We start from the raw sequence: 288,358 nt of genomic DNA, 5'->3' as shown, positions 1-288,358 counted from the left end.
GTGTTCCCCTAGGTTTCAATGCATAGAAGACAACAAAGAAGACAACAAAGATAAATTCCATTGTAGGAACTTCACAGTTTATTTAACCAGTCTACTTACTTAAAAAAAAAATTTATTGAAGTGTGGTTGATACAAAAAGTTGTATGTATTTGATGTATACGACCTGAAGAGTTTGGAGATAAATATACACTATTACCACAATCTATGCCATAAACATATCCATCATTTCCAAAGGTTTCTTTCCATCCTCTTTATAAGAATACTTAACATAAAATCTACCTCCTTAACAAAAATTTTTAAGTATACTATACAGTATTGTTGGAGAAGGCAATGGCACCCCACTCCAGTACTCTTGCCTGGAAAATCCCATGGACGAAGGAGCCTGGTAGGCTGCAGTCCATGGGGTCGTGAAGAGTCGAACACACAACTGAGCGACTTCACTTTCACTTTTCACTTTCATGCATTGGAGAAGGAAATGACAACCCACTCCAGTTTCTTGCCTGGAGAATCCCAGGGACGGGGGAGCCTAGTGGGCTGCCATCTATGGGGTTACACAGAGTCGGACACAACTGAAGTGACTTAGCAGCAGCAGAGGCATACAGTATTGTTAACGACAAGCACTATGGTGTAGAGTAGATCTCTAGGATTTATTCATCTTGCACAACTGAAAGTTTACACCCTTTGACTAAGAGCTCCCATTACCCACTCCCCATAGTCCCTGGCAACCACCCTTCTCCTCTCTGCGTCTAGGAGTTGTATCCAGTGTACTGCTGATCCAAGTACATTTATAAAATTTAGAAAAGCTAATAACTAATACAGTACTTCTATCTAATTTTGTTATATTGTTTATGACATGAACAGTTTACATTTTTCACATTTCAATACTGTTAATTGTTTCAATACTATCCTTTATGGCTTTTTTTCTCTCCAGTGTAGAATCCAGCCCCAAATCTTGTTTCCTTTAGTTTCATTGCCTCTTTTAATATAACAAGAGATGCCTAAATTTTCATTGTCATTTGTGGCATTAATTAATTTGAGGAATAAAGACCAGCTAATTTTAGAATATTTCTCACTTTGGATTTGTCTAAAAGTACCACACCTGAAGATAGATAGCATCAAATGATTTCTAAATCTCAAGCTACCATTGCATTTGAGACTAAGTGCAATTTGGAAATGTTTGAGTTTGCTAATATATATTTAAGATTTATGTCTTAAATTTTAATTTAAGATTAATAAATTTTATTTATTAAATAATTTATTAATATAATTAATAGGATATTAGTTGAATTTAATTTGCTTATATACATTTAAGATTTATGTCTCTATGTTCATGAGAAAGACTGGCCTATAATTTTCCTTTCTTCTAATGTATTGGTCAAATGTCAGTAATAAGATTATATTGGCCATGTTAAACAAACTTTTTTGGTAAATAATGTGACAGAGTTTAAGATTAATGTTATTTAAAATTATTTGCAAGTAAGTCCAATACGGACCTAAGTTTTGGAGAGGTAAAGAATTTAATAAAAACATAATATCTATTTAATCAAAATAGACTATGCAAATTATCTATTTCCTTTCTTGTGTTTTGATATTTTTGTTTTTCAAGAATTTGTCCATTTCTCTTTTTGTTTCTATTTTTTGGCATAAAGTTGTTCAAAAAATGCCTGTATGGTAAATTTAGATTCTGCAGGCTCTCTAATGATGTCTTTTATTATTCCTAATGCTAGCATTTTTGTTATTAATAATTATTTTCTCTCAGTATTAAGTTTTCTCAATTGTATTAGTCTTTTCAAAGCTCCAGTTTTTGGTCTTATTAATTTTCTCTTCAGCATTCTTGTTTTCTGTTTTATCACCTTCTGCCCTTTATCATTTTCTTTTCATTTCGTTTGGGTTTAATTTTTTTAAGTTTTAATAAACTTGTATTATTTGTTTTCAGTTTTTTCATCCTAAACACATACATTTAAGGTTTTAAATTTACCTTTACACATTGATTTCATTTTATTCTACAAGATTTGATATGTTGCATTTGCTTTTCAAGTTAAATTTTTTTTAATTTTCCATTTTTATTATATCTTCCATCCATAGATAATTTAGAACTGTATCACTTCATTTCCAAACATTGTAGAATACACATACATAGATAAGTACCGCTGTTATTTGAGAGTATATTTATATATTTCCATCCCTTTGAATTTCTGAGGCTTGTGATTTGATCCAATGAGTGATTGTGCGTGTGTGTGTGCCTGCTCAGTCACTCAGTGCTGTCTGAGTGACTTTGCGACCCCATGGACTTTAACCCACCAGGCTTTTATCTACCAACATATGACAAATGTTTCACATACACTTGAAAAATGTATATGAAAAATTTTGTAATCTTTTACCTATTCCAATTTAGTCAAATTTATTAATAGCATTCTTCAAATCTTTTGCATCTTTACTGAATTTTGGTTGCTTGTCCTATAAGTTACTGTTGAGCAGTGGATTAAAATCTTCCATATTATTGCCTATCCCTTGAATTCTGGCTATCTTAGAAGTCTACTAGCTTTTGGCTCCCTAGGACTAAGAGACTCCAGAAAGCTCTAGCCTCCCACTTTTTGTTAAGACTCTAGCCCATATCATATGTCAGACAAGTCTTTAAAAGGAAAAGTGACCGAGAATTTCTTTTACCACAGTGGATTTTCCTTTGCTCAGTCTTCTTGATTGCTAAAGTATTTCTTGTCTTGCTTATTCTCTTTTTAATTTTAGCTTTTAGAATTTTTTTAAAAGAGTTTGGTCTGATGGGAAATACTCTGCCAGAGAGAAAAATCAAAAGTCACACCTGTTTATTTCCTAACTGGTAAAGTAAACTTCATGTTTTGTAGAAATTTGGAAAGTCAGAAAAGTAAAGAGAAAAATTTAAAAATCATCCAACATTTTCACCTGGTTAATTCCTAGTCATCTTTCTGCTTGCAATCTCGATTAACTCCTTCAGAGTCTAATCAGCCCTTATTCATATTAAATTAGATACTATTCATAGCACTTAGTTAACACTTTCCACAATGTGTTATCATAGATTTATTTTTATATTTATTTTATTAGCATTCAATTATTAGTGACAGTGTGGTAAGGACCATATTTCTGCTCCTCTTTGTAAATAGTATCTATCATAGCCTAGAAGATAGCAGATATTTGATATAAATAAAATATGCTTTTCTACCAGCCTTATTTCTTTGTGTGTGTATATTTTAAATTAATATTCTGTCATGCATGTCATTTTGTCTGCATTTTTATATTTTTAAAATTCATTTGACACTATCATGAACATTTATCTATATGAAAATTTTCTTCTAATGCTGGCTCAGTCACCAATTTTGACCTGGGAATGTAAATTAACATTTTTAGGGTTCAGTTATCTCATCTTAAATAAGGAAATGATAATTGCTCTAACTACTCCTTCTGATAGTTGTCAAAAGTAAATGAAACCACTGATCTGTAAGGAGATGGTGGCATAAAAGATACTGGATATGAAGTAAACAATGATGTCAAACTGCTGTTACCACTGTTATTTGATATATGGTCTACAAAAAGTGTAACTGGACTATCTGATTTGAGAGATGCTCACCTCAGATCTCTAAAGAAGGTGTAACTGTTTCTACTGATATCATAGATAGAGAAACTCTTCACCGGTAGAACATTCACATCATGGCAGAGGGATGAGCATCAAAGGCCAATAACGTAAGAAAAGAGCATAGAGCTATTCTTGTTACAGAAAAGTAGGCAATTAACTTTTTGTAGTGCACTTTAGAGGGAGGCAAGCACATCTGCAGAAATGTGATAAATAGTTGTTTCTAAGTAAGTGCATGAGCAAAAATAAATCAGTGCATTTTTTAATAAAGGTTGGGAAGGAAAAAGAGCTCTCCCATCTTAAAGATTTGAAAGAACACTGTGAAAGAAACAGCAATATCCAGGTGAGACCAGATCATTTTGTCTAGCTATGCTAGATCATCATCTTCTGCTGCTGCTGCTAAGTCGCTTCAGTCGTGTCCGACTCTGTGCGACCCCATAGACGGCAGCCCACCAGGCTCCCCCGTCCCTGGGATTCTCCAGGCAAGAACACTGGAGTGGGTTGCCATTTCCTTCTCCAATGCATGAAAGTGAAAAGTGAAAGTGAAGTCGCTCAGTCGTGTCCGACTCTTACCGACCCCATGGACTGCAGCCCACCAGGCTCCTCCGTCCATGGGATTTTACAGGCAAGAGTGCTGGAGTGGGGTGCCATTGCCTTCTCCGAGATTATCATCAGGTGATACGAGAATGTTACCTGGGTATACATTTACAGTTTACTTAGCTTTTTCACTAAATTAATTTGTTGTTTGATTCTGGTTATACTAAGCATGGGCTTCCCTGGTGCCCTGGTGGTAAAGAGTCTGTCTGCAATGCAGGAGACCCAGGTTTGATCCCTGGGTTGGGAAGATCCCCTGGAGGAGGGCATAGCAACCCACTCCAGTATTCTTGCCTGGAGAATCCTCATGGACAGAGGAGCCTGGTGGGCTACAGTTCATGGGGTTGCACAGAGTTGGACACGACCGAAATGACTAAGCAGCAGCAGCAGCATTAGCAGCATACTATGCATGTGGTAATGTTATTGAACATTGCTTCAGTAATTTCCAGAAATATTTCTGTCTCTTGATAAATCCCTGAAAGTAAATTAAACCTTCAAGTATTCCTATATATGATACCTGGATGGATAGACTTAGCTTAACCAATAGAGATAAGGTTTTGGTAGCTAGAGTTTACAAAACCAGGTAAACAGTATAGAATGCTCTTCCATAAAGATGATTCTTCCTGGGTGAGCATAACATTATTTCTTTTAAAGGATAAAGTGGAAAGCACTGTATATTATAATGGCAAGGTATTGATATTGATGTGGTCCAAAGTAACTAGATTCTTTGTCTTAATAATAGAAATTCCATTTTCTCCTGTTCAGGGAAAAATTCTAGCATTTTCCCATGAATGAAACTTTGTTATTCTGTTTCTTTGGGTTAGAAAATGTTGCATAACTCAGGGAACTGGGATCATTTCATCAGAGAATTTGACAATGAATATATTTCCCCAAAGCTTGTTCTTTTAAGTTCTCTCTGGCAAAGTGGCCATTTAATCAACAGAGTGAGAAAATAGAGATTTGGTCTAGGGCTTAATTAACTAAGACTGAATGTAGGAGCTGGAAGAAACTGAAACATTCATTAGTCTGTGGTTTCTCCAATTTAAAAAATAATTGTTAGTGATTAATGAAGCAATCTCTTACCTTTTCCATTCCATTTCTGGAAACAGAAACACAGAAAATCCTCTGCTCTGAGATTGCTGTTCTAAGGTGATTCCATTTGTTAAAGATGCCAAGGGAACACAATTACTTATGTTCATTAATTACTAGATAAATCAAATCAACTTGATAACCATGAGAAATTAAGAAAGTTATGAGGAACCAAGAATGCCAAAGTGGTAAAATATGGAGGGACATTTGAAATTGTGAGTTATTCAGAATAACTCACAGTTTATTGCTACTTGTTGCTATAATAAATCTTTACTAATGGAACTCTATTAATTTGGAGTTTGGGATGATTTGAAACCTTGGCTGAGACTTGTCCTTTCATTCATTAGGAAGATAAAGTTTGCAAAGCAAGTTAGTAGTCATGCAATGAGGATAATATTTTGAAAGCCCAGGTCCTCTGCTGCCCTTATTTTAAAATAAATAATAAATGTCATTGTTACAGTTTTTAAATTTTCCCCTCAAGAAGAGGAAGATACAAGGGCAGGCCTTTCACACATGAAGCAGAAGTAATAAAACCCTACGACCATGGGAAAAAAAGAGAAGAGATGAAGAATTCAAGGGAGTAATGGCAAGAGGTGAATCATGAGCAGTGGTGTGTTGGTAAATGTTTTCCATTGCATTTGCCAATTTCTGTTCTGTAAATACTTTATGGAAAATTTCAAGCTACCAATCTGATTTCATTGAATGGGGAGCTGGGAAGATACATTACACATAAATAACCTCAAGGGCATAGATATTACTGAAGTCTATTTTATTAGAAAAATGCTAATAAAATTAGTAAAGATGTATTAGAATTATTAGAACAGGATGAGTTGGGTATTTATTACCTTTGTTCTTGATATAATTAATTTAAACTTAAGTCTGTATGATTTTATTTAAAATGATGTCCATGTTTAACAGCTGCCTAGCAACATCCCTGAAAATACAACAGTCAACTTTCATGAGCTGGTATAACCTGCCTCCAGTATACCACTGGATCTAGGGCTACACTCTCTCTCCCAAAACTGAGATCCTGGGAGATAACAAAACATATCCAAATACATTTTGGGAAATCCAAAAATGTTCAATCTTGAACTTTGATTCCTAGGATTCTGAAGAGATTATACAGATCTTTCAGGGAAGTCCCAGTTCAGAATGATGTCATGAATAATATGGTGGGGGACATAAAAGCAGTGATGTTCTTGGAGGAACTGAATGCACCAGGAATAATTTTCTCAATGCCTGAAAGCCTGTTTGTGGTGTCCAGAAGCTTCTGTGTGACTATATAGTGTGATGAGAAAAGGTTGAGAAAACTCGAAGAACAAAAGAGGCCTTGACTAGATGCTATGACAGGAACACATATTTCATAACGGTTGTTAGGGTAAAGCATCAAAAGAACAGATGGAAAGTGGTTCCAGCAGGTTCAGCACCTGCTGAAGATGCTTAGCAATGGGCTAAGACAAAGTGTATCCTGGTGGCAGCCAGCAGGATATGGAAGGGCAGTTTCTGGATCATTGACCCCACCCCACCACCTCTATGAATATTTGGATGAATCTTGAAATGGTGAAGGCAGAATAGAAGCCCTATAACACAGCATAAACAGTTTTGATAAGGAGTTTAAATTTTGAGCTACTGAGTACTTCCCTTAAACAATACTACTAACAGAAAGGTTGAGCATATTGAATTTAGTCATTGAATTAGGGGCAGGAAGGCAAGAAGAACTCATAGAAGATAAAGTTACATTTTTGAGGTACATCTGCGTTCTGGCAGGTAAACTTCAATTCCACTATAGTCAGCACCCATTGTTAAGGAGAATGTTTCTTTACAAGTCATTTCTCAAAGATTTGTCTATAAATTATGTATTTAAAGTAATAAATTTTAAATACAAAATAGAAAATTTGGTTTCATTCCCAAATAAATTTCTGGCCAAGATTTTCCTTTACATTTCAGTCTTATGTTTGTAAAAGCTTAAAAAAATCTCATGCTTATGCTTTCTGTCACCTCCAAAGCAATGTGTCTAAAATCCAAACTTCTTAGTCTCCATTTTTTCCCCACCAACTGATTTCACAACTAATTCTTCCTTATCTAATAGTGGTGCCATGCTTGTTCTGATTCTCTTGACTTAGAACTTTGATACAACTGTTTATTTCTTCCTTTCATGAGATCTATATATTCTTTCAGTCAACATGCCCTTTCAATTCTGCCTTCCCGGTGACTCATCTCTTTATTCCTTTCGGTTCCTCATGTCTTAATGGTGATCCAGGTCCCTTTCATCTAGTGTTTAAATAACTCTGGTAGCATCTTAGCTGCTCTCTACCTTCAGTCTCTGCTCTTCCTTCATCCTTCTAAAAATAATGCTGTTGTGATCTTCCCGCTGACCCTTTTCATCACCCTGCTCTTAATCCTCCGCTGCTCTCTGTCATGTCTTACGTTAGTCTAAGAGCTCAGTGTGGCAGTCACTGCCTTCCATCAGCCAGTTTGTTGTTTTAAACAGAGCACTGCAATTCTTTCCTATCACAAACTGTTTTTATGGCTAACAATTTGCCTTTTTGTTCTACTCATCTACCTCCTATGTTTTCCTGGTTTCAAACGGTAAAGACATCGCCTGCAATGCAAGAGGTGCTTGTTCAATCCCTGGGTCAGGAAGGACCCATGGAGAAGAGACTGGCAACCCACTCCAGTGTTCTTGCCTGGAGAATTCCATGGACAGAGGAACATGGCAGGCTACAGTCCATGAGGCTGCAAAGAGTCGGATAGGACTGAGCACCTCCTATGACCAATTTCTCTAGCTTTCTCTGTCTTTCTAAAATTCTCTTACTTCTACTAATGAAAAGCCTACATTCTCTCACAGTCACTTCCTCCTGTAAACTATCCTCCCTTCTCCAGCTCTCAGGAAGTAGTCCCACTTGGAATATCTGTAACATTTCAGTATGTGTCATACAAAATGACACTTGATTAGAGATTTTTTAAAAACTGTCCATTATTTGTCTCATCTATCAAGCTAGACTGAAAAGTACTTAAGAACAAAGCTTAGGTCTTCTCCTTCTTATATATTCTCCGTAATACTTAGAATAATCTTGGGCATATGTATTGATATTCTGAAAAATTACTGGAAAAGCAAATGATAACTAATTTATTAGTGAACCAATAAATATCCAGTAAGCAAATTGTCAGAGAAAACAATGGCAACCCACTCCAATACTCTTGCCTAGAAAATCTCATAAATGGAGGAGCCTAGTAGGCTGTAGTCCATGGGGTCGCTAAGAATCAGACACGACTGAGCGACTTCACTTTCACTTTTCACTTTCATGCATTGGAGAAGGAAATGGCAATCCACTCCAGTGTTCTTGCCTGGAGAATCCCAGGAACGGGGGAGCCTGGTAGGCTGCCAGACTTGGTTATTGTGATAAGCATTTAAGTAATAAAATTTTATTTCTTTAGGATATTTTATTAATTGAACCTGTCCTTTCTTGTACAAGTCTAAATTGAGAGAGTTAACTGAGCAATTTCACTTATATATGCAAATGGAAAATTTTTTAAAGAAAAATCTAAAAACATGCTATAAATTACTAAGTGGTTTATAATTGTGGTTCCATTTTGGTCAATATGCTTGATTTTATCCTAGGAAAATAAAAATACTGATCACTATCAACCTATCAACTATCTCTTAAGTTATTTTAAGATATAGGATTAGATATCGACCAGTTTGTTCATTCACTTATTCAGCAAAGGTAAACCAGACACCTGTTTTGTGTCAAACGTGGGTCTATGACTTACCTATGTGGCAACATAGATATGATCCCTTCTTTCACAAAGCTTAGAATTTTTCAAGAAGATAAACAGTAAACATTCTTGAAAAAACAAATCAAAATACTTTAGAAGCAGTGGAGGAGTATGGGGGAAGAGTAAAATTCTGGAGTTATGCTACTTGAGTTTGATACCGGACAGGTTCAAGGCTTTCTAACTGTGATGCTGGCAAATGCCTTAACCTTATCAAGCCTTACTTTCTTCATTTGTAAACTTGGAATTAATTTGGTCATCATGAAAGTCAAATTTGAAAAATGTAAGTTGCTAGAGCTTAGAGGGCTCTCTAAAATACTGACAATTAAGTTGAATAGATACATTTGGAATTTTAATAATCACTAATAGGGTAAAGAAGAAGTGCAGGGCAGGGCGACAGTGGGGGGGCAGAGAGAGTCAGGATGTTTTCCTTACCAAGTGAGAAAAGGAGAGACTTAAATGATGGGATTGGAGGTGGAATTAATCTACAGAAGACAGAATTTACAAAAAGAACAAGAGTTATGATCTGGAAGAAGAACAGAGGGAGTCAGGAAAGCAGGAGAGGAAGAAAAACACTAAGTTCTATTCCCTGACCTTCTTTGAAAGTTAGTAAGTAGCAGCTATGACCAGGGAAAGGTCAGGAGAGAGCCTGGTTTTATTAAGGACAGGGGATAACGAAGCTGTTAAGGCCATAAGAGGGCTTGTTTAAAATGGGAAATATTTAACCTAAAACATATGAAGGACTCATCTTTGAGTACCATGTATCAATGAGTGATGGAAAAGGAAGTTACTTAGGATTCACGCAAACAACTAGACTAAGTGTTGTTTAAAAAATATATGGAATGGCTTTTATGTTGATATATCTTATGATTTAAGGGTACATTGTTTTTCTATTTTTGTAGCATTATAGGCATTCCAAATAACTCCTCATTTGATGATCCATTATGTAAAAAAAATTCTTGTCCTTGGCCCTTTTAAGCTGGTATCATGCTTCATAATAATGCATTAGGTTTTAAAGTAAAATTTCTTTAGTTTCTTTATATATTTTTTAAAACTTCTTTTTGTTTTATAAAGCTCTTTTGGGAACAACAGGACTAGTTACTGAATTAGACCATTATTATTCAGTATTTCCTATCTGGAGTGTGGGTGTAGCAATAGCTATGTAGGGCCAGCCATATCCCCTTAGCTCTGCACACCAAAGCCTTCTTAATGAATTTTCTGCTACTTTCTTTTGGAGGGCTTTTTCTAACCCTGGGAAAACTCAGCCTATGCAAAAGGAAAGGCAGAAATGCCCCCAGAAAATTTATGCTGCTGGAGTAGCCTTCCACCTTGGACAGTTGGAGGAGTTGATGGAAAGATATTCTAACTTTCTCTACTCTCGTTTCGGATAATCCCAAGATGTGTTCCACATTGTTTTCTAGAGATCCAGGGTGGAATTAAGTCACATTTGTTCACAGTGCTAACAAGGTGTCCAGATGATATTGACCTAATTCCTTACTCTGTTTCATTCTCAATTGCCCTACCAATGTTTCTTGGGATCACCTCCCAAGTAAATTATGTGCACTTACTTCCTTGTCACTGGATCTGCTTCTGAGAGAACACAATCTAAATTGGTGGGGAAATAAAAACTATAAAAAGATGCTTTTGATCTCAATATAGTAAAAATAGAGTTTTATCATAAATATGCAAAAACAATGTTATAAATATGAAAGTTCTAAACCAAAGGACTTTCAGGTCTTCTCCATATTTCATGCTCTTTTCTTTCTCTCAAATAACAGCAGTAATAGCAAAAACTGAAGTTTGTAGAATTTTTTAAATTAGACAATAATGAAGTTAGTTGTCTAACTCAATGAAACTAAGCCATGCCCATGGGGCAACCCAAGATGTGCAGGTCATGGTGGAGAGATCTGACAGAATGTGATCCACTGGAGAAGGGAATGGCAAACCACTTCAGTATTCTTGCCTTGAGAACCCCATGAACAGTATGAAAAGGCAAAATGATAGGATACTGAAAGAGGAACTCCCCAGGTCAGTAGGGGCCCAATATGCTACTGGAGATCAGTGGAGAAATAACTCCAGAAAGAATGAAGGGATGGAGCCAAAGCAAAAAGAATACCCAGCTGTGGATGTGACTGGTGATAGAAGCAAGGTCCGATGCTGTAAAGAGCAATATTGCATAGGAACCTGGAATGTCAGGTCCATGAATTAAGGCAAGTTGGAAGTGGTCAAACAAGAGATGGCAAGAGTGAATGTAGACATTCTAGGAATCAGCAAACTCAAATGGACTGGAATGGGTGAATTTAACTCAGATGGCCATTATATCTACTACTGCGGGCAGGAATCCCTCAGAAGAAATGGAGTAGCCATCATGGTCAACAAAAGAGTCTGAAATGCAGTACTTGGATGCAATCTCAAAAACGACAAAATGATCTCTGTTCATTTCCAAGGCAAACCATTCAATATCACAGTAATCCAAGTCTGTGCCCCAACCAGTAACGCTGAAGAAGCTGAAGTTGAACAGTTCTATGAAGACCTACAAGACCTTTTAGAACTAACACCCAAAAAGGATGTCCTTTTCATTATAGGGGACTGGAATGTAAAAGTAGGGAGTCAAGAAACACCTGGAGTAACAGGCAAATTTGGCCTTGGAATACGGAATGAAGCAGGGCAAGTACTAGTAGAGTTTTGCCAAGAAAATGCACTGGTCATAGCAAACACCCTCTTCCAACAACACAAGAGAAGACTCTACACATGGACATCACCAGATGGCCAACACTGAAATCAGATTGCTTATATTCTTTGCAGCCAAAGATGGAGAAGCTCTATACAGTCAGCAAAAACAAGACCAGGAGCTGACTGTGGCTCAGACCATGAACTCCTTTTTGCCAAATTCAGACTTAAATTGAAGAAAGTAGGGAAAACCACTAGACCATTCAGGTATGACCTAAATCAAATCCCTTATGATTATACAGTGGAAGTGAGAAATAGATTTAAGGGCCTAGATCTGATAGATAGAGTGCCTGATGAACTATGGAATGAGGTTCATGACATTGTAGAGGAGACAGGGATTAAGACCATCCCCATGGAAAAGAAATGCAAAAAAGCAAAATGGCTGTCTGGGGAGGCCTTACAAATAGCTGTGAAAAGAAGAGAAGCAAAAAGCAAAGGAGAAAAGGAAATATATAAGTATCTGAATGCAGAGTTCCAAAGAATAGCAAGAAGAGATAGGAAAGCCTTCTTCAGCGATCAATGCAAAGAAATAGAGGAAAACAACAGAATGGGAAAGACTAGAGATCTCTTCAAGAAAATTAGAGATACCAAGGGGACATTTAATGCAAAGATGGGCTCGATAAAGGACAGAAATGGTATGGATCTAACAGAAGCAGAAGATATTAAGAAGAGATGGAAAGAATACACAGAAGAACTGTACAAAAAAGATCTTCATGACCCAGATAATCACGATGGTGTGAACACTCACCTAGAGCCAGACATCCTGGAATGTGAAGTCAAGTGGGCCTTAGAAAGCATCACTACGAACAAAGCTAGTGGAGGTGATGGAATTCCAGTTGAGCTATTCCAAATCCTGAAAGATGATGCTGTGAAAGCACTGCACTCACTATGCCAGCAGATTTGGAAAACTCAGCAGTGGCCACAGGACTGGAAAAGGTCAGTTTTCATTCCAATCCCAAAGAAAGGCAATGCCAAAGAATGCTCAAACTACTGCACAATTGCACTCATCTCACATGCTAGTAAAGTAATGCTCAAAATTCTCCAAGCCAGGCTTCAGCAATACATGAACTGTGAACTTCCTGATGTTCAGGCTGGTTTTAGAAAAGGCAGAGGAACCAGAGATCAAATTGCCAACATCCGCTGGATCATGGAAAAAGCAAGAGACTTCCAGAAAAACATCTATTTCTGCTTTATTGACTATGCCAAAGCCTTTGACTGTGTGGATCACAATAAACTGTGGAAAATTCTGAAAGAGATGGGAATACCAGACCACCTGACCTGCTTCTTGAGAAATCTGTGTGCAGGTCAGGAAGCAACAGTTAGAACTGGACATGGAACAACAGACTGGTTCCAAATAGGAAAAGGAATACGTTAAGGCTGTATATTGTCACCCTGCTTATTTAACTTCTATGCAGAGTACATCATGAGAAATGCTGGACTGGAAGAAACACGAGCTGGAATCAAGATTGCCGGGAGAAATATCAATAACTTTAGATATGCAGATGACACCACCCTTATGGCAGAAAGTGAAGAGGAACTAAAAAGCCTCTTGATGAAAGTGAAAGAGGAGAGTGAAAAAGTTGGCTTAAAGCTCAACATTCAGAAAACAAAGATCATGGCGTCTGGTCCCATCACTTCATGGGAAATAGATGGGGAAACAGTGGAAACAGTGTCAGACTTTATTTTGGGGGGCTCCAAAATCACTGCAGATGGTGACTGCAGCCATGAAATTAAAAGACGCTTACTCCTTGGAAGGAAAGTTATGACCAACCTAGATAGCATATTCAAAAGCAGAAACATTACTTTGCCAACAAAGGTCTGTCTAGTCAAGGCTATGGTTTTTCCAGTGGTCATGTATGGATGTGAGAGTTGGACTGTGAAGAAGGCTGAGCACCGAAGAATTGATGCTTTTGAACTGTGGTGTTGGAGAAGACTCTCGAGAGTCCCTTGGACTGCAAGGAGATCCAACCAGTCCATTCTGAAGGAGATCAACCCTGGGATTTCTTTGGAGGGAATGATGCTAAAGCTGAAACTCCAGTACTTTGGCCACCTCATGCGAAGAGCTGACTCATTGTAAAAGACTCTGATGCTGGGAGGGATTAGGGGCAGGAGGAGAAGGGGACGACAGAGGATGAGATGGCTGGATGGCATCACTGACTCGATGGACGTGAGTCTGAGTGACCTCCAGGAGTTGGTGATGGACAGGGAGGCCTGGCGTGCTGAGATTCACGGGGTTGCGAAGAGTCAGACACGACTGAGTGACTGAACTGAACTAAGGACATTTTTTAAACATTGGGCATGTAAAATTCCCTTAATTCTCATAACATCCTTGTAGTGTTCTATCAAGTAGATGTATTGTAATGATTGGTATACCATCATTCTAATTTTAAAGAAGTAAAGTTACAAAGTGAACTACATCAGAAAAAGAGAAGCAAATATCATATATTGATGCATATATACAGCATCTAGAAAAATGGTATGCTGCTACTGCTAAGTCACTTCAGTCATGTCCGACTCTGTGTGACCTCATAGACGGCAGCCCATCAGGCTCCACCGTCCCTGGGATTCTCCAGGCAAGAACACTGGAGTGGGTTGCCATTTCCTTCTCCAATGCATGAAAGTGAAAAGTGAAAGTGAAGTCGCTCAGTTGTGTCCAACTTTCAGCGACCCCATGGACTGCAGCCTACCAAGCTCATCCATCCATGGGATTTTCCAGGCAAGAGTATTGGAGTGGGGTGCCTTTGCCTTCTCTGAGAAGAAATGGTATAGATGATCTTATTTTCAAAACAGAAATAGACAAAGCATATAGACATAGAGAACAAATGTATGGACACAAATTGGGGCAGGGGGTAAGATAAACTGGGAGACTGGGATTGACGTATATACACTATTAATACTATATATAAAATAGATAACAAATGAAAATTTACTGTATAGTACAGGGAACTCTGCTTAATTCTCTGTGGTGACCTATGTTCTGTGGTGATATAGTGAAAGTTGCTCAGTCATGTCCAGCTCTTTGCGGACCCATGAACTATACAGTCCATGGAATTCTCCAGGCCAGAACACTGGAATAGGTAGCCTTTCTCTTCTCCGGGGGATCTTCCCAACCCAGAGATCAAACCCAGGTCTCCTGCATTGCAGGCAGATTCTTTACCAGCTGAGCCACAAGGAAGCCCATGGTGACCTAAATGGGAAGGAAATACAACAAACAGGGGATATATGTATGCACATAACTGATTAACTGTGCTGTACAAGAAACTAACACAATATTATAAAACAAAACTATACTCCAATAAAAATTAATTAAAAAAGGAAGTAAAGTGAGAAGTTGAATTTCTTGCCTGGAATCATAATACTAAAATGTCAGAATAACTCAAGCAGTGAGATTCCAAAATGCATGCTCATAAACACCATGCTATGAAACCTCTGTGCAACCAACCATGCCTGTAACCATCCCCTCAATAATCTCTTGTCAACCATGACTTCAACATTATTGTCCTATTCATACCTGTTTATAACCTTCAGAAATACCAACCATCTGTCCCCTTGGATTCGCTTCTTAGATGAGAGCAAAGCCAAAGCCAAAGCACTTCAAACCAGATATTTTAGAAATCAAACAAATGATTTTCCCATCCAAATCTAATTCTCTTTTACATACCAAATTTTAGTTAGTATTGCTAACATTTAACCAGTGCAAACACAAAAATACTGAGGATATTACCTTCTATTTCTATTATATGAGCTTTAATCATGAATTAATGTTGATTTGTTTTCAGATGTTTTTCTACATCTAATGCAATGATCATGTGGTTCTCTCCTTTATTCTATTAAAATGGTGAATCACCTTGACTGATTTTTTTAATGCAATGTAGTTGATGTACAGTATTATATTAGTTTCAGGTGTTCTATCTAGTGATTTGACATTTGCATACATTAAGAAATGACCACCACAATAAATCCAGAAACCATCTGTTCCCAAGAAAAATTATTACAATATTATTGACCATATTCCTTGTGCTGTATATTACCTCCCTTGGCTTATTTATTTATAACTGGAGGTTTGTACCTCTTAGTTTCTTTAATCTGTTTCACCCCACCTCTCTCCTCTCTCCTCCCATGGCAGTTACCTATTTGTTCTTTTTATCCATGAGTTTCTTTCCATTTTGCTTTGTTTGTGTGTTTTTTCAAGATTCAACGTGTAAGTGATATCACTTATTTCTCTTTCCCTGTCTGATTTATTTCATTCAGCATAATACCTTCTAGGTCTATTCATGGTATTGCAAATGACAAAATTTCTATGTTTTGGCTACTGCAAATAATACTGCTAAGAACATGGAGTGCATATATTTTCAAATAATGTTTTTGTCTTCTTTGTGTGTGTGTGTTTGTGTGCTCAGTCACTTAGTCATGTTTGACACTTTGTGACCCCATGGACTGCAGCTTATTAGGCTCCTCTGTCCATAGGATTCTCCAGGCAAGAATACTGGAGTGGGTAGCCATTCCCTTCTCCAGGGGACCTTCCCAACCCAGGGATGGAATCCATATCTCTTGTGTCTCCTGCATTGACAGGTAGATTCTTTACCACTAGTACCACCTATTTTCTTGATTTGCACTTATTTAGCTACATGTGCAGAGCTGATCTTTTTTCACCTTGTAGCCAACAACTTTCAACCAGGGGCTAATTATCTTTAGCCAATGTTAACAGAAGCATTTAATATATGGATCTGGCTTTTTTGGCATTTTGCCCTATGTAACAGTACACTCCACAATGGGCAATTTCCACCCCTGCTCACACCCAGGCTTGGGGTGGATGGGCAACCTGAAGTTATGCTCTCTGATAGAAAAACCACCAACTTATGGATCTCAGCTTCCCAATCCTTAAAATTAGCTGGAAGGTTTAAGTGACTTCTAAGAAATATTTTAGAGTTGTTGTCTATCCGTAAATGGCCCTGGTACTGCACTCAGCAAACACATTTTAATCACTTAACTTGTACCAAGTTATATTCAAGACTCCGTGATAAAAAAATAAAAGGACTTGTCTCTACTTATTGGTAGCCATGATAGATTGTATTACTAATGAGCAAATAAAATAAAAATAATAAAAATGGACCCACTTTCCCATTCCACCACTCTGTATAAGGAGGATACCTCCCTGATCCGTTCACATTCATGGTCCATTCAGGAGGAGGTCACTGAGGGGATGTGATCACTAGTTAATCTATGAGCAGAATCCAGGCAATCAGAGGCCCCTCAGCCTCCTTTTTCATCCCTGAAATGTGCTTTCTGGGCATTGTTCCCACAGTGGGACCCATTTTCAAAGATGCAGTCTTGTGGGAGCAATCTGGTGTTGAGAGACCACCTGGATGATATATGTGACTGAACCCAGTGAAGGCCTTTATGTAAGCTCTTAAGATGCTGATGGGCAGGTATGGAGACTGACTCATCTTGCAGCCACCTATAGCAAGCCTCCTATGTAAGTTCCCTCGCTTATTAACCCTGACACCCACTGATCCGGAGTGGTCTGCCTCTTTCCTCAGTCTCTTCTTGTTCTCCAGGTACAGGGGCCACTTTGTATACCCACATCAGTGGAATGTGAACTGATCTAAAGTACACAGGCTTCAAATATCATCCATTATATCCAAAGAGAACCACTGCCCTCTAGCTGGACCCCAGAATAAGAGAGCATGGAGCATTTCTGACTCAGTCAGATGACCCCGTTGAGTCCAGCCAAGCCACAGTCAACTAGAAATAAATATTTACTGTTGTAAATCATGAGGTTTTGTGTTTGTTTCCGGCTGCAGCAGAAACTGGCAAATACAGTAGTTTATAATCTAGTAGGGAGAAATATCACCTTCCCATAAACAATTTTAACCTAATATGAAAAGATTTTTAAATATTTATAGCCTTTAAAGATCTTAATCTGGACTGGTTTACTACATTAGTTGATTTAATTCCTCTGATTATACTATTATGCTTTTCTTCTGCTTGATACCTAAAGAACTTGAAACTCAAAAAAGAAGCATTACTTGCCTCAAATTCCCCACTTAGAGTGGGAGGAGCTTTGTTTCAAATCTGGGACCTCTGAGTTTTGAATTCAAACTCTGGGTTCCTATTAAATATTATCTTTCTGCCTCTGGCATAAGTATTTTAGTTCTTATGTATTCAATTAGGTTTATACATGCAGGCTCTTAGAGAAACTAACAATGGCTGATTTGGGTCAAAAGAAATTTATTTTAAAGAGACTTGAATAGCTCAATTAAACAGTGAACAGACTGAACTATCAAGCCCAGAGCAGCCTGAGTCAGTTCTCTGAATCACCTTCAGAACCCTGTTTTTGCTGCCATCCTCCAGATGCAGTAGATTGGGCCTGGTGAACTCTGCTGGCCTGACATCTCTGGACTCCCCACTCTGCTTCCTCAGCTCTGGGAGACTGCCAGTCTTCACTCGAGTTTTCCTCTCTGTCTTGAGGCCAGAATATCCTGGCTATAAACTGGGCCCACCTCATTTACTTTTCTTCTCTCAGTTATCATGCTCCTACCTTGCCTGGAATCCAAAATCTGAAGGTCTATATTGTTTTATTTGCTACTGCTGCTGCTAAGTCGCTTCAGTCGTGTCCGACTCTGTGTGACGCCATAGACGGCAGCCCACCAAGCTCCCCCATCCCTGGGATTCTCCAGGCAAGAACACTGGAGTGGGTTGCCATTTCCTTCTCCAATGCATCAAAGTGAAAAGTGAAAGTGAAGTCGCTCAGTCGTGTCTGAGTCTTAGCGACCCCATGGACTGCAGCCTACCAGGCTCCTCCGTCCATGGGATTTTTCAGGCAAGAGTACTGGAGTGGGGTGCCATTGCCTTCTCCGATTATTTTATTTAGTTTGTCTGTGTTTTAGTTGTTTCACATAGTCCCTGTTATTCCTTCTGGGCCCCAAGCTGAATGTAATTGTGATTGTGCAAATAATCTGTGTTATTATCTTTAACAACAACAATGAAAAGTGTGTGTTTTAAAAGTATATTGTTGCTGTTTCTCCAAATCTGTAATTAAATTGATGTGCTTCTTGATGGTGTTTTAGATTTGTGAAAACCCATTGTATGCAGCAGTGAAAAAATATATTTGATGACTATGCCCAAAGGCAATGTGTGTAAGAATTTTGTAACATTTTTATTATCTAAGCATAGACCCTCACCATCACCCTAAACAGTGGCAGGATGGGGAAATTTCACACAGTTGGCTTTACTTGACAAATGCTTCTAGGGATGCTTGGTGTATGCAAATAAATCTCTGTATATATTACAAAAAATAGAAAGGATAGCTGTATGACTTCTGTCTTTCTCTCAACCTTTTTTGTTTTTCTCTCTGTCTTTACTTTTTCTCAAAGTAAAATAGAGTTTTTGAAAATGTACATAAATTTATAGCCTTAATTTCTTTATTTTAAAAAATTTTATTGAAATATAGTTGATTTGCAATGTTCTATTACTTTTGGGTATATAGTGAAATGATTCAGGTATATATTCATTCTTCTTTAGATTGTTTTCCATTATAGGGTAAGATGACTAGTACAGTTCCCAGTTATCTATTTTATATATAGTAGTGTATATATTTTAATCCCCAACTCCTAATTTATTCCTTCCCTTCCTTCCCCATAAGTTTTTTTTCTATGTCTATGAGTCTGTTTTATAAATAAGTTCATTTATATTATTTTCTTAGATTCCACATTTAAGTGATATCATATGTTTGTCTTTCTCTGACTTACTTGACTTATTATGATAATCTCTAATCCATTCATCTTGCTGCAATGACTTCATTTCACTCTTTCTTATTAGCTTCAATTCTTAAGTTTAGTTAAGATATTACTTATAGATTGTATCTCTAGCCTCATTATATATCTACCAAGAGCAGACAACCTTGATTACTCCATTCACCACACGATACTAGATGCTTGGGGCTGGTGCACTGGGACGACCCAGAAGGATGGTATGGGGAGGGAGGAGGGAGGAGGGTTCAGGATGGGGAACACATGTATACCTGTGGCGGATGCATTTCGATATTTGGCAAAACCAATACAATATTGTAAAGTTTAAAAAAAATAAAATTATTTTGATCATTGTCTGATGAATCAGAGATTATCACTGAATATTTTAGCTCAGTATGAAGGTTAAGAATTTCCCTTAGTAAGACAATCATAATATAGTGTTGGAATAGACTTTATTCAATTTAGTAATGTTAAATTTTTAAGAATTTTTGACTAAGAGCTGCAATCTAGAAAGAAAGTTATGTAGGGAGTAAACAATGAGGAGACCTGTCATGGGCTTATGTAATTTCTACTATTTTGGGTTCTCAGTGACAGCATCTTAGTGTCCTAGAATACTTTTACAACAGAGTAAACAGTATAGAAAGAATGAAAGAAAGTCGTTCAGTCATGCCTGACTCTTTGCAACTCCATGGATTATACAGTGGCATTGAATTCTCCAGGCCAGAATACTTGAGTGGGTAGCCTTTCCCTTCTCCAGGGGATCTTCCCAACCCAAGGATCAAACCAAGGTCTTTTGCATTGCAGGTGGATTCTTTCCCAGCTGAGCCACCAGGGAAGCCCAAGAATACTGGAGTGGGTAGCCTATCTCTTCTCCAGCAGGTCTTCCCAACCCAGGAACAGAATCGGAGTCTCCTGCATTGCAGGCAGATTCTTTATGAACTGAGCTATCAGGGAAGCCCATAGAAAGACTGGATTACTTCAAATTTTACAGACAATTGGGGGACCATTTAGAGTTTCATCACACAGATGTTTGCCCCCCTGGTTATCTACACCATTTTTCCAGAGAAGGGATGCTTTGAGGGGCTTGTGAAGTTATGCTTAACAAAGAACTGATGTCTTGAGATGATCCTAAAGGATACACTTTGAGTATTTCACACTCTTGGAAGAAGGGAAGTTGGACTCTTTGATCTACAAGTAACAGAAACAATGGCTACTCAGAGGAAACTGCATATGATGGGACAAGAACATCGATTCTCATGGAATCAATGGCAGCCATCAATCCAGTGCACATTTCCACTTCTAATGGCAACCCACTCCAGTATTCTTGCCTGGAAAATCCCACAGACAGAGTAACCTGACAAGCTACAGTTTATGGGGTCGCAAAGAGTCCGGCACAACTTAGCAAGTAAGTCCAGCTATCATATGTGTTCTCATACGTCTGCTGACTGGTTTCCCCTGTGTTCAGTCTATGAAGAGGAAGGCAGCATTCCATAACTGAACTCATATGATACAAGTCACCCAAAGGCAAGGACAGATTGGCAGTCCCAAGTCTTAATTCCCAGAGAAGAGAATGTGAGTAGCCATCTTGGTCAGGAGCTCACTTGCGGTCCCATGGGGGATTGCATTACTGTGAAGAGCTCATCCTTTCAGATTATTATCTGTAGAGGGAGTAGTTCCTGAAGGAAAGATTATTGTGAAGAAAATGTCTCTGTGCCTATGAATTTAAATGTATTAATGGAAAGGGAAGAGGAGGGTTATATTATCAATTTGAAAAGTTAATGTCATCAGGATACTGTGCAGTAAAAATAAATAATCTGTTAAATTTGATGTGGCGCCAAGAATCTGACAGTTCTATAATGTCCTCAGACTGGACTGTATTATCCAGTCAGCTAAGGTCCTCTCATTTCTTACCCCTTCAGTGACTGAAATTAGAGGGCTTCTCTGTTGATGAAATGTTGTGGTTTGGCAGCAGCTAATCTGTTTATCATTATTGTTGTTTTTGTTTAGTTGCTAAGTCATGTCCGACTCTTTTGCAACCCCATGGGTTGTGGCCTGCCAAGCGCCTCTGTCCATGGGATTTCCCAAGAATACTGGAGTGGGTTGCCATTTCCTTCTCCAGGGAATCTGTATGTGATACACTGGAGTTTCTCAATCTTGAGTTGAAATTGTCTGGCATTAAGCTTGTCTGGTTTTATGCTAAGATATCATGCCTCTAGTGACATTGATAATCTTAGCATACTCCATACCAATCCTTTTTTTCTTGAACTTCTGCACCTGTGAGCTGTTATTAGAGCTGCAACTGAAGGCCAACCAATTCCTTGATAAAACAGTACAGGTTTGACAAGTGGGTAAAGGAACAGTTACCTCATGATGTAGTATCAGTGGAGTTTCCTATACCCCTTCCCTCTCAGACCAGCTTCTTTTTCTTTTGATTGTCTAAATGAGATAGGCTTTCTGGAATTCAAATGAAAGCTTTCATCTTTATCCAACAAATACTACAGCAGGTAATACTTCACCAACTTTTAATGAGTTTTATACTTTCATGTTGGAGAAGAGAATGGCTACCCACTCCAGTATTCTTGCCTGGAGAATTCCATGGACAGAGGAGCCTGGAAGGCTACAATCCATGGGGTGGCATAGAGTCGGACATGACTGAGCAACTAACGTACAAATATACTTTCATATAAATAAAGTATCTGAGAACAGACTTCTTTAATTGTAAGGAAGAGTTACCACTAAGAAAATCTTAATAGAAGTCACCAACACTGAATGTCCACAAATAGCTACCACCTCCTCTACCCACCTGTCTGCATCTGTGTGCCCATACTCAGCCCTCACTGCTCTTGATGGTCTTAACAGTTTATTCTCCCATGGAAGGTCAGATTTCACCTGCTCTTCCTTAATCAGGAAGGTTCCTTTGATATATCTACCTTCTTTTTTTGCTAATTATTAAATTCTCTCTCTGTTGGATGGCTCCTATCAACACATATACATACTCTCATTCTCCCAGTTTAAAACCAAAACAAAATAAAGCAATCACTCTCGTTTTAACCTCCAGCTTCCCTCCCATTACTCTGCTTATGTTTTTGTCAAAACTTGATGTCACCTATTTTTATACATGTTTTTCTCTTTTCATCATTTAATCTCTTTTTCTTCAACAGATACAATGATTAAAAATAACAAATAAAATACTGTCAGTACACAAACTTTTAAATCAAATTGAAAATTTCACACAGGAAAACATTTTTATATAAACATTAGCATTTTGTTTTCTATAAACCACTATGTTTCCACTTCATTATAAAACTTGATATGATTTTGAAAAAAAAAAAGAAGAAAAACACCAGAGAGATGGTCCTCAAAAGCAAAAATTTAAATTGCTTTAATTCCCCTGACCACTCTATATAACATATTTGTAGTACCATCCAAATCTTGATTGAAAGTTCTTACTAATGTATTAGGGCTTCCCCAGTACTCAGCAGTAAAGAATCCACCTGCAGTGCAGGAGACATGGGTTCTATCCCTGGATTGGGAGGATTCCCTGGAGAAGGAAATGGCAACCCACTCCAGTATTCTTGCCTGGGAAATCTCATGGACAGAGGAGACTGGAAGGCTACAAAAAGTCAGTTGCAGAGTGGGATGTGACTGAAGCGACTGAGCATTCCCACATACACTAATGTATTTCATTAAAAAGAAGAATAAAACAAAATTGAAAACCAGTATTTTTGTTTTGCCTTACTGAGTCTAAATATCCAAAAGAGATTTATGAAGTCAAATTTTATAAATTTCTTTATTCCACATGGAATGGATAAGGATTTTGTCCCTTATTCAATTTTTTTTTTAGTTTAAAGTCTGCACTGTAGTAATTTCATTATTTTATTTAAATCTTTTATTAGCTAAAATATAAGGTAATTGCATTTAAATGAAAGTGGGGAATTTTCTTTGAAATTATAAGAAAAGTTTCAGGATGGAAGGCGGATCTGTGCCTTTCCAAATGTTAGACCTGGGACCCAGTCATTCAAGTGTTCCAAAGATGTTATTTGGTTGCTCAGTTGCGTCCGACGCTTTGCGAACCTATGGACTGCAGCACGCTAGGCTTCCCTGTCCTTCACCATTTCCCAGAGTTTGCTCAAACTTATGTCCACTGAATCGGTGATGCCATCCACCCATCTCATCCTCTGTCATCCCTTTATCCTCCTGCCTTCATTCTTTCACAGCTTCAGGATCTTTTCCAATGAGTTGGCTCTTTACATCCAATGATGTAGCTTGGAAATAATACAACCGACCTAGATGGTTGTTGTGAGGATTAAGATAATGCCAAAGAACTTTCTAACACAAAACTAAAGTATGTTTCAACTAACTGTAATAAAATAGCCAAAACGCAGTTCAAAGCCAAGTAATTATTTTATCTACTTTACTTTCTAGCATAACTCAAACAATTGAGAAATACACAACTAAACCCAACCTCATGGGCTTCCCTTGTGGCAGAGATGGTAAAGAATACACCTGCAATGCAGGAGATCCCTGGGCTTAATCCCTGGGTTGGGAAGACTCCCTGGATCTTCTCCAGTATTGTTGCCTGGAGAATCCCCATGGACAGAGGAGACTGGCAGGCTACAGTCCACAGGGTCGCAAAGAGTCAGATACCACTGAGTGATTAAGCACATGCACACACACTAACCCAACCTCACCATAAAGGATTTACAAAAATATTTTTGAAAGCTCACAGAGGTCTATTTACATTAAACAGTTTTAAAGATAGAGACTTATTGGATAGAAGTACAATATCTAAACACAAACAACAAGATTAATCAAGATGTTCATGAATTTTAGTTCAGTAATAAAGAACTGGATTCTGGGTCACTATCACAGGTGAGAAATTGCATCTTAAAAGCTTAAAAAGAGAAAGAAGGTAATAAATTGATGTTGCCTTTAGGGGATACTGCTCTAATGGACTTGAAGAGGTTAGTTATTTACGTGACCTGAAAAACCGTTAAATCAAAGATTTGATGAAATTTTAAAAAATATGAATCCAACCTTAGTTCTTATTGGAGGAAACAAATGATAAAAATGCTTACTTGGTCAAGAATGAACTAAATATATGGTTTATTTTACTCTTGGCTTCCCAGGTGGTGCTAGTGGTAAAGAATCTGCTTGTAATACAGGAGTTGCAAGACACTTAGGTTCAATCCCTAATCGCTCCAGTATTCTTGCCTGGAAAATCCCATGAGCAGAGACACCCGGTGGGCTATAGTCCATGGGATCACAAAGAGTCATACATAACTCCTTGGTATATATATGGAATTTTAGTCTCATGTTTACTCCATCGTCAGTGTAAACAGTGATGTCTGGGTTCTTAACAGGGTTAACTTTAATTTTAAATCCTATTTTTCAGGTTCGGTAATATTAAACCTTCACAGTTGTCCCAGTTTTGAGCCACTTGGAATCACAGAAAATCTTTTGTTTTCTGAGATATTTTTACTATTTTCCTATAATAAGATGAGCAGTTTCCAGTGCATCACCACCTTATACAAAACCAGCAAACCCCTTGGCACAACTCTTGAATATTTAAATTATCAATTGCTTACAGTGGGTATTAACTATGATTTTAGGAAGAGGAAGTTTCTGTTTCATAATTAGTTCATTGTACCTGCCTGTGGCTGCTCTGCCCCCTCAAAAAAGAAAAAGTGTTATTCCATTCTAATTTCCTAATATCACCCATATGTCATACCTGTAAAGAAGGATACCAATGGTTCTCAACAGAGGTACTATTGGCATCATGATGTGACAGTTCTTCATTAAGCCAGAATGTCTTGTATGCATTGAGAGTTATTTCCTGTCTCTGACCTGTACTCATGAAGTGCCTGGGGCTGTCTCCAGTCATTATGACAATCAGAAACCTCCACCACACATTTCCAAGTGTCCTCTAGTGAGCAAACTACCCCCAGCCGGAAACTGAAATCTCATAGGAAGAAAAACTGATTTTTTTTAAATGTGTCTGTTTATTATTTACTTATGAATAAGGATTTCTAGGTTATTCACAAATTTCAACCAAAATTTTCTATAGTTTAGTATTTCTGTTGAAAGTAATTCAGGTTAGCATTTTGTTTTTATTCTACTATGAGCTTAATATAAACCCTAAACTCAAGTTGAATACCTTTTAAATTCTCAGTTTGGGCAACTGAAGTGGTTACCAAAGGTAAGCTGATCAGGCATACCTAAAAACCCAACTTTGTGACTCAGTTACATAATACCTTTCAAATTCTGTGTTTCTGACAGGCTTTTGGAATACATAACATTTGAATTAGAAACATCCCATTGAATGAAATATGCTAAATGCTGTAAAAAGCAAAACACCTTCTTTTGGGATGACAAGAACTGCTACCAAAAAACGTTCCATCAATATAAGTGAGCAAGCAAATTCTTTAACTTTCTTTCTCTTTCCCTCCCTTTCTTCCCTCTTCCCTTCTTTCCCTTCTTTCTTTCTTCTTTTGTGCATCCTTCCTTTCAAAATCCACTTTTCCTAAAGTATGTTTCACATAACTGGAATTGAAGAACTAAGGTGGGCAAAGAAAGAGGCAGAAAATACAATCAGAAAATAAAGAGGGATAAAATTGTGGCAAACAACTTCTAGACTACAGCTGTATCAAGGTGGTAGAAGCTGCTTGAAGACATTTAAACTGGAGAGGAGCTCTGGTTTGTACAGTGGGATGTTAAGACGAGGGAAGAATTTGCCCCCTGAAACTAAGGAAACGTAGTGTGGAAACGTCTAATTCCACATCTTGCTGCCCGCTGCATCCTCACCTCTGTTCTACTGCTTCACTCTTTTTTATGTGTTTATTTTAATAAATTTATTTATTTTAATTGGAGGTTAATTACTTTACAATATTGTATTGGTTTTTCCATACATCAACATGAATCTGCCATGGGTATACACGTGTTCCCCATCCTGAACCCCCCTTCCACATCCCTCCCCGTACCATCCCTCTGGATCATCCCAGTGCACCAGCCCCAAGCTTCCTGTATCCTGCATCGAACGTGGACTGGCGATTCGTTTCTTATATGATATTATACTTGTTTCAATGCCATTCTCCCAAATCATCCTACCCTCTCCCTCTCCCACAGAGTCCAAAAGACTGTTCTATACATCTGTGTCTCTTTTGGGGTCTCGCATACAGGGTTATCATTACCATCTTTCTAAATTCTATATATATGCGTTAGTATACTGTATTGGTGTTTTTCTTTCTGGCTTACTTCACTCTGTATAATTGGCTCCAGTTTCATCCACCTCATTAGACCTGATTCAAATGTATTCTTTTTAATGGCTGAGTAATACTCCATTGTGTATATGTACCACAGCTTTCTTATCCATTCCTCTGCTGATGGACATCTAGGTTGCTTCCATGTCCTGGCTATTATAAACTATATAAACTACTTCACTCTTTTGAAGCACTTCCTGGTACTCAGAGAGAGCAGCAAGTTTGAGTTTTCTGGGATAATTTAAAAGATCATTTTTAAGATGGTGTGTGTCTATGGAGAGTGCTTATATAACTCATTTTTCAACTTTGGAACAAATTTCAATCATTTTTAAATATTTTCTTTTTTAGTCATCACCAGAAACTTGGAAGACATTCTTTGATGTAGGAAAACTGAGATTATTAGAAGTTTTACTCTTCTGAGTACTGTCACCTGTTTTGGAAATGAGCTTCATATGTTACTGCTGTTTGAGTCACTCTGAAACCTGGCATTACAATATCATGAAAAGGCTTATGATGATAAATATGTTTGAACATCCAATAGAAGGTATAAATGTGAAATGACTTAGTCTTATCAACTATCTGAAAGATATTCCTCCAAACAAGGGGCTTTTCTAATAAACTCGATTCCTTATCCATGGACCAGGAAGTAAATTAACCAATTTTATTTTTCAAATAATTTTGGCTAATGGCACTTTTCTGGTGGTCCAGGGCTTAGGACTTCACCTTCCAATACAGGGGTGAAGGCTCCTTCCCTGATCAGGGAGCTGGGATCCCACATGCCTCTTGGCTAAAGAACCAAGGTGCGAAACAGAAACAATATTGTGACAAAAATTCAATAAAGACTTTAAAAATGGTCCATGTTTTAAAAAAAGCTTTAAAAAATGATTTTGGCTAAGGTGTTGTCATTTGGCCACACTCCGAGGAAGAAAGGAAAATTATTGCAATAAGAAATGCTGGAGTATAAAGGTCATTGTTGCTTTTGTTTTTGTAGTTGGTCTTGGGTTGAAGCATGAAGTCCTTCACAGGGATGTAATTTTGAAGCGACTGAGATGGAGAATTAGCAGAGGAGCAGAAGATGCTTTCAAGAAGATGGCTCCCTGACAACTGACCAGGGAAGCACTTATAGTTCTTGCAGTGACCTATAGACCAGGTGACCATGTAATGATAATTTATGGATCAATGGTCCCACTCACTGTTCCATTTGAAAAGGATAAATGAAAACTTCAGGTAAGTTGGCTGGAAGATGTTTGTCACTTTAAGTTTATTTAACTTTTTAAAAAGTCTACACACAAATTTCAAATAATCTATCTGAACAAGATTTATTCTTTTTAAGGGCATTTGAATTCCTCAAAGTTTACATTCAAATCAAAGGTGAGCTTCACTTAAGATTGGTCTGTGACACCATTTTACCTTATCTATCATCGCTATCATACCTCCCCTCCCAACTTTCCCTATGGTTTCCCTTCTCCTGGACTTCGAGTCATTTCTCTCTAACATCACGTAGGCACTCAGACCTTGAGTGATAAACCCTGAGTATGTATATAGTGCCCTTATTTTGCAACCTAAAAGATCTGAACTAAGAAATCTTTCTTAATTTCCTCCTCTATCAAAATATCTTGCTTTCTTTATGGATTTGGACGCAAGCTACCTAATCTTAACCAAACCTGCTAAATTGTTCACTGGAGGTCAATGGGTCAGCATGCCTTTATTCCAGGTAACATTCCTATGTTTTCATGGAGTTCACTTGGAACCATAACACATTAACTCAAATATGGATGAGATTTCCCTCTCTCAGTATCATGGCCCAAATTTATAACACTGGTCTCAACAAGGACTAATGGCAGTAATATACGTGGTTCTATTATTCATCTATGTCACTGGGAAACAGTATGGAACACATGCATTTTCTGTTGTGTGGTTGTGAAGTTATGGGGAGGGGCTCAGCAATTGCATTTGTATCCAAGAAAGACAGACCATTCATTTTCCTTTCATAACATGAACCAGAATCAAGTCTTCACAAGCCAATTTTGAATTTGAGGCAGATTATGTTTCCTATATCCTGCCACTATTTTTCTCCCCAGCATGTGCTCCATGAAGATAAGTCCTATGAATAATTATCTGACTGCATAAAACCATTAGGCCAGATTCCAATGAGGCACCACAGCTGTGCTAGGGACCAGATAATAGAAGCACTCAGAGCTTCTCATATCATCTGTCTCTGCCATGAATAGTGTAGTGGAGAGAAGATAGGACCCAAAGTGGAGTGTTCTCAGCTTCCCAAGGGGCTTTGAGACACCAGGTACATGGGAGCCAGCAGATGAGGAGAGCCAAGGGACTGTTCTAGGCTATATATATCCTAAAATCTAGAGCCTGGGACAGTTCTGTCTTTCAGTCTGTCCTTATGCAGATAGGATGCAACCAAGATATTACAGTTAACTTTTGCCTCCAAGATAAAGCCCAAGTATAGGATGAGCTCAATGATTTGGAAGCATATACTCTGAAGTTCTGTCTCTGGTAGTGATTGTGGTAGGTAAAACCACACCAAATCTTTGGAACATGCGTAATTATTTCCTAAAAAAAGCTTAAAGTTGGCTAAGGTGATATTGACTGTATTGCCTCCTCTGATCAAATTGTGATGTTTTGTTTATTCAATTAAAGGCTTTCTTTCTCTTTAGGCTTGTTGCCACAACCAAATGGAAATCTCTCAGTCTGCCAAAAAGATGAATCTGGCCTGTTTGCTTATATCCTTGAGGTTAACTTTTTGCTTTCTCTGTCTAATTTTTTAAAAGCTGTCTTAAAGACATGACTCCAGGCTACAGTAGAACCATAGGTAAGTATCAGCAAATCCCACTGAGAAGAGTAAGTGAATAGACTCCAGGGTTTGTACACAAAATGTAAGATTTAATCCAATAGCATTTCTGTCTGAGAGTCAGAATTAGACTATTTTTGAAAGATCTAGGTGTTTTCTTCATAATTAGGTCAAAAATGCTGAACCTATTCACTGGGAGCCAATTTTTAAAATAAACTAAACACTTCCTATCCAACTCAAAATACAGGTAGAGTCTGGCAAAGTCTATATAACATCAATACATACACAATAAAAGTGAGCTATTGATTTTTTCTCAGATGATTGTTTTATGAGATATGAACATGTGGGGTGCCTGAACAATGTCCTATCTTAGATTTATGCTGATACCTGCAAAAAGGAAAACACGAGAAAACTCACAGTAAGATGAGAAAGGTCACAGTAAGTTTAGAGGGAAGAGTGAACAAGAGTTAAAGAAGACTTATGCAGGAAGATTTGGTGGTTTCTGGCACTAAATGAAGAGGAATAACAGAGACTGGTATGCCACCACTGGGCACAAATGCGCACATTGCAAGGCCTGGCTATTTCCAGAGTTTCTGCTCTGGTTTATCCTTTGTCCACACTAGTCTTGGCAAAAGTTAAAGAAAGACCTAATTTGTAAAAATATTTACCGTTATATATAATGTTAACAATTTCTTAATTTGGAAAAATTTGACGAAACCATCTATAGCAAAAAACAATGGCTCAAGGAATTTCCGAAGCAAGCCATTTTGATGTCAATAAAACATTATTGAGGCAAATGTGAAACTCTCATCCCCTTTGTCTTACTTGTATTAAGACAAATTGCTGTTTGCCTGTCATCCAGGGCTTATCTATATGGACCAATTGAACTGCTTGAGAAGAAAATGTTTTTGTGAATGAGAGGGAAGGGGAGATTTCCAAAGCTTTTCTCTATTGTATAGCAAATGTTAGCATTTCTTTGGGGAGGAGAATAGCTTCAGTTGCATTTTTTACATTCATCAAAAATTACAATATAATTATCCGAGGATATTCCAATTATTCCTCAGATATTCCAATATCTGAGGATATTCATATTCTAAATGAAGTTCCTTCATTTAAACATAGGAACTGCTTGGGAATTAGAAAGCTGGACTCTAAGTTCTGATGTGCGTCTATGTGACTGTAGTAAAGGCTGCTAAGTTTTGGTCTCAACTTTCATATCTGGAAAATATAAAGGCTGACTTAGAGGTATTCTAAGATTGATTCCAGTGCTGCAGTCTGGAAATCTATGCTTTTCCCTAAAAGCTCGGAGGAAGAAAACAGGCTCAGAAAAGCAGTGTCTCTAGTACCTGTCTTGTTGATTATGAATAAGAAAAAGGTAGTCTAATAGTATGGTTTAGTAATAAAGAAACATTTGTGAACAACTGTATTTTTTAAGGGCTTCCCGGGTGGGCTTCCCTGGTAGCTGAGTTGGTAAAGAAACTGCCTGCAATGCACCAGACTCTGGTTCATTTCCTGGGTCAGGAAGATCCACTGGAGAAGGGATAGGCTACCTATTCTAGTATTCTGGGGGTTCCCTGGTGGCTCAGCTGGTAAAGAATCCGCCTGCAATGTGGGAGACCTGGGTTCGATCCCTGGGTTGGAAAGATCCCCTGGAGAAGGGAAAGGCTACCCACTCCAGTATTCTGGCCTGGGGAATTCCACAGACTGTGCAGTCCATGGGATGACAAAGAATTGGACATGATTGAGTGACTTTCACTTTCACTTTCCCAGGTGGTGCTACTGGTAAAGAACCCGCTCGCCAATGCAGGAGACATAAGAAATGGGGGTTCGATCCCCGGGTCGGGAAGATATCCTGAAGGAGGATATGACAATCCACTCCAGTATTCTTGCCTGGAGAAGCCCATGGACAGAGGGGCCTGGCTGGCTACAGTCCATAGGGTCACAAAGAGTTGGACATGACTCAAGTGACAGAACACATGCATGTATATTTTCTAAGCTCACCCCAGTTAGGAATTGCAGTGCAAGTAAAAGCAGACTTGGTAACCATGTGTCTCAGTGTGTACATAGTTAGGGACCTCCCTCAGTGGCCAAAGAAGTGTTAACATATCACCATATGAATTCCAGGAGTTCTGAAGTGGAGAGATTAAAGCTCGTTTCATCAAAACAATACAAGAATTCTGGAGCAGGTGAACAAGATGCAATACAACTGGCAGAGCTCTAGGATTTAGCATCTCAGTAGGCAATGAGATAATGGAACTAAAATACGTCTTTAAAGGCAAGTAAGTCTGTGAAGGGCAGAACACATTGGCCTGGCCTCTTTGCCATAAACAAGCTGTGTGATGTAAGGCAAGTCTCTTCACCCCTCTGTGTCTCCGTTTGTTTGTCTATAGAAGATGGGATTAGAGTGCATGCATTCCTAACCACTTTCAGTTCTAGATTCTTATGACTCTGTAAGAAGAGATTTAAATGCAGTCAACTACAAATTAATAATGTAAACACTACAGATACATATTTCAAATCCTTAAGGGAATAATTTCTACAAGGACATTCATTTACATATAAATTACTTATAAGCTAATTTAAACTCATAGACTCATACAAGTTTAGATATGAAATAGACTTTAACAACCAGTACTGTTACAAAACTGTGCATTATAGTTACACATAGTATGCCCCTTTCCTTGTGAGTTCTTTGAGGCATGAATCATCCTGTGTTTGTTTATATCACTGAAACTTAGACCAGAACAGATATAGAGTAGATACTAGACTAGTTAAATAAATTTTTCAGATAAAGAAACATAAACTCTGAAAAGGCATGCTAAGTTGTCCCAAATCCCACAGGTAGTTAGGATGAGATGTTGCTTTTCTAAGACTCAACCCAAGGAAGGTGTTTTTTACAAAGGCCAAACTGAGATGATTTTGCCCAAAAGCATCATCAGCAATAACATCTATTTCATGTAAAGAGGACTTCTACCCTTACGGCAGAAAGTGAAGAAGAACTAAAAAGCCTTGGATGAAAGTGAAAGAGAAGAGTGAAAAAGTTGGCTTAAAGCTCAACATTCAGAAAACTAAGATCATGGCATCCAGTCCCATCACTTCATTGGAAATAGATGGGGAAACAGTGGCTAACTTTATTTTTGGGGGCTCCAAAATCACTGCAGATGGTGATTGCAGCCATAAAATTAAAAGACACTTATTCCTTGGAAGGAAAGTTATGACCAACCTAGATAGCATATTAAAAAGCAGAGACATTATTTTGTCAACAAAGGTCCGTCTAGTTAAGGCTATGGTTTTTCCAGTAGTCATGTATGGATGTGAGAGTTGGACTATAAAGAAAGCTGAGTGCCAAAGAATTGATGCTTTTGAACTGCAGTGTTGGAGAAGACTCTTGAGAGTCCCTTGAACTGCAAGGAGATCCAACCAGTCCATCCTAAAGGAGATCGGTTCTGGGTGTTCACTGAAAGGACTGATGTTGAAGCTGAAACTCCAATACTTTGGCCATCTGATGCGAAGAGCTGACTCATTTGAAAAGACCCTGATGCTGGGAAAGATTGAGGGCAGGAGGAGAAGGGGATGACGGAGGATGAGATGGTTGGATGGCATCACCTACTCAATGGACATGGGTTTGGGTGGACTCTGGGAGTTAGTGATGGACAGGGAGGCCTGGCGTGCTGTGGTTCATGGGGTCGCAAAGAGTTGGACACAACTGAGTGACTGAACTGAACTGAACTGAAGGGCTTTAAGGCAGGCCAAATAAAATTTAACAGAGGGTAAGTCCTATAATAAATATTCAATAAATAATCATTGACTGATTTAAGCCTGAATCAAGTTACCCATCTTCTTAAAAGAATTAAAATTTTATTTCTGTGCTTAGCTATCCCCAGAATATCCACCTTTATTTCTTCTCTGCCTTTTGTTTATTTCTGCTAATCCTGATGGAGTAGTGTCACAAGCTACTCCATCAGGAGATGGAGTCTACTCCACACCCTTGAATCTAGCCTAGCCTGTTGCTGCTCTGACCGATAGAGCTTGGTAAGAGGGCACTAACTACAGCAGTTCTGGTCCTGATATTTAGGAGGAGATCAGCTTTCAGCTTGGCTTCTTGGAGGTTGTAGCTGATATTTATAAAGTGCAGCTTCATTGCTAAAGAAGTCCTAGGACTACGTGGAGACCAGGAGGAGCCCAGCTGGATTCAGTGTCTCAGCCACCCCTACCCAGGCATGAGGCATTCCTGAGAAAGCCATGTTGAATTATCCACCACAACTCAGCTAGCTAGAAAGCTAAATATCACAAAGCAACCATAGTCTATGACACATGGAGCAGAGGACACAGCTGAATCCTAGTTGACATCATGGCAGACAAAATTAAAGATGGTTGTTTCCAGTCACTTAGTTTGGAGATAGCTTATTTGCAGCCATAAATAAGTGAAAAAATTCCTTATTTTAAAAGTATATAATTCTCCATTCTCCATAAATGAAAAGTTTTCTTATCTCCTACTCTTATCCCAGAATAACACAAGTTATAAAGACTTAATAGTGCTGACCATTTCAAGTTTTGCTATTTTCAGAATTTGTGCAGGATGTCAACATTAAGAAAAGCTATTATTTATATTATAGAAAGGACGTTTTTAAATGGTATTCATGATATATAAGCTATAATTTCAGTTCCTTTCCCCATAAATCTAGGCTTACCTTTTATAAAGAAGTCAACTGATGCAGCAAAAATTTGCCTTGCACAGGTGTATTTGTTTGGCAAAAAGTATTTTTAGAGGATGACTGTCATTTGATGGTTCAGCGGGTAAAGGATCTGCCTGCAATGTAGGAGACACAGGTTCAATCTCTGGGTTGGGAAGATTTCCTGGAGGAGAAAATGGCAACCCACTCCAGTATTCTTGCCTGGAGAATTCCATGGACAGAGGAGCCTGGCGGACTATAGTCCAGGGGGTCAAAAAGAGTCGAACATGACTGAGTGACTAAGCACGCACATCATTTCTAGTCTGAGCACTATCATTTTCTTTCTTCTGCTTTTACTAATCTCTGATTTACTGTTTCTATTTTCATTCCAAATGCTTCCTTCACTTACATATGGATTCTTTCAGAAAGCCTTTATTGCCTCCCTACTGCACTTCTGACATATTCCAGGCACTGGTGAAGAAGCCATGATGACTAAGAGATAGACATGTCCCTCCAGGGGCTTGCATCCTATTAGGGAAGACATGTTCATAAACAGGGCCCGTAGGCTAAAGTAACTACTAAAATGTACTAAAATGGAATAAGTACAAAGGAGAATGAGAACTTAGAGATGACTACAGTGCCTACAAAGGTAAGGAAATTCTTCCAGAGAAGGTGAATTTAGATCTTAGGAAATAAATTTTGCAGACAAAGAAATGATAGAGGATGTTTTGGGCAGAGAGAATGACATTTGCAAAAGCTTGAAAAAATAAAGCAAAAAAGGCAAAGCTCCCATTGTTGATGTAGCCAAGGATTGATGAGGGAGGGCAGGGGTTGTGCTTAGTCACTCAGTCATGTCCGACTCTTTGCAACCCCATGTACTATAGCCCACCAGGCTTCTCTGTCTGTGGAATTCTCCAGGCAAGAATACTGGCATGGGCTGTCATGCCCTCCTCCAGGGGGTCTTCCCAATCCAAGGATTGAATCCAGGTCTCTCACATTGCAGATGGATTCTTTACCATCCTAGCCACCAGGGAAGTCCTTGAATACTGGAGTGGGTAGCCTATTTCTTCTCCAGGGGATCTTGCTGACCCAGAAATCGAACCAGTGTTTTCTGCATTGCAGGTGGATTCTTTACCAGTTGAGTTACCAGGTAGCCAAGGATTTATGGGAGAAGGCAGGGGGAGCAAGAGATAAATAATGGATTATAGTAGAGATGGCCTGGAGGCACAGAGTGAAAAACTTCTATGCTATAAACTTACAGTCAGATGGCCTTTGCCCAGTGCTTCCTCTGGGGCTTACTGAGTAGGTAGCATACTTATAACCATCTACAGCTGATTAGACCAGATTGTGTACCTACTGAAAGTCAGTCCATCCTTTGGCTTGGTTGTGATCAAGCAGATTCTGTCTCAGACATCTGCCTTAAGAGATATGGCCTGTGACTCTGCCTGACCAGTACTATACACTGGATCAAATGATCAAGGAGACATGGGGTCAGCTTTGATCTCATGGCAAACTAAAGCCACAAGTAAGTTGATGCTTGCTACAGGGCAGCAGAAATACTACAGGCCTTACAAAGTCTGTGGATAAGAAAATGGAGCTGTGGTGCTGAAAGAGGCAGAAATGAAGGAGCATGCCGTCAGAGTGAAAGTGAGAAAGTCATTGATGGAGACCCACAAAAAGTATCATGGGGAGAAGATCACTTCTGAGAGGAGGGTATGGGACTGGACAGTTAGGTCAAGTATAATACAAACATCAGCTAAATGAGGACTTGATTTTATCCTTTGGATTTGGGAATGATTACAGACCTCAGAAAGAATGTAGTTTCTGGGCACATGTACCCAGAATACTTGACTCTACTACTAGGAGTTCTGAGTCTACATGGAGGGTCTGTGAAATAAGCTAGATGCAGTGTAATTGGGTGCTGATGATTCATTCAACCAGCTGGTGAGCTGTGGGTAATGCCTGCAAGGATGACGGGTTTCAAGACATGTTCAAAAAGGCCATGCCTCTCTAAGTATATTAAAGGTGGATGATCTCCCCTCTCCTCCACTCGGTATCTCCTAATTTGAGGAGGAATTGAGCTCTGCCTTCTCCTGAGATGTGTTGTCTCCTTTATAGTTCATAATCACAACAAATGTGGGTAAGGTTCCATCCACTTCATCCATGTGAAACTCAGCAAGCCCCCACTTTAGTCTGACTACTGTGCATATGTGGGCTTCCCAGGGGGTATTAGTGGTGAAAAACCTGGCTGCCAATGTAGCGTACTTATGATATGGGTTCGATTTCTGGGTCGGGAAGATCCCCTGGAGGAGGGCATGGCAACCCACTCAGTATTCTTGCCTGGAGAATCCCATGGACAGAGGAGCCTGGTGGGCTGCAGTCCATGGGGTCACAAAGAGTTGGACATGACCGAAGAGACTTAACACACGCACACACATGCACACACAGCATATATTAAAAGATTAGGTGCAGGACCTGAGGAAACTTTACCTTTCAAAGAAACTTGTGTAGCCTAGGGCTGCAGAGAGATGGAGTGAATGTGACCTGGGCTCTGCATTGTGATTTTTTATACTACTGGGTTCCTTAGAGTGCAGCTGTGTTCTCTGTAGGCTATGGCCTCATATTTAGTAGAACAAATGCCAAAAACATAATAAAACTTATTTTCTCATTGCTGGTGCAGCAGTTGATGCCTTGCCCATTCTTGGTTCTTTCTTCTGGTGATATCATTCTCCCAAAAGAGCAGGATGAGTGGATGTAACAGGGAGTGTAGAGGAGCATCTGTTATCTTGAGAGGATCCGTAAGCCATTGGAGAATGGCTGTTTGTTATAATATCACATTTCCCATTAGTTACCCTCAAAGGATCTAGAAGGTAAAATCTAGGAAAATAGCTCTTATGTTTAGAATAACAGTAGCAATCTACTTATTTCCCATCTCAGTTTTGAAGGATAAATGAGAGTGGGGGGGAAATCAAGCAAGGAATGATGATCAAAAGAATGGGGGAAAAAAACCCACCAACAAAAGAATGTCCTCTGAGAAAGCTTGGAGTTGAGTTTTATTTGTTTGTTTATTACCGGCTACAATATAAAGGAATTAAAAAAAATAGAACTGCCTTCTTTGGTTAATATATTAGCCAAATATAGCAAGTCTGACCATCCTTTGCTAACCACCAGAGTGCACCAGTGCTTACCTTGTGGCTCAGTTGGTGAAGAGTGCCCGAAATTTGGGAGACCCGGCTTCAATCCCTGGGTCAGGAAGATCCCCCGGAGAAGGAAATGGCGACCCACTCCAGTATTCTTGCCTGGAGAATCCCATGGACAGAGGAGCCTGGTGGGCTGCAGTCCATGGGGTCACAAAGAGTTGGACATAACTGAGTGACCAACACTAAACGGTGCCCTCTATGGAGTGCCACAGTGTTCTGCAAAGAATATGGCGGGGGGCAGGGATTGGACCTCGGAGGTTGTTGTTTGTTGTTGTTTAGTCACTAAGTCATGTCAGACTCTCGTGTGACCCTATGGACTGTAGCTCACCAGGCTCCTCTGTCCTTGGGATATCCCAGGCAAGAATACTGGAATGGGTTGCCTTTTCCTTCTCCAGGGGATCTTCCTGACCCAGAGGTTGAACCTGCATCTCCTGCATTAGCAGGTGGATTCTTTATCACTGAGCCACCAGGGAAGCCCCCACCTCTTAGGCTCTGTTTATCATAGCACCATGCTCGACTTCTTTGGATTTTTAAAATTACATCTACAGTCTGTTCTGCTGCTGCATATACTTTAAAATGCAAATCAACTTACATTCAACCAGTAATTAGGGGAATGATGTCAGCATAACATAGAAAACAAATTGGACCAAACATGATTTTTCCTAGTGTGTTCATCATTGGAAGTGATTAAATTTCAACTTTTTCACAGTGCAATAAAATACAAACTTTGATGATATTTGAAGAGATTTGAACAAGAAAAAAAGCTGAGAAGTCTCCAAATGTTTTCCTTTAGTAGAAACAGTGGCTGGTTCAATGGCATGAAGACCTGCTCTACTGTCCATTATGTTACGTTACCTGAGAAAGCTGTAAATTCGGATTAAGAACCTGTGCAGACACTTCCGTGTGTTAACACAAAAAAATCACAACAAAAGGACAAACTTCTGAATTATGTTTTATTTTGGATATAACTTTTTTTTTTTAAGTGGCTGTTGCTAAAGATCTATATCTCTAAATGGAAGTTTGAGTTCCAGGGTTTAAGACATCAAAGGGGAGACTGACTCAGATTGTGAGGGCAAAGGTCAGTGGAGATATAACTCTGCTAGTATCTTCAGAAATCTTATAGTTTTTGTTAGTGTTCTGGTTATAAAGTGCCCTAGGTTTTGTGGTATCTGTTCCTGACCCTATTTTTCCCATGAGTGCTGATATGTTTACTGTGTGATTTTTGCAAAGAAGTGAAAAATGGATACATATGGTGGTATGGCAGAAACACCTGTGCCTAGTATGTTTCTTGAACAACATTTATGTAAGACTTACAAAATGCCAGACACTTTCCTGACCATTTTCCATACATTATCTCATTTAAGTCTCCCAACTGATAATTCTATTACTAGCCTATCTTTGTGCTTCCCAGGTGGTGCTAGTGGTAAAGAACCTGCCTGCCAATGCAGGAGACCTAAGAGACGTGGGTTCAGTCCGTGGGTTGGGAAGATTCCCCTGGAAGAGGAAATGGCAACCCACTCCAGTGTTCTTGCCTGAAGGATTCCATGGACAGAGGAGCCTGACAGGCTATAGACTATAGACCATAGAGTTGCAAGAGTTGGACAGGACTGAAGGGACTTAGCACCCACACACATCCTGTCTTTACAAACGAGGAAACTGAGATTTAGAGAGAATAATGCAAAGCAAGAGAATGAATTTTTAAAGTAGATATGCATCTGGATGCAGAGAGGGGGAAGTCCTAGTCTTTAAGTTATAAAGAATAGGAGTCGAGGGCTATCTTAAAAGGTGAGTTTGCTGGGGAATAAGGTTCTGTTAGAATGAGGCTGTCTTGTAAAACGTAGCATATAACCTTACTTGATGAAAATTTGCTTTCAAGTTTTGCCACATGTTTGTATGCAAAGCCAATTTCCCTTTTAACTCAGTTTTTCAAGCTTTCATTCAAATTGCCAAAAGATATTCATATGGAATAAAGCTGTGTGATGACTGTAGCCATTATACAGGCTCACATCACTAATACTGGTTATTCTGGTCCACTAGACTTGACCAACTGCAATCTCTTATTCCTTCCTTCTCTCTTTCTTCCCTCCCTCCCTCCCCTCCTTCGTTTTTTACAAATTGATTGGATTAGCTACTGTGGTTAGCTTCTCACAAAATAATGCCAAGCATGGAATGTGGAGTCCCCATAAACCTCTTGTATACAAGCTTCTGAAAGGCTCAGTTGCTTAGTTTTCCATATACGAAATTGCTGCCAATAGAGAAATTCCTTCAGAAACTGATTTAATAAGAGTAAATGAAATTTTAATGGTAAACAGGCATTTGTGAGCTGCCTAAGGCACAGGCTTCAGGCACTAGCAGAATGTAGTAGGTGATATTATCATCAGCTGCCTTTCTGTGCATGTGAAGATTGATTAAAACTATTCTTGTTTTCATAATGTGTTCATAATGCAGCAACGTACTATAGCAGTTTGCTGTATCACCTGCTAATTGCCTTCCAGGCTCTGAAAGAAAAAAATATCATCATTGAATTAACATTTTATTTGAAATTTCACAATGAGGAGAGACTGTATAAAAGTGCAGTAAATAATGCCTATAAATTTATAAGGAAATAAAAATATGACTTTGCCTTTTATAATTCTCCCTTCCACTGCTTTATAACAGAAATGCTTCTCCTATTTTTTTCTTCAAATTTTGTTTCCTGTGCCAACTACTTAGGCTTAGTTGTAATTCCTCTTTTGAGAACGAATTTGGATTTTAAAATATTCCTGTAGATGTAGATCAATGTTTAGCAAAGTGTGGGCTGAGGACCGTGCCTATTAGAATTACCTGAAGTGCTTGTTCAAAAAATGTGATTTCTTGGATCCAAGACCTATTTTCAGAATTAGAATATTTGGATGTAGGATTCTGGACCTCTACATCTTTAACCTGGTCTTCATGGTTTTTATACATACTAAGATTTAGTGTGTGTAAAATTTAGGTTTAAACCACTGATTTAGAAAAATCAAAGGATTCACAGTAGGTGTAATTATTTCAACCAGGTAAAACAGCCATTGATTGATTGATTCAGTGATTGGTTGATTGATTACTATAGACCCCAAGTTTTTCTCTGACAGCCTGAACAGGCTTCGTGTTGTCATCCAAATTGAATCAGAGTTAAATAATCTGCTCCATTAGTTGAAAACTGAGGATCAAGTCAATAAATCAAAATCCAATCATGTAGCCAATCTCTGTAGTCTTATTTGACTGAAAAATGACATTGAAGACATCTCATACAAAGTTTGTCAAAATAGTCAAACTGATTTATGAGTGCAGAAACAACCTCAAAACAAGATGCTGGCTGTATTTAGATTTATTCTAAAATCTTCAGTTGCAAATATTGATACATGCAGGTCAATTAGGACCTATTTGTTGCTAAATCTGAAAGTCTCTTTCCAGTACTTAACTTGCTTGATTTCTCAGAAATTAGTTAACATTATTGAATGCTCCCTTCTTTTCGAAATAGCCTCTTCCCTTGGATTCTATGATTATGATTCAACACTTGGGAGTGAAGGGCATGCTTCTGACTAAATCTAGTGACTTAGCACAAAAGAAGTTTATTTCTCTCCCTGTTAAGTTCAATAGGAGCTTCCCTGGTGGCTCAGATGGTAAAGAACCTGCCTGCAGTGCAGGAGACCTGGGTTCAATCCCTGGGGATAGTGCTTTCCCTCAGAGAATGAGGAGGGTTTCTGACTTTTTCTGAATGTTGACATTGAACTACTTGTTGAAGAAGAGAGAGATCATTATGGGAGATGTGTATGCATCAACTTTGAAAGTGGCCTTCAACCCTTTGTTCCCATTCCATTAATTATGGGTTAATCATATGGTAAGACCGAACTTCCTGGGAGGCTGGGAAAAAAAGGCCAGAAAAAAGAGGGAGCAGATTGGTGCTCAGGTATCAATCTACGCCAAACAAGCTCTTTTTGTTTTCTTTCTAAGACTTTGCATGCTATTTTCTCAGATGCGTTTGTGACTTTGTTCTTTGCCCAATCCTTCAACACTGATTTTCCTCCTGACTAGAAGTCTGCTACTCTTTTTGTTCTTCAAACTTTCCCTGGTCAATATTATTCTGTCTCGTGGCTTTAATGTACATGTCTAGCCTAGGGAGCCCCCAAAGCAAAGTCAAATTGCTACTGAAACTCTATCCCCTCAGAATCTCAAATAAGCCTCAACCTCAAGTGTGCCAAATTGAATTTGTCAGCTCCATCCTGAATCTTCTCTCCTTCCAGCTTTCCTTGACATAGTAAATGGCACTTGTTCAGTTGCTAAGTCGTGTCTGACTGTGTGCAATCCCATATCCTCCACCATGTTGCCCAAATCAGAGATGTGGGAGTGCTCCCTTATTACCACAGCTCTTCCCCTTGTCACCCAGTCTCTAAGTGCTCATAATTCTAGTTGCCAAATATCTCTTACATCTAATCATATATCTCCATCCCCAATATCTGAATAAAGTCCATCATCATCTTTTTCTCCTTCTTGGTTTCTGTTCCCAGTCTGGCTCTCCCTCTGCTACCAAAGCCATTTATATAAAATTATCTCATGTTCATATCTTTTTTCTGCTTTAAATCTTTCAATGGATTCCCTATGTCCTCAGAATAAAGTCCAAGCCCTTTAACATGGTTTAATGTTCTTCACAATTTCCTATCTCTCTCTCCCTTGACCTCTAACTTCTCTCTCATTATTTCCTTTAAACATGCAATATTATTTTATTTTCTAAGGTATACCATTCTCTCTTTTTCCTCTGAACCTTTTCTTACACTGTACCCTTTATTCAGAACACTTTCCTTAACCTCTCTGAGAGTCTAAATCCAACTTATTTTTCACATCTCAGCTTACATGTCACTTCCTTTTGGAAATATAAAGAAATTCTTTAGATTAGAAGCTCTGCTTATGTTCCTATGATGCCTGGAATTTCATTGTATTTTCTAGGTTAGCACGTTTATTTCCCTCACTATTCTACCATCTCCATGAAACAAGTAGCTGTAGTTTTTGTACTCACTACTGTATCTCCAAGGTTCTTCGTGGGATCACAGGAATTTGTCGATGAATGAATAAATAAAGTAATTAAGTGAGAAATTCAACCAGCCACTATCACATTTCTGCACAGTTTATGACATAAATGGTTGCTGATGTATCATAATTAAGCTTTCTATGAAACAATTCTCCACAAGTTCAACTTCTGAGGCTTGATGCCCAACTCCAATCACTTTCTCTGATCAGAATTCAAAAAAGACATCAACCTCCTCAAGGAACTCTGGCCAAGCCAAGGAATGATTTCCGTAAGACCTCCCTGAGGAACACAATAAAGGAAATCAGACAGACATCTGTGCATTGTTTATACCTTCATTAGCCTTTCCTGAATTGTAAATTACTTAACAACAGCTGGGCAAGAGAGAAAGGCAAGATATTCTATTTGAAAAAGGAGGTATGAACATAACAACCAATTCAGTGCTTTCAAGTTTTATTATCCACAAAGTTATGGTATTTTTATTACTTAGAATTGGTAATTAAACTCCAGTCAGGAAACATCAGTATATTGCACACATGCATAAAGCAAGTGAAGAAAACTCTAAAAATGTCAATTGACTTTGGAAAGTTAAATGGAGAAAATGTGTACCCTCTGCAGATGCTGGTTTCTGCCACTGTGATCCTCGTCTGGGATGAAAGCTCTTCCCCAGCTGGGGAGAGCTCTCTGCCTCTTTGACTGCCTTGAGGGAAGAGAGTCAACCTTGCCCAAGGTCACAACACTTTTGCAAAGCAACTTGCTCCACTGACTAGGTGACTTGGAGAAGAGAGAGCCAGGCCTATTGACCCAACTTGAAACAACTCTTAAGGATTCCTGGGCTTCCCTGGTGGCTCAGACTGTAAAGAACCTGCCTGCAATGCAGGAGACCCAGCTTCCATCCCTGGGCTGGGAAGATTCCCTGGAGAAGGGAATGGCTATTCCAGTATTCTTGCCTGAAGAATCCCATGGACAGATGAGCCTGGTGGACTACAGTCCACAGTGTCCCAAAGAGTTGGACACAACTGAGAGACTAATACTTTCACTTTCACTAAGGATGCCCAGTTAAATTTGGAGCTTCCAGTGGGGCTGGCTGAGGTCTTGATGTGAATGCATTAAAGCCACAATGGTCCCTCTATCCAACACTAATTTATTTTTTCTCCCTACTCCTGATCTCAGGAATATTCCCTAATAAGCTTCCTACTTGTTAATCTTCATTTCAGATTCTGAACACATAAGCTTTCTATTCTTAGGCTTGAAATTTAGTCTCAGATATGAATTTGCTTATTTTATTATGCCATGACTTCTAGAAGGTATACTGCTGCTGCTGCTGCTGCTAAGTCGCTTCAGTCGTGTCCGACTCTGTGTGACGCCCATAGACGGCAGCCCACCAGGCTCCTCTGTCCCTGGGATTCTCCAGGGAAGAAGACTGGAGTGGGTTGCCACTTCCTTCTCTAATGCATGCAGGCATGCTAAGTTGCTTCAGTTGTGTCCGACTCTGTGTGACCCCATGGATAGCAACCCACCAGGCTTCTCTGTCCCCTGGATTCTCTAGGCAAGAAGACTGGAATGGGTTGCCATTTCCTTCTCCTAGAAGGTATACTGGGTAGATTAAATATGAATTGTTTAATGAGATTGGCAAGGAAGTAAGATTGGTTTGGGGATGGAGGTGAGAACAGGAGCACAAGGCAGAAGACAGACTGACTCCCATAATCTTAAGCTTCCTAACTGACCTGTGAGTTTTACTATTAAAGACACCTTCTCCTGTCTCTGACCAATATGTAGCTCTATGGTAATTCCTTTAACTTTGCTTTTACATTTTATCTATACTTTGTTCACTGACATGTCTGAGCATAATAATTCCCATTTAATATAAAACTGATTCCAGTTTTGAGAACTTTATGTGTTCCAGAGACTGGGCAAAATGATCCATGTACAATCTTAATAGAATTTCTGGATTTTGAAAAAAAAGCACATGTTTTTTCTGTTTATTATATTTTGTTGTGCTTAAATTCTTTAGAAATTGGCAGTCCATTTAAGGACTAATTAGACTAATCTTTCTTAGTTAGAGTTATTGATTAATAACAAAAACTTAGGCCTTACGCTCACCATGTAGCAGGATGTCTAGTGCATCATGAAGTCAGTGTTTAGGCTCAAGGTAGACAAGGTCTCATGGGAGAGAGCTGTCTCTGCCAGCCTACTGAATCTTTTTTGACATTCTAATCAGCATACCCTAGAGTCATTGCTGTTGCAACTACTTCTGGTTTATTGATGAAGAGGTCGTTCCCCATTCATAAAGGGAGGGGGAGCAGTCAAAAGACCAAGAACCACATCAAACTAGGAAAGGATTACATATTTAAACAAACATGGATGGCTTGGCATGGAGAATGTAGAAAGTGAAAGTGAAGTCGCTCGCTCAGTCGTGTCCGACTCTTTGCGACCCCATGGACTATAGCCTATCAGGCTCCTCTGTCCATGGGATTTTCCAGGAAAGAGTGCTGGAGTGGATTGCCATTTTATTCTCCAGGGGATCTTCCAGACCCAGGAATCGAACCCAGGTCTCCCGCATTGCGGGCAGACGCTTTACCGTCTGAGCCACCAGGGAAGCTGGAGAATGTAGTTCAGTTCAGTTCAGTCGCTCAGTCGTGTTCTACTCTTTGTGACTCCATGAATCGCAGCACGCCAGGCCTCCCTGTCCATCACCAACTCCCAGAGTTCACTCAGACTCATGTCCATCGAGTCAGTGATGCCATCCAGCCATCTCATCTTCTGTCATCCCCTTCTCCTCCTGCCCCAATCCCTCCCAGCATCAGAGTCTTTTCCAATGAGTCAACTCTTCACATGAGGTGGCCAAAGTACTGGAGTTTCACCTTTAGCATCATTCCTTCCAGAGGAATCTCAGGGCTGATCTCCTTCAGAATGGACTGGTTGGACCTCCTTGCAGTCCAAGGGACTCTCGAGAGTCTTCTCTAACACCACAGTTCAAAAGCATCAATTCTTCGGCACTCAGCCTTCTTCACAGTCCAACTCTCACATCCATACATGACCACAGGAAAAACCATAGCCTTGACTAGACAGACCTTTGTTGGCAAAGTAATGTCTCTGCTTTTGAATATGCTATCTAGGTTGGTTATAACTTTTCTTCTGCGGAGTAAGTGTCTTAATTTCATGGCTGCAGTCACCATCTGCAGTGATTTTGGAGCCCCCAAAAATAAAGTCTGACACTGTTTCCACTGTTTCCCCATCTATTTCCCATGAAGTGATGGGACCAGATGCCATGATCTTCATTTTCTGAATGTTGAGCTTTAAGCCAACTTTTTCACTCTCCTCTTTCACTTTCAAGAGGCTTTTGAGTTCCTCTTCACTTTCTTCCATAAGGGTGGTGTCATCTGCATATCTGAGGTTATTGATATTTCTCCCGGCAATCTTGATTCCAGCATGTGCTTCTTCCAGTCCAGGTTTTCTTATGATGTACTCTGCATATAAGTGTAGAGGGGATCGAAAGAGAATAGATTAAGTGTGAGTACGAGCTTCCCTGGTGACTCAGAGGTAAAGAATCTGCCTACAATGCGGAAGACCTGAGTTTGATCCCTGGGTTGGGGAGATCTCCTGGAGGAGTGCTTGGCAACCCACTCCAGTATTCTTGCCTGGAAAATCCCCATGGACAAAGGAACCTGGTGGGCTACAGTCCACAGGGTCGCAAAGAGTCAGACACACCTGAGTGACTAAGCACAGCACAGTATGAACAGATGTCTCTGGGAAGAACAAGGAACTGGCAAGAGGAACTTAAATCAGCAACTCACTTCATTTTTGGCATTTGTCAAGTCACCACTATCCAGATTTCTGGCACCATGCTGTAGTCTCTGCCCTAGGAGTCAACAGTGGGGAACCAATGGATACAAACGCAGCATCACTATCCTAAGGCACGTACTGACCAAGAAGTGAATAGAGGGGATCAATACAATCCTGGAAGCTATAACCTATATCCAGAAGCAGTTAAGCCAATTCTCTCTCTGAGCTTTTTAAAAGGTTATTTCAGGATATTTCTTAAGGAAAAATATACCCTTGCATTGATCTGTTGAGTTATATTTTCCAAATAATTTTCCTAAGAAAATCTTTGTGTTTAAGTAGGAAATTGCTGGGAGAAAATAATATTTTCTTCTCCTATTGACAGCAGGTTTACCAAATCATCTACTGTGAGTACAACTTTATCCACTCACAAAAGAGATTACAGTCAGAACTACTTTTCAATAAAAACAAGGTTTCTATTTTCTGCATTTATTTCTATAATGTGGTGAAAAACACCCCACACTTCTCTCCAGTGTGTTTGCACTTTTAGCAAGTCCGTGCAGATCTGAGAAGCATCTACCACATCTCAGAGGACGTAGAAGAACAGGTAGAGGAGGGGCAGGAGTTGTGTCGACATAAAGTCATTGATTTCAAGATGCTCGAAACTCAGAAGGGAGGCAAGGGTGTAGCTGTGGGATTTATGAGCCTTATTTTCTGTTATCCATTCTTCTAATTAAAAAAAAGTCTTTGGAAAGGGGAGGAGATGATGGCTCCTAACAGATTAGGATTTTTTCTTTTTTTTTTGAGACTGTGCCTTATAAATAATATTTCCACACATAGGAGTCAGTGTGTACAAAGAGCAAAGGCTTGAGATGTACACAGTTCTGGGTTTGGATTCTGGTTCTGTCACTTACCAGATGTTATTATAAAAGTTCAGGTGTGTCCGACTTTTTTTGACCCCATGGACACTAGCTTGCCAGGCTCCTCTGCCCATGGGATTCTTTAGGCAAGAATACTGGAATGGGTTGCCATGCCCTCCTCCAGGGGATCTTCCTGACCTAGGGATTGAACTGATATCTCCTGTGGTTACCGCATTGCAGGCGAATTCTTTACCACTGAAGCACCAGGGACGTCCCATAAAAGTTCATATCCAACACCAATTCATTTAGTACCTGTAGCTGTTTGTCAGATTCATCAGTTCTATGTGTACAAAGGAAGCAATGGCATAAGAATTATATGTTTATTTATAATCTGAATTATGTTTGTAAATATATATACATATTTCCATATATATATATATATAGAGAGAGAGTATAATCTGAATTGTTTTTGTAAATATATATACATATTTCCATATATATATATATAGAGAGAGAGAGAGAGAAGAAAGAAGAGAGTTTTAGCTTTTGTTTGGGTTTGAATTGTTTCAACTAAGAAAGACTAAGTGGTTTTAAGATTTAAGTGTCAATGATTTAAGTCACAGTGGCCCTTTCCTACATTATTCCTTTTAAAAATGCATTGTCGCCTAATCAGCAAACTATACTGAATCCTGTAATTATGTTTTTAAAAAAACACTTTTCTAGAAGTTTATTTTAAAAAATGTAACTGTAATGTGGGAATGGGTTAGTCTAGGGTGTAGAGAAAGGATGGCAGTCATTATGCCAGCAGCCTAGGGCAAAAGTCATGACTACAAAAAACCACTAAATCCACCTCTGCTCTTCATGGTGGTAGTTTAAGCACTAAGTCGTGTCTGACTCTTGTAACCCCATGGTTCAGTTCAGTTCAGTTCAGTCGCTCAGTTGTGTCTGACTCTTTGTGACCCCATGAATCGCAGCACGCCAGACCTCCCTGTCCATCACCAACTCCCGGAGTTCACTCAGACTCACATCCATCAAGTCAGTGATGCCATCCAGCCATCTCATCCTCTGTCGTCCCCTTCTCCTTCTGCCCCCAATCCCTCCCAGCATCAGAGTCTTTTCCAATGAGTCAACTCTTCACATGAGGTGGCCAAAGTACTGGAGTTTGAGTTTTAGCACCATTCCTTCCAAAGAAATCCCAGGGCTGATTTCCTTCAGAATGGACTGGTTGGATCTCCTTGCAGTCCATGGTAAACCAGGCCAAAAGAAGCAAAGGCGGTGTGATACAAAGTAAACCTATTAGAGAAGTAGTCTTTCTTGATAGTAAGGCTACAAGAAACTTATACAAAAGACAGGCAGTTAGATTTGCTACATAAAACAGACAAAACAGCCAAAATAAAAATGGTTTAAACAAATTAGCAGCTATTTCTCTCCTATGTAAAGCAAGATCAGACAGTGAATCCCAAGCTTCTTTGGAGAATCTTCATGGGGTCACCGAAGACTCAGGCTCCTGTCTTCTGATCTACGATCCTGAAGATGTGCAGTTTCCATTGTTTGGTCCAAGATGGCTACGGGGCACCATCCATCACATTTGAGTTTCAGGCTGTCAGCAAGGAGTAAGGCCCAAACTGTCCTTTTCTATTTATGAAAACTTTCCGAAAGTCTCACAGAACAATTCCTTATGTATTTCATTGGCTAGAATTTAGTCACCTCAAGCCTTTTCTGGATTGTAATGAATCCACAATGTGTCTTTTTCTGGATTGTAATGAATACTGCTAAAAATATTTGAGACAACTAACTGGTCATCTCTGCCACAGACAGAGAGTAACAAAATGCACAATGTTTTCAATGACCATTTTACAGAAAATACAAATAGAATTTTTATAGAAATGTGCTATCAGAGACAAGGGAACAAAGTCTTTTGATCACAAAATATGGGTACATATACACCCACTTAGCCCAAGTCTCTGGAAGTTCAGGAGACATGAATGCTGAAACTCCAGAGAAATAATTACATATTAAACCAGCTGCCTCTGGTTCAAGTGGTCAGTTCTCTAGGGACCAACCTACTATAAGAAAAATGAAGTTCTTATAGGAAAAACAGAAATCTCATTTTTACTAAGGAGATGCAATGAATACATAGCTTTCTATTGCTTTAGCCTTCTAACAGGCATAGATTCACAAAACTTTTGCCTGTAGTCTATACAATAATGTAACTGTAAGGAAAGTGCTTTGCTCAAAGCAAATGTTTATGTAGTCTGTGTGTATCTAGAATCCTTTATATCCCTTCAGATCGAAAGAAGAATTATTTGGGCCTCATTCCCTGCACTGTGATTGACCAGAGCCCTTTCCAAGATGGCCATGAGCCCAGGGGACTTGTATCCTCATGGTCACCTCTGGCTTGAGATACCTGCTTCCATCCCTTGGTGCTAATTTTGTAAATCGACTTGCTCTCTTGCTCATGTTGTTCCTCTCCCATTGTGTCAAACCTCTGAGGTTATTTTTCTTATTTTTCACATACACAAAAAATACAACTCTTTTCCACCAAATAAACCAACAAAAAAGTGCAAATTCCCACACAAGGTAATTTTGTGTGAGTAGGACTTTTCTGGGTTGTGTCAGGGTATACATCATATACACATGAACAAGTTCCAATTAGCCTGTAGATATCTCTGGGATAAGAGACCTTTACACTTTGCTGACAAAGGTCCATAAAGTCAAAGCTGTGGGTTTATTTCCAGTAGTCACGTGTGGATGTGAGAGTGGAACCATAAAGAAGGCTGAGCACTGAAGAATTGATGCTTTTGAACTGTGATGCTGGAGAAAACTCTTGAGAGTCTCTTGGACAGCAAGGAGATCAAACCAGTGAATCCTGATGGAAATCAATCCTGAATATTCATTGGAAGGACTGATGCTGAAGCTCCGATACTTTGACCACCTGATGTAAAGAGCTGACTCATTAGAAAAGACCCTGATGCTGGGAAAGATTGAAAGCGGGAGAAGGGGACGACAGAGGATGAGATGGTTGGATGGCATCGCTGTCTCAATGGACATGAATTTGAGCAAACTTTGGGAGATGGTGAAGGACAGGGAAGCCTGGCATGCTGTAGTCCATTGGGTTACAAAGTGTTGGACACAACTCAGTGACTGAACAACAAGCCATCACACTGCTGGGGAAAGTTTCTTGGTGGCCTCATTCTCATTTCTACTTCATCTAATCCCTTTTCAGCCACATACAACTTTGCTGGATTCTTGGCTCTTGAATACAGAGACATAAAGCTCTCTTTGGTCCTTATTCCCAAGTTTACTCTTGCATATTCAAGGTGAACTTGTATATTCGTTCCATGGAATGGCACAGCTGGACACAGTTGTGGTTACATGTAGTGGGTTTGTAGGCATCTTACCTGCGTTGGGTTTCCTTTGGCCCCTGGCCTGGTTTTAGGATCATAGCAGTGAAAATGAAAGGATGACTATAAGGGAAATCACAGCATCCATTAGTGAATACATTATAGTCATTTAATAAGTGTTAGGTATTACTATTATTAGGGTAGCAATCTTCAACTGATACTGCTTTTCTCACTGAGAAAAATGTGGAGTCTTTCTATTCTTTTAGTGCAAAATCATTTTAATTCAAACATAGGAGCCTCTAGAATCTGGATTTGGGGAAGGAAACTGTCAGGGGTCATATCCTGCTAGTTGTCAGGATAAGATGATGCTTGGAGTGATTTCATAGAAACACTGGCTGCGTTTCTCTGTTACCATATAACAGTGGTGGAAAACAGCAGCTAAGCATACAATAGTCAAGCACGTGAGCACTGGACAGCAGTCGAAAAACTAATTCATCACTAAGGAAATGTAATAACTAACATCTAAGGTATCAAATAGCTGACCAAACTGATTGATATGGTTCCCCTTGTAATGCTAGTAGTAAAGAACCTGCCTACCAATGCAGGAGACTTAAGACGTGCAGACTTGATCCCTGGGTCAGGAAGATCCCCCACAGGAGGAAATAGCAACCCACTCCAGTATTCTTGCTGGCAGAATGCCATGGACAGAGGAGCCTGGTGGGCTACGGTTCATCAGGTTGCAAGAGTTGGACACAACTGAAGCGACTTATCATGAAGCTGATTAATAATTTATTCTGAGCTTCATAACCCAAATAAACAATAAATGTTCAACCAACCAACATCTTGGAAATAACCCCTTTGAATCTTCACATCTGTCCTGTACTCTTTTGTATCTTACTCCTTTCATTCATTTTCTCCCTTAGCCTGTTCTGCTTTTCTCCCCCTCCCTCATTTTTTTTTAATTCTTTTCCTTTTAACATCCTTTGCTTTAATTGATTATGAGTTGAGAGCTCAGTTCAACACTTTGCCACCCCATGGACTGCAGCATGCCAGGCTTCCCTGTCCATCACCAACTCCCAGAGCTTACTCAAACTCATTTCCACTGAATCAGTGATGCCATCTAACCATCTCATCCTCAGTCGTCCCCTTTTCTTGCCTTCAGTCTTTCCCAGCATTAGGTCTTTTCCAATGAGTCAGTTCACATCAGGTGGCCAAAGTATTAGAGTTTCAGCTTTAGCATCAGTACTTTCAATGAATATTCAAGACTGGTTTCCTTCAGGATTGACTGGTTGGGTCTCCTTGCAATCCAAGGGACTCTCAAGAGTCTTCTCCAACACTACAGTTCAAAAGCATCAATTCTTTCCCACTCAGCTTTCTTTCTAGTCCAACACTCACATCCATACATGACTAGTGGAAAAAACATAGCTTTGACTACATGGACCTTTCTTGACAAAGTACTGTCTCTGCTTTTTAACACGCTGTCTGGGTTGGTCATAGCTTTTCTTCTTCCAAGGAGCAAGCGTCTTCTGATTTCATGGCTGCAGTCACCATCTGTGGTGATTTTGGAATCCCCAAATTAAAGTCAGCCACTGTTTCCACTGTTTCCCCATCTATTTGCCAAGTGATAGGACTGGATGCCATGACCTTAGTTTTCTGGATGTTGAGCTTTAAGCCAACTTTTTCACTCTTCTTTTTCACTTTCATCAAGAGGCTCTTTAGTTCTTCGTTTTGTGCCGTTAAAGTGGTATCATCTGCATATCTGAGATTATTGATATTTCTCCTGACAATCTTGATTCCAGCTTGTGCTTCTTTCAGCCCAGCATTTCTCATGATGTCTTATGCATATAACTTAAATAAGCAGGGTGACAATATACAGCCTTGACGTACTCCTTTTCCTATTTGGAACCAGTCTGTTTTTCCATGTCCAGTTCTAACTGTTACTTTCTGACCTGCATATAGGTTTCTCAAGAGGCAGGTCAAGTGGTCTGGTATTCCCATCTCTTTCAGAATTTTCCACAGTTTATTGTGATCCACACAGTCAAAGGCTTTGGCATAGTAAATAAAACAGAAATAGATGTTTTTCTGGAACTCTTGCTTATTTAATGATCCAGTGGATATTGGCGATTTGATCTTTGTTTCCTCTGCCTTTTCCAAAACCAGCTTGAACATGTGTAAGTTCACAGCTCATGTATTGCTGAAGCCTGGCTTGGAGAATTTTGATCATTACTTTACTAGCATGCGAGATGAGTGCAATTATGCAGTAGTTTGAGCATTCTTTGGCATTTCCTTTCTTTGGGATTGGAATGAAAACTGACCTTTTCCAATCCTGTGGCCACTGCTGAGTTTTCCAAATCTTCTGACATATTGAGTGCAGTGCCTTCATAGCATCATCTTTTAGGATTTGAAATAGCTCAACTGAATTCCATCACCTCCACTAGCTTGTTTGTAGTGATGCTTCCTAAGGCCCATTTGACTTCACATTTCAGGATGTCTGGCTCTAAAGGTGAGTGATCATACCATTGTGGTTATCTGGGTCATGAAGATCTTTTTTTTTTTTTTTTTTTTGTATAGTTCTTCTGTGTATTCTTGCCACCTCTTATTGATATCTTCTGCTTATGTTAGGTCCATGCCAATTTTGCCTGTTATCGAGCCCATCTTTGCATGAAATGGTCCCTTGGTATCTCTAATTTTCTTAAAGAGATCTCTAGTCTTTCCTATTCTATTATTTTCCTCTATTTCTTTGCATTGATCTCTGAGGAAGGCTTTCTTATCACTCCTTGCTGTTCTTTGGAACTCTGCATTCAGATGGGTATATTTTTACTTTTCTCCTTTGCTTTTAGCTTTTCTTCTTTCCTCAGCTATTTGTAAGTCCTCCTCAGACAAGCATTTTGCATTTCTTTTTCTTGGGGATGGTCTTGATCACTGCCTCCTGTACAATGTCATATACCTCCATCCATAGTTCTTCAGGCACTTTGTCTATCAGAACTAATCCCTTGAATCTATTTGTCACTTAGGTCATACCTGGTTTTCCCTATTTCTTCAATTTAAGTCTGAATTTGGCAATAAGGAGTGCATCATCTGAACCACAGCCAGCTCCCAGTCTTGTTTTTGCTGACTATATAGAGCTTCTCCATCTTTGGCTTCAAAGAATATAATCAACCTGATTTCAGTATTGACCATCTGGTGATGTCCATGTGTAGCATCTTCTCTTATGTTGTTGGTAGGGGGTGTTTTCTATGACCAGTGCAGTCTCTTGATTAGCCTTTGCCCTGCTTCATTCTGTACTCCAAGGCCAAATTTGCCTGTTACTCCAGGTATTTCTTGACTTCCTCCTTTTGCATCCCAGTCCCCTATAATGAAAATGGCATCTTTTTTTGGTGTTAGGTCTAGAAGATCTTGTAGGTCTTCATAGAACTGTTCAGCTTCTTCAGCATTACTGGTTGAGGCATAGACTTGGATTACTGTAATATTGAATGGTTTGCCTTAAAAATGAACAGAGATCATTCTGTTGTTTTCGAGATTGCATCCGTGTACTGCATTTTGGACTCTTTTGTTGACTATGATGGCTACTCCATTTCTTCTAAGGGATTCTTGCCCACAGTAGTAGATATACTGGTCATTTGAGTTAAATTTACCCATACCAGTCCATTTTAGCTCACTGATTCCTAAAATGTCTATGTTCACTCTTGCCATCTCCTGTTTGACCACTTCTAATTTACCTTGATTCATGGACCTAACATTCCAGGTTCCTATGCAATATTGTTCTTTACAGAGTTGAGAGCTACAATACTTTATTTTCCTTCAAATTAGTTACACATATTTAATAAATAACCATTTCCACTTTTTGAAGCAGACAATATTTTCATCTCTAAATAAAGAAAAACTTATTATTTTTTTTTTTTGGAGTCAATTGATTTTCCTTTTGAGAATTCTAATCCTTAGGAAAATGGTTTATTCATCCTGGTCCAAATGTTTCTCCTTCAGGCTGTATCTTGTTCCCTCCCTGTGGTTTCTTGACTCTAGTTTCTCAAATTATTTATTAGTCAACCACTTCTTGAAGACTTATTATCTGTCAGACACTGAGATGGATGCTGTGGATTCAATAAACTTTGGCTCCCTTTCTGAAGGAGCATGTAGCATATTTGGAGACAAGCTATAAAAATATACAATGCATAGTTTAAGTAAGAATTTCAAAACTTTCTATATACATATCCATGACATGTCCTGTTAAGAGGTTTGACAGTTAAATCACACCAGAACCAGTTTAGTGATACAATTATATTGTCCTTAGCTCAGCTGGTAAAGAATCTGCCTGCAAGGCAGGAGATCTGTGTTCGATCTCTAGGTTGGGAAGATCCCCTGGAGAAGGGAATGCTACCCAATCCAGTATTCTGACCTGGATAATTCCATGGGCTGTATAGTCCGTGCGGGCACAAAGAGATGGATACATCTGAGCAACTTTCACTTCACTAATTTTCTAGCTGCAGCCTAAATTCTAACAGAAGATATCAACCAGTGCTCTTTTAAAGGGAAGCAAGCAAGTATATTCGTCTTCTTTTAGAATGACATCTGAAAAGGTAACACGGTCATGAATTGTATAAGCTGCACTATTTTCTCTTTTTTGAGGATTATTATATCAGATTTACTGTATATTCTACATTTGCTATTTCTGGCACTTACTCAAAATACAGTATCACTTAAAAGAAAGGCACTTGTTTCTTGAAATATATGACTAATATTTCATTTAAAATGTCATTTTAGATGTAATAGTTAAGTATCTGGATTCAATCAGGTAAAGATAGCAGTATTCTCTTTCAAAGGAACTTCAGGAAGAAAAACGTAGGTACTTCTTTTTTAATGTAGAAAGGAAAAAATGCTTTCTTAGGTTACTCACTGGTTGTTGGAGATGGGGAATAAAGTACATGTCCTCAAAAATTCCTTAACCAGGAAGAAGAGAGCATCTTTCCTTTCTGACATGTTGGGGGCAGGTGAGCAAGGCTGATCTCTCTTTTCAAGACAATGTGCATTTTATGTGATCTTTGCACTTGAGAGGCTCACAGATATGTGACCTCACTGAGCTCACTGGTCATTCCAGTGAACGTCAGATAAGAATTGACAAAATTTCATATATTTTTCACTTATTCACTTGTATTTTAACTTTTATTTATTTAAATTAATTTTTATCAGAGTATAGTTGATTTACAATGCTGTGTTAGTTTCTGCTGTGCAGCAAAGGGAATCAGCTATACATATATCCACTCTTTTTATATTCTTTTCTATATAGGTCTAGAGTTCCCTAAGCTATATAGTAGGTTCTTGTTAGTTATCTTTTTTATAAGTAGTAGTGTGTTTATGTGAATCCCAATCTCCCAATTCATCCCTTCCCTCTTAAATTATCTTATAAGAAAAATATATTTCTATATGGAGAATAGGATCAGGAGTACAAGGTAGGAGGAATGAGTGTCCATATACCATCTGCTAGTTCTCAAAAATATTTTCCCCCCAACTTAGTTAACAAAGGCAGCTGCCCAGAGACTTTAAACTATCCTGGGCATGAGGAGAGAAGGGGTAGGAGCAGAGGGGTATGGCAAATGGAAATCTGGAAATTGTAGGCATTTCAGATGCTGAGAAGGTGGTGCAGAAAAGGAAAATGGAATGAAAAAGAGAATGCTGGCTTGACTGGGAAGAGGAAATCAGAATTTCAGGATCTCTGGTTTAGAGGGGAGCTAGATCAATGAAGGAAATGGCAACCCACTCCAGTGTTCTTGCCTAGAGAATCCCAGGGCTGCCGGAGTCTGGTGGGCTGCCGCCTATGGGGTCACACAGAGTCGGACACGACTGAAGCAACTTAGCAGCAGCAGCAGCAGATCAATGAAGGATCTTGAAACTAAGCAAGAATATTCTGTTTAGTGGGTCTGAGAAGTTTCTGATCTCTAGCATTTCTGCATTGTATTATTCATGTGTCTTTGTGAAAATGTCCCTATGGTCTCTACCTACGGTAAAAATGTTCCTACAGCTTCTACCTCTAATTTATCCAGGTCCCAATTCAGGAGGCAATTGATATTACCATTTTCTTATGTATATTTCTAGAGATATTTGATCCATCTATAATATGACTATATTTATTCTTTTGTTGTCAATATGGAGGAAGGATTTTTGAGTCTACTGTGTTGAAGATTTTGCTTATCAATTATGCCATCTAAAAGTCTATATGCTCCGTCCATAAAATAACAGGCAAGCTCAGGACCATTAGAATTGACTAGAAGGCCAGCTCGTTTTCCTGAAAGATAATACAAAAATTAGAGAAGTTTTTTTTTTCCTTTACTGAAAAAAAGAGCAATACATGCAGTTAGTTTTTCATGAAGGAGGGTCATTGTTAAGAATTTGTATTTGTCTACATTATGGAAAACATAAGATCTCTGTGCCCTGAGTACTTTTATGTGGGAGGTATCACTGAGTACAAAGGTAAAAGTGAAAAGGTAATGTGACCTAAGCAAAAAGGGGGTCTCCTTCAGAACTGTGCTGGATTATAGTTTAGGTAAGTTTTTCAATAATTACTGTGTTATATTCATTTTCAGAAATTTAGGAACATCATTTTGAAGTCATGTCCAGAAGAAGAAATGAATGCCTTGGACCTATTGAACTCTTGCTGTCTATGGCTATGGTATAACCTGTTCCCACCTTAAATTCCACTCTTTGAAGCCATAAAGGGTGCTTTATTCATCCTTGTATTTCTTACCTAGCCTAATGTTTAGAACCCGGTAGGGTTAGTCGCTCAGTTGTGTCTGATTCTTTGTGATCCCATGGACTTTATACCACCAGACTCCTCTGTCCATGGACTTTTCCAGGCAAAAATACTAGAATGGGTAGCCATTCCCTTCTCCACAGCATCTTCCCTACCCAGGGATCGAGCCCGTGTCTCCTGCATTGCAGGCAGATTCTTTACCTGTCTACTCTATAAACTTGTGTTGAATTAATAAATAGATGAGTACATTTATAAATAAATCATCCACCCATCGAACAATCTATGATTTAATTTCTGTACTTTTCAACAATGAATATTTCCATTTGAGCTTTGATGAAAATAGAAAAAGAAGGCATAATAGTCCAGTTTTAAGATCTCTTTATAACAACATTTCATGAACTATAAGGTGTAATTCTCATGTCAGTTTTGCTAAATTAAGATATTAATGAAGAAAATTTCATGAGCCTTGAAATTCTTTTCTTTTAGTTACCCTACCTTCACTTTCCAAAAGGGCAAATTAACACCTGTGTGTCTGGAACAAAAGACAAATTAAATAAGAGATTAATTAAGGATTGGATTGACATTAAAAAAAATTTAATACTATAGAAGTGGGGGAAATCAATCATTTCAAAGTGTTAAATTGAGGGTGTTGAATTTTATTGATTAATTTACTTAAAACTTGACTCGGTCTGAGCAATTAGAATATCAGGCAAAGAACACAGGCTTTTACATATAAAACAAGCCTTGAAAGTATTGTCCATTAAATACTATGATTGTTGCAAAAAGTAATAATCACATGCTTCGCCCAGCTTTGTTATCAGAAGCCTTTGTATTTGACATTTTGGAAGCAAGGAAAGTGAATGGCTTGAAAAGTTGAAAAGCCAATTCATCATGATGCCTGACATTTGGGAGCTGATATTATCGTCTGCGTTTTAAAATTCAGAATTTCTAAAGTGCTGTCATATAATAGAGGCCAGCAAACAAAGGGTCTTGCTGAAACGTCTGCTCTTATCTGGGAAAGCAACATAATCACGAAAAGTTGATGATTTTGAATTTGAATATTTATCCCTCCTCGCCTCACCCCCCAATTTTAGAAAATAATGAGCTGCTATCTTCTGCAACCATCAGAATTCCATGTACAAGAGACAGATTTTATATAGGGAAATCTAAACATCTACTATAGGACCTCTGTTATTATAGTTAAGAGATTTTTCTTGACAATGCATCATGTGATGTTTGTTGATCATCATTTGCTTTATTTCTACTCAAACTATGAAAGCATGTGAAAATGCCTTCACAGCTACTCTGGGAATTTTGCTTAGAATACCAATGGTGGTCTTGCTGCTGCCATTTATGCTGTGTTTATGCGTAAGGTTTCCTAGTCCAGAGATTACTACCTGGTAACAGCAGAGGTTATTTTCAGTAATGTCTGCATCAGAATACATCCAGTTGGATATATTCAGATCAGCTTCAAGAACCATAGTCTCAAAGTCACAGAAGGTGCCCCTCAGAGTCTTGGGGACCAGATAATCTTCTTGGCCCTGAGCCTAATCATCCATTTTCCTTTTCATCAAGGGACACAGCAGTAGGAAGAGGAGAGGGATGTGAACCGTGCTCACTCCTTTTCTTGTCTGGCATTGACAATCTTGGCACTTTCTGGTTTGCTATGTGTACTGTGCTAGGGTTTTTTGTAGTTACTCTCAGATCAACAGAGCAAAGTATTCCTTTTCTTCTTTCCTTACAAATACATCAGGAAAAAGCACCCAGTGATTTGTACAATTGACAATGGCAATCATTGCTCCAGGGCAGATTGAGAAAAACTCATATTCTCTCTAACATAACCCAGACGTGCCTGTTCATCTACCTTATGGCAGAAGCATGTATTTCATTGCTGCTCTGTGATCTAATTCAGAGGAGAGATAGTTGCTGCATTTTCAATTGGTATATAAAAATAGCTGGTTGCACTAGACACCGTCTGACGTCAATGGAATCATTAAAAACCAGTGACCGGTCTGCAGAACATCTCTGCAGAAGCCACAGAAGCTCAAGGTGCAGATACTTAAGCCATATCATTTTTTCTTTTGACAGACAGCCATCTTCTGCTGTTGTAAGGTAATTTCCATCAGTCATTTAGCTAATATGTGGTCAAAGCTCAAGTTCTTTCTACTACACCACGGTGCATAATCCTGTATAAAATGTCAGCCACATTTGAGAAAAGTTCATATCCTGTGGAGATGAGGAGAATGGATAGTGAGAACCTCAGGAAATTTCTTTGTAGATGCTTACATAAACTTGAGACCATAGCTTAACTCTTATTGTATTGGTGTCCAACCCAGGCTTTTGTGCTAAAACTTAAAGGTGACAGATGCAGGAGGCCATTGACGATAACCAATACTTCAGTGGCTCAGATGGTAAAGAATCCACCTGTCAGTGCAGGAGACCTGAGTTCGATCCCTGGGTTGGGAAGATGCCCTGGAGGAGGGCATGGCAACCCACTTCAGTATTCTTGCCTGGAGAACCCCCATGGACAGAGGAACCTGGCAGGCTACAGTCCATGGATTCTCACAAAGTCAGACATTACTGAGCAACTAAGCAGAGCACAGCACTGTGGACCACTTATAAATTTTTTCCACGAGACGGAGCTCATACCAGGAATCTGATATGAGTATCGGAATGCCAGATGGGGTCAGGCTTGGGAGTCTGCCAAATCTGCTCTCCTGGAAAAAGTTCTGCTGTCTTTCCTCCAATACAGAGTCCCTTTCCCATTTTCCAATTTCAAGCTAAATTCTACCCGCTCTGCAAATGACCTTGAAGTCTGAGCAACCACCCTGGTATCATATTTTCTTTCCCCTTCCTGATCAAACTACTCCAGCTCATGGCCACTGCCCTACCTCAGAATTCATCAAATTCTCTCTTTCGCTGTCATGAAAGAATACTCTCTCCACTCCTTCTTTCATCATTCCCAGGGCAATCCTTCTGAAATACCCTCTGATTATGATAGCCTCTTTCTCAACAACTGTCAGTGTCTCCCTATGTGAGAGCTCCCCATCTAGATTCCCTTTAACCTGTCAGACTCACCTACGTCCTAGCAGGAGGCCAATTAAACAAATCCTTGGTTCTCTTGAGTCTCTTGGGACTGGATTTTTACCCTATTCTTGCTTTTTGTTATTCATCTGTTCCTGTAACCACTTGCCTTGTGATATTCTTGACTTGGTTTAGCATACTTACTCCTCACACTTGATAGATTTGTGTTTGTTAATGTTGAGCAGCTGTGTTCTCTTTTGAACATAATTTGTTATAGTCCTGTGACTACTCAGGTAGCATTCTGTTCAACCAGGATTCAGACCTAAGTCTCCTGATAGAATATCCCTCATCTCCCTCTTGGGAACAGGTCATATCCTCCCTTACTGTTGCTGTTGTTTAGTCCCTAAGTCATGCCTAACCCTTTGCAGCCTCATGGATGGCAGCCCACCAGGCTCCTCAGTCCATGGGATTTTCCAGGCAAGAATACTGGGGTGGAATGCCATTTCCTTCTCCAGGGGATCTTCCTGACCCAGGGATTTAACCCACATCTCCTGCATTGGCAGGCAGATTCTTTACCACAGAACCACAAGGGAGACCCATCCTTTCGCATAAGCTGCAGGATAGACCCCATGGCTCAGTACCCAAAACTCCAATCCATGATTCCGGACTCTTCTACCAATTCCCATCATACACCTGCATGACAGTCACTGAGCTCACCACAATCTTTCATCCTACGATTCTTTCATTCTTTTGTCATGCTATGCCTTACATTTGTAAAACCCTTCCACCATTTTCCATTTGGCACATTCCCCATTTAATAGCCCTTGCCACCACCAATATAATTGATCCTATCTACATGTTCCCATAGAAGTGCATATTTATTACTCTTGTAATTATTTGAGTTCATCTAGTTTTTCCTCCCAAACTTGACTTTCTGTAATGAAACTAATAACTTTGTTCATGTCTGTATCCTCAGATACAGATACAACACAGTCTGTCAAATGAGTTTCTTAGCAAGTGTTTGTTGATTGAACAAATAATCTACACCATATGTTTGAACATATCTTGATTTTTAAGTTTGCATCATTTAATACTTAAATATCTTCCATCTATGTATCATTAACTTTGATTACTCATAAACATGATGTATAGCAGACATTTTATTTATTGATTAAAAATTTTTTTTATCAGAGTATACTTGATCTATGATATTGTGTTAGTTTTAGGTGTTCAGCAAAGTGAACCAGTTGTACATACACTTATAGCCACTGTTTTTTAGATTCTTTTCCCAGATAGGCAATTACAGAGTACTGAGCAGTTTCCTATGCTATAGAGTACATCCTTATCATGCATTTAAAAAGTACCCCATAGACTGCTAGGTCAGTATTGAGAATTTATACTTGATGAGCTGTATTATCTTCCTTGATATTAGCCCCTGATTTCTGTTTAATTTGTGTTGTGAAATTTTCATCTATGAATATGTTCTTCTATACTTAAAAACTTAGCCTTTACCAATTCTTAGGAGAATAAAGTTCTTGACAATGTTGCTTTCGCTTCTTCATTCCTACTTGCTAATTGCTCAAATCCTATTCCAGTAGAACTGAAACACAAGGAAACCACTTACATGATGGTGGATTAACATTGGTTAGGAAAGTTAACTGGAGGTCCCATGTGGGAGGAGAATACTTGTTGCAAAGGATATTCGTTAATGGTATTATCTCCTTTGCTCATGTCTGTATTCTGCTGTCATCATTCAATATAGCCTTAGTGATTGACAGGGAGCCTTGTTTCAATCCAGGTTCCATTCCTAAATACATCTAGAGAAGTTCACTTTGTTCTTCAGTTTATGTCTTCAGCCAGTTTATCAGCTGCCTTCTCAAGAGCTACCCACTCCATCACACAGTACCTAAAATTCATTATGCCCCAAATTTGAAACAATTTTCCAAATGTGTGCGTCTTAGAATCACTTCCATTTTCATAATCAGCACAACAATCTCTTGATTTTCTCAAGCTGGAAACATGAGAGTACTCTTAGACCCCCCTTTTTTCTGACCCTCATACTGAATCAAAGACCAAATCCTGTGTCTTTAAACCCACCTACTTTTCTCCACCTCCACTCCCTTTATTCTAGTCCAAATAATTATCATCTCTTTCCTGAATTCTTCCAAAATGTTTTTATTTAGTTCTTCCAATTACTTTCCATATAGCCTCCAGGGAAGTCTTTTAATAAGCAAATATGATTATTGCTTAAAATCCTATAATGTCATGAGACTGCCTTTAAAATACAGTCTGGAATGATGCTTCTTTCAGTTCAGAAGACCTTGTATAACCTCTTTAGTTCCATCTCAACCTTCCTTCTCAGTCTTTATGAGCTTCACTGGAATTCTTTCTGACACCCAAGCATTTCATGCTTCTCCCCAAGCTTTCCCTGAAACTTTATTCCTCTTTACCTAGCCAGCACCTACTTACCCTTGAGAACTCAATGAAAGCATCAGTTCTAGGAGCCTACCATGATGTCCAGATTAAGTCAGGTAATTCCTTTGTATGTATATTTGCTTAAGATCATTACTTTCACTCATATATCGTATCCCACTTGTGATTATGTAACTATTTATGTAATACTTAGTTTTAGTTGCCCTTGCTATATGTCACCTTTTCCTGGGAGGACAAGCAGGCTTATGTTTGGTACCTTTATAGGATATAGAAGAGTACTAGGAAAATAGGGGTGTTCTTTGATTGGTTAATTCAATAGATGAATGACTATGTCTATACTTTGAGGGTTCAGCTACTTACTGAGATTTTAGATTTTTAATTTATGCTTGGGTGTATGACTGATATCTCTAAACTGATAAAAACAGGGAAAATGTTGGACTACACATTACTTTTTGGCAAAATTGTCTTCTTTTTAACTGCCTTGGTAAGAAGCTCTTCACACTTGAAAACAGCTTGTACAGGAAGACAGCAGGCTCTACTGGGCGTTTCTCAAGACAAGAAGAGGCCTTGTGATTCTGAACTTGTGCTAGTTAATTGTGTAGCTTGGCACATCTCTGGCAAGTCAGACCTTCTCCTTTTGTTTGAGTGCTTCAATAAGCATGTGTTTATATCTTGTTGGACAGACACACATTGTGGATAATCATTGAGAGCCACCACTAAGCAGCTGCCAGTGGAAAATGCAGGACAATCAAATCAATTCAACAAGGATGGCTAAGAGCAATTGCATGAAGAGTTAGAATTCACATTGTCTGGCCCGTTTTTTAGGGCATGTAAAATGTGTTTTTAGCATATATACATTTACTATAAACTTATTATTAGTAAGTATTTCAGGACTCTTGGGAATAGAATAAACTTTGTGCTTTCTCTCTTATGACTTCTATTTTAGTGTAAAGAACATGAACTTTGGTGTCAGGCAGTCCTGGGTTAAAATTCTATTCACAAATTTTGCAATGCTTGGAACATTATCATCTTTTGAGAGGTCCTGCTTCTTCGACTTCACAGCTGTCAAGGTTGAAATAAACAACATGTAGAAAGGGCTGGCAGATAGTAGAAGCTGGGTAAATGTTAATTTTCTCTTCCCACACATCAGCCCTTTGTTTTTCCCTTTCTTATTCTTTACTTTAGTTCTTTCATCTTGGTCTTCCTGGTCTTTGAGGATCGGGGTGACTATCTTTAATTCCCAGAATATTGGATGGCTAAAATATTGCCTTGAAGATTCTCCAGAATTCTATATGTTAGGAAAATTTAAGCCATCCTTAAACACATTAGCAGCTAGTGAAAAATTTCTCCTCTGTCTTTACTGGTGAAGGGTCTGTTTCCATGGACTGAAGAGTGTAGGCTCTTTCATCTGTATGCTGTATGTCTGCAGTTAATCAATTTAAAATTTCCTATGGCATAGCCATTACACTTTTTTGGTAGATGCCCTGGAGGGAAGGGAGAAAACTTAGGAGTAATCCAGCATCATCAGTATATCCAGAATAACCTGAATGTCTGTCTACCAAGAAAATTTGGTTTATCTTTTTTCTTAGACAGGCCATCTCAAGCAAGAAAAAATGGTCAGCCCAACCCCTAACCCCAGAACTGATCTGCTGGCTATTAGACCACTGGAATTGCCCTTGAGGTTGGATGAGCTGTTACTAAAAACATTTTAAGTGATAGAAACAGAACCCACTCTTAGTCCCAACCCAGTGGCCCATTAAAAACAGAGGAACTGATTAAGCAGTGGTTTACTTCACCAGATTCTGCTCTCTATGATACCCTTCCCTGAATTATTCTGTTCTGATTTATTCTGGTTACCACTAAGCCTTGGTAATTGGAGTAGATGAGATAGGAAGCAATGTCTTAGACTAAAAGAAATCTAAACTTTTAAACAGAAAGGATGATTGATGACTATTTAGCGCCCTCTCCTTTCTCTCTCTACCTTCAACACCTCCCCACTCATCCTTACTCTCAGCTGATGAATTTGCTGTCAGATTCTGTGAGTGGCAATCATAGAAGGTCCACAAGTTCCCACACTACATCTATCCACTGACCAGCACCTGCATCCTTATGCTCTGTCTTCCCTCTTGCTATTATAGATGAAACATCTGTGCCTCTCATAAGAACAACCTCTTCTTCTTTTATTCAACATTAATAGTGACTGTGTTTTATTTATTTAAACTGCATGAGGTCTTAGTTGTGGCAGGTGGGATCTTTCCTTTTGACATGAGGGCTTCTTCTCTAGCGTGTGGGCTCTGTAGTTGTGGCACGCTGGCTTAGTTGTCCCGAGGCATGTGGGATCTTAGTTCCTGGACCAGGGATTGAACCCATGTCCTCTGCATTGGAAGGCAGATTCTTAACCACTGAACCACTAGGGAAGTCCCAGGAACAATCTCTTCAATTGTCCATCAGATTCTATTCTCCTCCACATTTTTAGGGCTATTGCCTCAGAAATACTCCTCTCTTATGCCATTAATTTAAATTACCTTCCCACCAGATTAATCCCATTATCTCCTTATAAGTTATTATTTCGCAATCTTAAATAAACTTTCTTTACCTCACTTTTCTCTCCAGTAATCACTCCATTTTTTTTTTTTTGCTCTCCTCTACAGCAAAAACCCTTGAAAGTATGGTCTTTACTCCCTCTAATTCTTTTTTTCCCATTCTTCCTTAAACCTACTCAAGTCATGCTTTTGGCTCTATTATTCCAATAAATATCATTGTTTTCAACAGTTAAGTTCCAGTTGCTAAATCCAAAGGTCAGTTTTCAGTACTCATCTATTTATTCTTTCAGAGTTATTCAGCAAATAAATCACATTTCTTTTCTTTCATTTTCTTCTCTTTTCTTTTTGAAGTGCTTTCTTTACTGGGTTTCTGGGACACCATTCTCTCCCGGTTGTCGTCATCCTCACTGACCACAAAGCAACAGCCAGGCTTTGTTGCTGACTCCTCTCCATCTGCCTCACTTTAATGGTGGAGTGTCCTGAGGCTCAGTACTGTGCCTCTTCTTTTCTCTAGTTACACTGATTTCTTTGGTGATCTCATTCAGTCTCATAGCTTTAAATCCTAACAACACTTTGATGAGTACTGCCTTGGAGCTTTCCCTAGAAATCCAGATGCAGATATGCCTCTTCTTCCATGACATCTTCACTGGGAGTTTATGGTTTTATTGGACTAGTATGTTCAAAGATGAATCCCTGAGCTTCCCCTCATACCTACTTTTTTTTTGTTTTCTTCCAATCAAATCATATCAAATCAACTTTTCCTTGGAGTCATCCTTGCTTCTTCTTTCCTTCTCATTCCATAAAGTCCTGATCATCAAGATATAATCAGAATCCCACACATCTCCTTCATCTTTGCTGCCCAAACTACCATCATCTCTTACCAGAATTGTGACAGAGAACTCTTTACTGTATTTTCACTTTCACTCTCATTCATTCCAGTCTCCTGTTCACAGTGTACCCACAGGAGTCCTATTAAATCTTAAGCCAGCATGTCAATAACTTCCTACCTCAATTGGAACCAAAGCCTAGTTTCATCAGAGACTATAAGACCTTTTATGAACTTGACCTTTCATTACCTCGTTGACTTAATTTCCTTTTAGTCTTCCCGTTGCCGCATTTCGTCTTAGCGCAGTGGCCTTCTTGCTGTTCTTTAGCTTACCGAAAGGATTTCTGCCCTAGGATTTTGTACTCCTTCCATTTGTAATACTTTACTTCCATTTGTATCGTAACTTTAGCTTTAAAAACAGAGGTGTAGAGCTTGTGTGATAACCAGAGTGTCCAGGCATGCTCAGAAGTGGGGAGAACCAAGGCAAGGACACAGTGAGCTGGTTTCCATTTAGCGCTATCAGCTGTTCAGTTCGCTGACTGCACTTTGAGCAGCCATGTTCCTGGAGGACCCAAAGAGAGAAGAATTTATCCACAGAATTCCCTTTAGCACTAGTTGAAATTTACCCCCTTGGGTAGCAATTCCACAGCACCTTTTCAAACGGCACATGTGTAGGTTTAGGTGCCCCAGGGTCTGCAGTAGTGAAAACAGGAAGCCCTGGGGCAGAAGGAAAGAAGTTAAATCAGTCCGAGTCCCCTCAGAACTGTAACAAGACACGAATGAGGTCAAGAGAATCTCAGGGATGCATAAGAGATGTCTGCAAAACCCTGCACTTTTCTTCAGACATTGCCATGCTAGCCTTACTCTTGAGCAAATGTGGTCTTTGCTCAGATACCACTTTCTCAGTGAGACTTTTCTCAATTTCCCATTTAAAATTATAGTCACCAAATATTCCAAATCCTCCTTCCCTGGTTAATTTAAGTCTCCTCACTAAGAAGGGCTTCCCTGGTGACTCACCAGTAAAAAATCCACTTGCGATGCAGGAGATGCAGGAGATGAGGGTTTGATCCCTGGGTTGGGAAGGTACCCTGGAGGAAGAAATGACAACCCATTCCAATATTCTTGTTGGGACAATCCCATGGATAGAGGAGCTTGGTAGGTTATAGTCCCTGAGGTCACAGAGTCAGATGAGACTGAGCAAGCACAAACAAAAATCTGTCCTAGAGCCTAAAGTTTGTGAGCTGAAATTGCAGGCTTTCCTGATACACATGAATAAAACATATTCAACATTCTAATCAAAGCATAGGTCATTGTTTATTTTGTCAAATAATCAAATATTCTAAGCATTAAAAAACAGGATGGAGGTGTTTCTTAGGTGGGTCTTAAAGCAAATTGCTGAATTGCTGAGAAGAATCATTAATGTCCAGTCATCAACAAGATGTTTGCTTGCATAGATTCTTTATTCTTCCAAGTTGCCTTTTAATAATTTCCTTTTTTGATCTGTTACATTAAATCTCTATGGTAATAAGTGAAGCAAGTCAGACACAGAAAGACAAATAACATATGATATTCCTTATATGTGGAATCTAAAAAAAGGGGCAGTGTAAATGAACTTATTTACAAAACAGGAGTCACAGATATAGAAAAAAAATGATGGTTATCAGAGGATAAGGGACAGGGGAAGAATAAATTGGGAAACTGGGACTGATATACGCACACTAGTATATATAAAATAGATAAGTATAAAAAAACCTACTGAATAGCATAGGGAACTTTACTCATACTCTGTAGTGGCCTATGTGGGAAAAGAATCTTAAAAAAAGAGTGGCATGCTCAGTCACTTCAGTCATGTTCGACTTTGCGACCCTATGGACTGTAGCCCACCAGGCTCCTCTGTCCCTGGGATTCTCCAGGTGGGAATACTGGAGTGGGTTGCCATGCCCTCCTCCAGGGCACCTTCCTGACCTGGGGATCAAATTTGTGTCTGTCTACATCTCCTTCAGTGCAGGTAGATTCTTTACCTACTGAGCCATCCGCGAAGCCCGAAAAAGAGTGGATATATGTATAAATTAAATAAAATCTTGCCCCTGGGGGGAAAAATGAACTGAATCCATATCCATCCATGTGGATCACTTTTTTTTAAAAAAATTGTTATTAAATGAAGCACACAAGCCATGGTATCTTTCAAAAAAATCTCTATGAAAATAATTGCAAGGATGAGAGATAAGCCTATTACTTGTTTTTCCCTCTCCCACATGTTAATAGGGATCCCTGTGAGTCAAACAATGATAACAGAAGAAGGCTTATGAACACTGTTTCTGAACAAAACAGAATGTGGAAACAAGAAGCTGCAGTGGAAAAAATAATTCCAGTTAGTTTCCATAAGCATACATAATAAGCATCGTAAGTTATGATGTATTCAACAATAAACATTCCTGATCTTCTTTCTCTAATCTAACTCTTCAAGAAGCGCTAACGTTCTCTGCCATTGTTATTGCAGGGGAGGGGCGCTAAATAGTCAGTAGCAATGGCACAACTATTTTATATCTTTCTTATCATTAATATTATTTTATTCAGAGGGCTTTACAGGGGTCTGACAAGTCCTTGATCCAGAAATGCCTGCATCTACATTCTGGTTCAGTCCTCTATTAGCTTGTGTGAACTTGGGCAAGTTATTAAAGTATTGGTTTCTTTAAATAAAGTAGAGATAATAAAACTTAAACTCCAAGGTAGGTATTTGACAACTACGACTAAATAAGATGGTATAAAGAAAGCACTAGTACACAAAAAATTTAATACAGGCTTAATTTTCCTAGTGTCAACATTTATCAAAAAACAACAATGTAGTCATAAAGATCAAAAGAAGCATGAGGTAAGAAGAAATAGTTTAAAGTGGCTATAATACCAATTAGATTTCTAAATTAAAAATAATAATTTTATGTAATGATTTCAATGTTATTCATATTAAAGGTAAAAATGTTATAAGAGCCTAAGCATCGCAGCATCGCAGGACACTATGTTGCAGTGTTACACACATCAGATAGGAATGGTTTTGGTCTCTAGTGTTACCACTGGAGAAGGCAATGGCACCCCACTCCAGTGCTCTTGCCTGGAGAATCCCATTGACGGAGGAGCCTGGTAGGCTGCAGTCCATGGGGTCGTGAAGAGTCGGACACGACTAAGCGACTTCACTTTTACTTTTCACTTTCACGCATTGGAGAAGGAAAAGGCAACCCACTCCAGTGTTCTTGCCTGGAGAATCCCAGGGACGGCAGAGTCTGGTGGGCTGCCGTCTATGGGGTTGCACAGAGTCAGACATGACTGACGCGACTTACCAGCAGTGTTACCATGTTCCCTGAGCATTTATATAGTTTAGAGAACCTCTTTCTTCTCTCTAACAGTTAGTTAGAGGTCTACAGTATCTCGTTAAGAAATAAAAGTCTGCTAAAAGTACGTGAACCGTGAACTTCATGATGTTCAAGCTGGTTTTAAAAAAGGCAGAGGAACCAGAGATCAAATTGCCAACATACGTTGGATTATGGAAAAAGCAAGAGAGTTCCAGAAAAACATCTATTTTTGCTTTATTGACTATGCCAAAGCCTTTGACTGTGTGGATCACAATAAACTGTGGAAAATTCTGAAAGAGATGGGAATACCAGACCACCTGACCTGCCTCTTGAGAAATCTGTATGCAGGTCAGGAAGCAACAGTTAGAACTGGACATAGAACAACAGACTGGTTCCAAATAGGACAAGAAGTACGTCAAGGCTGTATATTGTCACCCAGTTTATTTAACTTATATGCAGAGTACATCATGAGAAACACTGGACTGGAAGAAGCACAAGCTGGAATCAATGTTGCGGGAGAAATATCAATAACCTCAGATATGCAGGTGACACCACCCTTATGGAAGAAAGTGAAGAGGAACTTAAAAGCCTCTTGATGAAAGTGAAAGAGGAGAGTGAAAAAGTTGGCTTAAAACTCAACATTCAGAAAACGAAGATCATGGCATCTGGTCCCATCACTTCATGGGAAATAGATGGGGAAACAATGGAAACAGTGTCAGACTTTATTTTTTTGGGCTCCAAAATCACTGCAGATGGTGACTGCAGCCATGAAATTAAAAGACACTTACTCCTTGGAAGGAAAGTTATGACCAACCTAGATAGCATATTCAAAAGCAGAGACATTACTTTGCCAACAAAGGTCCGTCTAGTCAAGGCTGTGGTTTTTCCTGTGGTCATGTATGGATGTGAGAGTTGGACTGTGAAGAAGGCTGTGCCGAAGAATTGATGCTTTTGAAGTGTGGTGTTGGAGAAGACTCTTGAGAGTCCCTTGGACTGCAAGGAGGTCCAACCAGTCCATTCTGAAGGAGATCAGCCCTGGGATTTCTTTGGAAGGAATGATGCTGAAGCTGAAACTCCAGTACTTTGGCCACCTCATGTGAAGAGTTGACTCATTGGAAAAGACTCTGATGCTGGGAGGGATTGGGGGCAGGAGGAGAAGGGGATGACAGAGGATGAGATGGCTGGATGGCATCACCGACTCAATGGACATGAGTCTGAGTGAACTCTGGGCATTGGTGATGGACAGGGAGGCCTGGAGTGCTGAGATTCATGGGGTCGCAAAGAGTCGGACACGACTGAGCAACTGAACTGAACTGAACTGAAAAGTTGTTAGTCTAGAACATTTCATTAAGCAATAGATTCAGTTTGCAAGGTAGGAAATTGATGTCCAGATGAACACATTTTTCAGAATTGCCTGTCACTTCCCTCACAGTAAGAATTTCTGCATATTATCCAAACTAAATAGCGTAACTTACTCCCTCCCACAGATACATCTTAGGTATGTATCATTTATATGTTTTTATATTTTCTTTTCTCCTCTTTTTATATGAGCTATTGGTTGTATTTTTATATTCCCTGTGGTGCTTTAGAATATTGTGCATTTTGAATGCATTTTATTATATGAATGTCTTCAAGGATGTAGAGTTTAAGGTTTTCAGTTATGACATATTAATTGCTTCTGGAATATGAATAATACTTTAAAATACTATTTTATAGAAATTTGAAAAACATTAATTAACAAATGACTAAAAGGAAAATATACGTGCAAGTTTTCTCCAATACTTTTGAAAATTTTCTGGAAGTTTGAAATTATTTACTGTAAAAATGTTTTTAGAAAGACCCCATAACATTAAAGTTAAAAATCTACTTAGCATTAATTTTTACTTTCTTGTCTCTGGAATTCAGAACTGAAGTCAAAGCAATCCAGAACAACCTTTGAGTAAAGGAAAGCAGTGCCCCCTACAGGTCATGATTTCAGGGTGTTGTGAATGTCTGTAAAGGACATCTGTAATTGACTCCTCACATCTTCTAGTCATGAACTTCATGTTTCCTTGCAAGCCACCGCTCTCCCATTCTCCATCCATTCTTACATGTGTAGCACTTGACTGGGAAGGTGACTTCAGACCCAACTCAGACCAATGAGACTCAAAAAAAATTTTTTTTAAGTTGAAATTATTGGGAAAATGAAACACCCTTTGTTATCTTGCCTCAGTGTGAAAAAACTACTTAAATATAGTCAATGCAGAGGCAAGTTAAACAGAGATAGAGAAAAAAAATCAAGCTCTAATGATATTCTGTGAGAGCTTAGATCCAGTTATCCCTAAAGCTACTTATTTTTTTGGTTTCAATGAGCTTGAAAAGTACCCTTCTTTTTTTTTTTTTTTTTTTGGCTGAAATTAACTTGAGTTAGATTTCTATCACTTACAGTGGGAAAGTGAAAAGAAAAAATGGCTTGGGCTAAGAAAGTAAAAGCTGTCTGGCTATTCCTCAGGCTGGAATAACAGGCATAGATAAAGTCAGTTCTGCAAAATTAACAGGAAATACTTGTCCCAAGGACACACTGCAGCTCTAAAGTGTCATAATAACCCCCTTTATGAGTGACTATGGCTATTTGAAATTCTAATGGTAAGAATGGAACATCCCACTCTTGTGTGTAGAATTTGTCACTTTGACACAGGAAAGCAGCCTCAATTCACAATCTGGGAGCGTAAATTCAGATCCAGGGTTTCTGCACCTAGGTTTCCACAGCTATCTTAACTTTGAAGGGTCAAGGGAAACAAGACCTTCGGCTTGTTTTGCAGCCCAGATCCTTGACACAGACTTTCCTTTCTTCCAGCCTGTCAACATAGGCTTAAATTTGTGGTCAAATTTCACCTAAACTCTACCCTTACACAGAACTCTATAACAACTCTCTATTTTCCTTAGTTTGGTGAGATAATCTATGTTTCATTTCTTATTGTGATGGATAAATAAACCTGACTTCATCAGACCACCAGAGAAGGAAATGGCAACCCACTCCAGTATTCTTGCCTGGAGAATCCCAGGGACAGAGGAGCCTGGTGGGCTGCCATCTATGGGGTCGCACAGAATCTGACACGACTGAAGCAACTTAGCAGCAGCAGGCTACAAGTAGTTACTGGTGGCTTTAGGGCTTCCCTCGGGGCTCAGACCGTAAAGAATCCTCCTGCAACGCAGGAGATTCGATCCCTGGGTTGATCCCTGGGTCAGGAAGATCCCCTGGAGAAGGAAATGGCAACCCATTCCAGTATTCTTACCTGAAAATCCCATGGACAGAGGAACCTGGTGGGCTACAGTCCATGGGGTCACAAAGAGTCATATATGACTGAGCGACTAACACTTTCACTACTTTTCACTTTAGGTTAACTAGCTTGGTTTTCTTCTTTCCTAATAATAATTTCTCTACCCAAATTGTTTGTTTAAAATGAAAGAATTGTTCATTTACTCTTCCCCAAAATAAATCTCATGGAAAAGCCAAGGCTTAGCAGGTGTTCTGAAGTTGGGCTCCATAGCCTGGCTACTCACAGGGGGCTGCCTGTCATAGCAGCAGGAGCAGAATTAGGGAATTTGTCTGAAAGTTAGAACCTGGGGCCCTATCCTTGTCTTCCTTTTTCAGAATCTGCATTTTATTGAGATTCTGGTAATTGCGTGTACAATAAAGGTTGAGAAGTGCAGGTCAGGGGAGCCCTAGAAATTTCTCTAGGGATCCCAAGGAGATCTCATAGAAGGGAGACACAAAACCACTGGCCTTTCCCTTATGAAAGCCATCTGTAATACACTGTTTTGTGAGTTTCATTTTTCTTTTTTTTAAGTAGATAAATGAAAATGTTTAATTGGAGTTTCAATATCAAACTCTTAAAAATTAATACAGTGGATAGACAGAAAAGTAGAACAATGTAATAGATCTGAAAAGCAGTATGAACCAATTCAATGTAATTAAGGTTTATACAATTTTCACACAACAGCAAGATACAAATTCTATTCAAATGCCCATAGACTATAAATCTGGAGACACTGGAACATATCCAGGGACATAAAGCAAGGTGCAAAAATTTCATGGTCTAAAGATCTTGAAATCATCCAGTCTGTTCTTATTACCATGGAATTATGTTAGAAATCAATATCAAAAGCTATTTGAAAATAACACACATATTTTCAAGTGTAATGTGACAATTACCAAGAGAGATCTTTAACTTAGCTATTGAAAGCCTCAATAAAGTTAAAAGACAAAAAAAAAAAAAAAGAAGGTGATTGCAGAGAAGAAAGCATTTAGATGATAAATTAATATCAAAATGAGAAATTCATATAGAAGATAATTTAAAAATCACATATATTTAGAAATTAAATATATACTTTTAAATCATGGGCAGACATCTTGGAGTGTGAAGTCAAGTCAAGTGGGAAGCATCACTATGAACAAAGCTAGTAAAGGTGATGGAATTCCAGCTGAGCAATTTCAAATCTTAAAAGATGATGCTGTTGAAGTGCTGCACTCAATAAGCCAGCAAATTTGGAAAACTCAGCAATGGCCATAGGGCTGGGAAAGGTCGGTTTTCATCCCAATCCCAAGAAAGGGAAATGCCAAAGAATGTTCTAACTGTGATACAATTGCACTCATTTCACATGCTGGAAAGTTAATGCTCAAAATCCTTCAAGCCAAACTTCAACAATACAAGAACAGAGAACTTCCAGATGTACAAGCTGGGTTTAGAAAAGGCAAAGGAACCAGAGATCAAATTACCAACATTCCTTGGATCATAGAAAAAGCAAGCAAATTCCAGAAAAACATTTAATTCTGCTTCATTGACTATGCTAAAGCTTTTGACTGTGTGGATCACAACAAACTGGAAAATTCTTCGAGAGATGGGAATACCAGACCACTTTACCTCTCTCTATTGCAACAGTCAGAACCAGACATGGAACAATGAACTGGTTCAAAATTGGGAAAGGTGTACATCAAGGCTGTATATTGTCACCCTGCTTATTTAATTTATATGCAGAGTACATTATGTGAAATGCTGGGCTGGATGAATCACAAGCTGGAATCAAGATTGCCAGGAGAAATATCAACAACCTCAGATATGCAGATGATACCACCCTAATGGCAGAAAGTGAAGAGGAACTAAAGAGACACTTGATGAAGGTGAAAGAAAAGAGTGAAGGATTCATGTCGATATATGGCAAAACCAATACAATATTGTAAAGTTAAAAAATAAAATAAAATATATATATAAAAAGATGTTATTGAAAAAAAAAAGTGAGGATTATGGCATCTGGTCCCATCACTTCATGGCAAATAGATGGGGAAACAATGGAAACAGTGACAGCTTTTATTATCTTGGGCTCAAAAATCACTGCTGAAAGTGACTGTAGCCACAAAATTAAAAGATGCTTGCTCCTTGGAAGGAAAACTATGACAAACTTAGACTGTATTAAAAAGCGGAGGCATCACTTTGCCAACAAAGGTCCATATAGTCAAAGCTGTGGTTTTTCCAGTAGTCATGTACAGATGTGAGAGTTGGACCATAAAGAAGGCTGAGCGCCAAAGAATTGATGCTTTCTAACTGTGGTGCTGGACAAGACTCTTGAGAGTCCTTTGGGCACCCGGAATGCCAAACACTCTTATAAATCCTTCTACATATATTAAGTTAGTCCAAACCAGTCAATCAACCCTTAATATTCATTGGAAGGACTGATGCTGAAGCTCCAATACTTTGGCCACTGTATATGAAAAGCTGACTCACTGGAAAAGACTGATTCTGGGAAAGATTGAGGGCAGGAGGAGGAGAGGGCCACAAAGGATGAGATGATTGGATGGCATCATCAACTCAATGGACATAAATTTGAGAAACTCTGGGAGATAATGAAGGACAGGGAAGCCTGGCATGCTGCAGTTCATGGGATTGCAAAGAGTTGGACACAACTTAGTGACTGAGCAAGCAACAATCTAAGCAGCTATAACAAGGAAAATTAGAAAACATTTGTGACAGAATAAAAATGTAAAGAAGGACCTCCCTGGTGGTACGGTGGATAAGAATCTGCCTGCCAGTGCAGGAGACACAGGTTCAATCCCTGGTCTGGGAAGATTCCACAAATTACAGAGCAATCAAGTCATGTACCACAACTACTGCAGCCCATGGCCTAGGGCCTGAGAGCCACAACTTCTGAGTTGGCGTGCTGCGACTACCAAAACCCATGCACACAGAACCTGTTCTCTGTTAACAAGAGAAGCCACAAAACGAAAAGCCCATGCACAGAAACAAAGAAACAGCCCCTGCTCACAACTAGAGAAATCTCCAGAGCAACACTGAAGACCCAGTGCAGTCAAAAATCAAGTAAGTACTTTTTAAAAAATGGAAAGAGAATTTATCAGCATTTTTGTTGTAGCTGAACCTGCTTCAGTGCAACTAAATACAATGTGTAATCTTGAATAAGGTATGAAAACAAATAATGGACACTAGCATACAATTTTGGAATTTCAATTATCTGTAAGTGCATCTTTAAGGTAAAAAAGATTGACAACTGTTATTTTCACCCCCATGAAGATTTCATTGTGAATTAGTTCATTAGATTGTGAGGGAATAAGTTTTCTCTGGAGTGGACAGGAGAAGGAAGCACGCCAGTAAGGAGAAGCTAGGCATCTGTACACAAAGTCCCCTGCCCAGCTTGGCCATTTGCTCATCTAACAGAGATGACTACAAGCAGGAGCTGCTGGTCATTTAGGCCACATGCATGTAGGGTCCTAGAATGAGACTAAATAACAGAATCGGGAGTGGGTCTATCAGAGGACAATTTGTATAAGAACTAAGGAAAACCATAAGATGACTTATTGAGAGAAGGAAAAACCAGGAAGATAAATTTAACCAGGACAAATGCCTTGGTCCTCAGAGGGGAGTAGAGATTTTGAGAACAGTATGGTGGCTGTCAATGGAATTAATTTCTGTCATAAGTCCATGGGGTGGGGCGGGAGTAGGGAGACAGAGAAAGAGAGAGGGAGTTGAATAAGCTCTTTGCCTCTGATCTTGGGGAATTATTGGAACACAAGAATGTAACGTAAAGAGAGAAGCATTTCCTCATCTGTCTCTGCTTGGCAGCAGACCACTCACTGCTTTAGCACCTGAGGACTTTGCCTCTGTTCTGTTCAGTTCAGTTCAGTCACTTAGTCATGTCTGACTCTTTGCAACCCCATGAACTGCAGCATGCAGTTCCATGTCCAGATTCCCTGTCCATCACCAACTCCTGGAACTTGTTCAAACTCATGTCCATTGAGTCGGTGATGCCATCCAACCATCTCATCCTCTGTTGTCCCCTTCTCCTCCTGCTTTCAATCTTTCCCAGCATCAGGGTCTTTTCTAATGAGTCCGTTCTTCACATCAGGTGGCCAGACTATTGGCACTTCAGCTTCAACATCAGTCCTAACAAAAAATATTCAGAATTGATGTCTTTTAGGATTGAATGGTTTGATCTAAGGGACTTTCAAGAGTCTTCTCCAACATCTGATGCTCAGCCCAGGAAAAGCAGTGCGCACTGGGAGGATTGTTGGTTCTGATGGAGATATGGGGGCTTCCCTGGTAGCTCAGCTGGTAAAGAATCTGCCGGTAATGCGGGAGACCTGGGTTCGATCTCTGGGTTGGGAAGATGTCCTGGAGGAGTGCATGGCAACCCACTCCAGCGTTCTTTCCTGGAGAGTCCCATGGACAGAGGAGCCTGGTGGGCTACAGTCTATGGAGTCACAAAGAGTCAGACACAACTGAGTGACTAAGCACAGCACAGCACATGGAGAAAGGGCCATGATTGGAGACTGTAGAGGGCATGCGATCAGAGCATAGCAGCAGCCAGTAACCAGAGGCCCTGGATTTCTGCTTGGCACACAGAAAACACCTTCTGGGGATGCAGGAAAGTGTAAGGAAGGAGACAGCCTTCCCAAAGGGTGTGTGACCGGATCTCTTGTGTGGAAAGAAGAGCCTGTGGAATTTTAGTTAATGTATTCATGCAACCCCACTTATATCTGCAAGTGGATGAGGAATGGGAACACTTAACAAGAGGTTTGTTGAAGTTCAAAATGTAATCCCTCTCATACCCTTTCTCAGCTACTTTTAAACAGATGAATCATAACACAAGTTCCCCTGGGCACATATTCTGCACAAAGATTTGGAGTTGACTTTACAGCTAAGGTAAGAGGTCTTAGTGTTTGAAGAGAACACCATGCAGTGTATTTTCCTCTAAATTCTCCCAGTGTTTTCAGTAGTTCTCCAAGGAATACAAGAGGTGGAGCATACTGCCTGCTAGTTTTTTGATGCCTCATCACCATTCGACAGTGTCCCACATGTGCACAGCCTGATCGAGCACTTGTCTACCCTTCAATTGGGTCATAACCCATCATAGTTTCATTTCATTGTTTTCAAACATGTTTTAATAACTGCTATCCCCTGAGGATACAAAAATAGCGAACACGTGCCCCTTACTTTCAAAGCTGAAATCAAAGATTTATAACCTTTAGTTCAATGAGAAAAGAGTTATTGGTTCAAAATTAATATTTTCTGCCTTTTCCCCATGCCAAAATAGAAACGGGTCTGCAGGCACATTTTTATTTTTCCATAATGAAAGAGTACAGTTTAATAACAGCTTAGCAGTTGTGTTGAGGCAAAATATTTTTTTTTCTTCATTATTTCTCAGTGAAACCCCAAGAGGCCAAGCTTCCACATTCCTCTGAGGGAAAAAGTGTGAGCGGAGGATAATAGTTTTGCCAACGAATGCTTGGAACTGGTAGCACTGGCATTCTCCACCGCCCTCCTGGGCTTCTCACCAAGGGCACTAAATCCCAGTTTGTAGAATTTAATGTGGTTTTTACCATGTTTCACCTTTGCCTAAAGTGCCAGATGTTTCCAGGAATATTAATGTTTCTATCCACAGGACTGAAAGATGAACATGGTAGAAGAGGCCCAGTTACATTTAAGTTCACCCCCTGCCACTTAATTCCAGGGTGGCCATTATTACTGCGATGACAAATATTGAACCATATATTGACAGCCAATGTTGAAATGGCGCCATCATGCCACAATATTACTTTTCACTAAAAGAGAAATATTTGCTCCAATGCCGGTGATATGCATACTCCTTTCATCTTGGAAGTGCCAACATCTTTAACCTGTAGAAAGGACATACTTCTTTAATTTCTGGGGCCTGCTCTGATTCCCCAGTAGCTCGGAAGGTAAAGAATATGCCTGCACTGCAGGAGACCTGGGCTCAATCCCTGGGTTGGGAAGATCCCCTGGAGGAGGGCACGGCAATCCACTCGAGTATTCTTGCCTGGAGAATCCCAAGGACAGAGGACCCTGGCTGGCTACAGTTTATGGGGTTGCAAAGAGTTGGACATGACTGAGTGACTAACACTTTCACTTTACTTTATGAGGTCAGCCTCTGCTTCATCTGAAGTTCTGGAGGTGAGGGGAGCAAAAAGAAGGGATGGGACCTCAGTTTTTTACTGTTTTTGTGATACAGATATGATACCGCACCCAACATCCTATACACGGTGTCAAGATGGTGTTTTATAGTACTAATATACGATATTCATCAGTATGGTATTGCTATAGTGATATTGGCTTTTGTGGCAATACCAGAAGCTAAAAGCATCAGACTTTGAAGATGCCTAACTTTGATGCAATGGAAGCAATCATAGCATTGTCTTTTTTGGTGAAGGATATATTCTTTCATAGAGGAAATCCTAATATGGTGATTTATATTTTTTTAAAAAGAATGACATTTTCTGTTGCTCTGAGTCATGTCTTATTTAACAGATCCACTTTGGGGCTGTAATAAAGTGCTGATGAATATGAAATAAAAAAATTAAGACAACTGGTATCAGGACTTTATTAGGTTTTTCACTGGATACAAAGAAACTTTTTTTAACATTAAGAACACAATCTTATCAAAAAAATTTCATTTGCTAAACAGAACTGTAGGCATGTATTTTCTTTACATCACATTTATTAAAGTATCAATGACCAGATCCTAAAAAGAGAAGGCACAGGTCTGTCTCCCGCTGGTGAATTTCTCGTGTCTAATGAAGGAAATGTCACCAGCTCTGCAAATTCCCATCCTTTAGACATGAAGTAAATCAACAGAAATGTGTGAAAGCAGGGGCCATGAGATGGAAATGTTACATTAAGAGATTTGGATTTTCCTATCACTTATATAAATTTTAAGAGAGGAGGCAGCTACCCAAATGTCCTGAAACTCCATCCCCATTCAGACCCTGCCAAGGAGTCACTGTTGAATTCAGAAATATTTGAAAACTCTATTTTAGGAATTCCAACACATTTTACGCTTTGCAAATTTGTCTAGAAAATGACCTTAGGTCTCACGGTTCTTACTCTGGGATGGGTTGGGTTTCCAATTCCTTAGAAAAAGTGTTGGTTATGATAATCTGCTTTGACGAGTCTCTCTGGCAGGTGCGGCTTCATGGTCAGGAACTACATTCCCACCTGCTGTCTCTTCCACCCAATCTCCTGAATAGGCACAGACAGAGCTGTGTCCACACCTTGGACACTCCTCTCTTCCTCCAGCAGTCAAGAGAGTTCCTTTCTATGTCAAATTTTCTACAGTTCCATAGATGACCAGGTCTAATCTGATAAAAATCATTTGTGCTAAGTTGTTAATAAGAAGAGTAATGGATTCATTTGTTACCTCTCTGAAAGAAAAAGATAACAAATTTTTAAAGTGGTCCTGGTATGAATTAGAAGGTACTTTTCTCCAGGGGCATTTTTAATGTATGGGTATGTTTCAGGTTGTCCCAAATTATTGGGGAATGTTACATTAGGGATTAATTGTGGGGAGAGAGACTTGGATCTCACAATAGAAAAGTGAATGTGGCATTGATCTTATGAAAGTTCTTGCCTGATTATTCTTCCTGTACTTCAGTTGGCCCTTCATAACACATTTCTGGGACTTGGCATGGGCCAATATTTTCCTTCATGAGGGGTATTAAGACTACTGATTTTCATGAACTGTCTTAACACAGGAGTGTGGAAAGAGGTAGGATATTATCCCCTATAGGTAGCCCGACTGTAAAAGACAGGATGCATAGGGATTTAAGATTAGAAAAAAAATGCAGAAATGCCCAATTAAATGTGAATTTCAGATAAACAATGAATAATTTTTAGTATAAGTACATCTCATGAAATATTGGGAAATATTATTCTAAAAATATTCATGTGTATCTGAAATTTGAGTTTCACTGGGTGTCCAGTATTCTATCTAGCAACCTTAAATATGGGACAAACATAACTGAAGATGGAGTAAAAGAAAAGAAGGTCGATTAATATCCTGTACCAAGATCCCAGACCTAAAGATTACAGAGTTTTGCTTTGAACATGACCACCAGTGCAGATCCTTAAATTAGTATTTGAATGCACTTAGGCAGATAGCAAAAATTCAGGAGTGTTGCTTCCTGCTTTTTTGCAAAGGGAATCACATTGGTACTACCTAATGTTGATGGGTCTTTTGTGACTCTCACAGAGCCAAGGCAGTTCATTATACTTGAGAAGACTCATTTTTTTTTTTTTTAAGTAATGGTTTGGAGAAACATTTTTTTAAAGAAAACTTGGGTTCCCTAAAAATGGGTTCCATGAAAAATGGGTTCCATGTTTGGAAGAACAACTTTAGAAGTGCACTGGCTGTCTTGTGGATGGAAGTGAGTCTGAATTTAGTTTCTTTGCACAGTAATGAAGTTAATAAATTAATTGATGTTTGAAACTTAAAGAGCATTGGGTATCCCACAGGCTGCATCATTTGCTTGTGGGAACTCAAATAAGTACTAAAGCACATTCCTCATGTGGTTAAAAAAAAGGCTATTTTTAACAAAAACATAATCTCCTTTTAAATTTTAATCCCAAATTGCAACAGTAACAAAAATGTCAATGAATTAAGGCTGGTCATAATGTGCCCTTTTTCTTTAGGATAAGTTTGATTTTGTACAAGATATAGTACACTTACACACACACCACATACAAGCACATACTTCTGACTCATACAAATACACATTTAGAACTAATAACTATAAAAGAGTATCACAAATGAAATAAAAAGTGCACAATTTTCAATAGACTTAATCAACACGTTTTACAAATTCCACAGAACATTTTATCATTGTCATTGGGAAAACAAACAATTTAGAGCATTATTTAAAACCGTATGTAACACAGGAGCCACCAGTGAGTTATGGCAAATACAGCATTTACACCATTGTGTCACTGAAATCTAGTTGAAAAGACTAAAGTGCTATAACATAAAATACTTTTAAAAACCTTGTTTAGCATATCTTGAGGGACACTATGCATTATTTTCTATTAGCGATTCAGAAAGCAGCACTCCACCTGTGAAGCTCTGATCTAGACAGCAACCAAAGGTCAGAAGTTTGTGTCGCTGGATCATTAAAATTGCAGAACTGAAAAACTCACGAAAACATACATTTCCTGAGACTTCCAACTTTCCGGTCTGGAGTCCTAACAGGGGAGATCCTGAATGGGTAACATTGGCTAAAACATCTTAGAGCCTCAAAGAACTTAAAACAACATTAAGAGAAGATGTGTGTTTGCTTGTTTATGATTTATTTTTAAGTTCATCTTTGATTCTCCAGCTTGAAGTGTTACTGACAACATAGTTAAGACTATCACTGCTAGGCATTTCTTATTTATGATGGTCTTATTTTTCACTGGTTTTCTAGTGATTTTTCTCCTCTTAAATATTTAAATATTTGAATTATGTTTGTGCCTACTTATGTAGGAGATATTGATTTTAAGAGTTAAAACTGCCATAGAATCAGGTTGATTGATTAGAGTGGTTTCCTCTTGAATAATGTGTGAGATGTTCATGCTGTGTGTGTGTGTGTGTGTTTATGTGTGTACACACATAGGTGCATACATACCAAACACTTTATGCTCTAATACATTCACTGTTAGGTGGTGCTCCATGAAAAGTAAGTTTTCCTAGTATGGCTGAAAGTGAATATTGAGGTCATCATATAGAGTATCCTAAGGCTTTTAAAAGATGCCTCCTCATTCTCTGCATTCATATGACTGTGTAGTAATAAGGGAGACATAAAGGATGAAATGGCAGGAGTCATCACCATATTGTGCCTTCAAACCTTCAAAATTACAGACAAGAAAGCAACCAAAAAATGATACTCCTGGCATATTTTCCCTCATCAGCCACTCACCCCTTTGATTTCCTGCTATAATTGGGTAAAAGTTGGATTTTGTTTCTGTTTTTTTTTTTTTTCTTCCTTGCAGGACTAGTGATGGAAAAGTCTTAAGAACTAAGCAAAACAAAATGTGCACCAAGACATATCTCCTACCACTTGGGGGTTTATTTGTAGCCCTTGTGCTCAAATGCTCTGGAAACACAATGCGTAACTAAGACAAAGGAGCTTGGGCTGATGGTAAACTCTAATCACATCCCACTAGTCCTCACCCCACCTCTTTATTAAGGCCCACAGCCTGCTCCCCAAGTGTGTTCCAGAGCAGGGCCAATGGACAGAAGACAGCCAAAGGCATCTTCTCTCTATTCTCCTTGCAAAGGAATCCCTTCTAGTGAACTCTCCCTCTAGCTGGAGGACCCAGGGGTCACATCTACCTGTTCCCTCCTTTAGAAATTAAGGCAAGTCCATGTACTCCCAGTGCCTGCTACTTATACACTGTATATCCACATGGAAACCAAACATTGGCTTGGAAATATCTCTTGTCAAACAAGGTCTCTATGTGCCGATTATTAATTGCAATGAAATGCTTTCTCCAGTTGAAAAACTGCACAATTAATCTAATGCTTCAGCACGTTTGTTTTTTTTCCAGCACCCAAATGACAAATATGGCAAAGCTAATCTAAGCGAATATTATAAGAAAGCATCTAAGTTCAAGAAAATACAACATAGTTACCTCTATATTTTACTCATTTTTCATTAATATGTTGAAAGATCGGTTTTCTCATACATTTATAAGTTAAATCCTTGTGTCATTGTAAGTTTGCTTGGCTAAAGGTCCTCCTGAGGGATGAATAATGAATAGTCAGAGAAAACCTGCCCAAAAAACAACTTCACAGGACATTAATTTCAAGAAGCTACAGAATCATATTCCATTGCACATAAAGAGCAGGTGAAAGATATAGAAAGACAGTAAAACTGCAAGGAGAGAGGAAGCGGAAAGAAAACTATATTTGTAGATACTATTATCTATTCATACAAAAATATTTGAATATAATCAGTTACTCTACTTTCAAAGTTCTCATCAACTCTTTTTCAGACATTGTTAAGGGTTTTGGTCTTAAAACTACAGTATTTAATGTCATCAAAGTTTTCACTTGAAAAGAAGAATTGTCACTGTGTCTGTCCGTGACTGTGTGTGTTTGTGTGTATTTGTATCTGTCCGCTTGCAAGGAGTAGGTACAGATTGGTTTATTTTGTTTATTGATACAAATACACACAACTGGAATGGAGAATATATCTGTTGCTTGTATATATGCACGCTACTTGGTCAACAAAACACAGCTGTGTACTTTCCATAAATGTTCTCTTCCATCTAAACAATTTCTCTCCCTTCCCCTCAGTGGTTAATAAATACTATTTTCTGATAATGAGTATGTGTAATCTTCTAATAAACTCTTGATCATTTATAATTTTAATGTACATAAACTTGGAATCAAATCCCTTACCTAAGACTCAGAGAGTAAACCACATGTTGTATGTCTAAATTAATTAAAAACTGAGAACATGCATTTATTTCTCTATGGTCCCACTTTACATGGATTATGTTGTTTCCCCCCAGGAAACTATTGAGGTGTGATTATTTCTAAACATGAAGATAAAATAATTCAGAATTGTACAAATTTCAGCAAATTTTATATATTTTTATAAATGCCTCAAAATAGTCCTGTGAGGCATATAGGAAAGGGTTATTGTGCTCTTTTAAGGTTATTTGGAGCTGTCAAATATTGCAAAGACACCAAGGGGAAGCAATGCTTAAAGTTGTATTGCATTTTTCTTCCTCATACATGTGGACTATCACATGGCAGAAGGCAGAAACTTTCTGTGAAACTTTGGCCTCTGCCTCAAAATTAACCTTGGGGTGAGATGGACGGAACCCCAAAGTGATTTTCAAAATCTGCTCAGATCACATATACTTAAGAATCTCCTGAAGATGCTTCATGGATCCTTGAGAGGTCACAGTCATAGTTTCAAAGACATTGTTCTCATTCATTCTGTGACCCTTCCCCTCAACTTTAATTTAAAAAAAACTCAAATTGAAGCTTCTCAGAATATGTTCCTCAAAATTTGGGATGTAGAATGACATGTTGGGAAATCTTAATTTGGTAGGAAAGCTTGCACAATCTTTCTTTCTTTTCTTATTTTAATTTTTTTAGTCAAGTTAATTGTTAGAAAAACTTTTGTAAGTGTTCTTTTCAGAGTTTTCTGAGTCCATTTTTAAAATTTTTTCTTTTACAATTTTACTTTTATTTACTTTTTCATGGAAAGTCATTTTATTTTAAATATAGTGGTGTGTACATGTCGATCCCAAACTCCCAATCTATCTCTCTTGTCCCCACCCTTCCCCCTGTAACCATAAATTCGATCTCTAAGTCTGTGTGCCTTTTTCTGTTTTTTTAAGTTCATTTGTATCTTTTTTTTATCCCACATATAAGAGATATCAAATGCTATTTGTCCTTCTCTTTCTTATTTTACTCAGTATGATCATCTCCAAATCCAGCAGAGTTTTCTGATTTTAACACACATAATTTTTCATTTACTGGGCATTTTCAAGACAATATTTAAGAGATTTCTGAATTAAAGTGACATCCATCTCCTCACCACCTCCATTTTTCAATATGGAGTTGGCACTAATTGTTCTTCCACAAAAGTTTTTTATTCTGTATTTATAGCTGCCTTCAATAGAAATACTGTGAAACACTATTGTTTTTAGATGACACAAAATTTACTGATTATGGCCTCCAGTATTACTGATGCAGGGAAATCAATTTGATGCATATTATCTATGACCAAAAGTTAGCAAGACTGCAGGCTACAGAATATTATACCAAATCCTACAAAACAAGTAAATTTTAGTACAACAATGTAATACACATTATTCTGGGCATTCAATTACTTTTAAGTCCCATACAGCATCAGATTAAAAACAGCGAGTGAGAGAGGGAGCAGAAAGTTTCATTTGGAGGAAAGTGTAGGAGCCCTAAGTTGAAATCAGAAACACAATCAAGTAAACACCCATAAGTTACAAAGACTAATTCTGAAAAACAAAATTTACTAGTCTTTTTTTAATCCCTAACACTAGAAGTAGGTTTTGCTTATCAAATGGGAAATGAAATATTTATAGTAATGAAGAGTACGATAATAATCACTGAAGAAATGGTTTCCCCCTTTCCCACCCACTTTCAGCCCTTATCCCTTCAGAAACTCAGTGGAATAGGAAGATCAGAGTGTTTATAGACAATACATCTAATACAGTGAATCTTCTCCTTCTTATTCACTGATACTCCAAACAGTACCATCAAGTGTTGGCTTCCCCTTCTTCAAAGACATAGTTGAGCTTTATGACAGTGCTGATGAAATCACCAAGTTCTACAAAGTCGGCAGTGACAATATTGATGCCACTCTCTCCTGGCTTCTGTGTGCGGACCCACTGCATCATGGCAGGAAGAGCTCTGAGAAAGGAAAGAAAAAGAGATGTTACAGAAGGAAATATATTATTTTTCAAGCTTGCAATCCCCAGGACTTCCTTTAGTTTTCTAACTTACTAAAATAAATGCCCCAATTACAGATACATAATGGAGAAAAAAAAAAAAAAAAAAATGGACTATGGTAAATTCTTAACCTCTTAAGTGACTCTGCAGGAGAAATATAGTCATCCTTGGAGGGTGGCTCAGATGGTAAAGAGTCTGCCTGCAATGCAGGAGATGCGGATTCAATCCCTGGTTCGGGAAGATCCCCTGGAGGAGGAAATGGCTATCCACTCCAGTATTCTTGCTGGAGAATTCCATGGACAGAGGAGCCTGGTGGGCTATAGTCCATGGGATCGCAAACAGTTGGACAAGACCAAGAGACTAACACTTTGGAATCCATGAGGGATTTGTGCTAGGAATTACCACAGATAACAAAGTCTGTGAAAGTTCAAGTGTCTTACATAAAATGAAGTTGTAAAGTCAGTCCTTTTTATCCATGGTTTCTGCATTCATGAATTCAACCAACTGAGGATCGATTTTTGTGGATATAGAACTCAAGCAAATGAGGGCTGACTGTAGTCACTATATCAATTAATATTGGACTCCATCTTTGGAGATCTCAGATGCCATGAGAATTTATAGTGAAATTTCTCCACTAAGAAAACAACATTCTTGCACTCATTTTCTAGTTTGATATGGTGTGATTGTAAACCCTGGAGAACTATGGGTTAGTGAGGCCAGGGATGAGTATATGCACTTAGCAAACATTTATTACAAACCCACTATTTTCAGGAAATGTGCTAGATATTATAAATGGACATACTAGTGAAACTCCCTGCATTTAAAGAGTGCATAGTTTGGTGGTGGACAGATGGGCAAGGAAGACAATTTTAATATAGTACAATCAGGGCTCATCCTTTAAACTTATTTACTGATCACCTCTTCTATTCCAGAAACTGCTGAAGGCACTTGGAAAACTTGAGTAAGCATGGCAGATAAAAATATCCACCTGTGAGGAGCTTACAGTTTAATAAGGAAAGACAAATAATGAATAATAATCATAAATTAATTACACCGTTTGATAGGAAGGAAGAAGTGCTATTAAAATGCAGCTAAAAAGGGAAGATTTGAAGTGTGCAGATAGAGAGGAGTGGAGCAGATTGCAACTTAAAACAGGGTGCTCACACAGGTGCATTGACAAGGGGATATTTGTGCAAGGGTTTGAAGGAGACAAGGGAGTTAGTCACGTAGATAGCCAGGGAAAACATTTCAGCTGCTGCCATAGCCTTAAATGGGTAGCATGAATAAACTTGGTAAAAGAAAGAGGAGACCATTAAAAGATGAAGTTAGAGGAATAATAAGGAAAGGGGGCAGATGCTGTATGGCACTGTAGGTTATGACAAGGGTTCTGAGTGTTACTTTGAGTGAAATGGGGAGTCTTTGGAAGATCTTGACCAGAATAGTGTTGTGATCTGACTTAATTATAAAAGATGATTCATTACCACAAGAGCACAGTGGAGAGTCACCTAGCCTCATTTGCAAAATCAGAGAAAACTTTTCAGAAGAACATTCCCCGAATGTTGAGAGATTAGGAAGACTTAGCTGGGTGAAGGTGGGAATGGGGGATGGAGGATGATGTGGTGTATTTTCAGACAGAGAAAATAGCATTTCTACATTCATTAACAGGGGTACGGTGTGCTTAGGACTAGGGCATTTGGACAGACAGATCCAGCTATTAATAAGGATGCCATATCCTATGATAGCACATTGAAGAGAAACCACTATGACTTAAGCAGGCAGGAAGGGAGGTTGAGAAAGGGATAAATGAACTGAGGTCTTAGAGATGACAGTGCAATAACAATGAAAGAGTGAGGAAGTCCATGTGAACGTCAAATTCCTGGATGGGATGGAGAGAGAAGGAAAGATACAAAGGTGTGGGTGGAGAGATCGTGATGAAATTAAGAATCTCAAAGAAGCTATAAAATTTAAGGAAGCCTCAAAGTGCTGGAGAAATAAGAAGGGACCAGAAGACAGATGGTTTTCAGACTGTAAATCGACTTAAAGCTGTTAACCAGGGAAACTACATGCTTAGATTTGTGATTCAGAGAGTGTGGTTTGCCTTCAGTGTAAACAAATGAAGAGAAGAAAGCAAGACTAGGATCAGAGCTAACAACCAGAGAGCTGTGGAAGGAATCTAGACCAGAGAGAATGGGAACTTACGTTGCAGTGGCCACAATGAATATATTTGAAAGGAACTAAGGAGAGAAGGTGGCACTAGTGGTAAAGAACTCACCTGCCAATGCAGGAGACACAGGAGCTGAGGGTTGACCCCTGGGTGAGGAAGATCTCAGGGGGAAATGGAAACCCACACCAGTACTCTTGCCTGGAGCATCCCATGGACGGAGGAGCCTGGTGGTCCATAGTCCATGGGATTGCAAAGAGTTGAACATGACTGAAGTGACTGAACACACACACACACACACACAAGGAGATAAAAGGACAACATTTGACTGGTGTGGGATTGGATATGATGGAGATGAAGAAAGAGGCCATGAATGCTGCCTAGATTTCTAGCAGTATTCTTGCAGGTGAGCATATCATCTACTAATTTTGGAAGGATAGGACTGAGGGCTTCCCAGTGGATGTACGAAGTTCAGTCCGAGACCTGTTGATTCTGAGGTGACTTTGGGACACATGAATTCAGATTTCAATTGATTAAGTACAGGTCTAATATATTCAGGACATAGAGCTGGTCAAGGGCTATCACATAAAAATAAAAGAGCTATGAGAGTGGATAAAATTACCTGGGAAGATTGTATAGAGAAGGACGAGAAGAGAAAATCTGAATATCAGCTACATGGGCAGAAAAGTTGATTCAGTTAAAAAAGGGAGAATTAGGTATAAAAAGTAGGATGAAAATCAGGAGCATATTGTATCATGAAATCAGAAGAAAAGAAAGTCATGCTCCTTTTGGTTTGTGAGGTTGAAGTACAGAATGTAATACAGTGCCTTTATCCAGATCTCATAAAGCACATCTAGCCAAACTTGACCCATCCAGGCAAAACTGAAATAACTGCCTTGGACTACATTAATCCTGCAGGTAGTACCTTAAAAATTCTGATCCATGTTTTCCAGCATTTACCTTTGTTTGTTAGATACAGATAGAGAACCCAAAAAGTGCTTCTAAAAGAGGATAGCGTGGACCCATTGCCATCAGAAAATAGACTGGCAGGTGGAGGAATTTGGTCTTCATAGCAACAGTTTCTGAAGGGAATTCTATCTTGAATTAAAAAACTGTGGATCCCTAGAGCACAGACACAGGGGTATTCAAGTTCATCAGAGAGACAGATGCCATGGCAGTGTGTGTGCAGCCACTCGGGTTTGAATTCCATTACTTTCTCTTCTGGGCTTGCTCGGACAGATGGCATATCTCTGCTGTGAACACAGTATCACCTCGGTATTTCATAAAAAGCAGACACTCTTTGGAAAAAGTATCAAACCAGTTCATTTCCTGGGAAGATGGTTGCTTAGCAGATACACTCACCTTGAGAGGTGAGAGGTAGTGAAGAGTGAGACTGAGGCCGGTGCCAATTCTGTATTAGCTTTAACCGAGTAGTTGGTTTGCCAGATCCCTAGGGTACTAGGTTATGGAAGGTTCTTGAGCAACAAAATTCCCATCTGAGAACCATGACCATCATGAAAACAGCAACTCAGATGCCTGCTACTACTCTAAGATTGATATTCCTGGGCCTGAATTTAGAATAACTAATTGTTATCCCCATGGAGAGATGTTAGGAGTGCTCTTCTCTGTTTCGCTATAAAATAGATTACTTGGAGGATTGATGAAATATCATTTTGGAATAGCTTGTAGTCCTCAGGTGAAATGAGTTTTACATTTAAAATGCCACTTCTCTGAGTCATGGGAATATTTTTCTTTTTCTGTTCAGATATACTTTTCTCAAGTCAATATGATACCAAAAACAAAATAAGCAATAATACCAAATTGAATCTCAAATACTCAGATGAACTTAAGTAGAATTACGTTAAACAAAAAGACTCAGTGTTCTAGATTAAAACAAACAAATGCTGTTGAAGTTACAATAATTATTTAGAGTGGCATTTCTTAAACTTTTAAAATTCTTTTCCCACCATAGAACCTTTAAAAATATTTTCCTTCCTCACTTTCTTTCTCAATAAAGTTTTAATACCACAGATAGACTTTAAATATGTTTATATATTGTTTGTATATTCCTGTACTTTTTACATAAAAAGAGCACGTGTTTTATTTGCCCTCCTGAGAATCAATTCTTATATTAGATAAATAAATTGAAAAGCCTACTCTGGTGGTAATAAAATATTGTCTCAAAGCAATAATATTCACTGTATAAGACAATTGGTTAATAAAGACCTACTATATAGTACAGGGAACTCTGCTCAATACTTAATAATCTAAATGGGAAAAGGATTTGAAAAAGAATAGATGCATGTATCTGTAAGGGCTTCCCAGGTGGCACTAGTGGTAAAGAACCCATCTGCCGATGAGGAGACATATGAAAGACAGGGGTTTGACCCCGGGTCAGGAAGATCCCCTGGAGGAGGGCATGGCAGCCCACTGCAGTATTCTTGCCCGGAGAATCCCATGGACAGAGGAGCCCAGCAGGCCACAGTCCATAGGGGAGCAAAGAGCAGGACATGACTAAAGAGACTTAGCACGCAAATGTGTAACTGAATCACTTTGCTGCTGTAACCTGAAACTAACAAAACAGTGTTAATCAACTATACTCCAATATAAAATTTAAGAAAATAATTAAAGAAAAAACAAACTGGTTAAACTTTAATGTTTTAAAATCACCCATTCATTTATCTGGAATTCCCTGATAGCTCATTTGGTAAAGAATCTGCCTATAATGCAGGAGACCTGGGTTTGATTCCTGGGTCAGGAAGATCCACTGGAGAAGGGATAGGCTACCCACTCCAGTATTCTTGTGCTTCCCTTGTGGCTGACCTGGTTAAGAATCTGCCTGCAATGGGGGAGACCTGGGTTCGATCCCTGGGTTGGGAAGATCCCCTGGAGAAAGGAAAGGCTACCCACTCCAGTATTCTGGCCTGGAGAATTCTGTGGACTGTATAGTCCATGGGATTTCAAAGGATCGATCATGACTGAGCCCCTTTCACTTTCATTCATTCATTCAACAAAGATATATTGTACCTGCAGGAGACAGTGTTCTAGGTATAGCTCCTTAGAGCATTTTGGGGTTTGAACCTTTCTCACCTCTCTCTAAGAAAACATTGCTGTAGCCCTGCCCCCACACTCTTCTTCTGCGACTTTTCTACACTGCAGTCACAATAACCTTTCTTAGAACTGAGGGCATTATTCTCCTACATGAACAACTGCAGTCTCCTCTCATCGAGAAGATACACTCAGTTTTGAATCAGTCAGGGTGAGTCCCTGCAGCCTCCTTCACACACTCACCACACACACACCTCTTTTCAGCCTCTGGGCTAATTTATTCTCTGGTAATACTGAAATTCTGTATTCTCCCAAACACATCCTGTGGTTTCATGCCTCAGTTTTTTTTTCAAGACTTCTATCTATATGAAATACCATTCCTTCTTCAGTACCCTTCCTGGTCTAACTTCCACTTGCCCTTCAAGACTTGGCTGAGGCAGTATTTCCATCCTTTCAGTTCAAATCTGGGTGAAGAGCTCTCTTCTTGATGCTTTATACTCCTCAAGCACAGTCTCTAACTATACATTGCACATGGCGTTCAGATTTTCCACTTCCATGCCTATTTCTAGCAGTGCTTGCACCCTTTTCAAAAAACAAAAATCATATTGTAGTCATCAATAGATCCTCTGTACCTACCACAATCCCTGGAACCCAAAAGGAAAATAGCACATTTATTGAACTCAGATATTGAACTAGAAATCCTGGTCCCAGCTTCTCAAAGTCCAACAAGCAAAGTGGAGGTGAACCAATCATGATAATACAATATGGCACAACAGACATGAGCATAGGAGCCTATGGGAGCATGTATGTAAAATAATTTATTTCACTTGGGAGAAATTTAAGGAATGCATCACAAAATAGGTGACATGTTGAGCTTGGTCAAGACTCTTTAGATAAAGAAGCCAAGTATTTCAAGAAAAAGGAACAGCACACGCAGTCGAACATGGACTGTAGAGTAGATCACCAGAACCTACTTGTGTAACTCAAACTTTGTACGTTTTAATCATTACTTCATTTCTCCGTTTCTCCAGCTCCTGGTAAACACCATTCTATTCTCTGCTTCTATGAAACTGACTATTTTTTGATTCCACATAGAAATGAGATTATACAGTATTTATCTTTCTGTGTCTGGCTTATTTCACTTAGCATAATGCCTTCCTAACAAATAAGTACTGTATCCTAAAATTTGCTAAGAAGGTAGATTCTATGTTAAGTACTCTTACCACACATATATATAAACAATAATAAAAATAATAAAGGGTGCAGGAAGAAATTTTGAGAGGGGATGGGTATGTTTATGGCCTTAATGGTGATGGTTTCATGGGTATACATACTTATCTCCAAACTCATTGAGTTATATACATTAAATATGTATACCAATTTTATCTGTCTATCAGACCTCGATAAAGTGTTTTCTTTTTTTTTTAAGTATATGGGTATGAAAGAGATGGCATGATTAAGAAGGATGAGGTGACCAGAGAGTAGGTGCCATGGTGTGGGGACACTAGACGGGTGACTGGAGAAGGGGAAGAACAGGAAGGTGTTTGGGCGAGATAGTTAGGGCCTCCTTTGACCTGTGGAGTCAGAGCTTCCTCTTACATGCTCTCAGGTTTGTTCTTGATTTCGTCCAAAGAAGAGTTCTTTGATTTTCTCATGCAAAGAAGAATCTAATATTAATTCCATAGTAAGTCTACTGCCTAATGACACTGAAACTAGTATTCAAGACCTCAGGAAGTTTCCTTAGGAAGTTCTCAGATTGCTATGAGATTTTAAAAAGCCCTCATTCACTCATTCATTCATTAATTCACATTAGCTCCACCATTATAACCAAAAAGTTGCTAGCAGAAATTTGAATAGCATTCACTAATATTATGAATGAAAATATTTCTTAGTCAAATTATGCAGCCTGAAGAGATGACTAAATTCTCTTTGGATCTGTATGTTAATATTTCAGGATCTATTTATGGAATAGTCTCTTTTGGTTTCCTATAGTCACATAGAAAAATGTGACTATGCAGATATTGCAGTGCTGTCTTTTAAACGCCTCTCTTTTTCTTAATCTCTCATTTTCATTAGATTCTGGATTTATACTGTGGATTTACACTGCTTATTCACAAGGCCTCACTGACTACCAGGAGAATCACATCACTTCAAGATAAATAAAAATATAAATAAAATCATAGTCCTAATGTTAAACATAGAGCCAGAGCATTTCTGCTCAAGTCTCAGCATCAGCATTAATTATAAGCAAGTTGATTAACACTCTAAGCCTCAGTTTTAACATCTATCAAATGGGCATATTAATGAGGATTAAAGTAGTTAGTGCATATAAAGCGCTTAGATGAATGCCTAGCTCTCTATAAGTGGCCATGTGTTGAATATTCCACAGAATTACAACCAAGGCAATGCTCTGCTCCAGAGTCTCAAAGAAAGAAGTCAGCAGGGAATTCTGAGAGCAGCATTCAGCCACAGTACAGGGGGATGTAAAAATGAGCCTATGGGATTTTTTCCCCCCAACATTCACCTTTTTCTAACAATGACAGAAAGCAGGTGGGGGAGATGGCCTGGTGTAAAAGGGCAAGACTGGTGATGAGACTTGAGGAAAGTATCCTTGGAAGTGCTTTCTTTGGGGCACACAATTATAGGAAAAAAACAAAGTACACTTTCCCCATCATAGATTCTAATTTAGGTTAGCAAAAGAACAGATCCAGAACCAAAATTTGGTACAGGAAGCCTCACGGCTCTTCTCCGGAATATGGAGCTCTCCTGAGGAAAGGTATCTTCAAACAGATTGCAGGCTCCTTAGAAACAGGCAAGTCTACAGGAATCAGAAAACCTTCCTCCAAGGAAGCAATGGGAGGAGAGCGAGGTGGGAGCCAGAGGTCTTCTGATGTGCTGGCTTTGAGAACTGATTTTGAAAAGACTTAAAGGAAAAAATAAAGAAATTGGAGGTGCTAAGTTCAGTAACCCTCGATGTGCTGACCTTGTCTTATTAATTCATGTGAGCTTCCTATTTAGGGTGCTTCAATCACTGCTTTTAGCACAAAGATAAAAATTCTTAACTGTTCTATTGGCTCTGAACAATGGCCGGCTGCTCCTGTGCTTTCATTTCTGTCACTCTTCCCCCCACGGAATTCTAGACACATCCTCAGTTTTGCTTATCTTGACCAGACTAATTTTCCCCAGGGAATTTTGTAAATGCTGTTTGATTGTTGTTAGTTTGCTATTTTTTTTTTTTTCACCAAGAATACCTTATCTTTCCTGCCTCTTCACTTGATCAACTCACTCACTTCTCTTTCAGGAGATAGTTTAAATGTCACTGCTTCAAAGCACTAGACAAAATTGTAATTATATTTATGTGTTTGATCAGTACCTCTCTCCAATTAGACAGCAATGACTTTGAGGACAAAGATTCTCTGTTTTCCTACTGTTTTAGCCCAAGAGCTTAGCATAGCACCTGGCATAGACTAAGTACTCAATAAATACATATTGAATAATAGGTTTTATTTTTAGAAATATCTTTCAAAGGATAAAGTTTATTAGAATTAAACTTAATCAGATTTCTTTATGTACTATCAATTTATTATTAAATTATTAGTTTTAATTTCTTATCATTTAATTAGATTTAAATGTGTTAGGAATCCATGTCAAATTGATATTCAAGTGTGTGTGTGTGTGTGTGTGTGTGTGTGTATGTGTATACATAATACTTTTACAACAAATGCATTTTATATATACTACTCCTCTAAATTCTCTAAACTTCTGTATTTTGTGGTTATGAATGAACAATTGTGGATAATAAAACACATGCATCTTTCAGTGAATTTTATTAGAATATATTTAAGTTTCAATGAAATGTTTCTTTTGTTGGAATGAATAGAATCTCTGAATTAAATTATTAATTTTTACAGAAAGTACAGGAAATGGCAACCCATTCCAGTATTCTTGCCTGGAGAATTTTGTGGACAGAGGAGTTTGGATGGCTACTGGCCATGGGGTTGAAAAGAGTCAGACACAACTGAGTGATTCACACACACACACACACACACACACACCATTTTTACAGAACTCTCTGATGCCCTTGGAAATAAAGATTACAATGAAAATGTCAGAGCCTTGTTACTGCCTTTCCCAAACCCAGCCTCTGCTGAGAAATGGAGGCCTCCCTGATCTGCAAAATTTAAAATAATGATAACAGGTCTTTCTTCCCCTGGGCAACTGAGTCACCCAGGACCAACTAATTAAAATCAAGTCGGACATATTTTAAAATGTGATTTCTTGTCATTCTGGCCATTTCTAAAAGCTTAGAAATTTCACTTGAAAATGTAAAGAGAAAGATGAAACAAAAATAAACTCTTTCCCCAAAAGGTTGGCATTTCATGCACTGAATCATACAGTGATAAAAGGCAAGGCCTTTGCATCTGTAGGTTTAAATCCCAGACAGGGCTTCAAAACAACCTCAGATAGACATTTCATGCAAAGACAGGAACAATAAAGGACAGAACTGGTATGAACCTAACAGAAGCAGAAGATAATAAGACGAGATGGCAAGAATACACCGAAGAACTATATAGAAAAGATTTTAATGACTCAGATAACCACGATGTTGTGATCACTCACCTAGAATCAGAAACCCTGAAGTGGGAAGTCAAGTGGGCCTTAGGAAGCATCACTACAAACAAAGCTAGTGGATGTGATAGAATTCCAGCTGAGCTATTTCAAATCCTAAAAGATGATGCTGTGAAAGTGCTGCACTCAATATGCCACCAAATTTGGAAAACTCAGCAGTGGCCACAGGACTGGAAAAGGTCAGTTTTCATTCCAATCCCAAAGAAAGGCAACACCAAAGAATGTTTGAACTACTGCACAATGGCACTCATCTCATTCGCTAGCAAAGTAATGCTCAAAATTCTCCAAGCCAGGCTTCAACAGTATGTGAACTGAAAACTTCCAGATGTTCAAGCTAGATTTAGAAAAGGCAGAGATCAAATTGTCATTATCTGTTGGATCATTGAAAAAGCAAAAGAGTTCCAGAAAAACATCTACTTCTGCATTATTGATATGCCAAAGCCTTTGACTGTGTGGATCACAACAAACTGGAAAATTCTTGAAGAGATGGGAATACCACCTTACCTCACTCCTGAGAAATCTGTATGCAGGTCAAGAAGCAACAGTTAGAACTGGACGTGGAACAACAGACTGGTTCCAAATTGGGAAAGGAGTATGTCCAGGCTGTATATTGTCACCCTATTTATTTAACTTCTATGCAGATTCCCTGGGTCGGGAAGATCCCCTGGAAAAGGAAATGGCAACCCATTCCAGCACTCTTGCCTGGAAAATGTTATGGCCAGAGGAGTCTGGTAGGCTACAGTCCATGGGGTCGCAAAGAGTCAGACACAACTGAGTGACTGAACTGAACTGAGACAGACAGGTGTGTCTCAGAGACGGTAACCTGCATGAAGAGCACATGAGCTGCTATCACACCAGGAATATTGGAGGACTGAGTGACCCTCGCCTTCACCCTAACCATTCAAGCTGCTTCCAGTTTTCAAAGGGACAGATTCCAAGTCCTCAGGATGACAGGGGAACCATCTCCCCTTCCTCCCTTGCCTGGAGGCTTGTTAGTTTAATTTGATTTTGTGTTTGTTTAACAAAAAGTAATGCAGTCAAATCAAAGCAAAAGATGCCATCCGTTTCGTTTGATGATGGCAATTTTTTTATTGTAGCAGGGAAGAAAACCGTTAAAAAGCCATTTTCAATTAAAATAAGATCATATAAACCGCAAGAAGAAGGGTGTTTAGAGTTCCCAAAGTGTGCTGTGTCCTCAGGAGCATCGTTCACTCCAGTCCCTGTTTCAGAAGGAGTCATAAACCAGAAAAACGAATGTGAGCATGGTCAGCCCTCAGTGGAGCCCCAGCTGCCAGGGGACTATTCTGTCTGCTGATTTTCTAAAGCAGAGGAGGAAGAAAGAAAGCTTTGTACACTCTAAACAAAGAGTCCCTTAAGTGTATTGACAAGATTTAGATTGCCAGGAGGCAGATAGTGGGTTTTCTTTCAAGGGTAGTATTTCAATATAATGAAGACTTGTGTGTGGGATCAAGTGTTCTCACCTCACAGACTCTTCCTGGGAACCACATAGCCCCTCATTCAACGCCAATGCTTGGGGAATTCAGGGACTCAAAGCTCAGAAGAGATTTACTTTATTCAAAGTTTACAGTTTCTATTTATTGGCACCCGCCTGTCCTTTCTCCCCTTTGGAAAGATTTCCATTTGCTAAGAAAAAGCTGCAGCTGAATTTGTGCAGAAAGGAAGTTTTAGCGTTTCTGATTTTGCCTGGAACAAATACATCAAGGACTATCTAGGTTTATCCCTTCACTCTCAACCATTCCCGACTTGGGATTCCAGGATCTCAGGATAGCAGAGATAGTAATGTCAAAAGCCACGAAAGAAATTGGTCACCCATGAACTGTGGTCACACACATTCACTGAAATGTTGCCCTTTTCTATTGGCAGAATCATTTTATCAGTTCAGATTTACTATTGACTATTTGTGGTTTATTGGAAGTTCTAGTGGAATTCTGCATGCTTTTAACAATGGAGACATGTTATTAGTCATAAAATGTACATTTATTAAGAGAAGATGGTCTCTGTGAGGGGAAATGGTATACAAGACTATTTTCTAAAATTGAAGTGTAGCTGATGTATAATATTATATAAGTTACAGGTGTACAATATAGTGATTCACAGTTTTTCAAGGTTATACTCCATTTACGGTGGTGGTTTAGTCACTAAGTCATTTCCAACTCTTGCGACCCCCTGGACTGTAGCCCTCCAGGCTTCTCTGCCCCCGGGATTTCCCAGGCAAGAGTACTGGGTTCAGTTTCCATTTCCTTCTCCAGGGAACCGTCCCAACCCAGGGGTCAAACCCACATCTCCTGCATTGCAGGTGGATTCTTTAACTGAGCCACCAGGGAAGCCCATCCTCCATTTATAGTTATTATTAAACAATGGCTACATTTCCTGTGTCGTACAATATATCCTTGTAGCTTATATTATACATAGTAGTTTGTCCTTCTTACTCTCCCACCTCTATATCGCTCCTCTCCCCTTACTTCTCCCCACTGGTAGCCACTAGTCTGTTCTCTATATCTGTGAGTCTGCTCCTTTTTTATTATATCAAGTAACTTGTGTTTTTTAGATTCTATATATGAATGAAATCATACAGTATTTGTCTTTCTTTGTTTTATTTACCTCACTTAGCACAATACTCTGTAAGTCCATTCATGTTGTTGCAAATGGAAAAAATTGCATTCTTTTTCATGGCCAAGTAGTGTTTAGTTCCACCAAAAAGGACAGAAATGGAAAGGACCTAACTGAAGCAGAAGATATTAACAAGGGGTGGCAAGAATACACAGAAGAATTATACAAAAAAGGCCTTAATAACATGGATAACCATGATGATGTGGTCATTCACTTAGATCCAGACATCCTGGAGTCTGAAGTCAAGTGGACCTTAGGAAGCATTACTATGAATCAAGCTAGTGGAGGTGATGGAATTCTAGTTGAGCTATTTCAAATCCTAAAAAATAATGCTGTGAAAGTTCTGCACTCAATATGCCAGCACATTTGGAAAATTCAGCAGTGGCCACAGAGCTGGAAAATGTCAGTTTTCATTCCAACCTCAAAGAAGGGCAATGCCAAAGAATGTTCAAACTATTATACAATTGCACTCACTTCACATGCTAGCAAGGTAATTCTCAAAATCCTTCAAACTAGGCTTCAAAAGTACATGAACTGAGATCTTCCAAATGTTCAAGCTGGATTTAGAAAAGGCAGAGGAACCAGAGATCAAATTGCCAACATTCACTGGATCCTAGAAAAAGCAAGATTATTCCAGATAAACATCTACTTCTGCTTCATTGATGATGCTAAAGCCTTTGACTGTGTGGATCACAACAAACTGGAAAATTCTTCAAGAGATGGGAATACCAGGCCCCCTTACTTGCCTCCTGAGAAATCTGTGTGAAAGTCAAGAAGCAATAGTTAGAACTGGACATGGAACAATAAACTTGTTCAAAAGTGGGAAAGGAGTATATCAAGGCTGAATATTATGACCCTGCTTATTTAATTTCTATGCAGAGTATATCATGCAAAATGCTGGGCTGGATGACTCACAAGCTGGAATCAAGATTGCCAGAAGAAACATTAACAACCTCAGATTTGCAGATGATACGACTCTAATGGCAGAAAGTGAAGAGGGACTAGGGAGCCTCTTGATGAGGGTGAGAGAGGTGAGTGAAAAAGCTGGCTTGAAACTTAACATTCTAAAAATGAGGATCATGCCACCCAGTCCCATAACTTCATGGCAAATAGAAGGGGGAAAAGTGGAAGTAGTGACAGATTTTCTTTTCTTGGGCTCCAAAATCACTGCAGAGGGCCACTGCAGCCATGAAATTAAAAGATGCTTGCTCCTTGGAAGGAAAGCTATGACAAACTTAGACAGTATATTAAAAAGTAGAGACATCACTTTGCCAACAAAAGTCTGTCTCATCAAAGATATGGTTTTTCCAGTAGTCATGTGTGGACATGAGAACTGGACATAAAGAAGGCTGAGTGCCAAAGAATTGACGCTTTTGAATTGTGGTGCTGTAGAAGACTCTTGAGAGTTCCTTGGACTGCATGGAGATCAAACTAGTCAATTCTAAAGGAAATTCAATCCTGAATATTCACTGGAAGGACTGATGCTGAAGCTGAATATCCAATACTTTGGCCACCTGAAAGAAAATGCTGCCTCACTAGAAAAGACCCTGATGCTGTGAAAGACTGAGGGCAGAAGGAGAAGGGGGTGACAGAGGATGAGATGGTTGGATGCCATCACTGACTCAATGGACTTGAGTTTTAGCAAACTCTGGGAGATAGTGAAGGACAAGGAAGCCTGGCTTGCTGCAGTCGATGGGATCACAAACAGTTGGACAAGATTTAGGGACTGAACAACAGCAATGACATATTCCATTGAATATACACCACATCTTCTTTATCCATCCATCTGTAGAGATTCTTGATGATGAAGTCCTGAAAACTATTGGTCCTCATTATGTTCATATATTCCCTCTCAGTTTTAATAAATTTTACTGGGTACCAAGCATGTGGCATTTGCTGAGGTGGGTACAGGGATGAAACCAACATGGTCCCTGCCTTAATTATGGGACTAATTCTGGAAGTACTTGAATTGTTATGAATAGAAATTGCTTAATTGCTCTGAATAGACTTGCATGAAAACATTGGACAATAATGTCCATGTAGCCTTGTTCAGCCTCATGAACTGGCTGCTGGCCTGTTTCTTAGCACACTTTACAATTCCAAATGGAAATAGTTTATGGAATCTTATAAATTCATAAGGCTAAGTAAACTCTACTCTTTAAGGATTCATAAGTGAGTTAAGTGAGTATTTATCAAGTTTTGATGCTGCTGCTGCTAAGTCACTTCAGTCGCTGCGTCCAACTCTGTGAGACCCCATAGACAGCAGCCCACCAGGCTCCTCCATCCCTGGGACTCTCCAGGCAAGAATGCTGGAGTGGGTTGCCATTTCCTTCTCCAATGAAAATGAAGAGTGAAAGTGAAGTTGCTCAGTCGTGCTGACTCTTAGCAACCCCATGGACTGTAGCCTACCAGGCTCCTCAGTCCATGGGACCCTCCACGCAAGAGTACTGGAGTGGGTTGCCATTTCCCTCTCCTCAAGTTTTGATGAACTGCCTATAATCAATACAGTGGCAGTAGAAAGAATAAGAGCTTTAGAATTAGAGCCTTGTTTGAGTTACTAATAATATGTGCCCTTGAGAAAGGCTGTGTAATCTCCTGATGCTCAATTTCTTCACTGCAAATGGAGATAAAAATGGTATGTAAATCCTAGGATTTTCACAAGAATAAAACAAAGCAATACAAGTTGGACTGGTGGTAGAAAATGGACATTAAGAGAGAGGACTTTGAAGAAGACTGAGTTCATATCCTGACACTCTCACTTTCATTTGTGTAACTTTAGTCAAGTCACCTAAACTTTTCTAGCTTCAGCTTCCTCATTTGTGAAAGGGAACGAAAAGAGTAAATTAAGTGAAAGTGGTAGGCACTTAGTCGTGTCTGACTCTTTGTGACCCTATTTTCTTTGTAACCTGCTAGGCTCCTCTGTCCATGGGATTTTTCAGGCAAGAATACTGGAGTGGGTTGCCATTTCCTTCTCCAAGAAGCATAAATTAATGTGGAGGTTAAATAGAACAACATTAAAAAAAACATTTAATATAATACTTGAGATATAAGAACTCAATAAATGATGGCTGTTACTCTATTCTTAGTGTTCATGCATGATGTAACTAGTACATTGTAGACTGTAAATAAAAGTTAGCAAACTGCATTTTTCCTATGTTTAGATTATTGAAGGCAAATGACTGGAAAAGTTAATAGATGTGTAGTGCCTGTTGTGAAGAGTTGCCCAGAAACTCCTTTTCAGACTGAGAGTACTCATCTCAACAAGTGCTAGGAATATTGTTTACTATCAGCTCTCAGCTGAGTTTCTGCCTGAGAATTGCCCGCTGCTAAAGAGTTAATCATACCAGTCAAGGTCACACACCACTCTCTGGGGACAACCAGCATCTAATGACTGATCTTTGGGAAGGGTGCAATATAAGCACTTGCCTTAAGGCAGGACAACTCAGAAGGTTCATCCCAGCTCCAGAGCTTCCTATAGGCTTGGCTAAGACCTTGTGGTGAGTGTATCAAAGCCCAGCTCTCCGTCTACTCAATCCTCTTCCCTTCACTTGCCCATAGGGATGGATTCCAAAGGAACTCCAGAATAAAAATGCACACAAATCTCAGAGAATTAGGGTCTATTTCTTGGGAAATTTAATCTCTAAGTCTACAATTTAGGTGGCAAGAAATTCTGGAATCAGTAGACTCTCACCCAAATAAGAATCAGGAATAGACTTTGGTAACCTTAAGGAGAGAGAGAAACTAAAATCACATTTCCACTTCTCTCAAGCCAACAGGGTAGCTCTTAGGCTGGTTTGAGGGTAGTTTTTTGGAGGCAGTGTGGGAGAGGATCATCTCAGGAAAGCTTCCTTTGTGCTTAGGGCCACGTACTGTGCACAGTCATGTGGAACCTTTATATCCTCTGGCACAGCAGAAAGGCCCCAAGTCTAGACTACTTATAAATAGTGACCACAGAGTCTTACATCAGTCACCTGTTAGGGTTTCCCTCTGGATACCATTATGCTAAGAATAATGTATCAAAAGCTCAGAAGATCTAAACTTACTTCTAAAGAAAACAATTGTTATGGTCAGTCTAATGGGAGAGTTTTTCAAGTCCAAATTGCCCAGCAGAAGCTGGGGTGGGGGGAAACCTGGTATTTATTACATTATTGCAGCCTTTTGTATATTGTACTTTGTGCATCTCCCTGACATGCTCTTTCAAAGATGAATGTAGCTTCCAAATCAGATGTTCAATTCTTTTTTAAGTCAAATTCAGAGATTTTTCATTCCTTAGAGAAAATGCTAACAGGCAGAATGAACACAAACAGAATTTAATTTGATCATAATATCACAGGTGCTAATGTGTCAGTGTGCCTATGGACCCATGTAATCATGCATAATTATGAGGGGGTGATTTCTTTGGCCTTTCCCTTTTAATCGGTGACAACTGCAGGTGCAAAGGGTAGAGGAATATGTCATTTGTTCTGCAAGAGAATAAGATTCATTATGCTGTTAATTCTATAATTTCCTCCTGACAGTGGTCTTACAAAGTCAGAGTCTTTTAATAGTACCAAAAGAGTGCAAAATCTTGAGTCAATTAGTCTGAGAAGAGTGTTTTCCATTGTTATCTATTGGTTATGCTTTTGGGAAACTGTGTTACCTGACACTTTAAAAATACTCTGCTTTAGTATTCTTTCACAACATGGAAAATTCCTAGGAATTTAATAACATACAATGAATATTGCCAAACCATATTGGTGCCATATATGCATCTTATTTGTTAATGTACTGCCCTTTTCCTTGTATATTTCCTCTTTGCCACATTTAGAAAAGCACCAGAGGATATCCAGTTTGAAAATATCCTTAAGATGTTCATAATCAGTGACTACATTCTCTAAAAATGTTACCCAGAGTTCCATGCTACAATACTTCATAAGCTAAATGAAAGACATTCCTAAGACAAATAAATACTCTTTTGGTAGAATAAATTTAGGTAATATTAAAGCCTCTTTGATGTTCACAATAGACAGAGTAGCATATTAAGCATATTACCATGCTAAGGACATGGAGATGTTATTGAAATAAGAATGTATTTCCCTATTATCAAAGTGGCATTTTCGAAACTTATTTGACCCAAGAATAGTCTCAAAACTATTAACACACAGGCATGCACACACAAACACACCTTTTTCGTTTCTTCCCACAAACTATCAAGAGACATCTATCATTCCCAGTGTTCTACAAAACACTGTTCTGGAATTATTGTAGGAGAGCATGCTTTTCAAAGGCTCAAGTCTACCGTATATTTCAGGGACTTGAAATTCTCACAGCCTCTTAAGTCAAACCCTTCCATCTTTGGCCTGCTCCCACTATTAGAATTCTTTCTGACCACCCACTAGTCTTTCTTCGGTTCACCCAGCACAAGATTATCCCTCTGTGATGCGGTATTCCTTTAAATATTTGCAAATGATTGGGATCCTCCTGCCCGACTATCTGCATCTGCCCTTCTCCATCTTTAACATCTCATTTTCTTTCCTTTAGATGATCAGTTAAGAACTTTCTTATGGTCCTTTCACTCCCTTCTGAACATTTCACTTTGTCTATACTCCCTCCAAAAAGGTTCCTCTGGAAAATCATGCAATTTTCTAACTTGGGTAGAGAGTATCACAGGTATCTCCACCCTTATTCTGGGTACTATGGCTCTCTTATTACCACCTAAGATTCTTTTGACTATTTCTCTATTCATGTTTCCCAGTCATTCCATCATCATCTTTTGGGAATTCTTTAACAGCTTCTTCTGAAGCAAGCAGGAATGTATTAGGCAGTACCCCTCAAGCTCTACTTCTAGAAGAGTCAACACCAGCTTGTTTTCTTATGTATTCTTCTTCCTCTTGAGTTCAAGAAATCTGTCACCAAAAAAGATACCAAGTGTGCATGAGGTATGGTCCCACTAGAAATGTAAGAAAAGCCTTCAAGAGTTGTCTGAGACTAGATGGTGCTGGAGACTAAAGTAATGCAGCAGATGAGAAATATGGAAGTCTGGATTTTCTAGGAAGTAGCTCCAGCTGGCAGTAGCAATGGTGTTGTTAGGGGATGTTAGATATCCAGGTGAGTCTCCTCTGGGTTGTTTTAGAGTAAGGATGGAATGAATACACAGAAATGTATTTTTCTCTGAAACTTGAAGTCATGTATGCATGTAAATATTGGGCCATGTAACTTATCTTACTGCCTGTTTGAATCTGCACTTAGTGAGTACAGAAGCAGGGTCTGGTCAAGTGACATAATGACAATAATGCTGCCCTTCCTCACTGCAGTTTTAATTAAGTCATTAATTACCTAGCTATTGATTCTAAAGTCATTGAGCATAGAATGCACCACATAGGGAGCATTATTTGCAACTGTGTCTGGTTATATTTTAGGGCAGCGTTTGACACTGTGGTCCTAAAAGCACTTGCTATGCTTTTTTTTCTTAATTAAAATCTCCCTCACATTTATCTAGAATGCAATCAAAATAATTCCTAGAAAGGTGAAATGAAATGCTCCCTCATGGCAGACCATACCCAGTCCTGGATGATCTCATGGGAGGTTTTCAGGGTTAGGTCTTTACAAGTTGTTATAGGATTGCTTCTGACTGGAATAGAAGGAAAATCGCTGGCCATAAAGCAGGCCAAAGGAGCCTTCAGGTGGGCACATGTAGAGCTGTTGGAAATTCAGAAAAGAGGCTCTGGTGTGTGTGTGCATGTGTTTTCTGGAACCTCAAGTTCCAAAATTCTATAAAGTCACATGTACAATTGCATTAACTGCATGTTTTTATATAGATGCTGCTCTCCTAAATCCTTCTGTCAGCAGTACCTCTGTGAGATATCAATAATAAGATACAGAGGCTTCCCTGGTGCTCCGGGGGCTAAGACTCCATTTCAATACCTGGTCAGGGGACTAGATCCAACATGCTGCAACTAAGAGTTTGCATGCCGTGACTAAGACCCAACAGCCAAATAAAGAAATAGCCAAGTAAATAAATACTAAAAGTAGAAGTAGACTCATTCAGAGAATGCAATGACCAGCAGGCACCACAGTCAACCTTACATCAAGGTATTTGCCTGCAACTGAATTTTGAAAATGACTGCACAGTGTCCTGAAAACAGATGACATGATCTTATGAAACAACTTAATTAAATAAATAATATACTGAAATATCAAAATTACCCTAGAGGCAACAAAATATATGATATATAATTGATAGTACATATCAATTATCTGAAAGTCATAAAATCACATGAATGCCAAATGTTCTCAGTCTCTCAGTTCTAGGCTAGAAGTACAAAGATTGAATGTATTGTTTTCTACTCTAGACTGGGAACTTGTCTTTCAAACAACTGGAGTCCAAATTTGAAAAGGAACCCACAAAGGAAAGTCACTGGGAAACTGGACAGAAGTCCCTGCAATGGGCACTGTCTCAGAAGGCTCTATGGGCCAGCTGCTCCTCAGGGTTGTGAGCCCTGCCCTCGGGGGACAGGCTAAGACAGAGTAGAATCTTCTCCAAGGTGTAAAAATCTCTCTGATAGGGAACTGTTTCAGAGGGCCAGTGCTATTTTAAGTTAAAGAATTAATGAATACTTTTCAACTAAAAGTTGAAATCTGTTGGAAAGAACCTAAAGAATGTTGCTTCTAATTTTATTAGGAATTCATGTCTCACTGGAAGTCATTAAATAGAAATTAATTGAAAATATCTTCAAATGTGTGGCTTTCATAGCCACTAATAATAGAATATAGTTTATAACAGGTTTTATTCCTGGTATTCAGTTCCTTTTTAGGGGATGAAAAGGGTTTGCTATTTAAAAAACAAACAGAAACCTTCGATAATATCCACCAAAGTAAGGCATTTTACATAAATGTAAAAGGTGCTGCTGCTAAAATACTCCCCGTTTTTGAATGACACTCATTACTATTTTCATAAAGGTCCATAATGACGATTTACTTTGGTGGCTCAGTGGTAAAGAATCTGCCTGGCAATGCAGAAGATACAGGAGACTCTGGTTCAGTCCCTGGGTTGGGAAAATCCCCTGGAGAAGGAAATGGCAACCCACTCCAGTAGTCTTTTCTGGGAAATCCCATGAACAGAGGAGCCTAGTAGGCTATGGGGTTTCAAATTACATGTCCATAGGATTGCAAAGAGTCGAACACGACTATGCATGCCTGCTGATCCATGTCTCAGCTACATTATATGATTACATCTAGAAGAATTGAGTGGAAAACAAAATCATGAAGATTGACTTGAGAATTGTAAATCTTTGATCCTCAACCTGGTTCTACTACTAAAGGCTATCCATGAAAGACAACAGCATCAATTTCACATCTCTAGTCTCTGACATGGAGAAGGCAATGGCGACCCACTCCAGTACTCTTGCCTGGAAAATCCCATGGATGGAGGAGCCTGGTGGGCTGCAGTCCATGGGGTTGCAAAGAGTCGCACACGACTGAGTGACTTCACTTTCACTTTTCACTTTCATGCATTGGAGAAGGAAATGGCAACCCACTCCAGTGTTCTTGCCTGGAGAATCCTAGGGATGGGGGAGCATGGTGGGCTGTCGTCTATGGGGTCGCACAGAGTCGGACATGACTGAAGCGACTTAGCAGCAGCAGCAGTCTGTGACATCGATGTCCAGGCTTTCTCCCTGACTATGAAAAAGTCAGTCTTGAAACCAAGACTGCAAGCCTGTTTTAACCATGTCTGGCAAGTCATGGACTTTGTGCAAAGTGAAGAATAGAAATAGATCACTCCACCTCAGGGTTATTGTTATTGGGTAGCTCAGATATATTTACGGAGAAGGCAATGGCACCCGCTCCAGTACTGTTGCCTGGAAAATACCATGGATGGAGTAGGCTGCAGTCCATGGGGTCGCTAAGAGTCAGACATGACTGAAGCGACTTAGCAGCAGCAGCAGATATATTCATGACTGTGAACAAATCTCAAAAATGACAATACGCCTTACAAATTTAAGGTTTTCTAATTAAACAAACATATTTGAAATTATGTAAAATGAAAATCCTTCTGCCCTCAGCTGAACTTTTCACTTGTAAATGGGTTGGACTGCCATTGAGTTTTCTGTGTTTATTCACCTAACCTGCATTGGTTATGTATCAATCCTTTCACCTTATTAGAGATCATGAAGGATGGCAGAAAATAGTCAAGGTCATGGAAGAAAAGAGTTTCTATCACTATTTTTACATTTCTTGGAGTCTTGCCCATGTTGGTGATCTCAAATGATTAGAATCTAAAATGAAGTTGGCGTCATCTGCTACAATGTACCTAAAGATTATAAACTGAAATTCTAGCTTGATGCTTTGAGACCAAGTAACTCAACTGGGAAGCAATGGGGCACACTCTTTGTCATATTTTCTTGCTTAAGATAGTCCACAGTCCCCTCTCAGTTTCTACCATCCACAAGAAGGCTTTCTTCCAATTGCAGTAAATGAGACTTGATTATGCGGCTGAGGTCTGGTGAACTCCTGTCTTCTCATCTATCTACTTAAGAATAAACCTAGGTAGCCAGGATGAAATCTGTCTGTTTTGGAAATGAGGCACCGCAGCAAGCAGATATGACTTTGAAGGCACCATCCCTTACAGAGTAATCCATATATCCTCCAGTTGATCAAGGCATGGTAATACCAGCTCAACCAGAGTATAGCACTTTGGGATCATTCTGGCTAATGATGCCATAGTTTTCATTTGCTCCGGTCAAACCAAATGCTATTGCACACCAGGCAGTGTGCTAGGTGATGGATGCATCCTCCAGGTGCTGAAGAGTGAGCTCAGAAGAGTATGTGAAGATAAGGCCTTAACGTTTGGTTTCTAGTTTAAACCAAACATTGGAACATAAACTCAAGAAATGGCCCTAGCTTTATCATCTGTGCAGTAGTTAGATGTTATTAACTCTGTTCACCAAATTCCCTAATGATGGTACAAAAAGTTTGATACCAAAGAGTTTGAGCCAAAAGGTAGATTGACGATTTAAGATGAAGCTTCACAAACTATGTTTTTCTAAACATACAATAAAAGATATCCAGAATGGCTTGTACATTTAATGCCAGTATTCTATTACCAATTTTAGCATCTTGTTCTTATTTGTCTTTAAAGATATCAATAGTCAACTGATTTCAAAACAGAAGTGAAACACCCTAGTGCAGCATAAAAATAAATGTAAATCAATAGGAAAGAAGTAGCTGATTCATCCCCAATTCACATATATAAGATTTTGGATTGCAGTTACTTATTTCAATGAGCTGATACCCTTGCTTCACATATAGAAAAACATGAGCAATGGTGTCCCTCTTTTCTTTTGGCTCCCCTCCCCCCCATTTTATCTAAGAAGGATATCATCTGGACAAAATTAAGAATAGTGATGGATGACTGGGTGGGTCCTAGAAGTCTTCATGTTCTTAGAATTGGAAATGTGACGGCTTCAAAGATTTATACTTATCTGAATGTGAATATAGAATGAAGATGGATATTCCTTTCATTGTTGTTGTTTTGCTCAGTTGTGACTGACTTTCTGTGACCCTGTGGACTGTAGCCCACCAGTTTCCTCTGTCCATGGGATTTTTCAAGCAAAAATACTGGAGTGGGTTGCCATTTCCTTCTTCCGGGGGTCTTCCTGACCCAGGGATTGAACCCACATCTCCCAAATCTCCTGAATTACGGGTGGATCCATCTACTGGTGAACCACCAGGTTAAATTCTTTTCATTAGAAGCATGTAAAAGTTTAATGATAATTAACTCATCAACACACTTGTGCTGTCAAGGCAGCTTCAACTTCACACAAGCTGTAGGATTCTTAGCGTTAAACCCAGGTAGCTCGATCTTTTGCTGCCCTGCACCCTCCACTTACTGAGCTTCTAAGGGTATGGAAATACTTAACATGCCACAATGATTTAGAGAAACTGGACCAAAGGTATTAAAAGCATGTTCTTTCCTTCAAACAGCGCTACCCTTTATTATGTGATCTGAAGATTCTATGTTACTTGAAATCTATTGTTTTGTTTCAAAAATATTTTATATATGCAGAAAAAAAAATCCAAAGCAAAAACAAATTATCTCCAAGTATCCAATGAGTATTTTGAAAATGAATTACTGTTAGGCAAAGGAAAATGAACTTTGTTTATATACAAAGTGCCTTCCTTTCAGCTAAAATAAATGGCTGATTTAGTTTCAAAGTAAAAATTTCTAACCCCAGCAGGTGGTTCTATGTTGGACTACTACAAAAATCACTAAGGTCAATGTGCATCTACAGCCTGAACAATAGATTGAAATAATTTAAAACCACCATACATGTCTAGACTGAGAATATTTTCAGTCACAATGAAAATCCAATATGCTTAAACCTAGGGAAAATAAAGAATGACATCAGCTAATAGCATATTCTGACATTTTTCTGATCTTAATGAAAATGTTTTCCAATGTCAAGTCACAATCATATTAAAACATTTTCCCCCAAAGCCAAGGTCTATATTTGCTATATAATCAAGGCAAACGTTTTCATGAATTGTGTTATTTACTTGCCTAAGTTGAACTGGATGATTTGGTTGTTTGAAAAATTCTTTACACCTCAGGCATCTATTTCAATTTCAGATAAGTCATAAAAAACTGTATTGTGTTTTTACCATCTTGTATTTGTTCTAAGTTTTAAATCTATGGTTCTCCATTTGCCATAGAACACTCTCTTGGACTAAACAAATAATCTTTGTAAATTGATGTTTTGAATTATTGGGCATGTTATTAAATGAATTAAAGGGATGATTTTAGATGGACTTCTAAAACATGAAATAATAAATTGGCCATAAAGGGCAAACATTAAACTGGTGTTTAGAATCATCTCCATGAACACAGGATAGAAGAAAGCAAAAGATAGTCTGCCCAATAGCTTATTGATGTATCTGACCAAAAGAAGTACCAAGTCAACCATGCAGAGATGTAACTTATTTTTAGAAAGGGTAGACTAAGTAATTAAGATTTCAGATTTCTTCAGCTATTATTCAAATAAAATAATAGGACTTATTTTTTTACATTTTTTTCAGTTTCTTTTTTCACAGCAAATGAAAATGTAAATTCTAAGTGACCAAATCATCAATTGAAGAAATATTTGAATTTAAAATGAAAAATCTATTTCCATTTTGTTACTTTTATTCTAACATTTATACTGAACATGGTAGTGGTGGTTTAGTCTCTTAAGTCATGTCCAACTTTTGTGACCCCATGAACTGTAGCCCGCCAGGCTCCTCTACTCTCATTGATTTTCTCTTATGACAATTTTAATTCATCCATTTGCTTAGAAACTACTTTAGATGAAAAATGTATAAATGTAACTGATGCCAGTGACTCACATAATTAGTAGTAGATCAATAAAGTAAAAGAAATTACTGCTGCTGCTACTGCTGCTAAGTCGCTTCAGTCATGTCCGACTCTGTGCGACCCCATAGACAGCAGCCCACCAGGCTCCCCTGTCCTTGGGATTCTCCAGGCAAGAACACTGGAGTGGGTTGCCATTTCCTTCTCCAATGCGTGAAAGTGAAAAGTGAGAGTGAAGTCACTCAGTCGTGTCCGACTCTTAGCGACCCCATGGACTGCAGCCCACCAGGCTCCTCCATCCATGGGATTTTCCAGGCAATAGTACTGGAGTGGGGTGCCATTGCCTTCTCCGAAAGAAATTACTGCTGATTCCTAAATATTAAAATTACTCAGTTGCTGTTATTTCAGCTTAAGTTTTCAATCTATGCTAGATATCATTTAGGAAAGGCTTCCTAATTCATGTAGAGTAAGGCATGCCTTAAAAATCATAATTTTATTTTTCTTCACATAAATTGAAAATTATGTTTGTGTTACATTAAGCTAATATCTTCATTCATTTACTTATTTACTTATATTTGCATTGTCCACTTACTCTGGGCTCCAGGGACTAGAGAATTAATGGTGAATAAAATAAAATCTTTGCCTACTCTTGTATAGCTCACAGTTTAGTGGTGGGTGTGCATGTGTGCAGGCATTAAAGGTAATCATAAAAATAAAGGTTTAATTAAAAACTGTGGTAAGAGATATAGAAGGGAGTTAAATGGTTCTATAAGAGCATATAATAGGGTGACTCTGACCCAGTCAGAGTAGTCAGGATACTGACGTGGGTATTTTGTTTTTCAAAGTCCAAATAGTAATTGATGAAGTAAGTCAACATTTGATTTGTCTCAAAATGAAATTATCTCTGCAGACATGGGCTTTGTTTGAGATTCTCCAAATTATGTCTTGGCTAAATTTAACCAGACAAGACAAAAGAACTTGAGAGCAAAAACGGAATTCAGAGAACTTGTCATCCAACCCTCTTATTGGATAGATGTGGAAACTATGTTTGTGGAAGGGTGAATAGCTTGCCTGTTTGTTTCCACTCAGTGGTAGAGATGAAATTAGAACCCCATTATGCTAAAATCCTATCCAGCGTGCAAGCCTCTCATCCATACCACTCTGCATCTGGTTTACCTAATGCTATCTAATGCACTGATGCAGTAACTGAAATAGCAATATGGTAAGAAAGCCTAGAAAATGAGAATATTCATGAAGGAACAATTACTTTCTGAACAAAATCTGTCACTCAGCTCAAGCCACAGCTGAAAGAAAACTATAGCTATGCATACAACCAGATATCTTGTAAGTTTCCAGTTAATTATCATGCTTCATTCTTTTCCTTAAATTGTGTGTGTGTGTGTGCATGCATATGTATCCTTAGGTTTAAAGTCACTAACCTCTATAGACTTGTATTCTTTTGCTCAAATCAAAATTGAAATTAATTCATGGCCGATCTTATATATCATTTTTCCTGTATACTTATTTGACTTTATCCAAATGGATGTTTTCAATAAACTGTAGTTTTTATGGAAGTTTAAATTTACAGAAAATACACAGAGAGTGCTGAGAGCTTCCATATATATTCTCTCTCCACATACACAGTTTCTCCTATTACTAAAATTTACATGAGTACAGTACATTGGTTACAATCAAAGAACCAATATTGATACATTATTATTAACTGAAGCCCATAGTTTACTTTATATTTTACTCTTTGTGTGTCAGTTCTTTGTGTGTGCTTGCTAACTTGCTTCAGTCCTGTCCGACTCTTTGCAACCCCATGGACTGCAGCCCACCAGGTTCCTCTGTCCATGGGGATTCTCCAGGCAAGAATACTGGAGTGGGTTGCCATGCCCTCCCCTAGGGGATCTTCCCAACCCAGGGATCGAAGACACATCTCTTATTTCTCCGGCATTGGCAGGTGGGTCCTTTACTACTAGCACCACCTGGGAGGCCAGTCAGTTCTGTTAGATCAGAGATCAGATCAGATCCGTCGCTCAGTCGTGTCCGACTCTCTGCGACCCCATGAATCGCAGCACGCCAGGCCTCCCTGTCCATCACCAACTCCCGCAGTTCTATAGATTTTGACAAATGAAAAATGTCCTGAATCCACCATTACAGAACCACACAGAATAGTTTACTGCCCTAAATATCTTGTGCTCCACCTATTCAGCTTATCCTCCCTTTCTTTAAACCCTTGGCAACCGCTGATCTTTTACTATACATATTGTTTTGTATGTGTGTAGTAAAATATGCAGAATATAAAATTTACAATTTTAACAATTTTTAAGTGTACAGTTCAGCAGGTATTAAGTACATTCACACTGCAAGCATCACCACTATTCAGCTGTCTCTCTTTCTTTCCCCAAATGCCATGTTGTTGGAATGGACAACATGTAGCCTTTTTAGACTGACTTTTTTAACTTATTGCTAAGCATTTAAATTTCCTCCATGCCTTTTTGTGGTTCATTTCTTTTCATAGCGAATATTATTCCCTTGTATTGATGTATTGGGCTTCCCTGCTGGCTCAGATGGTAAAGAATTTGCTGCAGTGAAGAAGAGCCAGGTTCAATCCCTGGATTGGGAAGATCTTCTGGAGAAGGGAATGGCTACCCACTCCAGTATTCTTGCCTGGAGAATTCCATGGGCAGAGTAGCCTGGCAGACTACACTCCATACAGTCACAGAGTTGGACACGACTGAATGACCAACACAAACACACACACATGCATGCATCCGAGTTTGTTTATCCAGTCAGGTATTGTAGGACATCATGGTTGCTGCCAAGTTTTGGCAATTATGAATAAATCTCCTATAAACATCCACATGCGGGTTTTTGTGTAGACATATCTTCAATTCATTCTGACAAATACCTAGGAATGAGATTGCTGGATTATATGGTAAAACTAGATTTAGCTTTAAGAAGCTGTCAAACTGTCTTCCAGAATAGCTGTTCCATTTTGTTTTCCCACCTAGAAAGAATGAGAGTTCCTCTTGCTCCAAGTTTGGTGGAGCATTTGGTGTTGTCAGCATTTTGGATCTTATCCATCCTAATAGATATGTAGTGGTATCTTACTGTTTTAATAAATGGACATTTTAGAACTTTCCAAATTACAATGCCGAAAAGAATCCTCAGTACAGTAAAAGAAAATGCTCCACCTATTTAAATCATCTCTGATCCATTACTGGCAAAGTTTGCCACTCTAAAGGTGGTCTGCTTTAGATATTTACTAGATCAGTTTCTAGGTCTTTAGCAACCTTTCAGTTCAAGATGAAGTGAATGATCCCTTTTCTGAGTGCTTACAGCACACTGTTCATTCTTATAGTACTTGCTTATCATACTGCACCAGAAGCATCTATGGCTATGTCACTCTTTCTCACTGGACTTTGAGGTTCTAAAGGCAGAAAACTTGAGGTACATGAGTCTGCAGCCCTGTGCTGAGCACAGAGTCTCTATGTGGTGGTCATCAGTTTAGAGTTGTTCCTGATTATGACAGATATTAGTGGAGAACATGCACATGTGTGCATGCTAAGTAGCTTCAATGGCATCTGACCCTTTGCTACACGATGGACTGTAGGCACCAGGCTCCTCTGTCCGTGGGATTCTCCAGGCAAGAATACTGCAGTGGGTTGCCATGCTCTCCTCCAGGGGATCTTCCTGACTCGGGGATTGAACCTTACATCTCTTGCCTTGGCAGGCGGGTTCTTTATTCACTAGCGCCGCCTGGGAAGCCTAGAGGATATGTGAGGTCAACTCAAATCCATGCTGGCCTCAGCCTCACTAACTTCTAACAGTTTTGCCCTGAGTTGCAGTTGTGGCCTCTTCCTGTTCTAAAACTAGATCAAGTAAAGGTACTATTACTCAAAAAATCAAGTAAAGGCAAGAAAGAAAAGACAGAGAGAAAAAACAAAATAGTCCCCAAAGGGGTAAGTAGTCCACTAAAAATAAAAAGTTGCTGGCTTTCTCCCTCTTTCCCTTTGCCCCTCATCCTCTCCAGGTGCAATGTCACTACCTACTACTCTAGCTTAACCAGTTAATTAACAAGGTAAGGTGGCTTTTGCAAATATAACAAAAGGTCTTCCAACTTTGCAACAGATTTTTTTCTGGAAAGGTCATAACCGTCATATAAAATAATGACTTGAAAATAGAACAAATTACTAGGAGCTTTGGTTTGGTTTTAGATTCCAAAGCCATTGGACCAGAGGTGATGGTGAATACATTAGGTGGTTGGCAGTCTGCACAATGCAAGCTCACTAAGTAGAAAGGCATTGGGATCAAGACCTGCAGTTGACCCAAGAGTACTTGGCAGGGAAGAAGAGAGACTTTAAACTGCCTGAGAATGAGAACAAGCCCTCACTTTCAGAGAAAGCACAGAAACACTAAGCTCTACAAAGTCTACCCAGGATAGTGTAAAGTGCCAAGGTTTAACCAGGTCAAATAATAATCACACATTCAAGTACTTGCTCCAAGTATGCACTAACTGGCTCTAAACCATATAATTCAAAATCCCTAGATGACTGTAATGTGATTTGCTAATCTTTCCTATGAATTATTGACAATATCCATCAACAGACAATGACTATAAATAAATAAATGCAAAGTATTAGGGATTCTAGATATTTACATTTTACCAGTCTGGCATCTGCAAGAAAACTCCTAACTCTCTCCAGGAGTTATTTAAGCAGCCAGTATTTCCAAAGCAAACTTCATTTTTTAAAAGGATAGCTGGGCTTATTAAAGGTCATTAGAACACTAAACATGATATTAGGCACCAAGGAGCAATCAGAAGTTCAAAGTGTTGTGTCTGGATGAAAAAAATGTCATTTTGAGAATCAAACATCTCAGGAGGGTTGTCATTCTCAGGGAAATTACTTTTCCCAAATTCAGAGATGTCAAGTCCTCTTGCTAGGAAAAGTGCATGGCATTCTTTAACCTTTTGTTGTACTAAATTCTGCCACACAGTGTGATGGAAGGACAGTATCCTGGAGAAATCAATATTCTTTTAAGCAGCAGCCACCAGGGCACATCCCACTCCATGGCTATTGTGGAGATGGAGGTGAGGGATTGTCAAAAACATCCTGTACTTTTCCCACATGAAATGGACCAAGCAGTGAGTCTTGTCCTTCAGAGATTTAAATGACACTTTAAAATGCTAGATATTTTTGGCTGCACACTTGAGGAGATTAGCAGACTCAAAAAGGCACTAAGCAGATGAGTAATTATTACAACACAAATGCATGTAGCACAGTGCATATAAATCACCGAGGGTTATGGAGCATTCACTAGCCCCTTGGTGGTCCTTCAGTTCTGTGTTTATTGCTTTACTGCCCCGGCTAAACCTGTGAACTCCCCAAGCCAAAGCTGGAGTGTCCTGGTGAGCACACAATTTTTATTTTTTTCCTTTCTGCTCCGCACCATGTTGTCGCAGAGAACTGTATCCAGCTCTATCCAATGCTCCCAGGCTGTGCAGTGGGGCTAAGACCGGTGCTCAGATGACCTCACAATGGCTGAAGTTGATGAAGACTGCTCACCTCCCATACCAGAAGTTTCCAGTGCCCCCTGTGTCACGAAAGATACATGACACATATCTCTCACTTGCTCAGGTTTTTAAGTAGTTCTACGTAGAACATTTTTAACTTCAAGGTACCAAGGAGCTTGGAAAGCCAAGTCATTCTCCTTTGTGCTGAGTATCTGCTGCGTATCTTCTTCATGTACTAAACATCAGGGGCAATCCGCAGACTGCTTCATTTTCACAACAAAGCCTAAATAAATTCTACACATTGATCAAAATTTGACAGCTCAGCGTGTGGTTTTGCAACATGCTGCTTGGGTAGCCTTGCTTTAAAATACTCAAGGTCATTTCCACAGTAAGAATCTAGGCTTGAAACACCTTATGCCCGGCTTCGCCTCTCTTCCACTCCCTTCTCTTTAAAAGCCTAATTCTCTTACTCTTTTAGCTTCTCCTCTCTGTTTATTCATCGAAGCATGAGGCATGGTTGATTTCAGGCAATTCTACAGCAAACTCCATAAGAAAGATCCTGGGAGAACTCTGTTTACTACAGTTCTCATCACCTGAGAACCTGTTATAAAAAATCTATTTATTTCTTTGGCTGCGTAAGGTCTTAGTTAGACTGCGTAAGACTTCCTGGTGGCTCAGATGGTAAAGCATCTGTCTACAATGCGGGAGGCCCGGGTTCGATCCCTGGGTTGGGAAGATCCTCTCCTGGAGAAGGAAATGGTAATCCACTCCAGTACTATTGCCTGGAAAATCCCATGGACAGAGGAGCCTGGGAGGCTACAGTCCGTGGGGTCGCAAAGAGTCGGACACGACTGAGCGACTTCACTTACTTAAGGTCTCAGTTGCGTTATGCGGGATCTTTCTGTTGCAGGGCTGTGGTGTGCAGCCCTGGTTGTGGTGTGCAGGCTCAGCAGTTGTGGCGCAGGCTTAGCTGCTCCATGGTAGGTGAGATCTCAGTTCCCCGGATGGGGGATTGACCACACATCCCCTGCATTGCAAGGTGGATTCTTAACCACTGGACCACCGGGGAAATCATTTGCTACACACCCCTGCTCTTTTTAAGACTCTCTTCACTTGCTCTTCTCTATTTTTTTCTTTTATCTCCACCTGAAGCTTAAGTAGGGGGATTAATCCTAGGCTATAGGTCCTAGCTCCATTACGCAGAGGATTCTATAAATTTTCATGGGATTTTGTCTTCTTAGGGTTTAGATAAATTCCATTAGAAAGACTGTTGAGGCAGTGGAGAATTGGGTAACTAAACACAAATTTCATCTTTCTTAAATTATGCTTAAAGGAATACAATAACAATGCTCTGAGCATGTAACATCATATAAGGAAAATCAGATGCAATCCTGTCTAAAGAGAAGGTCAGTACAATTTTTCTAGGTTATTTTAGAAGACTCAGTATGCAAAAAGGCCAGAGATCTGTGAAGTAGGACAATTATAGACAATATTATTTTCCCCAGAAAGTTGCTTCTTAAAGTATGATAAAAATATTGCACAAACAAATCAAAATCTCTTGTTCTTTGAATTCCTGTTTAGATATTATCTTTATTTTAATATCTATATCTAGTTTTGATTACTTTATTTATACCTTTAACAGCATCTTGAAATGAAAAGCTCTGCAAAGAAGTGATTCCTGCTCTTGCAGTGGGCAAAATTCACCAAACCACACTTTATAATATTGCTTGTGGCAAAGATTGGAAAAAATCTAAATTAGGTGATGATATGTTTCATAAACTATCAAAGAAATCCCAAGAATTCAGAGAAGATACTTTTTTTGAAGAAACTTACTTTAACCTTTGGTTTGCTTGATTTTCTAAGAAAAAACAGCAACAACAAAATCAGGGTAAATAATCTGACTCACTAAGTCCCTCTGACAAATGCTTTCACTAGGTCATACATTTTCCCACTCAACTCACTTGTTGCTTTCGATTTCACATCAATGTGACTTCATTTGTAACATACTAGTCACTATTCCTTAGTTATTGTGTTCTTAAACATGTGAGAAATATGCCATTTATTTTCTTGAGGGAACATTTGGGAAAAAAAGCAAAATAATTGCAGTGTTCTGGCATGATGAATATTACATTTCATGGTGATTATTAGATTTCAGAACTAGGGCATTTTTACCTAATTTATCTACTGCAACATTAAGTTATGTGGGTTTAATGAGGCCAGAAATGGCCTGTTCCCCAAAATGGCCAGATCCTGAGAATGTTAATCAATGCACTTGACTGATAATAAAACTGGTCACAGTATGTACTATAACCATAGATATTAACACATTCTCCCTATGCATATGTGTATTTTAAGTCATAAAATACAAAATCATGTCTTCTTGTCACTTTAAAAGCTTGACCAACAAGGGAACCACCCCATTGTCTGATCTCTAGTTGCTTCATCTGGCCCCTCCCACATGAACTTAGGCTCAAGACCCATTAAACACCTGTGGGTCTTGAATATGAACATATGTAATACCTTATACAATTTGCACATAGTAGTCCTTCTGCCTCAAAAGTTCTTTTTCATCTGAAAAATTCTTAGATCAAAAATCACTTTCTCTATGGAGTTTTTCTAAAACCTCTGGGATCCTGAAGGCAGAGACAATGCCTTCAGTTCAGTTCAGTTCAGTTGCTCAGTCCTGTCTGTCTCTGCAACCCCATGAATCGCAGCACGCCAGGCCTCCCTGTCCATCACCAACTCCCAGAGTTCACCCACACTCACGTCCATTGAGTCAGTGATGCCATCCAGCCATCTCATCCTCTGTCGTCCCCTCCTCCTCCTGCCCCCAATCCCTCTCAGCATCAGAGTCTTTTCCAGTGAGTCAACTCTTGGCATGAGGTGGCCAAATTACTGGAGTTTCAGCTTCAGCATCATTCCCTCCAAAGAAATCCCAGGGCTGATTCCTTCGGAATGGACTGGTTGGATCTCCTTGCAGTCCAAGGGACTCTCAAGAGTCTTCTCCAACACCACACTTCAAAAGCATCAATTCTTCGGCGCTCAGCCTTCTTCACAGTCCAACTCTCACATCCATACATGACCACAGGAAAAACCATAGCCTTGACTAGACAGACCTTTGTTGGCAAAGTAATGTCTCTGCTTTTGAATATGCTATCTAGGTTGGTCATAACTTTCCTTCCAAGGAGTAAGTGTCTTTTAATTTCATGGCTGCAGTCACCATCTGCAGTGATTTTGGAGCCCCTAAAAATAAAGTCTGACACTGTTTCCACTGTTTCCCCATCTATTTCCCATGAAGTGATGGGACCAGATGCCATGATCTTCATTTTCTGAATGTTGAGCTTTAAGCCAACTTTTTCACTCTCCACTTTCACTTTCATCAAGAGGCTTTTGAGTTCCTCTTCACTTTCTTCCATAAGGGTGGTGTCATCTGCATATCTGAGGTTATTGATATTTCTCCTGGCAATCTTGATTCCAGCTTGTGCTTCTTCCAGTCCAGGGTTTCTCATGATGTACTCTGCATAGAAGTTAAATAAGCAGGGTGACAATATACAGCTTTGACGTACTCCTTTTCCTATTGGAACCAGTCTGTTGTTCCATGTCCAGTTCTAATTGTTACTTCCTGACCTGCATACAGATTACATCTCTACATAAAATGCATCAATTAGTTCTTAAGAAAATCCTCAAATTTCTTAACATGAAATAAAAGGAAAGCCTTTAATAACATGCACTATTTTTCTTTCTCTAGACGTGTCTATTGTTTTAACCCCAAATGTTGTATTAGAGTATGCAGAATCCCTTCAGTTTAGTTCAGATCAGTTGCCCAGTCATGTCTGACTCTTTGTGACCCCATGGACTGCAGCATACGAGGCCTCCCTGTCCATCACCAACTCTTGGAGCTTGCTCAAACTCATGTCCATCAAGTTGGTGATGCTATCCAGTCATCTCACCCTCTGTTGCCCCCTTCTCCTTCTGCTCTCAGGATTTCCCAGCATCAGGGTCTTTTCCAATGAGTCAGCTCTTCCCATCAGGTGGCCAAAGTACTGGAGCTTCAGCTTCAGAATCAGTCCTTCCAATGAGTATTCAGGACTGATTTCCTTTAGAATGGACTGGTTGGAACTCCTTGCAATCCAAGGGACTCTCAAGAGTCCTCTCCAACACCACAGTTCAAAAGCATCAATTCTTTAGTCCTCAGCTTTCCTTATGGTCCAATTCTCACATCCCAACATGACTACTGGAAAAACCATAGCTTTGACTAGACAGACCTTTGTTGGCAAAGTAATGTCTCTGCTTTTTAATATGTTGCCTAGATTGGTCATAGCTTTTCTTCTAAGGAGCAAGCGTCTTTTAATTTCATGGCTGCAGTCACCATCTGCAGTGATCTTGGAGCCCCAAAAAACAAAGTCTGTCACTGTTTCCATTATTTCCCCATCTATTTGCCATGAAATTATGGGATCAAATGCTATGATCTTTGTTTTTTTAATGTTGAGTTTTAAGCTAATTTTTTTCACTTTCTTCTTTCACTTTCATCAAGAAGCTCTTTAGTAATTCATTTTCTGCCAAAAGAGTGGTGTCATCTGCATATCTGAGGTTATTGATATTTCTCCCAGCAATCTTGATTCCAGCTTGTGCTTCATCCAGCCTGGTATTTTGCATGATGCAATCTGCATAGAAGTTAAATAGACAGGGTGACAATATACAGCTTGGACGTACTCCTTCCCCAATTTGGAACCAATCCATTGTTCCATGTCTGGTTCTACCTGTTGCTTCTTGACCTGCATACAGATTTCTTAGGAGGCAGGTCAAGTGGTCTGGTATTACCATCTCTGCAAGAATTTTCCAGTTTGTTGTGATCCACACAGTCAAAGGCTTTGGCATAGTCAATAAAGCAGAAGTAGATGTCTTTCTGGAACTCTCTTGCTTTTTCGATGATCCAACATATATTGACAATTTGATCTCTTGTTCCTCTGCCTTTTCTAAAACCAGCTTGAACATCTGGAATTTTTCACGTACTGTTGAAGCCTGGCTTGAAGAATAGTGAGTATTACTTTGCTAGTGAATGAGATGAGTGCAATTGTGCAATAGTTTGAACATTCTTTGGTGTTGCCTTTCTTTGGGATGGGAATGAAAACTGACCTTTTCCAGTCCTGTGGCCACTGCTGAGTTTTCCAAATTTGCTGGCATGTTGATTGCAGCACTTTAACAGCATCATCTTTTAGGATTTGAAATAACTGAGCTGGAATTACATCACCTCCACTAACTTAGTTCCTAGTGATGCTTCCCAAGGACCACTTGACTTTGGACTCCAGGATATCTGACTCTAGGTGAGTGATCGCACCATTATGGTTATCTGGGTCATGAAGATCTTTTTTGTACAGTTCTTCTGTGTCTTCTTGCCACCTCTTCTTAATATCTTCTGCTTCTTTTAGGTCCATACCATTTCTGTCCTTTATTGTGCCCATCTTTGCTTGAAATGGTCCCTTGATATCTCTAATTTTCTTGAAGAGCTCTCTAGTCTTTCCCATTCTATAGTTTTCCTCTATTTTCTTTGCACTGATCACTGAGGAAGCCTTTCTTATCTCTCTTGCTAATCTTTGGAACTCTGCATTCAGAGGGGTATATCTTTCCTTTTCTTCTTTGCCTTTAGCTTCTCTTCTTTTCTCAGCTATTTGCAAGGCCTCCTCAGACAACCATTTTGCCTTTTTGCATTTCTTTATAGAATCCCTTGCTATTTTCTTAATGCACTGTGTACATTCTCTTAACTCCAGATACATGCAGGTCTGTATGTCTAAAGAAAAAATTCCCAGCAGAATACAGGCAGACACACACAAAGCTTCTGATATGCAAATTGTGTTCATGGGTTACTCTCAGACAGACCTGACTGCACCACCATCTATTCCCTCCCCTAACACTGGCTTGAGTCCAGGTATCAGTCTACTAAGAGTATAGAAGCAAGAAACCTCTTACAACTAAGACAGACAGAAAATACCCTTGGAGTTCTGGATATCACAGTTCCTAATCCAATATTTGATTATGTGATGTAAATTATTTTTCTGTCTTTGGAGATTGTATTATTATTATTAGCCATACTGCATGGCATGAGGGATCTTAGTTTCCTGGCCAGGAATCAAACCCAAGTCCCCTGCTTTGGAAACTCCGAATCTTAACCACTGGGCCACCAGGGATACCCATGGAGATTGTACTTTAAAATGCACAGAGCCACAAAGAGCCACACAGCACCTGGAGCAACACCTTTCCAAACACAACAAGGATGATGTACCCTAGAACACTTTTCAGCTTGCATAATTATCTTCCTAGGCAATAAAGCACTTATTTGAAATAATGACATCACGACCCACATCTACTACAACGTCCATGCTCCTGTTTCCGCCTGAAGCTCCATCTTTTTTTGTACTCTTAACAAAGTCATGCCATGAACTATCAATGTCCATTTATACTTTGTCCAAACTTTCCCTGCCACCCCTGGGGAGAATGTCACTGGCAGCTGGGGCAGCTGGAAGACTGCCTAGGGATTTTCTTGAATTCCTTTGACACACAGTAAGGAAATGAGTATCTTTGCATTGTTTTCATTTGCCAAATGATGTCTTCCTCTGCATCCATGCATCCATCTCACAAGAGTGGGTTGCAGGTAAGACATGGAGAGTGAGCGTGGGGGCGTGTTGGTCAGCCTGAAGCTTAGACTGGGACAGGTGAGCTTATCAGGAGAAGAAGAAAATAACTTCCGCTCATCCTACTTCAGGGCTTATTTATTTTCCAGTTAGATTATTTTTTTCCTTTGGACATAAAATAGTTTCCTTTGGCTTCAATTTTTAACTTATATGAAATGATTGTTTGCAAAATTGAGCCATTTATCTTTGCTACCCAGTCACTTCTCCAGAACACTGAGCATCTTGATGTCCTTGTCAGATTTACTACAATAATGAGCATTACAACCAAAAGATGGTCTTGTGGTAGGAAAGCTAGGCATGATTATAGAAGATGTTAATAGGTGAAAATCAGTAAGTGACCCTGGGTAAGTCTTTACACGTGTGTGGATCTAAAAACATAGGCATCATAATTTTTTTGTTTTGGAACATAGTTGCTTTACAATATTGTGTTAGTTTCTGTTGTACAGCAAAATGAATCCACCACACATATGCAAATATCCCTCTTCCTTGGATTTCTTTCCCTTTTAGGTCACCATAGAGCACCGAGTAAAATTCCCTGAGCTGTACAGTCTGTTCTCATCAGTTATCTAATTTACACATAGTAGTGTATATATGTCAATCCCAGTCTGCCAATCTATGCCAGCCTTCTTTTGCTCCTTAGTATCCATACATTTGTTCTTTACATCTGTGTCTCCATTTCTGCTTTATGAATAAGATCACCCATACCATTTTTCTAGATTCCACATATATGCATTAACATATGACATTTGTTTTTCTCTTTCTGATTTACTTCACTCTGTATGACAGACTCTGGGGTATCCAGGTCTCTGCAAATGACCCAATTTCGTTCCTTTTTATGGCTGAGTAATATTTCATTGTATACAGGTACTACACCTTCTTTATCCACCGCCACTGTTGATGGATATTTAGGTTGCTTCCAAGACATCAGCAATTATTGAGATACTATTACTATTAACTGAATTTTGGGTCACAACTTTTAACTGTCCCTTCATTAGCATAAGTGTTAAGCTTCTTATCATTAAGCATATCAACAATTACCAAGTTACATAGATCCCTGTTTTTAAGAATGAAAATGTCATCTCACTTTACCTCCATTTACATATAACCCAGTTTACAGAGTATCACATCTGAACAAATCTTTATGCTATTAATGTATTTTTGAAACACAGGCTATAAACCCTTATCAAAACTTCTTGGGGACTCAGCTCCAGAGATAGGAGAAATCTTTCTCTTCTCCCATCTTTCTGCTGATGGGTCCAAAATGGGAACGGCTCAGTAGGCCATGCCATCTGGAGGGTCACACGGTATTACTGAAAGCTATATGACAAACAGGGAGAGCTGCATGGGAACACAGGAAATTCATACATCCCGGGGGGCCACATTAGCTCCCCAAATTAGCTGCACAATTACCCCAGTCACACCAAGTTGTCACCAATGGTGACAGAGATCCTAGAGTCAACTTAATGAACCATTTTCAGCTTTACCATAACAACCCTGTGTATGCAGACACGCTTGATGTCTCCCCGGAACCAGACACATGCTTACTTGCAACAAAATCTGCTAGGTTGGTTTATATATTTAAATAAAGGAAATGTGATTAATGACAACAACATGTCTTCCTCAGAACACTGCTTTGTCAACATTATTCAGTCAGTCCAACCTATCAAGAGATCCCTGAAGAACAGGTATTTAAACTATTTATTCATATGACTAGTCTTTGCTTCTTGGAATAAATCAATATAGATGTCAGAAAAATATTACAGATTGAATTTTAGAAAACAATGTTGTCACTTAAAAAATTGTTATTGTCTTATTTTAAGGTGAGCAAAGGGAGTGAAAGTCACTCAGTTGTGTCAGAATCTTTGTGACCCCACGGACTGTAGCCCACCAGGCTCCTCTGTCCATGGAATAAGGTAGCACTGGCCAATTAAAAATTTGTCAGGTATTAACTCATTTCTTAAAACATGAAGACTTTGTTTCTGTTTAGAAAATGTAATTCAATTTCTCTTTTATCATATTCTACAGCATCTGACTTCCAAAACTACTCACAAAATATGTAATAGTTATTTTAAGCCACTTTAGGGGCACAAAACTGAAAAGGTGGTGGTCCATTTCTGCAAGGATACATAATAGAATGTAAAATTTCACTGGTAATTCTGATGCACAAAATCACTGTTATCACATTTCAGCTTAGTTCTCAAAATGATTATACCAAGATAAAAAGATAATAATAAATATAGTAGAAATCTATATTAGTGTTAGAAACAAAATCCCAAGATATCTCTCACTAATTGGCCACACAACATCTAACAGTTACTGTAAGGAATTGTTATATGTACCCACATCTATTGAAAAATCCAAATCATCATAATAATCTCTATTACAATAAAGTTCTATCTAAAGTAAACTTAATTAGTCTCAATAATGAAGTCTCTTCCTAGGAAATTAGGCTCTCAAAAAGGCATATTTACTTTTTTAATTTAGAAGAGCACTGTTAGGTGTACTTTCAAAATTGTTGTTAATAATAATAATGAAAGTCAACACTTACTGATCACTCGCTGTGTGCCAGGTACTGAGATAAACACCTTGAGTGATTGTCTTATATAATATATGCTTCACAATGGTCCTGTGAAACAAGTGTATTTTTTTTTTTTTTTTTTCCATTTTATGGAGAAGGAACTGAGGCTCAGAGAGGTTGAGGAATGTTCTGAAGATCACATCACGGTCAAGTGGCAGAGTCAGGGCAAGCCCAGCACTGTCTCCAGAGTGAATGCTCTGCGCTACTTCATCCCTACTGCAAATATGAATGAGATGCCTAATGGGAAGAACAGGAGACTCTGCATTACTCACTCCCAGGAGGGAGAACAAATAAGGGAAGGAAGAAATGAATGGACAGACTACTTTGATCTCTGCTAAAAGCCACATCTCAGGGCTATCAGTTAATTTCCTGCCCTACAATCCTCTACAATTTTACATACTACAATATAACCCAAAGGTACTAAAGTTAAAATGGACTATTTCACTTAATTGGCTATTATAACCTTGAACTGATTTCATGACTGTAATATATACAAGGGCTTCATAGGTGGCTCAGTGGTCAAGAATCTGCCTACCAATGCAGGAGATGCCGGTTTGACCCCTGGGTCTGGAAGATCCCCTGGAGAAGGGAATGGCTACCCACATCAGTATTCTTGCCTGGAAAATCCCATGGAGAGTGGAGCCTGGTGGGCTACAGTCCCTTGGGGTTGCAAAGAGTGGGACACGACTGAGTGACTAAACACCACCAACAATATATACAAGGCTCTCACAAATGAAAGTTAAAAACTAGAGATAGAAGTGGGCAGCCATCAAACAGCATAGCACACTTATTTTCATGTTACCTTGTCTGGTAGTACACTGACCAAAGGGATAACCTTCAGCCTCCTTTCCCTGAAGCACTGGAAATTCAAAATATTCTGAATAAGAATTAACAACATTCCTTGGTGCCGGGAGCCAGCAAAGGTCATGAGGAAGGAGGCTTGGCATACGCAAAGGCGGGATCGAGCCTCAGGAGTCCCCCTGGAAATTCTCAAGCATCTACCCCCAAAACCAGAGTCTACCTACTTTAGTGCTTTGCGCTCTCACCTCTGACTTTACGGGGGCTGTCCCCCACCACCATCTCGCTCTCTCTGAAAAGGAGTAAACTTACAGCTCCAGTTAATAAAGTTTCTGGGCGTAATAGGAGTGTTTAAATCCAAACCCCTCAGATGGCTCTCTAACTTGCCTGACAAGTTTACCTGGACTCCTACAGTTATGCATACGATTGTTTACAGTCTCCCAGCCTCGAGAGGCACGGGAAGCTTAAGATATTCAAATAGCTTAGAGCCTCTCAGAGAGTTAGAAACTGTCAGAATAAAACTAGTAAAAGATTTCATTAATGAGCCAATGCTTGCTGCCAAGTTTCCACATTCCGTGTTTTGTATTCTTGAATGTGTATTAATTAATATAGTTGGTATGTAGAAAAAATAAGTAGTGTCCTTGGTGTTAGCAACTTTAGACCCTTAAGGTAATAAATTCTTTCCTTTGTTGTAAACCCACTGCACCTCTGCCCTATAGGAATGCAACTTTATCTAATACCTTCGGAGGATGGCGCCAAACTTTAAAATAATCACTCTTAGAGAAAATAAGTCTTATGGTTGACAAACCTTTGTCAGAGTCATAAAATGTTAATAGGCCTTCTGGCCAGAAGATGATGTAAATCACCTAAACCATTTGTATAGGATAAATTTGCAGAAAAGAAACCCTGGTTTCCGATAAGGATCAAAGACTGCTGACTTTGCATGATTTCACACCCCCTATTATCCTCTATGTGCAACTTGGTATAAAAGCCCCTGTTGAAAATAAAGCTACGGGCCTTGCTCACCGAAGCTTGGTCTCCCCATGTCATTCTTTCTTTCACATTCTGGCTGAATACCCATCTAGAGAGCGGAGGTCCTCTGCGACCACTTATTTGCCTGGGCTTCTAAGACCCACTCGAGAAGGTGCCTAAGGTGGGGCACCTTCTGCTATTCGAGAGGGCGCCTGCAGCCTCCGTGGTCAGAGCTAACCTGATGTCACAGGTTATATTGATTTTCCACGTTAACCAAGTTATTCAGCCTCTTTTCTCTGCTGAATTTTTCTACTGAGCTATCCTCATTCTATTACTCTTTATATCTTTGATTAGTATTTAATAAAAGCCAGTGAACTTGCCGACGCCGTCTCCCCTTTGAACTCCCTGGGTCAGCCGGGGCTGGACCCCAGCACCTTGGAAGTTGTTTTCACTTGTTGGGGAAATGCAAGTACTCTTACGTTCTTCGTCATTTAAAAATCCCTGAATTTGGAAGTAAATATAAACATTTTCTTCTCTTTATCTTGCAGTTAGTAAATATGGGATATTTTCACACTATTCCTTTAGATCACTAGTGAAAAGAATTATATAATTTCAGAACTGAATTGGAGAGAACTCCTCGGGTCGAGGGATGTATGGGGGTAAAAAAAAGAAAGATTCTGAAACCAGACAGACATAGGATTGACTTCCTGCTCTGCTTCTCAGGTGGCTCAGATGGTAAAGAATCTGCCTGCAATGCAGGAGACCTGGGTTCTATTCCTGGGTCAGGAAGATCCCCTGGAGAAGTACATGGCAACCCACTCCAGTGTTCTTGCCTGGAGAATCTCATGGACAGAGGAGCCTGGCGGGCTACAGTCCATGGGGTTGCACAGAGTCAGACACAACTGAGCGACTAACATATTCTGCCATAGACATTGTATAAGGCAAGGTGAGTTGGTTTACTTTGCTGAGTCTCATTTTTTTTTCCACATACTTCTATTTTGTATGTATTGTAAAATATCTGCATCACTCAATTGTTAGGAGGTCTAAAATGAGAATGTGTTTTATATGTCTATTGTAGCTACTTAGAATATATTATTTTTTATCTCAATCTCTTCGGCTTACAGTTGAGAATGGAGAATTCTGTTGAGGTCAGAAACTGATCCTGAAAGCTATAAAAACTTGAACCTAGGTTGATAGATGCAAATTATATTTTTTGCCAATATTATACATTAATTTAACAAAGAATTTGTGGATTGTTTTAAATACAGACATTTTACTTCACTTCTCATTTCTTGCCGTTTTCCTAGGATACAGCAACTTCTGGCCCACCAAGGATACATATAGCTCATTATAATCCTACATAATCCAGGAAAAGAAAGTCAGCATAATTCATTTGGCTCATGATCACTCTTTAATAATGAACTATTAGTAACAGGCCATGTCTCTTGACAGTCAGTGTTCATCTTACGGGGCATTTCTTCCTCTTTTGGTAATGATTCAAATGGAACTGATGGTTAATATTTAGATACCATCTGATAAGGTTTCCTTTACAAAACACTGTAATACATACACACTTGGCAATTGTCACGGTTGCCATAGGCTCAGATTATGGATGCTAGAAGAGAGGACAAAGGTTAGCAATGGTTCTCTGCACAAGATCAGGAAACTGAAGGCAGGTACAATTGACTTCCTTCAGTTTATTCAGTGTCAGTGCTGGGTTGAGAAACCAGGTAAACGCCTGCTTCTGGTTTAGCTTAGCACTCACTGCACTCTGTTGAAATTAACTGTTCCTATTAGAATGTCTAATTAAAATGTCTATTACAACATCCCCCTATTAGAAAGTAACCAACCTGAGAATCAGTGAGGGTCTGCATTGTAGTCAATTTGAAGTTCAGGCACTTAGCACAGACTCAGTAATAAAAGTTCTGTAAATATCTATTGTTTAAGTAACACAAATAATAATAAATATATTTAAGGAAAGACATTTTTTTTCCCAAAAATCAAGAACATTTTCTCTTAAGCTTTTTCTATGAAGTAGGACTCTAAAGTAGTGGGATTTTCTTTTTATAACAAACACCCCCAAACGTACAGGCTGAAAGTGAGCCATCATTCAGAATTGGTACCTGTGGAGATGATTGTTCACTGAACCCATCAGTGGCAGGATGACTCAAAAGCTTTTTATGACTCCTCTGTTGAGATTGCCTTCAGGGTGTGTTCACAAGGCACATTAGAAAAATCAGTCTCATTACTGTTCCACTTGTATTTTGTCTCCAAATAGCATTCATCTGTTTGCTCACCCACCGTATTTACTTGGCTCTGAATAAGTTTAGGCTGCTTCTAAAACCAATTCACCTGGAAAGGATCACGATTTACCCCTCGCTAAAACTATTCTTAAAATTGCTTCAGGATCACTTGGATGGATGAATAAATTCCCAGGGTGACTAATCTGAAAGCAGCAGAGACTAAAGATGAATAAATTTTGGCATATTCATTTACACAAAAAATAAATCATACAACTAAATATTTTATGTTTCCTTAATCCCTGGGCAGTTGGTATCATCTATCTTACAAGGAAAGAAATTGAGCACCAGGAAAAGTGATTGTCACAAGACCTTTTGTGTGCTGGCTTCTCTAGGCCAGTGGTTTCCAACCAGAGGGATTTTTTTCTCACACATGGCCTTAGAGCATGAATATGTGGCAATATCTGAAGACATTTTTGACTGTAATGACTGGGGGGAGGGGGAAGTGCTACCGGCATTCAGCAGGTGATGCCAGGGTGCCCCTGAACATCCTATGGTGCATAGAAAAGCCCCCCAAAACAAAGAATTATCCTGCCCAAAATGTTAACATGCTGAAGCTGAGAAACCCTGATCTAGGCTGAGAATTTGACTCCCAGGTTCTTTGGGAGCCTTTGCTGGTATCAATATTAATATGAAGTGGAGACACAGATGCAGACAACAAACTTACGCCTAGCAGGGGGTAAGCGGAGGGAAGGGATAAAGTGAGAGACTGGGATTGGCATGCACACACTACTATATATAAAATAGAGAACTAATAAGGATGGAATTCCAGTTGAGCTATTTCAAATCCTGAAAGATGATGCTGTGAAAGCACTGCACTCCATATGCCATCAAATATGGAAAACTCAGCAGTGGCCACAGGACTGGAAAAGGTCAGTTTTCATTCTGATCCCAAAGAAAGGCAATGCCAAAGAATGCTCAAACTACCACACAATTGCACTCATCTCACACGCTAGTAAAGTAATGCTCAACATTCTCCAAGCCAGGCTTCAGCAATATGTGAACTGTGAACTTCCTGATGTTCAAGTTGGTTTTAGAAAAGGCAGAGGAACCAGAGATCAAATTGCCAACATCCGCTGGATCATGGAAAAAGCAAGAGAGTTCCAGAAAAACATCTATTTCTGCTTTATTGACTATGCCAAAGCCTTTGACTGTGTGGATCACAATAAACTGTGGAAAATTCTGAAAGAGATGGGAATACCAGACCACCTTACCTGCCTCTTGAGAAATCTGTATGCAGGTCAGGAAGCAACAGTTAGAACTGGACATGGAACACCAGACTGGTTCCAATAGGAAAAGGAGTACGTGACGGCTGTATATTGTCACTCTGCTTTTTTAACTTCTATGCAGAGTACATCATGAGAAACGCTGGACTGGAAGAAACACAAGCTGGAATCAAGATTGCCGGGAGAAATATCAATCACCTCAGATATGCAGATGACACCACCCTTATAGCAGAAAGTGAAGAGGAACTCAAAAGCCTCTTGATGAAAATGAAAGTGGAGAGTGAAAAAGTTGGCTTAAAGCTCAACATTCAGAAAACGAAGATCATGGCATCTGGTCCCATCACTTCATGGGAAATAGATGGGGAAATAGTGGAAACACTGTCAGACTTTATTTTTTTGGGCTCCAAAATCACTGCAGATGGTGACTGCAGCCATGAAATTAAAAGACACTTACTCCTTGGAAGGAAAGTTATGTCCAACCTAGATAGCATATTCAAAAGCAGAGACATCACTTTGCCAACAAAGGTCTGTCTAGTCAAGGCTATGGTTTTTCCTGTGGTCATGTATGGATGTGAGAGTTGGACTCTGAAGAAGGCTGAGCACGGAAGAACTGATGCTTTTGAACTGTGGTGTTGGAGGAGACTCTTGAGAGTCCCTTGGACTGCAAGGAGATCCAACCAGTCCATTCTGAAGGAGATCAGCCCTGGGATTTCTTTGGAAGGAATGATGCTAAAGGTGAAACTCCAGTACTTTGGCCACCTCATGTGAAGAGTTGACTCATTGGAAAAGACTCTGATGCTGGGAGGGATTGGGGGCAGGAGGAGAAGGGGACGACAGAGGAGGAGATGGCTGGATGGCATCACTGACTCGATGGACGTGAGTCTGAGTGAACTCCAGGAGTTGGTGATGGACAGGGAGGCCTGGCATGCTGCGATTCACGGGGTCGCAAAGAGTTGGACACAACTAATGACTGAACTGAACTGAACTGATCTGAACTGAAGGACCTACTGTATAGCACAGGGAACTCTACTGAATATTTTGTAATAGTCTAGATGAGAAAAGAATCTAAAAAAAAGGAATGGATATACGTATAACAGATTCACTTAGCTGTATCCCTAAAATTAACACAACATTGTAAGTCAACTACACTCCAATAAAAAACTTTTAAAAAAGAATCCCCATGTCTCCATGTTTCCCTAAATAAAAGCATGCACGTGAATTTTTCTTTGGTGATGAAAGAATAATTTTTTTCCATGCTGTTTTGCCACTTGAAAATTTCTCTCTGCCTTTGGCTCCTTTACCAAAGAGTACTAAATTCTCAGAGAGGTTGCCTGGAGATGTATTTGGCATCTTAAAAGTCTAATTGGCAGGAAAATTAAAGCAACTTAAAATTTGTGCGCTCTTTGGAGAGATGTGCTATTCCCACCCTATATTATTAGATCTCAGAGACAGCTGGGGCAAGAGCAGCTGGGACTTTTTGCTCTGCCTTTCATCAAGTTACTATAAAATTGTCCCCTCTCACTGCAAAACTGAGAAGGAAGACAGGAAAAAAACAGGGCAAAGGCCATCCACACTTGGCAAAAGGTTGCTTCACAGCTGTCTTTCGGGTGTTCCAAAGGTGGTTTCCCTTTTGTCTATTCAATAAGTGAAGGAATGCACTTCACTGGATACGTACTTTTGAAAATAAATAATCTGTCTTGGCATATGCATTGTATAGGACAGAATGTCAAGCCTAAAAGCATTTTTTTCCACTTCAGGGTTTTAAATGAAAACATGTAACATGTAGTTATCTAAATTTCTCAGAGGACTTGCTGAATTTTATGGTCAAAAGAGAAACCATTCAAAACCAAAAATAAATGGATGGGACCAAATGAAACTTCTAGGCATTTACCCAGCAAAGGAAACCAGAAATAAGATGAAAAGACAATCCTCAGAATGAGAGAAATTATTTGCAAATGAAACAACTGACAAAAAGATTAATCTCCAAAATATACAAACAGTTCACATAGCTCAATATCTAAAAACAAACCACTCAACTAAAAACTGGGCAGAAGACCTAAACAGACATTTCTCCAGAGAAGACATGTAGATGGCCAACATACATGTGAAATGATGCTCAACACCGCTAATTATTAGAGAGATGCAAATCAAAACTACAATGAGGTATCACCTCACACCAATCAGAATAACCATCATCAAAAAACTATAAACAGCAAATGCTGGAAATGGTGTGGAGAAAAGGGAACCTGGATGCATTGTTGGTGGGAATGTAAACTGATACAGCCACTCTGGAGAACAGTATGGAGGTTCCTTAAAAAACCCAAACTAGAACTACCATATGACCCAACAATCCCATTACTGGGCATACACTGAGAGAAAATTATAATTCAAAAATGCACAAGCACCCAATGTTCATTACATCACCATTTACAATAGTCAGGACATAGAAGGAACCTAAATGTCCATCAACAGAGGAACGGATAAAGAAGATGTAGTACATATATCGGAGAAGGCGATGGCACCCCACTCCAGTACTCTTGCCTGGGGAATCCCATGGACGGAAGAGTCTGGTGGGGTGCAGTCCATGGGGTCGCACAGAGTCGGACATGACTGAGTGACTTCACTTTCACTTTTCACTTTCATGCATTGGAGAAGGAAATAGCAACCCACTCCAGTGTTCTTGCCTGGAGAATCCCAGGGACGGAGGAGCCTGGTGGGCTGCCGTCATGGGGTCGCACAGAGCCGGACACGACTGAAGCGACTTAGCAGCAGCAGCAGCAGCAGTACATATATACAATGGACTATTACTCAGCCATAAAAAGGAACAAAATCCTGTCATTTACAGAGATGTGGATGGATCTACAGACTTTCATACAGAGTGAAGTAAGTCAGAAAGAGAAAAACAGTGTATATTAACATACACATATGGAATCTAGAAAAATGGTATAGATCATTTTATGCAAAGCAGAAATAAGGACACAGATATAAAGAACAAATGTACCAATACCAAAGGGTAAGTGGGCTTGGGATAGATTGGAAGATTGGGATTGACATATATACACTACTATTCAATGATCAATGCAAAGAAATAGAGGAAAACAACAGAATGGGAAAGACTAGGGATCTCTTCAAGAAAATCAGAGATACCAAAGGAACATTTAATAGTGGAAACACTGTCAGACTTTATTTTTTGGGCTCCCAAATCACTGCAGATGGTGACTGCAGCCACGAAATTAAAAGACACTTACTCCTTGGAAGGAAAGTTATGTCCAACCTAGATAGCCTATTCAAAAGCAGAGAAATCACTTTGCCAAAAAAGGTCTGTCTAGTCAAGGCTATGGTTTTTCCTGTGGTCATATATGGATGTGAGAGTTGGACTGTGAAGAAGGCTGAGCACCGAAGAACTGATGCTTTTGAACTGTGGTGTTGGAGGAGACTCTTGAGAGTCCCTTGGACTGCAAGGAGATCCAACCAGTCCATTCTGAAGGAGATCAGCCCTGGGATTTCTTTGGAAGGAATGATGCTAAAGGTGAAACTCCAGTACTTTGGCCACCTCATGTGAAGAGTTGACTCATTGGAAAAGACTCTGATGCTGGGAGGGATTGGGGGCAGGAGGAGAAGGGGACGACAGAGGAGGAGATGGCTGGATGGCATCACTGACTCGATGGACGTGAGTCTGAGTGAACTCCAGGAGTTGGTGATGGACAGGGAGGCCTGGCATGCTGCGATTCACGGGGTCGCAAAGAGTTGGACACAACTAATGACTGAACTGAACTGAACTGATCTGAACTGAAGGACCTACTGTATAGCACAGGGAACTCTACTGAATATTTTGTAATAGTCTAGATGAGAAAAGAATCTAAAAAAGGAATGGATATACGTATAACAGATTCACTTAGCTGTATCCCTAAAATTAACACAACATTGTAAGTCAACTACACTCCAATAAAAAAACTTTTAAAAAGAATCCCCATGTCTCCATGTTTCCTAAATAAAAGCATGCACGTGAATTTTTCTTTGGTGATGAAAGAATAATTTTTTCCATGCTGTTTTGCCACTTGAAAATTTCTCTCTGCCTTTGGCTCCTTTACCAAAGAGTACTAAATTCTCAGAGAGGTTGCCTGGAGATGTATTTGGCATCTTAAAAGTCTAATTGGCAGGAAAATTAAAGCAACTTAAAATTTGTGCGCTCTTTGGAGAGATGTGCTATTCCCACCCTATATTATTAGATCTCAGAGACAGCTGGGGCAAGAGCAGCTGGGACTTTTTGCTCTGCCTTTCATCAAGTTACTATAAAATTGTCCCCTCTCACTGCAAAACTGAGAAGGAAGACAGGAAAAAAACAGGGCAAAGGCCATCCACACTTGGCAAAAGGTTGCTTCACAGCTGTCTTTCGGGTGTTCCAAAGGTGGTTTCCCTTTTGTCTATTCAATAAGTGAAGGAATGCACTTCACTGGATACGTACTTTTGAAAATAAATAATCTGTCTTGGCATATGCATTGTATAGGACAGAATGTCAAGCCTAAAAGCATTTTTTTCCACTTCAGGGTTTTAAATGAAAACATGTAACATGTAGTTATCTAAATTTCTCAGAGGACTTGCTGAATTTTATGGTCAAAAGAGAAACCATTCAAAACCAAAAATAAATGGATGGGACCAAATGAAACTTCTAGGCATTTACCCAGCAAAGGAAACCAGAAATAAGATGAAAAGACAATCCTCAGAATGAGAGAAATTATTTGCAAATGAAACAACTGACAAAAGATTAATCTCCAAAATATACAAACAGTTCACATAGCTCAATATCTAAAAAACAAACCACTCAACTAAAAACTGGGCAGAAGACCTAAACAGACATTTCTCCAAAGAAGACATGTAGATGGCCAACATACACGTGAAATGATGCTCAACACCACTAATTATTAGAGAGATGCAAATCAAAACTACAATGAGGTATCACCTCACACCAATCAGAATAACCATCATCAAAAAAACTATAAACAGCAATGCTGTTTATAGCTGGAAATGGTGTGGAGAAAAGGGAACCTGGATGCATTGTTGGTGGGAATGTAAACTGATACAGCCACTCTGGAGAACAGTATGGAGGTTCCTTAAAAAACCCAAATTAGAACTACTATATGACCCAACAATCCCATTACTGGGCATACATTGAGAGAAAATTATAATTCAAAAATGCACAAGCACCCAATGTTCATTACATCACTATTTACAATAGTCAGGACATAGAAGGAACCTAAATGTCCATCAACAGAGGAATGGATAAAGAAGATGTAGTACATATATCGGAGAAGGCGATGGCACCCCACTCCAGTACTCTTGCCTGGGGAATCCCATGGACGGAAGAGTCTGGTGGGGTGCAGTCCATGGGGTCGCACAGAGTCGGACATGACTGAGTGACTTCACTTTCACTTTTCACTTTCATGCATTGGAGAAGGAAATGGCAACCCACTCCAGTGTTCTTGCCTGGAGAATCCCAGGGACGGAGGAGCCTGGTGGGCTGCCGTCATGGGGTCGCACAGAGCCGGACACGACTGAAGCGACTTAGCAGCAGCAGCAGCAGCAGTACATATATACAATGGACTATTACTCAGCCATAAAAAGGAACAAAATCCTGTCATTTACAGAGATGTGGATGGATCTACAGACTTTCATACAGAGTGAAGTAAGTCAGAAAGAGAAAAACAGTGTATATTAACATACACATATGGAATCTAGAAAAATGGTATAGATCATTTTATGCAAAGCAGAAATAAGGACACAGATATAAAGAACAAATGTACCAATACCAAAGGGTAAGTGGGCTTGGGATAGATTGGAAGATTGGGATTGACATATATACACTACTATTCAATGATCAATGCAAAGAAATAGAGGAAAACAACAGAATGGGAAAGACTAGGGATCTCTTCAAGAAAATCAGAGATACCAAAGGAACATTTCATGCAAAGATGAGCTCGATAAAGGACAGAAATGGTATGGACCTAACAGAAGCAGAATATATTAAGAAGAGATGGCAAGAATACACAGAAGAACTGTACAAAAAAGATCTTCACGACCCAGATAATCACGATGGTGTGATCACTGACCTAGAGCCAGACACCCTGGAATGTGAAGGCAAGTGGTCCTTAGAAAGCATCACCATGAACAAAGCTAGTGGAGGTGATGGAATTCCAGTTGAGCTATTCCAAATCCTGAAAGATGATGCTGTGAAAGTGCTGCACTCAATATGCCAGCAAATTTGGAAAACTCAGCAGTGGCCACAGGACTGGAAAAGGTCAGTTTTCATTCCAATCCCAAAGAAAGGCAATGCCAAAGAATGCTCAAACTACCGCACAATTGCACTCATCTCACACGCTAGTAAAGTAATGCTGAAAATTCTCCAAGCCAGGCTTCAGCAATATGTGAACCGTGAACTTCCTGATGTTCAAGCTGGTTTTAGAAAAGGCAGAGGAACCAGAGATCAAATTGCCAACATCTGCTGGATCATAGAAAAAACAGAGAGTTCCAGAAAAACATCTATTTCTGCTTTATTGACTATGCCAAAGCCTTTGACTGTGTGGATCACAATAAACTGTGGAAAATTCTGAAAGAGATGGGAAATACCAGACCACCTGATCTTCCTCTTGAGAAATTTGTATGCAGGTCAGGAAGCAACAGTTAGAACTGGACATGGAACAACAGACTAGTTCCAAATAGGAAAAGGAGTTCGTCAAAGCTGTATATTGTCACCCTGCTTATTTAACTTCTATGCAGAGTACATCATGAGAAACGCTGGACTGGAAGAAGCACAAGCTGGAATCAAGATTGCTGGGAGAAATATCAATAACCTCAGATATGCAGATGACACCACCCTTATGGCAGAAAGTGAAGAGGAACTCAAAAGCCTCTTGATGAAGGTGAAAGAGGAGAGTGAAAAAGTTGGCTTAAAGCTCAACATTCAGAAAACAAAGATCATGGCATCTGGTCCCATCACTTCATGGGAAATAGATGGGGAAACAGTGGAAACAGTGTCAGACTTTATTTTTTTGGGCTCCCAAATCACTGCAGATGGTGACTGCAGCCATGAAATTAAAAGACGCTTACTCCTTGGAAGGAAAGTTATGACCAACCTAGATAGCATATTCAAAAGCAGAGACATCACTTTGCCAACAAAGGTCCATCTAGTCAAGGCTATGGTTTTTCCTGTGGTCATGTATGGATGTGAGAGTTGGACTGTGAAGAAGGCTGAGAGCCAAAGAATTGATGCTTTTGAACTGTGGTGTTGGAGAAGACTCTTGAAAGTCCCTTGGACTGCAAGGAGATCCAGCCAGTCCATTCTGAAGGAGATTAGCCCTGGGATTTCTTTGGAAGGAATGATGCTAAAGCTGAAACTCCAGTACTTTGGCCACCTCATGTGAAGAGTTGACTCATTGTAAAGGACTCTGATGCTGGGAGGGATTGGGGGCAGGAGGAGAAGGGGACGACAGAGGATGAGATGGCTGGATGGCATCACTGACTCGATGGACGTGAGTCTGAGTGAACTCCGGGAGTTGGTGAGGGACAGGGAGGCCTGGCGTGCTGCGATTCATGGGGTGGCAAAGAGTCGGACACGACTGAGTGACTGATCTGATCTGATGTATAAAACAGATAACTACTGAGAACCTACCATATAGTACAAGGAACTCTACTCAGTGCTCTGTGGTGACCTAAATGGGAAGGAAGTCCAAAATAGAGGGGATAAATGTGTGTATATATATGATTCTCTTTGATGTACAACAGAAACTAACACGACATTGTAAAGCAAATATATTCCATCAAAAATTAATAAAAAAGAGAACCATTTCACCTAATGTTTTGCTCCCCACCCCCTCATAAGCAATTGTCATTAACACCAGTGAGAGCACAAAGTATTGAATGTCTGCTGGTGGATCTTTCAAACCTCCATGAAACTCTCACTCATTGGCCTAATCTGAACTTTATTGTCTACAGGCAATCCCCAAACCAAGCACAACTTTCCACCTTAGAAGAGATGCTTTTTACTATTTTAAGTAGTCTATGACTGGACCACTGAATCCACATGGATCCATGACTGGATCTACAAAAGTAGATCACATCTAAATAGAGAAAATAGATGTGCTCTTCATATTTGAGCAAAACATTACAATGGTTTGAGGAAAGGTAAAGGGTAGGGAAGGTCAGGGTACTATTGTCCTGAGATATTAGATAAGTCACTTTTGCCATTTTTCCTTTCTTTGAATGCCAACAGCGTATGATGTCTACAAGTCAAAATGTTGGTACTCTGTTGCAATCTGTCTTGTACCATTCTGCAACTGTGTCTCATATAAATCTCACATTCCAAGAAGACTGCCCTGCAAATCAAAGACAAGAATCAAGAGGAAAGTGTTTTGACTCTATGCCATGCCTCTCCTGCCCCCACTCTAAGCCCACAGCATGGTCTTGTTACATTCTTGTTGTTGAGGTACTGGCTGACTCAGTAAATGGATGGATTCTTGTGCTGGGGCACTGGGGGGAAATGCTTTGGTTGATTTTTAAAAAGAAAAATTAAAATTCTTTAAAGGCATAGCATAAATAACATCCTAGTCACCAATTGGTTATACTACTTTTCCCCCTCTCCACCTCACCATGTGTAAATTTTATCTGAATTTTTAGCAACGATTGCAGAAGGAAAAACCCCCCAAATGTCACAGAGATAAGTCATGCACTCTTGGAGAAGAAAAAAACTTTCCCAAGTACAAAGACCAAAGAAATCCCTCAAGAAAAACACCAAAGAAGATACAAGATCTGCTGCTGCTGCTGCTGCTGCATCACTTCAGTCGTGTCCGACTCTGTGCGACCCCATAGATGGCAGACCACCAGGCTCCCCCGTCCCTGGGATTCTCCAGGCAAGAACCCTGGAGTGGGTTGCCATTTCCTTCTCCAATGCATGAAAGTGAAAAGTGAAAGTGAAGTCGCTCAGTCGTGTCCGACTCTTAGCAACCTCATGGACTGCAGCCCACCAGGCTCCTCCATCCATGGGGTTTTCCAGGCAAGAGTACTGGAGTGGGGTGCCATTGCCTTCTCCGATACAAGATCTAGAGCAAGTAAAAGAATGTAAATGCTCATTCCGAGGCAATCATGAAACCAGGTCATAAAGTTCCACATTGGGCATTTAAGCACTTTTTTCTCTACCCTCAATTGGAAGATAAAGAAAAACTGGATGTAAAACTCTTCCTTCCTGAGATGTGGTACATATATACAATGGAATACTACTCAGTTATAAAAAAAGAATGATATAATGCCATTTGCAGTAATATGGATAGAGCTAGAGATTATCACACTAAGTGAAGTAAGTCAGAAAGACAAATACCATATGATTATCACTTATATGTAGAATCTAAAATATGATACAATCGGATTTATCTATGAAACAGAAACAAACTCGTAGACATAGAGAACACTGTGGTTGCCAAGGGGGAGGGAGCTGGAGGAGGGGTGGATTGGGAGTTTGGGAGTAGCAGATATTGGGATTATTCATTCTATTAATAAACAGCATTTATTGTTTGAATGAATAAACAACAAGGTCCTACTGTATAGCACAAGGAACTTTATTCAATATCCTCTGATAAACCATAATGGAAAAGAATATTTAAAACGAATGTATGTATATATATGTATAACTGATTCACTTTATTGTACAGCAGAAATTAACAAAACATTGTAAACAACTATGCTTCGATTAAAAAAAAAACAACTTCCTGCATGAGCAGGAGTAAAGTGATGTATTCTCATAGAGGCTGAGAGAAGACTACATTTCTACTTACTTTAAGTACTTCTCTCTTTTCAACATACATACACTTTCTAGGTCTAAAGCTGTCTACCTGGTGCCAGTTGGAGCAGTAAACAGTAACTCCTTGAAACAGCCTTTATATGCAGAGCTCATGTCATAGAAACATCAAGATGCCCCTGAACATGGTTTATGGCTTTAAGGAGTCTCTCAGTCTTTATCAGATTCAAGAATCTGTGGCCATATCTATTTGGAAGATGCTTGGACACATCATTGAAGTACAACACAGTGGTCAATGAGTTGTGTGTGCTTGAAAGGTGTGAAATTTCAGTTCTCCAATAAATTCATGTCATGTCGAAGCACGCAGATATACACGAGGTAGCCTGCTCTGCCTGTGAAGAGCAGTAAGAGTCAAGTTCATTAACTCCCTTAACTGCTCACCAATAAATTTAAAACTGAGGGCAGGAATAGCACTAATTTTCCTGGCTATTTTCTAGCAACAGATCCACTACGTCTTCCCTGAATCCACATATAGTCTTTGTTAACAGATTGAACTTAGATTGAACCATGCTCTTGACGTAGTTTCCCTACAGTCTATTCATGACAAAGTAATTATTATAAATATTTTATTTGGAGAAATGGGAAATATAAATTAAACCCTTCCAAAATGAATCTCAAAGATCTGAAAGATGTATTTTCATGAATCACTTTTTGTGGCGTTATGGCGTTAGTTATTTTCATAACCTGAGCTAAATTTTGAACGTGAGCTAAATCATAAGAGCAACAGCTTTTCTGTTTAGTATTCTAGATAAGCAGCAGTTATTTGCTGAATTTGCTCAGTTTTACATTGGCCAAATCTCACATACATTTCCAAAGGGCAGCCTGTGCTTTTAGCATCTACTAATGAAATCACACATTACAATCTCACCTCCACATACTGCTCCTTCAGGATAGGATGCCACAGCTCCAGAAACAACTTGTAAGCTTCTTTTAACAGCTGAGGCCACAGGGAAATAAGTGATGAGTGGGTGGGAGGATGGAATATTTTAAAGCCAAAATTCAAGCTATACTTGTAATTTCTGTGGGAAAAAAGTCAATTATGATAAGAAAGTCTCTAGCTAGTCCTATCTAATTATTTTTAGTACTTTAAAATAAGTTAATTAGAAACAGGCTATAATCCCAGACATACAGGGCAAGAGCCAGAAGATTTGCACTTCATATAATAAAGCCAAAATTAGTGTCTTCAGTTGATATGTGTAGTATTTTCTTCTGAAGTCCTCCCAGGCCAGATAAACTGAGAAAATTTCATATATCCAACTTTTAAAAAATTGCTGTTATATTGAAAACATTATGAAAGAAAACATTTTGTCAATTGAATATAAGTTAAAAGCTGAAACATCATTGCCTAGAGTGATGTTAGCAAGTTATTAGAGATTATTTAACAATTTTGTTAGGGGGAGCCCACTTCTAGCAGGAAAGATTTGGCTTATATCGTCTCACTTAAATAAGCACTTTTATTTGTTGGAATCACTCTTGGCAGTTAATAGATCAGTCATCCAAAGCTATACTGCAGACAATGACTGCAGCCATGAAATTAAAAGACGCTTGTTCCTTGGAAGAAAAGCTATGACAAACCTAGACAGTGTACTAAAAAGCAGAGACATTACTTTGCCGACAAAGGTCCATATAGTTAAAGTTATGGTTTTTCCAGTAGTCATGTACTGATGTAAGAGATGGACAACAAAAGAGGCTGAGTGCCGAAGAACTAATGCTTTCAAACTGTGGTGCTGGAGAAGACTCTTGAGAGTCCCTTGGACTGCAAGGAGATCCAACCAGTCCATCCTAAAGAAAAATCAACCCTGAATGCTCATTGGAAGGACTGATGCTAAAGCTAAAGCTCCAATACTTTGGCCACCTGATGCAAAGAGCCAACTCAATGGAAAAGTCCCTGATGGTGGGAAAGATTGAGGGTAGGAGGAGAAGGGGTCAATAGAGAATGAGATGGTTGCATGGCATCATCAACTCAATGGACACGAATTTGAGCAGACTCCAGGAGATGGTAAAGGACAGGAAAACCTGGCATGCTGCAGGTCACAGGGTTGCACAGAGTAGGCAGGACTGAGCAACTCAACAACAGCATCCAAAGCTGTGTCTTCCAAGTACACCCAACACAAACAAGCCTTCAGGGGCACTCATTCAACCAAGACTGAGAAAAATATAGCTTCTCCCTGCCAAAAAGGGCAAGACAAATATTCAGTTGAAAATATGACTGTTGGCCACCTCACCTTCTGCTTCTTTCTTCCCTGAATAAGTTGTAATACCTTGAGAAAGAAGTTGGAATGTTCACCAATATCAAAGAATCAGCAATTCCCTTTACAAAATGCTGTGTGCTCACATTTCTTTTCCAGTTTCAATCTCTCTGGCCTCTACCACCTGGGATTCCTTATACTCATCATCAGTCATTTCCAATCCCTGTCCAAACAGATAGGCAGAAACCTAAGCCACGGGGAATGCTGATTTTCAGGATGACTCAATCTGATAAGCTTGCATTCCAACAGATAAGCCTTGGGCTAGTTTTTCACCAACTCATTGTCAAAATGGTCTGCGAATCTGCACAGATACAGTCTCAGCTGTTTTAGTGAAAAAAAGAACAATAAAAAAAGCACATATAAAGACTATTTCACATCAGAGGTTTTTGACCAAATGGGAATAAGTGCATGCAAAGGGGGTAAGTGAAAAGAAATTTAAAAGCAAGCCCTGACATCTGGAAGCTGACCTGACTTTCACAACAACGTCATGTTCTCTTTCTGTTGGACATACTCTCCCAGAATACCCATCACAGACAAGATTACTCAAGATCATGAGAAAGGGAGATTTTTTAATTTTGTAATTTTGTCTCAACACAGAAACATCACTCACAAAATATGAAACATTGACCTCTCTAGACTAAAACAAACTACTATGACTTCTTTACCGGTTATCCTCACTCTATCCTAGAGATAAGACATATCAGTTCAGTTCAGTTCAGTTCAGTCACTCAGTCCTGTCCGACTCTTTGCAACCCCATGAATCTCAGCACTCCAGGCCTCCCTGTCCATCACCATCTCCTGGAGTTCACTCAGACTCACGTCCATTGAGTCAGTGATGCCATCCAGACATCTCATCCTCTGTCATCCCCTTCTCCTCCTGCCCCCAATCCCTCCCAGCATCAGAGTCTTTTCCAATGAGTCAACTCTTCGCATGAGGTGGCCAAAGTACTGGAGTTTCAGCTTCAGCATCATTCCCTCCAAAGAAATCCCAGGGCTGATCTCCTTCAGAATGGACTGGTTGGATCTCCTTGCAGTCCAAGGGACTCTCAAGAGTCTTCTCCAACACCACAGTTCAAAAGCATCAATTCTTCCGTGCTCAGCCTTCTTCACAGTCCAACTCTCATATCCATACATGACCACAGGAAAAACCATAGCCTTGACTAGATGGACCTTTGTTGGCAAAGTGATGTCTCTGCTTCTGAATATGCTATCTAGGTTGGTCATAACTTTCCTTCCAAGGAGTAAGCGTCTTTTAATTTCATGGCTGCAGTCACCATCTGCAGTGATTTTGGAGCCCAGAAAAATAAAGTCTGACACTGTTTCCACTGTTTCCCCATCTATTTCCCATGAAGTGATGGGACCAGATGCCATGATCTTCATTTTCTGAATGTTGAGCTTTAAGCCAACTTTTTCACTCTCCTCTTTCACCTTCATCAAGAGGCTTTTGAGTTCCTCTTCACTTTCTGCTATAAGGGTGGTGTCATCTGCATATCTGAGGTGATTGATATTTCTCCCAGCAATCTTGATTCCAGCTTGTGCTTCTTCCAGTCCAGCGTTTCTCATGATGTACTCTGCATAGAAGTTAAATAAGCAGGGTGACAATATACAGCCTTGACCTACTCCTTTTCCTATTTGGAACCAGTCTGTTGTTCCATGTCCAGTTCTAACTGTTGCTTCCTGACCTGCATACAGGTTTCTCAAGAGGCAGGTAAGGTGGTCTGGTATTCCCATCTCTTTCAGAATTTTCCACAGTTTATTGTGATCCACACAGTCAAAGGCTTTGGCATAGTCAACAAAGCAGAAATAGATGTTTTTCTGGAACTCTCTTGCTTTTTCCATGATCCAGTGGATGCTGGCAATTTGATCTCTGGTTCATCTGCCTTTTCTAAAACCAGCTTGAACATCTGGAAGTTCACGGTTCACATATTGCTGAAGCCTGGTTTGGAGAATTTTGAGCATTACTTTACTAGTGTGTGAGATGAGTGCAATTGTGCGGTAGTTTGAGCATTCTTTGGCATTGCCTTTCTTTGGGATTGGAATGAAAACTGACCTTTTCCAGTCCTGTGGCCACTGCTGAGTTTTCCAAATTTACTGGCATATTGAGTGCAGCACTTTCACAACATTATCTTTCAGGATTTGAAATAGCTCCGCTGGAATTCCATCACCTCCACTAGCTTTGTTTGTAGTGATGCTTTCCAAGGCCCACTTGACTTCACATTCCAGGATGTCTGGCTCTAGGTCAGTGATCACACCATCATGATTATCTGGGTCATGAAGATCTTTTTTGTACAGTTCTGTGTATTCTTGCAATCTCTTCTTAATATCTTCTGCTTCTGTTAGGTCCATACCATTTCTGTCCTTTATCGAGCCCATCTTTGCATGAAATGTTCCCTTGGTATCTCTAATTTTCTTGAAGAGATCTCTAGTCTTTCCCATTCTGTTGTTTTCCTCTATTTCTTTGCATTGATCGCTGAGGAAGGCTTTCTTATCTCTTCTTGCTATTCTTTGGAACTCTGCATTCAGATGCCTATATCTTTCCTTTTCTCCTTTGCTTTTTGCTTCTCTTTTTTTCACAGCTATTTGTAAAACCTCCCCAGACAGCCATTTTGCTTTTTTGCATTTCTTTTCCATGGGGATAGTCTTGATCCCTGTCTCCTGTACAATGTCATGAACCTCAGTCCATAGTTCATCAGGCACTCTATCTATCAGATCTAGGCCCTTAAATCTATTTCTCACTTCCACTGTATAATCATAAGGGATTTGATTTAGGTCATACCTGAATGGTCTAGTGGTTTTCCCTACTTTCTTCAATTTCAGTCTGAATTTGGCAATAAGGATTTCATGATCTGAGCCACAGTCAGCTCCTGGTCTTGTTTTTGTTGACTGTATAGAGCTTCTCCATCTTTGGCTGCAAAAAATATAATCAATCTGATTTTGGTGTTGGCCATCTGGTGATGTCCATGTGTAGAGTCTTCTCATGTGTCTTCTCAAGACATATTGAGATAGCCAATTATAGGCTTGTTCTGACAGCTTCCAACCTAGCGAGGACCTCTGCTTCCTTTAAACCTTCCCTCAAGTCACCAATTAGTCCTTCCTACCCTCTCTTACTGGGATGTTCATGGTTTCCATGGTGTGTGTCTTGCCACAGGCCACCTCCTCACAGTCTCAGAATGTGGTACAGATATGGTCCATTTTAATTCTTGAATCAGAAACCTCTTACTTGCTCAACTGCTTGATGGTTCATATCACAGTTCTTTTCAAGTCCCAAACAAGCCTCCCCTCCCCTTAGTTGCTCGCTGAATGTCCACCCTACTGTGCCTTGACCTGGCTGACATCCCTGCTGCCTGGACATTTCCTCTTTATTCCTTCTACCCCCATCAATCCCCCTGCTCTTACCTCTTTGTGAGTGCCAGCTATACACTAGGTTTGTTTTTCTTTAGATATTAAACTCCACCAACTCCATCTAAGAAAACAGAGCTCCAGAGAGATTTATTAGAGTAAAAAGTGAAGTCATTTGGTCATGTCCGACTCTTTGCAACCCCATGGACTGTAGCCTACCAGGCTCCTCAGTCCGTGGAATTTTCCAGGTAAGAGTACTGGAGTGGGTTGCCATTTCCTTCTCCAGGGGATCTTCCCAACCCAGGGATAGAACCTGGGCCTCCCACATTGCAGGCAGATGCTTTACCGTCTGAGCCACCAGGGAAGTCCTAGAGTGAGTAGACCTCTATCCTAAGCTGTGTTTTTTAGAAAAGTATGTTTTTTTCTCTCTTTGTCTCTCTCTCTCACACACACATACACACACACACACACTCAGCTGGCAATTTCTCCACACATACACAGACACACACAAACACACACACACACACACTCAGCAGGCACTGAATGGGTATCCAACTTCTCAGTAGCTTGGCAATTCTCTCTAGTCTTTGGCTCTCCTGCCACAGATAATGAAAGGTGCCTATCTACATTTGCCTGTACTTTAATCTTACAACATCAGCAGAATGAAGGAGAGAAAAAGATTTTATATGCACTCCTGCTTCAAAAACTCTTGGGTCAAAGTTGTTAAGAAAGAGTTACAGACAGCCCTCCCTCCTTCCATACCCCAGCATGACCTGGGCTAAAATCACTCTTCTGTCACAGAGCCTCATGGCTGGAAGCTGTTACAGAATTTTTTTTTTTTACTGTTTGAAATCAGGGCTGGGGAGGCCATTGGGTTGCAAAGAGCCATGGTGTTAATTGGTGCTGAAATGTTAATTGGTTTTGGTGAAAGACACTGAGTCTGGAAGTTACTAAGGCTTCTTCCATGAGGTGTGCTTTAGAGCCCAGGGGAACAAAGAATCCCTCCTAGGAGACTTTGCCTGTGTTTTTGAAGCACAATCATCCATGACGTGGGAGAGAAGATACAAGGGAGAGAATAGCAGAGGACCATTATTTGGATCATGATGGAGGCTGAGTGCCAAAGAACCGATGCTTTCAAATTGTGGGTCTGGAAAAGACTCTTGAGAGTTAACTGGACTGTAGGGATATTGAACCAGTCAACCCTAAAGGAAATCAACCCTTAATATTCATTGGAAGGACTGATGCTGAAGCTGAAGTTCCAATACTTTGGCCACCTGATGCAAAGGGCTGACTCTTTGGAAAAGACTCTGATGCTGGGAAAGATTGAAGGCAAAAGGAGAAGGGAGTGACAGAGTATGAGATGGCTGGATGGCATCATTGACTAAATGTACATGAATCTGAGCAAACTCCAGGAGATGGTGGAAGACAGAGGAGCCTGATGTGCTGCAGTCCATGGGGTTACAAGGAGTCTGATATGAATTAGCGACTGAACAACAACTACAACAATTATTTGGAAATTGATGATGAGCAGCTCTACCCTAGTGATAGGACAAGAAAATTTGAACTTAGAGGAGTCATAGCTTAGAGTTAAGGAAGAAATACCTGAACCTGGGGTGGGGAGGGACTGATAGATAAATCTTGGAGTTGATTTCTCTTTTAGATTGCTTAAAACCAAGTGCATCTGTGGGTAGGGACAGTTGAGGCACACATTTTCTGCAAACAAGAGCAGTGTTACTCAAAGTGAGCCTCATGTGTTAGAAATGAAACTCTTTGAGCATCAGACTCATGAATCATAACCTCAGAGGGTGGCATAGCACTGCTCAGTTTGTTAAGCCCTGGGCTAGAAGAAAATTTACTTTCTGGAGCTTCCTTTGATTTACAAGCCAGATTCCTTCTTCTAGTGGTTCAAAAGACCTAGATTCTTTTTTAAACTGGAGTATAATTGATTTACAATATTGTGTTGTTTCAGGTGTACAGCAAAGTGATTCCATTGTGTATATATTTTTTCCAGATTATTTTCCATTATAGGTTATTATAATATATTGAATACAGTTCCCTGTGCTTCACAGTAAATACTTGTTGCTTTGGGCTTCCTTGATGGCTCAGATGGTAAAGAATCTGCCTGCAATGTAGAAGACCCGGGTTTGATCCCTGGGTTGGGAAGATCCCCTGGAAAAGGAAATAGCAACTCACTCCAATGTCCTCGCCTAGGAAATCTCATGGATGGAGGAGCCTGGCAGGCTACAGTCCACGGGACTGCAAAGAGTCGGACACAACTGAGTGATTCCACTTCACTATCTGTTTTGTACATAGTTCAGTTCAGTTCAGTCGCTCAGTCGTGTCCGACTCTTTGCCGCCCCATGAATCGCAGCACGCCAGGCCTCCCTGTCCATCACCAACTCCCGAAGTTCACTCAGACTCATGTCCATCAAGTCGGTGATGCCATCCAGCCATCTCATCCTCTGTTGTCCCCTTCTCCTCCTGCCCCCAGTCCCTCCCAGCATCAGAGTCTTTTCCAATGAGTCAACTCTTCGCATGAGGTGGCCAAAGTACTGGAGTTTCAGCTTTAGCATCAGTCTTTCCAAAGAACACCCAGGACTGATCTCCTTCAGAATGGACTGGTTGGATCTCCTTGCAGTCCAAGGGACTCTCAAGAGTCTTCTCCAACACCACAATTCAAAAGCATCAATTCTTTGGCACTCAGCTTTCGTCACAGTCCAACTCTCACATCCACACATGACCACTGGAAAAACCATAGTCTTGACTAGACAGACCTTTGTTGGCAAAGTAATGTCTCTGCTTTTGAATATGCTATCTAGGTTGGTCATAACTTTTCTTCCAAGGAGTAAGTGTCTTTTAATTTCATGGCTGCAGTCACCATCTGCAGTGATTTTGGAACCCCCCAAAATAAAGTCTGACACTGTTTCCACTGCTTCCCCATCTATATATAGTAGCTTATACCTATTAATCCCCATACTTCCAATTCCAACTATCCTTCCCTCTCTTTTCCCTATATTCTCTTTGGTAACCATAAATTTGTTTTCCATGTCTGTGAATCTATTTCTGTTTTGCATATAGGTTCATTTGTATTATTTTTTATATTCCACATATAAGTGATATCATATATTTGTCTTTCTCTATGGGACTTTCTTCAGTTAGTAAGATAATCTCTAGGTTCACCCATGTTGATGTAAATTGCAACATTTCATTCTTTTTATGACTGAGTAATATTCCATTGTGCATATATATGGCTTCCCCACTGGCTCAGCAGTAAAGAACTTGTCTTTAATGCAGGAGACACAGTTTGATTGCTGGGTTGGAAGATCTCTTGGAGGAGGAAATGGCAACCCACTCCATTATTTTGCCTGGAAAATCCCATGGACAGAGGAGCCTGGCAAGCTACAGTCCATAGGGTTGCAAACAGTCTGATATGACTGAGCACATTCGCTCAAGTGAGCTTGCGAGCACACATGTGTGCGTGCACATGCACACACACACACACACACACACACACACACACACACATCCCTTACCTTTCTTAAACCAATTATCTTTTGACAGGCACTTGGACTGTTTCCTTGTCTTGGTTGTTATAAATAGTGCTGCTATGAACACAAGTCTATCTTTGCGAATTAAAGTTTTTTCAAAAGACCAGATTCTGATTTGATCCCAGCACTAGCTCACACCATCATCTGAACAAATTATTTAGCCTTTTTGACCTTTAGTTTTCTAAACTGCAAACTGGGAATATCATCTGTTGAATAAATGAAGCTTCTAATAAATATATGTTGAAAAGTGAAACATGATACTAGCATCTTATAAACAATGATTATTCTAGTGCCGATTTTACGTAATGTCCTTGATATTCTTTCTCCTTAGGCATATGTAGCCTGAGAAGGCAGCTTTCCCTTTTACAGAATAGACTGATAATAGATCTGCTCTACCAAAGCTCTGAGCGTCGAAGAATTGATGCTTTTGAACTGTGGTGCTGAAGAAGACTCTTGAGAGTCCCTTGGACTGCAAGGAGATCAAACCAGTCAATTCTAAAGGAAATCAACCCTGAATATTCATTGGAAGTACTAATGGTGAAGCTGAAGCTCCAATACTTGGGCCACCAGATGCGAAGAGCCGACTTTTTAGGAAAGACTGATGCTGGGAAAGATTGAAGGCAGGAGGAGAAGGGAACAACAGAGGATGAGACGGTTGGATGGCATCACTGACTCAATGGACATGAGTTTGAGCAAACTCCGGGAGTTGGTGATGGACAGGGAGGCCTGGTGTGCTGCAGTCCATGGGGTCACAAAGAGTGACACATGACTGAGTGGTTGAACAACAACTAATGTTCTGACATACTTGGCCACGTGGTCTGGAGGTGGAGCCAGAAAGCTGTTCTTCGTGAAGATTGATGTCACCTGTAGCAGCCTTTGAACCATTCTGATTCCCATTCCTTCAGTGAGGTGTTTCTCTGCTCCCCAGAACTGCTATGTTGAGTGGTGCTACAAGGGAACAACTTCTCAGAGACCAGCCCAGACCTGCTGAGCCCAGGCACTGACGAAGTAAATCACGCAGCAGGAGTGTTCTCTGGGGAGCTGTTGTGAGCTGGGGTGTCTCCGCTGAATGGAAAAAAAGTCCATTGTGCTTGCGCAGCAGAAAGAGAGGGCCCCATGAAGGTCAGCACCCCAGGCCCAGCCTCTCACCCCTCCATTCAAGGCCCCGGAGCACCGTGGTTTATTGGGAACAGTGCAGGCTGAGAGCTGGTCCTCTCTACCATGTTGTCTCCTGCAGCTTGATGGCCACTGACCTATCCTGGTCTTCCTGTCCATTTTCTGTCCACATTCCTCCCTGAGGTGTGGAGGGTGGAACTCTGTCTGCAAGCTGGGAGACCTGGATTATGATTCCATTTTTGCCAACAGCTCTGTGACCTTGGGCTACATTTTAGTATTCCTCCAGCCTCAGTTTCCTTACTAAATGGAAAACAGTCAAAGGAGCAATAGGCACAAAGCAAGGAGGACAGAGCCAGCTCACCTCAAAGTTCCCTTCCTTTTTATTATTCAACAGCAGTGCATCCCTGGGGGACCCCTGGCAGCATGGGATCTTGAGGCAAAGCCTACACTTAATATCTGCTCTTTCATAGCCTTGCCCACTCCACTTCCAGTACACTTTACCTTCCCAACACCTCAGATCTGACTCTGCCCTCCAAGATGACAAATGATGTAGTATATGCACTCACTGCTAAGAAATGTGAATCTCACCTAATTTATAGAAGTAAACATGTGACTTGGAGTCCGATCCAAAAAATAATCCTGGCTTTGTAAACTAATATGGGACTTTGAGGAAGCTAGACATTTCTCAGGCTGGGTTTTCCATCTCTTATGGATGTGATGCCTACTTTGTAAGGCTACAGGGAAGATTAAATGGATACAAGTCATGTAAAATACTTAGCACAGTGCCTGGCACAGAAAGAGGGCTCAACAAATGTAGTTGTCTTCCTTTCCTCAGCTGGATGAAAGTGGAGCTTATTAAAACCTATCCACATCCTTCTGCCTTACCTTCAAGGCAATGACTGTGATCATGAGAATAAATGGGTGGGGCAATTAGTATTAAATAGGTGTGTGTGTCTGTGTGTGTGTGTGTTTAGTCACTGAGTTGTGTCTGACTCTTGTGACCCCATGGACTGTAGCCCGCTAGGCTCCTCTGTCCATGGGATTTCCCAGGCAAGAATACTGGCTCAGGTTGCCATTTCCTTCCTTCTTTCCAGTGCATCTTCCTGACCTAGGGATCAAACCTGCGTCTCCTACATTGGCAGGCAGACTCATTACCACTGAGCCACCATAGAGAGTACTTAATAAATCATCATTACTATTACTGTTATCTTCATCATCATCATCTAAATTGTTGACTTGTATAAACACTGTCTAAATTAACCCAGCATCAATTTACTTACAAAAATGCACTGCTCCTTAAATATTCTGACAGGTGGTCTAATGAATTTTTTTAACTAAAAAACCTATGATTTAATAAACTTCCACAAATTAGAGAAGGACTTGACTCAAGTTATGCACCTTCTTTTTAGGAAGGTGTGAATTCCGTGGGGGTGAGGTGCAAAAGCTGGTGTTTGAAAAATAAATTAAAAATAGGTCTTTAAGAAATTAAAATCTGTGTCTGTTGGCATTACTAAAATGTAGAGAACGCATCTGCAGTATTTGGAACTGGTGGCCAGATTGAAAGTTACGGTACCTAAATCCAAGATGGGTTTAGTTTCCCTGAAAGCCACCCACATCTTAAAACACTGTTTTCTAAATTGATGTGCTCAGAGTTTTGTTAACCCAAATATTAGACATAATGAAAAATTATAGAGAAACCTGTCAGGTGCAGAAATGTAGGATCTTAGAACTCAGAAAGATCTTGGAGATAATTGAATTCAAACTCCAAATTTTACAAATGAAAATACACCAAGGTCCAGAGAAGTCTTAACATTGCCTAGAGACTTCCTCTTTAGTGGCAAAAGATTTTCTGAATGAGCAGCTTTGGCACAATAGCAAAAGAAAAGTGCAGAAAAAGTCTTTTTTGTGGGCTTCATCACTTGGTGAGACGAGAAAGGAACATGTTTTTGGAGAGTCAAGTATTCTTTCACTGTTTCAGGAGTAAGTCACCTTTGCAAGGCATCATCTGAGGACTGACAGTGATATTTCCCTATAGAAAATGAAAGTGTCAGTTGCTCAGTCATGTCAGACTGTTTGTGAACCCATAGACTGTAGCCCACCAGGCTCCTCTGTCCATGGAATTCTCCAGACAAGAATACTGGAGTGGGTAGCCATTCCCTTCTCCAGGGAATCTTTCCAACCAGGGATCAAACCCAGGTCTCCTGCATTGCAGGCAGATTCTTTACTGTCTGAGCCACCAGGGAAGCTCTATCCTAGGCATACCCAGAAAGCTGAAATATGTCCAAACCAAACTAAACCTCTGGATATCACATTAACACCATAGGCAAACACAGGCTTTGCAGTTGGTTTAAAAGAAGGTCTTTGAGGACTGAGACAAACTCCACTGAGAATGCTTATAGCACAAGTATTATGGTCAAGGTTCAGACATATTCACAAATCATTTGCAAGTCATATGCATAATTCTAGAGACAAAAGGTTGACTCTACCTATAGAGTCTTCATTTCTACTTTTTAAACTCTTTTTCCACTCCCTCTTTCCACTGATTTGCTGTTGTTGCTGTTTAAATGCTAAGTCGTGCTAACTCTTGCGACACTGTGGACTGTAGCCTACCAGGCTACTGTCTGTGGGATTTCCCAGGAAAGAATACTGGAGTGGGTTGTCATTTCCTTCTCCAGGGGATCTTCCCAGCCCAGGGACCACTGAGCCAACAGGGAAGCTCTTTTTACTGATGTGCATGTTAAGTTGCTTCAGTCAGGTCTCACTCTTTGCAATCCTACGGACTGTAGCCCTCCAGGCTCCTCTGTTCATGGGATTCTCCAGGCAAGAGTACTGGGGTAGGTTGCCATGCCCTCCTCCAGGGGATCTTTCTAACCCAGGGATGGAACCCACATCTCTTACATCTACCTGGAGGTGGATTCTTTACCACTAGCACTACCCGGGGAAGCTCCCTTTTTACTGAAACAGCTCTGCTATCAGACATATAAGCCAGAGGCCAATGAGAAGTTCTGAATCAGAGCAGATGGCTGAGGACATTCTGTCCAAATTAATTCCATGGGGTGTTAATAAGTGTTATCTGGAAAAAAATTAAGTGCTTGGAAAAAATTGTATTAGTTAAATTTAAATAGGATTATTCACTAAAATACTGGCTAGTGCCTTTTATATGCTAATGTGCATTGTGATTCTTTGGGGACAGTTGTGTAGATATACATTAATATTTTCAATACTCTCCTAACTTTTCTAATCTTTATAAATCCTATTTTGTTAATGCTGTACTAGAGCATATGTAACCAGAGAGCTGTTCAATTTATAACTTGTAAAATCCCACACTGCATGAAAGTCCATAAGAGAGAAAAATGAAAGTCATTTGTTCCTTGAGTAGATTTTCCTTCTCGGCTTCCCAAAGACTATTCCTTACACAAGTATGGAATCGGGGTGTGGTTCCTGGCCAAATGCAAAGTAGGCAAATTGTATGGAAAAGTGTTTTCCTAAGCATAGACTAAAACAGCAGAAGGTAAAGCTGGAAGGGAAGATTCCTTTCAGGCCCAATACGTAAATGTTGGAAGTAAAGATTCTTTTTCTTAATTAAAGTTGCAGCAAGAATGAACAAAATTAGAGTCAGTCACCCTCTCCTGCCCCTTCCCCACCTCTAGTGGGGATTTCTTAAAATCTTGGGGCTCTATGGGGTAAGTTTGAAAATAACACATTCTTCTGTGTATATAATGCCCTCATTTTTAAATAGGTAAGATAAGTGGTAAGTTGTTATTTATGAGAACAATTAATTTTTATAGAAGGTGGTTCTATTAAAGAAATGGTTTTCTTGTTCTGATGAACACATTGATGACTAACTGAATGTAGGCTTAGGGCCAGGGAGACAGGTGGATAGTTTGGTGTAGTAATCTAGAGGCGAGTGTAGTGTCTCCACTGCAATCTGGGGGTAAGGGGAGAAAACAGGTGAGAAAAGGATAAGGAGAAGATTCTGTCAGAGGACTTGAGTCTAGGGTGAAAAGTGGTACAGATGTCATCAAAAGATATTCCAGGCCAGGAGATTCATAATTCCAGATGAATCTGAAGTTCAACTTTAAGTCATCTACATTATGATTATAAAACCTCCCTTGTCTGCTCAGATCCTTAGTAAAGTCTGAATAAACCATTATATAGAAATTAAGCAAGAAGCAAGTTTCGCGTCTCAGGGTATAGAGGGTGGAACATGGACAGGCCACCTTGGACAATCAATTCATAAAATGACACAAATCCAGTAGAGCAAGGGCTCATTCTATATGAATGGAAGAAATCTAGACATCAGCAGAAATTTTAGGGAAAGCTTTACATTTGCATACAGTGTACAGTGAAGGGTTGGGAATCTTATTTGTATCGAAGGAACAAGGAGATCCTAGCAAATATCTGAATAACAGAAGGAAGTTATAATTATGTATGGAGGAATTTTTCCTCTCTAAGGTCCTGTGCCTGTCATTGCCAAAAAATATAGTATTTCCCAAAAATATTAACCTATATTCCTAATGATCAACTGGCCACCTCTACTTGGATATCTTTCTAGGACTTTAAATTTAGCATGGGGCTTCCTAGGTGGCGCAGTGGTAAAAAATCCACCTGCCAATGCAGGAGACACAAGAGATGTGGGTTCATTCCCTAAGTTGGGAAGATTCCCTGGAAGAAGAAATGGCAACCCATTCCAGTATTTTTACCTGAAAAATTCCATGGACAAGCAGCCCATGGATGGGCTACAATCCACGGGATCCCTAAGAGTTGGACACAACTGAGGGACTGAGCAAACAAATTTAACACAATCCTGATCGGATCTTCCTCATGTTTTTACCAAGTCCCTGTATCATTGATTTTTGCCTCTGTGAATGCATCCATCACTCATTCTACTTCCCTTTTCTCTCATTCACACCACATAGCTAAATAGTCATTCTAACTTTTGCTGTGGCATACTGTCCCCTTCTCCATTTTCTTACTTCCTCACTTGAGCTTTCATATGATTGCTAAAACAGTTCCATGCGCTTCTTAACTGCTAGGTCTCTCCATTCCATTTACCCCCCATGCTTCACCTATTATCCACTGCAAATGCAGACCTGATCGAGTCACTCCAATGTTAAATATCATTTTCTAGCTCCCCATGGCTCATAGGATGACATTCCCTGTAGCCTGCCTAAAAGTCTTCATACAAATCTGTTTCTGCCCCATTACTAATTTCACCTGCCATTTCCCACCATCTAGCATTTTCACCTCTAAAGGTCATCCATAGCATTTCCACTTCCCAGTCTTTTAATTTTCTTGTCTTTCCCTACAAGACCTTGAGCAAAACATTCATTCTCTGTCTCCTTACCATAATTCAAAATACCAATTAAAGTTAAAAGCTGTGATAGGAACCATGTTTGCTTTTCAATGTTTGCCTTGTTTAATAGTTTAACTCAAAAGAATAAGCAATATGTACAATGATAGATGTTGTATTGGGGAATGAGTTACAGATGTCTTTAGTGATTGCTAATTGTGGCTCACAGATGACCACTGCCCTACAGGTGTGTCTGGGCTTGACCAGTGGAAAGCCTATTCTCTGGAGATTGAGTGTTGCTTTGGATAAAGTGTAAAGACACAGAACATAACTTGGGAAAAATGGGGTTTGAGTCTTTGGTTCACTATTCATTGTCCAGATGGCTTTAGGCAAAACATTTCATGTCTCTGAAGTTTAATTTTTATCTGTAATATAGTATCTACTTTCCAGAATTATTATGCAGGTCAAATGGAATCAGGTATGTGAAAATACTCTGAAAACAGTAGAGAAAGAGCTTTGTTATCTATATAATGCTAAGCACACATGAAAAGGAGTGCTATGAAAAGATAACTAGATATGGGGTCAAAATGCATAATGTGGGAATTCCCTGGATGAGCCAGTGGTTAGGTTTCCACACTTCCACTGCAAGGGGTCCAGGTTTGATCTCTGGTTGGGTAACTAAAACCCAGCAAGCCATGTAGTACAGCAAAAGCAAAGACAAAAATCCATGTTCCTGTGGGTTGATCTATGTCCCACAAAATGACACGGTGTTATTGTTATTGTTTAGTTGCTAAATTGTGTCCAGCTGTTTGCACCCCATGGACTGTAGCCCACCAGCTTCCGCCTCCTCTGTCCATGGGATTTCTTAGGCAAGAATACTGGAATGGGTTGCCATTTCCTTCTCCAGGGGATCTTCCAAACCCAGGGATCTAACCTGCATCTCCTGCACTGTAGGTGGGTTCTTTACTGCTGAGCTCCCAGGAAAGCCCACAAAATGACATACTGAAGTCCTAATTCCCAACATCTGTTAAGTGTAAACTTATTTGAAAATAGGACATTTACAGATGTAATTAAGTTAAGATGAAGTCACTAGGGCAGGCCCTAGTCCAATATGACTGGTGTCCTTATAAGAAGAGATGACAGAGAAACAGGGAAGAATATCATGTAAAGATGGAGGCAGAGATGGAGTGATGCATCTGTAAGCTAAGGACCACAAGGGATGGCAACTGTCACCAGAAGTTAGGGGAGTGGCACGGGAAAGACTCTCCCACGGAGCCCTCAGAAGGAGCCGGCCTGCTGACACCTTGATTTCAGACTTTTAGCCTCTGGAACTGAGGGGTGGTAAATTTCTTCTGTCTTAAGCCACCCAGTTTGTGGCACTTTGTGGTGACAGCCCTGGGAAACTAACATACACGGGTGTGAATCCGCTCCATCACTTAACAGCTCTTTGATGTTGGATTAAACTGCTTAAACATTTCCCCTGAGAACTTAAGGACACTTACCTTTCTGTGATAGTTTCTCTGAGACCACTGGCCACCCCTTTGACCACAGTGCTTGCTTTGGGAGTCAGCACCACCTGAGATATGAAAAACGATCCCTTCTTCCTTCTCTCGGTGATGGATGCCTGAAGAAACTGGATCAATTTTTCTGGGTCTGTGGTGTTGGCCCAGGGTGCTGGCATCATCTGCCCAGGCCAGAGAAAGGGCACTTCCAGAGCCACTGGACTGTGGTAGAAGACCAGCACTTGGTAATCCTTCTCCCACAGGTACTTTAGACTCACTTCCTGGGCAAAGATCGCTGGGCACATTTTATTTCCATAGATGTCTTTCAGCATTTGGACCAGTTTTTCATGGTGGTATTTCTGCATCCCATAAAAGTGGTTGAAGTCCAAGAATACTACCTCCTTATGGTGATCTGTGAGGAATGCATTGATCTCCTCAAGACCTTCATTGACTTTGGCACTGAACAAACCATGAGCAAAGTAGAGTTCATTGTCGGGGTCTCTGGGCTTGGTGGAAATTCGAAGATCAAAGTAACGGATCCCAGCTCCTAGCTGACCGGTAAAGTTCATGGTTTGAGTGGCTAGCCATTTTCGCATCAGCTTTTTGGCCACAGTTCCAAACACAGAGACAAAATTCTGGACAGTTTCTGGCTGTTCAGGCCCCACTGGAGAGGCTTCATCAATGTAGAAGCTGAAGGAGTCATGAGATCCTAGAAGAATAAGAAGGTACAACATGGTTACATTTCAGTCCTTTGTCCTACCCAACTCCTTGCCCTCTTGCCGAGTCCATATTTCTGCCTCAAATGAGCCAAAGGAAACACTAAGGAACGTTTACCTAGTACATCCAAGTGTCTTAGAAGGGTCTTTTTTTTTTTTGTAACCTAGTATGAGATGGTTGGATGGCATCACTGACTCAATGGACATGAATTTGAGCAAACAAAAACAGCAGATATTAAGAAGAGGTGGCAGTAATACACAGAAGCACTATACGAAAAAGATCTTCATGACCCAGATAACCACGATGGTGTGATCACTCACTTAGATATCCTGGAATGTGAAGACAAGTGGGCCTTAGGAAGCATCACTACAAACAAAGCTAGTGGAGGTGATGGAATGCCAATTGAGCTATTTCAAATCTTGAAAGATGATGCTGTGAAAGCGCTGCACTTAATATGCCAGCAAATTTGGAAAACTCAGTAGTAGCCACAGGACTGGAAAAGGTCTGTTTGCATTCTGATCCCAAAGTAAGGCAATGCCAAAGAATCCTCAAACTACCACACAATTGCACTCATCTCACACGCTAGCCAAGTAATGCTCATAATTCTCCAAGCCAGGCTTCAGCAGTATGTGAACTGGGAACTTCCAGATGCTCAAGCTGGTTTCAGAAAAGGCAGAGGAACCAGAGATCAAATTGGATGAAAAAAAAGGAAGAGAGTTCCAAAAAAACATCTACTTCTGCTTTATTGACTACGCCAAAGCCTTTGACTGTGTGGATCACAACAAACTGGAGAATTCTTCAAGAGATGGGAATACTAGACCACCCGACCTGCCTCCTGAGAAATCTGTATGCAGATGAAGAAGCAACAGTTAGAACTAGACATGGAACAATGGACTGGTTCCAAATTGGGAAAGGAGTACATCAAGGCTCACATCATATTGTAACCCTGCTTATTTAACTTGTATGCAAAGTACATCATGAGAAACACTAGGCTGGATGAAGCACAAGTTGGAATCAAGATTGCTGGGAGAAATACCAATAACCTCAGATATGCAGATGATACCACCCTTATGACAGAGAGTAAAGAAGACCTAAAGAGCCTCTTGATGAAAGTGAAAGAGAAGAGTGAAAAAGTTGGCTTAAAACTCAAGATTCAGAAAACTAAGATCATGGCATCTGGTCCCATCATTTCATGGCAAATTGATGGGGAAACAGTGGAAACAGTAATAGACTTTTTGGGCTCCAAAATCACTGCAGATGGTGACTACAGCCATGAAATTAAAAGACACTTGCTCTTTGGAAGAAAAGCTATGACCAACCTAGACAGCATATTAAAAAGTAGAGACATTACTTTGCCAACAAAAGTCCTTCTAAGCTATGTTTTTTCCAGTGGTCATGTATGGATGTGAGAGTTGGACTACAAAGAGAGGTGAGCCCCAAAGAATTGATCCTTTTGAACTGTAGTATTGGAGAAGACTCTTGAGAGTTCCTTGGAAAGCAAGGAGATCCAACCAGTCTATCCTAAAGGAAATTAGTCCAAAATATTCATTGGAAGGATTGATGCTGAAGCTGAAACTCCAATACTTTGGCCACCTGCTGTGAAGAACTGACTCACTGGAAAAGACCTTGATGTTTGGAAATATTGAAGACAGGAGGAGAAGGGGATGGCAGAGGATGAGATGGTTGGATAGCATCACTGACTCTATGGACTTGAGTTTGAGCAAGCTCTGGGAGTTGGTGATGGACAGGGAAGCCTGGCATGTTGCTCTCCATGGGGTCGCAAACAACTGGACACGACTATGCAACTAAACTGAACTGAATGAAGGACGGGGCAGCCTGGCGTGCTGCAGTCCAGCAAAGAGGGCTTGCGAAGAGTCACACATGACTTAGTGACTCAACAGTAATAGTACACAGAGGAGTCCAACAGACCAAATGGTTTGTAAAATAATTTTTTAAATCCCATTTAATCAATATTTTAAAATTCAAAAGATCATCTTCTACTTCTGTAAACCAAGAATTTCCTCTACTAATTAGCACAGGTTTTCTCTTTTTAAAAAAGATTTTTGATGCAGACCATTTTTGAAGTCTTTATTTATTTTGTTACAATACTGCTTCTGTTTTATACCTTTGGTTTTTGAAGCCATGAGGCACATGGGATCTTAGCTCCCCCAACTAGCAATCAAATCCACACCCCCTGCATTGGACAGCAAAGTCTTAAACACTGGACCACCAGAGAAGTCCAAAAACTGGTTTTCCACGTAGGTGGCATAAGTGACCATACAGTAGAATTTATAGGGACTCATCACTTCCCAAATGCTTTATCTAAATATTTTCCTTTCCATTTTGGGTTGATTTTAAGCCTATTGGGCTTATTTCAATGAATAAAGAAGCCTGTTTCATAAGTAGACAAACAGTATTACCACCTATACTTTGGAAAGCACAGGAGGTTATAGGAACAGAGGAAGAGAGAAATAAGGTAAGAGAAAAGTACAATACTGGTATTTTAACATTATTATTGACCCTGCATTTGGGCAACTGTGAATGTATATGAAGTCAGGTACACTTTACACATTGAATGAACAATTACTTTTTCTTGCAGGTTAACACAATTAATACTATTTAATAATTAGCTAATAGACTATTTTCTTCACAGATATTTCATCTCAAAAAAAGTGACAGCTCTCTTTAGAGTTACTTCCAAATTTAGTAGAATTTCTTCCTAGGGAGAACCTATTTAATTATTTATTTTTAGCAGTTGCAAATATTAAACCTCCATAAATGTAGCAATGAACACATGTATGATTTATCTGTAAGTACAGATTGCCATTTAAAATATTATTGGAACCAAAAAAGAAAAATTATTTCAATTTTATTTTTAAAGCCTCCTTTAATTCTTGGACATGACTTATTAAATAGGTAAAATTAATGTATTCTGGACTTTACACGCATTAAAAAAGGCAGATATTATTATTCCCCATCTGTTACTCAGGCTTTCTCATACATGGTTGCCCACTCTTAACCTGCATGCATTGAGGTACAGCTTTTTCTAGATTTTTCACTCTTCCAACCCAAAATGCACACACACACACACACACACACACACACCTATAAATTTATTATCATCACCTCAGGGCCTTTACTAAGCTATTTAAAGCACATTTTATCCGTGATGCAATGTTTGTCTTTGTTCATATTCCATATATATGTCAATCTGTATCTATAGGCATCTACATATATCTTTGGCTAGCATTAAACAACCCACAGGAATCACAAGAGTATGAATTTCAAATGCCATGATAGGTTGTTAGAGAAAATATTTTGAAAAATACTTTGATATCCTGAAAATCATTACCTTTAAGATTTGGAACAGAAAACTCCTCAGAATTAATGGAATTTTTCAAAATGAATGGTAACCAAAAAATATAGAAATTCCACATTTAATTTCATCTGAAACTATCTGATCTATTTATCTTTAGTAGATGGCATGGGAAGAAAATGTCAACACTTTCTGAATAAAGAAAACTGTCTGTTTGGAGCTGGCATTGACAAATTTTAATAGAGATTTAAATTACTTATGTTGACTTATTAGTTGTTGTTCAGTCAATGGCTAATATAAATGAAGAAACTAAATTGTACTGTGGTTTAATATACAGCAAGAATATGTTTAAATAAAGAAAAAAGCAAGCTTAAGAACAGTTACAATGAAATGATCTAAGATTGAAATAGGTACAAATAAATTAATAAGCCCTCAAAATAAGGGTTAATTTATAAAATCAAAAAATTAATAATTGATTTGCAGGCATGTGAAGAAAAGATGGATGAAAGAAATTGATTACTTCTGTAATCTGGTAGAAGTCATAATTGGAAGCAAGCAAAAAGGGAATTAAATATGACTAGATTTGTTCTTTCAGAAATGAGCTGTTGTTTGTTTGCAACATGTTAATAAAAATATTAATTTGTTGTGTGTACGTGTGCTCAGTTGCTCAGTCGTGTCCAACCCTTTGTGACCCCATGGACTGTAGCCTGCCAGACTCCTCTGTCCACGGGATTATCCTGGCAAGAATACTGCAGTAGTTGCCATTTCCTCCTTCAGGAGTTGAAGGATCAAATCCATGTCTCTTAAGTCCCCTTCATTGGCAGGTGGCTTCTTTACGACTGAGCTACCTGGGAATTATTATTAAGATCAAAATGAGGTAATGTAAAGATAAAAATTAAAAACAGCAAACAGAAGAAGAAACCATTGGCACCCCCACCAGTGTTTGTTCTAAGTTAGATGACTCTGACATAGAGAAAAAAAATCACCAGATGCAAATACTGTTTGAAGAGGGAGGAGAATTAAATTATCAATCAATACAAAACATTACCTGTGCATTTTGGGAGAAAATACATAATCTAATGTTGGCTAAGAAATAATATTTTCAGGGCTTTTAATTTCATTTGGAGTAGTAGTTCCTCGCAAATTTCAACATTTCCTCTAGACTGTTTTCTATTTATTTGAACATAAAACAAAAGTATAGCAATACTACTTTATGACTTTTAATAACAGAGAAAACCTCTGGCCCAGCCCTTTGTCTTTGAAACCAGGAACCTGCCTATGAGCAAAACAGTGCTAAGCACTATTTCTTTGTTGATGCCTAAATCGGTCGAATCCACGTCTCCTGCATTGCAGTGAGATTCCTTACCTGCTGAGCCATTGGGGAAGCCCTGAAATCTACAACCTGTCTGCCTTATCTGGTCTAATATTTTGCTTCTACACTGGCTCAGTATTCCTATCCTCCTGTCCTCTTATTCTTTTCTCATCTACAGTTCCAACTCATACTTTGGACATGATATTTAATGTTGAACCTATGATTCTGAACTTACCCTCTCAATTTTGGGTTCGATCTGTCCTCTTTAGTCAGACAAGAGCTGGCCACTCCCATTATGAACCCTGCTCAATCAAGAACCTTTGCTCTAGCTCTGAATAAGTGAATGGAATGAAAGAAGTTATTTTCTTTTGTTTCTTGGAAACAGGCGATGAATAAGCTTGGAAGTACATCCTACCCCAGTGGAATCTTGACTGCTGCCTTTGGGAGATCTTAGGATATGGTGAATATTTGCCTAGATTCCTGACCCACAAAGACTGTGTTTTAAGTGATTAAATTTTCATATAATTTGTTACATAGCAATAGCTAACTAATGCAGACTATAACAACTTTTTGGGGTTAATGAGAGGATTTGACATCTACAGACCCAACTGTCTAATATATTAACTTGAAATTTTAATGAACAGCACCTAAATATTTACATTCTGCCATGTTAAGAAAATTGATCTAATAAGTATTACCTCTTTCCCAGTATCTTTCCAGTATTTTCTATTAAAGTTCTTTGAGCTGAACTTCTGATTGGTTTCTCAGTTTAGCCATCATTCCATTTCAAATTCTACAAAATTATGGTTTAATAAACATCAAAGAAAATGTATCAAGTCAATTTCACCTGTGAACCTTCAGAACAATAAGGCCCATATGGCTAAGGTTTGATGTGCCCATGAGTGTGCAGCTTTAATATCTATATCCTGACCTTAGAATTCAGGCTCTGACTCCATCAATACAAGAACTGCTCCCCTCCTGGCCTCTGCAGGGCACTGAACTTGCTTGCAAAAGCTTATGCACGACACTTTGTATTTCTCTTTTCTTGTTTGTTCTGTGCCTGTTTTATTTAGCACAGGGCTAAGCAATGGCACCCCACTCCAGTGTTCTTGCCTGGAGAATCCCAGGGACAGGGGAGCCTGGTGGGCTGCCATCTATGGGGTCGCACAGAGTTGGACATGACTGAAGCAACTTAGCAGCAGCAGCAAGGTTTTTAAGACTCCTGCTTTCTGCGAACAGGTTTCCTGCATATTTGATATCTTGGTACCATTTGTGATGATAAGGCCAACACCACAGGAGTACTGAAGCATATGTACCAGCAATCTGTGAGCCAAAGGAGACTGCTGAGTGAGTAAAGAAGAGTAGACTTATTTTTTGCGGCCCCTTTTGGTGGACTTCCCTGGTGGCTCAGATGGTAAAGCGTCAGCCTACAATGTGGGAGGCCCAGGTTCTAATCCCTGGGTTGGGAAGATCTCCTAGAGAAGGAAATGGCAACACACTCCAGTATTCTTGCCTGGAAAATCCCATGGACAGAGGAGCCTGGTAGACTACAGTCCATGGGATCGCAAAGAGTCAGACATGACTGAGCAACTTCCCTTTTCTAGAGTAGAATATAGGCAGATGGCAGCATCTCCACTTTCTATGGGAAGAGACAACTTACCCTCTTGTCTTCCCTTTATGAAAGTCTTACTCTTAGTCTTCTTTTGGGAGAAGGAAATGGCAGCCCACTCCAGTATTCTTGTCTGGAGAAATCTGTGGACAGAGGAGCCTTGTGGGCTGCTGTCCATGGGGTCTCATAGAGTCGGACACGACTGAAGCAACTTAGCATGCATGCATGCATTGGAGAAGGATATGGCACCCCACTCCAGTATTCTTGCCTGGAGAATCCCGGGGACAGAGGAGCCTGGTGGACTGCTGTCTATGGGGTCGCACAGAGTCAGACACAACTGAAGCGACTTAGCAGCAGCAGCAGCAGGAGCAGCAATCTTCTTTTGCAACTTACATGTATTTCTTTATTTGTGGCAAAACATTTGGGCACTTGTAGTAATCTTCCCTCCCCCTGAATTCACAGTTTGTTAGTCTATAGCTCCTTTTAATCAACTAATAATCATTATTTGACATTATAACTAATGTTCATTATATTCATTGAATTTTTATTCAATCTTTATATCTTGCTCTCCACCTGCAATCCCCTCACAAACATACACATTAATTTTCATCTAGATTGTTGTTCACTGTTGCTCAGTCTCTCAGGCATGTCCAACTCTTTGTGACTCCATGGACTGCAGCACGCCAGGTTTCCCTGTCCTTCACCATTTCCTAGAGCTTGCTCCAATTCATGTCCATGGAGTCAGTGATGCCATCCAACCATTTCGTCCTCTGCCATCCCCTTCTCCTCCTGCCTTCAATCTTTCCCAGCACTGGGGTCTTTTCTAATGAGCTCTCTCTTCACATCAGGTGGCCAAAATGTTGGAGCTTCAGCTTCAGCATTAGTCCTTCCAGTGAATGTTCAGGGTCAATTTCCTTTAGGACTGAGTGGTTTGATCTCCTTGCAGTCCAAGGGACTCTCAAGAGTCTTTTCCAATACCACGCTTCAAAATCATCAATTCTTTGGTGCTCAGCTTTCTATATGGTCCAACTCTCACATCCATAAAAGGCTTCTGGAAAAACCATAGATTTGACCATATGGACCTTTGTCAGCAAAGTTATGTCTCTGCTTTTTAAGAGGCCGTCTAGTTTTGTCATAGCTTTTCTTCCAAGGAGCAAGTGTCTTTTAGTTTCATGGCTGCAGTCACCATCTGCAGTGATTTTGGAGCTCAAGAAAATAAAGTACATCTAGATTGTAACCTTCCTTAAAAGCAAAAAAAAACCCTATCATGTCCTGTGCTCACTACTATATCCAGCTTTATTAATAAACATTTGATTCAAGTCAGTGCGTCAAAATGAGTTCACATGGGATTAGGTGATTATTGACCCCTCTCTTCTTCACCATTTCCTCTTAGATCTTTCAGAAAATTAGGCTACACAGCTTGGCTCTCTCTCCTTAACTCTAGTTCCATCTTTAACTGCTGAAATCAGACTATCATGATTGTAACTAATATAAAACCTCTGTGAAACAGCCTCAATGATAACTAAAAATACTCATCAGACTTCTGTGTCCTCATTCCTAAATCCTAGCACAGAACTTAGAGGCATTTCATTACTGTTGTTAAATAAATGAATGAGTGAATCGTGCTTAGCCTTTCTGGAATGTTTGATACTGCTGTTCTTCCTTCTTAAAATATTTTTCCCCTTTGGCTTTTTAGACATGACTCTTTCCTAGTTTTGCTACTTTCTTGTTATTGTCCCATCCCAGCCTCCTTTGCTGCCTCTTGCTGCCCTTCCAGTTCCTAAATGAGAGTATTATCCAAAGTTCTAGTCAAGACTTCAACTTACTCCATGATTATTCCTTGGGTGATCTCATTCATCTCTTTGGCCTCATGCCTTATAATAGATACATAATAAATTGATACCATCTAATCTGACCTGCATTACAGATTTCTAGTCTGCCTATCAGGTAACTAAATTTTATTGCTCCATGGGAACCTTAAACTTAAAACGTTTTAGATGAACTATCATATCCTCCCTTTCAAACCAGCTCCTTTATCAGTGTACCTATCATGCTACTGCTGCTGCTAAGTCACTTCAGTTGTGTCCGACTCTGTGCGACCCCATAGACGGCAGGCCACCAGGCTCCTCCGTCCCTGGGATTCTCCAGGCAAGAACACTGGAGTGGGTTGCCATTTCCTTCTCCAATGCATGGAAGTGAAAAGTGAAAGTGAAGTCGCTCAGTCGTGTCCGACTCTTGGCGACCCCATGGACTGCAGCCTACCAGGCTCCGGTACCTATCATACTTATCTCATATTCCTTCCATCTCATCTTGGATTCATCTTGAGTTCTAACTCACCCCTCAAAACCTCATGTTCATCAGTCTTCCAGTCCCATCATATTGACCTCCAAATTCTCTCTCAGACATGGCCTCTTCATCTCCATTCCATTCCATTGCTAATGGCCTGGTTTCCTGTTGGGACCACTGACACAGCTTTCAGGTAATGTTCCTGATATATCCCTAATATCCCTAATAAACATCCTAGCTACTACCATCCAAACCTCTTCTATAGGCATTACTCTGCCTCAGTCTCTAGAGTGGATTTAACCTTAGAAAAAAGGATAGAGAATTGATTCCAGCCAATAGAGTGGCATGTCTGAACAAATTCCTCTTACTTTCTGCCTCAGTTTCATTAACAGGAATTTTACTCTGATAAATTATCTAGTATTTAAGTCTTCTACAGGAATTATTTGCTCTTATGACCCCCTCCCATCATTAGAATACTAAAATTTCACCACTAAATATTACCCTGGTAAGTAGAACCTGGTTACATGTTGAGTCTGTCTGCCTGTTATTATTTCTTCAGTATCGCTGACTCCATAGTACTAATCAGCCAGCTCCATTCCCTATTACCTTGTACTACATCCCCAAACACAGCTCTTGGTGTGGACTCTGGCCTTGTTGCTATTATTTAGTTGCTAAGTCATGTCCAACTTTTCTGTGATTCCATGGACTGAAGCCCACAAGACTCCTTCTGTCCATGGGATTTCCCAGACAAGAATACTGGAGTGGGTGCCATTTCCTTCTCCAGGGGATCTTCCTGACCCAGGGATCAAACCCAGGTCTTCTGCATTGCAGGCAGATTCTTTACCAACTGAGCTACAGAATCCATTATTATTTGACACCCTACAATTAATCTCATTAAATTTTGTTTACTCCATTGATTAAATTGATCGGTTATTTGGATTTTTAAGCGGCAAAGACCAAATCTTGAAGAATAAGGATTGCTCCTTATTCCTGGCATGTAATCTTACCTCAGACCTCCAACAAATGATCAGGGCTTTGAGGACAATACAAGAGGTTTTGTGTCATCAGAGAAAATGCACAATATGTATCACAAACCAAAACACTTCTAAAATTGAGCATATAATTAAAAAACTACATACTGGTAGTTCAATATTTGTGCTTCACTTGACATTAACATATAGGAAATACAATTTTTAATATTAAATTAAACCCAACATATCTGGTAGAACACTGAGATTAATCCTTTTGTAAAGGAAAAATCAAAATGACCATTCTGTGATATTTCTCCTTGGGTAAATCTATGCCTTTAATATTGTATAAAGCCTTCTTCCTCAGTGCATCTCAGAGACAGTAAGCTGAAGTAAAGGAGGTTGGTTTCCTTATGTAAGTCTTTTGATCCAGGATCCCAGTTGCCAAATTTGAGAAGCCCTATTACATTAATGCCTCCCAGTAGAGGAGTTCAATATTCATCAGAATGTCTTTAAACTTGCTGGGTTGTTTCTTTAAACCAATAGATGAGCCGGCAGTGACTAGTTTAGAGCAGTAGCATTCCCGTCAAGGAGCAGGAAAAAGAGCTGCTCCAACTGCCCTCTTACTGAAACTACTAAGCCTCTTTGTCATATGGATTTCCTTTTAAGGACTATCAGTAGGGCTATCTGAAAAACTAAAGAGACCCTAAGAAATAAAGAAGTCCTAAATTACTGTCTATCTTCACATAAATCAGTTCCCTCTCCACTGCAGCCTCTGTTTGGACACTTCTCAGCAAAAAGTCAAATGGAATCCTTCTTTAAGGTCCTGCTGTGTACAGGAGCTGCTAAGCCAAGGATAACAGTATCCCAAAACTTCTACATCTGCCAACACAGCCCTAGGGAGGGCAGCTTCTTAAATGGGAAGGTCCTGGGACCAGCAAAAATCTATGCATGAAATGTAAAAATTTAAGAAGACAATCAGTACAGCAGCAGTATTTATTGTTAGGTAATCAGAAAGGCCAATAGACCCATCTGTTACCATAGACAAGTGGTTCTCTACTAGGGTTTATTTTGACCCAGAAGATATTTGACAGCTCCTGCAAATGTTTGTACTGTTACAAGTGAAGGGGCAGTGTTCCCGCCATCTAGTGGGTAGAGGGCCAGGGATGCAGCTGACCATCCTACAATGCACTGGAGAGCTCCCACACAAGGAATCACCCAGCCCCAAATGTCTATACAGTAGTTCCCCTTATCTGCAGGGGATAGGTCCTAAGACACCCAGTGGATGCCTGAAACCATAAATAGTGCATGTGTGCAGGTAAGTCACTTCAGTCATGTCCAACTCTTTGCGACCCTATGGACCTTAGCCCACCAGGCTTCTCTGTCCATGGGATTGTCCAGGCAAGATTACTGGAGTAGGTTGCCATGACCTCCTCCAGGAGACCTTCCCAATCCAGAAATCTACCCATGTCTCGTGTCTCCTGCATCAGCAGGCAGGTTCTTTACCACTAAGCGCCACCTGGGAAGCCCATGTATACTATGTTTCTTCCTGTATGTGCACGCCCATGAGAAAGTTTAACTTACAAATTAAACACTAAGAGAATAGCCGAATTGCCAGCATCATTACCCTTGCACTTTGAAGCCATTATTAAGTAAAACCAGTTATTTGAAAATAAGCACTGCAATATCAAGATAGTCTAATAACCAAGATGGCTAAGTGACCAACGGGTGGGATATCCTACTCAAAGGGTGGTTCATTACAAGGTGGGACAGAGTGGTTGGCATGAGATTTCATCACACTACTCAGAACAGCAAGTAACTTAAAACTTGCGAATTGCTCATTTCTAGCATTTTCCATTTCATATTTTTGGACCAGAGTCAATCCCAGATAACTGAAACCTCAAAAAGCAAAACCTTGAGTAAGGAAGACTATTGTAGTAACAAGGTTGAGAAAGCCTGCTCTAGTGCAAACTGTACAGGCAGATTAATTTCCAGAAATAGAAAACAAACACTGAATTGCCTCTGTCCACCCGCACACATATTTTCCCACAGCAAAACTCATCACTCACAAGCTTTTCATTGTGCCATTCTACTCTGAAGTTGCTCTGAATACTTAGAGCAACTGAAACTATCACACATGAAGCATTGCTTTTGAGTTTGTTTGAAACCCTTATCAGACTATGTGGCTTAGACACTGATTTCTACCAATCTCTTGATTTTTCTTTAGAATTCCTTTCAACTGTTCTTTCTCAAGATAATCAGTAAATCTTTCAGGCTAAAATTAAACCATGCAGATAAGTACTTTTCATTCACTGATCTCCATCTCCACTGCAGAAAGTTCTGTGTGGCATGAGTTTTGTAGGGACTAGATTTGTCTAGTTCTTATTCAACTTGTTTAATAAATCAAGTACCTGTTGTGTGCAAGACACAGTGAAAGGAGTTTTGTGTGTGGCTGAGAAGAGGTGAGCGGTTGGGAGATTAAAATAACATCACTTATCAAGTAAAAGAAGGGAAGGTGGGTTTCTTTTGCTAAGTATTCCTTATGTCCTGCTCTATAGTATCGAGCATTTGGTAGCTATTTATTGAGTATATATTACATGCCATACATTGAGTCAAAGATATGGAAATAAAAGAGTACACAGCTGGTCCTTAATAAGGCAGGGACCAGGGATGCTGACCTTCTGTGCAGTTGAAAATCTGCGTATAATTTATAGTTGCTTCTCTGTTTATGTCAACAAAGGTCCACCTACTCAAGGCTATGGTTTTTCCAGTGGTCATGTATGGATGTGAGAGTTGGACTATAAAGAAAGCTGAGTGACGAAGAATTGATGCTTTTGAACTGTGGTGTTGGAGAAGACTCTTGAGAGTCCCTTGGACTGCAAGGAGATCCAACCAGTCCATCCTAAAGGAGATAGGTTATGGGTGTTCATTGGAAGGACTGATGTTGAAGCTGAAACTCCAATACTTTTGGCCACTTGATGTGAAGAGCTGACTCATTTGAAAAGACCCTGATGCTGGGAAAGATTGAAGGCAGGAGGAGAAGGGGATGACAGAGGATGAGATGGTTCGATGGCATCACCAACTCGACGGACATGGGTTTGGGTGGACTCCAGGAGTTGGTGATGGACAGGGAGGCCTGGCGTGCTGCGGTTCATGAGGTCACAATGAGTTGGACATGACTGAGCGACTGAACTGAACTAAACTGAACTCTGTATATTTGGTTCATCTGCACTCTCAGTTCTGCATCTGCCAACTCAATCACAAATCATACTGTGCCATAGTATTTACTACTGAAAAAAATTTACATCTAAGTGGACCCAAACAGTTCAAACCCATGTTGCTCATTCTTGTGGAATTCATATCATAGTAGGGTGAATTAGCCAAGAAAAGCACTGTTATTATAAAGTGTGATAAATACTGTAATAACTATATGTAATATCTTTTGATGAAACAGTAGTTCAGTCCTGAGCTGAACATCATCTTCTAGAGATCATTAATAATCAAAGATAAAGGGTGAGAACAATACCCCAATCATCAAGGCTATACCTTCCAATATTAATGCCCATATGGATCACTTGAGGAACTTGTTAATATCTGGGATGGGGCATAAAAGTCTGTATTTGCAATAACCTCCCAGGTATTACCAATGCTGTGGCTTAAAGGGCCATTTCTGAATAGTGAGTAATTAATGTAATATTAGCTTCTCTTGCTCATCAATTACATATCCATTACACTGTCTTCTCTCCTCAGTCTCCTATTCTTCTGAACTCCTAGTTCCCATCTCTTTACACACACACACACACACACACACATACACACATATGCATAAATACATACACATTGATGCACACACTTCTGCTTGTGTGATTTCCAAGTTTGGGGCGATGTCATAAGCACCTGTGTTGTGGGTTATTGGTTGAATACTTTGCTGTGTCATTCAGGTGAAAGTCTGCATTGATCTTTTTACTTATTAAGTTGCTGCTTCCCTGGTGGCTTAGATGGTAAAGAATCTGCCTCAGTGCAGGAGACCTGGGTTCAATCCCTGGGTTGGGAAGATTCCATGGAGAAGGGCATGGCAACCCACTCCAGTAATCTTGCCTGGAGAATTCCATCGACAAAGGAGACTGGTGGGCTACCGTCCATGGCATCGCAGTCAGACATGACTGGGTGACTAACACTTTCAATACTTCACAGCATTTATTAATAATCTTTATAATAAAATATTTATTTTGGTAAGTTTTCTGAGATCACTTACACGTGAAGTCAATCTACTCATCCTAATTAATAAGCCAAACACAAGTCCCTGGCCACAAGAATGAGGCAGTAGCAGATCAGAACACAAGAAAGCCTCATTTCCTTTATCCTTGAGGACACTGAGCTGCTGTCCTTCAAATGTCTGTATTTCCAGATTCATAGTGACCACTCTACCAGATGCAATGAGTCAGAGAGAAGAATGAATCAAGGATGACTAAATCAGAAAGATGGGAGGTGGTGTTCCTGAAGGAACCATGGTAAAGATTAGGGAGAAAATGGCATAGTTTGCTGGCCTTGGCTACTTTAGTAGAGCCTAGAGAAGAATTCCAAAGGGACTTTGGTCTGCTGGTGAATAATGTGGGAGAGAACCAGAAGGAAACCATACTTTTCCTGATATTCTACTCTGCTTCAACTCTCAGGGCCCAGTCTGTACCTAAGAGAGAGATGTGCTTTACATAAAAGGAAATGTAAGAAAATCTGTTTTCAACTGTAGACAGGCTGGTTCTTTCCCCATTCACTTCCCGAAAGATGCTCCATGAAGTCAAAAGAAATTGAACTCCCAGAAGCCTTAAGTAACATGTGCTTGGGGTCCTAAGGCCACTCAAGATGAGATCCCCTTTGCTTGTTGCACTCCAGCAACACTGGAGTTTTCTCTGCTAATCAAATACACTACGCTCATTTCAACTGAGCCCTTATGAGCACTCTTCCCTCCGCTCTGTCCCCAGTTGTTTGTGTGACTGGCACCTTTTCATCCAAGTCTTCATTTAAATATCATCTTCTAAAGTGAACCTTCTAGTATCTAAAGTATCTAACTCAACTCACCCTCCCTTGCTGCCTGCCAGCCTTCATCATATGATCAAATTTTATTTTCTTCATTGTATTTATCACTAGCTTCAAGTTTCATTTTATTTAATTTCTTATTTGCTTTTTGTCTATCTCTCCCCTCCATAACTAGAATTTAAATTCCGTAAGAATTAGAATCTAATCTGTCTTGTTCACTGTTGCATCTCTAGCAAAGGGCACAGCACTGGCACATAAAAGATACTCAAATATTTGTTGTATGAAAAAATATCTTTCCATCTCTATAAACTTCAGTATCTACTAATAAGTAAATGGACTGATGATGCCATCTACAAATAAGATAAAATAAATGATAACCACTAGACATGGATCACAGAAAATACTTCACAAATACTAGCTTTTATTATCACTATTATTTCTGCACTATTAACTCTGAGCACTAAATACCTGACACATAGTAGGTTCTCTGGATAAACCAATGAATGAGAATTGGACAGAAAAGCTCTAAACACTATGGCTGCCATAAATTCTTAGAACCACTCAATGGATGAGTGGTTCATCATGAGGCACTCATTGATGAGTGCTTTAGATATATATCTATGTTTAAAGTCCTCCCCCTTATTGATTCCCTGGTCTATGAGTTCCCTTTCCTGTACCAGATGAAGCAATGCCAAGAGCCACCATCTCCGGAAGGTTCTTTTCCTTACCAACATGCCATTCCAAAGTCTTACCACATAGACTGTAGCTTGTCAGACTCCTCTGTCCATGAGACTGCCCAGACACAAATACTGGAGTGGGTGGCCATTACCTTCTCCAGGGGATCTACTCCAGCCAGGGAAAGGAAAAATGTTGGGGAAAGAGACGTGGTTGCCACACAGTCAGCCCTGTCTTCCCACTTCTCTTTAGGAACTGACTGTTTAAGATGTTGATTTTTTTTTTTTTTAATGCCACCTCCTTCCCTTGTTTCTCCACTAAAACCTCCCTACAGAGGCAGAGTCCAGAATTTGGGGCAGATATTTGAATATCTGTAAGCACTGGAGCAATCTGGTTACCTGGACAGAGAAAGAAATGAACTGGAGAAAGGGAGGCAGATTAGATAAAACCAAGATAAAGCCAAATCCTTATTACTAAAATCAACTATTCTGAATAAAGAATCTCTATTGTGTTTTTCCCTCTAAGAAGAAAACAAATATAAAACATGGCAAATAAATAGTCTACTTATTACATTCTCTTAGCTTTGAGAGCCAGAAGGCCTCTGAAACCTATTTAGCTTTGTTCTTACATGTCTAGCACTATTGGTTTTTCTTGTATGAATAATGAAAATCTGAAACAACACATTACCCTTCATCATGTCTGTACCACAGAAAGAACATCTATTTGAAATATAAGCCTTTGATTCTGTGATGCCCCCATAAAACACCACTTGCCAACAGCTGGATCTTTCTACTATCAAAGAAGTGTTTAAGGCATGGGGATTATTTATTCCTCCTGTCTTCCTTCCAGTCTCCCTTTGTCTTCCTCCAGCTTTTAGGTTTGGACATGTAAAGAAAAGTATACCTCCTCTTACTTTTAAAACTCATCACAAAGCTAGAATAATAGGCAAGGTCTGTAAATCTGGTGCACACAGACACACTGGTTTATAATGCTAAACATGTGCTGTGCCCTGTGCTTAGTCGCTCAGTGGTGTCCAACACTTTGTGACCCCGTGGACTGGAGCCCGCCAGGCTCCTGTGTCCATGGGATTCTCCAGGCAAGAATAATGGAGTGGGTTGCCATGCACTCCTGCAGAGGATCTTCCCAACCCAGGAATCGAACCCAAGCCTCCTGCATTGCCAGTGGATTCTTTACCATCTGAGCCACCAGGGCCATTATTCGACCCAAGAGAATTCGGAATAGCACCAACTTAATGCTACATGGGCTTCCCTTGTGGCTCAGATGGCAATGAGTCGGCCTGTAGTGTGGGAGATCCAGGTTTGATCCCTGGGTTGGGAAGATCCCCTGGAAAAGGAAATAGCAACCCACTGCAGTATTCTTGCCTGAAAAATCCCATGGATGGAAGAGCCTGGCAGTCTACCTGCAGGCTATAGCCATGGCAGGCTACCATGCGGTCGCAAAGAGTCAGACATGACTGAGTGACTTCACTTTTTTCTTTCAATGCTACATGATATTTCATTCCATAAGTCCAAGAACACACATATGTATTACATGCTATATAATCATTCCCAAACCACTTACCCTGGAGTACTTATTTGTTATAAAACATTGTTTTTGGTGGCTTCCCTGGTGGCTCAGACAGTCAAGAATCCAATTGCAATTCAGCAGACCTGGGTTTGATCCCTGGATTGGGAAGATCCCCTGGAGGAGGGCATGGCAACCCGCTCCAGTATTCTTGCCTGAAGAATCCCCATGGATACAGGAGCCTGGTGGGCTATAGTCCACAGGGTTTCAAAGAGTTGGACACAACTGAGCGACTAAGCATGGCACACACATTGTTTTTTGCAATAGTGTTGGTTATATAGAGGGTTAATCAGGGATATACAGAATTATCTTGCTTTCAAACGAAAAACCCATGTATCTAAAATGGGTAATGGATGTTTCTCCTTGTGAAATGAAAAAAATACTCAATGACACTCAAAATGTATTAACTGAAATCTTAGTATTTCACAAGCACCTAATATATGTTCTATACCAGGCTAGTATGCATATAGAAAGGAGATAGTTGCTCTGTGCCATTCAAGATCTTTCTTAGTCTCTCACAGTAAAAATAAGACAACAAAGGAAACTTGGCAACAATGACAGCACCAGTCTTATTCAGGGACTGGTCCTGCTTTCTACCAGCTTCCTTCATCCCCTCTTCCATATGCCAACATTATATGTTGATTTTATTAACTGCAAAGCAAATGTGATATCAAGAGATAGGTTAAAAAAATAAAAATGATATGGAATTTTCCTACCCTAAGAGAGCTACTATAGAGAAAATCATCCACTTTTAGTGTGTGTTCACATGCATTCATATTTTAATCATTTGATTGGTGTATACCAAGCACACTGGATTATAGTATCAAGGCTGTCAGCGGTATTACAGTCTTCAATCATTGTTTAAATGATTGCATCAAATTGCACATGATGATACATACTTTAACAATTCTTCTATTAGTATTTATTTTTGAGTTCCCTTTCATATAAATTCTATAAAGGAAACTTCTTCCTTTTTTTTACAATAAATTTTCAGAAACTCAGTTGTTTTATGTTCGGAGTTATTTAAAAATCTTTCCTTCTCCCCTACTTTATCACTTCTTCCTGCATCCTTCCAGAGTTGTGTAACCTTAAGAGAAGTAAAGGACTCTCAGAACTGGCTGTGGAAGTCATGAGAGTTATGAGCTGGGGAAATTATGGTGGCAATGACCTCCTTTTCCACTTGCTTCTGATAATGACCTTCTTGTAATCTATGCCTTTCTCCATCAGTACCCCCTAGGACGCAGGCACTTCTTGCTTCAGTTTTGATGCCTCACATCTCTGTTTCTTCATTTATCTTCCTTTTTGTCAGCCCTTACTTAAAGTATCTCACCACTCAAGATCTCACTTCAAAGATCTCCTCATGCCCAGAAGTCTTGATATTATCCGTATTGGAAAGCACACTATTTAGAACACACACAGAAACAAACAGATCCCAAACAGCTGTTTTGCTTTTTTATTTTTAATTTTTTGGCCTGAGCCATGTGGCTTGCAGGATGTTAGTTCCTTGACCAGGGATTGAATCTGTATGCCCTGCATTGGGAGCATTAAGTCTTAAACACTAGACCGTTAGATAAATTCCTCTTTTACTTCTTAAGGAAATTATTTTATTTGAAAAACCTTTTTATTGTGCCAGACTATTTGTATTGTCTTCTGGTAGGAACTGTTCAAACTGGAATTAAATTGTAGCAAAATAACTACTCCATGCTATTACCCACTTTTGGCAAATGAAAGTTGAAAGAATTTCCCATGGTAACCAGTCATTTCCTAGTGATCTAAGATTGATATAAAACAACAAAAAAAGAGAAAAAGGAATCATAATAAATCCTGCTATTTACAGTATTACACTTGCTAGAGTTTAAGTTTACTTAGGGAGTTAATACTTGATCACAGAAGATTGCAAATAATTAAAAAACAACTCTCTAGTTAGAAGTTATTTATTTTACACAAGCCAAAGCAAATACTCTGTAAGTGAATAAGCCCAAGATTAGATAATGAAAGTCACAGATTCTGTGCAACATAAGGAAGGGATTGCTGTAAGTTGGTTCAAGTTATGCATCAGAACAAGAGGAAATATTAAGGCCATTTTGTTTTTACGCTGGACTTGGAGGAGTCAATTCAGATCAACTCAGCAAATACATTTTGAAAACCTGCAATGTGAAAGGAAACATACTAAACACCCTGAGAGAGAAAAAAATAAATAAGACAAGTTCTAGCTCCAATAAGCTGAAGTGAATATTTTTAAAAGAATGGTCCTTACCTTTAAGAAACTTTGAAAAAACATTCTATAGAATACTGCCAAGAAGACTATGATTTTACTTTCCACTATTCATTTCTCACTGTCAATGTACTTGAATTGCAGCAGATTTGAATTAGCTGAATTAGCTACCTGGCTATAAAAGTTTTTCTTTATGAATAAAAGTTATTTTTAAAGTTTATTTATTTCTTAATTGAAGGATAATTGCTTTACAGAATTTTGTTGTTTTCTGTCAAATGTCAACATGAATCAGCCATAGGTATAGTTTTATAATTAGTTTAGGCAGTAATCATCTTGCTTACGGGGCTTCCCAAGTGGTTCAGTGGTAAAGAATCTGTCTGCCAATACAGGAGCTGCAAGAGACTTGGGTTTGATCCCTGGATGGGAAAGATCCCCTGGAGTAGGAAATGGCAGCCCACTCCAGTACTCTTGCTGGGATAATCCCATGGATAGAGGAGCCACGCGGGCTACAGGCCATGGGGATGCAAAGAGTGGGACACGACTCAGCAACTGAGCACTCATGCACACAACTTGCCTACGAGATGAAAGCAGTGTTTTCGAACTCCATGATGAGTGGTCTTTGAATCTAAGTAGAGTGCCTTGTTTCTGAATTTTAAAATATGGTTGACTAGACTTTTTAAAGTCTACCACAAGAGAAATATGTGAAAATATATTTCAGAAGCATTTTATTTAAAAAATGCACAATTAAGCTAATAAGGGAAATAAGGAAAATCTTTAATGGTTAAAACCAAACCAGAGAGTAGACAAAATCCATTAGGCCAAGTCAACCTGTGTTGTCAGGAAGCTGATGAGATGTAGACACGTATTGATAGAAAAACCTAAGGTTTGGGGTTTTTACTGGTATGCAGGAAAAAGGCCTGGGCCTGAGCAAGTAGTATTCACATAAATCTAAAATCCTCTGAGGCTATAGGGTAATCTTATACTGTCAATGAAAATGAGGCTACTCGACACAAAAGTGAAAGTGAAGTCACTTAGTCATGTCGGACTCTTGCGACCCCATGGACTGTAGCTCACCAGGCTCCTCAGTCCATGGAATTTTCCAGGCAAGAATACTGGAGTGGGTTGCCATTTCCTTCTCCAGGAGATCTTCCTCGACCTAGGGATTGAACCCGGGTCTCCCGCGTTGCAGGCAGATGCTTTACCATCTGAGCCACCAGGGAAGCTCACAAAGGGAGTTGGCTAAGCAATTTGTCTGTCTTGGCCTTGGCTCTAGTTTGGGAGGGCTGGAGGAAGACAGGGACAAGAAATTATCTCTGGTGGAAGAAAAGTTGTATCAAAACAGGAGAGGATATGTTATGGATGTCAATTGTATGAGTAATATTTTATTTCTTAACTTGTACAGTGGATATGAAGGTGATTATTCTATTATTCTCATATAAGTGTGTATGTCCTCAATATCTCTGAATCAAAGAAAAGGAGCCTATACCTAATTAAACAGAGCACATTGTTTTCAGATTAAAACACATTTAAAGGTACATCTTCCCCAGTGGCTCAGTGGTAAACAGCCAGTATGCAATTGAGGAGATGCGGGTTCAATCCTTGGGTTGGGAAGATCCCATGCAGGAGGACACGGCAACCCACTCCAGTATTCTTGCTTGGGAAAATTTCAGGGACAGAGAAGCCTGGAGGACTACCTCTACAGGGTTGCAAAGAGGTGGACATGACTGAAGTGACCGAGGACAAAGGTACAACTAACTAATAACAACTAAAATTAGACCTGTAGCCTCTTCAAAACTCTTAATCCCCTTGCCTTCCTATATGTTTTTTAAAAAGAATATTTCAATTCAAGAAATCCTAGAAGCTTCATATTTTATTGAGAGATATGACTGAGTCCACTTTCAAGAATAAATCATCTCCAGCAGGCTTCATCTAAGATTTACTAACACAGTCAACCCTCTGTATTTTTAGGTTCTGCATCTATCTGCAGTTGATTGAATCCACTGGAACTCACTGGAGAGCTGACTGCACTTTGCATTTTACGTAGGGGACTTGAGCATCCGAGGACTTTGGTATGGGAGAAGGCCCTGGAACCATTCTTCCATGAATACTGAGGGCTGACTGCACTGTGTGGGCTCTTCAGTACAGCTCCATAACAGGCTTTCTGCCGGGTACAGCCTTGAATACACAATCCATCATGGATCTAAATTAGAAAGCCTACATAGATGGGTTTTTCTGGAGTTCTTTGCTGGGGCAGACTTCATTGGCAGATCCACATGTTTCCTTTAACCATTCAGTTTATACTGACCTTGCCCATCTCTTAATTCTTAGTGCACTTCTACATCATCATCACTTGTACACTTAGTTTCATTCTGCATTTCATAGGTATGTGCATTATCTCTTCAATGAGACTTGAAGAAGATATTTCTTTTCAATCCCTGCATTGTCAAACAGATTTAAAGCTGGAGGGCATGGAATCTGCTTGACACCTCTCATACTACATCTGAGGAACTAGTCCTATGAAGTGACTTGCCTGAAATCACACAGTGTATCTCTCAGAATGTCAACAGAAAACAGATGGAAAAATCCAATTAGGATAATTCAAAGAGAATTTACTTATAAAGGGATTATGCAGATGCAATGTAGAGAAACCATGGATTGTAATGTAGTATCTCAAGGCTGCTACTGCTACTGCTAAGTCACTTCAGTCGTGTCCGACTCTGTGCGACCCCATAGACGGCAGCCCACCAGGCTCCGCCGTCCCTGGGATTCTCCAGGCAAGAACACTGGAGTGGGTTGCCATTTCCTTCTCCAATGCATGAAAGTGAAAAGTGAAAGTGAAGTCGCTCAGTCGTGTCCGACTCTTGGCAACCCCATGGACTGCAGCCCACCAGGCTCCTCCATCCATGGGATTTTCCAGGCAAGAGTACTGGAGTGGGGTGCCATTGCCTTCTCCGGTCTCAAGGCCAGTAATATATGAAAAACCATTACCATTTCTAGGCTGCAAAGAATAAGGACAGGAGTTTTACCAGAAACTGGTAGAAGAGGGCTATAATGAAGGCTGCCTTGAGAGGAATAAGGACCTTCAGTGAAGGGACTTATTTGTCCCAAAGCAAGCTCAGAGAGGGATGCAGAGGAATAAATGCCCCAACATCACTTTCCTATAGCCACTTGAAGTACTTTCACTGGTTAGGCCCAACTGTAAGCTTGAGAACATAGAAACCCATTAATGAATTCCATACTAGTGAGCCTTCTGAAGCAAAGGGCAAGGTGAAGGATGGTGGAGAGATCTGGAGGGAAAAAGAAACATTATTTGGGACATATAGCTTTGGTTGTAATAGAGTTCTCCTAACTCTAAGTCCACTATCAACTAGAACATACTTCTCATATTACTCAAGATGCTTAAATGCATTGAGTTACTGAATTGAATGATAACTTCCCAACAAGAAGGAAGCACTGGGCATGTAATGTTGAGTCACAGCCCAGTGAGGGTGAGTCTTCTACCATCTCCTACTGTCAGAATTGGAGTCAGAACCAAGAACTGTACTCAGAAACAGATGGGAAGCCCAGGGCCAAGTGAGTAGAATGTTCGAAACAACCAGATCCATTCAGCATCCTCTTCTGCTAAACAGTGACACAGCCTAGCATATGGCAGGCCGGACACCGTGTGAAGTGTGGGACCATAGCCAAAGGCAGATCTGATCTGGCTTAAAAGAGACATGTCAGTTTTCAGAATTTGAGAGTTAACGCTAGGAAGTGTCTTTCCATGTGAGAAGAGACCGGATAGGTTGAAAAAGTTCAAGAACCATTGGTCCTTTGCACTGATCTAAGACCCATGCTCCAGTCAGAGGTGGAACCAAACTCCAGAATGATCTCAGGTGGCCTCTGCCTGCAACATCTTGGAGCGGAGCTTGGGTTCCCAGCCAGAGACTGGGATTTGTCGCAGCAATGAGAGCACCAGATCCTAGTCACTAGATCAGTGGTCACTGACAAGGGCCTTCAGCTTTGCAGAAAAGAATTCCCACAAAGATGGAAAGTGGTAAAACAAGTAAGGTGTTTATTAAGAGGAAAAAGAATACAGTGCATGTGGATAGGCCCATTGGCAGACTTAGGGAGAGAGTGAGTCACTGAGTCACACCCTTGTGACGGTTTGAATTTCTTTTATGGGGTATTTCTTCTGGGTTTCCTTTGGATGATCTTGATTTGCATGGTTCACAGTCCATATTTGGTATCTCAGGATCCTCCTATGTGAGTACACACATCTCTTAGCCAAGATGGATTTTACCGAAAAGGCATCTGGGTAGAATATCCCTTGATTTAACTCCCCCTTTAGTCTGCAAGGAGCCTTTTCTATGCATGTGTGGTTAGGAGGTCTCTTGATTTTGGGAAAAGAAACATGTGGTCAGGCCAGGACCCAGCCTTCTTCCTTAGTTGTCCCGCTATTCTCATTGTGGAGTTTCGATTCACAGGGAATGAACCACCAATCACTTTACCCTGGGTTGAGAGGCCCATCTGCCTCCTGCCTCAAGAAGACAGGAGTAGATGCACATCTCTTTGCAGATTTAAAGGCAACTCTCCTAGAAAAGAGAACGCTCTTACACTTTTGGTGGGAATGTAAGTTGGTGCAGCCACTGTGAAAAGCAATATGCAGTTTCCTCAAAAAGACTTAAAATTGAGTAGCCATATGAACCAGCAATCCCACTCTTAGGCCTAGATCCAGACAAAACTATAATTCAAAAATACGTACACTTCTATGTTTGATGGCTCAATTGTAAAGAATCTGCCTACAATGCAGGAGACACAAGAGTTGAGGGTTTGATCCCTGGGTCGGGAAGATCCCTTGGAGGTGGAAATGGCAACCCACTCCAGTATTCTTGACTGAAAAAAATCCCATGGACAGAGGAGCCTGGTGGGCTACAGTCTATAGGATCACAAAGAGTTGGATACGACTGAGCAACTGAGCACTATGTTCACAGCAGCAGTATTTGCAATACTGACACACGGAAACAACCTAAATGTCCACTGACAGATGAATGGATAAAGAAGATGTGGTGCATGTATACCATGGAATACTACTCATCCATAAAAAAGAATGGAATAATGTCATTTGCAGCAATATGAATGCAGCTAGAGATTATCATACTAAGTGGAGTATGTCAGAAGGAGGAAAACAAATACCATATGATATCACTTATCTGTGAAGTCTAAAATATGACACAAATGAATCTATCTATGAAATAGAATCGGAGACCTAGAGAAGAGACTGCTGGTTGCCAAGGAGGAGAGAGGTTGGGAGAGGTTTGGATTGGGAGCTTGGGATTAGCAGATACAAACTGGTATATATGGAATGGATAAATAACAAAGCCTTACCGTATAGCACTGGAGGAGGAAATGGCAAACCACTCCAGCATCCTTGCCTGGAGAATTCCATGGACAGAGGAGCCTGGTGGGCTACAGTCCATGGGGTTGCAAAGAATCAGACACAACCGAGTGACTAACACACACTGTATAGCACAGATAACTGTATTTATATCCTGTGATAAGCCATAATGGAAAAGAATATAAAAAAGAAGATATATATATATATATATATATATATATATATGTATATGTATAACTGAGTCACTTTACTGTCCAGCAGTAATTAATGCAACATTGCAATTCAACTATACTTCAATCAAAAATAAATTAAAAAATAAAGGCAACAATAATATGCATGGGCATGACAAAATAATGGTGGTATCATTTCGGATGATATATTAATACTAGATATCTACTACTCCTCTTTCTTTCTCTAATCTGTATTTAATAATAATGGTACCCATTTTTACTTTCTACACATATCTCATTGGGCTATTACAATAGTCAAATGAAAGAACAAAATAACATTTTTTAAGCTATAGGGCTTTCTACGTATAACAGTTGTTATTATTACCCATTTTGTGGGCTGTCTAAGGGTCTCAGGAAGGAATATCCATTTCTACCCCTTAAGACAGCTATTATCCTGAAGAACAGTTCCATTGCTGATATCTGCATTACAAAGTGAGTTTTCCCATAGCAATTGGGTAGATAAGGTGATGAAGCATGCCTTTTCAGGGTTCCAGCTGAAATCCTGAGTCAGTTGGAAAAGGTGAGTAGTTTCCTCCTTCCACCCCAGGAACTAGTAGCTAGAAGCAGAATATAATAAGTCTTAGCTCAATACCAAGAGAGGGGTTCAGGGTGTTGTTTGATTAGACCATGAAGAATACTCCTTTGTTCTTGTTCTAGCTAGCAAGGCAAAAAGACAGCGAGTGACTGAAGAATCAACAGGAGAGCAGCAATCAGGCCTCTGAGAAATCCCTGAAGAAATCCCAAGGGAAGAAAAAAAATCCTGGAACAGAATAATACATTAATATTAACTCATCCCTGATTAGCAGTTAATTGTTGCAAATGAGTTTACCAACCTTTTCCCTGATGATTAGGAGAGTGCTGTCATCACAAAGCTGTCAAGCTATGGCACAAATCTGTACTATACAGAACTGTGATGACTGGACTTCTGTGAGGAAGCCACAGATATTTGGATAAGGTGACTCTGCACAAGGGGAGGTTGGCCAGGGAAATTTGCCCACAGTGGAGCCTGATCTGGTGCACTTCAGACTAGCTGAACAGACTGAGCAGGGTTTTGGAGATTAGGATATATGGGATAGAAAAAAGAAAAGAACTTCAAGTATTATTTCATCTCACTACTTACTAACAGTTTGGAATTATCTATGGATTGGTTTTCAGAATTCAAATAGCACATTAAGGTTTCCAAACTTGAGCTCTATCAAACAGACAACAAATGTAATTGCCTCTTCATTATTAGGGGGAAAATGTCCTGACTGACTCAGGGTAGTCTTTTCAAATGGTAATAAAGGTATATGGCAGCGTAGTATTCTAGAAGCCAATGCATAAACATGGCATCTATTTCTAGAACTTCAGCTTTACCTGATATTTAAAGAAGGAAGAGATTATTTTCATCAAACACACACACATACAGACATATATTTTAAGGAGAACAGGACAAAATTTGCTTCTCGTTTTAAGATAAAACATGAAGCTTCCAAAACTGTCTTCTCTGTGGCAAGCTACTCTAAACAACACACAGACCCACATCCCTCTGTTCAGGGGATGTGGGCCATATACAGCTATTAGAAGTACCTGGATGGAAAGCTCTAAGGAATTCTAGTGATGTAAAGTTCTACATGGAAGCAGAGAGAAAGAACCCCCAAAGTCTTTTATAAACTTGGAAACTGAAGACAAAAAATATATGAGTTTTATTTTTTGGCAAACAATATTTACTGTGTGCCTGGTGGTAGCCTAGGCAATATCCTAAAGTCCTCCAGTTTATGACTAAACTAGATCAAGGGCTCCTAAAGTGGACGTAATATCTTATTGTTCCCTCTCTTCTTCCTGTCACATACCTTCCCCACATCTTCCACCCCAGCTTCCAGCTGAAAACACATTCATTCATAAACTATCTGAACCATTTGTTATTCTGACAGTGACACTAGGTCATTCACACTCTCTGTTAGAATTTGACCCCCCAAAATTTTGTTACAAAGGTTACACTGTTCATCGTAAAAGTTGCCTTGTGTATGGAAAGCAGAAGAGTCAGAGAGGGGCCAAGACTGAACTGTGGGCAGCAGAGAGTTCTGGGTTCTGCCACCTTGGGGCAGTGACTGAGGCCATGATTAATGGACAGTGGATGTTACTTTATGTCATTATTAGTTCCCTCTTCTCCTATGTTTGGAGAAGACTCTTGAGAGTCCCTTGGACAGCACACAGATTAAACCAATCAATCCAAAAAAGATGGGACACTGAAAGATGAACTCCCCAGGTCAGTAGGTACCAAATATGCTATTGGAGATGAGTAGAGAAATAACTCCAGAAAGAATGAAGAGACAGAGCCAAAGTAAAAACAAGACCCAGTTGTGCATGTGACTGGTGATAGAAGCAAGGTCTGATGCTGTAAAGAGCAATATTGCATAGGAAACTGGCATGTTAAGTCTATGAATCAAGGCAAATTGAAGGTGGTCAAAAAGGAGATGGCAAGAATGAACATTGACATTTTAGGAATCAGCAAACTAAAATGGACTGGAATGGGTGAATTTAACTCAGATGACCATTATATCTACTACTGTGGGCAAGAATGCCTTAGAAGAAATGGAGTAGCCATCATAGTCAACAAAAGAGTCTGAAATGCAGTACTTGGGTGCAATCTCAAAAAAGACAGAATGATCTCTGTTCGTTTCCAAGGCAAACCATTAAATATCATGGTAATCCAAGTCTATGCCCCAACCAGTATGCTGAAGAAGCTGAAGTTGAATGGTTCTATGAAGACTTACAAGACCTTTTAGAACTAACACCCAAAAAAGATGTCCTTTTCATTATAGGGGATTGGAATGCAAAAGTAGGAAGTCAAGAAACACCTGGAGTAACAGACAAATTTGGCCTTGGAGTACAGAATGAAGCAGAGCAAAGGCTAACAGAGTTTTACCAAGAGAATGCACTGGTCAAGCAAGCACCCTCTTCCAACAACACAAGAGAAGACTCTACACATGGACATCAGCAGATGGTCAACACCGAAATCAGACTGATTATACTCTTTGCAGCCAAAGATAGAGAAGCTCTATATAGTCAGCAAAAACAAGACTGGGAACTGACTATGGCTCAGATCATGAACTCCTTATTGCCAAATTCAGACTTAAACTGAAGAAAGTAGGGAAAACCACTAGACCATTCAGATATGACCTAAATCAAATCCTTTATGATTATACAGTAGAAGTGAGAAATAGATTTAAGGGACCAGATCTGATAGACAGAGTGCCTGATCAACTATGGACAGAGGTTCATGACACTGTACAAGAGACAGGGATCAAGACCATACCTAAGAAAAAGAAATGCAAAAAGGCAAAATGACTGTCCGAGGAGGCCTTACAAATAGCTGAGAAAAGAAGAGAAGCAAAAAGCAAAGGAGAAAAGGAAAGATATACCCATTTGAATGCAGAGTTCCAAAGAATAGCAAGGAGAGATAAGAAAGCCTTCCTCAGTGATCAGTGCAAAGAAATAGAGGAAAACAATAGAAAGAGAAAGACAAATTAGAGATACCAAGGGAACATTTCATGCAAAGATGGGTTCAATAAAGGACAGAAATGGTATGGACCAAACAGAAGCAGACGATATTAAGAGGTGGCAAGAATACACAGAACAGTACAGAAAATATCTTCACGACACAGATAATCATGATGGTGTGATCACTCACCTAGAGCTAGATATCCTGGAATGTGAAGTCAAGTGGGCCTTAGGAAGCATCACTACAAACAAAGCTAGTGGAGGTGTGGAATTCAAGTGAGCTATTTCAAATCCTAAAAGATGATGTTGTGAAAGTGCTACACTCAATATGCCAGCAAATTTGGAACACTCAGCAGTGGCCACAGGACTGGAAAAGGTCAGTTTTCATTCCAATCCCAAAGAAAGGCAATGCCAAAGAATGCTCAAACTACCGCACAATTGCACTCATCTCACATGCTAGTAAAGTAATGCCCCAAATTCTCCAAAGTGGGCTTCAGCAATACGTGAACTGTGAACTTCCAGATGTTCAAGCTGGTTTTGGAAAAGGCAGAGGAACCAGAGATCAAATTGCCAGCATCTGCTGGATCATCGAAAAAGCAAGAGATCCAGAAAAACAACTATTTCTGCTTTATTGACTATTCCAAAGCCTTTGACTGTGTGGATCACAATAAACAGTGGAAAATTCTGAAAGAGATGGGAATACCAGACCACCTGATCTGCCTCTTGAGAAATTTGTATACAGGTCAGGAAGCAACAGTTAGAACTGGACATGGAAGAACAGACTGGTTCCAAATAGGAAAAGGATTACGTCAAGGCTATATATTGTCAACCTGCTTATTTGACTTATATGCAGAATACATCATGAGAAACACTGGGATGGATGAAGCACAAGCTGGAATCAAGATTGCCAGGAGAAATATCAATAATCTCAGATATGCAGATGACACCACCATAATGGCACAAAGCGAAGAAGAACTAAAGAGCCTCTTGATGAAAGTGAAAGAGGAGAGTGAAAAAGTTGGCTTAAAGCTCAACATTCAGAAAACTAAGATCATGGCATCCGGTTCCATGACTCCATGGCAAATAGATGGGGAAATAGTGGAAACAGTGTCAGACTTTATTTTCTTGGGTTCCAAAATCGCTGCAGATGGTGATTGCAGCCATAAAATTAAAAGATGCTTATTCCTTGGAAGGAAAGTTATGACCAACCTAGATAGCATATTCAAAAGCAGAGACATTACTTTGCCAACAAAGGTCTGTCTCGTCAAGGCTATGGTTTTTTCAATAGTCATGTATGGATGTGAGAGTTGGACTATAAGGAAAGCTGAGACCCGAAGAATTGATGCTTTTGAACTGTGGTGTTGGAGAAGACTCTTGAGAGTCCCTTGGACTGCAAGGAGATCCAACCAGTCCATTCTGAAGGAATCAGCCCTGGGATTTCTTTGGAAGGAATGATGCTAAAGCTGAAACCCAATATTTTGGCCACCTGATGCAAAGACCTAACTCATTTGAAAAAACTATGATGCTGGGAAAGATTGAAGGGGACAACAAAGGATGAGATGGTTGGATGGCATCACTGACTCAATGGACATGGGTTTGGATAAACTCAGGGAGTTGGTGATGGACAGGGAGGCCTGGTGTGCTATGGTCCATGGGGTCGCGAAGAGTCAGACACAACTGAATGGCTGAACTGATCTGAAATGTTTCTCATCCGCAGAAACATACAACTTCAGATGCCACATGAAACAAGATTATGATAATTACTTTTTTTTTTTTTTTTTAAGAAAAAGCAAAGGGTAACAAGATGCAAAGGAATTAAGTGTGCCTACCTACCAAACTCCTTTTCCTGCTAGCTGCAAGTGGGTTATATCTCTCAGGCTGGATTTCTGCCAAAACCGCCAGGCTTAGCAATCCAGTTTCTCCTGCTTTTCTGTGGCAAGTGACCCTACCAATGCTCAGTAAAGAATTTATCTTTGCACAGCAGGATAATCATAGACAATAGGCCAGGCCATGGAACATTATTTCTGCATTTTTAGTCTTTCCCCCACCCCTTAATTTTGTCACATCACCTCTGTATTATCTGTAAGCTATTAGTTGTTTTCACTGTACTCTTTCAAGCAGCTTCTCTCTGCAATCATGTGGTCAGTTAACTCCATTATGTAAAACTACAGGTAATCAAATGCAACCATTCATTAAGCTCATAAATTAGGACATCTCTCCCTGCTGCATTCTATGTTTTTTCTGTTGAATCCTCATCTCCAAATAGAAACCTGATCCCCTTCTGCTCTCCCAAGGTGAACAGAAGACCCTGCCAGTAACAAATCTGATCTCTGGAGTCCTAAGGAAGTTTTTTTTAGGTAATATTAAAGATGGGAGAAAATATGCTTAATATCAACCCCAAACAGTATGTATAAATTCTTCCTTGCTTATATTTCTGTTGTGCATCTCTTTCATAAAATTTCATCAGATTCACATTTCTCAATCCTTGATATCTTTTTAATTGGGTTCTGGACCATATCTCTCTAATTGAAATACAAAGAATATGAGGGTAGGGAGGGTCCATGAATTATATTTCTTTTAATAGTCTACAGAGTATTATAGTGTTGGATGTTTAACAGATCTTAAAAAAAAATACTAGTTGGCAGAAACAAGATGAATGCAAAGCTTAAATATATGCACATTCTAATTTCAGCTGACTTTAAGAAAAATTCAGATTCATGTCTACTCAGGTGTCTTGAGCAGTGAGATCTCATATCCTATTTACCCATTAAAAAACCAAGTTGGATGTAATCACGTGCTTTTCTTCACATATTTACCATAATTCTCAATATCACTCGTAAAATGATAAACGACCTAGGTTCTTCCAAATACACATATTTTCTAATGCATATAAAAAGCTATCAACTTTGCTTTTAAGAGTTACTTATATATGTATTTTAACATGCTTATTTTTATCCATATTTGTCTTTATAGACAATAGAAAGTATATATTACTATTTAAAGGCTTTTAGAATTCTACACTCTTGATAATTATTCATAATGTATATTCAGTGTGGTCTGGAGTCAAATTAATCAGCTTGGTCTTTCTTATAAATAAATCTGTTATTCCTCACGATTCTTTCACATGCACACTCCCCATTTTATCAGTTCCAGAAATGACCTTAAGTTATAACTTAAATGTCCTTGGAGGACATTGTGTGTAAGAGTGTGGACTTGGCAGCAACATGAGCCATGGTTTAACCTTCACTCTGCCTTTTTACTAAATTCTGCAGTCTTGAGAAATTTATCATCCATTGTCTTTGGTGATCTGGGTAGAAAGAGTTTCACCCTTTCTCTTCCCTTTCATAGTCAAAATTGATTTGGCTAATATTGGCGTTTCATACTTCCATATGAATTCCAGAATATATTAGTTGGATCTATTGAAAAAACTTATTGAGATTTTGATTGGGATGGCATTAATTGATCAGACAATTTGGGGAGAATTGTAATTTTTATTATTTTGAACTCTTCCCACCTTCCAACATTATTCTCTCCTTATTTACTCAATGAGGCGTTATAATTTGTTCATGAAGTGACTATACCCCCTTTGTTAGACTCATTTTCAGGCATCTCATAGTATGGTTGGCCACAAAAGTAGCAGTTTTCTTTCTTTCATTCCAATATGTGTTTTTATCAATTATTTCTTAATTTAATCAATTCTTAACGTAATCAATTCATTCTTCATACTAGCTAGTCTTCCAACATAGTCTTAGTTGGCAATAAGGATAGTAGGCATCTTTGCTGCTGCTGCTGCTGCTGCTAAGTCGCTTCAGTTGTGTCCGACTCTGTGTGACCCCATAGACGGCAGCCATCTTTGCCTTGTTTCTAAATTTAAAGAGAAATAGTCACTTTTATTGTTCAATAGAATGCTAAATTTATATATTTGGTAGATGCACTTTATCAGAGTAAGGAATCTCTTTTCTATTCTTAGTTTGCTAAAAAGTGTGTTTTCAAAAAATTATGAATTGGTGTTGAATTTTATCAAATGCCTTCTGTATATTTCTGAGATGGTCATTTTTTTTTTTTTTTCATCTCTTGATGTGGTAAATAACATTTCAGTTAGTCAGTTCAGTCGCTCAGTCCTGTCCGACTCTTTGCGACTCCATGAATCATAGCACACCAGGCCTCCCTAACATTTAGATTTTCTAATTTCAAAATATCCTTGCATTCTTGGCATAAGTCCTATTTGACTTTGACTTAGGTTCTGCTCCAGAACAATTTATATGAAATAGGAGTTACATGTTTTTTGATGACTTGGAAGATTATGCTTGGAATATATTCTGGTCCAAATTCATAGGGTTGCAAAGAGTCAGACATGACTGAACGACTGAAATGAGCTGAACTGAACTGAACTGAAATGTTACGTGTGTCAGTTAGAATAGATTTTTAAAGTTTTTTTATGCTTAATCATATAGGCTTTTTGGTTTTCTATTTCTGATTAAATTATATTTAGTAAGCTCTACTTTCTAAAACATTAACTTTTTCAAGTGTATTGGCATAAAGTGGATGTCTCTTAAAATTCTACTGCACCAATAGTTATGACTTCATTTATAGCATTATTTATTTTTATATTCTATATTTTCTTTGATAAATTTTTCTAGAGGTTAGTCTATGTCATTAGAAGAAACATTTTTATTACTATATTGTTGTCTTTATATTTTCTGATTTTATTTAACCTATTTGTCTCTTATTACTTTTTCCTTCTTTATTTCAGCTTAATTTCTTTTTTACTTTGTTCACTTCTTAAATCAACTGATTAGTTTATTTACACTTTTTTCTTCTCTAATGTATGCATAAAAGGCTCTGAATTTCACAGAAAGAATCAATTTAACTTCATTTTGCAAGTTTTAATACCTACTTAACTTTTACTGTCCATTACTTTTTCTTCAACCTAGAAAATATTTTAATTTTTAATTCCTTAATACTTCTTTAAATTATTTTTCTTTTTCTTAATTTATTTCTATTTTTTGCGTTGTACATAACCTGGTGTATACAAATTTTATATTTGATCTTAGTATTTGTTGCGATCTACCTATGTGCTTAATATGGAGCTAACATTCAAACATATCCCAAATGTGCTTAAAAAATAAGTACTCTAATTTGGAGAGAACACAATTTTATGTACCTATTATATCAAGCTTGTTTATTTTCTTGTCAAATCACACATAATTTTACCATTTTTTAACTGTGATCTAGCACACAATATGAAAATTATGGTAAAAATATTCCTCAGCTAAAACTGTAGTTTTTTTATCAAAGTGCAATAAACTTTAATACACACTATGATTTATTTATTTGGCTGTGCTGGGTCTTTGTCTTGGCATGAGAACTCAGTTGTGGCATGTGGGATCTAGTTCCCTTGTTTTGGCAGTGTGGAGTATTAGCCTCTGGACCACCAGGGCAGTCCCAATTTTCTTGTCAAATTATGTATAATTTTACCATTTTATTAATTACCATTTTATTGTGGTCTAGCCCACAATATGAGAATTATGCTAAAAGTGAAAGTGTTAGTCACTCAGTCATATCCGACTCTGCAACGCCATGGACTGTAGCCTGCCAGGCTCCTCTGTCCATGGAATTCCCCAGGCGAGAATATTAGAGTGAGTAGCCATTCCCTTCTCCAGGGGATCTTTCCGACCCAGGGATCGAACCCAGGTATCCTTCATTGCAGGCATATTCTTTACAGCCTAAGCCACCAGGGAAGCCCACGCTAAAAAATGCCCTCAATTAATATTGTGAATTTTGTTATCGAAGTGCAATAAACTTTTACTTTGTATATTTTGAGGCCATTTTGTGAGGTATATGCAGTTTTAGGGCTAGTCAGGCTTCTTGGTGAACTGTTCTTTTAATCATTGTATAGTAACTGTCTTCCTTTCATAACAATGCTTGCTGCCTTACAGTCTGATTTGTGTGATATTATCATAGCTAAATCAACTTCTTTTATTCATATTTACCTCATATACATTTTCTACCCTTTCACTTTCAACTTTTCTGTGTCCTTTTGCCTCATTTTGGCATTTCCTTATGTCTCAGCTGTCCTCATTTATCTCATGAAGATCATAAAAGCAGAATTTTTTTGAAAATGTCTCCTGTCTTTTTAAAAATTAGATCTTATTTTTTAGAGCAGTTTTAAGTTCACAGCACAATTGAGTGGAAGGTACAGTGATTTCCCACACATCCCCTGCCATTACACACATGCAGAGCTTCCCTCATTGTCAACCTCCCCCGCCAGAGTGGTATGTACATTTTACAGCATATTCTTGTTATGCATAATTATCAAAAGAAACAATTCCACTGCCCTAAACATTCTCCATGTTCTACTTATTGACTCGACCTCTTTCTAACTCCTGGAAGCCACTGATCTCCACAGTTTTGCCTTTTCCAGAATGTCACATAGTTGGAATCACACAGTATGAAGCATTTTCAGGTTGACTTCTATCAGTAATACACATCTAAGTTTCCTTCATGCCTCTTTATAGCTTGATAGATCATTTCTTTATGGTACTGAATACTATTTGACTGTCTGGATATATCACAGTTTATTTATCTGTTCACCTGAAGGTAACATGTTAGTTGTCTCCAAGTTGGGGTAATTATAAGTAAAGCTGCTATAAACATCCAAGTACAGGTTTTTGTATGGACTTGAGTTTAAATTCCTTTGAGTAAATACTGAGGAGCACAGTTTCTGGGTGGTGGTTTAAGAGTATATTTAGTTTTATAAGAAACTGCCAAACTGTTTTCCAAAGTGGATGTACCATCTTGCATTTCTCCCACCAATGGATGAGAGTTCCTGTTGCTCCACAGTCTCACCATAGTTCAGGATTTTGGCCAACCTGATAGATATCTTGGTGTTTTAATTACATTTCCCTGGTAAGGTAATGCTCAAAATTCTCCAAGCCAGGCTTTAGCAATACGTGAACCATGAACTTCCAGATGGTCAAGCTGGATTTAGAAAAGGCAGAGGAACCAGAGATCAAATTGCCAACATCCGCTGGATCATCCAAAAAGCAAGAGAGTTCCAGAAAAACATCTATTTCTGCTTTATTGACCATGCCAAAGCCTTTGACTGTGTGGATCACAATAAACTATGGAAAATTCTGACAGAGATGGGAATACCAGACCACTTGACCTGCCTCTTGAGAAATCCATATGCAGGTTAGGAAGCAACATTTAGAACTGGACATGGAACAACAGACTGGTTCCAAATAGGAAAAGGAGTACGTCAAGGCTGTATATTATCACCCTGCTTATTTAACTTCTATGCAGAGTACGTCATGAGAAACGCTGGACTGGAAGAAACACAAGCTGGAATCAAGATTGCTGGGAGAAATATCAATAACCTCAGATATGCAGATGACACCACCCTTATGGCAGAAAGTGAAGAGGAACTCAAAAGCCTCTTGATGAAAGTGAAAGTGGAGAGTGAAAAAGTTGGCTTAAAGCTCAACATTCAGAAAATGAAGATCATGGCATCTGGTCCCATCACTTCATGGGAAATAGATGGGGAAACAGTGGAAAGAGTGTCAGACTTTATTTTTGGGGGCTCCAAAATCACTGCAGATGGTGACTGCAGCCATGAAATTAAAAGACGCTTACTCCTTGGAAGGAAAGTTATGACCAACCTAGATAGCATATTCAAAAGCAGACACATTACTTTGCCAACAAAGGTTCGTCTAGTCAAGGCTATGGTTTTTCCTGTGGTCATATATGGATGTGAGAGTTGGACTGTGAAGAAGGCTGAGCGCCGAAGAATTGATGCTTTTGAACTGTGGTGTTGGAGAAGACTCTTGAGAGTCCCTTGGACTGCAAGGAGATCCAACCAGTCCATTCTGAAGGAGATCGGCCCTGGGATTTCTTTGGAAGGAATGATGCTAAAGCTGAAACTCCAGTACTTTGGCTACCTCATGTGAAGAGTTGACTCATTGAAAAAGACTCTGATGCTGGGAGGGATTGGGGGCAGGAGGAGAAGGGACGACAGAGGATGAGATGGCTGGATGGCATCACTGACTCGATGGATGTGAGTCTGAGTGAACTCTGGGAGTTGGTGATGGACAGGGAGGCCTGGCATGCTGCAGTTCATGAGGTTACAACGAGTCGGACACGACTGAGCGACTGAACTGAACTGAATGACATATCATGTGGAGCATCTTTTCAAATGCTTACTTGTTTTGTGTACATCTTCTTTACTGAGGTGTCTGTTAATGTCTTTGATGTACTTTTTAAAAAACTTCATTTATTTTTTAATTGAAGGATAATTGCTTTACAGAATTTTGTTGTTTTCTTCAAACCTCAACATGAATCAGCCATCAGTTCAGTTCAGTTCAGTTCAGTCGCTCAGTTGTGTCCGACTACTTGCGACCCCATGAATCACAACACACCAGGCCTCCCTGTCCATCACCAACTCCTGGAGTTCACCCAAACCCATGTCCATCGAGTTGGTGATGCCATCCCTGTCATCTCATCCTCTGTCGTCCCCTTCTGCCCCCAATCCCTCCCAGCATCAGGGTCTTTTCCAATGAGTCAACTCTTCGCATGAGGTGGCCAAAGTACTAGAGTTTCAGCTTCAGCATCAGTCCCTCCAATGAACACCCAGGACTGATTTCCTTTAGGATGGATTGATTGGATCTTCTTGCAGTTCAAGGGACTCTCAAGGTAACAATAACCCTGTGTACGAGACAGCAAAAGAGACACTGATGTGTAGAACACATGTATACCTGTGGCGGATTCATTTTGATATTTGGCAAAACTAATACAATTATGTAAAGTTTAAAAATAAAATAAAATTAAAAAAAAAAAAGAGTCTTCTCCAACACCACACTTCAAAAGCATCAGTTCTTCGGGGCTCAGCTTTCTTTACAGTCCAACTCTCACATCCATACATGACCACAGGAAAAAACACAGCCTTGACTAGACGGACCTCTGTTGGCAAAGTAATGTCTCTGCTTTTGAATATGCTATCTAGGTTGGTCATAACTTTCCTTCCAAGGAGTAAGCGTCTTTTAATTTCATGGCTGCAATCACCACCTGCAGTGATTTTGGAGCCCCCCAAAATAAAGTCTGACACTGTTTCCACTGTTTCCCCATCTATTTCCCATGAAGTGATGGGACCAGATGCCATGATCTTCGTTTTCTGAATGTTGAGCTTTAAGTATACATATATCCCCTCCCTTTTGAACCTCCCTCCCATCTCCCTTCCCATCCCGCCCCTCTAGGTTGATACAAAGCCCATGTTTGAGTTTCCTGAGACATACAGCAAATCCCTGCTGGCTATCTATTTTACATATGGTAATGTAAGTTTCCATGTTACTCTCTCCATACATCTCACCCTCTCCTCCCCTCTCCCCATGTCCATAAGTCCATTGTCTATGTCTGTTTCTCCACTGCTGCCCTGCAAACAAATTCTTCAGGACCTTCTTTCTAGATTCTGTATATGTGTGTTGTAGCAGCAGCATACAATATTTATCTTTCTCTTTCTAACTCACCTCACTTAGTATAATATGCTCTAGGTTCATCCACCTGATTGGAACTAACTCAAATGTCTTCCTTTTTATGGTTGTGTAATATTCCATTGTGTATATGTACCACAATTTCTTTTTTTTTTTAATTTTATTTTTAAACTTTACATAATTGTATTAGTTTTGCCAAATATCAAAATGAATCCATCACAGGTATACATGTGCTCCCCATCCTGAGCCCTCCTCCCTCCTCCCTCCCCATACCATCCCTCTGGGTCGTCCCAGTGCACTAGCCCCAAGCATCCAGTATCATGCATTGAACCTGGACTGGCATCTCGTTTCATACATGATATTTTACATGTTTCAATGCCACTCTCCCAAATCTTCCCACCCTCTCCCTCTCCCACAGAGTCCATTCATCTGTCAATGGACATCTAGGTTGCTTCTATTTTCTAGTTATTGTAAATAGTCCTGCAATGAACATGGGATACATGTGTCTTTTTTGATTTTGATTTCCTCAGGGTATATGCCTAGGAGTGGGATTGCTGAGTCATATGGTGGTTTTATTCCTAATTTTTAAAGGAATCTCCATACTGTCTTCCATAGTGGCTGTATCAATTTACATTCCCACCAACAGTGCAAAAGGGTTCCCTTTTCTCCACACCGTCTCCAGCATTTATTGTTTGTAGACTTTTTGATGATGGCCATTCTGACTAGTGTGAGGTGATATTTTGTTGTAGTTTTGATTTGCATTTCTCTAATAATGAGCAATGTTGAGCATCTTTTCATGTATTTGTTAGCCATCTGTATGTCTTCTTTGGAGAAATGTCTATTTAGGTCTTTTTGATTAGGTTGTTTGTTTTTCTGGTATTGAGTTGTATGAGTTGTTGTATATTTGGAAATTAATCCTTTGCCATTTGTTTCATTTGCTATTATTTTCTCCCATTCTGAGGACTGTCTTTTCACCTTGCTTATAATTTCCTTTGCTGTGCAAAAGCTTTTAAGTTTAGTCAGGTCCCACTTGTTTACTTTTGTTTTTATTTCCATTACTCTAGGAGGTGGGTCATAGAGGATCCTGCTTTGATTTATGTCATCAAGTGTTCTGCTTGTTTTCCTCTAAGAGTTTTATAGTTTCTGGTCTTACATTTAGGTCTTTAATCCATTTTGAGTTTATCTTTGTGTATGTTGTTAGGAAGTGTTCTAATTTCATTCTCATGAAGCTGTCCAGTTTTCCCAGCACCACTTATTGAAGAGGCTGTCTTTGCCCCATTGTATATTCTTGCCTCCTTTGTCAAAAATAAGGTACCCATAGGTGCATGGGTTTATTTCTGGGCTTTCTATCTTGTTCTATTGGTCTATATTTCTGTTTTTTTGTGCCAGTTCCACACTGTCTTGATGACTTTGTAGTGTAATATAAAGTCAGAAAGGTTGATTCCTTCAGCTCCATTCTTCTTTCTCAAGACTGCTTCAGTTATTTGGGGTCTTTTGTGTTTCTATATGAATTGTGAAATTTTTTGTTCTAGTTCTGTGAAAAATGCCATTGGTAATTTGATCACATTGAATCTGTATATTGCATTTTGTAGTATAGTCATTTTCACAATATTGATTCTTCCTACCCAGGAACATGGAATATCTCTCCATCTGCTTATGTCATCTTTGATTTCTTTCATCAGTGTTTTATAATTTTTTTTGTACAGTTCTTTTGTCTCCTTAGGTAAGTTTATTCCTAGATATTTTAATCTTTTTGTTGCAATGGTGAATGGGATTAATTACTTAATTTCTCTTTCTGATTTTTCATTGTTAGTGTATAGGAATGCAAGTGACTTCTGTGTATTGATTTTGTATCCTGCAACTTTGGTAAATTCACTAATTAGCTCTAATAATTTTCTGATAGTATCTTTAGAGTTTTCTATGTATAGTATCATGTCATCTGCAAACAGTGAGAGCTTTACTTCTTTTCTGATCTGAATTTCTTATATTTCTTTTTCTTCTCTGATTGCTGTAGCTAGGATTTCCAATGATGCACTTTTTAATAGAGTTGTTTCTTAAAAAAAAAAAAAAAAGTGAAAGTGTAGTTGCTCAGTCATGTCTGACTCTTTGGGACCCCATGAACTGTAGCCCACCAGGCTCCTCTGTGCATGGAATACTCTAGGCAAGAATACTGGAGTGTGCTGTCATTTCCTTCTCCAGGGGATCTTCCTGACCCAGGGATCGAAACTGGGTCTCCCACATTGCAGGTAGATTCTTTTACTGTCTAAGCCACAGTGTTGTTTCTTAATTGTCTTTTATTTCTATTTGTTGTTATTAATGAATTTGGATTTGCTCTCACCATCTTATTTGCACATTCAGTTTGCTAAACTTTTTCTTTCTGTCTTATTTTATTTTTTGCCTTCTTTTGTGTTATCAAGTTTGCTTTAATCTCTTTTTCTTCTAGTGGTTTGGAAGTTATGCATTCTATTAATACTTATATTTTATTCCTTATCCTTAAGATTTAAACAAACATACTTACTCTACAGTCTAGCATCAATGTTTCTATCCTTCTCTTGAAAAACATAATAAAATTAGAAAACTGAATATTCTTCCCACTTTATAAGTCATTATTTTCAAAATCTTATTTCTACCTTGATTTCAATCTTCTGTCCAAATTAATAATCACTGTTAATAGTTTTGCATTTAATGTTTATTCAGATTTACTTCTGGCATCTTTGTCCTTATAATTTCATCCCTTTCCTTTTTAAAGTAGTTCACTTAAATGAGGGTCTTTGAGTAATCGGGCATGAATGGGAAAGAGCAAGTGAGCCAGGGGACAGTGAGCTGGACAGCTCAGAACCGCAGCCACTTTCAGGTGGGGGCTCCACAGCTCTACGTGCAAATAGAGGGCAGGACTCCAGAGCCAGACGTCTCAGTGTTCTAGGGCCTCTCACAGTCAGAAGTCCCTGAACTGGTTCTTTCCTCAACATTGGGCTACCTGGAGCCTTTAGTGAGATGTGTTTTGTGAGAGTTTTTGCTTTTCTAAAAATGTCTTTAATTTTGCTCTCATTTAAATAATTTATCTGAATAGACAATTCTAGTATGATTATTTTGCTACCAGTATTTTGAAGGTACTACTTCACTCTTTTCTGATCACTAATGATTTTACTGAGAATTCTGGTAGTTGGTTTTATTTTTTATAACATATTAATCTTTCCTCTATTGTTGCTATTAAGACTTTTGTTGTTTTGCAATTACAGCACAATATGCTTACATGTAGATTTATTTTTTGTTTTCCTATTCAGGATCTATGATTTTTTTTTAATATGAGGATTCATGTTGCTAATCAAATTGAAAAATTCTTAGTCCTGATTTCTTTGAATATTGCCCAGTCTCTAGTCTCTTTACTTCTTTCAGAAATTCTGTTAGCTTTACTTTGTTTTTATTTTTCATATATTTCTTATTCTTATAAATAATACCAAACTCTTTTCTTTTGGCTTCCAAATTTTATTTTAATCTTTAAAAATTTTAGCTATACTTACATGAATGTCTCTTTCAGATGATTTGTCTATTATCTCAAGTGGTTGCTAATCCTCTAGCCAGCCTTACAAATTAATTATCTGCTGCCTGTTGTTTATGGTAATGTCCAGGTATGTTTAGGAACTTTTCAGTGGGGAATCATTTTAAGCAAGCACTATTTTTCCTAAGGGAACCTTGACTCCCTTTCCTCCAGGTGTCTGGCTTGTTGAACTGTTGCTCTTGAACAATTTGGTGTTTTCATCCTCCTTTCACCCCATGAATACAATTCTCATGGAAACAACTTTTATGCCCATTTCCTTAGCCTAGGGTTTGAAGTAACACTTAGGTAGGATAAATTTGGGCTCTAATCTCACTAAGGGAATAAGGGACACATTTTTTTTTTAATCCACTCAAAACAGTAAAAGAAACAAACATCTTGCACTTTTCCCAAGCCAAGTTGTGAATCCTTTCAGTCCCCTTTTCTTGGGATAGTAATCTTTGAACCTTTTGATCTCTCATCAGAAGTCTCAGTATCTATTGATATTTTCACCTTCTATGTAATCTCTTTGGGTCAGATATTTTGTCTTCTATCTCCAGGAAGATGTTCAAGTCTAAGCCTCATCCCTTCCTCAACACCTGTATCCCAATTTGTCATGGCTTAAACGGAAGATAGTTCCTTTAGCTTTTAGCTCTGTCTCCATCTCTGGCTCACAGGAATTTCTGTATCTTTCTTCTAAGTTTACATATATATTTTAAAAATTTAAAAAGAATAAAATATATATTTTAAAATGTGTCTTCTAAGTTTAGACATATATTTAAAAATTATATTTCAACCAGCATTCCTCAGTGTTTGTTATGGAATGAATTGTGTCCCCTACAAAATATATCTGTTGAAGTTCTAACCTCTAAACTTTAAGCTCAGAATGACCATTTGGAGACAAAGCACTTAAAGAGGTTGTTAAGTTAAAATGAGGCTGTTAGAGCCATGAACTCAATCTGACCAGTGTCCTTATAAGAAGGGGAAATTTGGACACATAAAAGAGATACAAGGGGTGTGAACACACAGAGAAAAGATCATATGAAGACATCAAGAGAAGGTGACCATCTGTAAGCCAAGGAGAGAGGCCTCAGAAGAAACCATAATCTGATGGCACCCTGATCATTGCACTTCTAGTCTTCAGAATTGTGAAAAAATAAATTTCTGTTTTTTAAGCCATTCAGTCTGAGGCATTTTGTCATGACAGCTAGCAAACTAATGTAGTGCTTTAGCATAAGAATCTTCATTCATCCTAGTCTACTCTGATATTTTTCAGAAATTATTTATATTTTAAAATCAATACCATCATCTTCCCTGCTACCACTGCATAAGAGTTACTGCATTTTTCTACACAAAGAAAATACTTTATAGAAGCCTCATGTGTTATTTAAAACCAAACAGTTGATTAGGAAAGGTAGTTTTAAAAAATTGATGTCACAGTAAGATAAATGGGATGAGGTAAAACAAATGCTGGTTTTAGTCATATAGTATTTCAAAGACTTCCTAAGTTCAGGCCATTTCCAGAAACTGGAATAGTCAGACTGTAGACAGACTTGGGAGATCTGGAAGACAGTGTTTCTTCCTTAGAGAAGTACAGAATTATTCCAGCTTTCTAGAAAATTTCTCTATGTCTATATTACTCAGGCTATCCAAGCAATACAAACTTTGGGATTTCATTCAAAAGGAAAATGACTCATTGAGTTTATCGTGTTAGGCATACTGCCAATCACCAAAACAGTTACACAATATTACCTAGTGAAAACTTTTACCACTCAGAGAAGCCACTGGACTCATGATGTGTTTTCCACTAGGGCTTGGTTAGGAAACACCAAGTGACTGTCCAATGGAGTTAGGAACGGATGAGACTGAAAACTAAAAGAAATAAGACAAAAATGATCCCACTACTGGGGGTGGGAAGATGGACACTGGGGGTGGGCTTCATATCTGGAGATAATCTACTTCAGGGGGTTGTGGTGAATGAAGCATGGAGGGATGGAGGGAAGAAAGGAGGAAGGGAGGAGAAGAGAGAAAATACTAATGGTGTTATCTCTTGTTACCTTAACAACTACCTGGTCAAACTGAATTGATTAAACAGGAGTATATGCCGAATGATTTAAGGAAAATTTTGTGGATTTGTGTCTTCAGTTCAGTTCAGTCTCTCAGTCGTGTCCGACTCTTCCCGACCCCATGAATCGCAGCACGCCAGGCCTCCCTGTCCATCACCAACTCCCAGAGTTCACTCAGACTCACGTCCATTGAGTCAGTGATGCCATCCAGCCATCTCATCCTCTATCGTCCCCTTCTCCTCCTGCCCCCAATCCCTCCCAGCACCAGAGTCTTTTCCAATGAGTCAACTCTTCACATGAGGTAGCCAAAGTACTGGAGTTTCAGCTTTAGCATCATTCCTTCCAAAGAAATCCCAGGGCCGATCTCCTTCAGAATGGACTGGTTGGATCTCCTTGCAGTCCAAGGGACTCTCAAGAGTCTTCTCCAACACCACAGTTCAAAAGCATCAATTCTTCGGCGCTCAGCCTTCTTCACAGTCCAACTCTCACATCCATATATGACCACAGGAAAAACCATAGCCTTGACTAGATGAACCTTTGTTGGCAAAGTAATGTCTCTGCTTTTGAATATGCTATCTAGGTTGGTCATAACTTTCTTTCCAAGGAGTAAGCGTCTTTTAATTTCATGGCTGCAGTCACCATCTGCAGTGATTTTGGAGCCCAAAAAACTAAAGTCTGACACTATTTCCACTGTTTCCCCATCTATTTCCCATGAAGTGATGGGACCGGATGCCATGATCTTTGTTTTCTGAATGTTGAGCTTTAAGCCAACTTTTTCACTCTCCACTTTCACTTTCATCAAGAGGCTTTGTAGTTCCTCTTCACTTTCGGCAATAAGGATGGTATCATCTGCATATCTGAGGTTATTGATATTTCTCCCGACAATCTTGATTCCAGCTTGTGTTTCTTCCAGTCCAGCGTTTCTCATAATGTACTCTGCATATAAATTAAATAAGCAGGGTCTTACAGGACTGGGATTTCTAATGTCACAGAACTTGAGTTCCCAATCATCTTGAACATGAATGTGTTAATATGATTTCAAATAATAAAAAAAAGCCACAGTCAAGTTTATTGGATGCTGTGACTATGTGGGTGCTTTGGGAAATAAATGCCTATGAAAAAGAGGAACAAGAAAATATGATGAGGAAGGATGATAAGAAAAAAACAACAAAAAAAGGAGACAAATAGGAATGAGGAAGGAAGTCACATAGACTTTTCCATAAAAGTTAACATCTATTCACATCCAAAAGGATCCAAAAGTCATTTGAGGAGTCAGATAAGTTAAAGTTTTAACTTATGTTTGATGCTCTTATCAATTAATTACAATTAATTACCAATTAATTACAAGTATCATAATGTCAGAAAAATAAGCAGTCTCTCATCAACTTTGATGTCTATATCAGAGGAAAGCAAATGTCAAAGATGGGGCCAATGCCAAGTTGGTAAGGGATCTCCAGTGATCTAAATCAAGAGAGAATACTCTGGAGCAAGACTGTCAGAGTTTGAATGCTAGTTTCCCACTGTGCAGCTTTGAGCAAGTTACTTAACTTCTGCGCCTTAGTTGCTTCTCTTCTATCATATGAATAATAATAGCTTTTATATTATTATGGACATAATAATGGGGCTTCCCTGATAGCTCAGTTGGTAAAGAATCCTCCTGCAATGCAGGAGGCCCCAGTTCATTCCTGGGTCGAGAAGATCCATTGAAGAAGGAATAGGCTACCCCTCCAGTATTCTGGGTCTTCCCTTGTAGATCAGCTGGTAAAGAATCTGTTTGCAAAGTGGGAGACCTCATTTGATCCCTGGGTTGGGAAGATCCGCTGGAGAAAGGAGAGGATACCCACTCCAGTATTGTGGCCTGGAGAATCCATGGAGTATATAGTCAATTGGGTCACAAAGAATTGGACACAACTGAGCAACTTTTACTCACTCATAAGGTTGTTATAGATTAAATGAGTTAATCTTTATAAAACACTTTAACTTTTCCTAGACTACAGCAAATGCTATAGAAATGTTTGTCAATAAAGTAAATACACATATTTAATTAATCTGTTTTCCATGAGAAAACAATGAACCAAAAACAGATTTGCTAAACTGAAATGAGTCCAATATTAGATTACAGAAACAAAATAGTGAACTTATAAAGAAATTGGACTGTCTATAATTTTACAAGGCTAAATATGGGAACAGCAGGAATTCAATTTGTGGAAAATGTCTTATCCTGAAGCAGCAAAAATTTCTACATCTTCCTTCAATAATAGGGTTTCATGAGGCAAGAAATATAAGAAAGACACAAAATGCTTCAAAAACATGGTTGGGTTTTCACTTTCCTCTCTGCTCAGCCTTTACCTGCCCCAATATTTTCTCTTTTTTCTTCACTTTAATAAATTTAAAATCATTGCAAATGAAATGAATAAATTATAGTGGATTAGAATATACAAATTTCTTTATAATTTAATCATGTCATGTAGAGTATATATGAAGTATTTTAATGTAAATTTTGAATGTACAATTTCATTTATAAAATACAAAAATGAGCACCATTAATTTATAGATATCAGGATAGTCTTACCCATGAGGTTTGAGTGACTAGATAAGGGAAAATTTGAAGTGCTTGTTTATTGATTTGGGTGGTGGTTACATGGTTGGTAAAGAATCTGCCTGAAATGTAGGAGACCCCAGTTCGATTCCTGGGTCAGGAAGATCCCCTGGAGAAGGGATAGACTATCCACTCCAGTATTCTTTGGCTTCCCTGGAGGCTCAGACAGTAAAGAATCCATCTGCAATGCGCAAGATGTGGGTTTGATCCTGGGTTGGGAAGATCCCCTAGAGGAGAGCATGGCAACCCACTCCAGTATTCTTGCCTGGAGAATCCCATGGACAGAGGAGCCTGGCGGGCTCCACTCCATGGGGTCACAAAGAGTCGGACACGACTGAGCAACTGAGCACACACACAATTACAGTAAATTTAATTCGGTAAGCCTACAGGAGGATTCTCTGACCTGCCTGCTGTGTGTCCTATGTGCTGGGTGGTGCGGGGAGCACTCACTTATTCAATGACTTCCCTAGTTTCTCTCCAGGACACCTTCAAGGGGGCCAGAGTCATCCTTGAGGCTCTCATCATTTGAAGATATAGATTATCCAAAATCTTTGGGAAGGGGAATGAAATATTTAAATTATAAAATCATCCTTAAAAAATATCCTAAGTGTAAAGAAAATAGAAATGTTCCAGTGAAAGACAGAGGAAAATTTGGGCTTATCAGAAGTCTGTCCCCTCAGCCCATTACAGTGTTTCCATATGCTGCTCATCCAAACTGGCTCTAGGAACGACTGTTTTCTCCCAGCTTTGGCTGACCAATTGGTTGTCCTCTAATGGGTATTTGACCAAATTGCCTTCACTTGGAAATATGTGAAAGAGGAACTCTCTAGTGAGGAGCTCTGTGGGCAAGAGTCACAGAACAGATGCACAAACATCAGAATTAGAGGAGATCCATGCCAATACCCTCGACTGGAAATCATCAGTCTATTTCCATGTAGGGATTTAACCTCTCACTGATGTCCTGAATTCCAAGCACTAGATTTGGGGTTATGACCCAAAACCTTATTTAATTAAAGAATGGTCCTTGATAGAACTCCTGGCCTATTCTCTGGTTTGAACAGGAATGAGAAAAAATAGTTATTTCAGTATATTCTTCTCAATATACAAGAGATTGTGCTAAGAGTTTGTAAAGGTAAAAAGCACACCAAGTATAGGGACTTCTTGGTCATCTGGTGGTTAAGAATCTACCTTCTAATGCAGGGGACACAGGTTTGATTCCTGGTTAGGGAAGTAGGATCCCATATGCCTTGGAGCAACTAGAGCCCCACACACTACAACAAATAGCCTGTGTAGCGACAAAGACCCGACACAGGCAAATAAATACAATGAGCAAACATTTTAAAAAGCGAAAAACAAAAGCACACCAAGTACATAAGATATACCTTTTTTATAGGATCTTTTTTTTCACATCACTTTACTGGATATGATTGATATACAAAAGCTGTACATATTTAATATCTACATATTGATAAGTTTAGAGATTGGTATACATCTGTGAAACCAACACCACAATCTGTGTCATAAAGATAACCATAAAATTCTTGATATTTAAACTTATAAGTTCTTGCATATTACTTGGTGGTGACGTTTGTATTAGGTTATAGGTTTATTCTCGTAATACACGTTTGTAAAAATTTATCCTAAATTGTCTTGTCAAGGTAGCTAATTTTATAGAGAGGTTCTAAAAATTATACAACGTGAATAGGGAAGGAAATGCTAGATTTTACATTAAAGGGCTGATTGCCTATCTGTGTATTTCATTCTTCTGTTCTTCACTTAAAAAGAAAACTAGCAGAACAAAGTCTAATCATCCTTTTTGTTTGATTGTTTTCAGACTAAATGGGAGTATTTTACATTAAATCCCACAGAGGGAGGTCTCATTGACCTGGCTGTCTTGCTGAGCCATTATTCACAGATCTCTACTAGAAACAAGGTTTTTGAAGGCAAGAGCAGATAATTTCAGATTTCAGGTAACACTTTGCTTTTAGAAATTTAGGAGGGGAACAGTAATGTGATTATCTCCAATTTCAAGTCACTCTCTTACAAATGGTGCATGATGGGTGCTAGGGTCCATGAAACTCGTATGCGAAAAGCCCAGGGCAATCACATGGGATGAGCAAGAGAGAAAAGCCAGAAAGATGGAGCAAGAAAGATGAAGCAGAGGTAAGAGATCCCTCTGTCTGGAACATGAGAGAGACTTCCAACTACCTAGTATCCACTTACAAATGACCCAACTCTCCCTGGTTTCTTGCTCTCGAATGCTGTGAAATTGTTAAAAATTTCTTTATAATCTCATGTAGATATGAATACCTGCTCAATATAATCCAGACTGAATATTTCAAGCCCCTTTTACTTTGTAATTTAAAATACAAACAATTATGCATAAAGCGCAGTTGTCATATTGGTACTAAAAGTAGAGGAGTTCCTTTATAAATGTTCCAATTGTGAAATTTGGGTAAATTTATCAAAGCTGAAAGACTCCCATTTCTTTGGCTACCACTGTGTTTCTGGTGGCCAGTGTGAGTTTATTCAAAAGGTAAGAGAGAGTAAGAATGGAAGAGAAAGGGAGGAAAGGAATAAAGTAAAGACAAGAGAGTAGATATATTGAAACAAGATCATTAATTCCTTATTATAATAATTAATTCCTTATTTATCTAATAAAGTCTTAAAATTTTCAGGGGTAAGCTGCATGTCGTGTTTTCAAATGCCTACTTATCCAGTAATTACTTTAAAACTCTCCTTTCCAGAGTACAGTTTAGTTCAATTCAGTCACTCAGTCATGTCTGACTCTGCGACCCCATGGAACAGCACGCCAGGCCTCCCGGCCCACCACCAACTCCTGGAGCTTCCTCAAACTCTTGTCCATTGACTCGGTGATGCCATCCAACCATCTCATCCTCTGTTGTCCCCTTCTCCTCCTGCCTTCAATCTTTCCTAGCATTAGGGTCTTTTCAAATGAGTTGGTTCTTAACATCAGGTGGCCAAAGTATTGGAGTTTCAGCTTCAGCATCAGTCCTTCCAATGAATATTCAGGACTGATCTCCTTCAGAATGGACTGGTTGGATCTCCTTGCAGTCCAAGGGACACTCAAGAGTCTTCTCCAACACCACAGTTCACCAGAGCACAACTTGCCAGCAAAAAGCAAGTGAGAGAACCAAGTTCTAAGAGGAAAGAGATGCTGTCTGTGATACCTGAGCACCCAGCACAGTCTACCACAGTCAGTGCAGGAAGGATATCTGTTGAGCAAATACATGGGAGCAAGAAGATGCTGCTTATTTTAATATAATAACACAACTCACAGATGAAAAAAATGTAATCAACCAGTTGTTGTGTCTCAAATAAATAGCCATGCTCCAGTGGCTCTCTTAACATTTTTGTTGAAGTGATCTGCTCACAAGTTGAACTGCTGCATCTTTTCTTTTCCTGTGAAAGGACAGAAAGGGCTGCCTACTCTGTCCACATCTCAATCTGTAGTTTTCTTTTGGTCCAGAACTATTTTCTTATTTTACAAGGAACTTGACCTTATTTTGAAGGTCTCGGAGCAGCAAGCTGGTGGTGATGGTGAGGTCAGAACATTGCACTCCTGAAGTTCTATTCAGTCAGCCTGAGAGCAGGGCTTTCATCATTGCATGAAAGAGGAACTCAGGTAATCTGCACAGCACCAGACTGTTGTTTGCCTCTGTGTCTGCTCCTCTGTTGGAGCCAAACCAGGATGAGAATTTGGACTCTGCTACTTAACAACCAGGTAACTTTGGGCAAATTCTTTGCTCCTCTGAGCCTCAGAATCCATACCATAAGTAAAAATAATCAAACCAATCTCATTGCCCTGTTTGAAGATAATATGATAGTAAGTACCTAATGCTTATAATGCCCAGTATTCTTTAAGTGATACTTATATCTTTACTTTTTGCCTGCTTCCCACCTATTTTGTACCTGTGCTTAGTCACTCAGTCATATCCAACTCTTTGTGACCCCATGGACTGTAGCCCACCAGGCTCCTCTGTCCATGGGGATGTTCCAGGCAAGAATACTGGAGTGGGTTGTCATGCCCTCCTCCAGGGGATCTTCCCAACCCAAGGACTGAACCCAGGTCTCCTGCACTGCAGATGGATTCTTTATCTTCTGAGTTACCAGGGAAGCCCCATTATCTACTAAGGAATACTAAACAGAAAGTCAGAAAAGTGGCCTGAAGTTGGCTCCCCCAATCCTCCCTATTTTAAAGAATCCCATTTAATCATTGCCAACACACCTTTCTTCAGTCTCAAGATGGAGGCAGCTAGGTTAATTTCTCAGTAACTTCCGAGAGCAATTTTATAGATTTTTCCATGTTTGCTCAGGCACAGGAGAAATGAGACCTGAGCTCTTGGTGTCAAAGTGTTTCTCCTATTACTGACTTGAAAAGATGAGTGTAAAAAACAGCAAATAAAATGCTCCTCCTAAGAATGATTAAAGTGGTGTAAACACAGCCTTGCTCAGCTCTGTTGATCTAATCAGCACCCTCACAGTAGGGAGAGAAAATTGCTGCAATATTAAGTAATCCATTAAAACCTCATGACTTGATTCTTAATGCACGGGGGTCGGGGGGGGGGGGCGGGGAATACGACTCCTCTCCCTTGAGGTGATACGATTCCCCCTCCCCACTCCTCTAATCTCCTTCCCCCAAAAGCCTGGAGGTGGGAAGGGAAAAATGAATGGACGGCTCGAGTAACTGCCATGTGATATGATCTGACTGCAGCCAATGGGATGCAAGGTTTCAGGACAGGTGATGCACGCATGCAGGACAAACACATTCACCAGCAGCGCCTGAGCCATTCACCTCTCTCCTTCTGCAAAGGGAAACAGCAGGAGATGCTCTCACAGCCACTGCAGAAAGATCCTGAGGCTTGTGAACCCTGTGGTTCTTCCACATATCTTTACTTGCCTCCATTTGCCCTAGTGGCTGCAAACCATGCTGCTATATTACAAAGCACCCCTCCAGTGTGATTTCTGTGTATGATTTTGGCCAAGTCACTCAACCTTTCATTCATTTATTAATTTATCTGATGAACATTTATTGAGTACCTTCTATGTGGGATTCTGGAGAAGGCAATAGCACCCCACTCCAGTACTCTTGCCTGGAAAATCCCATGGACGGAGGAGCCTGGTAGGCTCCAGTGCATGGGGTCGCTAAGAGTCGGACACAACTGAAGTGACTTAGCAGTATGTCGGATTCCCTGGTGGCTCAGATGGTAAAAAGTGTCTGCCTGCAATGTGGGAGACCCAGATTTGATCCCTGGGTCGGGAAGATCCCCTGGAGAAGGAAATGGCTACCCACTCCAGTACTTTTTCCTGGAAAATTCCATGGACAGAGAAGCCTGGTAGGCTGCAGTCCTTGCAATCACAAAGAGTCAGACACGACTGAGCAACTTCACGTTCTATGTGCAAGACACTGTATGGGGGCTGGGGGTACAGTGGTGGCCAAAAGCAGACCTGAGCCCTCTCCTCATTGGGTAATGAAGAGATGGGCATGGATGATGTATGATTGTGAACTGGGACAATGACTAATAACAGTTAATAACAATGACTTAACCCATTAAGGAGGTCAGGAAGACCAGCCTGGTGACCAGATATCAACCTGGATTTTATTCTCCTTTCAGTCCTGCAGTCACATCCCTTTATGCAGGGTACAACAAGCCCAGAGGTCCTTATCTTGCCCTGTGATAGGAAGTCTTGTAAGAGCAGAAAAAAGAACACAACTGATAGGATGATTTCAAAGGTATCAAAATCTGAATTATCAAAAGTGAATCTTGGAATGGACCTTGACAGATGGATAGAATTTTGGTGGATAAAGGTAATAAGGTAAAAAGGGAAGAGGAGGGCATTGCACTGAAAAGCAGAAAAGTTATTATCAAGGACCTGGGTGAAAATTAGCCTGAAGGGACAGAAGGAACTGTCCAGAGAGAGCCTCTGGTGTCATGCCTACAGCTGGTGTTACAGGTATTTCACTAGGAGAAAGTGGGTGGGATTAGAATTGGTAAATGGGAAAAAGAGGGGAGAGGCCTAATGTTTTGTTTTCCTAAATGGAAGTAGCTTCATAGCTTTTCCCTCTTTATTTTAATGGTATAAGATGTTTCCAGCAGTATAAAAAGTATATGAATAAAACAGAAACTACATACAATGCCACCGTTCAAAGAATTGTCTGTTAGTATTTTGATATATAGGGTCTTAGATATTTTTTTTACACACAGACATATGTCTACATGGTGCTGAAGCTCCAATACTTTGGCCACCTGGTGTGAAGAGCTGACTCACTGGAATAGACCCTAATGCTGAGAAAGACTGAAGGCCAAAGGAGAAGAGAACAGAAGAGGATGAGATAGCTAGATAGCATTACCACCTCAATAGACATGAATTTGAACAAACTCCAGGAGATAGAGGGGGACAGGGAAGCCTGGTGTGCTGCAGTCCATGAGATCACAAAGAGTTGGACATGACTTAGTGACTGAACAACAGCAGCATCTACACGCACAAAGGTACATATGGTGTCACATTGAGAACATTACTTTGTAAGCTGCCTTTATCACTTTTTGATATTTCCTGGGCATCTGCAATTCAACAAGTGTACAACGTTGTCATTCTATTTATAAAAATGGTAGATGTCACTAAATGGTTATACCACAACTTATATGACTAGTCCCACATTGATGGAGATTATTTTTCAAGTTTGACTATTGTAAGTCACCTTCTGATAAATATCCTATGAGAAACCAGAGTGTGCTGGCATCCTTTAAGACTAGTTAGTTATCCACTCTGACCAGTTGCTTGATATTTTGAATATTATGACTGGTTAGGCTCATAAATGTCAACACTGACAGTTACCTTAGCAATTATCTGGAATAGGATTTCCTATGTGTCACTGAACAATGTCCCTGTAAATGCCCATTATGCTATGCTATGCTAAGTCACTTCAGTCGTGTCCTACTCTGTGCAACCCCATAGACAGCAGCCCACCAGGCTCCCCCATCCCTGGGATTCTCCAGGAAAGAACACTGGAGTGGGCTGCCATTTCCTTCTCCAATGCATGAAAGTGAAAAGTCAAAGTGAAGTCGCTCAGTTGTGTCCGACTCTTAGCGACCCCATGGATTGCAGCCTAACAGGCTCCTCCATCCATGGGATTTTCCAAGCAAGAGTACTGGAGTGGGGTGCCATTGCCTTCTATGTAATGCCCACTAATATGAGCATTTCAGTATTGTTTAGGAGAATGGAATCTGTTATATGACTAAATTGGATTCAGAGTCCGGCTTTGTTTCTTACCAGCTGTAAATCATTTGCAAGTTACTTAATGTCTCCAAGCCTTGATTGACTCATCTCCAACCAAAAACTTGGTTAAAAAAAATAGATACACAAGTACAGAGTTTTCTACTTAACATGTTCAATAAATGCTAGCTCTTACTATCGCCAAATTATCTTGAAAAGTTACTAGACATTTTTTGGTAACAGCATCAGCAGGCATTCTACTTATAAATCCCAAAGTAGAAGGTTGTGACCCTCCAATACCACCTAGCATGACAAGAAACCATGAAATCTTTCAATTTAAACTACCCAACCCCTCTCACTAAGCACTTACTTAGCAGGTGCCCCGCAAGAGGGTAGAGAGAGCCAAATCAGAGCCTACAAGAAAGCTACTTCACACTTCTCTGGGATGTAATGGACAAAAGATATAAACCTACCTCGGAATAGATTTCTTAAAACCAAACTTGGTGCATTAAAATTAAAAATAACTTATCTATAGAATTCAACTGAAGTTCTGTTATTTTATTTCAGGGATTCTGTACTTTGGGGTATTTAGCATAGTGAAGGAAAAAGTGTGAACTTGGTGTGTCACCTTAATTCTTCTGGGAAGCTCTTTTACTTAAGCAGCATATGAACAAGTCTCATCACAGGATCTCATGATGTTAGAAAGGGGAGTGATGTACAATCTGAACTTCTGATTGAAATGTTAGCCCTCTGGTCCAGTCTCTCTTTAAAAAGCTTCTGTATTTTTCCATTTTATCTTTCATTTAATAGATTCACCCTAGTGGGAATGTGCTTTTGAATTGTGGTGCTGGAAAAGACTCTTGAGAGTCCCTTGGACTGCAAGGAGATCAAATCAGTCAATCTTAAAGGAAATCAACCCCGAATATTCATTTGAAGGACTGATGCTGAAGCTAAAGCCCCAATACTTTGGCCATCTGATGTGAAGAGCTGGCTCACTGGAATGGACCCTGATGATGGGGAAGATTGAAGGCAAAAGGAGAAAGGTGTGGCAGAGGATGAGATGGCTAGATAGCAGAGATGACCTGGATGGATGCTGAGAACTAAGGATGACAGAGTACAAAGATAGGAACCTTTATCTTTATGATCAATATGTCATAAAACTACCATTTCAGCACTGGATTAACTTCTTCCAAACTTCCTTCAGGTAAGAGGAAACAAATCATCTTGTTTAAGCTACTATTATTTGGATTCTGCAATATACAATGAAACTCACTTCTAAATTGACAGTCTTATATATTTTAAACCTAAATTCTAAAACCTTCAATATCTCATTTCCATTGACTTACACATTGGCCCCTTATCAATAGTAGGTTCTCCAGAGACACAAAAGAAGCATATAACATTGGCTCCTTTATGCATTTTCTCAGACTAGTTGAGCAGGCAAAATTTAGAGAATAAAGAGTAAAAACAATAATAACTTTTCTAAATTAGATAGAAGTGACTGTGACTTTTAAATGGAAAGGAGAAGTCAATCAGGGCAGGTGTGGAAGAGAAAGGATTCACAGACAGGTGGGATGTGAGCTTGGTTTGTATGATGGACATTTATGGGATAGTAGAGGATAGTAATGGCACCCCACTCCAGTACTCTTGCCTGGAAAATCCCATGGACAGAGGAGCCTGGTAGGCTGCAGTCCATGGGGTTGCTAAGAGTCAGACATGACTGAGCAACTTCACTTTCACTTTTCACTTTCATGCATTGGAGAAGGAAATGGCAACCCACTGCAGTGTTCTTGCCTGGAGAATCCCAGGGACGGGGGAGCCTGGTGGGCTGCCATCTATGGGGTCACACAGAGTCAGACACGACTGAAGTGACTTAGCAGCAGCAGCAGCAGAGGACAGTGACTAAGTCTATGGATTCAGGAGCCAGACCATCTGAGTTCAGATCCTATTTCCACTACGAACTATGTAGCCTTGAGCATATTATATAATCTCTCATGCCTTAGTTTTATGATTCATAAAGTAGAGGAAATAACACCCAATTTATAGAGTTGTTGCAATGAGTCTTTTGTTGTTGCAATCCCTCTGTTGTTCTCCCAGGCCCACTAGTCCCGCACATAGGGTGACCAGATGCTCTGAGAAACTCCAGAATTTGTGACTATATGATCATCCCAAAGCCCTATGCCCAAGCCCTATTTTATGCTCCTTCTACCCACTGTGGTACTGTAACAGGATAGCATAAGACTGGACTGTCAGAACAGGATGCCTAGGGGTGACCCTAGAAGCCAACATACAGAGAGATGCAGAAACAGAAACAGACAATTCTGATGATATTCCAGGTCCACAGACTCAGAGCTATCTGGTTAAAAAGTACTTCCTTTAATTTTGTGATCTACCCAAACATCTTGCCACTAAATTCTGTCCATTTGTCTCCTCATTCATTTATTTATTTAGTTTTTGCTTAAAATAGTTAGAGCTGGGTTTTTGGTACCTGAAAAGAGGACAGACCCCAAAACTAAAGTCTTAAAGATAAGGGCAATGAAAGGAGAGTAAAAAGGAATAGCACTAGCAAAGACACAGAGGAGAATTGGATTCAAAAACTCACTTATACCCTGTCAGTGTCATTACTCACTAAAGGTAATGCAACTCTAGCAGAAACAAGGCGTCCCTTCTGCTACTGTTTACAAGATCATTACTTCTCACAGGAAAGAGTACAAATATATCCAAACTCATTAGTATTGCCCTGATTTTCACCCTTCTCATTCTCACGAGAAGCCAATTTCTCTTTCGATGGCTAATAGAATTTTCTCACCTGCGATAGTGTCCCTAAGCACCCTTATAGGGAAACCTCTCTCCAGGAAGGAAATGCAAAGTGGATCACAAGAGATTTCTCCAGAGCATCCAATTTGCCCACATGCAACACCACTTCTCTAGGTGGATTTACGTGTTCTGGACCTCATCATGCACTCTAAAGTAGTTTCTTGATTATTTTGTCTCCCTGGGTGTCTCTCATACCACCTGTGGTGATGATAAGTCCTGGGCAAGTCATAGGGCTAATCCAGTCCCATCACTTAATGGCAAATAGATGGGGAAACAATGGAAACAGTGACAGACTTTATTTTCTTGGGTTCCAAAATCACAGCAGATGGTGACTACAGCCATGAAATTAAAAGACACTTGCTCCTTGGAAGAAAAGCTATGACCAACCTAGACAGCATATTAAAAAGCAGAGATATTACTTTGCCAACAAAGGCCCATATAGTCAAAGCTATGGTTTGTCCAGTAGTCATGTATGGATGTGAGAGTTGGATTATAAAGAAAGCTGAGTGCCGAAGAACTGATGCTTTTGAACTGTGGTGTTGGAGAAGACTCTTGAGAGTCCCTTGGACTGCAAGGAGGTCCAACCAGTCCATCCTAAAGGAGATCAGTCCTGGGTGTTCATTGGAAGGACTGATGTTGAAGCTTAAACTCCAATACTTGGGCCACATGATGCAAAGAACTGACTCCTTGGAAAAGACCCTGATGCTGGGAATGATTGAAGGTGGGAAGAGAAGGGGATAACAGAGGATGAGATGGTTGGATGGCATCAATGACTGAATGAACATGAGTTTGAGCAAGCTCCAGAAGATGGTGAAGGACAGGAAAGCCTGGTGTGCTGCAGTCCATGGGGCTGCAAAGAGTTGGACACAACTGAGCAACTGAACAACAACAAATTGTGAAATGAACATTAAAGGATCATCTTGCCTCCCTATATTTCAAGTTCCTGCCCGTAGATGAAAATAAAACATGGTTCATACTATAACTGCAAATACCTAGAGTGTCTCCACACATAGGTCATAGAACCTTGCTTTGATCTTCTCTAAACAATCAGAAAACAGTTTAAATCTATATGAGGGCTAATTTTGGGGGGAGTCTCAGCGTCTAAATTTAAATTACTCTTTTTTGAAAAGTATTACCATATTTGAAAAGCAAAATTGAGATTTGAGTAACAGATCACTATAGATTCTCCCCTAAGTTGACTCAATTTTTGCTGTCCATTAAGAAATATTACGTAGATCAGCAAAGATTTGGAGTGTTATAATATGATCACACTGAAATTTTGATCATTCCATGGAAAAAAATCATTCCATCCTATGGAGAGAAATACTATTAATATTAAAAAGAACAAACTTTGCATATTCCAGGATAATAAAAAATTCATTTCTAAATCCGTATGTAATAATGAACAAACAACTCAAGTATTAACTTACAGTTAAGTGAGTGCACAAAGTAAGCATGCTATATCATTTAGCTGAAAATATTCTACACTCTTCCAAGTTCACTGGACAGTTTCCAGCACCAAAGAGATTCTTTAATATGTTCTGGAATGTTGGTGCATCCCAACCCTTTACATATTAAATACACATTGCTAATTCACTTGAGTCTTGTCTGACTCTGTGCGACCCCATAGATGGAAGCCCACCAGGCTCCCCCGTCCCTGGGATTCTCCAAGCAAGAATACTGGAGTGGGTTGCCATTTCCTTCTCCAATGCATGAAAGTGAAAAGTGAAAAGGAAGTTGCTCAGTCGTGTCCGACTCTTAGCGACCCCATGGACTGCAGCCTACCAGGCTCCTCCATCCATGGGATTTTCCAGGCAAGAGTACTGCAGTGGGATGCCATTGCCTTCTCCAAAATACACATTAAAATAATGCTAAATATATATATGAGGACTAGGCCACTGCCATCTTACCCAAATCACTATGTTTATAAGCCACTGTTTACTCATCCATAAAGTAGGAAAACAAAAGTCACTATTGTGAGGATTAAATGTGATCATGAATGTGTTAAACCATACATAATAAATCATGGAGGTATTTTATGGTTTCCCTGAGCACAAGGCACACTGAGAAATGACACTTTTTCAATATCCCCAAATAATTAAACTAAGCAATCTTTAAAAAATGGTTCTGCAGTGGCAAAAGAATGCCAGAGGAGAATTCCACTCACCACACAGGAGAAACTTCACAGTCTGCTTTCCCCATCTCCGAGATACCCCTAATCCCCACTGCCTTGCACAAACACCTGAAATCAAGCCTGACTGGATGACTCTCGTCTTCTCGTCTTCCTTGTCTCTTCTCTCTTCTTCTCTGTCGGTATCTACCAAAGTGTGACTCAGTCAACTTGTTGTGGTTTGTTTTAGTCTTTTCCTTCACTCTTTACTCCAACCCACACAAGTTATGAAAATGAGGGCACTAAAGTCAAGATTCTCCTAATTGTGAGGAGGAGGAGAAGGAGTGGAGCCAGGGATCTAATATTTGTCCAGCAGAGAGAGGATACAAAGATAGATAAGTAGATAGACCTTTTAGAACTAACACCCAAAAAGATGTCCTTTTCATTATAGGGGACTGGAATGCAAAAGTAGGAAGTCAAGAAACACCTGGAGTAACAGGCAAATTTGGCCTTGGAGTACAAAATGAAGCAGGGCAAAGGCTAATAGAGTTTTGAGAAGAGAACACACTGGTCATAGAAAACACCCTCTTCCAACAACACAAGAGAAGACTACACATGGACATCACCAGATGGTCAACACCAAAATCAGATTGATTATATTCTTTGCAGCCAAAGATGGAGAAGCTCTATACAGTCAGCAAAAACAAGACCGGGAGCTGACTGCAGCTCAGATCATGAACTACTTATTGCCAAATTCAGACTTAAATTGAAGAAAGGGGAAAACCACTAGATCATTCAGGTATGACCTAAATCAAATCCCTTATGATTATACAGTGGAAGAGAGAAATAGATTTAAGGGCCTAGATCTGATAGAGTGCCTGATGAACTATGGATGGAGGTTCGTGACATTGTACAGGAGACAGGGATCAAGACCATCCCCATGGAAAAGAAATGCAAAAAAGCAAAATGGCTGTCTGGGGAGGCCTTACAAATAGCTGTGAAAAGAAGAGAAGCAAAGAGCAAAGGAGAAAAGGAAAGATATAAGTATCTGAATGCAGAGTTCCAAAGACTAACACGGAGAGATAAGAAAGCCTTCCTCAGCAATCAATGCAAAAATAGACAAAAACAATAGAATGGGAAAGACTAGAGATCTCTTCAAGAAAAATAGAGATACCAAGGGAACATTTCATGCAAAGATGGGCTTGATAAAGGACAGAAATGGTAGGGACCTAACAGAAGCATAAGATATTAAGAAGAGGTGTCAAGAATACACAGAAGAACTGTACAAAAAAGATCTTCACAACCCAGATAATCATGATGGTGTGATCACTGACCTAGAGCCAGACATCCTGGAATGTGAAGTCAAGTGGGCCTTAGAAAGCATCACTACGAACAAAGCTAGTGGAGGTGATGGAATTCCAGTTGAGCTATTTCAAATCCTGAAAGATGATGCTGTGAAAGTGCTGCACTCAATATGCCAGCAAATTTGGAAAACTCAGCAGTGGCCACAGGACTGGAAAAGGTCAGTTTTCATTCCAATCCCAAAGAAAGGCAATGCCAAAGAATGCTCAAACTACCACACAATTGCACTCATCTCACACACTAGTAAAGTAATGCTCAAAATTCTCCAAGCCAGGCTTCAGCAATACGTGAACTGTGAACTTCCAGATGTTCAAGCTGGTTTTAGAAAAGGCAGAGGAACCAGAGACCCAATTGCCAACATCCACTGGATCATCGAAAAAGCAAGAGAGTTCCAGAAAAACATCTATTTCTGCTTTATTGACTATGCCAAAGCCTTTGACTGTGTGCATCACAATAAACTGTGAAAAATTCTGAAAGAGATCAGAGTATCAGACCACCTGACCTGCCTCTTGAGAAACCTATATGCAGGTCAGGAAGCAACAGTTAGAACTGGACATGGAACAGCAGACTGGTTCCAAATAGGAAAAGGAGTACGTTAAGGCTGTATATTGTCACCCTGCTTATCTGCTTAACATATGCAGAGTACATCATGAGAAACGCTGGGCTGGAAGAAGCACAAGCTGGAATCAAGATTGCCGGGAGAAATATCAATAACCTCAGATATGCAGATGATACCACCCTTATGGCAGAAAGTGAAGAGGAACTCAAAAGCCTCTTGATGAAAGTTAAAGAAGAGAGTGAAAAAGTTGGCTTAAAGCTCAACATTCAGAAAATGAAGATCATGGCATCTGGTCCCATCACTTCATGGCAAATAGATGGGGAAACAGTGGAAACAATGTCAGACTTTATTTTGGGGGGCTCCAAAATCACTGCAGATGGTGATTGCAGCCATGAAATTAAAAGACGCTTACTCCTTGGAAGGAAAGTTATGACCAACCTAGATAGCATATTCAAAAGCAGACACATTACTTTGCCAACAAAGGTCTGTCTAGTCAAGGCCATGGTTTTTCCAGTAGTCATTTATGGATGTGAGAGTTGGACTGTGAAGAAAGCTGAGCGCCGAAGAATTGATGCTTTTGAACTGTGGTGTTGGAGAAGACTCTTGAGAGTCCCTTTGACTGCAAGGAGATCCAACCAGTCCATTCTAAAGGAGATCAGTCCTGGGTGTTCTTTGGAAGGACTGATGCTAAAGCTGAAACTCCAGTACTTTGGCCACCTCATGTGAAGAGTTGACTCATTGGAAAAGACTCTGGTGCTGGGAGGGATTGGGGACAGGAGGAGAAGGGGATGACAGAGGATGAGATGGCTAGATTGCATCACTGACTCGATGGCTGTGAGTCTGAGTGAACTCCAGGAGTTTGTGATGGACAGGGAGGCCTGGTGTGCTGCAATTCATGGGGTCGCAAAGAGTAGGACAGGACTGAGTGACTGAACTGAACTGAACTGAACTGAAGTAGATAGAAACAATCAGTCATTACAAGATCTAAGGTTTAGTAAACAGGCAACATATTGTCATTATGATGATGATGTTGATAATAATGATAATGATGACAATGATGTGAGAGACACAGCCTAGAGTATAGAAGAATGGGGCTGATAACATTTTCAAGAATCTTGAGAAGGCTAGTTGTCTAAGGGAAGAAATCTAAACTGAGTCTCCCCTTTAGGAAACTTGGAATGTATTGTTAAAATGATTACCTTTCTTGACAAGCTTTTCAGGGCAGACTGGATGAAACACAGACAGACCAGACTTAAGTGTAAGTACTAGGAGAACTGTGAGTGTGCTCAAAGAGTAACAAATTTGTCTAAGAATCCATGTATACTATTCCTCATCTTTGTTTTTTTTTTTTTAAACTCGGCTCTGTCTTGATACTTTTTCTGAGTTATTTTGTTGGTAAGAAGCTGGAATCTGCCTCTGTTTTTCCCTAGTTAAATTATTGTAGTCATTCTTTTAAATGAGAAGATCAATGAAGTACAAATCAGTCTGTAGATATATTTTTTTCTTGGGTTTTATGACTCATCTCTAGGGGCTTCACAGGTGGCACAGTGGTAAAGAATCTGCCTGCCAATGGAGGAGATACACAAGACTGAGGAAATGGCAACCCACTCCAGATTTCTTGGCTGGAGAATCCCATGGACAGAGGAGCCTGGCGAGCTACAGTCCATGGGTCTCAAACAGTCCAACACAACTTAGCAACTACACAGCAAATAATCAGTGGCCTTAATTTGAACAGTGATTACAACCAAAGTTCTCACATAACAGTCATGTGGTTATTTGTCTGCTGTTTTAAACATTATATCCCAAGTCTACACATAGATATCACCCTCAGCTTAGGGTTTATTCATACATGTTTCCAGGATTCCTCAACCTTAGGAATATCAATATGGTAACTATTCTGCCTGAGGATAGCAAAGTTAGAGTCAAAGGGGAGAAATCCTAGGGACAGCACTTCAGGTGCCAAGAGAAACAGTTGGAGTTGCAGTTTTGGCTGGGGGTAGAGGAGCTCATTCAGAGTGTCTCAGGAAACATCAGGCAACATCTTCCACCTGAGCAGTAGCATCAACTTTGTCTGCCAAGATTAGCCTGTTTATCTATAATTGAACTCAATTCCTCCTGCTAAAATATAAGCCCAATTCTTGTTTTGTCCTAATTACTTAAACAAATGACTCAAGTCCTATAATAGCAGTTAAGCTGCAATACATGCTGGAAGGTTAATAATACATGAATTAATAAAAGATGACACATTTTAAGCAGCAATTTCAGAGCTGAAGATAATGATATTAATAAAAGTGAATAATCAAATGGCCAGTTCCATTTTAAATAGGTATCGTAGGCTGAAGCCCATTAACTGTGCATCAAAGCAAAAAGACACGTGCAAATTTATCATAGCAAAGCTGTGCCAAATTTATTTTATTAGCACCTGGTAGGCTTTCTGATTATGAGAGCATATAGTAAGCTCTATGTAAGGGTTTGTTGTTAGGATGGCTATTAATTTTGGCATGAATTAAGTAATAGAATGAGTCGAGTACTTTCGCGTATTATATTTTAAAAAAGAAAAGGAGAGAAGGAAGTAAAACACTGGTTCATCTCCTTGAAGTGAAAGGATGAGAAAGAGCTTGTCCAGTAAGCTTTTGTCACATAGACAGCTTGTAATAATGTGTAAATATGCAATATGCTCTCCCTGAATGTAGCTCCAAAAATAATTCTGCACTGCTAAGACTCTAAGTACATGGCCCTGAAAAGAAACCTGTTTCTTCAATGTGCCGAGCACAGTCAACAGGAGGAAGGTCAATTTTGATTTGTGACTTTGAGGATCCTGCCAACTGCATTCACAACAAGGCTGGTTTATTGCATTGTGGGGAGTCATTCCTGGTGACAGACTATTAAGGCACATAGTGCTTCTCAACTTAGGAATTATGCCGATCGGGACATCCTTACTATACCACCTTTTACCCAGTGAGTCAAAGGAAAACTAGTATCATACCTCAAGCGCATGACAGGATTTCAAAAAGCAAGTCATTCAGAAGGGAAGAATTGGGAAAATCCTCAGGTCTCCTTCTTTGGGAATATGGCAATGATGCTGCCAATTCTCACAAGGAAGGGATGGTTGAATTCAAAGAGGAAAGACTTCCTTGAATCCCTCTCTGAAACTGATTAGCAGGGTCTTCTCTGTGGATCACAACAAACTGTGGAAAATTCTGAAAGAGATGAGAATATTGGACTACCTTACCTGTCTCCTGAGAAACCTGTACGCAGGTCAAGAAGCAACATTTAGAACTGGATATGGAACAACAGACTGGTTCAAAATTGTGGAAGGAGTTCGTTAAGGCTGTATATTGTCATTCTGCTTGTTCAACTTATATGCAGAGTACATCATGGGAAATGCCAGGCTGGATGAATCCCAAGAATCAAGATTGCTGGGAGAAATATCAATAACCTCATTTATGCAGATAACACCACTCTAAAAGCAGAAAGCAGAGGAACTAAAGAGCCTCTGCTCTTTAGTGAAAGATGAGGGTGAAAGAGGAGAGTGAAAAAACTGGTTTAAAACTCAACATTCAAAAAACTAAGATCATGGCATCCTGTCTCATCACTTCATGGCAAATAGATGAGGAAAAAGTGGAAACAGTGACAGATTTTCTTTTATTGGGCTTCAGAATCACTGCAGATAGTGACTGCAACCATGAAATTAAAAGTCGCTTGCTCCTTGGTAGAAAAGCTTTGACAAACTTGGATAGTATGTTAAAAAGCAGAGACATCACTTTGCCAGAACAAAGGTCCGTATAATCAAAGCCATGGGTTTGCCAGTAGTCATTGCCAGTATTTGCCAGAACAAAGGTCCATATAATCAAAGCCATGGGTTTGCCAGTAGTCATTGCCAGAATTGCCAGTAGTCAATTCTTTGACTGCCAAAGAATTGATGATTTCGAATGGTGGTGCTGGAAAAGATTCTTGAGAGTTCCTTGGACTCCAAGGAGATCAAACCAGTCAATCCTAAAGGAAATCAACCCTGAATATTCATTGGAAGGACAGATGCTGAAGCTGAACTGCAATACTTCGGCCACCTGATTCAAAGAGCCGACTCGTTGGAAAAGACACTGATGCAGGGAAAGATTGAAGGCAGGAGGAGAAGGGGGCAACAGAAGATGAGATGGTTGGATGGCATCACTGACTCAATGAACATGAGTTTGAACAAACTCTGGGAGATATTGGAGGACAGGGAAGCCTGGCATGCTGCAATTTATGGCATTGCAAAGAGTTGGACATGATTTAGCAACTGAACAACAACAACTCTGAGGAAAATATCAATTAAATAATTTACCCCAAAATTTAGATGAAAGATAAATTATATTTGGGGAGGAGAGGGAGAAAAGTGAAACTATTTTTTAGGACAGTCAGAGAACAGTGTATGGCAGGGAGGGCAGTGCTATTGTCTAGCTCCTTCCTACCAGTGAGTTAGCAGCCATTAGCTATTTTAAGGTCTCCTTGGCTTTAGAGGCTGGATTAGCCAATCATATTCACCCCAAAGCAATTAACCAGTAATGGAAAGTATGGCTTCTATCCAGCTGGCTGTTCATTCTCAAATTGATTGGACTGTGATCTGACTCAACTAGTCAATTCTGAAAACGAGCTTCACATGGGTGTTTCATACTGGCAAATAGAGCCTGTGTAAAAATCCCCATAGAATAAATAAATGCTAGTTTCAACTGAACAAGCTTTTTAATTTGAAAGTCCGTCTTCCAGATAAATGCTAAATTAACTATATAATTACTTTATTCTGAACTTAGCTAGGGCTACATGTAGGGGTGCTCTAATAATTGCTCAATAGTTGAAAAAGCTATTAATGTTCATAAATAACTTCCACCTACATGCCACCCATGCCAAAAGCTCTTATGCAATGGCTGTATGTCTGGAGGTGGAGGTCAGAATACTTCGTGAAGGTTGGTTTGGAAAATGGGCTGGAGAATGGTTCTATTAACCTTTAGTGCTTGTAAAAAACCCTTACCCAGCTCCTGGTTCATGACTGATTATGAATCAATTTGGTTGTGTTAATAGAACTGTTGCCCTTTTCTTCTCATTGCTAAACACTAATAAGTTACCAGAAAGGCAGACTGGAAAAGAGGTGGTTGTTAGCCAGGGTTAAAGATTCAGTGGTAATTGAAGTGAATGGAGAAAAAGAATTTGAGAGGAAAAGGACTAGGCCAAAATATTTGAAAAAGCCAAAGTGTCATGCTAATTTCTCTTTCTTTGGGAAGCTTAGGCTCTCATGCCATATTATTTCCAGGATCATAAAACCTGCTGGATTAAAAGAGAGAGGGAAATCAGGAGCAAAGAAGAAAGGAAGCAAAGAGCCAGAGCCAGTACACTGGCAGACCCTGTTTGATAACAGCATACTAGAATGAAGATGCACCTCCATGGATTATGCCGCTTGAACAGCCTCCTCATCTAAGCCACATGGGTGAACAACAAGGGATGTTGCATTTAATTGCCAAGAATAGAGAAGAAAACTTGAAATGGCTCAAAGAACACAGCAGCAGAAGGAGGTCATAACATCTGTCTCTCTCTGCAAATGGACCTGACAATATATCAGCATAAAGCTACAATTTTTTCCTTCTCTGCACTCAGGAAAGACTGACAAATAAAACTACCATAAACCTCTAAACCTGGGCGGCAAACAGTTATCTCATTAAGGCAAAGCCCATTAACTTGCCATCATCATCTGGCTGCACACTGTGCTGTGAATAAATTAAATTCGTTTTCAGAAGCATTCTGGCTGTTGTTGGCTGATATGCAGTTTAACAGTACAAACACCACCGATCATTCATACACCAAAACGATAGGGCAGAAAGGAGGAGGAAAGAGAAAAGGCTACTCTAAAACACTCAGACACTGGTGCAGCTGTAACTGAAAGCCTCATAAATGGTTCTTAAAATGCCATATAGAGTTGGAACATCAACTCTAAGATCATATTTCTCCAGATCTTCAGGACCAAAACAGACATCAAAGACTTCATGAAATCAATGCGCTTGCCCGGCACCTGGAGCCCATTTCTCCCCTCACTCCTGGAGCCTGCAGAACTGGTCCAAACCAGGAATCCTTTTGACCTCTAGGAGCCAAGGATGAAAAGACCACCTACCCTTGAATAGAGGAGGTCTGGGGTCAACCTTGGGGTGCATTTACCAGCTGGGCTGGAGTCTTCTTACTTCCCACCTCACAAACTGGCCACTAGTCAATACAGTAATCCTTTTGAAATACTGCTTTGAGAATTGGTACCAATTAAGTAACTGAGAAAATGGTTAGAATCAGATAAAATTTTGTAAGATGTCTCACTGGGTAAAACCATTCAGGGCTGATATATGGGTTCTGCATGGCCTGCCTTAAATATTTCTGGAAGTTAATTGAATAAATAAATACATAATTTCTCTAAAACCAAAATCAATTCTGCCTTAATTTCCCTAACTTTTCAGTCATCCCCCTTCTGCGTCATCATCTTTTCCTTTTCTTTGTCTTTTTTTCACCAGGTAACAACACCCAGTATATTGCCTTTAAATAGAGCAGGATCTTAGTATGTGTTTAATGAAACAGATGAATGAGAGAATGAATGAATGCTAGTACTTTGTTAAAAAACAAGAAAAAAAAAAGAGGGGACATATGTATACCTGCGTATGATTCATGTTGCTGAGTGACAGAGGCCAATACAATGTTGTAGAGCAATTGTCCTCCCAACAACAACAACAACAAAAAAAAAAAAAGGTAAAAAAAGAAAATTATATTTACCTTCCAAACTCCTTAGCCTGACATTCAGATTGATTTTAACCTAAGGACAGTATCACCTCATGTCTTTAACTTTAATGCTTCCCTAAAAGAATCTTCCATTTCAGGCAGACCCAGAATGCCACACGTGCACACCTTGTCCTCTCTATTCCTGTAAAACTCCTCTAGCCATCAGAGAGCCTTTTCTATCTCATTCTCCAGGACCCTTTCCTAAAAATGCCTTCTTTTCTGAACTTCTCCAGTATATATTGTCTCCATTTTCATGTTAAATTTTGACATTTCCTGCTTGGCAACCTGCATAGTACTTTATCTATTATCTTTATCTTTGTATGTTTATCTTTATCTTTGTATGTTTTCCCCTATTCTCTTCAAATGAACTAATATTTTTATAAATAGAAAAAGACTTCTATTTTAAAAGATTTCCTGTTATCCTCATAGCAATTTGCATTAATGCCCTTCCTATCAGAACTCAGAAATTGGTTTTAAAATGAATGACTAATCAAGATTGTGCTGAGATTATAACACAGAAATCTTAGAGCATAGGCCCTGGTCTAATTTTGAAATAACTTTCTAATTTTCTAAACTGTATGCAGATATTTCTATTTATCAGTGGCACCATACATTTTCATGTTCAAGGAATAAAATAAACTGTTTCTGTCTGTGGCTTAGTTTGGCTTGCCCAAAAGTAGATGCTGAGCCTAAGATTTTAATGCAAGTAGTTTCTTTGAGAGGCGATCCCTGAAGCACCAGTAGGATATTGGGCAAGTGACCCAGGAAAGGGAGAGAAGCCTATGCAAGGCTTAATGAGCAGGACATCACTGTGAGACTTGGGGCTTTCTCCCACTGAGAATGTCTAGGGTATAATACTGAATGTGCCTCAGAGCTGTTTCACCAGGGGTTTAGGAGGCTGGGATATTTATCTATCAACTTCCTTTTGTTCCTCTGCCTTGTGTTTAGCAGCCATTGGCAGGCACGGGAATGGGGAGTGCCAAGGACACCAACAGTGCCTGCTCTACTGTATATCCTAAAGCATAATTACAAGCCTCACCAGAGAAATGGTGTTGAAACCAAATACTTTTATATTTTAATCCTAAAGGATATGTCAATGGCATTCTTTGGAGAAGTATGCAAGACAGCAACAATATAGTAAGTGTGTCTACTTATAGAAATGGTACCCTGAAAACAAGCTGAAAGAAAAGAAAGTGATTCTGTCCTGTGGCACCTCATTCTTTCTTCCAAATTCAAATCTGCCTTTGGTCTTAGCTTGATTTCCCCAGGATCAAAATGTTGAGGAGGCTGATGGAAGCAGGGACAAAGGACGCCCTGGAAAGATGCCGTATAAAAAATAATTGATGCCAGGAGAGCAGAAAACCTGCTGATTTTCTTTGCAAGTTTCAATTGATAGGAAATTAACATTTATAGCATCTTAGGCACAAAAGCTTCAAGCCAGGTGGTAGTTATGTTATCTCTAGACAAGCTTCTATATTCCATTTTTCAAAGGTCTCTGAGATAAAAGAACATGGAATTTTAATTAGCAAGTTGCAAATGACAGAGAATTAAAATTTAACCTTCTATTCATCAATAGTTTAAAGATGAAGCTCCCCTGGGTGGTGCTTAGGAAAGGTGGCTGTCAAGAGAGGGACTGGTAGTTTACACATAGCTCACAAGACTGACAGCACTGATTGAAGCAGGATGCAAGTTTCTGGAAAAGACATACCTAACTTCAGGTCTCTCCAGCAGCACAGAGAGAGAGGCTAATTTACTGTTTTCCCATTTAACCCTTGTCTTCCTAAGAATGCTTTACTTGTTAAGACTTTCTACAGAATTTCCTTATCAGTGACACATTTTCTACATGCAGGCTACCTCTGATACCAACACACAGATCCTGCTCCATGAGTAATGTAGAGGGTCTGACAGCAACTGAATCTCTCTTTGTTGTTCAAGGGATCCCCCAGATGGAGATGAACAGAGAGAATGGGGGCAATAAGAAGAGGGTTAAACAGATGAGCTGCAGCAAACAGTGGGGAGGACAGAGACAAAATATATATATATATATATGAAGCGGAATAGGAGGTCAATTAGGAAAGCTGGAGCTGGAGTCTCCTGCTGCCTCTATGCCAAATTATTGGGACCCTGGAGTCAGCTCTGTGTCCTCATCTCTGGTCTAGAGGAGATCTCCATATTAGGAGCAGTTATCCTTGCATATATTTCAGATGAAATGAATGGATCTGGAAAAGCAACATTCTTTCAGTACATATTGAACAGAATTTTACTCTAAGGGAGACTTCAGAAGATACTGAGGAAAGGGGACTTCTCTGGCGGTCCAGTGGCTTAAACTCTGATCCGGTGCAGGGGGCAGGGGTTTCATCCCTGATCGGGTAACTAGACCACACCTGCTGCAACTCAGAGTTCAACCGACTCAACTAAAGATTACACATGCCACAACCAAGACCCAGCACTGCCAAACAGATAAACAGGAGACACAGAAGGCGCAAGGGTTCCAAACACCTTCAGGTGTCCTGAGACAGCTCAATTAAAGGCAGAAATGTAAATCTAAATTTTTTTTTTTTGTCTCCTGAGCTATACACATAGAATATTTTGAAAGTTAGTGAAATTTCTAGATAGAAAAAACATATGCACAGAATATTTGCCATCTGATGGTCTTTAGGGAATGTTATAAAGATCTCTGCTTGAGGGGGGACATGGTGGGGTTGTATTTACAACTCAATTTGACAGACATCCATGTGCCTATTTTTGCAAAAGTGAGCACAAAATCATTACTGATGCCATGAAGGACAGAGTCGGGCAGAAAAGGGGAGTACAGACCACTGAGATAACAGAGGTGACATGCTCCAAACGCTTATACAGGGGGGAATAAAGTACTGCTTGGCCAAAGACATTTGAGAGAAACACCTCAGAATAGGAAAAGTGATTATTTGTCAGGTAGACCTGGGTTCTGCTTATTTTTCCCCGGGCATCAACTCCAAATCCTTGTTGTCAGCAAAGGACCAGATGAACTCACCTAATGAAAGACATTGGAGGGAGTCTGTGCCCTAGAAGCTGACTCCGCATGGGAGGTCTTCCTTTTTTTACATTTGTCACTTTATTCAAGAGCCTTCAGATGGCAATTTTCTTTAAACAATGTAATCAACTGATTCACTGAACAGTAAGATAAAATATCTTCTTGTTGCTATGGAGGCTTCCCAATGCCTGCCTGACTCTGGACACTTGGAGTAGAATATCTACCCAACTTTCTGATGAAGACACTTTTGTGGCTGTGTTGGACAAAGGTGATATCCTGATTGTCACATTGTCAGCCACATTTTCCTTTCTTCTCATGGGAATTATGATCCTTATTGAAATACAACCAATATCTTAGGTATCCGTTCCTAAAGGAGGAGTCTGATGGGAAAATCAAACTGAGCCGCCCTGGTTTTGTCTCTCAAATTTGTCCTTCCCTTGGTGTTCTCTTTCTAATATCGCAGATGTTGGCTCCTATTAAATCATTTGTCCAAGTTTGGACAAGACGACCTTCCTTTGGTTTTATTTAGCACTGTACCATCAGGATTTCAAAGTGCAGAATTTTCATAAGTATTAAGGAAGAGCAAAGGAGAAATGATCTAAGAAAAATAATCTGCATACATAAAATGAAGCTGGTTAGATTTTTGCCAAATTTAGACGACATGCTTGAAAGGCTCTAAACTTTATAAATAGAGGCTCTAAGGCTGTCATCCAAGACAGCACCTACAATAAGTAGGCAGTGATCTCCCAGAGCAGGTGAAACCAAGTCCAAGAGCCCTGGGTAACTGCCGATAAGGAGACATGCCATAGACTGCAGAGCAAACAAACAAACAAAAGATAGTGTCAAATATGACCTTCAAATGAAAATTCTCAAAAGCTAGCAGACATACACGTACACAAGAAGTAATACACATTCAAACTGCTGCCCGCACAGAGCATCCATGCATAGTCTACTTCAAGGTCATTGTGGGCACAAACATTTATTTAAACAACGATTAGTGATTTTCTTGAACAATGCTGGCCAGCCCAGCCAGTACCAGAAATGTAAAAGTATTTGCATGTAAAGGAACACACACACTTTTCATGTTCCCATAGCTAACTCCGATCTCAAAAACCATGTGCTATTTCATTTTTTGAAACAGCCTATCAATATTCTTAGGCTTCCCTGGTGGCTCAGTGGTAAAGTATCTGCTGGCCAATGCAGGAGACACAAGTTCAGTCCGGGGGGAAGGAAGTTCCCCTGGAGAAGGAAATGGCAACCCATTCCATTATTGTTGCCTGTGAAATCCCGTGGACAGAAGGAGCTTGATGGGCTACAGTTCATGGGGTCACAAAGAGTTTGACATGACTTAGCAACTAAACAACAAAGACAATCAATATTCTTATGCCGAAGAACTGATGCAAGTGTCACCAACTCTTGACTGGATGTTTTGCAACTCTGCTGACTATTTCCTATTTTCTTTTCTGTACCATGTGGGAACTATTCTGCTAGATAATTTTATTCTTTCATAAGCATGTCCCCTCAACCAGCCACTCACCCAAAGTTTATCCATTTGGTTTTGCTTCTGTTGTATGACATAAGCATAGACAGATGTGGGCTCAAATTCTGGCTCAGTGGCTCATTAGGACTATTTATCTTGGGTATATTTTTAAACTTTCTCAGTATCTTTGCCTCATCTGTAAAATGGGGGTAATAAGTATCATACAACTCTGTTTTGAGAAATAAATGAGTTACTTACATTTAATAGAGAATCCATCATATGACCCAGCATGTAGCAGGTGCTAGATATATTTCTTCAATGAAACACAAATGCTGTTTCTGCACAGAGTTGTATAATCTCAGACTCTAAGGACAGGACAATAAGTTCATATGCAGGAAATGTTTGTCTCAGTCACTCAGAGAGGCACATCCATTGAATTGCCTAGAGTCATTCAGCTGGTCTCTAGTTTCTAGATTCCTGATTCATCATGTTTCCTGATTCACTCTATGTGCTGCTGTTGACAATGAGAAAATTCAGTTATAATACACAAGGCTTGGTTTGATTATGCGTCCTTCATAGGCTTTATCCAAACAATGATCATGACTTTTAGGCTTCTATGTTTCCATATTCCAAATACCTAAATCTGCACATGTTATTTCCATTTGACAAGAGAAAAATATCTTTATTGGCATGGGTATAGACTTCCAAGGCATCTGCTCAATCACAGATAGGAACACCTCATAATACCAGCACTCTTTTGAAAGCTAGAAACAGATCACCATGTATACTGGGTTAGATAATTACTCTCCCAGATTCATGTCTACTCCGAATCTCAGAATGTGGTTCTGAGTGGTTCAAAAATAGGGTGTTTGCAGATGTAAATCATTAAATAAAGATGACATCACATTGGATTGTTGTTCAGTTGCCCGGTCGTGTCCAACTCTTTGCAACCCCATGGACTGCAGCATGCCAGGCCTCCCTGTCCCTCACCATCTCCCAGAGTTTGCCCAAGTTCATGTCCATTGCATTGGTGATGCCGTCCAGCCATCTCATCCTCTGACATCTACTTCTCCTTCTGCCCTTGATCTTTCCCAGAATCAGGGGAAACACTGGATTAGGGTGAGCCTAAAACCATGACTGGTGTCCTTATAAGAAGACCATGTGAAGACATCCCTGGTGGCTCAGAGGGTAAAGAATCTGCCTGCAATGCAGAGACCTGGTTTCGATCCCTGGGTTGGGAAAATGCCCTGCAGGAGGGCATGGCAACTCACTCCAGTATTCTTGCCTGGAGAATCCCCATGGACAGAGGAGCCTGGCAGGCTACAGTCCATGGGGTCGCAGAGTCGGGCACAACTGAGCAACTAAGCACAGTACATGTAAAGACATAGAGATACACACAAAGGGAAGACATTTATGCAATGATGGACTCAGAGATTAGAGTGATGTATCTACAAGCCAAGGAATAGCAGAATATAGGAGAAGGATATGGAACAGATTCTCCCTCAGAAACTTCAGAAGGAACCACTCCTGCATACAACTTGATTTCAGATTTCTAGCTTCCAGGACAGAAAATAATAAATTTCTATTGTTTTAAGCCACTCATGTGTGCATGCTCAGTCATTTCAGTTGTGTCCAACTCCTTGCAACCCCATGGACTGTAACCCACCAGGCTCCTCTGTCCATGGGATTCTCCAGGCAATCATACTAGAGTGGGTTGCCATGCCCTCCTCCAGGGAATCTTCCCAACCCAGGGGTTGAACCTGCATCTCCTGCATTTCAGGTGGATTCTTCACCTCTGAGTCACTGGGGGAAGCCCCCTTTAAGCCATCCAGTTTGTGGTCATTTGTTACAGCAACCCTAGGAATCTAATCCATGAAGTCTTTCTTTTTTCCTTATTACTCTATGACTTGACTGTCTTTTCCCAATATCAACAGCCTAAACCACCATTTTCTCAGTTTGAACAAGACTGAAAACTACAAGTGACATGAAATAAGGAAGCCTAGTCCAGCTCTCCCAGAAGGACAATGAAATCAAATGTCAGGCAGAAGGTAAGGGGCATGCCTTAACCATAAAGGCAATGGCTGAACAGCACTGGAGAGTCCAAAATCAGAAGAGAAAAGAAACAACTCTGATGGGAAGAGGAAACGGAAGGAGAAAAGTTAGGTGGAGACCTGCAGGGATTAAAGTGCAGGAATACAGACTCCAGAAAATAAATCTAAGTACAAAAGGGCACAATCCTGCCATACGAGAGTTCATGCATTCTGAAAAGACACAATGCCTGTCTTAAAATATCTGTTCATATTTTGAGAATATTTGTTTCTAGCAGATTCTCAAAAACCATTTTGAATCATTATCAATCTTATAATAAGCTCACAAGGGGAATCTCAGGAACTATATTGCCTCTACTACAGTTTCAAATATAACAGTGCAGGTCCTGAGAGAAAGAGAAACATATAAAGTTACTGTTCTGTATCATCATTTTAAAAATAATACATGTGAAAATGTGTTGCAAACTGTAAAAAGATTTAAAACATGAGATATTACTACTGCTACTTGCCCAGTCTTTTACTCCTAGGTAACTAGGCAGCTAGGTACATGTGGTCTAGAGTCAGGGAAATAGAGACTCAAATCCTACTGTTCACTTATTAAGCTATGTAGCGTGACATAAATAGAATTGATAAGAGCTGAGGGAGAGTGGCTCAATTTTGTATGGGATGGTAGGGTAGGCTTCATAATGAAAGTGATATTTGAGCAGAGATCTGAAAGAAGTACTGGATTTATCTTTGTAGTTAGACAATAAACAGTTGTTTATTGTCCTCAATAACCCTAGAATTCTCCTGGCATCTCCTGGTTCTGTTTAGTTTTGTGGAAGCTGCCTGATTCTTTTTATGATCTCTGTACATAATTACCTAGCAAACAAAAATTTAGATAGCCATTAAAACCTATTGTTCCAAAATAATCGATGTGTTTCTCAGTATTAAATACAGTGATATGCAATAATGGGCTTCCCTGACAGCTCAGTTGGTAAAGAATGTGCCTGCAAAGGAGGACACCCTGGTTCAATTCCTGGGTTGGAAAGATCCACTGGAGAAGGGATAGGCTACCCACTCCAGTATTCTTGGGCTTCCCTTGTGGCTCAGCTGATAAAAAATCTGTCTGAAATGTGGGAGACCTGGGTTCTATCCTTGATTGGAAAGATCCCCTGGAGAAGGGAAAGCCTACTCCAGCATTCTGGCCTGGAGAATTCCATGGACTGTATAATCCACGGAGTCTCAAAGAGTCAGACACAACTGAGCAACTTTCACTTTCATGCAATAAGTGATTTTTTTCTAAAGGAAAGAAATTCAGGATGAAAAAATTCTTCTAAGGATAAACGAAACATAAAATAGCCATTCATGTTGAAAAAAAAGAGTTCTCAAAAATGGCAGTTATCCATCCTATTAAGTAAGATCATTTTTTTATTGTTTTGGAAAAGTGGATGGTATATTGTGTGCTCAGTTACTCAGTCGGTCTGAATCTTTGTGACCTCATGAACTGTACCCTGTAAGGTTCCTCTGTCCATGGGATTTCCTGGGCAAGAATACTGGAGTGGGTTGCCATTTCCTCCTCCAGGGAATCTTCCCAAACCAGAGATCCAACCCATGTCTCTTGCATCTCCTGTATTGGCAGGCAGATTCTTCACCACTGTACCACCTGGGAAGCCCAGGTGGCTTACATTTTATTAAGGAAGATTACTTTTCTATTGTCTGAGAAAAGTGGATGGTGTACTATGAGAACACATTAGCATTAGTAATAAAATGTGCATACCCAGCAACACAAATCAATAAGACACAAGAACTTTCTGCAAAAATGAATTTGGGGAATGCTTTTGCCATTTCAGAAGCATAAAAGTAAGTAAAACCCATATAAATACTTGAAATATATAATTCAATTTCATTGGATAACCAACTTAAGGGCCTACTGACACCTGTATAGCCTGGTATCTATCCTTGTCTACTCATCAGACAGTCATTAGAAACCGTATGGTATGACACTCTGAGAACATTAGGCTTTTTTAAATGACAGGAAAATTAAATGCAACATCACAATAGCCTACTAATAATAGAGGGAGATATTTGTACATATAAGTGACAGTAGTGGATGTAATCAGCTATCTACATGAAGCTCACACACTTGGGAGATGGCAAGTCACTCAGAGAAGCCGACACTAGGGCTTAGTCTTGGTCAAGGGAGTGCCCAGTCTCCTCTCAGATAACGGGAACCCAGGAACCCAGGAGTGTGCCTTCTCTGGTATAGCTTATTCCCTGGGGAATTTGTATTTGTCCCTGGGTATAATATAGGCAGGACATTGATAACCCAAGCTGACTATGTTCAAGTTAATTTTGGTCCCAGAAAAGTATGAAAATTTTCAAAATGGTGCCCTTTAAAAAACAAGTCACATAAACTCCTTTTACTTATCTTTGTTTCAGAACTCTCTCATGGGACTAGGTCTCTTAAGAGGCATGTGAAAACTCATGATATAACAGATTACCCCCTGAGACATGGCAAAGTTGGGAAAGGAGATGCAAGAAGACTGTGTCTTCCCCGTCCTCTGTGGACCATTGTATTTCAGCTCATTCTCCCACCTGCCCATAATGTTCTGTAGTTCTAAGAAAGAAAGTAGTTCATAAACCACAGAAATATAGGGCTCCTTGTATATGGATGCAAAGAAAGGCCAATGTAGCTAGATGAGTGGAAAGAACCAACAGAAGCAGCAAATTTAACTTGGGAAAAAAATCAGTCATCATTACACATGCAATGTGTTTGAGAAACAGCAACAATTTTAAAAGGGAGAGAACAAATATGAATTGTCACTGGAATGATGTTTAATCACATAAATTGCTTCTCCTCCCTCACCCTGTTCTACAGAACATTCATGGTGGTAAAGATGAGTTTGGTCAGAGGTGAGTGAATAGAGGGATGAGTGTCATATTTTTAAAAACAGATTCAGATATGATCCAAGTAGATGAAACTTTAAGGATTTAATTTAAAGAACTGACTACAGAAGGATAAAAGATTTGGTGAACGGCCTGAGAAGCTTAAATGAAAATTATAGGTTAGAAACTGAAACTATAAAGTTGAAAATAAAACCAAAAGTAATAAAAACACTATTTGGTTACTAAGAGAGAAGGCGAAATGTGACCAAGATGAATAATACATTTAAATAGTCATTTACCTTGAAGAGCAAAATTTTTCAGTGACAAAGAAAGTTGGACCAAATATAAAGAGTTCTAAAAATTTTCAATCAGTAAATATTAACTAACTGGGTTTCCCCGGTGGCTAAGATGGTAAAGAATCTGCCTGCAATGCAGGACACCTGGGTTTGAATCCTGGATCAGGAATTTCCCCTGGAGAAGGAAATGTTAATTGAATGCCAGTCTTGTGCCAGGCACTGAGCTAATTGCTGGAACTGCAGGTTAAGAAGCAACAGTTAGAACTGGATATGAAACAATGCACTAGTTTCAAATTGGGAAAGGAGTATGTCAAGGCTGTATATTGTCACCCTGCTTATTTGACTTATATGCAGAGTACATGTGAAATGCCAGCTGGATGAAGCACAAGCTGGAATCAAGATTGCCAGAAGAAATACCAATAACCACAGACATGCAGATGACACCACTCTTATGGCAGAAAGTGATGAGGAACTAAAGAGCCTCTTGATGAAAGTGAAAGAGGAAACAGAAAAAGCTGGCTTAAACTTCAACATTCAAAAAACTAAGATCATGGCATCTGGTCCCATCACTTCATGGCAAATAGAAGGGGAAACAATGGAAACAGTGACAGACTTTATTTTCTTGGGCTCCAAAATCACTGCATATGGTGACTGCAGCCATGAAATTAAAAGATGCTTGCTCCCTGGAAGAAAAGCTATGACCAATCTAGACAACATATTAAAAAGTAGAGATATTACTTTGCCAACAAAGGTTCGTCTAGTCAAGGCTATGGTTTTTCCTGTGGTCATGTATGGATGTGAGAGTTGGACTGTGAAGAAGGCTGAGCACCAAAGAATTGATGCTTTTGAACTGTGGTGTTGGAGAAGACTCTTGAGAGTCCCTTGGACTGCAAGGAGATCCAATAAGTTCATCCTAAAGGAAATTAGTCCTGAATATTCATTGGAAGGACTGGTGCTGAAGCTGAAACTCTAATACTTTGGCCATCTGATGCAAAGAGCTGACTCATTGGAAAAGACCCTGATGCTGGGAAAGATTGAAGGTGGGAGGAGAAAGGGACAACAGAGGATGAGATGGTTGGATGGCATCATCAACTTGATGGACATGAGTTTGAGCAAGCTCCGGGAGTTGATCATGGACAGGGAAGCCTGGCATACTGGAGTCCATGGGATCGCAGAGTTGGACACAACTGAGCGACTGAACTGAAATGGCAGTCAAAACAGTGGATTTAAAGCAAATGGACATTCCCTTTCCGGGGATCTTCCCCATCCAGGGTTCGAACCTGGGTCTCCTGCATTGCAGGCAGATCCTTTACCATTTGAGCTACCATTACAATATGCAAAATAGATAGACAGTGGAAATTCAATATTTGATATGGATCTTCCCGACTCAGCAATCGAACTGAGGTCTCCGGCATTGCAGGCAGATTCTTTACCAACTGAGCTATCAGGGAAGCCCCCAATGTATGATGCAGAGAACCCAAAGCCAGTGCTCTGTGACAACCTAGAAGGGTGGAATGGGGAGGGAGGTGAGAGGGGGATTCAAGAGGGAGAGGACATACCTATACCCAATGCCAATTCATGTTGATGTGTGGCAAAAACCATCACAATATTGTAAAGTAATTACCCCCTAGTTATCTATCTATCTATCTACCTACCTACCTACTTCTATAGCAATAAAGCAAATGGCCAGAGCCAAGGGTTGGGTCATTTCAGAGTAACACTGAACTCCCCTGGAAATCAGTATGCTTTTCTCTGCACTGTGAGGCCAGAGAAAGCTAAAGCTGGAAGAATTGGCTAAAGTGAAAACCCAGGGTTCTGAGGAAGAATGTTCAAAGGCATCTACATAAATTGCACTTATTTCAAGAACTATACACACATTTAACAGGGAAAGTACCTTATCTGACCCTGTAAGGTAATTTACATGGAAACATTGAATGGTATTATGTAGACACATGCAACGTATGACCACATTTTAGTATTCACATAAGGTATATTTATATTTGCTCAGAGTTTCTGTCCTACAACTTATCTCCTTATTAAAAAAAATCTTTTTTGTAGACATTTCCAAAGAGTATTGGTTGATTTTTCTTCTTGCTTTCTTAACTAATTTTTCTTAAGAAGAATTTTTCCCTTAAAGGCCAAGTACTTTTTCAAATGATTAAATAGAAAAATAGTAAAGTTATTGATTAAATGTTCTCTTCTCTTTCTGAGTCTCTTCACTTATGTTCAAGGCTATGAAGAAAATATGCCTTAAGAAGACAAATGACAAAAATACATTTGCAGCCACTTTCATGTTTGAATAGGTTAGGAGGATTTTGTGTCTGGATTCTTCCAAATGTAAATGACATTCAGACTAGACAAAAGGGAAAAATAGTCTCCAGGATTTCAGAAATGCTATAAAAATTTACCCACATCAATATGGCAGAGTAGTTTGCTTAAAAGCCCTTCAATTACATTCCAGTGCTATAAATGGAGGGGGGGAATCAATCAACACAACCTGGGACCAGATAATAATGCCATGATGAATACATACTGTTAAGTTCATCTTGATCATGATAATTTTCAAAGAATGGTAAATTCTTGAAAGAATGGAGCATGTCCAATTAGCATCACATGACTCAAGTCCTTTTAGCACACAAATGTCAAGTTAATATTTCTAAAATACCACATCTGTAAGGTTAATAACAAAATTTCATAGCCCCTGGCTTCAAGACTGCCAGTCGGTTAGGTGGCTTTATCTCTTACTGCTTCCTAACACATTCCACTGCATTCCATCAGGGACTCCCCAATACAAGTTCTAAGACTACCATTAAGTTCTTTCTCTGCTGGAATCTTCAGTCATCACTCTCAGTCTACTTGTCAGATCCTGATCTCTTCCTTACAATTTCTTTTTTAAAATTAACTTATATTATAGTTCAGAGAAGGCAATGGCACCCCACTCCAGAACTCTTGCCTGGAAAATCCCATGGATGGAGGAGCCTGGAAGGCTGTGTCCATGGGGTCACTGAGGGTCGGACACGACTGAGCGACTTCACTTTCACTTTTCACTCTCATGCACTGGAGAAGGAAATGGCAACCCACTCCAGTGTTCTTGCCTGGAGAATCCCAGGGACAGGAGCCTGGTGGGCTGCCGTCTATGGGGTTGCACAGAGTCGGACACGACTGAAATGACTTAGTAGCAGCAGCAGAGTATAGTTGCTGTACAATGTTGTGTTAGTTTCTCCTGTACAGCAAAATGAATCAGCCAAACATGTACATATATCCTCTCCCTTTTGGATTTCCTTAACCATTCAGGTCACCACAGTGCATTAAGTAGAGTTCTCTATATACTATGTTCTCATTACTTATCTCATATACACTATTTTTAAAATTTTATTTTATTGAAGTATGGTTGATTTACAATGCTATCCAAGTCTCTTGTGTACAGCAAAGTGACTCAGCTATATATATATTCTTTCTGTTTGTTTTTCAAATTTCTACCATGTTGTGTTGGTTTTCACCATACAGCAATGCACATCAGCCACAATTATACATGCATTTATGCAATTATACATGCATACATACATCTCCTCCCTCCCTCCCCTCCCTCCCCTCATCCCTTCCCTCCAGGTGATCACAGAGCTCCAGACTGGACTCCCTGTGCTATACAGCAACTTTTCACCAGCTATCCATCTTACACCTGATTGTGTATATATATATTGATGCTACTTTCTCCATTCATCCCATTTTTTCCCTCTAGAACAAAAAATTTCAGTATGCATGGAAACACAAAAGACCGTAAAAAGCCAAAGCAATCTTGAGAAAGAAAAACAGAGCTGGAGGAATCAACCTTCCTGACTTCAGACTATACTACAAAGCTACAGTCATCAATACAGTATGGAACTGGCACAAAAACAGAAATATGAACCAATGAACAAGATAGAATGCCCAGAGATAATGCCCATGCACCTGTGGGCACCTTATCTTTGACAAAGGAGGCAAGAATATACCATGGAGAAATGACAGCCTGTTCAATAAGTGGTGCTGGGAAAACTGGACAGCTACATGCAAAAGAATAAAACTAAGACACTTCCTAACACCATACACACACACACACACACGCACACACGCACACACACACACACACAAAACCACTCAAAATGGATTAAAGACTTAAATGTACAGCCAGAAAACTATAAAGCTCTTAAAGGAAAACATAGGCAGTATACACTTTGACATACATCACAATAAGATCTTTTTTGATCCACCTTCTGGAGTACTGGAAATAAAAATAAATATAAACAAATGTGACCTAATTAAGCTTAAAAGCTTATTCACAGCAAAGGAAACAATAAACAAGATTAAAAGACAACCCTCAGAATGGGAGAAAATAATTGCAAGTGAAACAATTGACAAAGGATTAATCTTCAGAATATATAAGCAGCTCATTCAGCTCAATATTAGGAAAACAAACAGACCAATCAAAAAATGGGCAGAAGACCTAAAAATACATTTCTTCAAAGAAGACATGAAGATGGCCAATAAACATGTGAAAAGATAAACTATTGGTATTATGTATAAAATAGATAACCAAGCAACTTCTTTTGTGCCCAATTTAAGGCTTACCTCCAAGTATACAATCAAGTAAGTGACAAGTATTGACTGAGCATCTATTCTGTGCCTATCATCAGGCTACAGTGTCATGGAAGAGAAAGGAAGGAAGAATGATTAGATACATCAACACAAATCTTTGCAAAGTGCTAATGTTAAAGGTCAAGATGTAGCTTTAAGAAACAATCCCAGTTCAAGCTCATATAACAAAGAGCTTAACTATGCAGTGCAGAGAGAAAAGCAACTACAGTTTAGAAGACTTAATTAGCCTCTATTTCCCAACAAAGATATGTATAGATAACCTCTTCATGGATCACAGCCTTGTAATGGTGAAGGGGCTTGCAGGGACACCCAAGATGGATGGATCATGGAGAAAGCAAAGGAGTTCCAGAAAAACATCTATTTCTGCCTCACTGACTATGCTAAAGCCTTTGATTGTGTAGATCACACTAAACTGTGGGAAATTCTTAAAGAGATGGGAATACCAGACCACCTTACCTGTTTCCTGAGAAACTTGTATGCAGGTCAAGAAGCAACAGTTAGAACCAGACATGGAACAACAGATTGGCTCCAAATTGGAAAAGGAGTATGATAAGGCTTTATATTGTCACCATGCTTATTTAATTTATATTAAGAGTCACCAACTTGATGGAAATAAGTTTGAGCAAGCTCCAGGAGCTGGTGATGGACAGGAAAGCCTGGCGTGCTGCAGTCCATGGAGTCGCAGTCAGGCACGATTGAGCAACTGAACTGAACTGAACATCATGTGAAATGCCGGGCTGGATGAATCACAAGCTGGAATCAAGATTGTTGGGAGAAATATTGAAAACCTCAGATATATAGATGATACCACTCTAATGGCAAAAAATTAAGAAAAACTAAAGTGTCTCTTGGTGAAGCTGAAAGAGGAGAGTGAAAAAGCTGGCTTAAAACTCAACATTCAGAAAACTAAGATCATAGCATCTGGTCCTATCACTTCATGGCAAACAGAAGCGGAAAAAGTGGAAACAGTGGTAGATTTTATTTTCTTGGACTCCAAAATCGCTGCAGACTGTGACTACAGCCATGAAATTAAAAGATGCTTGCTCCTTGGAAGAAAAGCTCTGACAAACCTAGACAGTATATTAAAACACAGACACATCACTTGGCTGACAAAGGTGTGTCAAATCAACAACTTGATCATGGACTTCTCAGCCTCCAGAACTGTGTTGCTCTGAGTCACCCAGTCTACAATATTTTATGATAGCATCCCTAATGGACTAAGACAGGTTCATCATTGCTTTTTTTTTTAACTTGAAGAAACTTTGGAGTGAGGGCTATGAAATCCCAGCATGGAAATTCCAGGCTTTATTTCAACTCATCAACACCTGGACCAAAGTACCTTCTGGCACAAGGGAAAAAAACAAGCAACTGATGCATGCTTCTACCTTAGTGCCATTTACCCTGGGTAACCAAGAAAATAAACATGTTTCCACACACATAATTCCACCTAGTGAGTTCTCATGACTCTGCAAGAATTGAAAGATTCATTGCTATATTTATGAAAAATTTATAAAATAAAATGTTTATAATGTATGTATAAAATTGTATGTGCTTATGTATTTATAAAGTATATATTGTATGTACTTATAAAGTAATATTTCATTTAAAATCTCTGATGATTAGATTTTATGTATTATTAGCACACGGCTTACAGTCTGTATCTGGAAGTAATTTGCAACTCATTTATGAGTGTGTCCTTTGATTGTTTAGGTGTTGTCAAGTTTTTCCCTTGTTGCTGTTGTCATTGCCAAAATATTTTGTCTTTGATCAAAATAATTATAATAAGTTCTGGGTTTCATTTTTGGTATATGATTAATTTTTTAAATATTTTAATCAGCAAATACATTCAAAATATTCTCAGTAGTATAAAATCTTTGTCTTCTAACAACTGACTTGTTGTTTTCTGAAAGGACCAAAAGTTATCTGGACTACATCTGAGACTGAAATGGATAATCTAATTAAGTTTGATGTATACTATATTCGTTTATTAGTAAATAAACTAAAGAAAAATATTTCTTCCATATATTGAAACAGACTTTGCCATAAATTGACTCAACAGACAAAACCAGAAAGAATATATAAGTGTGTTATGCATTGAGAATGAAGAGATTAGGATTCTGTTAGAGAAGCCTGGAGGAACAGTGTAACACATGACTGAAATAATTTCCTTTTTTTTTTCTATATCCTACAAAAGATCAGGAAGTTATCACTCCTGCCTCAAAAATCTGTAAAAGAGAAGGAGGAATAATGTGATTTTTTAAAAGTAATAACTCTCCACTAAATCACTGAAATCTGTTTCACATATATTTGAGGATTTTAGTTTTTTCTCCTCCATAAAATGTGCAACAAAAAAACCATGGTGATTTCTTTCTTTCTAAGACACTACATTGGGGCTTCCCAGGTGACTCAGCAATAAAGAATCTGCCTGCAGGTTTGATCCCTGGGTCAGGAAGATTCCCTGGAGAAGAAAATGGCAACCCACTCCAGTATTCTTGCTTGGGAAATCCCATGGACAGAGAAGCCTAGTGGGCTACAGTCCATGGGGTCACAAAAGAGTGGAATATGACTTAGTGACTAAACAACAAAAAAGGCACTAGACTACAGAAGCATTTTTCATGACTGCCTCACTTGCTAACCTGCACAGATATTTATATTTTGATCCTGTGTGTTTTTTTTTACAGTATTTCAGAGGTATCTGATCATCTTTCAAATGATTAAGTGATAAGACAATCGAGAGAGAAAAAGGGATGGTGACACCAGTCACAGCAGTTGCTTACATGTGAGAGAATGAAGCAGTGTCTTCTGTACCCAAAGGATGGCAGCTAACCAACTCAGGGTTGTGGTCAGAACCCACCAGGGTTCACATCAACACCCAGTTAGGCTGACACCAACATGTCTGCATCCTATTCCCATCAGAGGGACAACTCGTGAGAAAATGAATTGTGATAATTTAATCTCCCAGATTTCTGTTTTCTGTTAACAGAATCAATATTAAGTTAGGTATTAAATCCACTGAAGAAGTAAGTGCTTCATATTTGATAATTTTGTTGTATTTGCAGTCCTTAGAAACTCCCAGAAGCCTGCGAGCTTCAGGGTCACATGTGGTAACTCCAGGCAGTAGATGCCACAGTCCTGCAGGGGACATGTCCAGTTACAGGAATCATCATAATAGGATCGCCCAAAGCTTTGATGTCCACATCAGGTATGTATGTAGAGTTGCCCCTAGCAAGAGCCAGCTCATGAGGCCAGGGTCTTTTTATCATAAGCAATTCTGCCTAAAAATCTGGTTGACATTTTACCCTGATCAGGTTACCAGTGGAACAAAGCTAGCAAGTTAAGCACAGGTCAGATCCTGACACAGCAAGGGAAGTGAGTTAACTGCAGTAATGCAGTTTTGAACATATTTGCAACACCTGTGAGACAATTCAATGGTGATGGCATGTTGGTAGCTGGCCAGTCCTGGAACTCAGATGAAAGCTCTTGACTGGAAATATACATTGGGGAGCTACTTATATATAGGTAATGTTCAACAGTCTCATCTAGAATGAGAATACAGAGTGAGGAGAGAAGAGGGATCCAGGACAAAGCCCAAATCTAATACTTAGGAAAGGTTGTGACATTGAATATGCTATTGTTGTTTAGTTGCTAAGTTGTGTCCAACTCTTTGCAACCCCATGACCTATAGCCCATCATGGTTCTCTGTCCTTGGGATTTCTCAGCAAGAATACTGGAGTGGGTAGCCATCTCCTCCTCCAGGGAATCTTCCCAACCCAGGGATTGAACCTGTGTCTCCTGCATTGACAGGAGGATCCTTTACCACTAAGCCACCAGGGAAGCCCTTTGAATATGTTAGCAAAACCTTATATGACATGAGTTTTCAGCTTGGATTTAATATTTATTGATTAAAGTAAGAATATTTAAAAGTAACATTTCCTGAATAAAATGTTAAGGGTTTTTCCCCGTATTTTCTAAAATTCGTAGATTGTATATCCCTATCATTTTTCCTTTTGTAGAGTTTTCAGCTGCTATCCTAACATCTCAAGAAAGAACTTATATACCAAACACATTCTTTAGACAGTATACATTTCCTGAATTTGACATTGCATTTATGTGCCATATCTATAAGAGTTTTATATACATAATTATATATCTATCTATAGTTTAGTAATATATACATATACTTGCCAAATAAAATCAGATGGTAGAGGAGGGCTGAGGAATAATGGCTCAATAAGTAGGAGGAAAATCGATGAAAGGTCCATGTAGCAGAAGCCTATAGAATAAAGGGTCCTCTTAAATAAACACGATGTGCTCAACTTTGTGAAGTGATGTTGAGATGCTGATTTTAAAAGTTATTGGTGAATTAGAATGGTGAGGACATCAGCCAGACTGATTTGAGTAGGAAAAAGAACAGAGAGTCAAAGTCAGGAAACAGCATGTGCGTAGAACTCTGAGCTAAGCTGTCTTTGAGGAAAGTTTATATATTGTGCGTCTTAAAACCAATTGTTCAAAACAACTGTGGTTTCACTTAAACACCAATCCCACCTCAAAAAAAAATTTGTGATATTGTACTTGATTCTGCTGCTACTAGGAGATTCACATTTCTGGTCTTTGTTCTAGCTAGCTTTCTATCTCAAATATATATTTGCAGCATTTTATGCTTCTTTCCAGAGCTTGCTATCTGGATGCAGACTCCAGATTTTCCCCCGAATTAAAGTACCATAACTCAAGGCTTATATTCCTGACTATGACAGGTGTCTCTACTGCTGCTGCACTATTGGTGCCAAGCTTCTCTGAATTGTGCATTGGCATTAACCACTCTCAGGTGTGGTTTTCCCTGGGCTTCCTTCTTTTCACCCATCATAGCATTCACTTTCAGAGTAACCTTCCTCTTTGGATACTTGTCCTGTCAAAGAGAATTAGACTTCCTAAATCCTTGGGAACTCAACAAAATCAGTGACAACACTTTAATATAAATGTCTTATTAGCAATTATGCTATAGGCTTTGCTCTAAACAACATGCTAAAAATAGAGGTAAAACCATGAAATTTTTTAAAAAGCATGGGTAAAATCATATTTATTTCTAGTCTCTACTTTCAAAAATTTTTCCTTTAGCCTTGCTGGCCATTTTTCTAGCTCAGTACCCAGAAGTTGCTTCCAGTTTTAGATTTATATATTATATTTTGGGGAATTTTCAACCATAATCTTTTAAAGTACTATTCTCTTTCATTCTCTATATTTCCTCCTTTCCGAATTTGCAGCACATGTATGGTGGACTTTCTAAATCTGTGTCTCCTTTCACATTTTCTTTTCTATATCTTTGGACTACGTTCTTCTAGTTCATTAGCCTCTTCTCACAACTGTTTCCAGTCTACTATTCAATGCATATAACTGCATTCCTTTTTATTTCAATAACTGTTTTACTAAGCTCTAAGAACTTTAATGGCAATTTTCAATACACCTGCTTTTTGTTTCACTATTTCTTGTTTTATTATCCCCTGTACTTTTCCGGTGTTCCCATTCAATTCTTTACGTTTTAAAAGATATGAAAAGTATTTGCTTTAATTTTTTTCAGATTGGTCAATGATTCCTGTGTTGGGAAGTGTAGATTCCTAAGTCTTCTCAGGAACCCAAGAGATCATCATCTGTGTAAATCCGAAGTAGTTTCGTGGAGGCCCCAGCATCGGTGGTGTGGCACCCAGTATTCAGGCTCTGTTAGGGAAACTCAGGCTATTTAATGTTTCTAAAGTTCAGTTCCTACTTATTCCCATAGATTGCTCTCTTTTTAAAACAACATTTCTACCTGTGGTCTCTGGAGATTTCCCTTTCCCAGAGTTTGAAATATTTATGTGTTTTCTAAATTTTTATAAGTATCCAGTATTTTTTAATGAGTTTGGACCAGATGGGAGAGGATTTGACATGTACTCAATTCTCTATTCACCTTGAATCAGAAACCTTGTCCTTGGTCTTTGCCTCAGCTTTGCTTTCAATCTAATAATCAACCAGGGGAATTAAAAAAAAAAATTGTGGTTGAGTATGGAAATGACTCACAGTCTCTTTAGAGATATTCAACCACTGCATATTCTAAAATGATGCTCTAAGCAGACTTGGGGACCAGAGGGCATGTGCCTGTGGTCGGAAAACTGGACTGGCCATTACGAACCTCTATTCTTAGCTCTGCTCTTGATTTTTGAAATAGCCTGGGGTAAAAGCTGCTGTCTCAGCTCACTTATGGATGCTTCTTACTAACCTCAGAAGACCTTTCCCCTCAATTCAATTTGAAAATATATCTGCTATGAAATTGGCTAAGAGTTTTTAAGCCCCAAATTTTCCTATCCCACAAAATCAAGACCTTGAATTAAAAAAAAAAAAACTAACCAATTAAGATTTTCCTTCCTTTTCTCCCCTCATCCTTCTATAGACACAAAAAGGAACTAATTTCTTTCATCTTTCTTCAATCTCATTAGCCAACACTTAAATACTGCTCTCTTTCATGCTCACTTTTTCTAATCTTCTAAAGTGTTGTAATCCCCACATTGAATGAAAACTTTAATAAGAATTTGATCTTAAAATACTATGTAAATGTTTTAAGGATCATAAAATTGTTTTTAAAGATTTCATATAAAAGTATTTTCAAATATATAAGAAATTTGATCACTGGACAGAAATAGCACAACTAAAAATACTTACAAATTTCATAATTGAATCTAGCAACATGGGAAGAAAAACCATAGGTACCATAAAATTTTTACTATAGTTTCATTTTTATGAAACTATGATCATTAAAAAAAATGTACCATCGATGAAATAGCAAGTGAGAAGAAATTAGGGTGTATTTTTATCTGTGCCATACTAATTTATCATTTTGGTAGGAAGATGTTCTTTTTGTATTAGAACATATGTTGTTTTCATTACTTTTCTCAGTGATGTGAGTCATAAATTCACCTACCATATTCTTTTACTTAACTGAAAGGTCTTAGACACCAGCAGAGTTTATCCACAGTTTCTATCTTCTTAAACACTTTGCTTCTCTTGAATAAGATGAAGAATGAGAATAATGGGGCCAAAAGTGATAATGGGCTGATAAGAGCTAGTTTGAAAAGAGTTCAACAATGGCCTCTTTCGTGTGATCCATACCAGTAGCTCTAATGACTCTGCTAGCCAAGACATCATTTAAAAATACATGATGTGAAATGATTTATATTAAATATATGTGCTGATCTCTATCCCCATCCCAACCTAAAGTATGAGAGATTTAAACTATAATAATGACGAGAATATGAAAGGAAACTGAGATATCAATATGTATCTGGAAGACTAAAAGTAAATGAATTAATTAATTATAAATAACTTAAAAGAGCAGAGGAAGCTGAAACCCAAGGTCCTGAAGAGAGGATACTGATGAAAAAAAGACAATCATTCCACAGAACTCTGAAAAAAATATAAGATTTAGAAGTGCAAGAATCATGGAAGATGCAATGAGGAGACAAGTTGGATATGAGGGGAACATTAGTCAAAAGTCTATGAATCAGAGTAGTTAGGTCTCTTCCTCTCTCATACAACTGGGCAAGGATTCCTTCCCTCAGTGGAAGAATAAGAAAGATTTACTCTCTGGAGAAATTTATTCAGGAAAGGGCATGTATATGGTAGAAACTGAAGGTGGGTAAATGTCACTCAACAGTGGAAATCCCAGCTCCCTTACTGAGCCCATCCCCTTAGTGTTAGGAATCTAAACAGACAAAAGACTAGAATATTCTCCAGATAACCTGCAGAGCTTCTGAAAAAAAAAAAGGAAAAAATTCTTCCACAAAAGCACCATGGGAGGCATCTACCTTAGTGAATAGACTGAGCACCTTGGAGTAAATTCTAAGGGTTGATAAGCTTCATCCCTAAGCCCCCTTCAGTACACATCAGCATCATGATCATCATCATCATTGAACTTCCAATAAACCTCTATCTGTTCCTTCACCCTTAAATATGAATGGACATCCAAGATCATCAGACATTTGAACAAAGCCTCCAGCATGAAAGAGAAGGACTCAAACAAATAAGAAAAGGAATCTCTAAGGACATAGACTAACAAAACTTTTTATGAAGAAAGAGTCAAATTAAAAGAACAGGGAAGAAAATAGTAAATAGAATAAATAAATAAATACAGGAAAAATTCAGAGGCCCCAAAACATAAAGTTTATAGATTGAAAGCGCCACTAATTACCCAAAAAAAATGAATGAATGAAGGGAAATCATCATCAGAATTCAAAACTCAAGAGATAAACAGGAGTTTCTAAGAGGTTACAAAGATTATTTACAAACAGGTCATACACATGGAGTCAGTGGCATTTTATTTCTTAAAAGAAACATTGATGCTAAATGATAATACTTCCAAAATTCTGAGTCAAAACAAAATTCTATACTCAGTTAATATATCAATCAATCATGTGCATAAAATAATGACATTTTATGACATGCAGGGATTCAAAAAGTATTTAGAGGTGACATATACCCTCTAAATGCTCTTTAATATGTAGTTAAGACATATCTTGAGAATGAGAGCCAGCGTGTTAAAATGATACAAGGCATAGATCCTGGAATCAGAATCCTGCATTTGAATATTGACTCTTCCACTTTCTAGCTGTGTGTCATTATGAAAATTGTTAACTGTTATATACCTTAATTTCCTCATCTGTAAAATGGAGATAATAATAGTACCTACCTCACAAGCATTCAGTGAGTCCATGCATGTAAACAGTGCCGAATATCATTATCATCATGGAATATCATGGAAGATATGGGCTTATTATCCAGGATATAGGAAATTCTACACAGGGTCAGAAAGCATAAATTCAGATGACAGCTGCACATCAAATCTAGAGAGTAATCCATACTAGGGCAGGAGGTTGGAAGGCTCAGGATTGAGGTGTCCAGGGGGAAATGGATCTGATGCACTATTTGGAACTGTGAACATTTAGAAAAATTATTATAAGAAGATGACAAAATCTTTGCATTTGGAATATAATATCCATAAGCATAAAGAAAAACAACTTTTAAAACTGCAAACTAAAATAATTTAACTTTAGTAAAAAATAAAAACTGTGTAAAATATAATCATATCATTACTTAACTCCATAGTAAAAAATAGCTACGTAGTCATAAGAATCCCATGGATGGAGGAGCCTGGTAGGCTGCAGTCCATGGGGTCGCTAAGAGTCGGACATGACTGAGCGACTTCACTTTCACTTTTCACTTTCATGCATTGGAGAAGGAAATGGCAACCCACTCCAGTGTTCTTGCCTGGAGAATCCCAGGGACAGGGGATTCTGGTGGGCTGCTGTCTATGGGGTCAGAGGGAGTCAGACACGACTGAGGCTACTTAGCAGCAGCAGCAGCAGCAGTCATAGGAATGTAAATAGCAACTAATTGATTTAACTGAAGACAGTAATATAATTATAATGAGAAAAAGGGGTGGAGATGGGAATCAGTAGGAGTCAGTGAGTAAGTAGTCCTCAAGTACTATACCAAGAAGTCAACAGATGGTGACTGAAACTTGCAAATCAGTAAGCATCAGTATAAGGTTACTATTTAGAGATATGGAGGTAAATATCAGAATATATAGCTAAAAGGAAGAGTGGTTTTCTCTACAAAAAGGGACAGAATGGGCATAAAAGACTTCTGCTTTTTGGTATATGCTTTCGTACTATATAAGTTAAAGCTATTACTTTATGTTGTTATTTAGTTGCTCATGTCTGCTCATGTCTTTTGCCACCCCATGGACTATAGCCTGCCAGGTTCCTCTGTCCATCGGATTTCCCAGGCAAGAATACTGGAGTGGGTTGTCCTTTCCTCCTCTAACTTTGTTTATAAATTATCATAAAACAATAAAATAAAAGTTAAAAACAGTAACTGAAGAGAACCAAGGCATATAAAAATTCATACCTTCATTCAGACACTATTGAACCCCTACCACATGCCAGATGGTGTAGATCCTGAGTGTGCTAAAATGCATAAAACAATTCTAGGCTTAAGAGGCTCACACACTAGCAACAGGATTCAACAGAAAATCCTTAACAGGAGACAGTTTGGTAAATGTGGTGATACAAATATGAAGAAAGTATTCTGGAGAACAGATGACAAGTCCATTTGCTCTTCCCAGGCAGGTAAATTTTCTTAAAACAATGTTTTAAATAGATAATACACACACATTACAAAAGTCAAAAGAGCTAAAATAACATATATGGTGAAATTTCAATCTCCCTGTCTTCCTTGGTCTTCAACAACTTTTCACCTCCCAAGGGCTAATAATTGTTACCAATAACTGTGTATTTTTCTAAAGATATTCTATGCATTCTGAGCATATATATATTCATACATAAGTGTTAAAATAGATAAACACAAATGGCTGAATGTAAGGCAGATTTCTGCATAATAGTTTTCACTTAAAATATTATGAAAATCATTCCACACTGGACATATAGAGCTGTCTAAGTATTTTTTAATGCTGGCAGAGTATTTCATTGCACCATGAACTATTTAAACAGACCTCTCCTGCCACACGTTTCGGTCATTTACTACTGCAAACACTGAAACATCTTACTACATATACCACTTTGCAAATGTGCAAGCATATCAGGATATGTTCCTAAAAGTGGACTTTCTAGTAAAAGCAAGTCTTGAGTGTTCGTGCTGAGAGTGACAGATAACCTAATGTCAGATTTTAATTGGATAACTAAGTGAACATTTGCAACAAACCTACATGGACTTTAATAAAATGAGTTTGATCTTGAATCTAGTTAAATCAATAAGCTAGGAACACTTCATTAAGTACATCTTTGAAGATAAATGAAACCACTCTCTACTTCACTAACCAAGGTTTTGGTATTGAAATTGACCTTCAATTTGCCTATGGGATTTAATCTGTCAGTTATAACCCAGGTTAAATACTGATATGATCATTTGTCAAACCCAAAATGACCTTTCCTATTATTACATATAGAAATATTTGTCAGTAAAGCTAAAATATAATTTATTTTCTTACACCCAAGGGCACATCCATTTCACATTGCTTTACTTCCTATTGCCCTCTCTATACAGCTGGGTTTGAATGATTATCACATCTCCTTCACTACTCCCTTGACAAGCAAGACTCCAAGTCCCTAGACCAATCTCAGAACAATGTCACAAGGTTAAAATCTGGATCTACTTCCCACTTAAAATGTAAGTTGCTAAATATAATGAGTTCATAACTGAAATTTTCAAGTTAAATGATATGCATATGCAGGCCTCTGCTTAAAGGATGCCCTATCTGGTTACAAAAGATTTACTGTTTATTGCTTCTTAATTTTTCAAATTGCATTGCTTCTGTCATTCTGTACATGTCAGGAACAAGTAGTTATTTCTATAAGCATTAATGGCTGTATCCAAGCTGCCCTGACTGGTTTTTGAACCATCTGGTAAGTAGAGTATAGTCTAAGAATTGGACAAATAATTTATTCTCTTCATTGCCTAATCAAATATTATTTTTCTGATGATTAGATCTCCTTGCCTACAATTCAGTAAGAGATTTAAGATGATGAAGAAGCATGTAAACTACATTAAATTGTACATCATAGCATTAGAAATGGCTATGTTATTGAGTCTTCACTCAAGTGGATTTTTTTAAAGTCCATAAATAATTAAAGCAGGCTCTTAAAAAGAAAATAATTAGCAATCTAGAACATAATTGTTATTTAATAAAACAACACAAAATCTCATCCAGGACAGGAGGACCGTATTGCTATCTTTCTGAGAGGTAACAGAGCAGTGGCTTAAACCTCTGCCTTCTAAGAAGCAGTGAAGGTGTGGAAATTAATAGTTTTGTCAGAAATGCACTGGATTATTAGAGAGCTGATGATCTTTAGTTTGGTACCAATTTCTCAACATTTAGGAGATTCGTTAGCTGACCAAAGAAGGAAAAACTGTTCATTGCAAATACTAATGTAATCTTAAGTTACATCTCTGTTATTAAAGGATAATTGGTTTATTAAGTGTAAAGAACAGAATTTTTTTGTTTTCCTTTAAGAATACCTGTTTTTAGAAAAAACTCATGGTTGACTCAAAAATCAGCATCAAGACGGTGGATAATCAAAATAAATAAATAAAACTATAAGCCTCTTCTGTCTATCTTGTTAATGATTTGCATGATATTTTATGCCAAATCTTTATTTTTAAATATCTTACTTTCTAAAGCATTTTCTATTGTCTAAAAAAATTTGAACATGACGGAAAATATTCTGATGGCAGGAGAAAATCTGCCTGATATCAAAAATTAGCATCTAATGTAGCCATAAATTGAAAAATGTCTTGGCGGGTAATTGAGGATTAGCAATATCACAACAGAATAAAGGAGGAACTTTGATATCTTGGGCCTTTAATGAATCAATTTAGAATCAATGGACTTTCTATAGCACAAAACAATGTACTGGCTTAGTCCCTCATACAAAGCACAATAAGTGTGTAATAGTACATCTGTATCCTTTCTTGGTGCCAGGTATGAGCAATACAATGACTGAGCCAGTAGTAGAGCCATTCCATATTCAGCCTTCCTTGGTAGAGAGAAAGGTACATAGTCAGAAAGAGCCCACAGAAGTAAACTTGTCAATTATTTTTGTACAGTGATTTGGATGCTCCCTTCAGTGGAAATTTAGAGCAAGAGGCTCCTTCTTCTTCATTAATTTCAAACAAATCTTCAAATTTATAGAAGTCCATGGGGCATGAGTATCCTCTACTATCACAGGAATTCTGTACATCAGGATGACATTGTCTCTTGTGTGTAAACCTAAGTATCTGGGCAATAAAGCATAATGCTCAAGAGATTCCTAGGGAGGTCATATCTTAATTGCTACAGCTTGACAGGTGGAATTAATGACATTTTCCCATGTGGTTATATGGGTGTGTAATAATTCATAATACACAAATATATCCACAAAAGATCCTGCCATATCTGCAATTCTGTGAAACTTTCTCTTTATCCCCCTCTTTGCCTCCTTGTCAATCTGCGGAGAGTAAAATACGCTGTTTTGTGGGTTCATTCTCCGCCAAGCATAATTTAAGCAGAATACATTATTTCACATAATCCTCCCCACTTTGGGAGAGTATGTGGAAGAGTTTACTAGGCATCTTCTTGACTGTTATTCTCTGAAAGGTCTACCTATAAGTTTCACTCTTGACTGGCACCTAGGAACTTGGATTTTAGGAGGGTTCCCACTATTTCCAGAATTGGTAAGAGTAGCTCACTGTGCCTGAATTGCTTATGCAATACTGTTTATGTGGAATATCTGCTTTCCTTCTGGGTGTCTGGAGCTTGATGCATGCCAGGCTGAGAACATCTACGTGTTATGTTAACCTCGAATTAAAAGCCTAGGTTTTGAGGCTCTTATTCACTTCCCCAGTGAGCAACTTCTCACGTGTGTTGTCGTAACTCACTGTTGAGAGAATTAAGCACGTCCTGTGTGACTCCATTAGGAGAGAGAAATGGAAGCTCGTGCCTGGTTTTCCTAGACTTTGTGCCATGCACCTTTTGCCTTTAGGATTTTACTTTGTGTCTTTTTACCAGAGTAAATTATAGCTGTGAGGACGAGCATATCCTGAGTCCTGTCATTCCCTGGTGGCTCAGACAGTAAAGAATCTGTCTGCACTGCAGGAGACCCGGGTTTGATTCCTGGGTCAAGAAGATCCCCTGAAAAAGGGAATGGCTACCCACTCCAGTATTCTTGTCTGGAGAATTCCATGGAAGAGGAAGTCTATGGGGCCATAAAGAGTCAGACACGAATGAGCAACTAACACACTAGTCTCAGGGAACCTGACACAGAGAGTAAGTATTCTCATTATCCACATTACATCAGGAGAAAACTAAAGAACACAAAGATTTAGAAAATCTCAGGGGCTTCCCTGGTGGTCCAGCGATTAAGACTTTATCTTCCAAGGCAGGGGGGCTGCAGGCTAGATCCCTGGTTGGGGAGCTGAGATCCCACATGGCTTGCAGAGAAAAAAACCAGAATATAAACAACAGAAGCAATATTGGAACAAATTCAGAAAAGACTTTTTTTTTTTTTTTTTATTCTTCCAATTTTATTTTATTTTTAAACTTTACATAATTGTATTAGTTTTGCCAAATATCAAAATGAATCTGCCACAGGTATACATGTGTTCCCCATCCCGAACCCTCCTCCCTCCTCCCTCCCCATACCATCCCTCTGGGCCGTCCCAGTGCACCAGCCCCAAGCATCCAGCATCATGCATCGAACCTGGACTGGCAACTCGTTTCCTACATGATATTTTACATGTTTCATTGCCATTCTCCCAAATCTTCCCACCCTCCCTCTCCCACAGAGTCCATAAGACTGTTCTATACATCAGTGTCTCTTTTGCTGTCTCGTACACTGGGTTATTGTTACCATCTTTCTAAATTCCATATATAAAATTAGTATACTGTATTTATGTTTTTCCTTCTGGCTTACTTCACTCTGTATAATAGGCTCCAGTTTCATCCACCTCATTAGAACTGATTCAAATGTATTCTTTTTAATGGCTGAGTAATACTCCATTGTGTATATGTACCACTGCTTTCTTATCCATTCATCTGCTGATGGACATCTAGGTTGCTTCCATGTCTTGGCTATTATAAACAGTGCTAAACATTGGGGTACACGTGTCTCTTTCCCTTCTGGTTTCCTCAGTGTATGCCCAGCAGTGGGGTTGCTGGATCATAAGGCAGTTCTATTTCCAGTTTTTTAAGGAATCTCACACTGTTCTCCATAGTGGCTGTACTAGTTTGCATTCCCACCAACAGTGTAAGAGGGTTCCCTTTCTCCACACCCTCTCCAGCATTTATTGCTTGTAGACTTTTGGATCGCAGCCATTCTGACTGGTGTGAAATGGTACCTCATAGTGGTTTTGATTTGCATTTCTCTGATAATGAGTGATGTTGAGCATCTTTTCATGTGTTTGTTAGCCATCTGTATGTCTTTTTGGAGAAATGTCTATTTAGTTCTTTGGCCCATTTTTTGATTGGGTCGTTTTTTTTTGGAGTTGAGCTGTAGGAGTTGCTTGTATATTTTTGAGATTAGTTGTTTGTCGGTTGCTTCATTTGCTATTATTTTCTCAATTCTGAAGGCTGTCTTTTCACCTTGCTAATAGTTTCCTTTGATGTGCAGAAGCTTTTAAGGTTAATTAGGTCCCATTTGTTTATTTTTGCTTTTATTTCCAACATTCTGGGAGGTGGGTCATAGAGGATCCTGCTGTGATGTATGTCAGAGAGTGTTTTGCCTTTTAAATGGTCCACATCAAACAATATTTATAAAAATAAAATATATTAAAAAAAGATTATGGAGATCTCAAAGTTTTCATCAAGGCTTTTAGTAAAGATCAAAAATTATTCTGTAGGATATGACAGTGCATCATACCCTTATCTTCTACTGATTCTGACACAGATACAAAATATAGTTTCCATTGATTTTCCCTGTTTAACTAGTATTCAGTGACAATGTACTTTCCACTTCTTACTAGAGAAATTTAATTAATTCACTCATTAAATATATACATATGTACACTAATGTACTGCTAGACACTAGACCAGGAGTCAGAAAACTGCAAATCACAAGACAAATTGAGCCTGCCACCTGTTTCTGGGCATCCTGCATCCTAAAAATGGCTTTATATTTTTAGTTTTAAAAAGGGAAAATAATAATAATACTCTGTGATATTAAAATTCTGATGAATTCAAATTTAGGTGTCCACATATGATGCTTTGGGCTTCCCCAGTAGCTCAGTGGTAAATAATCTGCCTGCAATGCAGGAGTCACAGGAGACACAGGGTCAATCCCTGGGTCAGGAAGATCCCCTGGAGGAGGGTATGGCAACCCACTCCAGTATTCTTACTTGGAGGATCCCATGGACAGAGGAGTCTGGTGGTTTATAGTTCATAGGGTCACAAAGAGTTAGACATGACTGAGAGTCTGAGCACATGATGTTTCATTGCAACCATCCATGTCCATTGGATTACACATTTTTGTGATTGCTTTCATACTGCATGGCAGAGTTGAGTAGTTGCTTTCATACTGCATGGCAGAGTTGAGTAGTTACATCAGAGATTATATAGTTCTTGAAACCCTCTATAGAAAAAGTTTGAGACTCCCCCTCTAGACCCTTCAAGGTCAAATCTTCCCTCTCCTAGCTGACCTTATGCCACTTATATTGTTCTCATCTCCCACATATCATTTTTCCAATCAGCTATCCTGAGAAAACTCCCTTTTCTAAAAGCTAGCGCTTTAGAAACAGAGACATGTTTGATGTCTCTGTTCCTGTGAATGTGAAAGAAAATCACTTTTTTCCTCCTGGACTTCAGTTTCCTCATCTGAAAAATGGAAAAAATATTATAATCATAGTAAAATTATGAAAATTAAATGAAATACTATAGATTGAAAATCATAAGAACTCATGAAATCATACTTGCTACTAGTAATAGTTTCTATAATATTCAACAATTCTTTAATCTTTTAGTATAGTACAGATCTTGTTATAGCTGATCAATTAAAAAAATACTTTCTTCGCACTGTAATATAGAAAGTAGCCAGCATGTTACTGATTGGTGTAGGGAGAATTTCTGCCAATTTCTTCTCTTTCCTGAGTTTCAGCATCCTTATTGCTAAACACACCTGTGACATTACCCATTTCTCCTTGAAGGGCACTTCAAAGAATCAGGTACATCCTTTCTCAGATCCTTGGTCTGAAATGGAACTCACAATCAAGATGTCTCTTCCATGATCCCTAATACCCAGCCTCCTTGTACCACAACAGCTTCTAAACTCTGGGTTATTCAACATTGTCATTTGCTCAAAAAAAAAAAAAAAAACTTGTGTAGGTATTAGAAGTCAATTTGAAGAGGCTGTACTATATCTCAGTGCAATTTCCTAATTATCCACTACAGACTAACTTTTGCTTTTATCAGATTGTAACTGACCTAATTTGTGAAGACTCCAGTGAAAGAGTCTCATTAAAAGCCTCATCTCTTTAGTAGCCTCTCTTTTCTCCCACAAATGAGCTAGGTCAGAATGGCCCAATACAACCAGCTGGGAAAATTACAAAGTCACTTGAAAAACTTCTGAAGGGACTTGCATGGAGTGGAGTCTCTAAGAATTGGTGACAGACATGTGCTGGCTAGGCATGGGGTTGGGTGTGGTTGCAGGAATAACAGTACTTTAGGAAACGTCTGGCAAAATATATTTTTACTACTCCACTTTCCCTTACAGAAAAGCTTTAAGAATCCCTGGCCACTGCACTTTAGATAGATAATATTTGTAATCCAGAAGACATTTTACTTTGACCCTTATGTTTCATGTGAAACAGATACAATGAACAATTCTCAATAACAATATCATTCAATCAGTACTTATCAAGTCTGCTGCTGCTGCGTCACTTCAGTCATGTCCAACTCTGTGCAACCCCATAGATGCCAGCCCACCAGGCTCCCCCCTCCCTGGGATTCTCCAGGCAAGAACACTAGAGTGGGTGGCCATTTCCTCCTCCAATGCATGAAAGTGAAAAGTGAAAGTGAAGTCGGTAGCTCAGTCATGTCTGACCCTCAGTGACCCCATGGACTGCAGCCTTCCAGGCTCCTCCATCCATGGGATTTTCCAGGCAAGAGTACTGGAGTGGGGTGCTATTGCCTTTATTAAGTCTACTACATGCAAAACATTCCTACCATGGAGGCTGAAGTTGTTAGGTATTCCCATAATAATACTTCATAACAACTTCAAAATCTCAGTGACACACAACAATAAGCATTGACTTCTTGTTCACAAATGTCAAGTGGCTGAGAAGCCTCAACTTCAGACAGCAGTGGCTTGTGTGGTTATATGCCACATATCTCTCTGCTTCCTCTTGGGACCGGCAGGTTACCCAGGGAAAACTATTATCACAACAATGGCAGAAATATTGGGTTGGCCAAAAAGTTTCTTTGGGTTTTTCCATAAGCTGTTGAAGGAAAAACTTGAACAAAATTTTGGCCAATTTGAAAAAGGAGGCTTCTTCAAGATGCAGAACTGGAATACTGTACCTTCTGTTCCTTTTCTCAGGAAGTCATATGGCCAATTCTGAAATCAAGGGGTAAGAAAGTATTCTCTATTCATATGAAACTATGCCAAGTGGATATAGGAGGGGGTGAAGATCCAGGACCAACATTTCAAGCTACTACAGAGTCATAGGATAAAACAGTCTCCCAGATCCTAGGCATCATCTAGTCCAACTCTGAAATTTCAAAGACATGAATTTGAATATCAGACAAGTTAAATAGCAGCTAGCCCAAGGAAACCATGTTTTGGTATCCTGATGAATCATGCATACCATGATCTTCCCTCTAAATGAATAAGAGCTTAGATTGAATGAAATCACCCATCATAAACAATATTTGACTGTTAGGCTTTGTTGACAAGTTATGAAGCTGAGACAAACCAGAAGGTAATAGGGGGAAGTTTAAATAGAAAACAAGAAAAGAAAGCTGAGATAGATGTAGTATTCTGGTGTCTAACTGGATAGCAGGATGGATCATGAGAACTATGATTCAAGGCATAGCAAGTCCTTTGGAAGATTAGGGGGAAACATGAAGCTGTAAGTTGAGTAGGGAGTGTTGGGAGGAGAAAACTTCCTCCCTCACTTCTGAGGCTCTGGGCCTGTTTCCATGTACTTCTGCAGTCCTTCCCATGATGGGTGCAGGAATGATGATCACATTTAGAATTCCCAGTGGACACCCCAGCCTACCAGAGAACGTATTAATGCATCCCTTTCTACCAGGGGATGGCATTTGGAGTTCCTGAGGGTAAGCCAGTTTAACTCTGGGATTCTGTATTAAGAAGACTTTTTATACCTCATATAAAAAGTTGGAGTGAGGTCACCAATTGGACTGTGAAACTTATCCAAACCACTCTTACACTGAAAAAATCAGTACACAAGAAAATGAAGCTAAATTAAAAATAAGTAACTAAGCAATAGCTTATTGCTCAGAGTCAGCACTGGATGAAGTACCTGGAGCTGGGCACACTATAAAGGGGAACCTGAGAGGTCCCAGTTCCAAAGATCAAAGAATGCAAGGGACTTCCCTGGTGGTCCTGTGTTTAAGACTTGGAGCTCCCAATGCAGAAGGCCCAGGTTCGATTCCTGGTCAGGGAACTAGATCCTGCATGCCACAACAAAGATCAAAGGATGCAGTGATATGGGACTCCCAAGACTTACAGCCATTCTATTTGTTTGTTGTTGGAGTATAATTGCTTTACAATGTTGTGTTAGTTTCTGCTGTAGAGTGAAGTGAATCAGTTATATGTATACATATATCCTGTCCCTCTTGGACCTCCCTCCCACGTTCCCCCATCCCACTCTCTAGGTCATCACAGAGCACTGAGCTCAGCTTCCTGTGCTTATAAGAGGTTCCCAGTAGCTCTACTTTACACATGGTAGTGTACTATTCTAATATGAAATCTTATATGGCAGCTTTTTGCACCCTGTAATATTCTCATATTACCTTTTAATTGTTAACTGGGCATAAATGCAGAGATGCTTCTTTCTCACCTCCAGCTGAAGCTCTCATTCTCCTCGAGCTTTTGTTAACAGCTTTATTTCATCTCCAAATTACCTTTCGTCAAACAACTAATGATTCCTTGACTGTGCCATATTACTTGACAACTTGATGCTTTTTGCACATATTGACCCTTCTTGCCTGGAATTGCCCCGAACTTCCTTTTGTACCAAGAAAACAAATTATTTGAGACTCAATTTCAGTATTGCTTCTTATGGTTCAATCTTCTCTGTCTACTCTCCTCACTACTTACATTAATACATTTCAGAGAAGCTAGGTGTATCTCTACTTTTGTGTTGTTCATACTGTATTACCATTATTTTAAATATGTGTGCTTTTGCCAAGAAACTATGAACTACTTAGGAATAGAGGTGATCTTATTTTTTGTGGGCACAGAACCTAGCAGTGTCTAATAAAGCTCTTTAAGGTAAATAAGTGGTCATTGAATGAGTAAAGGGAGAAGGGACATACTGATTTTCTGTGATTACTCCTCAAAAAAGTAGCTTCTTTATTTCAAGAGAAGGAAGACCTTTTTTATTTTGGTTTTGCTTTCTATGAAGTTTCTAATGAAGATAATGATAATTCTTCCTGTATTATTTTGCAGAGATCTGTTTTTCTCTGTCATCAAGTATGAGAGGCAAGTGGAAATGAGAGATAAAGCCAAAATGGGTTAGAATCCAAGTAGACTTTGGATGGAAAAATGGATCCAGAACATGAGTGGGAGTGTGAGAGTGAAGGAAAATAACCAGGAGCCAAGATAAATGTCCTGATCTGAGCTGGAGTATGAAGGAACTGGCTGGGTGGGTCTGGCTTCCCTAGAAAAGTCAAGGACTCAGGGAAGACCATTTGCTGAAATGCTGCAGTGATTAGTAATGGTAATTTCTCAAAAGTCTGAGGATGAAGACCACACCATTGAGAAATTCTCTAATTTCTTATATATCATGGCTTACATATATCATGGCTAAAAATGATGTTTGATAATCATGACAAACTGATGATTATATTCCGTTTCCATGTGGCCATGGTATTTATCAATATTTATTTATTTTGAGTGAAATCACTGGCTATTATTAAGGCCATTTGTACTACCAGTAAATTATGCTTTGTTTGGTTTTTGACAGATGCACAAAGGCTTATATTTCCATTTTATACTCAATATCTAGACTCACTCAGTATTCCCACATGTTAATCTAGACCTGTGCTTAGGGACTCACACAGATAGATAATAAGCATCTATAACTAGTAATAATTCATGAATTTCCAAGGAAGTTCTGCTATGAATATCATCCAATGTTTGGTTCATTACTGGAACATATAACCACACACAGTATCTAAATTTGTTGTTATTTAGTTGCTAAGTCATTTCTTAGCTAAGTCATGACTCTTCTGTGACCCCATGGACTGTAGCCCACCAGGCTTCTCTCTCCGTGGGATTTTTCCAGGCAAGAATACTGGAGTGGGTTGCTATTTTCTTCTTCAGGGAATCTTCCTGACCCAGGGATCCAACCTGAGTCTCCTGCATTGGCAGGTGGATTCTTTACCACTGAGCCACCAGGAAAGCCAAATATCTAGATTCAGTTCAGTTCAGTCGTTCAGTCATGTCCAACTCTTTGCGACCCCATGAATGGCAGCACGCCAGGTCTCCCTGTCCATCACCAACTCCCAGAGTTCACTCAAACTCACATCCATCGAGTCAGTGATGCCATCCAGCCATCTCATCCTCTGTCGTCCCCTTCTCCTACTGTCCTCAATCCCTCCCAGCTTCAGGGTCTTTTCCAATGAGTCAACTCTTCGCATGAGGTGGCCAAAGTATTGGAGTTTCAGCTTTAGCATCAGTCCTTCCAGTGAACATCCAGGACTGATCTCCTTTAGGATGGACTGGTTGGATCTCCTTGCAGTCCAAGGGACTCTCAAGAGTCTTCTCCAACACCACAGTTCAAAAGCATCAGTTCTTTGGCACTCAGCTTTCTTCACAGTCCAACTCTCACATCCATACAGGACCACTGGAAAAACCATAGCCTTGACTAGACGGACCTTTGTTGGCAAAGTAATATCTCTGTTTTTTAATATGATATCTAGGTTGATCATAACTTTCCTTCCAAGGAGTAAGCATCTTTTAATTTCATTAAGACATCTTAATTCAAGTGCCTATAGCATCTTACTTATCTAGAAATCACCACTTCTACTATCTTAATTATCTAAAATGCCATTGGTAACACTCTCAATTATATACTTTGAATGTATATAAAACTTTTCAGTGATAAAATATATATGATAAAATTTATATACTAAAGCTGATAAACTTGAATTCAATGTCCCTCAGAGTCTATTTACTTCTGTTCTAGCACAACTGTAATCAAGTTAGCTAAATCCCTCTTCAGCTAAGAGAAAATAAACAGCAAACTAGAAAGAGGTATAACTACTTAGGTAAAGTTTCTTGAAAATAAGAATAATAAAAAGGCTGTGAGATATCAAAACTATAAGAATAAGATACCTCAAAAAAATTAAACATAGAACTAGCCATAGAAACTAGCAATTCACTTCTGTGAATATATTCAAAAGAAGCAAAAGTAGGGCCATGAACTGATATTTGTGCAACAATATTCATAGCAACATTATTCACAATAGCTGAAAGGTGGAAGCAACACAGGTATCCACCAACAAATGAATGACTAAACAAAATGTGGTATATATCCTGCAACTTTACTATAGTCATTGATTAGTTCTAGTAATTTTCTGGTGGAGTCTTTAGGGTTTTCTATGTAGAGGATCATGTCATCTGCAAACAGTGAGAGTTTTACTTCTTCTTTTCCAATTTGGATTCCTTTTATTTCTTTTTCTGCTCTGATTGCTGTGGCCAAAACTTCCAAAACTATGTTGAATAGTAATGGTGAAAGTGGGCACCCTTGTCTTGTTCCTGACTTTAGAGGAAATGCTTTCAATTTTTCACCATTGAGGATAATGTTTGCTGTGGGTTTGTCATATATAGCTTTTATTATGTTGAGGTATGTTCCTTCTAGTCCTGCTTTCTGGAGAGTTCTTATCATAAATGGATCTTGAATTTTGTCCAAGTCTTTCTCTGCATCTATTGAGAAAATCATATGGTTTTTATTTTTCAATTTGTTAATGTGGTATATTACATTGATTGATTTGCGGATATTGAAGAATCCTTGCATCCCTGGGATAAAGCCCACTTGGTCATGGTGTATGATCTTTTTAATGTGTTGTTGGATTCTGATTGCTAGAATTTTGTTAAGGATTTTTGCATCTATGTTCATCAGTGACATTGGCCTGTAGTTTTCTTTTTTTGTGGGATCTTTGTCAGGTTTTGGTATTAGGGTGATGGTGGCCTCATAGAATGAGTTTGGAAGTTTACCTTCCTCTGCAATTTTTTGGAAGAGTTTGAGCAGGATAGGTGTTTGCTCTTCTCTAAATTTTTGGTAGAATTCAGCTGTGAAGCCGTCTGGACCTGGGCTTTTGTTTGCTGGAAGATTTTTGATTACAGTTTCAATTTCCATGCTTGTGATGGGTCTGTTAAGATTTTCTATTTCTTCCTGGTCGAGTTTTGGAAAGTTGTACTTTTCTAAGAATTTGTCCATTTCTTCCACGTTGTTCATTTTATTGGCATATAATTGTTGATAGTTTCTTATGATCCTTTGTATTTCTGTGTTGTCTGTTGTGATCTCTCCATTTTCGTTTCTAATTTTATTGATTTGATTTTTCTCCCTTTGTTTCTTGATGAGTCTGGCTAATGGTTTGTCAATTTTATTTATCCTTTCAAAGAACCAGCTTTTGGTTTTGTTGATTTTTGCTATGGTCTCTTTTGTTTCTTTTGCATTTATTTCTGCTCTAATTTTTAAGATTTCTTTCCTTCTACTAACCCTGGGGTTCTTCATTTCTTCCTTTTCTAGTTGCTTTAGGTGTAGAGTTAGGTTATTTATTTGACTTTTTTCTTGTTTCTTGAGGTATGCCTGTATTGCTATGAACTTTCCCCTTAAGACTGCTTTTACCATGTCCCACAGGTTTTGGGTTGTTGTGTTTTCATTTTCATTCGTTTCTATGCAAATTTTGATTTCTTTTTTGGTTTCTTCTGTGATGTGTTGGTTATTCAGCAGCGTGCTGTTCAGCCTCCATATGTTGGAATTTTTAATAGTTTTTCTCCTGTAAATGAGGTCTAATCTTACTGCATTGTGGTCAGAAAAGATGCTTGGAATGATTTTTATTTTTCTGAATTTACCAAGGCTAGCTTTATGGCCCAGGATGTGATCTATCCTGGAGAAGGTTCCATGTGTGCTTGAGAAAAAGGTGAAATTCATTGTTTTGGGATGAAATGTCCTATAGATATCAATTAGGTCTAACTGGTCTATTGTAGCGTTTAAAGTTTGTGTTTCCTTGTTAAGTTTCTGTTTAGTTGATCTATCCATAGGTGTGAGTGGGGTATTAAAGTCTCCCACTATTATTGTGTTATTGTTAATTTCTCCTTTCATACTTGTTAGCATTTGTCTTACATACTGCAGTGCTCCCGTGTTGGGTGCATATATATTTATAATTGTTATATCTTCTTCTTGGATTGATCCTTTGATCATTATGTAGTGACCTTCTTTGTCTCTTTCACAGCCTTTGTTTTAAAGTCTATTTTATCTGATATGAGTATTGCTACTCCTGCTTTCTTTTGGTCCCTATTTGCATGGAATATCTTTTTCCAGCCCTTCACTTTCAGTCTGTATGTGTCCCCTGTTTTGAGGTGGGTCTCTTGTAGACAACATATGTAGGGGTCTTGTTTTTGTATCCATTCAGATCTAAAGCATTACGATTCGGCCTTCTAAAGCAAAGAAATTCTGACACATATTGTAACATAGACGAACCTTCAAAACATTGTGTTAGGTGAAATAAGCCATTCAAAAGAGGACCATATTATACAAGTCCACCTATATGAAGTCCCTAGAGTAGTCAGATGCATAGACACAGTAGGATGAATGCGATAGCCAGGGAATGGGAAGAGGGGGGAAGGGGGAGGTCAGTGTTTAATGGGCTTCAGTTGAGGAAGAGGAGAGAGCTCTGTAGATGAATGGTAGTGATAGTTTGCAGAGTAATGTGAGTTTACTTAATGCTACAGACTATACACTTAAAAATGGTTAAAATGGTAACTTTAATGTCGTGTTAAAAGATTAAAAATCAAAAAAACCCTAAAAATCAAACACAAAAACTTAAAAATATAGATGTCCAGTCCAGCAGGGATATGCACCAACAGCTGTGAACATACCAATGGCTTCTTCTAAATATCTCTGTATGGTATGTAGTTTAATAAACAATGCTAATGATAATCATAATCCTGTATCATAAGCTGGATAAATTACACAGGTCTTTAGTACTCTGCTAAAAAAGAGAGAGAGAGAAAAACTATGGTCCTTAAAAAACTGTTCAAAATATTTGAAATTAATCATGGTATTATCTTTAGAGGGACAAATTCTATAACTTAAAAAAGTGACCCCATGAGTGCATTAATATAAATGTTAGCCAATATTTGCTAAAACATCTAACACCCTCCCTAGAATTATAGAAACCAATTGTTAACTGTTGTTTCCACAAGTTATCCTTTTTAATGAAGAAAAAAAGCTAGTAAAATGGATTTATTTCATTTAACTTCCTATTAAAATGCCATAAAGTTTGGGAAAGTGTATTTGTTACGACTGTCAGCAATGTCACAAACAGACAGGAGCCAAAGCTTTGTCATATTCTATTCTGAATTCTGGTAGAAAAGAGGCCTTTCAGCAGGAACAAAAATAATTTTTACCCAAACATGAGCCAAGAAAAATCCCTTGAAAACAATATGCTGAGAATGTCTTTAAACTCTCAATAGAAAAGCAATCAAAATCAAAATGCCATCTCCCAGGGTCAAGGCCTAGTGTCTCACCCATTGGGAAGCCTTCAGCGGTGTCCTTTCGAATACAACGTTGGGGTTTGAAGCCCCACTTAGGCCTTTAAGAGTCTGTTGTGGCTACACTGAACTTTTTTTTTTTTTTTCCACTTACAGGATTTGCTTTTTTCTCATTGTAGGAAAATGTATGATGACATTTTACAGGGGTAAGGTGTGAAGGGAAAACATAACTTGGGGTTTAAGCATAAAGCAAATATTTAATCTCACTCTTGCTGAATGAGTGAATGAATTCCATTAGTCTTGGTATTTTATTTGTTTAAGTGTTTGAGAAAATATCTGAGTACATTAACACTTGTTTAAGTGTTTAAGAAAATATCTGAGTACATTTTTAAAGTTTATTGCCTAATGGAAAGGTAAGTTAAAACATTTAAATCCACAAATACCAATTGTTTTTGAAAGGGCTCAAATAAATTTGTGCTTAAATAAAAAGAACAGAGAAAAAGATCATTTATAATTGTCAGTGAAGAGAATCTTGGAAAAATGAAGACTGCTACTCAAGACCTAGGAGTTTTATTCTGGATATAAGACCTAATTAAAAAAAAATTCTTAGGCTTTAAAACCTGACAGCTCTCTGTATTCATCACCTAATACATCTTTGAACACAAGTACTTAATCTCTCTGTTCACATGTCTGTAAAATGGGAACAGTATTGACTGCACAAGGTTATTATAAGAGTTAGAGTTAGTATGTGTAAGTTATTGTCAGAAGACAGGCCTTTGATAAATGGTAGTTATTCTTATGATCTTTTCCTATGATATTACTGAATAGTACTTTCAGCTGCATCTCCTGAAACTGTAGTTCTGCCTGTGGGAGAGCTTTTCAGCCTACTGAAAATGAATTGGATTATACTTCTGGATTCACAGGTAAAAAGCAAAACCAACAACTATCTTTTACCTCTTAAACAACTTTCTCACTTCCTCCATGATGCAGAGTGACCTTAAAATTCAGCAAATGCTCCCCAACTAGATCAACAGCTTCTCAAAGGGCCAGGAAAAAGGATAAATACTATTTTATTACCTCGGTCAGTGCCTGAAACTGAGCCTGAAAGGAAGTCAAGAGTGTAATATGATTGCAAGCAAATTCAGGAGGCCTGGAAGGAGGTGGTATAAGAAACGAGGCACGTGGAACAAGGTTAAAGGAAGAGAGAAATACTTCTATGATGAGCTCCTCAGCCACAGCCCACCTCCCTTCTCCTATGTTCTGGCATGGAGAGAAGGGAATAAGTCTACAAAAACTATCCCTGTGGAAGATGGTAAGGTCAGGCCTTCATCTGCTACAGAGACCCTCTAGAATAAACCCTGAAATCTACACCATTTAATTGGCTCTCACTCCATGTGAACAATAGCCTAAGAGTACTTTGGGAGTATAGGATGGGTCCCCACGATTGTGCTCGTTATCCACATTTTAATGTGCAAACAAAAAATGGAGTCCTCCAAGGGAACTTATTACAACCTAGATCCCAGATATTTTAACAAAAATCAATATGATTCCTCTGGTTTAGGTAAATCCTACAAAAGGGTCATTTTCTCTGGGGCTGCTTACAATCTCCTGTCTACTACTAAAATGTAATTGCCCAATTAAGCTTGTCCTGCCTCTATTTCCAGCCCCTAGAACAGCCTGGAAAGGCTTCTCTGATGGCTCAGTGGTAAAGAATTTGCCTGCCAGTGCAGGAGATGCAGGTTTGATCCCTAGCTCAGGGAAGATTCCCTGGAGAAGAAAATGGCAGCCCACTCCAGTATTCTTGCCTGGGAAATCCCACAGACAGAGGAGCCTGGAGGGCTAGAGTCCATGGGGTCACAAGAAGTTGGACATGCCCAGGTGACTAAACAACAATAACAAACCACTGGTGTCCCTCTTCATGGCTCAGATGGTAAAGAATCTACCTGCAATGCAGGAGACCTGGACTTGATCCCTGGGTTGAGAAGGTCCCCTGGAGGAGCGAATGGCTACCCACTCCAGTATTCTCACCTAGAGAATTCTATGAACAAAGGGGAAACAGAGAATGAGATGGTTGGATGGTATCACCAACTCAACGGACACGACTTTGTGCAAACTCTGGGAAACAGGGAAGCCTGGCATGCAGCAGTCCATGGGGTCACAAAGAATCAGACACGACTTAGCAACTGGACAATGAAAAACAACAGAACAGCCTGGAACATATTCCGTGTTTAGTATGAATTTCTGAATGAATGAATCCTAATCTTGTCCAAGTTAAAATATGGTACCACCGATTCCATCCAAGAAGAGAAACTGACCTTGGCAGGTAACTCTGGGCCATGTGAATCCTAAATTTTCACAAACCCAGGAAGATGTTTCCAATATAAGGAATTTGAAAGCATCCGTATATTATTTCATTAACCCTCACTAGCAGGGTACCTGAGAGGACAAAGTGCATTAGTCTGATATCACACTAAAGAAACAGGAGACCTAAGAAGTTAATATGATTTGGCCATCTTCAATCAGTGAAATCATGAATGAAATACAAAGAGGGAAAAACAAGATTATTAGCCTCATAGCCAGAAGCAATGCTTTTTCTTGATGTTAGAGCCTTAAAGAATTACAAACACTGCAGAAAACTGTATAGCAAGCCTCCAGGCACTTATGTCAAAAACTATAAAACTTGATCTGACTGCAAATTTTTTTCTCAATTGTAGTAAAAAAAAAAAAAAAAACAAGCAAACATAAACTTACAGTCTTAATCACTTTTAACTGTACATTTCAATACAGTCAAGCATATTCACACTGCTGTGCAAAAGGTCTCCAGAACTTTTTCATCTTGAAAAACTAAAACTCTATTTACACTAAACAACTCTCCAGTGTTCCCTCCTCTCAACTAGCTCCTGGCAACCATTATTCTACTCTTTGATATTTACCATTGCCATATTCTATAGTGCACCCCACTGCATCGTTGAAACAGTCCTTAGATGAACAGTCCGTTAACATAACGAAATGCCCGGAGAGTGAGCTAGCTTTAAGGAAAAAAATATTCTTTAAAACCTTTTTGTATCTCAAGCTTGTTGTTTTCGCCTTCAAGAGCTTTGATGGAAGTCAGGTCCTTAGGGTCATTCTGGCATCTTGACTTCAGGAAAGGCCTGGGGGATCCCAATCTATGTAAGGGTAATGGAATGGTTGCAGCTGGGAGTCTGCACCTCTCTGTCAAAGGTGGTCAGTTTAAGTAATTACACTGACACTAGAGAAAAATCAGTTCTATCTACTGATATGCCAAAATATTATTCTTAATCTACTGGCCCTGGAAATAACAGTCAGGTGTTAAATAGGGCTTTCTTCCTGCTATATTCAATTTTCAGTTTATATCCTGTCTGCTAGGAGAGAGTGCTAAATTCTACTAGGCAACTAAAACAATAAGTAAATTTTTATGAAAAATGAAGGGAAAAGACCAGAAACATGCTACATGTGGAAAATGGGTTAAGGGAGAAATAGTGATCAGTGACTTGATTCATACAATCATAAAAATGAATACAATTCTTACTCCTGTTTTCATATAAGAAACTGATGTTATGAGACACTAAGTAACCTATCCATGGGGCATCCCTGGTGGCTCAGGGTAAAAATCTGCCTGCAATGCAGGAGATGTGGGTTCAATCCTGAGTTAGTAAGATCCCCTGGAGGAGGGCATGGCAACCCACTCCAGTATTCTTGCCTGGGAAATCCCATGGACAGAGGAGCCTAGAGGGTTACAAACCACGGGGTCTCAAAAGAGTCAGACATGACTTAGCAATTAAACAACAACAACCTATCCATTATCACAGTGTCATAGAAGCAGAAAAGGCCTTAGAGATCATCCGGATCAAATGCTTTGTATTAATAAATGCAGATGTTTGGAAGATAACCAATCAGCCTCTTTTTACACACTTCTCCTAGAGAGGCTAAGTTCACTGCTTAAAAATCACATTGATAAAAGGTTTCTCCTTATCTTTTAGCTTTCCAAAAGCGTCATCCCTTTAAATTCTATTTTGTGGTTGCTTTAATTTAGAACTTCATAGACCTCTCCGTGTGCCTGAAGAGAGCTGGCTATATTTCCCATGTAAGGTGGCTTCCAGAAACTTCAAAGTCAATGGCTTGGTAAAACCCTCCCCACAATCCCAACCCCTTGCTCCCCCAAAACTCTGCAACTTTCCACAGTATCCATGAAAGTTTGAAGCCCAGAACAGAGCTCCATGTTGCAGATGGCTCTGCCCAGTATAGGGTCAGCCAGGCTATTACACCCCTTGCTCTGTGAACTACATCTGGCACAGCAGCCCAATGTGTGCACACACGTTATTGTGTGCTCTGCCACTGATTGACAGCTCCCTGTTGACTACATGCCCTAGGTCTTTTTCTCACAGACCACAGTTAAGTCAAGTTTCTATGGACCTGCTCTTACATATTTTATATTTCAAAACTTTTTTAGTTTCACTCTTGTTAAAGCTTGTCAAAATAGCTCTAATTAATCTTCACGTTTAAAAATCAATTTAAAATTTAGGCTCTGTTGCCTAATAATGTATCAACTTGTAACAACCGGGAGTTTTCTCATCAATCATAGTGAAAGAGAGCTCAGTCAGGCACAAGGTGTTCAGGGACCAGGTGGGACTGGGAAGAATCATACAGAATTTTTCTCCTAGGATCTGGGTATAGCCTGGGACTAAGAACTTAATCTTAGAGCGAAAGTCTAAGATGGTGTCCAAAGCTCTGACTTGGACAAGTAAACTTCATATGAGGAAGTTCAGTGTGTCTGAGGTTTCCCTGTGTTTCTGAGATATCTGCTTGTAGGTTTCTTAAGGGTCTCTGTCCATATATTAGACCCTTTTCCCTGTGCGGGATCAAAAGTATTGCTGATCACTGTCCTCTCTGGATATGGATATTCTCCCAATAACTTGCCACTGAGTCTACCTGGCCAACATCTCCACCTGTGGGAAGTTCCATTCCTTGCTCTGGGCTGCTCATGTGTGCCCCTCCCATGACAGTTGATTTTTCAGTATCCAGCTGTATCAGAAGCTGAGTTCTAGATGCAAGAAGAAAACTGGTGAAATGAAACAGTCCTCTTCACATTCCCTTATCCAAGGGTTGGACTGGGTCTGGAGCCTAAGGCAGGGCTGAGCCTACAAAGGAAAAAGTCAACAAGCTGTGACTAAAGGGAGGTGAGGGAAAAGGATCTTACAAAGACAAGAACCACCTTGTTAGCAAATAAATGAAGTGAATTATACATGATGGAATGATAACAAAAAAAAAAAAAGAGTTATATTTATTGACCATTTATTCTGTGACAAGTATGCTGCTGCTGCTAAGTTGCTTCAGTTGTGTCTGACTCTGTGACCCCATAGATGGCAGCCCAACAGGCTCCCCATCCCTGGGATTCTCCAGGCAAGAACAATGGAGTGGGTGGTCATTTCCTTCTCCAATGCATGAAAGTGAAAAGTGAAAGTGAAGTCACTCAGTCGTGTCCGACTCTTAGCGACCCCATGGACTGCAGCCTTCCAGGGTCCTCCGTCCATGGGATTTCCCAGGCAAGAGTACTGGAGTCGGGTGCCATAGCCTTCTCCGGTGACAAGTATACTATATATTTTATTGATTCCTCACAACAGAGGATGTGAGGTTGGTACTATCATCTCTATTTTGGAACTGAGGAAATTGTAACTCAGAGGGTTTTCAGTGGCTCCCCTGAGTCAGCTGGTAAACAGCAGAGCCATGGTTTGAGGCAAGTTTGTCCACAACATTAACTGCTGAGCAGTTTTACAGATGTTAACACCACAGGACCAGCAGAGTTAACTGACTTGTCCAGCACTTGGTCGCGGATCCAGGACTGCAGTCAGGGTCCCATGCCTCCCAACTGATTCACTTTTCACAGGAAGGGTGAGCCCTTATCATCACTTCCTTTTTTATTCACTTACACATCATTTGGATATTACCATATGAATTTCTTGGGGTCTATTTTTCCTCTTTTGGACACTGTGACATTTGCATTATTTTTATATTTCCATTTTCAAAATCTCTAGAAATGATTGCTCAGTTCTGTAGTATTTTATCATCTCCCCTCTTTAGTACCTAGAGATATACATTGCCTTGGCACAAAAGCTTGAACACACATTTGACAAACATTTTTATTACAATCTTCTCTATTTTCTTCTGCTTCCCTTGTGTCTCAGCTGGTAAAGGATCCACCTGCAATGTGGGAGACCTGGGTTCGATCCCTGGGTTGGGAAGATCCCCTGGAGAAGGGAAACATTACCCACTCCAGTATTCTGGCCTGGAGAATTCCATGGACTAAGTCCATGGGGTCACAAAGAGTTGGACAGGACTGAGTGACTTTCATGTTCACTTTCTATTTTGTTCTGAAGATTATTCATCAGGATTGAAAATCACAAGTGAAACATGAGTAGGTAACATCATGTATGCCAGCCCTTCTTAGATACTTTATACATATCCTCATTTAATCCTTACAACAACTTAAGAAGTATTATACCCATGAAGTACTCATAATAGCTTATGAAGTACTGTTATTATCCTAATGTTTTAGCTGAGAATACTGAAGCACAGAGCTAGTAAATGTCAAAGCTAGGCTACAAACCTCAGGTATTTGAAACCAGAGCCTGCATTTTTAAAGGATCTCCTCTGCCTAAATTAACTGTTCTTATTTCATTTTATCATTTGTTCATTTCACGCTGTACACTAACACACAACAACAATGAAAACCTGTTATAATAAATGCATTTAGTAAAGTTGCAGGATCAAAATCAACATATGAAGATCACCTTTATTCTATACACTAAAAATCAGCACTCCAAAAGGAAATTAAGAAAACAATCTTAGATATAGTAGCATCAAAAAGAATAAAATATTTAAAAATAAACTTAACCAAGGATGTAAAAGACTTGTTCTCAGAAAACATGTATGAAAGAATTTAAACAAGACTCAAATAAAAGGAAACCCCTTGTTGGTGGATGGAGGACTTAGTTTTGTTAAAGTGCCCGAATTATCTAAGGTAATCTAATAGATTTAAAGCAATTCCTATCAAAATCCCAATGGCATTTTATTTTTACAGAAATAGAAAAAAAAACAATGCTAAAATTACTGTGGAACCACAAAGGACTCCAAATAAACAAAACAGTCTTGAGACAGAACAAAGCTGGAGGCATCACATTTCGCATTTCAAAGCATATTACAAAGATAAAGCAATCAAAGAAGTATGATGCTAGCACAAAGCCAAACATATAGACCAACAGAGCAAAATGTACACAGAAGTAGACTCACACAAACACAGTCAGCTGATCTTTGAGAAAAGTGTCAAGAACACACAATGATGAATGGTTCATCTCTTCAACAAATGTGTTGGGGAAAATGAGTAACTGCATGCAGAAAAATGAAACTGGACCATACACTAATAATTTCAAAATGAACTAAAGATCTAAATGTAAGACCTAAAACTGTAAAATTTCTAGAAGAAAACATGAGGGAAAAGCTTCTGACATTGATGTTGTGTTCTTGAATATGATATAAACAGCACAGAAATAAAATAGAAGATAGACAAGTGGGACTATATGAAACTAAAGAACTTCTGCAGAGCAAAGGAAGCAGCAATCAATAGAGTAAAAAAGCAACCTATAAAATGGGAGAAAATATTTACAAATCATATATCTGTAAGGGATTAATTTTCAAAATACATCATTAAGTCTTACCACCAAGTAGCAAGATAACAAATACAGGTACACCAACAGCTGTTCAAAGTCACAAATCATCAAGGAAATAAAAATCAAAACCACACTGAGATATAAATCCACACTTATTAGGACGGTAATTATAAAAAAAAAAACAGAAATAAGTATTGGTGAAGATATGGAGAAATTGGAAACTTTTCGCTATTGGTAGGAATGTAAAATGATGTAGCTGCTACAGAAAACAATAATGCAGTGTCCTCAAAAAGTTAAAAATAGAACTACTATGTGACCCAGCAATCCTACTTCTGGGTATTTAACCAAAAGAATTTTAAGAGGCTATTAAAGAGATGTTAGCACCCCCAAGTTCATTGCACCATTATTCACAATAGTCAAGATACAGAAACAACCTCAAAGTGCGCTGAAAGATGAATAAACAAAATCGGTATATATGTGCAATGGGACCTTACCCAGCTGTGAAGAAGGAAAGGAATTTCTGCTATATATTACAACATGAATGAACCTTGAGTACACCATGCTAAGTGAAATATCCAGTCACAAAAGGATAAATACTACATTATTCTGCTTATATGAGGTAGGTAGCTATTTCATCAAAGTAAAAAGTAGAATGCTGGTTGCAGGGGCTGCTGGGAAGAGGAATGATGAGTTGCTGTTTAATGGGTATAATATTTCAGTCATTCAAGATGAAATGTTATAGAGATTTTCTATATACCTTTGTGCTTAGAACTAAGAAAAATCATTAAAATCTTAGAACTAAAAAATTTAATATGTTTTGGTAAATTTTATGTTCATAAGTGTTTTTAACCACTATTCAGAGGGCAATAAAATACATTATGTCCTAGCATTCCAGGAAAAACATAAGTGTCTGTGAGGAGCTGAAAGAAAGAGGAAAACGTTTCAAGAAGAGTGCAGTCAGTCATATCAAATGATGTTGAAAAGTCAAATAAAATGATAAAGAATTAATTACTCACTCAGTTCAGTTCAGTTCAGTTGCTCAGTCGTGTCCGACTCTTTGCGACCCCATGAATCGCAGCACACCAGGCCTCCCTGTCCATCACCAACTCCCGGAGTTCACTCAAACTCATGTCCATCAAGTCAGTGATGCCATCCAGCCATCTCATCCTCTGTTGACCCCTTCTCCTCCTGTCCCCAATCCCTCCCAGCATCAGGGTCTTTTCCAATGAGTCAACTCTTCACATGAGGTGGCCCAAGTACTGGAGTTTCAGCTTTAGCATCAGTCCTTCCAAAGAACACCCAGGATAGAATACACTGATTGGCTCTCCTTGCAGTCCAAGGGACTCTCAGGAGTCTTCTCCAACACCACAGTTCAAAAGCATCAATTCTTCGGCGCTCAGCCTTCTTCACAGTCCAACTCACATCCATACATGATCACAGGAAAAACCATAGCCTTGACTAGAAGAACTTTGTTGGCAAAGTAATGTCTCTGCTTTTGAATATGCTATCTAGGTTGGTCATAACTTTCCTTAGCTTTATCCAAAAAAAAAAAAAAATCACTGGCAACCTTGATAAAAACAATTTTAGTGCAGTGGTAGTGAAATAACATTAATATGGGGTAGGCAAGGAAAGGAAATAACAACCTGAAGACAGAGGTAATGCTTTCACAAATACTAGAGAAATAGTGCAGTGGATAGAGGCACAGATGTGGAGTCAAGAGAGATTTTTATTTCATTAAGAAGGGTAATAAAGTATGATTGTGTGGTGACTGGAATGATCCAGAAGTGGTAGAGAAAAATAATTATGGAGGGGAGGGAATAAACTGGGGGTAAAACTTAGGAGATCTGAGTGAAGGGGATCCAGACCACAAGTAGAAAAGCTGGATTCAGGCAGAAAAAGATCCATGACTTCTTACCTAAAGAAAATGCAGAATATGCAGAAATAGATGCAAGTAGGTTGGTGGGTTAATGGTGGGAAACTGAGAAAGTTCATGTCTGTTTGCATCTATTTCTTTTCCTGTAAAATAAGAGGTGAAGTCATAAGTTTAAAGTGGGGTGGGAAGGAGATACTGATTTGAGAAGTAAGAAGAAGTATGAAGTTATTATCTCAGAGAGTAGAAAACTGAATTTACTATTGATGTGTAAGATTCATGGTGAGAAATTTCTAGTTAGTGGAACCATCCAGGCTGTGTACTTCAGTAATATTTAACCATTGAAGTTTTCTGGGATTGGAATAGATTAAAAAAAAAAAAAAGTTTGACTAAGTTGGACTTTTTTCCAAGGAAGCAGAACAGAAAAGAGTAAGACAAGAGAATAAAGGACATTTTCAAGAATGAAACTCTAATGTTGGGAAATGAGAACACGAGGGCTGACAGTTATGTAGCCTACCCTTCTAGCAACTCTCAAAGCAGAATCTTTACAACCCCTCGACCAGTTTTTTTTCTCTCAGAAAAGCCCAGGGCAGGTCATAGCAGGAGGGTGCTTGGATTAATTCTGTACTAAGGCAGCCTAGTTCCTCCTTCCTCCTCCTCCTCCACATGGTAACAGAGAAGTATAGTCAGAGATGTGCATTGAGATAGGTTCCCATTTGCCCATGAGGACTCCTTCAAGTACATCTTCCTCTGCACCAGCCAAGAAGTCAAAGGAGACCTACAGGAAAGCCTCCCAGGCAACTAAGACTGTCATTCATTCACTGGAGTCCACTTTCTTTCATGAAATAAAAATTCTCCAAGTGAATCAAGGAACACAACCATCATTTACAATGTTGACCAGGATAAACATGACTGCTTCATAAAAATTAATTCAAAAGAAGAATTCTTCTATGTGAAACATAAAATTAGCTGACATTAAAGATGGAGTGGTCTAAGAGTTGTCCACTCCCAGGATCCATAATGAAAAATAGACACAAAACAAGAGCACATCTAACAAAGCAGTGGGCCATCTGTTTCAGTACCTGATCTCCGGAGGTGACTAATCCTGGCAGTTTCTCAAGGACGTTTAACTATCTCCTCCTGCCTGTCTTCCTGACCCATTTTCCTCTCTTAACAGAGCATAATAAAAGCATATGATACTGTAGAAAGTGTCTGGTTGCCAGATATCATCTGAACCAGGGTAAATTTCTCTCTCACATTTTTTGCCTTTTAGAGTATATGATTTACATATTTTCCCGGTCCTCAATCTTCTGAGACTGATCCTAACCCTTGAGAGACAGGTAATAGAATCTATAAGCTTCTTGAGGATAATAAATTACATGATTGTACCCAGAAGTTCCTTGAGTGTCCATGGGCAATAGTAATGGATAAGTCTCATTGGTGGTAACATTAATAGGTGAAATATCCATATTAACGGAGCTGATCCCTTTAACCATTGATAATTAAAACACATGCCTATGTGTGTATGAGACTTAACCTTCTCTTGAAGGTTCAGAGTGCATCGATTACTTATTTATGTGCTTTAAAGCAATGGAGGTGTTAGTAATTACTTTAGGTCTATCAGATGATTTGGCTCTATTTACACTGTCCCAGGCTGCTCACTGGGGACAGTATGGATCCAGCTGTGTTGTTACCCTGGATCTGCCTGGAGGAATGATTAATTAGGTAGGCCCAGAGGCCCACTTACAGGATCTATTCAGAAGGTTCTCAGAAAAGAAGTTATCTTAACAGAAAGTTGATACACCTATGGGCGTGCACACACACATACATGCATATGTATATGTGCATGCAGAGAGTGAATTAACACTGAGAGTGATGTAGAGTACAGAATAAAATGTATCCTACATATTGTCCTCTGCCTGGCTCTCATAAACTCATTTCTAAGTCCTAGGGCAAGGTGGCAGCACCAAAAGAATCAACATAAATCAAAGAACTCTTTTGCTGGCATCCATACAAAGCAAAAGAACTGATAGGATCCGGCAGTGTTGGCACTCATGGTTTCAGTGGAGATGGCAGACAGAGTCAGCCATAGGATTGGCACCCACATGTTCCACAGCAGGGGACCCAGCTCTGGGAGCCTTTGACCACAGTGCAATCCTATCCAAGGCCCTTTTTACACATTAACATCCTCAACGCTGGGCCTTTGCAGACACAGCACAGGCTCTGGTGGGACTGCCAACAGCAGTGGAGTTCTGAGTGTAAAACTACAGAAGTACAGTTCCTCTACATGTCAGAGCAGCAAAAATGACAACTCCCCGTAACCTCCCCAAAACAGGAAAGAAGGAAAATTGCAGTGTGTGATAGCCCACGAAACTGGTTTAAAAAAACAATTTAAGAATTTGTCCAGAGATTTCTAGAACTATTCAGAAGTCCATGAAGGAGGTACTTGGAAGGGATCAAAACTGACAATTAACATGACTCTGATTTTACTTTGGAACTTTTAGAATTTAGGGAACATTACCTTTTATGTAAGGATACCTATATCCTTATTTATTAGTCTTCCTTCAAAAATATTGCCTATTTTTATAGCCAATATATGTCACTCAACAGCTTTACTCTTCCTCTTTGTAACTTCCTCTTTCTATTTTGATTAGGCAGGGTTAGAATTACACAGGAGAAAATAAACTCTACATAAGGATATGAGAAATCTTCATATGAGTAAAGTGTGTGAGCTGTAACATATAAATGTATCTATTTTAGCAAGCTGAAGTTTCTTTTTTAAAATTTAACTCTTTCAGAGCCTGGATTATGCTAAATAATTAAAATCAAGTGAGTTACAACCACAGTTATGCATGTTTCAAATCCACGTAAATCATGATTTAAATAAATGAGGTATGGTTTACAAATACAAAGACTGATCATTTTCTTCCTATTAAAAAACAATTCACCATTTACCTTTGTGTTTGATGGCTGTCTGGTGCTGATTATTACTACAGTTTGCATTTATGATGCCACTATTACTTCAAAGGGGCTTGAAATTTGTGTTGTGTTGTGCTTAGTCTCTCAGTCATGTCCAATTCTTTGCGACCCCATGGACTGTAGCCCACCAGGCTCCTCTGTCCAAGGGATTCTCCAGGCAAGAATACTGGAGTGGGTTGCTATGCCTTCCTCCAGGAGATCTTCCCAACCCAGGGATCAAACCCAGGTCTCCCACTTTGCAGGCAGATTCTTTACTGTCTGAGCCACCACGGAAGCTTATAGATAAGGTGAACAAACCTATGGCCTATAAATACAACAAAAGTAGCTGGTCCTATGACACAACAAAAATGATACCAAATGGACAAAGAACCAATACAGAGTGTCTCCTAAATTGTCATTAGTGACCACTAGCATTGCCAGATGGGCTAAATTTAAGTGCTGTTGATGGCTGGTATCAAAGAGCATCAGGGCTTTAAGGAAATGGGGAGGAAGGTTTTACATTTATCACAGTGACCCAATTTGAACACTTAAATAGCAATTAACTCATTTTTATTGTTCAAGGTGCATGATGAACTGTAATGTCAGTTATCAGAAATGTTCCCAACCTGGGCCATTAGCCTTGAGTCAGATATGGGGCTCTGGCTCTAAGCCTAAATGTAAATTTGAACATTCACAGATAGACTTCATGGTCCATTAGAAAGAGCTCAATCAAAGAAGCATATTTAAATTTGGTTCTGCCACTTACATAAAGGTTTCCCTTAGAGATACGGTAAGCAGTGTTTCTCAAACTTTAAATGTGTATGCAGTCACCTGGGGATCTTGTTAACATACAGCTTGGGATTAAATCAGTCTGAGGGCTGGGGTCTGAGGTGCTGTATTTCTACCAAGCACCCATGTTCGCTGATGCTGCTGGCCCCTGGATCAATAATCTCCTCAGGCCTTGAGTAGCAAGGAGATTATTGACAGAACATGTGAAAAGCATGTGTGTTCATGAGAAAACACTTTGCAAACTCAAAAATGTCACAAGTATCACTTTATATTAATTAGTAATAGGTGATGATTCAGTTCAATTCAACAAGAAGAGCCCCAATAGGATAAATTAAGCAGTGCATTTGAGTTAGTTCTAATAAGGTGGATGAACCTAGAGCCTATTATACAGAGTGAAGCAAGTCAGAAAAACAAACATATATTAACACACATATATGGAATCTAGAAAGATAGTACAGATAAACCTTTTTCCAGGGCATCAGTGGAGATGTAAACATAGAGAACAGACTGTTGACACAATGGAAGAAGGAGAGGGAAGGATGAATTGAAAGAGCAACACTGAAACATATACATTACCACGTATAAAATTTATAGCCAATGGGAATTTGCTGTATGATACAGGGAGCTCAAACCTGATACTCTGTGACAATCTAGGAGAGGTGAGATGGGAGGGAGGCTCAAGAAGAGGAGGACATATGTAAAAAAGACGCTTACTCCTTGGAAGGAAAGTTATGACCAACCTAGATAGCATATTCAGAAGCAGAGACATTACTTTGCCAACAAAGGTTCATCTAGTCAAGGCTATGGTTTTTCCTGTAGTCATGTATGGATGTGAGAGTTGGACTGTGAAGAAGGGTGAGCGCCAAAGAATTGATGCTTTTGAACTGTGGTGTTGGAGGAGACTCTTGAGAGTCCCTTGGACTGCAAGGAGATCCAACCAGTCCATTCTGAAGGAGATCGGCCCTGGGATTTCTTTGGAGGGAATGATGCTAAAGCTGAAACTCCAGTACTTTGGCCACCTCATGCCAAGAGTTGACTCATTGGAAAAGACTCTGATGCTGGGAGGGATTGGGGGCAGGAGGAGAAGGGGACGACAGAGGATGAGATGGCTGGATGGCATCACTGACTCGATGGACATGAGTCTGGGTGAACTCCGGGAGTTGGTGATGGACAGGGAGGTGTGGCGTGCTGCGATTCATGGGGTTGCAAAGAGTCGGACACGACTGAGCGACTGATCTGATCTGATGCCTGATTCATGTTGATGTGTGGCAGAAACTAACACAATGTTGTAAAGCAATTATGCTCCAATTAAAAATTTTCAAAAGTGTAAAACTTATGTTCCAGATATTTAAGTTTTTTCTTTTTAGCAAAATCAAAAGCAAAACTGGGAATTGAACAGGCAGCACAAGAAAGCTAGTCATTTTAAACAATTTTGTTGCTTTTTGATTGATTTGAATAAGATTAATTTCCATATCACTATAAGGACTAAAATGATGGGGGAAAATACCCTGCTTCCTAAAAGAAACTTGTACAATTAGACCCAGTTCCAGATTTACCCTGACAATCTTATCCCGTCCTAATCAAAATAGAAATAGTAAATGACAAGGAAAAGGAAAACAGTTGGCTCCAGGAACAACAAGAAGAGATCACTGTGAGGAAAGAAATTAAAAACTAATAAAAGCCAACACAGGATCCCAGAAGTCAGAGCTATTTTAAACACATCTTGTTTCCCTAAGTAACACTGCCCTTTTTCATTGGTGTTAGCATTTCCTGAAAGAGTGTACAAAATCTGCAAGAACATTGATTGCTGAAGCATTTCTGTGTTCCTTATCTAAAGTATAGTCAACAATTGCTGTTCAAGTTTTGGTTTGAAAACTGGCAAGGCGAGACCAAAGAAAGGCAGATGACTTCCAGATTGGTAGGTAAGTTTCATAATCAGGGAGCTTACATAGGAAGCTTGTTTGGAAGCAGCTGCAAGATAAGTGGATCTCTGTGCCTATTTAAAAGTTTATACGGAGGCCTTAACAAGGTTCAGCCACATACACTGTCCAGATGGTCTCAATAACACATTGCTCTCTCAAGGCTGCTTCCTTGAAAATGGCTCCCACTGTGGAAATGATGGGCCAAAAGTGCATTTCAAGGACAGGGGAGAGGGTAAGCAAACTGACTGCCCAGGTCCTGCTCACAGGCCAACTGGTGGTCAACTCAGTAAACAACTCTGACACCAAGGAAACATACACTCCTTCTGAGCCTCTAGTCCCATAACACTAGCCAGTCTTTCAGTATTACATGGTCAACTTACTGTATTATGTGAAGAAGACTTTCATCACATATAAGCAAATGCATAACAGACCCTTCCCATTAAAATAAAAACCCTTCCTGATTTTTTAGATTTCAGACAGAATGACTCCTTGTCATAGATCCAGATCAGCAACAACTTACCCAGATTAAGCAACAGCTTGCTTGCTCCCATGATGGATCTTTTACAATGGTTCTGGCAGCACCGTGATTATAAAAGTTAAAACTCGGCTTTGAAGATGCCAGAAATTCATCAGACTCACCTTCACCTGAACTTAACACTTTGTCTCCCAGCTTCCATCCCTGTTTACCCTCTCTAACCTGTTTATGGTAAGAGGATGCATCATTCATAGTCCAAAATGCCAGAATACTGTTAAGCAAGCATGTATGAATGAAAACTCAGCTTGGAGTCATCAGAGATAGGAAGAAAAGACAAATGAGACTGAAATCTGAGTAACTGTCAGGGCGTTCTGACAGTACCATTCCTCTGAAAAATAAAATCAAAGTAAAACTACTAATACCAATTACTAACTGAATTCTTTAGGCCAGTCAATACCAAATCATGATGCCATTTAAATGCAAAACAGACACAGAAATTCGGTTATGAAAGTATTCAATATGCAGACATCTTGAGAAACAGTTTAAAGATGCCAGAACTGCACACCTGGGGGAATATCACACACCTGCAGACGGTTCTTTGCACTAGCCCTGGGTAATGCAGGTCAGCTGACCCAAGAGGATGGCTTCATAATTAGACAGCTCTTCACTCTCCAGTTGCTCCACCTAAGAAAACCTGAAGCTTAGAGGATGACTGAGCAGCCCTTCCCTTCTACAGAAACCCTTGTGTGGTACATCAGAAGTGGTTTTAAATGGTGGAGATAATTACTTAATTCAAGCTGTAGCAACTGGCCAAGTAAACATGTAGCAGCCAGGAAGCTATTAGCATGATTTTAAGGCAATTATTCCATTAGCGTTTAATAGTCTCCAATTAGTCTTCCCTGACTATAGAAGTTTGAACATCTTTTTTTTTCCTCCAAAAATTCTCACAGTTTGAGTAATACAGTAAGGTACCAAACCCATTTTTAAACCTGGATTTACATGTGTAGATCTGCCAAACCTACATTACAAAATCATAGGGGAATTGAGAGATGGAGATGGGTAAAATAGGGTTTTTATCTCAGAATTATTGCGGATGAGAATGGAAAGCTTTGCAGGGGATCCACTTTGAGTATAAAACTAAGAGGAATTAGGCAAGCAGTGGAAATTCCCACTGTGTCGAGTGCTATTGTGTCTCTACTGTATAACTATCAGAATATCGAAGCCTCTGAACACAGGTTTCCACCTTGTCCTGTGGGAAGAAAAGAAAATTCCTCTCACTCCTGCCAATGCCTCATTTCCTTGTCCTTTCAGCCTGATTAGTACTTGTTGCTGCAGAATCACCCAGATCCAAACCGCAAAGCATTTCCCTCCAAAATTCCTAGATACTTTTTCTAAGGACCATATTTAAAGATCATATCACTGAACTGATAGCAGGTCATTTCCCTTCACTGAAATGCAACTTTCGTATCTGTGAAATGGAGTTAATACTTATCAGCATCACTTGCTTCACAAGGTTTGGGGAAGGATTCTGTTATCTGGGTTATATGTTAGGGCTTTGAAAAGTGAAGTATTATAAAAATGTATGTTAGATTCAGACATGATATCATGCCATCCCTCAGAACTTGCAATGTGAGCTTGAGCTTTTAACCTCCCTGTGTCTCCGGAGAGTCACCTGTCAGGAAGCTGGCATCAGACTCCTTGCCCTTCTTACCTTTTAGGCCTCCATAAATGCTCAGGTAAGACCATGTGAAAGTACCTGTCTAAAGACCAAATAAAAAGGAAGAAAAGTGGATAGCAATGCCTGTGGAAGTGAGAGTGGAATTTTGCCAACAAAGTTCTGTAGTTTCTACTGTCTCCTTCAAAAGAGCAATCCCTAGGCTCACCCAGGAGGAGGGTAAATGCAGAGCGGAGAAGCTGGCTTGTTCTCTTCCTTAGAGACACCTGGGCTCTTGGGAAATTCCCTCCTGAAGAAGGGCAAGAGGGGACAAACCCTTCCCTTCCAGGGCTGGCACTCAGAGCCTGTGTCTGTCATAACCGCCAAACATCCATTTGACTAAAGACCATTGATTTCAGTTACTGATCAATTCCAGTGCTACTGGTTAGAGATTTTCAAGAAAACCCATCTTCCCCTTAAAAAAAGAAAAAAGAAAAAAAATTTTTTTAAGCATGATTTCCCCCAGTGGCTGAGAGAGGGCGCCGGATGGGTAAGAGCTAGAGAAGGTAGACCAGAAGGTTGAACTTGATAACCAGGCATAGCTCAAGGCGAGGGATGAACTACCTGTCGGTCTTTTGCCCTCTAGCCGAATCCTGGAAGGGTCAGGCGGGTCAGGGAGATAATCTGCACTCTCAGCCCAAGCGAAAAGTCAACGAAGTATGGCTGTGAACCCAGCTGTCACCGTGGTATACCGTCCTGAAACCACCCTGCCCCTGCACATCCGAACTAGGGTCTGCTGCGCCCCCGTCCCCCAGAAACCTGCCCAGTCCTCTGGTCCAAGTCGCGCGCTTCACGTTGAAGCGTCCGACCCCTCCAGTCTCTTCCTCGCTTTGCCGAGGCTTCCTTCTTTCTAGCCTCTCTGGACACCAGCGCAATCATCTTTTTCCTAAGATTTGCCGGTGAAGCCCACCCCTCCGCCGCAGTTCACGCAGGTTCCCCTGCCTGGCTTCTGTCCCGAGCAACAAATGCACGGTCCACGCGGGTTTGCTTTCCTGACCCGCGCGCTGGACGCTGCTCACTGCCCTTGGACCAGAGTCCAGATGGTGACCACCCGGCCAGGCCCTCTAGGTCCACGCAGATCAGGAAACGGCTCCCTACATTCCTCTCCCCCCTTCAGCTCCAGGTCAAGGGCATCGATCAAGCCGCCTGCGGTCCCTGAACTTTCATCACTCTTTGGGAAGCGCTTTGTCTCTTCAAAGGAGACTAGGGACGAATATTAATGACTCGGGTAGCTTCTAACCGAGAAATCCACCAAATTCTCTTGATTCCGTGACAGAGATGGAGTCGGAGGTCCACGGACTAGAGCCGAGCCCTTAGGACAGCGGCTCGCGCTCGCAGACCACCATCATCCCACAGCCCCAGAAATCGTCCCCAGACCCGTCTCCGGGGGGAACACTGTGGAGGCGGGGCGCTGGGGTACGAGGGGCCATCGTAGAGCCAAGCCTTTCCCCTGCCCCAGCCCTCTCAACACAACCTGCTTCAAAAACCCATGGAAAAGCAGTCACCTTGACTCCCCGCGCCACGGTCCCCAGAGGTTTGGGAAAGCGCTGGGAGGCCGGAGGCGCCCGGGCACGCGCTCGCCTGGCCCGAGACCCACCCGTGGAGACGAGTTTGCCTCCAGTGGGCATCTTGGCAAGTTACCACTTAGTGGCAGATAAAGCAGGGCGGGGCAGGTGGAGCGGACGCCGAGCGCCCCGGCGGCAGCCTCTGAGCGCCTACCTGGGATGGCTAAATTGGTGAGGGGTATGCTGTGGATGCTCTCCGGCAGAGTTGCCATCCAGTCGGCGAATTTCAGCTCGTTCTTCCCTTGAGACGAGGCCATCGTGCGGTCGGTGTGCCGCGCGCTGGTCCTCACACTCCTCGGGCAGGCTGGCAGGCTGCTGCCGCTAATCCAGTGTTTGCTCCCAGCCCCGCTAGAGTTTACACTCCGCTGTGCGCCACACCCACAGGATGGCGCAGACACATGCTAATTTTAATAATTATTCAAAACACCCCATGCTCCCTTAGTGCCTCCGCCAGACTCCGCTGGAGCTTTTGTTCCTGACGTCCGCGCTCAGCTTTCTCCTCTCTCCGCTCCCTCCCCGACTCCCTCCTCCCTTCTTATCCCTCCTATGCGTCTCTGTCTTTTCTCGCCATTTCTACAGCATTCCTTGGCTTCTTATTATTTGTTATGTGTGTGTGTTTTTTTTTTTTTTAAACTTGGTTCACACAGCTGTTTCGCCCACGATCTTGTTCGGCCCTTTAATGTGACTTCCTGGTCTTGCTTATGTTTGAAAGACAATCTTCTGGTTGAAGCTAAAATCCTAGAAGACTTTGGGATGCTATTACCTCCCCCGAGCAGACTCTCATACTTGCTTTCAGGACTTTCCATTCTTACTGAAGAGCTTTTCCTTTGTAAGCTACAACAGGTTATTTCTTTCCTCAGCCGGGGCCGAGAGCCTTGCTGACAACAAAATGGTGGTCTTTCTTCACCACTTTGCTTAATTTTTGGAGTAGTTGACAAGTGTGCTGTCAGAAGAGATCAGTTAAGTTCTAGGTGGTACCCATTCAATCCCTGGCATCCTGTTCCAGTCATTTCAAGGTAAAGAAGCACTTCACCCCCATTTCCCTGAATATGAGAAATGCGTGCTATATCTATGGAGAAAACTGTTTATGTCCTCTCTCTGTCATTTTTGTGACACTGAGGATAAGACTAAAGCCTGATGTTAGAAGAAAATCACCACATTTCCCAGTGACATGTTGTAATTATTGCCAACTGGCAATACTACTGCGTTTGGTGGAATTTATTTGGCACCATTCAAAATGATCTATGTGATTGTCTGAATTTTTATTCCTTGGCAGATTAGAGAGAGGCACCTCTCTCAAGAGAAATCACTTGTCGAGCCTCCAAAGAACTGTCTTGGTCCACCTGCTCTCAGATGTGAAACAGGAGAGAAATCAAATCTTACAAATGTGATGAATCCAGGGGTGGCCTGGGTAGGTATGATAAGCAACAGACTGAAAATGTGTGGGGTCTTAGCAGCCCAGTAAATGTAGATGTAATACAGATGCCTCTGTTCTTTGATCCAGTGATGCAAAGTCCTTTTCTTAAAGTACATTCTGTTAAGTTGGGAAAATGAAAACCCAGGTAGGAGAAAGAGCTATAAAACATGCGAATAAACAGTTTCAGTAAACTAGATAGCATTAAAAAGAAAAAAAAATCAGATTTTCTATTCTGCCTTAGAATCAATTCACAGTTGAAAAAGGATGTGATAGGGATATCTTTAAGAATGAGGAAGATATATTGGGATTTTTTTTCTTCCAAAGTAAATCTTAATGTTCCTGTTAGCGCAGTAGAACTCACATATCCTTCTGATTAGAGTAAGAATTCAGCTTACTGTGGAATTCCTGGTCAAGAGACCTACAAACATCACCCTTCAGGTTAATGCTGATGCTCCATAGGCATCATTGCCGGACAAGGAGGTGAGCTCAGATCTGGGAATCAGCTGCTCTGAGTCATTTAGGCAAGTCCCCTAGTTTCTGTCAGCCTTGCTTGTCTCCATCATAAACTGATGACAGTAACTCAGAGATTTGCAGTGAAGCTTCCAGAAAAGAGTACATATGAAAGAGCTTTGTTATCAGCAAAGCATCATGTAAAATGTGTGATCTATGTTTATTAAAGTTTCCCTGGTGGCACAGATGGTAAAGAATCTGTCTGCAATGCAGGAGACCCAGATTTGATCTCTGGGTTGTGAAGATTTCCTGGTGAAGGGAATGGCAACCCACTCCAGTATTCTTGAGAAACCCATGGACAGAGGAACCTGGCATTAAAAAAAACAAAAAACAAAAACATGAAACCACCTTAAATGTTGAGAAAAGTTGCCTCTCTCAAGAATAGTAAAATAGATAGCTGGTGAGAAGTTGCTATATAACACAGCAAGTCCAGCCTTGGGCTCTGAGATGATGCAGAGGGGTGGAGTGGGGGAGGGGAGGGAGGTGATATATGTAAAATTATGGCTGATTTGCATTGTTGTATGGCAGAAACTAACACAACACTGTAAAGCAATTTTCCTCCAATTAAAAAATAAATTTATAAAAGGTACACTTTATCTTTTGTAAAGCAAATAAGCAATCCCTCCTCTATTTTATCTGCTTCAAACTTCAGATTTTTTCTAATGTATTGGTTTTCCATGAAACTTCACATTTCACTGCATGCAATCCACTAGAAAAAAAACAGTGATGAAAGTGGATAGCTTATGAATTTCTTTCCCAGACTTACAGTCAGTATTTTAGGCAATTTTATGACCCAGTTTCCCCATCTCTCTGTTATACCTCTGTCATTATTTACTAAATGATATTAGGAATATCATATAATTTATCTGTTCTCTAGTTTGCCCACTGTATTAGTCAGGGTTTCCAAGAGACACAGAAATATGGATATAAATGTAGATACAGATGTATAGCTCAGATGGTAGAGAATCTGCCTGCAATACAGGAGACCCAGGTTCAGTCCCTGGGTCAGGAAGATCCCCTGGGAAGGGAGTGGCAACCCACTCCAGTATTCTTGCCTGGAGAATTCCATGGACAGGGGAGCCTGGAGGTCTACAGTCCATGGGGTCACAAAGAGTTGGCCTTAACTGGCCAACTAACATAAGGATGTATAGAAAGATTTATTTTAAGCACTTGACTCATATAATTGTGAGAGCTGGCAAATCTGAAAGGCAGGTCAGCAGGCTGGTAGCCCAGGTAGAATTTCTATGTTTCAGCCTTGAAACAAAATTCTTTGGGAAACCTGTCTGCGCTTACTACCTTCAACTGATTAGATGAGGCCCACCCACATTATAAAAAGTAAGTTGCTTTTTTCAAAGTCAAATAATTGCACATGCAAATAATTCCATCCACAAATACCTTTGCAGCAACATCTAGACTAGTGTTTTACAAAACTAGTGAGGGTCATAGCCTAGCCAAGTTGACACAGGAAATTAACCATCACACCCAGTGACAAACTAAACTAGAAATTGTACTGATCTTCTCTTTTGTCTCTATTATTCCACCATTCTACTTCTTTTATGATTATTTCTCGTGCATATAGTTGCTGGTAATAGCAAAAGGAGGAACGAAAATATTTAGTTTTTTTTTTTTAACTCAGAGTATTCAAGGTATGGATCAACATTTTTACCATTACAACAGAGATGAAAAAATGCTAATCATTTTTAATTGTAGTATTGAGAGTAGCCAACCTTAAGCATTTTTAAGCATAAATGGAACGAGGAGAATGACATTGCTGTGGTTTCTTGACCCTATTAAAACTTAGTTATGTAATCCTCAGCTGTCCATCAAAACCACACTATGCAGTTTATAAACATGCTACTCATTTAGAACATTTTTTTTTAGTTTCATATCCTCCTCTATCCTTAAAAATACATGGCTCTTACTATGTATTTATTTCATTAGTTCATATTTCTCAATTGTTGGAGATATATAGTTTTATGTTGAATTATGTTTCTCAAAAGAAGAATTCTTATAGATCAGAAAATTTTAGAACACTTTTCAGATGAATAATGTTTAAAAAGAGGGGCTCTGTTTGAAATAACTCAGTCAAATCATTAAAAAACATGGTGTTCAGAAATATGTATTTATAGAGTTACAGTTAAAGAAACATACAAAAGGGGAATAAAGAATCTTTGTAAAAACTACTAATAATCAATGCTTCTCAATCATTCTCTACATCATGAAATACTGATATTTCAGCAGAAATTAGCTGTATTTAAAGTATATAAAAATACTTACTTTTTACACTTAAATTCAAAATAGAAAAAAGAGTG

The 288,358-nt window shown here is 39.4% G+C and overlaps 1 protein-coding gene across 1 annotated transcript; it reads right to left on the bottom strand.

The window, feature by feature from the left end:
- Positions 1-79,304: 79,304 nt before the first annotated feature.
- On the bottom strand, positions 79,305-284,528 carry PLCXD3 (phosphatidylinositol specific phospholipase C X domain containing 3). The gene is made up of 3 exons (XM_005889719.2): positions 284,274-284,528; positions 157,966-158,674; positions 79,305-86,157 (listed from the first exon to the last, which is right to left on the bottom strand). The coding sequence occupies exons 1-3, from the start codon at positions 284,374-284,376 to the stop codon at positions 86,004-86,006; spliced, it is 966 nt and encodes a 321-aa protein (XP_005889781.1). The 5' UTR covers positions 284,377-284,528; the 3' UTR covers positions 79,305-86,003.
- Positions 284,529-288,358: the final 3,830 nt, after the last annotated feature.

The sequence above is a fragment of the Bos mutus genome, chromosome 20 (assembly GCF_027580195.1).
Source record: "Bos mutus isolate GX-2022 chromosome 20, NWIPB_WYAK_1.1, whole genome shotgun sequence".
Lineage (NCBI taxonomy): Eukaryota > Metazoa > Chordata > Mammalia > Artiodactyla > Bovidae > Bos > Bos mutus.
This window is presented reverse-complemented; position numbering and strand designations above follow the sequence as displayed.

Excerpts from the sequence above, each read along its gene's own strand:
- PLCXD3 (XM_005889719.2), bottom strand. The coding sequence starts at position 284,376 with ATGGCCTCGTCTCAAGGGAAGAACGAGCTGAAATTCGCCGACTGGATG. Across the intron at positions 158,675-284,273 it reads CACCAATTTAGCCATCCCAG|GATCTCATGACTCCTTCAGC; the intron begins GTAGGCGCTCAG and ends TTATTCTTCTAG. Across the intron at positions 86,158-157,965 it reads AGAGAAACTATCACAGAAAG|AGCTCTTCCTGCCATGATGC; the intron begins GTAAGTGTCCTT and ends TTCCTTTCTCAG.